Genomic DNA, 288358 nt, shown 5'->3' with positions numbered 1-288358 from the left:
TCCATCCAGTCAGAACCAGATGTCTCGACAACGCTAGGAAAGATGAGAGGAATCTGATTCAGAGCAAGAGATGACCTCATTTGAATCCTTTTGATTTCGACGATCCCTCTCTCTGCTGAGGCCGGTATCATTATCTGTTTATTTCTTTCTCTTAGAAACAGAGCTTCACAAACACAGCTCCTCAGAGTCCCCGGGAAATCAGAAATACATTTTCCAGGTTTTAATCCTTTTGTCCCCGTGTTGATTTATTGTTCTTTGCTTGTTAACACACATCAGTTAAAACAACACTAGTCCTTTTCTCTTCCCGTAAAAATTCAGTCCACACCTGGAAATGCATTTTGTGCGTGCAGGTGTAAACAGGAAGTGCTTTTATTCGCCAAACCAAAACATCCCCAGCAGCGTTTCTGTGGATTGATGGTGATGACATGCGTGAACGTAGCAGCAGTGATGTGTTTGAGAGCTAAAGCGTACGAGTGTAAACGTGACACAGACGGTGAAACAGCATCGAACAACCTGTCCACTGGGAGCAGCACCACATTTATAGATCCGCGAATCAAGGGAGAAGCTTTAAAATCAAGTTAATCAACGTGAAACTTGATACAGCAGCTGATTTACATAATGAAGAGAGATTGATTATGGCAGAGTTTTATTCATAAGGAAATAAAATATGCACAAAACTCTGGTTCAGCTAAAGTATTTTTCAGAATATAAGTCCCGTCTTTCCTCTTCTGCATCCAACAAAGGTCCTGTTCTGTCTGAACATCACATCACTGGCCCTGCCTCTGGCTCAGTGTGGTTCTCTGGGCTGAACCAGTGCACCTGTGGTCCTTTGTGATTATAGAACTGTGATCTGGAACCTTTCAGAACCAGTGCAGGTGAAAAGATTAGTATTCTTTTACCATTTCACCTGCGTTCAACCTCCGGTTGTCAAGGATATAAGTTAAAAAAGGAACATTTCTCCTGTTATGTGTCACGTTTGATGTTTTCAGTTATACTGGAGAGCAGAGAGGAATAAAGCACTGATGCACATTATCACTGGAAATTATTCTATTCATCTCACATGATAAAGTATATTTGATTTGCTTCGAAGTAGAAATACATTAATTTGCACATTTATAATTCACTGTCTGCTTTTAATCCTTTTAAATATACGTATCTGCACCATTGGAGTGCTCATCCCAAAACTCCAGTCTTCACCTTTTTACTGTGAGTGAAGAACTCGACTGAACCCTAAATATTTCCCTTTTTTTCCCGAACTTGTTCTTTTCAAATAACACGTTGTTTCCTGCAGAGTTTTACTGAAGTTACAAAGGAAGCTGTTGCACCAGGCTCTCCGTTTTCCTCAGACTGAGACGTGAGGTGGTGCGTCGCTCGCTGACTGCTCCCTCCGGTTCGATAATCATAACAATATCTTGCAGTGTGCGCGACGTGCCGTTATTTTCACGTCTCTCAGTGTTTGCATCTTTGAGACGAGAGTGAAATTGCTCTTAATGTATGTGACGCAACCCGATCTTGAACTCTTCCCGGCACAAAGCCAAGTGTTGATAGCAACTCCCATGCATTTACTTTTATTATTGCTAGAAAGCCAAAAAAATCACTCAGCATGATTTCCTATATATCTTTTTGCATTTTAATTTTGTATTCTGTAGCGGCGACTTAAAAGTAACACATCCCTTCCTCCTTAGTTTCCTCTGATACCATTAGTTACACAATAAATGCAAATACACCAGATGAATTCTGTTGAAAACCTTTTTAATATTTTATACATCATTGAATCAAACCATGTAGGAGATGGCGTCGCCTCTGTCTACTTCCATTCAAAGCATTTCTCTCCACATAAAAAGTTGCCTCATTGTGTTTTGTGTGCGCTCCCGGGAGATAAATAGATGAAGTGGTCCAAACAGACATTTGTGTTACTTGTTGTCACTGTTTTTGTCCGTTTCCACTCGTCTCTCCTTTGTGAGTTGCTGCTCTCCCCCCCCGCCCCCCCCGAAACAGACGTGAGGCCTTCAACCCCGTGTCGGTAATTTCCTGTAAAAACCAGCGGCTCAAACAGCGGCTTTGCATTCAGCCGTTCCACATTTTGCTTCTTCTCTCATTAAAAACTGGTCCAATTGTTTGAGGAAATGTTTCGGTTTATGTCGAACAAAAAAAAAAAAGGGGAATTTCAAAGGAGATAATGGCTCAGTCGTTAATGGCCTTTTTTTTTTTCGGCATATTTTTTGTGTCATTGTTGCTTTACTTGTCGGTTACGAGTTGAGTGGCATAATTTGGGTTTATTTTACACACACACACACACACACACACACACGCAGACGCACAGTCGGAAAAGAACAGAGTGATAATAAAATCATTGATGAATGAGCTGAATGCGGTTAGGGAAGCATGAAAGGAAGAGGAGGGGCGTGTTGAGATTAACGTAGCACAAAGCAAATTGGGTTTGCCATTATTACACAATTCAGGCTGCAGAAAGCCCCTAACCACGAGAGACAAATGAGGCCTGAGATTCATAAAAGCTCCATTAACAGGAGCAAAGGGAGTGAGGGCAGACCGTCAGTGGGTCCGTTTAATACCAAACATTTATAGATCTGCGTCTGCGGCCTGTGGCGTGTAATGACTCGACTGCAGCGCCCCGGCTTCCCGGTGACATCCGCACCGCTAAATAAGGATCAACGGAGATCTGTGAAATCGCAGTTCAGTTAATCTCGAGTCTGTGATCCTTCAGAGAACAGAGCGGGGCTTTTCATTAACCCCTTCTCACTCCGCCTGGCGTGAAGCAAGGAGCTTCTGCCACTTCCCTTTTTCCTTTAGATTAACTCCTGTAAGTTCCATCTTCCTCTCAAGCCTGTCGTTCGCTTAGATGTCGGCGTGAGCAGGTGCGTCTGGAGATCAATGGAGTTGTCGCCGACTCCGTAAAAAGCCATCACCATAACCATAACACAGCCGCTATCACACTCCGCTTAACTCACTGAGAACACATCATCGCCCATTTGAGCTAATGTGCTAATACGTCTTGGTGCTAATGTCAAGGCGGCGGTGGGACTCGATGGATGAGGCCCCCGGCGCAAACCAGATTATCCGGCCGTCTGACTGTCTCTCAAATGGCCAGAGTCGGGGAAATAGAGTGTCTCATTATCATCATGTGCAGACGGCTCTTCACTAATCTCGGAAAAAACGATGCCATCAGAGTCTGTGAATATTTGCTTAGCGGTGCAGGAGCGCCGAGGGCACCCCCCCCCCTGCCCCGCGCGCGCTACCGGCACAGATTGGCAGACGCGAGTCGCACACACTCATCACAAGTAGTGTCAGCGCTCAACCCCAGGGCATCCGTCAGCGGCGTATAGATACAGATGGTGGGTCAAGTTTTAAAGTGAGTGAGGAGGGAAAGGGAGCAATGAGCCAATTGGGGGGGATAGAGTGTTTCTGGGATTGTTTATTGCCGAGCTGTAATTGGATAAACCTGGCGTCTAACCTCTTTAGGCCTGTCACATTGCTTCATCCTCACGAGGCCAATCTCAGATGCCCTTATCGAGTTTATGCTCAATTGAAACTTATCAGGTTTCTCGTTTTTTGTTTTTTTTTAAGAGTGCTTGAACAAAGGAGTGTGTGAGGGTGGCACACTGGGTTCTTTCTGTCCCTGCAAAGTTGAAAAGGAAAGCAGGAAGCGGCTTTTAATTATTCATTTAACTTCAGGTAAGAATCAGTGTCGATTCATCTATTGATCCAAACTCAGGGGACAGATGTTTTAATGAATAATGGACAGGTAATTAAGCCCTTGGTCGAAATGGGCTTAATTTCAACTTGTGTATAAACATCTACTTACTTCTTTTTGCTTATCCATCATGCATTTCTTAGACAAACAACCATTTACCTTCACACCTCTGGTCAATTTAGAGTCTCCAGTTAACCCAACCCCAATCTGCACATCTTTAGACCTTGGGAGAACAAACCGGGATTCAAACCAAGAACCTCTTGCTCCGAGGCAGCAGAGATAACCATTGCACATGTGCACACGTGTTTTTCTCTGTGTGTTTAACTACATTCTCATGTGATCTTATATAAAAATACTGTTAATTGTAATATTCAAGAGAAACCGAGTCAGTATGAGCAGATTAACACTTTCATTTAACTTCATCCGACTGGAACTTTAAAGGTTCAAAGTTTAAATCAACTGCAGAGGTTGTTAATTCGATCCCTCGGAGCAGACGAGTGTGTATTTATACTCGACGTCAGTCGGGTTTTACTTCTCATTTTTGTTTTTTTTTCTTTTTCATTCCTCTGGGCTGAGATCTGACATGACATCGCCCCCAGGAACAATCTCTGCACTAGTGCCGCACGCTGCCAACGAGTACACGCGTAACTGCCGCGAGCAAACATGTAAAATCTGCGGTGACTGCCGAGAGCGAACATATGCTGCATGTGTCTGTCGTGCTCAAGAGTGGTATTTATTTCCTACCCCCCCTCCCCAAAAAAACCGAGAGGGAATCATCCTCTTTCTCTCCTAAACTACGTGATTACAATGATCTCCATTTAAGTCGTGTCAATTAGAGTAATTAAAAAAACCACAGGGAAGTCACACTAATTTAAGGGATGATAAGCCAAACAGTTAGTTTTAGAGACGTTTGATCAAATCACACACTCCTTGATGCAATTTCTCACGTTCGACAGAAATCTTTTGTCCCAATTGACAAGAGATGAATTAATTCGTGAGGTTTTAATGTGAAAAAATGTGTTTCACTCGGGCTTTTTGTCTTGATTTGACAGATTTGTCACAACAGGTGGGCTCCTGCAGATGTTGGATCAGGCGACGTCGATGATTTATCTGGAAGCCAGTTGGTTTTTTTTATTGTTATAATCATTCCCAGAGTTAATCTCAAATTAAAATGGCTTTAACCAAACCCAAGATGGAGCCGGCTCACAAATACCATAACCTGAATGTAACCTTAGTCGGAGCAAGACAAAAGAAATGGGATTTAAACTGAACGGAGCCCAGGAAAGGTTAAAACTTATTGTTTGATGATGCAGTGTCTTTAAATGCCAAAGAATGTCCCATTGAAATGTTTCCCAGAAAGGTCAATGTTGGGCATTGTTTAGATTTTTATCAGTTTCCGTCCTCATCCTCATTGATCCTGGTGCTTATCGGCCTCCGGTTGCAGTTCTGGGAATAATATTTGAGCAAAAAACAGAAGCTTAAAATGTGTGTTGAGGTCACAAGCAAGAATCAAGAATCGATGATGATTCATTAGTCGAAGAAATGTCACGTAAAAAGGAATCAATAAGTGGAATAAATCATTTCTTTGTTCCAGATACGGGACCTGAGTCGATCTCACATGTTCCAAATGAAATGCAAACGGCTTGTTACCATAAATCTTCAGTATAAAACCGTCCAGATCAGATCAGACGCACCTCAGAACCCAGGTCGTCTTGAAAGTTTGGACCTGAGGCTGTGTTTTTAGATTCCAACACACACTCACCTTCACCTGGAACGTTTCCCTCCTGACTCCCTCTGGCGCACACTCACAGAGACTCACAGAGACTCACACAGACTCACACACAGACTCACACAGACTCACACACATCCCCTGTAGTCAGGTTCTTTCAGGCTCGTCCATTCTCCCCTCCCTCTCACGCTGATTCGTAACCCCTCCACCTTCCTCCCCTTCACGAGTTACTTTCCTGAACCAAGGTGCTCTTTACATTTGAAAGACCGATTTCTTCTGTTGGATTAATTCATCAAAGTTGCCTCGGCGCTCGCTGACCAGTGCGGCGGCAGAGGAAGGAGACGTGAGAGTGGAGGAAGCATGAAAGGTCAGTATCACTAACTTACTGCCTCTCTGTGAACATTTCACTCCGAGCCGTAGCCCTGACCTCGAACCTTCAACCCAAACAGCTCAGCGGCTGCTTTATTTTACATTTGTCACTACGATGCACTTAAGTTAAGAAGCGTGAAAATCCATTTAAACCACGATACAGATGTGCCTGTTGCTGCAGCTCCTCGACAGTCGAGAACTAAACCTCTGGATGTCTGGACAACTGGACATTTCTACCTGGATATTTCAAGAGCTTTCCATTGGAGCAATTCCACAGGACGTCCATCCCTTCATCCATCCATCCCTTCATCCACCCATCCATCCCTTCATCCACCATCCCATCCATCCCTTCATCCACCCATCCCTTCATCCACCCATCCATCCCTTCATCCCACCACCCATCCCTTCATCCACCCATCCCTTCATCCACCCACCCATCCATCCCTTCATCCATCCATCCCTTCATCCACCCATCCCTTCATCCCACCACCCATCCCTTCATCCATCCATCCATCCTTCATCCACCCATCCATCCCTTCATCCATCCCACCATCCATCCCTCCATCCCCCCATCCATCCCTTCATCCACCCATCCATCCCTTCATCCACCCATCCATCCCTTCATCCACCCATCCATCCCTTCATCCACCACCCATCCATCCCTTCATCCACCCATCCATCCCTTCATCCACCCATCCATCCCTTCATCCACCCATCCATCCCTTCATCCACCCATCCATCCCTTCACCCATCAACCCATCCCACCATCCATCCCACCATCCATCCCTTCATCCACCCATCCCACCATCCACTCTTGAAGCTATCATTCACACCTACGGGCAACCTAGTCTGTCTTTAGACTGGAGGAAGCTGGTGTACCTGGAAACAACCAATGCATGCACAGGAACAACAGGCACATTCTAAACAAAAGGCCACGGGTTCGAATCCCATCTTCTGCTTTAAACTGACCAAACTGATTGATTTCAGATGTATTATTTTAGCGCCACTTTGAGTGAAATCTGTTCAGGCCGAGATGTTTGCAAACTGCAGCCTCTAAGGGGTGAAGTATCGCACTGACCACCAACTATCTCATTTCTTCTGTGGCGGTTTCGGTGAATGTGGTTGAAAATGTAGAAATGATTGTGCAATGCAGAAGCAACTGAGGAGCAGCTTGCTCCCTTTCCTCCGACCGTAATTACACATCAACACAAACACGAGTTACAGACATTATCTCTTGCACCAGCAAAGTTTTCCGCAATCTCACAATATCAGAGCCCGAGTTTAAAAATCAACTCGGAAGGTTGTCGACTGTCAGTTTGCCGCGTAATGCCAAGTTTCCATGAGTAATCACTGACCAGCAGATGTCAACATCTGTCTTGTACCCATAATCCCTCAGTGGTTTCCAGTCGTTGCTTCTAAATGTTTTCACTGTTGATGTCGAACACAGTCGGTTCTATGTTGGAGCGAGACAATAGATACAGATCTTCACAGACGTAGCTCTGCTTCACGGATGCTGGTGGATGTTTGGCACATTTCTTTAAATGTCGGCTCCAGCTCTGAGAGAATAGATTGGCAGGTGTAATGAAAAGGTTCTGGTGACAGATCCTGTACAAAGTCCCTCATTTATTTCATTTCCCGTCTTTCTGGATGTTTTTTCCGATCACCTGATGAAATTCAGATTGAAAAGAATCAATAACGTGAACTTGTCTTTACAGTGAAATATAAATTGGCGCCAATAAAACCAAGTTAGGAATCACAGAGGATTCGATGTGTAACATCTGCCGCCGTCCTCCCCGGAGGAACACGACCCACACGCTGTAATTCAATCACTGTTTTATTTTCCAATTTCCTCGGCTCTCGTTGCTCAAATCACCACGTTGACTTCTTCACCTGCGTCTCTGGTGCAGATTAAGTTGTAATTTATTTGATTTCTTTCAAACAGGACGGTGGGTTTATCTGAAACAAAAGGTTCCCGTGTGACGTTTTCCTTTTTCCTCGTGAGTTCGAGCTCTCCCATCGCTCGCCAGTGCGTTAGGGTTGCTGTTCATTACCCAGGGTTCAATGCGTCAGATGACAGCTCGGCCCCTTTATTACATCGGCCACTCGCCAGATTTGAAATCAAATTAGCTGCACAGTTGATTCAAAGCTCCTCCGCACACAGAGAACAGAGATATTTGCCTGATTACGCCTTCGAATCTTAGATTTAAGTGTCCTGCACGTAAATTCCGTGTCTCTTGCATTAGAAGAAACATGTTTATGTCTCGCACCAGATAAACACATTATGCAGAACACGGATAACGCTCTCACGTTATTCCTCGTAAACAAGCTCTAATAGTTTCCCTCCGCTGCAGCGCGCCCGTCACTCGGACGACTGAAATCTGCTCGTCGTTCCTCTCAATTACCTCAAAGTCCTGATTGGAGAAGGAGGCTAAGTAGCTGTCGTCCGCCTGCGACGTGGGAAGCACCGGTTCAGTCGGTGGCTCCGAGGATACGTGCGTGCTCTCCGGCTGCTACCGTGTGGTTTGCAGCAGCACACAACTGTCAAAAGCAATGAATCACATTACTTAAGTCATTAAAGACGCGTTATTCCTGTTACACAAAGTGCTCACATCAGCCCCCACCCACCCACCCACCCTTTTAAGCTCTTACCTGCGACTTCACTCTTGTATGTGTGTTGTTTCTTTTCATTCTGGTACAAATCTTTGGTTCCTCGTGCTTGTCACTGTCAGTCACACGTTGCAGCTCTGTGATGTCAGATGTGAGTGTCTCTGCTCCACAGGACGGGTCAGGACACTTTCCCTGCACTGAGCCCTGGATCATATAAGAGAGTATCAGGGTTCAGGTATAAGAAAGAGGAAGATTCTTTACTGTTTGCATTTTGATAATAAAGAAGAACTCTGGGCGATTATTATTATTTCCTTGTTACGGAATCAGAATCCGAAGTAGTTTCACCAATTCATCTACACAAGGACTTTTATCCAGGCTCCAGTCGAACACTCAAACATTAAGTAGTTTGATATAATCTTAAAAATTCAACTTTACTCTCAACATGCAAAATAATAAAAACAAGACGTGTGTGTTCAAACTTAACGAGATGAAGAAGATAAAGAAAGATCTTTACAATGCAATTACTTTTATTCTTCAACACAAACAAGTTATAACTTGAAACACAGTACTTTACTAAAAGATACCAAACTTTCTCTCACTTACCTTCAGTAGTTTTCTTTTTCCTCACAAATAAATTGTATTTCTTTGTCCAGGTTTTACAGATTTCTGCTTCCGCACGGATACAGACGCAGGTGAAAAGAAAACCGTGTTCTGCGAGAGAATGAGAAGAACTTCTTCTCTTCTTCTTCTTCTTCTTCTTTTTGTAGACGCACTATTTCTATAACTTCTTATTCTGTCTTTTCTCCAGGACTGTTTCCTCAATAGAAACTAGATGCAAAGACGCGAGGACACTGGAGGACATGTGGCAGCAGAATATTTGAAATGGGATTTTTCATCAGAAACAACATTTTTATTCACCTCAGTTTCAGTGTAGCCGGGGATATCGGGTATGTTTCTGGTTTGGTGGTTAAATAAGTAAATATGACAAATGAGATCATGTTTTACTCTTAAATAGCGAAATAACAAAAGTTCATGTTATAAGCCCATTAAGAGGTATTAGACATAAAGTCTGTGCCTATATAGAAGACTTAAAAAACCACAATTAACTGTTTTTACTCAGTAGAAGTTGTTTATTTTAAATTCTGGTTGTGATCTTATTTTTCGCCCATATCAATGCTGGTATAAATCCATAAATCTGCTCATGTGAAGTCCGTGAACTCAGTGGGTGGATTTCTCATCTCGTCTCTAACCCCTGACTCTGAACTGAAGCGCTTTCCTCGCCGCTGTGCACAGTCGCTCTCCGTGTTGTGGTCACTCGTACATGCGGCACCACCAGGCGACTAATAAGGAGGAAAAACCGACGGACGCAACTCGTCCCCAAAAAACATCTTGCCCCCACGCTGCGTTATTCACACGCCCGCCCTGCGATGCCTCCGTGCGGTAATGAGGGTCCCCAGAGCGCGGGGGAGAAATCTGCCCTCTTCCTCTAACCCCCCGCCGCCGCGTGTGTTCATGTGGTGTGTGCTCATTTGCTCACTGATGTCGCTCGCTCGCCCAGATTTATGTTGAGTTTTAATGGGAAGGCTTTTTACAACATAAACAGCAGCACCACACACCAAATACCATTATTAGCGTACGAGGGAAAAGTACGCTTGGGTAAAGAACATCTTTTAACTCTGTTTGCAGAAGAGGTGCTCGAACGCTGACGGTGGTAATCAATGACGTTGTTTATATTGTTTGATCGAGGGACAAGGAACTAATTAGTTTTTGTTATAGATCTGGATTAAGTGGCGCCACCATGTTTTTGTTTGCCTTCATTCTCCTTCTTCCATGTTTTCTTTCGATGTCATAACTGTTCGCTCTCTCCAGTTTAAGTCAAAATGATAAAGGAATATAATCCGAGCTGATCATCACCTGATTTGATCGTGGTCCTCTTCACCGAGACACTGTTTATAAAGATGGACGACATGACAGCAGCGTAAAGTGAAGCCAAAGCATCCGATCACATCAAATTAAGAAAACACATGCAAATATAAAAAACATCTTCATCAATTCAAGTTATTAAAGTCTGCTTCTCGTCAGTGTGGAACTACAGGTGGTGCGTCACTTGTTTGGGTCCCCTGGAAACATTTCCCGGTGTCATTTTCCGCTATTTGCTTCTCATCCTCTTTACTTTTCAAACAGGAACAACACTCGGGCTGAAAATCCAACCGGTGCTGCTCCCCAGATGTTGCTCAGCGGCAAGCGTTTGATGAATTCACGCGTCACGCGCCATTTGACCCGTTCTGAAACTCTGCAGGAGTCGATCGTTGGAAATGTCACGCGAGATTCTTTCTGTTTCAAAGCCCCGACACGATTTGTTTTCCTCATCGCGGCGAGTCACGATTACAATAATTACAGAAATGCATCGATATCTTTTATTAAAAACAATCAAACACAGAGGATTGTCCAGCCTCAGACTTCTGTCCATAAAATCCATAAAATGTGATTTAAAAAAAAAAAAAAATCTTTTTCCAATGAACTGATCTTTTGTCCCTTTCTAAATGTCACCGTGGGGGGGGGTGGGCAGCTGCAGCAGAAGCCCACACAAGAGAATCATTGAGGGCCATTACATTACACGGAGATAGACTGTGTGGGTATGTCAAGGACTCTTGCATAGCCATTACTGTTAAAAAATAATTGATTGCATTAACCTGCCCTTTCACCGTCGTACAAGTCCGATCCATATTCCTAAGTGGCCGTGTAGTGTCGGGTTTTAACCTCGGAGGAAGCGGCGTAATGATTTTGTCGGGGGCCAGTATCGAGTCGCTCTGTGGTGGTGGTGCTGGTGCTGGTGCTGCTCATGGTGGGCGGCTGCTTTTCAGGCGTCCACACCACAACGCAAATGTCACTGTCATTTCCTCTCACACACACACAGACACACACACACACACAGACACACACTTTCAAATACAGCATTCACGCTCTGGGTGTTTTTTTATTTTCTAGTGTTGCCACTAGTGTTTGGGCTGATATCAATATGTGATGTTCATATTTAACAAAAAGAAAGTGTCTTTACCGAAACTTTGACAGGAATATAACTGATTTTAATGCGTCATATCCTTTGTGTTTTATCTTTTTAAGTGTTTTAGGGCAGGTGTAATATTCGACTCACTTTTATTCTGCATTGTTATTCTGGGTTTTACTCGATATGTCCTCGTGTTGTGTTTTTTCGTTGTTTGTTGGACATATAAATATATTTTATTTGATTTGAACTTTCTTATTAATCATCCATCACCTGTATGACTCATCCTTGAAGGGTCACGGGGAGTTGGAGCCAATCCCAGCTCACGTTGGGCGAGAGGTGTGGTCCACAAACAGAAAACTGAATATTATCTTATATATCATCTGCAGCTCCCTGATTCTGGAGCTCATGACGATTCATCGTGTTCGCTCTTCTCTCTGGTCGACTTCAGAGGCGTTCGTGAAAAATGCGACGTTTCAAGTGGCACAAACGCCATTAGACTAATGAATTCTATAATCCTCCACCGCCTGTCTCACTCTCTTTCCTTCTCACTGAGGGAGAAACATAGATTTGACAAAGCTGCCTCCTCTCGCTCCACGCAGAGAAGACACATGTCCCCCGCTGACGGCGCCAAGTCCCGTCCGTCCTCTTGCGATGTATTACAGGAGCAAGCGTGGCCGGGGAAGAGCCTGCGTCCATTGGCTGTGCCGACGACTGCTCACTTCCTAACGCCTGCCTCGGCATCTGTCTCCAGCCTTTTGTATAATTCATTTTCATGTACTTAAAGGTTCCTGCATGCCTCACAGAGTGCAACTGTGATTCACGGCAAAGGGAACAGAAACGCTCTCAACCAGCCTGATTACGGCGAGTCCTCCTCCTCTCTGATGGATGCTGTGTTGTGTCGGGAGCTTTATTAGCGCCACTGAATCATCTGATAGCAACGTGGTTGAAACGCGGATAATCTTTGACGCTGTATCTCGGTGTAGCATCGACATCGTGAAGCTCAATGAGTCGCACAGGACCCCGGCGCTCTCTCTCTCTTTCCTTTTCCATTAGATCCCACAGAACTTTCTGTCCCTGCTGTTTGTCTTTTATCTTCCGTCTGATTCACTCATCTATTTTTACTCTTTGTCTTCTCTTGTCCTGCGTCTTCCTGTCTGTACGTAGTTTTTTGTTCATCCTGCCCTGCATTGCGACACACTTGCATTTAAGCCATTAGTCTTAAAATGTGTTTGTGTCTGTGCACGGCCTGTTGTGTTTCTCCCTCCTCCTCCTCCTCCGCCGCCGCCGCCGCCTCCTCGTCCTCCTCTGCTTTTTCTCAGGCTGATGTGTCTTTCATTACCGAGGTCTGACAGCACTGAGCCGAGCGGACGTCTGTTTGTCACCCTCTAATGGGGCTTGGCAGCCTACAAGGTGTGCACAACACCTCAGAGAGGGTGGCCTTCTCCCTCTGTCTCTCTCCGCGGAGGAAAAGACCAATAAAACCGCCCTGCGCACTCGGTCCACTGTTCAATTTCACTTCACGTCTGCCTCAGTGCTGCGAATTGGATCAGGCACCTATGGACAAATTCCACGTCCAGTTGACTTGATGGGAATTGACGAAACCTCGCCAGGATCTCACCCGGGCGCCGGCTTTGATTCCGCTCCAGCTGCCAATTGCAATATACAGTTTAGAAGTGAGGCTATCTAATCCGTTTTGAGTAAACCCTGCTTCTTGGTGTCGGCCTATCGACCTGCTTTCCGCTGCTGTTACAGTTTGATGGATCCACAGACGGACGCCGGTGAACCACCATGTAACCACGATACTCGGTGTAGATTTGCCGTTGTCTTGTGGAAACTGATTACACGTTGGTTTCCAAAGGATTCTGTGACTTTCCCGGGTTCAGAAGCAAAGATGGAAGTAATGCGATGTTGTTGATGTTGTTATAGAAGAGAACAAAAAGTTCAGAGTTACCTTTAATCATCAGCTTTCCCTGATGTACCTCCTGTAATGGGGGGAACATCTTGTCCCACATCCCAGTCGGGTGCACAACAGATTGAATACAGTGGATTCAAGTTACTGGAGACACAAACAAGGCATCATCCTCGACAGAGCTTGTCAGAAATATTACTTAATAGAGCTTAAAAATTGCACATATTCAAATAAATATTCAGCATTTTACAGAAGAGGAGATGTTGGCAGCCCATGTGTCTGACTTTGAGATCCAATCCTCCAGGGGACATTGTCCTGCCACGTCAAAGCCGCGGCAGCGCAGACAATAAAAAGATGGAGAAGCAGGAGGAAGAGAAATAGCAGAACAGGGAATAAATGGAAAATGGAAGACAAAGCAAGAGAGATGAGAGCAGGATGATGAGAAGGGCACCAGAAGATGGGAATGGAGAAGAATGGGGTGGAAGAGAGAATTGATCCTTCCCTTTCTCCTCCTGTGGGATGGCGTCAGAGCGGCACAATGGCCGGCCTGTGGCCCACATTAACAAGCATTCAGGCCAGAGCCCACATCTTTTTAATAATCCCTACCTTAATTTGATCTCACGGAGGAGGGAGATGAAGAGCGGCTGCTGGATTGAGTCGGGAGGGGAGGGAGGGAGGGAGGATGTGGAAACGTGATGTGGGAGTCAGGAACCTGCTTCTCTCTGCTCGCAGATGAAAGGTTAAAAAGCACCACAGATCTTTTTTCCATTTTTTAAATGCACCTCAGCGCCCGCGTGCGCGTGCGTGCGTGCGTGCGTGCGCGATAACAAGATGTTCGTTTGAAAATTGCGGGGCGCATTCATCCCAGGTTGTGTTCTTTCAGGCGAGCGGCACGGGGCGAAATGTCAACCATTAGAAATAAACAGCCTTGTCATGACAACTCTTGACGGAGTGAACAATACCGGAGAGAAAGTGAGAGGGGAGTGATAGATGTGGCGAGATGGAAATAGGAGAGGGGAGGGAAGGAGGGAAGGAGAAGGCAGATGAAAACGTGTCCTGTTTTCTGCTCGGAGTCAGGCTGCAAGTCGCATCTTCTACAGCTGCTGAATCTCTTCTTCTTTCTCCGTCGTATTGTCACTTTCTCTCCAAATTTATTCTCCTTCCGCGGAGAGAAGCCTCCTGGAGTCTCACTCGGCTGTTTAACAATCCACACATCATTAGCTACCGGGCTACGCTTTCCTTCTCCTCCTTTTTGATTTGTGCCCGGCTGATGAGCGGGAACAACACGCCGATGATTTATCATCACGTGTGAAGTAAAATCCACCTTTTTAAAGAGGGATCGTTCCACGTGTCATTGCCGTTATATACACAGCTCGGTTCTAGTTTATGAATTTGGTACAAGTCGCTCCTCAAGCCCGAACACAAGGACACATTGTAGTGGTGATGTTATCTGGAGTTGAATCCCGGAGCGGCTCTGCAGGCAGTAAATAATGGAACAATACATCAGCTGTTGTATCTTCACTGCGACACGGGGACGTTTTCTGCTTCATAACCACAAGCACAGCGTTCAGATAAAAACTTCACCGTCACATCATTGGACGCTTTTTATTTCAAATAACTCACCATAACCTGTGTGGGTTTTATGAGACAGAAATTTGTCTGAGGCATTTTCCCTCGAAAACAGTGGTTTGTGAGTCAGATAGAAACAGACGGGAATATGGAAAACACAAATATACATGTTCGGGGGTGAAAGTGGATATATAATGTAAATACTGATGGAGGAGACGAGGCTCTGTCCTGAAAACGGGCTCGTTACACTCCAGTAAATCATTTTCCTCCACTGACGTTTTAAGTTAAATTGATTTCCTGACCTTGGAAACATACCTTAAGGATTTTTAAATCAAGTCTCTATCTCCAGCAGTTTCCATGATTAAAGATAAAAAAAAAAAAACGGTAATTGTGGAACAGCAGAAATCTCAGACCCGGATCACCGCAGAAATCGAATCGACAGTTCCTCCGCCCGAGGGCCAGTCTGCTCTGCGAAATCTCATGGCAGATATTCTGACAGACAGAATAACGAACCCCCAGTATCCAACAGAGTGTTGTCAGACACCATGTGCATACAAAGTGAGTGTTTAGAGCTAAAAATACCAGTGTTGCTGATTTAATATGTGGCGGAAAAAAAACCCTGAAACGTTCCCAGAATAGAAACAGAATCAGAATTTCTTATTATATCAAAGCCGGTAGATTAATGAGTGGTCCTTCCTGTTGGCCGGCGTCCGCTTCACTTGAACACTTCTCAACGAGGAACCTTCCCCTTCAGCTCTGGGAGGTTTTAGAAATCAATAAAACATAAGAGACACCGACCATGACAATGAAGATGTCCCAACAACCTTCAGCAGATCTTTGTTAGATTAGATATTCGTTGTGTTTTGGAATCATTTGTTACGGTTAGACAAACGTCGCCCTGTCGGAAGTGGCATCAGATCACAAAACGCTGTCCTGCGCTCACTTCAGGGCTCAGACGCACAATATATATATTTTAGTTCTTTAATTCATAGAACTTATTTAATTCTTAATTTCCCTTTGACATCAAACAGACGATCTGTCATTCGTCCATCAGATCCATAGTTTTAAGATGGTTTCTAATGTCTGTAAGAGACGGCAACAACCTCGCGTGACCTTGTTGAACATTAATAAACATCACAGCTAAACGATTTCTGCAGAATCCTCAAAAAACAACTTTTTAAGGGGGTGCTGACTGAGTCGATGTTGCTTTGAAGAATTAATCAGTGATTCGTGGAGTTCCTTCCCACGTCCCGCGAAGATGAAGCAACATTTTAAAAAACACGTATTTTTCATTAGTGTCTTCAGCTCTTCAAATATTAAAATTGTTGTCCCTTAAGACGCTTCTTTAAAGGAAACTTGTTTGTGATTTTATTATTTTTTTAGCGCCGGAGGACGGAATCGGCCTCTGGGTTCCGTTCGATGACAACAAACCGCGAAAGACGGACGTGTCTTAATTGCAACACGAAGACGCTTAATGTTTCCGAGTCTTTCAGCTTTGACGTGTTCTTTCTCAAACCGTCCACACGTGATTGACTCACGTGTAGACGAACAATGAGATTTGTCCTTCAAATCCTTCAAAGACTCGTCATCTTCCCTCCGCCTCTTATCGCTCGGGCCTGTTCCGTGTTTGACGGCGTGTCTTGAAGGATCCCGGGGTTGGTTTCTGGCGCCGTATTTTATTCCCCTCGTATGATTAGGTTTGGAAAATGCTGCAGCCCCTCCGAAAAAGCAAATTCCCCTCTTTTCCCCGCCCGCACGGCACCTGGGACGTCAGCCCTGATTGTTCCAAAGTGACACCCAGCACCCAGATTCTGCCATCACTTGTCGCCGCTCACAATAACACTCCCCCGATCCCCCCACCCTCCCTCCTGCCCTCCCATCCTGTCTCTCCATTCTTTTTCGTCTATTCAGCTGCCTGTCTGAGGCGGTGACTGGCTCATCCTCATTTGCACCACTCATATCCGCCGACTTGACATCCCCACTGTCTCCTCTCTCCCAGTCCTCTGCCCTTCATTGTTTTCTGTGCTCAATCATTTTAATTGTTATTGTGGATTATTGTCGGATTAGTGGTGCGGCCGTTGAAATCTTTAACCGGCAGATTTTTTTTTAGTGGGAAACATCAGCCTCTCCTCTGGAAGCTTGCTCTGTCGGACTGGAACACGCGTCCACGTGGACACCTCTCGTGGTTCAGGTGGTTTCCTGGTGACGTGCACATATATGAGGTAAAGAATTAGCATTGTACTTCCTGTAGGACTAAAAGAGAGAGATTTAACAAAGTAGGATGGAAGTAAGAGGTCAGACCTCCGCTAAGACCCAACAGTCCCCTTATGAAACCACATCTAAATCTGCTTAGTGTGGAAAAATTGATAATACACCGATTTTTTAAGGTCAAGAAAATAATATCTTGCAATGTTAAAGCTGCGTTATTATCCCAGCAGATTTAATTTAATTTATCATTAGCATTATGATATATTACGTTTTGCTGTTTTCTTGTTTTCTTTTAGTTCTGTGGAAATTCTGTTCATTAGTTATTAATTCATCCTGCTGACAAACAAAAAAACCAACAAACTGGGGTGAAAACATTAACTCCTCGGTCGGGTTTATAATTCTTTTAATATAGTGATATGGTTTTGCACAGTATTGGTCTGTGGCTCAGGGATTGGAACCCACAACCCCCCTCTCAAATCATGGCATTTGTGAATAGCAGTGTATCCGAGGCCATGATGAAAATAATGGGAGTGAAAAACAGCCAAGGACAGAAAGGGTTAAGCTCACAGCTGCAGCTCAGTTGCCACCAGTTGATCTTAAGAATTGGATTTTCCACCATTTTGAGTTTCTTGCGTCATTCAGCCGGGGACGCCGCGTTCACCCGCACCTCGTTAGGAGTCGAGGGGATGAAGTTTTACTCCAAGTGCAGATCTCAGTGGTTAAAACCCTGTGGGCTGCAGAGAGAGGTTCCAGACGAAGGTAACAGCGAAGGGGATGAACAGAGAACTCAAAGAGATAGAGAGGAGCCGAGGTGTTCCAGGGGAGATTCTGATTGGCCCGCTCCTCTCCAGGTTCTAATCGGCCTGATCTGCAATTAGCGGAAAACACCCGGACTCGCTCAGAGACACAAGACGGTGCAGGAACGAACACACACACACACACACACAAAGGAAGAAGAACAAAGTGAACATAGCGACAATAGCATGCTTTCAAACACACAAACATACAGACACACGAGACACAAGGAACCCGAAATTCAGAAAGTCAAAGCTGTGCGGAGACAGTTTAGAGAAACCAAACACTCCATCAGCGGCGCGGAGGGTTCAAAGCTCGTCTTCCCTCTGAAGCACATGAAATGAGAAAAATATTACAGCACATTCCAGAAATCCACGGAGGGGACAAACTCCCACGTTTTCGCTTTTATATCCGCTTCTGTAAACACTCTCCTCAAAAAAATCACCCATCGACACATATTCACTCACGGCTGCGTCTCTCTTCCTCTTCCTCTGCAGCTGATCTTATGGTGTCTTGCTCGCCTCGGGCTACACGCTGCTCCTGATTTCTACGCACCCGGACTAACGGCATATCAAAAGTGGCCCCCGCACAGGGCTCTTGTGTGTGTGTGTGTGTGTGTGTGTGTCTAACACAGGTCATTGCAGCTCTTTCTTTCACAGATTAAAAGGCTCAAGACAAATGAAAAGCAAGCAAGTAATCTCCCCCTCTCCGTCTCCGCGGGGTGTGATTTAATAAGATTGATTCTCACAATAAATGACTGAAGAGGTTTTTACGCCTCTATTTTTACACTTTTACTGCTAGTGACAGCTCAGCGGCGCTTCGTTAAATTTTAATGTCTGCATCATTTCTGTGCATATGTTTGCATAATACATCGGAGCCAAATTAGAGAGGCCGTAACAATGCTAAACACTTTAAGATGAGGATGATACGTGCAGCGATACGTATTTGAATAACTGATTACAACATTCATTACAACCGAGGTCTCGTCCACGGTTTTTTATCTGGCGAAGCGGCGCCCGTTTATGACCCCTCATCACAGGCGGCACGTATTTATGAGTTGTAATCTTTTCAACCGGTGATTTCCCCTCTTCACTTCACTTATTTACATAATTTATACCGGCCTGAAGAGGTGAAACGATTAAGTGTTTAACAGGAGAAAAAGCAGAAGATTTGTATAAGAGTGAAATAATCATGATACGCATCAGAAACATCCATTTGACTTGAACCTGTTCATCTTTGATTAGGTTTGTTTGGTGGAACCGACTCAGTCCACCTTAAACGTGTTATTGAAACCAAAGATTAAGTCTAACATGAACTTTAATATGATGCAGTCCACCTTAAACTCACTTTAATATGATGCAGTCCACCTTAAAATCACTTTAATATGATGCAGTCCACCTTAAACTTACCTTAATACGATGCAGTCCACCTTAAACTTACTTTCATATGATGCAGTCCACCTTAAAATCACTTTAATATTATGCAGTCCACCTTAAATCACTTTAATATGATGCAGTCCACCTTAAATTTACTTTAATACGATGCAGTCCACCTTAAAATCACTTTAATATTATGTAGTCCACCTTAAATCACTTTGATATGATGCAGTCCACCTTAAAATCACTTTAATATTATGCAGTCCACCTTAAATCACTTTAATATGATGCACTCCACCTTAAAATCACTTTAATATTATGTAGTCCACCTTAAATCACTTTAATATGATGCACTCCACCTTAAAATCACTTTAATATTATGCAGTCCACCAAATCCTTATATGTGAGTCCACCTTAAACTCACTTTAATATTATGTAGTCCACCTTAAACTCACTTTAATATGATGCAGTCCACCTTAAACTCACTTTAATATTATGCAGTCCACCTTAAATCACTTTAATACGATGCAGTCCACCTTAAACTAACAAATACATGCAGCTTAAACTCTCAGGGAATCTTTGATGTTTTTCAGTCTGCAGTATTTATTCATTCAGACTTCAGAGTGACTTTAACTTCTCAGTTCCTCTGACGGAGGAAGCAGATCCTGATCTGAGCAGAACTCGTCTCTGGGCCAACATCTCGCTCTTTGCTCTAGTGAATCAATCCAGTTCGTAATCCGTCTCCAGTCTGGAAGGAAGAGGTGTGACACCAGGATCCACTTTCCGTCAGTTCTCCCCCCCCTCTCTTTGTTTATCTCACGCTGTGGAGGCACATTTCATGTGTGAACGTCGCACCTGTCACTTCCTGATTGTCGAGCCATGTCTTTACACAGATCACACACACACACACACACACACACACACACACGTCCATGTTAATAAACCTCCAGAGTTGTTTTCCTGCTAATTGATTATGCTAACGTTATCTCCTGAGCAGCAGTAAAAGTATCAGTACAAAGCTTTTCTCGGCTCTTAGATGTTTTTTTCTGTCCTCGACGTCTTTGGGTTAAAAAAAGAATCTGGCAAAACTCCGAAATCTGAATCTTGATTGCAGAAATATTGTCTTTCATTAAAGTGATGCACACAGTTAAAGTAAAGACTAATCACGAGGAGTGAAAATCCACTTAGAGGTTCTCTCCTCGACAAACGCAGCGGTGACTCTCTTTGCTCCTGCAAACATTAAGTGCCTCGTCCTCTTCACGGCCACCATTGCAGCCTTCCCCGCTCTGCACTGCGTCACTTACCAGCGGGTGACCTCCAATCACAGCGTGACCTTTGAACCCACCAGCCTGGCGCTGGGATATTCCCCATTTGATCAGCTTGTTATTGACTCAGAGGTTGGCGGTTCGGCTAATTGCTATTTGCATAGATTCATCCGTGTCCCAGCACTGCCTCCGTGACATTTTAATATTTTCCTCTTTCGTCTTTTCTCCTCTCTTCTGTCTCGCTCCGTCTCTCCGGCTCTCCGTCTTGTTCCGTGCATTCCGGGGCAGAGGAATTAGACAGTGTTTGGTGTGTGATTAAGTATTCATGCTAAAAGTAGCGACGGGCAGATCTCAGGAGACGCAGCCATGGAGGAGGAGAGCAAACATTAATATGCGCTTAATAACTCTTTCTGTCTGCTCCCTTGTTTTCCCATTCTGTGTCTGTCTGTCTGCTTCTGGCCCGGGTCTCCCTCCACATATTTTTCTGTGAATTATAAAATATTGAATTTGAGAGAATGAATAGAATTGGCGGGGGGGGGTGGACATGTTTCAGTGAATATCTATGGAGCACACGCGGTGATGGAGACTTGGCACGGCAGAGTCGTGGCGTTGCCAGTTTACCACGTGAACCGCCGGGGATTTTGGGAAGTGACAGTGCAAATGTGCGCGAGTGTGAGACGACAAAGGAACAATCTGAGGTCGCGTCACGTTCCCTCAGAAGGTTTTATCAGGAGTCTCCTGAAGCCACGTTCAGAGTGACATCGGCAGCGTGAGAGAAAAGAAAACAGCCCTTTCATTCATTTGAATAAGATCGCTGTGTTCTAACAGCGGGCGGGGGGTCCCGACACAAAGAGCCTCGGCACAACAGTTCACTGACTCAACTTTCTCTGCGACACAAAGCAGCGCTGTCTGGAAACGCTCCGGCAGAGCAATCCTTTATTCTTTTATTTAATTCTGCAGCCTCGCAATCATTTCTGAGGCGGAGGGATGAAACGATTAAATATTGGTTGTAAAAAAAAAGCGTCGGACAAGAGCTCACGTCTGTGCATTTAACCCTTTAATTGGCTTCCTTGATTGATTGGTCAATGTTTCAGGAAACCCAAACTAACGAGGAACTCGAACCCACGACTTGGAGGCTTCAACGGAAACAAGGAAGTTGAATGTGGTGACGTCGTGTTGTCGAGCTTGTCATCAGGCCTGCTTGTTAAGACGTCACGTGACCTTGGATTGGATCGGCTTTGTTCTGTCGTCAGTGGCCGTGCCGCTTGATTGACAACAGAACGAGGTGATGATCCGTTTCCTGAATAGACAAACATCCCTCACTTTGCTGCAGGAATAGAGGAGCACCTTCATCACCTCTGTGTTCATGTCACTGTTATTTGTTTTGCAAGGTGGATTTTGCAGTTTTTTTTCTGGCTCAGACAAATAATGCTTTTGTTGTTTTACAAAGGAAACACAAACAAAATCTACTCAAATTCTTCTGCAGGCCTTGTTTAACGTTGTCGAAGAACTAATGAACAGTTAAGAAGATGCTTTAATCACATGAACATCTCACACACGGTTCCTGAATTGAATCTCTTGTATCTGCCACAATTTATTTTTGTTATTAATTACTTCATCTGATGGAAAAAAGCAGTTCTGCAGTTCTTGCTTTCGAACGTCTTTCCTCCGGGCAGGTTTTCTGATACTTGTCATTCTCTGCACTCATGACTGTCTCCATGGCTTGATGCATATTTGCATGGTGCACGTTATTGTGTGCGTGCACGCCGTCTTGCTGTTGCGTGTTGTTTGCCCTGTGTTCTCTGAACACACGGACTGTGTGTGTGTGTGTGTCTGTGACCGGCTGTGTGTGTCTTCCAGAGTAAAATGTCAGGCTCATTTCGCTGTTATTACTTAGGGACGAAGCGGAGGGCTTTACTCTGTAATCTCTGCCTCCCTGTGGCCGCCGCTCAGCCCCTGACGTACCTGGGAACACACTCGCCGCAGGTACACAGAGGCTTTTAAACACCTCATCCTCCGACTGCTCCAAGTACAAGCGCACAACATTGTGTGTTGTATTTGCATTCCTGCTGCGCGTGGAGCGGTGAAAGCGCGGCTGAAGGATGACAAATGGTTCCGTTAAAAGCATCGTGAAAAGAGCCTTTGATTGACTGATTGATTGTGATGGATTGGCTTGCAGAATAATAGCTGAATAATGAACACCTTCATGCCCTGAGTGGTTATTCAGAACACAACTTCTCATGTAAAAGACCTTTCGTCCAAAACACTTGAGGATTAGCGACCTGGGAAATAACAAGTGTACGTGAGGCAGTGGCGGACGAATCAAGGGGACGGGTATCAAACATGAAACGTTACAGTGAGATGCAGAGACGAGAGTTCAACGAGGTTTTAAACACACGGTTTCTCGCAACTTACAATCAGGGATGAGTTCTTGTTTCTTGTGATGGAGGGACGTGACCCAAAGATGAAGCCTTTAGATTTTGGTCTGGCTCTGGGATAAATTATAAATTATATTTAATAAGATATTTAACAAGATTTAGATTGAGTGGTATTTTCTTATTTAGCTTCTCTTCACCTCTGACCTCTCTCTTATCTCTCTCTTATCTGTACGATATATTATTCTTCTATAAGTACTATAGTATGTTGTAGTAACACTCGCTGCCTCTGTTCCTATCATTAGGTTTTATCCTCCTACCTCTGGAAAACACTTTGTGCAAAAGAAGCAGCTCTATAAATAAAATCCTCCTCATCCTCGTTGACGTCGTTGTGCTCTGCAGCCACGAGGAGTTTCTCCTCCTGCCGTCCGGTTTTCATGTCAGGTCCGAGCGCCGGCCTCTGCCACACCGAGCGAGCTGACTGTGAATACGTTAGCGTGCCAACGAGGCGTCTGTGGAATCTACACGCCTCCACAGCACCAACCTGTGTGCATGAGCTGTGTAGGAGCCTGGGGGGGGGAGAGAGAAGGTGTCTCTTAAAAACACCAACATGCGTCTGTTAACTCGCAGCCACAGATGCACGGCGAGAGGTGAGCAGGTCACTTTCATATCGCTAACGTGTGTTTTCTCTCCCCTCGCCCGGCGAAGAGAGAGAGTGGAGGAAAGGGCACCGAGGTACGGGAGGCGGGGGGGGGGGGGGGACGAGAAGGGGCAGATGAAATTGAAAAAGAAATCCAAGTCAGTGGATAAAGAAACAGGACTCTTCATTTTGCCTTGTTGTGCAAACGTGTATATTTCCCCCGCCCGCCATCGCTCCTTCCTCCCTGTCTCCGTGCCCCGCAGCGTCCCTGTGATGATTGATACGCACCGAGAGCGGAGCTAGCTACAGAGACACAGAAAACCATGCATAAAAGATGAGCGCAGTTTATTGTGTTTTTTCCTGGAGGCCGAGGGGAGAGCCCAAGTTATGGATTTATGCGCCGTGTGATTGGATGAGATGCCGGACCGGTGGGACAGATGTCGAGCGGCGAGGAGGTGGAGGAAGAGGTGGCTCAGGGGTTTGGGGGCCGGCACAGAGGAAGCGCTTGTGTCGGACAAGTCGATGACAAGTGGGGCGGGAGGAGTCGCCGCGGCCGGAGGGAGCGACGGCGTCTCCTCGGCCTCCACGCGTCCTCGCTCCGCCGCCCTGCGATGGAAGCTGGCGTCATAATTACACGAAGCTTCACCTCTTTCCTCAGCTGAGAGCAGATGAATGGACCTCGCGGGCCGGCGTCACCTCGTCGGGTTACTTTGATTAATTGCTCCGCTGATGCTACTTATTCAGAATTGGACATTGGCCGGCGTGATGGATGTGACGCAGTTTGTTTGATGACAGTGTTTAATTGATCAATTTTCTATGGGAAGCCGTTAAACTGAAATCATTCTAATGAGACACTTTGATTGGACTCCACACAAGGGCGCTTGGTTTTATTTTCCTCTGTGTTATGGAGAGTTCAAGTGTCTTATTATACTGTATACATGCGGCTAATGAGCGTTTTTTTACACCCGGGCCGAGAATAAAATAACTTTACACTAACTGGCGGAAAAATAGGGTTAAAAGCCTGAAAGACTTCAACAGGACGATGTCTTCAGAACTGTACTTGCACCTCAGCTGCAAATTACATTAACAAAAGTGAAAGAAGTCGTTGAAGCAGCTGAAAATGAGTTTAGTCTGTGAAGGAACGTAAACTAGAGGCTGCAAGAGTCAAACATCTGAGGATATATTGATTATAAGACAGTTTGGAGGTTCTTCCCTCCAAAGGCGCCAGATGTTCGTACATCTGGGGTTGTTGGTTCATACCTAGGACGAAGTGCAGATGCGTTGGGGTATCACGCAGAACCACCGAGTCCTGTTCGTCACCTTTTAACAGTTTGTTTGTGTCCGACAAGACAAAAGCAGTTTCATTAACCGCCGCCGCCGGTAAGTGCTGCGGTTATGAACGCTTACCTCTTGTTTACGGACACGTTAGCCGTGACTTGGTGATGTCTGATCACGCAGGTCTCTCTTATCGATCAGGGGGGTCGCAGAGCAGGAGTGAATCTACCCGTATTGATCTGCTTTGATTCCTTTGTTTCGTCTCCTTCCAGCTCAACTAATTGGGCTATTCTTCGTCGACAAGATTGACTTTTATGCCTGATATTACAGAGCTGTATTTATTCCCTTGAGGGGAAAAACAAATTAAAGGGAGTGTTTTCTTTCCTCCCTTCTCCTCCCGCTTTCTTCTTTCATACTGATATAATTTATATAAACCTCTTTTTTTCCCCCTCCAAGATGCTCATAAATTCAGAGAAGAAATCATTATTTTCTCATAAATGCGATGATATTGCTCTCATCGGGCGGGCCGTGATGTAAAAGCACTTTATGAGATGGGCTATCTATCCCACGTGTCACATGGCGGCCGCATCGGCTTCCGATTGGCCGAGCGACGTCGGCGCTAATGCTATTTCATTAAAAAGGAGACACGCAGACGTCCTCCATCTGGGAACAGAGGATTCTCTTCATCTGTCTTACTGCCAGGGGAGAGTTAAAGATGAAAAGTGACCTGATGCGTCCGCTCACTCTTCCTCGCTCCCTACGAGGGACACGGTGTCTTTTTAAAGAGTGTCTCCGCCCGTGACTGGCCGTCCAGTAAACAGAGATTCATTGATGCTGGTGCGTCCCCCTTTTTGCCCCGAGGCCAGTATTGACCAATGCATTACTTGGAGGTTTTGTCCAACTGGAGTGATTACAGCGCTTAGCTAGGATTTTACTCAGCGGTGAGAGAGACACAGGACTGTCGTAAAAGGAATTATGCACCGCTCTACAGGCGGGAGGTTGTGGGTTCAGATCCCTCGGGGGACAGGCTTGCGAGCGTCTCCGGGAGCTGCTTCGTTAGACGCTCTGGGTTGTTCACAGCGAGAATTAGCGATGCACACGTCCACAGGAGATAGAGCGACCAGAGGTTGTCGGAGGTTGTTCGTCTGCAAATACATTTAATCAAAGGTTCCAGACGGTAAATCTCAATAACGCACATGATGATGAACTGTAGAAAGTGATATTCTCTATTGAATTTAAATCAATGCCACAACTTGTATCTGGACCCGTGGATGTTTTCAAAAAGCATCCCGGTAAAGAGCCTGCTTGCTTGACTCGGTGCTGCCAGTGTTACATAGAAAGCAATAACAGTCATTAGTGTTTTGGGAGGGTTGCAACTCCACCTGGAATCAATGTGTGTTGTCCTTTTACTTATTCGTCTAATTGCATTGTGCCCCTTGGCCCAGGAAGCAGAAGAGGAAATTATAAATTACCGATGCAGTTCACTGTGTTACTGCTTCGGTCTTTGCATAATGACTGTTGCTTTTCACCCAGAGGCAACATCGCGGCTGAGCTGACAGCTGAACGTTCCCCCGCTCAGTCACCGGTGACGGAGTCAGCTTCGTAAACACTTGGAAGAGTATAAGCGACACACTGTGGCTTCAAGATGCTTAAAAATCAATTTCTCCTATAATGACTCATATTGTACGCTAACAAAATACAAGATTGTAGTCGTTGCCTCCGTGTGACCCGATGTGGTCGCTGCTAACGAGCCAAAGAATGTGCACATGCGGCTTTATTACAGGTTTCCTCTGTGGCTTTGTGTCCATCGTACATAATGGCTCCTTAAATGTTTTCTCTGGGTGAAGGAACACTCGTGCTCACACACACGTCTGGCTATCAGCACGTCTATGAGGCATGACGCTGCTGCAGATTGCATGTTTTCCGTTTCCAAGCCGCTTCGCCGGCCTCCGAGCCGAATCGCACGCGTCGGCGCCCGCGAGCGCGCGCTCGGGCCTTGTAATTTCAGCAAGGAGGTGTCATGTTTAGTTACGCTCTCCATAATGGAGAGCTCCTCTTTTCATTACCCCCGCTTTTAAATGGGCCACACCATAGCAACGTGTGGCAGTGATCAATTTGAATGTCATTAACACGGGCGGCTTTAAGGTCCGGCCTTCATTCTTCCCACTCCCTAAACCGCAGTAATTGAATCAAGGGGACGTGCGGCGTTCGAGAGCTCCTGGTCAAGCAAACAAAAGGATTATTAACATCGCCAATGACATTGTATTTACAGGAGAGGCTGAGGGAACTGTGGCATTTACGAAGCAATTTGCCGCTGTGATGATGCAAGAATAAATAAATGGGAATTTGTTGTTGGTTCGTGTACAGGAAGGGGGAAGTGTGGCACGAGGGACGTGGCAGCCGGAGGAGCCGTGCTTTGAATGACTGGGGACAGTGTTTTAATATGCTGTTTGATGCCTGGAGTACACCACACTGATATTTAACATTCAAAACACAGCTTGTCCTACTCTAACCTTTAAGAAGATTAGAAGTATGCGAGCAATAATAGCTTTCCAGTTATATATACGTGAGAGTTTGGGTGTTTGTTGGTATGTGTGCGGTGTTTTGCGTGTTTCGTATGTCTTCCTCCGTGTGTGCGTGTTGATCTGCACGTGTGTCGCCGAGCAGCGGACGGCAGCTTTAGTCTATTTTCTCAGAGAATAAAAATCCAACCCCATCTGCAATTTGTCTTGATTAAGCAGGGTCTCCATCTGCGAGCGCCGATCTCTTGTTGGTGTCTTTTCCCATTTGCAATATATTTCATTCCTGCAGACCCCCTGTCCACTTAACACCCCCCACCCCCGCACCCCCACCCCCTCCTTCTCCAAGCAAAAGATTAACAGATTAGAAGTAACAGGATTGCCTGCTTCCTCTTTTCTTTTGTCGCCTGCTGCCTTTTTTCTCCTTTTCTCAGGAAGAACTTAAAGAGGGGAGAGAAATCATCAGCTCTATGATTTGCCTCTTTGTGTCCCCGTCTGCAATATCAAGCCGTTCCGAAGCACTTAATGTCCCCACTATTCTAATTTCATCTGTCATTCTCGCTCCGCACTCCATCACATGACACGTGTGCCCACACGCACACATTCATTAGCATTCGGCACAGATGTTTGGTGTGGCCAGGCCTGGTTTTTTTCCTCCAGTCTGGTGTGTAGTGGCCTATCGCACAACCTCGGCAATGCGTAACCAATAACTGGAGAAGAATATGGCTGGGGAAAAAAATGAAAGGAGATAGAGTAAAGTGAAGTGCAGCAGATGAGAGAGAGAGAGAAGAGAGCCCGAGAGCTTCGGTGGATGGAGAGAAGCAGAAGTGAGGATGGAAAGGAGAGGTGGAGAGATGGTGGTGAAGCACAGGATGGAGGATCCAGCAAGCTGGGTGGCATTAGTAGGGAAAGCCTCTCCACTTCTGTTAGATAAGAGATGGCCCTGGCCAATGATGTGGAAAGGTTCTGATTGGCTGAGCCTGATCCTCCAGCAGAGTGAACCCAGCTCTTCTCCCGGAGTCCGGGGCGCTAGCGTAACACTGTCGGATATTTCATACTTCGCTCTTACAAGCGTGACCGGTGCAGGGTACTGCGACTCTGACCTCATCCCTGCACCGCTCAATATTTCACACAACAGGGACGACCATCACAACCTCAAACGTGTGTTCCTCGGGGCAAAAAAACGGGTCTGCACCATCAAAAGGTCTTTGCTTTTTTACAACCACCAGTACAAACATCACTGATTTAGAGTTGTGCAGCCCCGCTCCACTCGCCAGCCTGGTGCGGGGCCAGCGGAGTAGGATTTTTGCACCTTGTGTTTTTCATCCAGTGCCAGAATTCTGTGCCAGTGCAGGAAGTAGTCCTTCCTCAATGTAGTGAGGCACAAAGAGAAGTCGTTGAGCGTTTTTATATATATACCCCTGATCTCTTCCTAGCTTAAATTATGCTGCATTTACCTACAAACTGAAATGCATATATATATATCTTCAGAACCTCGACCACACAGAAGTCGACCTTTGCAGATATAGAAACACGTTTGGAAACACGAGCACTGGGCTTTTGCAGAATGGTCCAATATGTTTCTTAAAGGTTTGTGAAAGCACCGGGGGGGCTTCTGTTGACATCTTAATCAGCTCCAGCACTTCTGCCCAATTTGATAAACACCAGGGGAAAACCTTTCCCAACGTGGACACACAGATTGAAGAGCGGAGAAGATGAAACATGGGCGAGCCGAATGGATCCGACACCTCACCAGATCCTGATGCTTTCCTTCACAGTTTATTTTAAGCTGGCATTTTGTTCCTTCATCCTGCTCTGAAACCATATGGGACAAACCTCTGATTAAAAATTAATTGGTTTTTTTTTACTGGTACAATCAAACACTTTGTTTTTAACGGATCATTGCAGCTTTACACACGCTGAGCGTTTGAGTCTCGTCCAAGTCCGAATACCGAATTTACCAAATAGGGCAAAGGCTTTTAAAGAATTACCCCTGTGACCATTTCAAAAACCACTAACCCAACGTCTTGGTTTTGTTATGGTGACGAAAAAGTATCTGTTCATGCATCTTTCAAATTGTTGTGATGGTGCGTGATGTATTTGTAGAAAACGTGTGTTGACATCGGTCAGTTTATCACAGTTTTATGGGTCATAACTTACAAAACTTCACTTTTACGTTGTCTTGGATTCAATCAAAACTTTCCAGTCGATTCCATAGTTGTGAACTTGGAAAATGTCATGAACACAAACTGGTTTCTTAACCATACAATCGTCAGAAATACACCAGAGTGCCTTGAAAACATGGTTCATGAATAATTCACAGACAAGACTTCAAATGCTTTGCTTTGACACCTCACTATGTAAACTATCACAGTCGGGGGTCCTCCATACTTCATGACTGCCACCGTGACTCCACTTCTGGGCACCCTGACCTCACTGTTACCTAGCAAACCATCTGGATATGATTATGTAGCATGGAGGCTTTGGCAGCAGGAGCTCAGGAGCTGATTTCCGGGCTTTTAAATTGAATATCTCTTTTCGTCAGTGCTCGGACTTGTTTGCTCAAATTGCTGCTGTCAGGTACATATTTAAAACTTCTACGTCAACGTTTGCTCGTCACTCAAACTCTGCACAGTCCTGCTCTTTGGCTTTGCCGTAATAAAAACCCTCTCGTTTGGGTTCGGACTCTCGTCGCCATGTGGTGAACTGAGCTCAGTTTTAATGACGGTTTTCCACAATACAACAGATGGTTTAAATGTTAAACGTTGACAGTGGATATAGCGAAAAGTGGATCGGCAACAATTTGGGAATTCACTATATTTAACGCAATTAACAGCACGTAACGAGCCGCTAAGTGACTTTACTTTGAGTGTTAATTAGATTTGATTATTTTAGATACAACTTAAATGATGCTTGAAGGGAGACGGGGTCAACGTGGCAGCAGAGAAATAGAAAAACAGTTGGTTGCGGTGAAAAGAGAAGAGGTAATTAATGATAGAGCATAATGAGATTTACAGAATACAACAGGGGGGGGCAGTGTGTTCTCTGGCAGGTCAGCACAATAGATGTGATTATTAAACAGAGATGTGAGGGCTTGTGCACCGAGCGTCTTTTTATCCTGACACTGATCTTTGCGCAGACACAGTTTGATCCTGTCTTTATCTGGGGTTTCGCCATATGGCGCCGTGCCCGGGCCGCTCCTCAATCCACTGTCCACGCTCGCACCGCTCGCGGACGAACCCCGACAGGAAGCTTAGAGCCGCGGGGTCAAACCCAAAGTCCCGGACCTCAAAGGCCCACATGGCGAGCGGCGGACACAGCCACAGATTACCGTCTAGCTGAGCTGACGACGGACAAAAGGAGCGCAGGCTGTCACCGGGTCCCCCCCCCCCTTCCCCAACGTTTTTCGAGATTGAGACCGGGGCCGCTTTTGAAGTCGAGTCTTATCGCGGCGAGCTGAACAGATGAACTGCTCCGAATCCCTCGCTTTTATCGATGTCAGATGCTGACGGGAGCAACGTTGGCAGGAGCCGATTCAGCAACTCGCAAAAAGCTGCTGGAGGACATAAAAAGCTTCCTGAGAGACGGGGACGACTCGGCTCGCTCCTTCATCCTCCCCTCGTCTTCTCTCCTCTGACTAATGTGTCCCTGCACATCTTCACGTGTGCTCTGTGAAGATGTGCTCGCTTGCAATTATTCTGTATGTACACGTATGCATCCTTTACCCACAGGGATGTAATGATGCACCTGGTTTAATATTTAAAATATGAAAAGGGCAGATGTGAAAAAGTGCCAGAGAATCAGTAAATCCTGATGTAACTGTCATTATTATTATTGATTGATGATTACTGATGATGCTCCTCTTGCACTGTGAGTCTCTCGTGTTTCCTCCGGAGGGAAACGAGGCTCAGATATGTCACATGATCGCTCATTTTAAAAACAGGAATCAGCTCGGTGACCTGCTGCAGTGACTCTCGCGTGAGAGCCGGAGGAGTTTTTCAACACAGTGGGAGATATTTTTAGTGCACGGTGCAAAGTGCTCAAACCCGAAGCTCTTACTCAGATCTTGTTCACGTCCGTGGAAACATGTCATTTAAAAATTTAAAAAGCAGCCCTCGAGTTCTGTGGCTAAACGTGACTTGTGCATGTTTTACCACCAACCTAATTGAAATCTGAAAAACGTTGTCGCTGTTCTAATATTGCGCCGTACAGACTATTTGACTGTAACCCCATAAATCATCTGAATAATCCCAGAATCATCTAACAAACAATAAAAACTCAAGGCCAAACAAACATGACTTGACTGGTTCTCATTGTAGATGCGAGAACAAAGGAAAGGGGATCTGATCCAGCAGGACACTCGGTGAAAGGATGAGCTTCACGTCAGGGAAGAACCACATCCAGGAATCGTTTTGACATATCTCTAATATTGCTAGAAAGCAGAACCCCGATTGTTACACCCCCCCGGATATATTCGATTATTTCCTGTGTTGATGTATTAGCAGCAGCCTTTTTCTTGCCGTTTTCAAATTTATATATGAAATTCCCTTAATATTGTAGGAAACACACAAATGGAAAACATGTTCAGAGTCTCGCGTCACATTGTATTGAATCAACGTACGACACACACACACACACACACACACACACACGTTCAGCTGTGACACATCGTTGTTTGCGCATCAAGATGTGAATCAGATTTGTCTCTGTGGGTGCGATGCTTGATTCTGACAGATGCCGTCTTTTTGAAGCAGCGGGGAACTGTTTTGCAGATATGCGATGTGACATATGATACGATTGTAGATGTGAGACCTTTTGGGATTTAAGAATATATCAAAAACGTCACTTTGGAAACGAGTCAGAATCAGGCAGGAACACACCATCCATCCACGCAGGTAACGTACAACCAGATACAGTGCTGTCTGATGTTTGACGGCCATGTACAGATTTTCTTTCTCCCGCTGACGTCCTTTGTTTTCTGCCCTCGTGTGTTCTCGGATGCTGTGGGTGGTTTCTGGCTCCGCTCCAGTAAAACGCTGCACTTCCCCATCGTACGTAACCGCCCGCCTTCAGCCGGAGCTTACACCGGTAAAAGAGAAAAGGTTATTGGCTTCAGTGTTCGGCGGATGAGGAGGGATCAACCCGCCGAACGAGACTATACCTCCAGGTGAGAAACTAATTGAGCCTGTAGATTTTTGGTTGCAGCGAGATAGGCCCCGGTCTCACTCCTCGAGTGCGTCTCTTCCTTTTCAAATACCCTGAGAACCTTTTAGCTCCAGTTTGCGGAGCGCGGTGGATCCAGAGGCATCAGGTCTGAGACGTTCAGACTTTATACTTGTGCCTGTCTGCTGCAGTCAGGCCTGTTTCCCCTCAGTGGAGCTGATGACTCCATAACCACGAGGCAGAGAGCCATGTCAAAAAACCAGGAAATCACAAGTAGCACTTAAATTATCCTGTTTCATTTTTCAACTGAGGGAAATAAAAAAAAAAAAAAAAAAGAGATCCTCATGATGTGTGTGCGTGTTCGGTGTTTGCATGTGGGGCAAGGTTTCCATAGAGACGAGGCCGGCTAATCCGGCGAGCTGTGGAAGACGGAGAGAACAGGTCTGAAGTGCTCAGCGTTACAGCGGCTTCTAAAAGCTCCCTGCCTCTCAGCGCCTTAGTCTTCATTACCTCCACATCCCCTTTTGATTGGCTGCGTTTATCCTGAGTACCCTAGGTTTGGGAGGGGAGAGTAACCCCATACACCCGCCGCCGCTGCCGCCTCCGACAACACACATCGCCAGCATTGTTCAAGTTGTCATAGCAACCCCTGAAGGCAAGAATTTGGATGCATAAACAAGATATTGTATCGTTTTCTGTACCTGGTAGTTTTAAGATAATACGCGGTTCTCCTCCGGCGCTGTGGCCGACCGCGAATTACGGACAACAGATGTAAAAAAAAAATGATGTCAGCGCGTCCTTGGACGTGCTAAGTGGCGAGATAACGTGGCTCTCTCGTTTGGGTTGGACGCCGTGGGTTCGTGCAACACTCTGGCGAGCATCCAGTCATCCTGTGATTGAAATAGAAAATTAGTTGGGGGGGGTCTTAAGCCCCTCCGCTCGCGCCTCGCAGTGCCCAGTGTGCTCACATCGCTTATCTGGCGTCTACTTGAACACTCCGGCTCAGTTAGGGTTGAGTAAAAAAGCTGGAGCCCTGCCATGACTGAAGTCAGAGAAGGAAGCAGCAACAGAAACACACAGCACTGGATGTTTGAGTTGTCTTCTGGTGTCGGGCAGAGAACAAGTGGATAAGAGCAGTGAAACCACAACGTGTCAATAAAGGTGGACGACGCGTCTCCACTTGTATAAACATTAAGTGGAATATATCTCGGATGCAGGTGCCGCCATCTTTCCGCTAGCTTTTAGTGTGGAGCCGCTGTATTGAGGTCCCGCCCACACACACACACGCTCGTCCAATCGTGAGTCAATCATGACGTTTCCTTCTAAAATAAGGGAAATCTGTGAAAACGTGGATTTTAAATCTTTAAGCCTGTTCCCTGTTCCATCTGCTAACACGGAGGAGGCGGGGTTTATTACAAACAACCAGCAGAAGTGTTGACATGAAATGATAAAAAGATGTTATATCGAACTACGTCGTCTTTTGTTGATGTTTTGGTTGAGAAACCTGAGCTGATAACTTACGAAATACTTTGTGCAGATTCAGAACTTAGATTTAAACATCGATTTTAAAAATGTTTTTCCCGCTGCTCAGCCTGAGCACCGGCCTGAATCCTGTCCAGGTACCAGCCAGAAAGAAAGTCAGTGGTTCCCCTTCAAAAATCTGTATTTCAGCGTGCACACACACACACACACACACACACACACACACACACACACTCTGGTCTTTCCTGCCAACGGAGAATGCATTGGTCACCATTATTTCACTCCCAAAAGGCTGCGCTTTCATCTTGACTCAGCATCCTCTCCTTCTTTATTTCTTTTCTTTCTCTCGCTCTAAACCACACGGAGAAAATCACCTACTGAAAGCTTTTCATCCTGTTCCTTCACACCCTCTCATTTCAGACTCACCCTGACCCACATATTCTTTTCCCCCCCGTCCGGATTCTTCCACGCTCGTCCCCATTTTTTTTTTTTGTCCTCAGCCTCATTTCAACCTTCACCTTCTTCTCTCTCAGTCGTCTGCGTCTCGCTCTGTTTTACCGTTGGACTGTCTCCACTTCAGGTTCCACGTGGATTCAGTCTCTCTAATTGACGTTCAGCATTTTTTAAATTCAACCATTTGGGATTTCAACTTGCAACAAACCCGACTGACCCACGTGTTTCCATGGCCCCAAAGCAGAACATGTCTCCAGAGCCGACTGTGACGAAGCATTGAATAACTAGCGAGTGTGCGACAGCTGCTTGAAAGAAAAACACTCGAAGCTTTTAGGTCCTAAAGTGCAGCTTTATTGATTTGGCTTTTTGGAAGTCAGTCATTTTATGGTTACATTACTGCCCATTCTCATTCTGGGGCTCGAATGAAAATGTAAAGATCAACAGACACCTCTCTTTTTGAAACAAAGCTGCGTCAGCGTAAACCCTGTGTGTTTTCACTGCTTCTGTTAAAGTGGGAATCACGTCATTACCGACCTGAGGGCGTTTAATCTTCCACAAAGTTATGTTGCACGAGTTTGTTGAGTTGCTGACGAGCATTAGACTCATTAGTCGTACAGGTTCAAACATCCATCCAGACATAGTTGGTGCCTGTTGTTGACGGCTGCTTCCTGACCTGCGCTGAACTCCGAGGACGCAGATGTTCAAGTGTAGCCAGCAGTTCCAGCAAGACGACCATGAAACACGGGGACGGAAATCTTTTTTAATCGTACGTAAAGACAGAAAGATGAATGAGCCCTTTAGTGTCTGCATTAGTGTCAGCAAGGTGTACCTAATAAACCGACAAGCGTGTTTAAACTTTTATTTCCTATGTTGAACTGCTCCTTTAGCGGCAGCACCAGCGTGTCAGTCGAACCCTAATCATATTTCCTCATAATGTGGATCGGAGACTCTAATTAGGGTAAGGTCAGTCTGGTAAAGTGGTAATCGCTTCCTATCAGCCGCACCATCATAAATTATGTAGAACAGCCATGAAATGATATTTATGGCTGTGGCTGTGGCTGAAGTGGCTATTAGCCATGCTGGTTCGCAAATGAAACCTCCGCGTAGTCTTTTAATTCTCCCAGGACGTGATTCACGCTTGCTGAAAAATGGCGAGGAAGGCGAGGACCGGGTTTCAGGGGGTAAAAGATTATAACCTCCACTAAATTGCACATGCCTTTGTGTTTTATACCGTGTGTGTGCTTCTCCTGCACGTCTCTGACACTAATGTGAACCTGAGTGTGCGTTTAATTTGCGGCTGTGGCGCTCCCTGCGGAGCCATGCGTACTTGATGGGTGCTGTGCTGCTGCGTTCACGCACCCTCACACACACGGGCCTTAAATTCATAATGGAGGGAGAGACAATGGCGAGTGAGATAATTTCTGTCCAACCACACCCACCGGGCTCTAACTGCGCTGCAAGACATGTAAAGGAAAATCAGCGGCTGTGCGAGGAGACTGTCAAACGCTGGGAAACACTGTGGCTCTGACAACTTTAATTGGTAGTTGCCGTGTATATCCCTGTCTTCATTAGCAGCCTTAGACTACCTGCTTCTCCTCCCACACACACACACACACACACACACACACACACACACACACACACACACACACACTGGCACAGCTATTGGTGGAAAGGTCATTAGAAGCAGCTTGGTGTAATAGCACACTGTCATCCAGAACCGCCGGTGCTCCAAAGACATAAAAAAAAAAAGCACCTGACGTTATTTTCATTCACGTATTTTTCTGAATTTCATGCACAGCTTTTCTTATTCATTGATTTGGAGCTTTGTCTTTTTGAATTAAACAATTAACAAAACAACCGACAGGAACTTTTCTTCTTTTTAACTGCCGCCGAACTCTGAAGACATTTTTGAACCAAGACAGCGAGACTGAGAGGATTCGGCTCAGGAGGCTAAAAGAAAAGAATCATTTTTCCCTCCACTGGAATCTGACAGTTTTTTCTCGCTACGTGCGAATTATCTCAAACCCTGATTCAAGACGAGCTGCGCTTCCTGATCCTGCGGTTGACATTCATACCAGCAGGCTGTCGGCATTACCACCAGGCCACCAATCACAGCCCAGCCGCCCCCAAACAAACTGCCAATTGCAGGAACGGCGTCAACACAGCGACACGGTGTAGGTCGATCCAACGTATACAGATAAGGGCGTGACTCGCGTTGACAGTATGAATGTGAGCCCTGTAAGCTGTGCCTGCGCTGAAGGCAGCCACTCTAGGTGGCCAGAGAGGAGCCATGCATTATTGAGGAAGGGCTTAGGGGGGGGTAAGAGTGGATTAGTCTGATATTAACCTCCAGAGGAAGAGAGAAAAGGAAGGGGATGACATGATGAGGATCACCCCTGGCCATTTAAACTGCTTTAATTAAATCCTGGATGGAGAGGCCACCGCTCACACTCGGAGAATGGGAAGAAAGAAGGAGCGGGAGAGAATGATGAAGGAGGAAGGAAGGAGAAGAAAGGGATGAAAATGAGGAAAAGAGGTGAAAGAGACTGATGGGGATGGGGGGGAGAACAGGAAATAGGCGAGGGAAAGAAAGAGGACGAGTGTGTGTGTTGGTGTGTAGGTGCTCGCGAGGGAAAGAACCCTCCCGCTGTGATGAGGCAGACTAATGAGTTAGCCTTTTGCCATGCTGGTCACATGTGTGCGTGGCTGACAGGGACCGGGGCGAGCTGATAAATCAGCAGCAGAAATGAGATTTAGAAAAAAACCTGATCTCCATCTCAACCTCCTGCCTCGCCCCCCCCCCCCCGGCCTGCCCTGTCACCCGGCTATCTTCATCTGCGGGAACTTAGAGGGGCCGGGGGGGCGGGCCTGCTTCACCGGACGTAGAGTTTGAAATGTAGATTCCATGTAGAGGAACATTATGTAGCGTGGAAGCATCGCTGTTTGTCACATGGATGAGTGGATGATTAATTAAGAGACTTTTTCTACAGCCGTCACTTTGATTCAAGCTATTTTCACTTTACATTCTAATTAAAGCTTCCTGTCATTTTATTATTATCATCTCTGCTTGTAGGGTTGGTTTTTTTTCAGGCTGTCACATTTGTTTATTAGCTCAAAAAACGTGATAATTTCATAATCAAGTTTGGCACAAAATTAGTCCAGGAGCAGAGGAATGTGATGTAAAAAATTACAGAAGACTTTTACATTTCTAAACCTGCCTGTTTGAGATGTTTGAGATGTTTGTTTGGCGTGTGGGCAATTCGGGGTTCAGCTTCTTACCCAACAACGCTTTGGAATGCAGCCGGGCATCGAACGACCAACCTTCTGGTTAGTGGACGACCCTCTCCACCTCCTGAACCACAAGAAACACTAAAAATCCCCCAAAGGCATTGATGAGTCGTCCAGCTTTTGATCTCACAGCTGATCCAAACACTCGTCGCTGTACATGCACACATCGGACGCGCGGCTCGTATCAAACACTTCCTCAGACTCATCCAGGGTCTGAAATGTAATTCTGTGGCGTGTAAACATTGTCTTAGCATTATCTGCAGGCAGCAAAGTGTAACTCATTATAAGTGCTGTTACAATATTCTAATAAGAGAAAGCCACAGCGAGGCGTGAACACACATTCGATTATCTCCACTCTGCCTCGCCGGCTCCGCCCCTGCACGTCGTGGTCCGTCCGCTCCGATCCGTCCACCGAGCCGTGTGCTTTAATCAGCCCCCGTGTGATGAGTGCGCCTGGGGCCAGGTAGCACGGAGCTCCGAGTGTGTGTGTGTGTGCATCAGAGATGACGACACACACTTTGGTAAAAAGAGGGTGGTGGACAATATGTTGTCATATTATACGCTTACGGGTCTTTGAATCCAAACAATAACAAAATACCGAGTGTACATGAGTGGAAACCTTTCTGACAATGTAAGTTGTGTAACAAAATATATAGAATAGGTCTTATTACTTTATATATATATATATATATATGTTCAGTTTGGTGATTAATAATTAAGATTTGAAAAGGTTTACATGCTCTGATGTTCAGAAAACACGTGACTCTCCTCAGACTGTTGCTGCAGCTCCTCTGTTCAGCCTCTGTCTCAAACACTTGGTTTTAGCTCCTGTCTCTTTACATACACAAAAAAACCTGGAATTAAGAAACTAAAAAAGCACAATATGTCTCCTTTAAACAAGCGTAAGCATCCTACTATACTTTTCTAATCCCCGAGATGAACTGGGACAAATTCCCCAGTAAAGAATCGGTCTACTGTTGGCACTCGGTTGCTTTTGCCCCGTAAGTATCCTGGCGAACAGGCAGAGAGAGAGAAACCATCTCCTCTCACATCCCTGCGCTCTTGTAATTCAAGGGGGCAGGCAGCCATTAGCAGGCCACAGACTGGTATTCTCTGCACACAGCCGGCCCTCCGTGTACCGCGCTGTAATCTGTTGAATTTTATTGATTTTCCTCACCTTACTCTCTAACGCCATTTACAGTATGTTGAGGCCGCGGATGGAGACAAGCGAGGAATTCACAAAAGAGTTCCTACAACCTGCGGATAATAGCTTCCCCGGGTTTCTTTCACATCGAAACAAGTGTTAACACGGGGGCCTGGGAAACATGAAGAGGTCGTATTGAGATAATGTTAAATAGTGATAAAAATGCGAAATTGGACTTTTGTTGTGCGCACGCTTCTGGTGACTTGTGAACATGCAGAGCAGAAGTAGGAGGACGTGTGTGTCGGTAACAGTCGGGTTGTTCGTTTCCTTTCAGGTGATTCAATCCCTCCGACTATCTGAGGGTGGCAGGACAGGTACGCTCCATCTGCTGCTGTGTAAATGGTGATGGGACGGGGGTTTGCATTTTCAAAGAGCTGCACAGTCACATCACGATTGTCGCCTGAGCCAGTAGGTGCCCTGATGAAATCTTCCGCAAGCAGTGTCAGGCTCGGTAACTCGAAAAATCAAACGGGGTTTTGCAGTGAATTGGTTGGTCAACCTTTAATTTCACTGCAGCTCATCACCTCTCTGAGCATTTCGGTTGCAACCTCCTTTGCATATAGAGATGCAAGGACGAGGACAAGGCTCTTTTTTACTGGAAGCATCATTAAACTGGGGCTGAATAGGATTTGTTTTGTGATTAATATTTGGTTTTTTTTACTGAAAAATATGTGAAAATCACCAGGAAAGCTCATTAGAATGTCACAGAGCCCGACCACACATCGGGAAATTGCTCGTTTGAAGTTTCTGCAGAACAGAGAAAAGTGGCCGATCATTAGTCCGGTTCCTGGTTCCCTCTGATTCACTGCCCACGTTTCAATAATTGAACTTGTTAAGGTTTTTCTCTGCGGAAAAAACAGCCACGAAAACAGAAACACAAAATCTTGACATTTCTTAGATCATATTTCTTAGAACTTTGGCAAAAATGTTTAATTTCCCTGAGCCACTAATACATATTCCAGGTGGGAATGACTCATCCATCGACTAGTTAGGAGAAGAAAAAAAATATAATAATAATATATAGACTTTAAACAGCTATGGACGACGTGACGGGTCGTTAAAAGTAAAGCCAAAATGTCTTCCTGGCCCCCTGGTGGCTAGCTGCAGTATAGGTCATAAACCCTGGAAACAGAAAAGTTGAAAAACATGTATCGGCCAGCTGACCCTGACACCGTGGCTCCATTCCACTGCTCCAAGATGGCAGCGTTTTGGCTTCATTCCTGGATGATGCGTCGTCCATCTTTATTCGTGGCTGTGAACCAGGAGTTCTGCCGGCATCAGAGAGTTGAATCTGGACTCGGATGAGAAAAACAATGCACGATAAAACAAAAGTCCTTTTTAAAGCTGTCGTCGTCGTACTATCAAAACTGAAATATCTCTACCGCTGTGGCTGCAGCTGCCCGAGTTTCCCACTCATCTCGTCTACGTTTAATCAGGTTCCCTGGTTTTGAAACCCTCCCGTCCTTTGTATAAAACCCATTCTCTCCCCCGATCATCAGGCGGAATGACTCGCTATCTTACACTCCTATTGTGCCAAGCGGGCTGTGGCACACATTTACTCCGAGAGCTGATAGCACTTTCCATTTGCTAATGATTAGTTTGCGCCCCAGCGTGAAGGCTGTTCGTACCCACTCTGCACTACAGAATGGTATTTTATCAAGGGGGTGAAATTACCTATTCAGTAGTTGTGTGTATTTCTATTAAAGACTCCTGTGTTTCTGGGATAGTTCTTACAACAATTACAGTGCCGCTCCTCCTCCAGAAGCCTTTGTCGGACCTGACTTGCCCCATATCATGATTTGTGCACTAGTGGTTAAAACGTTTGATTCCCGTGTCCAACAAGTTGTCAGACCTGTGATTTTCTAAATAAGTGCAGCAGGAGCTTGTACGGCAACCTTAACAATACAATAACTACTTTATTTTGAAGGGCAGTGAAATTATTGACATATTTTTCAGCCCTACTTCGACTGGATTGTGATTTTTGTGACGCTGGAGCAACGCAGGTGTCCTGAGTTTATTTTTCATGATAGAATTTATTGTGATGAACGTCCTTATTGTAGCAGGACTCAGTAAAACAGTGTGTTTCTTCGTGTTCATACCTCTTTCATCTTTAATGGCATGGCCGTATCATAGCAGCCGGTTAATCATGCATTTACTCAGGCTGAGAACCTTTTCTGTGAACGTGTGTGTGTGTGTGTGTGTGTGTGTGTGTGTGTGTGTGTGTGTGTGTGTGTGTGTGTGTGTGTGTGTGTTTGGGCTTTTTGATTGATGGATATCGAGCTGCTGTGTTTGCAGCAGAGATTCAGATCCAATCAAATCTGCCTTTACCGTGTTTACCTGCAATTATTGTGTAGAGGCTTTTATCCGTACACAAAACAATGCACACACACACACACACACACACACTCAGGCATTGACAGAAAAATGACCAACAAACCCACAGTTGCTTGTTCTTTATGAAAAATAATCATCACCGCCACCCAAATCACTGTGTCCGTTCCCCCTCTTTGGCTTAACCATAGGTTTCCTTTCTGCATCGCTCCCCAGCTGCCACCCACTTATGGTTCAACTGGCTGAGAGAATAACAGGCTGCTAAAGCTTCAATCTGACCGCTAACCACAGTGCTAACACATCAACTGGGTTACAGACACAACCACAGCCGGCTATTACCCGCACTGCCAGCCTCTGCTGGTTTGGCAGCTGCACTCTGGGCGAGTACACTCAGCCTCGGGGGCCCGCGGAAAGAAAAAGCTACCGTGCTTCTATTTTTCTTCAAAGTGTGAAGGATGTGCACAGTGGAGAAGTTAGACCGAAGGCCTGTGCACACTGGAAAGGGTTTTATCGTACGATTCACTCGTTGGAACCTTCAATCCGGTCAGCGCACGCTGTCACATCATCACCGCAATTCTTAAGATCATGGTTTATTCTGGCTTAGTACGCCGCACATCAAATTTGTCTTCCTTCCTCAAAATACCGACCATTCAACGTCAGATTTACGGCCACAGGAAATTCAGATTCCTCCGTTTACAGAACCTGCGATGTCTGAGAGCATCTGGTGGAAAAAAGCATGCAGACACGAGGGAACTTGCAAAAACTCCAAACACACAAGAAGCAAACAGAAAGAATCCAGCCAGCAGCTGCCGGCTGCTGCTGGCAAGCCATGAAACCCAGAGAAGAAAGAGGGGAACATGTGACACGAGATGCAGAGGACGACCACATCAGCTGGAGTGAGTTTGCGTATTTACATACGAGACCAGGACGGCAGCAGCAGCATTGTGGGTCTCGTTAACTTCATCCATCTGCGTTAAACCTCCCGTATTTATTTATCCTTTAAAAGATTTAAAGTGATATTATTGATGGAAAGGTACTTCTGAAATCTTCCATCTGTGGCGTCATACATTTTGCATCGATTCAACAGTTCACGGTGACATGTTCATTGTAAATAAATGTTCTCTGTTGCATCTATTTCATGCAATTCTGATCATTTTCAGTTTTTATTCCACGGAGCAGAAACACAGCATCGCCTGTCCGTGTGGATTTTCTTTAATATGATGTTACTTTGGGTATTTCTTAACGTACGTGTCATCTCCGGAAGCTGAATGGACGGACATTTCCGTGGGTTTTAGCTCCCTGGTGAGCATCAGCCCAGTGGCAACACTCCCCTCAAAGCCCCCCATCAGCCCCCAACCTGATCCCCGTCTTTGAAATAGAGAGTGGAACGCCAGTGTGATTGAACTCCTCTCTTTTATTTTTCTCCCCGTTCGCTCGTTTCTCTCTGATTGAATGTGTTTTATCTATTCGTGTGGGGTGTGTAGGGAGGAGGGGGTGAGGAAGGAGGAGGAAGGAGGAGGGGGGGTGATGAGGAGGAGGCGATGGGAGTGTTCTGCGGCACAAGTCGCCGTGATGAAAGGGGTCTTTCACTCCTTTACTCTCCCGTCTCTCCTCCTTTCAGCCGTTTGAGGCATCTCATCAAATGGGCCTGAATAGTCGACGTGACACTATCAGTCTCTCCTCCACCTACCTCCTCCCCTCTTCTCGGTATCTCACCCACACATCCTTCCATCCTTCCCTACTTCCCTATCTGTCCCGGCTCTGTGCTCTATCTACCTGCAGCCACCAGCATCCGTCCGTCCTTTCACACGGCCACAATGGGCCGCTGACAGGAGGCCTGAGGGACGAAAAGCCTTCAGCTCAAGTTCAAGCTGAGATGTTAACATTTCCTGCTGCTACACTTCCTGTTTACTGCATAAATGTGATACTGCAAAGATGCTCACTGGACACTTTATTAAATCCTGCCACACGGGAGGGCTCACTCCTCCAGAAAAAGGTTTGATGAAACGGAGAGAAATCATGAAGTCGCCGGCTTTGTCATCGTGGAGTGAAGATGTATCTGGAATCCATCTAGAACTCAATTTGGACTTTGTCCCTCTGATCTCTTTTTAAAAATATACAACACCAGTGTAAAAATCATAGGTCAGCAAATTATGTACGTTGAAAATGTGGATGACTGGAAAACGTGAATTGGTTTTTTAAAGCGGGAAAATCACTCGGTAGACTGGATCCAGATTTTTTATTTTGATCTGCACCAAATTGCTCAATAAATGTCAGCCCTGTAAATGTATTTTTAATTCCAATTTGTTTTCATGAAAAATCAAGTTAAATATTGAAAAACGCCCCAATCTGTAATCCTGAGAAACATCAGATTCATAAACAAGGTAATCACAGTAATGATATAAATCATATCCAGGATCCAGATACAGGCGACGACGCTCCATATGGAGATTTTCCCCTTTTCTGATTTAACTCGGCTCAACCAATGAGGTCGCACGCGTCCTCGTGACACGGTGACATTTGCGAGGTGAGCACAACCTACGATTACTCACAACACCGTTCTCCACACGTATCTTTGCAGAAGCATAATTGGGGGTTTAATTGGCTTAATGAATTAGTTTATTAAGCAGTAAGATCACCGACAATTTAGATAGAAATGCAATCTCCTTAAAATATAAAAGAAATTCATCGGCGTTAATTAATTACTTGGGATTCTGGTGGATTGAAAACCTGCCATAATTTGCTTATTTGTCCAGTTTCCAGCTGCTGGATTAAACTGGTTATTATCAAACTAATAATGCTGATTGATAATCCCAGAGATTTTAGGGGCAGATACTCAGAACGGGGGGGCAACAGGGAAGGCCAGTGGAAGTTTGATTTGTGGAAACGGTGGAAACGGTGGCAAGTGGAGAGGAAAAGAAAAGGTGGTAAAAGCTCCGCGGTTTAGAGAAAGAGAAAAATGCTGGCAATCGGCGAGAAGGAAAGATGGGGTTAGGAGATGTGTTTAAAAGGGTGCGGAGGAGATGGATAAGAGGAGGAGCGGAATGAGAGAGGGCGAGAGATAATGAGAGGGAGAAGGAGAGAGCGAAGGGAATGAGGAGATAGAGACGATTTCCTATTCCGTCAGACGCACTGTGGCTCATTCATTATATTCCCCAGGCAATTACCCAGGCCACCTGCTTTGTCTCTCCCCTCATTGTTTCCACCTCTCTCTCTCTCTCTCTCTCTCTCTCTCTCTCTCTCTCTCTCTGTCTCTATCTCCCTCTCTGTCTTTCACTCGATCTCTGTCTGTCATTCTCGCTATCGCTCCTTCACCACTCCCGTGTGATCCTTGCTGTTTTGCCAACTCTCTCCCCGAGCTCTCCACATCTCTCAGTTTCTCTCCGTGTGCATTGTCTCCATCCTCCTGCTCCCTCTCTCTCTCTCTCTCTCTCTCTCTCTCTCTCTCTCTCTCTCTCTCTCTCTGTGTGTGTGTGTGCTTGTTTAATCTGAAAACACTGACAGATTGGTGAATGTGGATATGTGTATTTGTGTGCATGTGTGTGTGTGTGTGTGTGTGTGTGTGATGCCGGGCCAGGCCTAATGAGCTCAGCCTTGCATTTAGCCGGGCGCCAGTTCTCGCCTGTAGCTGCTGCTTCACTCGTCTCTAATGCTTGAATTCACCGGACGACATCATGTGTTAGAGCTCGGACCTGAAACCTTCCTCTGCAACGTCCTTTTGCTCCAAACCACAAAAACAAAAAAAACACCTCATACAATGTCGTCACGGTGAGAAAAAATGCTTTTCACCAATTTCTCACCATGTGTAACTTTGGCCACTAGAGGTCTCTCGATCAAACCAATAACGGGAATATACCTAGCTTGATGACATCATGACGTTTTATTTACGTTACACAGCAAACGACAAAGATTAATCATAGATAGATGGATGGATAGATACTTTATTAATCCCGAGGGGGAATCTACGATCCGTAATCTCATGATCCGTTACGAGTCCCTTACAAACAGCGAAAGAAAAAAATTGACGTCGTTCTAAATTATAGCAGAGAATCCTAGAAATGTCGCATCAGCTTGTATATGTATGTCTGTTTGTCGACCCTGTGATACGCTGGTGTACCCCACCTCTTCCCCAAAGTCCAGCCCCCCCTCTCCCTGCATCACTTCCATCTCTCTGTTTTCTGTGCTTAGATACTTAAGCTCTTCCCCGTTTTACTCCTTCAGCACTAATTTCCGAGGAGAAATGTCATTGTTTACAGTAATTACATCCGTCCACACGCATTCTGAAATGTTAGTTAGTTGCGTTTTTAAACAACATCGGTCTCACAATTAGTCGCAGAACATGTTTTTCTCATTATCGCCGTTGTTAATTCAATCTCCACCGCAGTTCACGGTGATTTATAACTCGTTTCCTTTGGCAAATAACAACCCGAGAACAAACCCTCGCAGCGTCTTTATTTTTAGTGCCTCTGCAACATATTCACTTTTTAATGTTGTTAATCTATTTTCTCTTCAGTTTCACTTCATGGCAACAGAATAATAAGTTTTTTTATTTACTGTACAGGCAGTGCACAGCGTTAGTCCTCTTGTTCTAATTTCTTATTTTCCTAAAAACCTACAGTCTCTGCAAAGTCAAACTATAAATCAGCTTGATTAATGTTGGCCTAGTTATGTTTTAACCACAACCTATTAAAAGCCATTGATTTCGGTTATAGGGAAAGAATATTGAAAAGGTCAGCACTAATTTAAACCCTGTAGTAGAATCTTCTCCTGATCCTCGCTGACCTGTTTTATTTACCATGACGCAAATCAGTCATCTGTCAACTCGACCACTTTCTCATGAAATTTCATATAATTCAGAAAACATTCTAATTGAATAAAATCTAATTGATGTTACCTGCATGAAGAATCAAGCTTTTATTGAAACTTAATATGAGAAAAGTTCATCTGATGCAATGTGCTGCAAGAGACGTTTGACTCGGCTGGAAGCAGCAAACACTCATCACGATAATATTGAGAATTCTGCACTAAAAAAGTAAAAGAGTCGTGAGCTAAAAACTTTTCTCTGGTGTTAGAATCCTGTACTTTTGATTGATATCATCTCACTCCCGACCAAAGTGGACGTGTGGCTCTTCTTTGGGGGTAACCCTCCTCACCTGTGAACGGGAACGTGTAGCTTCGCGATACATTAATTATTTAAAAAGAAAATGAAATCAGTGTCATTTCAGGCTTGACAGACTCCTCGGGCCTCATCTCGCAGCCGGAGCAAAGCGACGCCGAGCGTGACGCTTCTGTCTTTGGGAGTTTCGGGCCGATGCGGTCGTCTTTTTTACCGTCCAGCGGCCACGGTGTAAAAGGAGAAAGAAGCACCTGGGTCCAATCTGGGAACCCGATTGGCAAGTTGGTGCGTCTGAGGTCACACAGTCCAACATTATATCACAACCTGCCAAGGTGCAGTGACACCTGCGTTTCAAAGGAAATGGGAGAACGGACTCTGATTGGTTAATTGCATGTAAAACCCTTCATTCGTTAAGAAATGAATTGGTGCAACAACCCTTTTTTCCACTGTTAAACCTGCAGAACTGGCCAATATTGACATTTAGGCCTTTATTATTGTATATCGTCATTTTGAACATAATATTGGTAAAATGAAGGAAATGATTTCCATCGTCAACCGATTGAAATATCCAGCACGTCACCGTCCAGCTCTTTGCGCAGGGCGGGTCCTGTTGCTGTGGTTTGGGTTGTGATGAAGAGGGCTGTCTCACTAAAGGTCAGGTGTGAAGTCCCAGCTGTCCGCGGCCCAGCAGGGGGTCCGCGGCTGGAACGAGAGGCTTCGGTGACGGGACAGCAGAGGTGTCATTAGGCCACAGTGGGCTCTAACATTAGACCTCATTACTGCTCTCTGATGGATTGGCCCAAATTACATCCTGGCAAAAAAACGCATCTGCCGGCGAGGTCAATAACAACTGGAGATCTCTCTCCCCCTGTCTTTCTGTGTGTCTCTCGACCTGTGTGTTGTTCAAAATGAAGTCATTTAAAACCATTACAGAGTAAATAATATGTGCTGACAAACCAGCTTGAGCGATTGCGGCCATTGTACCAGACGACCATCATCATCATGCATAATATCAAATTCTATTCTTTCTCTTTGTTAATGCAGCAACATGGTTCTCCCCCCTCCTGCACAGTAAAGAATAACTCTTTTATCTCTTATGTTACAGTACGAATACATACCACTGACATTCAACACGCTACATGCCTCCTGCGTGTGTCTTCTCCTGAATATTTCACTTTGAAATTACATGTGATGCCTCATTTCCGATGCTAACATATAAATAAATGCATTTTAACCATTGAAAACAGTCGGGGCCAATCGGCTTTCAACTATAATTTGCATTACGAAGGTTTATTCTCTCGCGAAATCTTAAAAAAGGAAACATTCATGATGCTGGAGGAAGAAACCGCACATGTCACCGTCATTGATTCCTTCATTTAGGTTCTTTCATCAAGCTCAATCAATTCTATATTAGTACATATGGAGAAAGCTTGATGCTGTTTGCACCGTATAAAAGCCACAAACACACGTTTTCTCTCGCATTCACGCTCACGTTGGGATCCGCTCTCAACACACTTCATAAATACACATTTCAACACTTACAAGCACGCCTGCGGCGAGCTGCGACCGCCCACACGCTTCCCAGACATCATAGATGGGCAGAGATAATTCATTCTTCACATGTCCAATTGGACGGCAGCTGAATGTGCGCAGTGTTCGTGGCTTGTGTTTGTGCTTCGCTCCGTAGCAGGAACCCGATGGATCCTCCTTTATAACCCAGCTTCGACCTTTACCTCCGTGGGTTCTCCTCCAGTCTGTGGCCTGTTGTTTTGACCCCCAGTAAACAGCAGCCTTAGAGGGATCAGGCCCTGAAGCAGGGGCTTGGCACTGGCTGTAGGGGACTCTGCTGGGAGTGAAGCATCTAGTGCAAGGGTTTACTGGTGGAAGGCCCAGTCCCTTATCCCTCATATGATAGAGCCCCCCTGTATCTTAGAAACCATGTTCATGATAAATGTGCACCCCCCAGTGTTCAGGGCAGCAGGTTCTCCTCTACCTGCCTTCCTCTTCCCCTCGTTTGTAGACAAATCTAATTCCGCCCCAATGCCTGCGACAAAAGCCCAATTCCCCCAACACGTTCATGATGGACTCTATTTTGAAGCTAATACATTGTTGTTGTGTCCCCCCCCCTCCCCCCTGGTTTCCCCAGTGGTGGTCGCTGCCACCAGCTTTTTGAATGCTTCACAGAACAAACTGGACACCGTCCACAAACAGCCATGCGTGCAGGCAGGAGCAGACATGTTGGCTTCGCTCCGCGTGGAGTGGTTTGTCGTGTGTGCGTCTCGGGGGCCCGGGGGGGGGCGAGGGCTCCGCCATTTCTGGCTTCGCTGTAATGACCAGTGAGCAAACGCACTCCCAACTGCCACTATTGAGATTCAGCGGTTGACATTCCAGCCTGAAACGGCTTCAGCAACGACAGGCAGAGAGAGAAAGCTCTTCTCAAAGTTTAAGAATCTCTCCTCTAACTCTTTGTTGAACAGCTCTGCGGCCGCCTCTTCTTGTAAATTAGGCACAAGAACGAGCGACTCCACTCAGAACAGTTACTTCTATAAACAGGTAATTGCCGAGTGTCTAACTTTGGATTCCACATCTTGAAAAATTGGAAGGATTTATTACTTTGCACCCCGTGGAGCTCGCACAGCTCCAGAGTGATTGTTCCATAAAAGAATCACTCAACAGTTGTATGGAAGTGTTTTGACAAACTGCATTTCGATTTCTTTATTTCTTTATTTTTACTTGCAATAATGGCTGTTTCTGGCCACCTGGGGGCAGTTGAAACAAGCCGTCAGCAAAACATAGACACACACGATCGCCTGTCAAGTTAATGTGTTGAACTTGTTAACAAACAGTTGTTGACGTCCTCATTCATCTGTTTTTTTTATCTGATCGCTGAGGGAAATGCTAAATGCAGAAAGTCTCTTTCTGTGTCTATCAGGTAGTGAACACTGGGTTTTTAGAGGTTTATCTCCAAAGACAGCTCCCCCTGGTGGCCAAAGGGACACTAAAAGAGTGGTGAGCGTTAAGTTGAGGATCTGACGACTAAATCGTGAGTTGAAACTCGAGAGGAGCTGCAGGTGAAGACGTCTCAGTTGAGTTCTCTGTAGGCTCATCACAAAAGGATAAAGATGGACGACATGACAGCTTCCTTAAAGTCGAAGTCTCTCAATCGCCCCCTAGTGGCCGACTGCAGTTAGGGTCCGATGGTTTCTCGTTATTTAAAGCTATGATTTAGGGCTCGATCATCCGTGGGACTTCAATACAGACTCTGGCCTCAAATCAACACAACATGGCAGCTTTCGGGATAATTTGGCTTCATTTCTAAATTCCATCCCCTTTCTCAATAATAGGAGTGGAGATGCAACGTCCATTTTAACATAGAGTCCAGTATTTACACATTATTTATATATACTATAATACAGAAATTGATTTAAGCTGCTTTACGAAGGCTATTCATTAAGTTATAACCCAACCAAGGTTTGTGTAGAAATGGAGAGTTGCCCCACTTAGTAACTGATTCATTTGAAACACATTTAATTAGCTGTCGTTGTTTATGACCATTCCCTCTGCCCCCCCCCGAAATGGCACAAGTTGGTGACATCACCGCAGGATGTCAGTTGGCCGGAGGGCTGCGTTGATCCGGGCCTTCCCATTGGCTGGAAACTCGCTGAGATCAAGCCATTGGCTCGGGGCTCCTGTAGATCTGGACCACCAGTGGCCCAGAGCTTTCATTCATCGAGGCCAGTGAATCGCTGCAGGCCCCTTTGTGACATTGATCCAATGAGTGTGTCCCTCGCTCACAAACCCACTTTCATGGGCGCTGTTAGTAGAAATATGATATTTGATGTAACCGGGCTGCATCCTTTTATAGGCAGCATTATTAAAAAACGGAGCTTACATAAGGCCCTCCTCTGCCGGGCAGCTGATAAAGGCGGGACGTTTGCCAAAATCAGGAGAAAGAAATGCTACGCAGCTCCCCCCCCCCACACACACACACACACACTTAACACCCCACACCCCCAAGCCGACACTCACCGGCTGCACCGCACATGCACCACGGGAACCTGTTACCATGGATACAGCTGGCAACAGCACCGCTAGGGCCCTGGCAACCCACCACCACCACCACCACCATCGCTACTGTCAGTGCGTTTTTCCTCCTTCGCTCTATCTTTATCTCGTCTTTCTTCCTTTTCTCTCTTTCTGCGGTTTGCCTTCTGAAGCCCCCCCCCACCACCACCCCTCTCCGTCCCTCCGCTCCCCCTCAGTCTCTCTGAGGTGTTTTACTGTGGTGCAGATTTCAGGAGCTGTTTTCTCCCTCAGTCTCATTGGACTCATTAGTGTCCTTTACCGAGGCACCGTCTGTGCTGAGCGCGCAGCAGAGCGCACACGCAGGCCCGTGAGTCGCCGTGCACGTGCATGCATGTGTTTGAGACCGGGGTTGTCGCTGAGCGTGCAGGCAGGTGCACGCCACTGTCTGTGTGCGTGTGTGTGTGTGTATGTATGTGTGTGTGTGTGTGTACTCCTTATACAGCCGGCCAGGGCAGCCAATAATTACTGGAGCTTCCGGCTGATGCTGTCTATGTTTGATTACAATGATCAAGGGCCAAGTTATGGAGACTTAAAGTACCATCACCTACTGTGTGTGTGTGTGTGTGTGTGTGTGTGTGTGTGTGTGTGTGTGTGTGTGTGTGTGTGTGTGTGTGTGTGTGTGTGTGTTGCAGGATAGAGAGTTCTGTCAGGAGTTCACATTATCTGGAGCAAATAAAATCGCTGAGCGTTAAATCACACTTTCTTGTCGCTGAGGAGATGTGTTGAAATGCTTTTTGTAGACTTGTGTTATTTGGCGGCGTTGTCCCTCGTTCACTCCTCCTGTGTGTACAAAATGTTACGTGTTTGTGTTTTAGTGTGTGTGTGTATGTGTGTGTGTGCATAAGTGAGTGTGGTGGTGAGCCGAGCCGTGTAGAAAAACAGAACAAAGTTAAATATTTATGCCCTGAAGTTCACATTAAGACGAGAAAAGTTAAATCGCTGTGAACCGAAATCCCCCCGCGTGTGAATTATGAGCATGTGAGTGCTGTCTCCGCTAACTTCTCACTTTCAGCCAACCAAACGCACCTCGTCTCCTCGGGCGAGGTGCACAGCGATGAAGTTGTGATTTCTGTGTCGGGGTGAAGACGGTGTTTATATCTCGAGTTGCCCAGCGGTGGCAGAGGGACAAGCACGGCCTGTTTAGTGAGCGTTATGTGTAAGGGCAGACATTGATTGGCGGTCATTTATAAATGATGGCGCATAATGTAGTACATCCCCTCCGATGGCAGTGACTGGCTCAATAAAACATGAAGCCTCCAGTCAGGGGATGAAATATTAAAAAGGGAGGCAGAGAGGATATAGGAGCTATTTCTCCCCGGGGATTGGCTGTGGATGTGTGTCTGTGTGTGTGTGTGTGTGTCTGTGTGTGTGTGTGTGTCTGTGTGTGTGAGCACGAGTAAGACACTTGTTCGGGTTTAAACCGAAGTGTTATCGAATGTCGGGCCTGCTGGCGAAGAGATGAGGAGTCAGAATGTGGTTAAGCTGGCTAAAGAGTGGGATGAGGCGCACTCGCATAAAGTAGGAAAAATATCCGTTGTAGTGGCTTAATGGAACATTTTGTGCTTTCATATGGAGCCTGACACCATAAATGTGACCACTCTGTTATGTTCGCTGCTGAATGAGAAGAAGCAAGCCGCCGGATTGAGATGATGCATTCTCCTCTCGCCGGCTTGTCACCGACGTCCTCGTAAATGGCGGCAGAAAGACATCTCGGCGTTGTTATCGCATCGCTCCTTGCTTCCCCCTTTGTTGACGTGACAAAAAAAATAAAATAAAAAGGAGGGTGAAATGCAAAGCGAGGGAACTCATTTGCCAAAGTTGCATTGCCTGCTGGGCCAGTGAATGGAGAGGAGAGGCTGGAGAATGGTTTGTGTTCAGGGAGCTTTTCCATATTCCTCCGCCTGTCAGAGCCGATCCCTCTCTGCCGCTAATAGGGGCACAGGAGAGGACAGGCAGCATCTGCTGTCAAAACCAAATTATCTTCTGTCAACAAAGCAGGAGGGAGAACCGGCCCCGTGGCCACACAGACACATGCACACATACTCATACATTCTAGTTTGGCCATTACAGGTCACTTAAGGGGAGGGCAGTTGTGATTCTTTATTTTCTTATTGACTCGTGGCAATTTTGTGGTCAGACGCAGAAAGATGGAGTGCAGCTCGCGGAGCCGGTGCTGGATTAGGGAGCATACATTACCGGGGCAGTGCTGTAGCTGACAGTGTCGTGATGGAGGGGACGGTCTGGAGCTGTCCGGCCACACAAGCTCCCAGTGTCCCAGGAGGAGAATTATGTCCTGGTGTGGGCGGTGGAGAATCACCACAAGTCAACATATGGCACCTTGAATCAAATTAGCCCGGGTGGAGAAACCACATTTCACCGTGTTGCCCTGAGATTAAGTGACGGATCGAAAACGGCAACAGGTCAATGATATAAGACCCGGGAGCTAAACGGCCCACACAGTTGAGCCGTGATGGGGGGGGGAGCCCTGACCACCAGCCCAGGGCGGAGGACTCCACCATCTGCACAGTCCCAAGCACGGCAATTACGTTGGATGACAATTATTCCCGAACCACTATGTGTTTGGCTGCGGCCGGAAAGTAAATTATGATTCAGATCTCATTTCAAGTTTTTAATGTGATTTGAATCATGTTTTTGGGACCAGACGCTGCTGAAGCCGCTCCAGTAATGTGACCATTGTGACCAGTAGAAAACAAAACAAACGTTAACCTCGTGACATTTATGAGGCCGACAGTCGAGCTGTCACGGTTCTAACTGCAATAAAACCAGTTAGCAAACGTATAATCAGGCACAATTTCCTAAAGGTTCAGTGTGTAAGACTGAGGTGTTTCATCTGAATTGTACAAATCGTTGTTTTCTTTATGCTAGAATGGATCCTTTATATTTAAATACTTTATATTTTTCTTATCTTTCACCACTAGATGTCACTAGATTCTACCCACTGAACCTTTAAGGCTTTTTCTCGAGTCCGATCTCAAAACAATACATTTTCAAAATGTTTTTGTGTGAAACTACGCTCGGTTTTGATTTATCACGTGATAAAATAAAATGTACTGTGACATCTCACATGTGTCTCACATGTCCAGGGTCGAACCACATGTTTTTCTGCGGCGCTCGTTCAATAGCAATGTGCAGCACAGTGCTTTGTATTCGAGTTTCAGATCCTCACGCTCACCTCATCATGTCCCCAGGCCATTCGGTTTGTTTTCACACCCATCCAGGCACCCGTCGTCCTTCTCTCTCTCTCTCTCCCCGCGCGAGAGCATGTGTCACTTCATTCCTCGGCCGCATCTATTTTTCATGGAGGTAAATTGCATGGCGCCATTGTGCGTTGAACTCTGCCTCAGTAATCCAGAGAGGTGACCTCTAATAATGCAGCTCCTTCACCCCCGCGAACACATCAACAGCTCTGAACCTCAACACCGGCTCCGCTGCCTTTATTCCACATATCTCCACTTTACATTTAATCCTCGGAGCTTTTGATTTCTTTTTCCCTGTGTCCTCTCTGTTTGGTGAAGCGTTTCTTTTTAATGGATCCTGTTTTGTTTTTCGGTTTGTCTTAATTTTTACGTTTCAATTCTTCTTTAGTTTACTTCCTATTTATTCCCTTTTCAGTTTGAATCCCTTCTCTTTGTCGTCGTCCAATTTACTTTCTCTTTCTTCTAGGTTTACAACCCATTCTTATTGTCAGGGTCATTTTGACTTTCCTCCCCTTTTCTTTACACCTTTCCTGCAACACATCATCTTTCCATCTTTCTCTTACTTGTCTCTTTACCTCTTTAAAGGAGACGCGTGCTCATATTCAGGGTCATCATTTTAACTTGTTATTACTTCAAAATGTAATAACACAACAAACTACTGAATGGATTTCCACCAAACTGGAAAATAACTCATGGATCTTGATGAAAATAAATCAGGCATCTTTAGTGGACGTATATCTATGAGTATTTGAAATGTGGTTTCATGAGGGGGCCTTGGTGGAGCTGTGTGATCTACCGAGTGACATTCCAGTTTGATCTTATGATTCCAACACCCTCAGCCTCATAAAACCACCTCTTAACCTTTTAAACGAAACCTATAACTACATCGTCCTCCAACAGTGATTTATACGGCCTCCTAACTCTCGTCAGTACGTTGGGTTTTCCTACAGGTTGTTGGATACACTCTCTCAGAATAGCCTAATCACAGACAGAGACTCCGGGGATGAGGGATTGAGCACAGATGCTCGACAGCCTGCGTGTCTATAACACACACACACACACACACACACACACACACACACACTCGCACACACTTGTACAGACAGTGACACCTCACAGATGAACAAACAACAGAGGAGTCACGACCCTGTCAGCGCTCGTGGTTCCTCCGTCCTGAAACTCCTGGTACGCTGTTAAAAAAAACAACAAGTTTTCCACCAGCAGCAGCTTCACCGTACGGGAAATTACCTGCTGGACGTTTTTACACCACAATCATTTGCAAATCTGTTGAACATCTACTCCTCTAAACCCATATTTCCGGACATTGTCCCTGTGCGCGTCTGAAAGAGTCGACTGAATGCACGTGTTGTACAACAAGGAAAGATTGTGCTGAGATGAAATGATGCCATTCAGCTGCAGAAAAAGATGAATAGGAGGAAGAGAAGGGGGCAGTTAGGTCGCTGCTCCGTGCAGCAGATAATCAGGATTGGGAATGAGGATCTTTAATGGCTGTCAATTAAAAACTAATTAGAGGGTGTAAGCTCAGCTAGATCGGCTATCAGTCCATTTATCATCACACAGCTGTCACACACACACACACACAAACACACACAACACACATTATCATGAAGACATTGTGTCAGTATTTCTTTTCTGCCCCTCCAGCATTGTGTTCACACGGACACACACACATGCACGCGCTCACCTGCACACTGGAGCGCACACACACACACACACACACACACACACACACACACACACACACACACACACACACACACACACAGGGGCACAGACAGTAAATACATATGGAGCTCATTCAGCAACAAACCAGCTGTAATAGACACATTCCCTCCTCCATCTCTTTCATTTACCGGCACAGAATTGCCTCTGAATTGATGGCAAATAGTGGAATTTGACCCAAATGTATTTCTATAAATGGCTGTGAACAGACGGACAAATGAAAACACACGACCTGATGAAATTGCAGAAATTCAAATTCACCGAATGACTTGTACCGTGACAACCAATTAGAGACAAATGGATACGCATATCTCCGGGGGCGGCGGCGGCGAGTACATGGGGGTCCGGTGACTTTGCATCGCCGTCATTTACGCTTTAAGTGTGCGGCGCTTCTGCCGGAGGTTTCCCATTGTCGGCCTTTTAAGGGACAGTTCAACGTTTTAAAGAAATGGGACCGTTTGATTTGTTCTCAGTGAGACAAAGGGACAGATATCATCAGTACGTTGTATCATGAATCCGTCCCGGAGACCAAAAGGTTACCAACACTATCTAGGACAGAGATGCTTCGATACCATTTTCCCCTTCGAGTACAAATCTGATACCACTGCATTTAAAACATAACTCGTAATGTATTTTAACAGCTGTTTGCTACTAACCCTGTATAGTGTAAAGTGCTGTTATTGGCTTATTGCTAGTGTTGTAATTGGCAACACCAGTGACGCCTCTCAAAACTGAAGTCAACTCTTTACTTCCCAGTGTTTCCAGCGCTCAGACTGACGCTACACTACTGGAAATCACCTTTTCTCTGCCGCTCTAAAAAACAGCGAAGGAAAAGTGCCACAGTAGAAGTTCATAACCCAGAGAGCAGCTCCGACCAGATGCAAGTCAGTGACGTCATGTCTGCACCAGGGTTTTTCTGTTTGTTCCTCCGCAGGGTTTCGTTCCCGACCCGGAGCGTTTCAGAAGCAGAGCGTGGGCGTGTTGTTGACTCGCTGATTTTCCTTCATTTTCAGTCCACAGATACCTGTTTTTTTAGCAAAGCAGAAAGTCAGAGCTGCTTTTGAAATGCACTGGTCAAATGTCTGTCTGGTCAAATCTCAAGTTTTAGTTCCAGACTAGATCACAACCCAGTATTGTGTTTTCACTGATGTAACATCTTCTGCCCTCGTCAAACTCCGTCTGCGTGTTGTTCAAATCATATTTTATATCCGCAAACACGGTCCCACATCTGAAAAAGTACCAATCTTCAACTTAATTTCTTCCTCGGTGCCAAAGATTACCGATGTGGACTCAAACTTTTAGCCGCCTCGCCCTTAATGCTGCACCTCAATCAGCAGGGTCAAGGCCGGTGTCGGACTTATGCCGCCATCACCTGCTTTGTGAACAGAAAATTGCTTTCACCCTCAAGTACACGTGGGTGAGACTTTATCAGAGACACATCTCACCCCGAACCATATTTTTTTTGCTTCTTTCAAAAATAGCGAAAAGCGTTTTTTTTCGACTTTTGCCACGAGCGGGGTTGACGTCCACTGGTTCCCTTTTTGGTATTTTACACATTTCACACCTTATTGTGAAAAGGGAAACAATATCGAAATCCAACTCTATTCTTCTGTGTGAAAGGAAAGACGATGTCTCTGTTGTTTGACTGACAACAGCTTGTGGCATTTTCTATAAGAAATGTATTGTTGATCCAACACTAACAGGAACATTTTAGTGTTTCTGTGTCAATATAGAAATCTCTCTTTCTCTCTGTGTGTATGAATCTCCTCCATGACAGAGTCCTATGTATTTAATTTAGCTTTTTTTTTTATTATGAACAAAACTGCCCTCTTTATCACTTAAGGCCAATCTGAAAATGCTTTCATGTAACTTACAGATATAAGTGAAGGCTCCTTTTATTCAGAATAGAGAGTAAGAGCACAAACCTCCTCTGGTGTCAGTGAAGTGTCTGGTTGTCGTCGGCTCAATAAAGGAACAAGACAAGTAATCAGAGGAGATTAGCATTTTCCTAAAAGTTCGAAAATTACCACTTGTACCACTTAAGAGTCTTCACGTTATTTTTTCATGTCATGTGTAAACCTGTCATCTTTTTAAAGGATAGAATAATACAAACAGAAAGGAGAGCAGCCGTTGGAGCAAATTTAAAATTATATAGATTTATATTAAATGATATTTGGGTTTGGGTCCCGTTGGGTGGGCTATGTACTTGATTTTCTACACTGTACGTCTCTGTAATCGGTGAAAACATCAGGCTCCAGTCGGGTTTGGACACGAAACCCAGAATATCTGATCTGCATCGAGCTCCGTTACGAGTTTTTGGACAGAAAACTGAATCCTGAGCCAGATGCGGGTTTAGTCCAATGAGATAAATCAAATCCATCCAGCGTTTCATTCCAGTACATCCAGATTTTCATTCTACAAATTAATGTCTGAAGTGAATTACTATCACTGGCAAATTCAAGAAGGCATTTCTTTGACACTGAACGTCCACAAACCCCAGTGACCTGCACCCACTGGACGGCTGCAGCTGTCAATCACACGGTGTCCACGCCCCCCAAAGCATAAAGCGCTATGACCATAAACTCCTCATGAAAATCTTCACTGACGTTATAAATCAAATAAACTGACTTCAGCAGCCACTTGAGTGGAGACTTGGAGTCCAGGTCCAGGTTTATTAGTCCGTCAATAGCAGGTGAAATCCTGGGACACTTTGCTCCCTCTGAATTCCTCGTATTCATCGTTACCGCACTTTGTCATCTGCCTTGTCGACATTTGTCGCCGTGGTTTTGCGCATTCTTCGGCGTGTGTGTGTGTGTGTGTGGTGTCTAGACAGGAGAAGCCTAATCTATTTTCCATGTTCCCATCCGGTCCTGTTGCAGCCTTTGAATGGCAGATAAACAGAGCGGGGCTAAGGCTGAGGCTTCATCAAGAGGATTAATTCTGCGAGTCTTATCTCCAGAGGAGCCTCTCTGCCTCATCTTTCTCTTCCCCCCCTTCCCCATGGGCGTCGAGGGCTCTCACCGCGCACTACAGAGTTCACTCCCAGTTCACACACTTTGCTGTGCAAACTGCTGCCACCAGCTCAAAAAATCACACCACACACATCCGCCGGGGCGTCGTGTGGCGTCTGGCGAGAGCGCGGGATGACGACGCATGTGGATTTGATCGCGTCGCAGTCCCCCCCCCCACCACCCCCCAAAAAGAAGGTCCTCCAGAGTGGATTACTGTCAGACGGAATTAACACAGACTCCGGATGCAAATGTTTTAATTATGAAAAAGATAGAAACTGGAGCAGAAATGCTGAAGTAAGACAAAACTCCCGTATTAAAATGTGTTGTGTCTGCTGAGGATGATTTAGTTATGCTACGATACTGCCAGACAAAGAGTGATTGTCGCAGCGTGTCTGAAGGCACAACATTTCAATATGAAAGGAAAAGCCAGATATAAAATGTACATTATAATCAGGGAAGGATGTGGTTGATAAAAAACGAGGACAAAGACGAACTTACTCAGCCAGACTCGGTTAAGAATTCAGTTAAATCATTCGTGGCTTCTGGGAAATCAATGTAGTGGGGATTTGGGATGATTTACGTAATCGTTGTGCTGTTAAATATCAGCATCAAACCTGTATTTTAGCGTAGAACTCCGTGTTTTTTGCCGTTTTAACAAAGCAAACAAACCCAAGCAAACACTGTGAAGTTACATAAACAGACGCCTATTCAGGGGTTTTGATAGAATCCTGCATCGAGGCGTTATTGGTGATAACGCAGGTGGTAGTTGTGTTGTAATGTGTGCAATCAGCAGGCTGGAGTGGAGACTGTGTGAGAGGAGAGGCTCGGATAACTGTGATTTCTACAAACAGACACCGACAGCGAGCGGCCGCGTCAGCTCAGGTTCCTCGTCCTCCTCTTAACTGTCACCGCGGTTATCAGCATCATCATCATCGGCGCGGTTCTCATTCGTCACGGTGATTAATAGTCGATAAGCGAGAGTCAGTTCCTCTGAGTTTCTACCCCGAGGATAGAGTAAGATGGAAATGGACGCGTGGACTTTTACTGGACGTCAAGAAGAGAAGATCTTGATGAGTGGATCTGTGCTCCATCACCTGCGGCCTTCATCGTTGGGCTAGGTCAACTCCCTCCTCTCTCTCAAACTCGCTCAACACTGGACGGCCTCAGGGGTCAAAGTTCAGGTCCCATGAACTTGACCTGAAGCAACCCGAGGCTGTTGAGCAGAACCTTCTCCTCGTAGGAAAATCCAGTGTTTTTCTTTTCAAACACAACACAGACATTGGCCAGTCAGTTTCGTTTGTGTTCAGCGCGACGATCAAACTTAAAATCTGTTCAGAAAAACGCGTGGTGAAATTTTATCCAGTGTAATATCCAGTATCATCCGGTAGTTTGGGTGGGCTGTGTAAGCGTGTGTGTGTCTGTGTGTGTGTGTGTGTGTGTGCACATGCTTTGTAGCCTTGAGGCAGCAGCTGACGATAATCTCTCGGAGGGGTCCATGTCGTGGTTGTCACGGCGATCTTCCCAGGGCTGATGTTGGCTGACGGCTGGTGTCACCATTGCTTTCCATCACCGGCTCTCTGATGGCTCTCATTTCACTGAGTGTGTGTGTGTGTGTTTGTGTGTGTGTGTGTGTTTGCCTACACATGTCGGAGCGGTTCCTCGTGGTGTATAAGTGTGTTTGTGCCTTTTGTATGTGTGTGTTTTAACTCCTGTGTGGCTCAGATTTAATATTAAAGCAACCTGCTGAAGGTGTACGTGTGTTTTTTCCTGTAGTTCCATCTGCTGTCGGTATTTATGTGGTATTTTATTATTTTTTTATCTGTTAGTTTGCTGCTGCAGGGAAACTTCTCCTTGACGATCAATAGACATTCGATCTATCTCATGATTTTAATCATTTCTTAAGCTCGGGGAACGAACTCGCCGCTCCCTGACCACCCACTCCGGTCAGCCGCCCGCAGTTCACCCCGCCGAGTGACGACAGCACGGCTCGCAGTTATTTCTGTTCGGTGTAAAATAGCAGCTTGTCCGGCCTCGACAATGACTGAATGAATAATAAACAAGTTCACGAGTGCAATTTATTTTCTATGATGAGTTTTTCTGATTAAATTAGACAAGTTTGTTTCGCTCTCAGCGGGTTCATCTGCTTCCTTGTGTGTCGGTGAGAGAGTGTGTGTGTGTGTGTGTGTGTGTGTGTGTGTGTGTGTGTGTTTGTGCGCCTGCCGGTTTCACTTGCCTGCAGATGGCAATGTGTTACATTTCTATAACAGTCTCTCTCTCTCTCTGTCGAGCACAAGTGCTGCTGCTGCTGCTTCTCCTCCCGCTGCTCAGGCTGGTGTGCAGCTCTGTGCTTAAAGTCGTCACCGCTGAATGGACGGATGGAGGAAAAAATTTAATACGTACTTTGCATTTCAATGACATTTCAATGACTTCCCCCCCCCCCCTCGTTCTCTAACTTCATTTTTTTAATCCCTGTGAATCACTGGAGTTTCAGACGGAACGAAACTGCAATTGAAAAGAAAAAAATCTTTCGCTTGTAACATTTTGTGATGGCGCCTTGTTAAAAGGTGACGTGCCATAATGGGAGGGGGGGGGAGGGGACTCAATAAACATCGGTGTCATCGCCTTAATTCCTCCCGAGTTATGTCTCAAAGCTGAAAATTTGAGCCTAATTTGGAAGCTGTGAGTGTGATACAGGTTGTCAGCTTCTGCGATGATCTGTCATCTCCCGGCCGAGCTCGTGCAACGATGCCTCTTCTCTGCAGAGAGACGGGAGTGAAAGGCAGCGGAGGAGGGAGGAGGAGGGGGATGAAAACCTGATGGGCAGAGACAGAGGGACCATATGGAGTTTCACAGTTTTAGATTTCTCTCACAAATGCTTTTCTCAAACTGACTCATGTTGTTTTTATTACTCCTGACAGTAGTAAACAGCTGGTGTGTGTGTGTGGGGGGGGTGGGGTGGGAGTCTGGATCTCTGTCTGCTGTGGGCTTCTACATGTGCCTTTACATACCTTCTCGCGTGTGTGTGTGTGTGTGTGTGTGTGAGCATGTGCACGAGTGTGGGTGTGTCAAATCTGAATGCATTCCAGCACACTGTTTACGGCCTGTGCAGCGTGAGAAGTGTGTGTAAGAGCCGCTGCTACACATTCAGCAGCCATGTCCAATTGAAATAGATTGCAGCCATGGAGGCAGGGTAATTCTGGGTGTGTGTGCTGTAATCTTCCTGCTCCTCCGTTCCTCGTCTGGCTTCTTTCTCCTACTTCCCCTCCATACATAATGAGATCGATAGCTTTTGCAGAAAATAGAATCACAAAGTGAAAGAATGAGCATTTGTCCTCGACCGTTTTTTCTCTTTTTGGGTCGTGTCCTCCCGCAAACCGGGCCGCTAAACGGAGTTCATCTAGTTTTAATTCTCAGAAAGACGGATTCTTTAATGTCACCGTGCATCAATTTAGTCTGGCAGCCGTCCACTTAGCAGCTTATATGTATGTAACTGATCAAATATAATAAATAGACAATTGAATAGATATTGACATGAGAACTAGACTCAGAAATCTGTCGCTGTGATTCTTGTTAAAAATGTTTATTCAATTTATTATGTCTAAACATTACAAAGCATTTCTGAGAACCGGATTCTGTGGTCGGGGGTTCAGTGGGGTCCGGTCTTTTCTCACCAAACCCTGGCAGCGATAGGGGGGGTTATGGTTATGCATTATGGGGCTATGGCAGCTGCCTTAGGGAATCCACCAGCGAAGGGGCTTTTCCTCGGAAATCAAACTACCCATCTGGGAACGTGTTGAACAGAATAGCCTGTGATCCCTCAGTTTGGGGTGAAGTCTCCAATGAAAACGACAAAGAATGGCGTCAATATAAATCCCCCAAAATATGCCCGATTTAAAGTTCCATGAGTTATTCCCTGGTAAATTGGTTAAAATGTCCAAAACCTTTTTCTCTCATGAAACATCCTCCTCGCTACGTTTTGTAGTTTTTGCATAAATCCTGCTGACGAACAAACGGACAGGGGAGGAAAAGCAAGATGAAGAATGGAAAATTAAAAACTTGATCTGACAGTCGTCAACTATTTAACTAACTATAATGTGAGGAATCTATTCCTGTGTGTATCTATATGATTTTATATCGAAGGCTGTTCATAAGAGCTACATTCAATTTAGCCGGTGTGTTGCTGGGAGACCAGAGAAAAGTTCAGTGGCAAATCTTTTCCAATGTCAGCGACACGTCAACGGCAACGGATTTATTGATATCGTCCTTTTCTGGTCTTATCAACCCCTGAAAGTCCTTTACACCACAAACCACATCCACCCAACGCTGCTATATGCTGCGATTTTTCTATCAGGGGCAATATGAGGAAGTAGTTTGCTCAAGGACACTTTGGCATACAAGCTAAAGGACCCGGGGACTGAACCGCTGACCCTGTGGTTGGTGGGCGACCTGCTGTTCAGCGCCTTCATTACAAACAGGACAAAGACTGGGTCTGTAGTTCAGGGTTCGTTCAGTCGCGCTTCGCTGACCCTCGAACAAACTGGAGAACGGATCAGGCCACGACCACGAGATGGACCCGAGTCCGTGGATCCATGGAGAATCAGCCCCGTGTCCATCAGGCAGCAGTGTGAATGCAGTCGTTCCCTCTGTTTACCTCTAGATAAACGCAGCATCACCCAGACTGAAATGCACCGCTGATGGGATTTGATGTTTTTTATCTTTCCCTTTGACTGACAGGCCAAAGCTAATTATCTCCCTTTGCTCCCTCCCTCCCTCCATCTCTCTCTCTCTCTCTCTCTCTCTCTCCCTCTCTCTCTCTCTCTCTCTCTCTCTTCTCTCTCTCTCTTCTCTTCCTCTTCTCTCCATCTCTAGGAGAACAGAGATTCCAGGAATAGAAACAGAAACACTGTTCATGGGGGATTGGATCCACAGCTGATCTTTATTCACAGTTTCTTTTGACGACGTTCTGCAGCAACAGGTAACGTCCTCTGGGACAGGAGGGTTGGGGCGGGGCGTGGGGGGGGGTAAATACATGTAGGCAGATAAAAACTTTGCCAGACTAAGTTGAAACTGCTGAAGTGTGGTCAACAACTTTCAAGATCCTCCCATTGATTTAAAAGATGGACGACAGTAGATACGACCAAGCCATTTTGTGCTTCCACGCAATTTGGAGGCGGAGTCTGTGCAGTAGCGATCGTGGGGTGGAGCTGTGGTGTCAAGGTCCCGCCCCCACACATGCACGCCACCAAATGGAGAGTCGCTCTCAGCTGTCAATCATGACTTTTGCTTTTATATAGCAGTGTAAAGAAAACCTTTTTTTGATTTGGTCATGTTCCATCTTCTAACATGGACTTATGACCTATACTGCACCCAGCCACTAGGGGGCGATGATAACACGATTTGGCTTCATTTTTCAAGAGCAATCACTAATTATTAAACATTACGTAAAAACCTTCAGATATATATAAACTATGAAGTAAAAACGGAAATATATATTGCAAAAAAAAAGGCAAAAATAACCAGTATATACAGACCTGCATTAATTCACAGGATTTACTTCACACACATTTCACTGTGCTTCACCTGCAGACACACACACAGACACACACACACACACACTTCTATTTGTGTGTTTGCTCATGCTGTCTGCATTTCAGCTGCACGTCCCTTTTTTTTCCGAGTCCTGAGTGATTTAGCCCTGAGAAGCGAAGTGCTCTCTTCGAGCAGTCAGAGCCACTCAGCGCTCAGCGGCAGACAACAGGACGGGACGTTCAAGTGTCGCCTGTAAACCTCCTGCATCCAAACATTTCTGTTTTCCGTCATTTTTCTTGAAACAAGAGGCTTTTCTTCCAGATATTTTCTCAACCCCTTGGTCTCTGATAGACCAGCGTGGGTGTTGCGGTGACGAGCCCTTTGTACTGAAAGTGCCCGCACTCAGACAACACTCAACACGGATACAGTAAAGCCACGAGTGTCTCCTTCCATGTCCGCAATCGCCCACTTAGCCGATGGACCCGTTGACGCCGGTTGCTATGGATGCAGAGCGCTGCCTCTTGTCACGGTTAACGACATATTGGACTCACCTTGACTCTGTGCAGGTAGCGTCCACGTGACGCCGTTTCACATCCGCTGTGGAGCGAGAGGCGTGACAGGAAGAGAGAGACTCCACATGGGGACACGGTCAAAGCTGTTCAGCTCATTACTGGTTTCTCACACTTTAATCCTGGTTTCTTGATGTTATAACTAGTTTTTTTTAACACCTCTACGTACCAGATTATCATTTTAGTCATGCTAATTGTATTGTGCTCTCTCCACAACCGTGGCTCTGCACTATGATTGCTTCTGGCTCCAAATGACATCACAAGCACAAGATGGCGGCTTCTCTACCTCCGATATTTTAGCCTTATTTTATGTTTTACAACGGGAGGAAGTGGAGATAATGCTTCTGCCTTTAGTCACAATCTTCTGCACTGTGGTATTTGAAACCCTCTCCTTCTTATCGACGTTCTGTTGCACATATTTACTGTTTATTACCCCTCTCACGGTGTTGTTTTATTAATGTGAAGCACTTTGCGACTTTGCTCTGGGAAAAAAGCCGCTGCACTAAATAAACTTCACCTACTTACAGCTTGTACGCACAAGATTTTGGACTCGGAGCAACTTGTTTCAGCAGCAGTCAGCTTCTCTTCCCCGCTGCAGCAGGGCGACAGTATTTACCCATCAGCTAATGGCCCGCGGGTCAAGGGTGACACACTCTCACGTCTCCGCGCTGCCCTTTCTCTCCGACCTCATCTCATGGTCGTGCGGGTAATGCTAGACGATCCCACCGGCATTAACTATACACACAAATGTGCCCGACTCTCCACACGCACACACACACACACACACACACACACACACACTCTCACAAAGATCCAGAATCAAATGCATGCAGGCAGCTACATACAGACACACAAATAGAGGACACATATTCTGTTGTTCGCCCCAAACACACAGCCGGCGAATGCATCCTCTTCACATATGCATGATGGGGAGATAAAGCTGAAAGGTCAATTCCATTAGACAATCTCCTTATAATGTCACAGTGCCTGCAAAGAGCAACCTGCGATCCCCTGTCTCAGCCTCACATCGCAGTTTTTATCAGAGCGCAGCATCCGTCCCACCGGCCGAGGAGCATCTACTGACTGTCATCGAGATCCGCTGATATATCGTCTGTTGACGGCAAAATGTCCACAAAATTCCTCCGCAAAGGTCGACTGACGCTGGTTCATCAAGTATCTTCCCTGCAGCTGTTTGTTTATTACAGAGTTATTTACACAATTAGGAGCTCGTGTTTACATCTAACACAGAAACGTGTGAAGTTATTGAAGTTTGTTACTCGTCAGTGGTGAAGGAACTCCAAAGTTTACAAACTGCGTGACGTTGGGTTTAGCTCGATGCTACTGCACGCCCAGCTGCACCTATTGGACTGTGCTAGCTGTCAATCACACGTTACACACGCCCCCGATGCATCAGTTGTTCTATCGTCATCCTTTAAGAGAAACTGGCTCCTCCTCTCCACCCCACTGGCCAATGAGCCGTCACTGTCTCTCACCGTCTCTGTGCAGTTGAAGCATATTTTAATACCGTTTCCTGGCAGCTTCTGTGTTGTTGTGGATGATTGGCTAGCCCCCCCCCCGAATGGCCCCTGATTGGCTAATGTCGGACTGAATTTCCCCGAGGCTAATCCCTCTCAAACGCACAGACAGATACACATCCTCAGACACGCCCCCCACACACACTCGGGCATCACTCACACACACAAAAAAAAACCCGCAAACCCAGGTGTTTTCTCTGTATGCCCGCCACATTGTCTGAATGTTAATTACATGCAGAAGGCATCTGGGCCCGTCCACTGCTAATCCTCTTTTAATTATATGTGTCCTCACAATGACACAAGGTTTACAATGGTGATTACAGCCGTATTAGACGTAGTGGAAAATAGGTAAGGGGACCTCAAGGGAAATGGAAATCATCACAAAGCAAATAGGAGCGCTTGTTTGTCCACGCTATGAAGTAGTGGTGGCTTGTGCGAGTTTGCTTTATCCGCGATTTACTTTCCTAGAAATCAGTTTTAATGAAACGAGGCGGCTGTCCCGGCGTTTACACAGAGTCTGAACATATTTGCAGATTAGACACTAGTACGTTCAGCTTATCTGCGTCTTTATACACTTTATAGTAAGTGATTTAAATTACACGAGAGTGACGGGATTGACATGGTTGTGTTGTGATTATGATATGATAAAGACACATTATAATTTTATACGGTTGTTATGGGAGATACTTTGCTTAATTACACATCACTTCAGCCGTGACCATAAAAAGTATTGATTACTGCAGCTTTGAATATTAAATATTGACGTATTTACTGTTTGTAATTTCTCTCTCTCTCTCTCTCTAGACAATCCCGATACTGCTACTGGTATTCCACGGTATTCCAGAATCAGAAAATATAGCTGTACAGATATTATTATATTTATTTCTTGGGATACAGCCTGAGTCCTGTTTCCTTGACGTGTTTCAGGCAACTCACCAAATATATTCGGCGAGCTTGTTACGTCTCTTTGAGCTTTTTTAAAACTTTTATACGTATGGACATATTTGAAATGAAAACCAACTGTGTGATTTAAGAATAAGTGTGATCATCTGCTCGGGCAAACACGCACACACTTCGAGAATCTGACCATGTGTGACCCAGACCTCCTCAGAACGGGACTGGATCTCAAACATGTCCTCAATCTTTCCTGGATGCATTCACTGTTGTACATGGAGCCGTCCAATCTGGCTAATCTGGCTCCAATCTGCTAAATATCTAATAATATCTGCCTCTTCAGCACCGATGTGCTTTATATCTGCTGCTGTAGTTCAAGAAAAGTTGGTCTATCTGAGCTTTTTTCCCAAAAAATGTTTCATGTTGCAACTGGAAATGAATGAGAGCGATGACACCGAACAGACAGTGGGCTAAATGAGGCTAAAAACCTTTTATTGAGTCGTTAACTTTAAACCTTTGATCGGTGCAGCTTCATGAATTCAAAGCGTTTTCTTTATCTGCTCTGCGGTGATGGCCTAACTCTGCTTTCACCGCCGCCTCGCCACTCCGTGTCCTCTGCAATTTCCTGCATCGCTACGTGTCCTGTTAAATATGGACTCAGCGTTGGCTCGGCCCGAGAACATGCGGTCGGCTCCTCGCCGCGGAGGAATGTCCCGCCGTCGCTGGCGAAACCCAACATCTGCTGCGGGCCTCGTCCCAATCAGAGCACTGCACAAAGTACGAGCCGTGAGGAAATGGCAAAGCGTACGTAGACACTCCGCCAGACCTCTGGGAGAATAAGTAGCTTAGGGCTATAAAAACGACAGAACACGGAGAAATGCAGCACATGCACACGCAAGACTACACGTGTGTTTGTCACGGCAGGAAGGAAACGTGTGGACCGGAGGTTGTCCCCGAGTCTTAAGTGCGAGACTGTATGAACGCACACATGCACACGCACACCTCCCTGGCTTTAAAGGGACCTAAGGGAGCTCCTCTCAGTGTGTAGGGGGAAGCCATGAATAAAACTCCCATTTGACCCTCACTGCTATAAAGCCTGTCTTTGTTGGGCCTCACAGGACCCTCTTTATCCGGCCTCCATCCTTCTTCTCCCTCCTCTCCCTCGCTCTCAGATGAAATCTTGCCCTTTTGTTTTTCCCCTCCATCCTGTCATGGCTGGGCCTTCATGTAATATGCATGAGGTTCAGTGGGGTTTTTTTTCTTCTTCTCCGGGAGACGTACAGTGGACAGCACAGTGGGGGCAGCCCTGGCAGAGTTGACCTCTGACCTCCTGGCTAACATCCTCAGTGCCGTCCATTAATCACGTGGCCACAAGTGGCCCGCGAGTAAAGGATTTGCAGGCAGAGACGGGTTCCTATCTGGTGATGCATCATGTGGCAAGGGGAGGGCTGTTGTGTAGAGGGTGGGGCTGTGTGTGTTTGTGTGCGAGTGTGTGTTTGTGTGCGAGTGTGTGTGTGTGTGCGAGTGTTGAAGCCGACCCTCTGCAGCAGATTCCTGTGAAGATTGCCTCTGGCCTCTCCGTCTGTATTCCACAACAGGAACAATGTTCTCCTTTAGTTGTGTGTCTGTGTGTGTGTGTGTTGTGTTGTGTCTCGGCCGTGTGTCTCTCTTCTCACGCAGGCACACGGTGAGATCACATGCCTTCTGCACACACACACACACAGACACACACGCAGAGAGTCAAACCGAGGTTACGGAGCCACAGCTCAGTTCGTCTTTTAGTAAGAATCACATGTCGCCCAGTCGCTGTTTTACGCCTGTGATGTGATGACGGGGCTTTTAAAGGCCGTCGCCGGTGCTTCAGCGCGTGTGAACCCACTCACTCCACATCACAGGGACTTTATTTTCACGTCCAACTTTTCCCACAACTGCAGGCATCCATTAGTTTCCATAAATTACCATACAGATCTCCCCCTCCTTCTTCTCTCTCTCCATCTCTCTCTCTCTCTCTCTCTCTTTGTCGTCACCCGGGTGTTTGCCCCGGTACAATATGAAAGTCTATTATCAGACTCTGGATACTGATGTGTCACTCAATTATTTTGTGTTTTGTCTTTGCATGAATCTGCAAAAAACCTGTATTTTAGGTCAAATCAGTGTTTAGGGATAAATCTGGTTATTTGTACAGTGACTTTTGTAATTACCGAGTTTATCTGGTTGATGAACTCTCAAAGGCAAAGTGCATTTTGTTGTCTGCTGTAAAAACACGGCGGAGGGAGCTGCAGGCTGTAACACAACCTCGTATGATTTTCATGCTACGTACAGAAATGAATTAAAACTAATATTTGCTGCTTCAATGTGGAAAAATAAAACTGTAATTTGTACAAGATGTGTCAAATGCGTGTATGTGACTGTGAGCATGAAGCTGTTGTTGCAGCGGCGATAAAATATGCAAAGTGTGTGTGTTATAGTTTAAATGAATACATGTGTGTGATATTTTTAAATTATATAAAAAGGGTTTATTGTTACATAACTACTGATCAGACTTTAAAATGCAGAGTTAGATCCAAACAAACTAAGAAACGAATGACGTGAACGCACTCGATTCGAGACCTGAGCTTCTAACGCTCGGTTTCTACTGTTGCATCGACTCTTATTGATTTGTTATCAGCGCAGAGACATATCTCAGAGCTCTGTGGGAGTTTCTCCGTGTCTCTGGAGGCGTTTCAGCCAAGTTCAACCTCAGTTCAACGCTTCTGCAGAAAAAAACTAGAAAACACAGAAGTCGTAGGAAAGAAGAAGAATTCTCATTAAAACAAGATTAGATAAAGAGTTTGGAAATCGTACGAGGGAGATACTGTGTTTAGAGTCGGGCTCAGTAATAAACACTGTTGTGATATTAATTTCGGTGCTGTGCTTTGCTGTGTGTGTGTCTGTGTGTGTGTGTGTGTTCATTTTCTGGGGGCAGGTCGTTGCGTCAGCGTCTATTCAATAATAAAAATGTTTCCAGGGATTTTTTTACTCGACAGCGGGGGTGTCGGTCTGTAAATCCCACCATGCACCTTGCCTGAAGGAGCTGCTAACCCAGCTAAAAGAATTTCATTAGTATGGGCTTCACTGGAGTTTAGCATCAAATGAGGGTCTAAACGCTGTTTCTGACGCTTTTCCAAGCTTCGTTCGGGGGAAACGTTTTATTTTTCTGTCTGGGAAATGGTTAAAGTTAAATTGCACTGGCCTCACCCGTCGGAGGGCACGTTTTAAAATGCACGAAATCGAATTCTTAGTTTGGGAAAAGTTTAAATTCTGTAGATAGTAGAAGTTTTTTTTTTTTCTACCTGACGGCAACACCGGCAGCAAAATACACCCACATGGACGTACACAAGCAGCGCTACACGTTCGTGGCTGCACACAATCTCAACACGCACTGTTTACACTTTTACTATAGCGCACAACTCTACAAACCAAACACACACAATAGACAAACACATACTCTTCATCAGAATCAGCCTGGGGGCGGCGCCGCCTCACCCCTGACCCTGTGAGAGCTCATCGAATGGGGCAACACCCTCCAGCAGAGAGCGAGGAGGAGGAGGAGGAGGAGGAGGAGGAGGAGGAGTGAAGGATGTTTACAGTGTATATCTGTATCGTGGCTGCTGCCTCACTCAGTCTGTCTCCACCGATCTGTTTTCATTATTCCCTCAGTATCAGCCAAACTTGAACCATTTAAATTCTATCCGGGCTCCCGAACATCTGTCGCTGCCTTATCTGTGGATAATGGAAAGATTTAGTGGCATTCAGAATTTTATAGAGTCGACTCCGCTCCGCTTTACTCTGTCGCCGCTCTCACTCCTCTCCTCCATCTCCCCTGTATATCACTCTCTCTCTCTCTCAACGCCCACACAGAACGCATACCTCTCCCATAGAGCAGCGCACAGTTATGAATACGTGCATCAACATGCACACCAGCCCCCTCTAAATCCCTCTCTGCCTTTTCTCTCACTCATTCACGCAGGATTCTTTTGCTCTCCAAAGATAGAAGTGTTACGCCACCCGTCTCCGAGCCCCTCCACTCCCCTGGCTCTCGTCTTTCTTCTGCTCCCCCCCCTCCCCTCCCCTCTTTCCTTCACTTTCTCTTCATCCTCTTCCTCCTCTTCGCTCTCTCTCTTCCCCCTTTTTTCACTTGCTTGTGCCACCAGCTGGGCCTGGCAGGATCCCAGGATGCCCTGGGTTCTGCTCCACTAGCTTTTTTCCGCTCTGGCACGGCACCACAGGCCCGTCATGCTGCGGCTCGGGTCTGCGTGCGTGTGTGTGTGTCGGCGTGCGTTTGAATGTACAGGATAAGTGATTGTACATTATAGAAAATGCTGCAATTACGCAACACGTTGAATAGAAATAATGACTTGTAACCATTTTCAATCTGAGGTAATGAGTGTTACGTTTGCATTAATTTATCAAGGATGTGTATTTAGTTTACCGAGCGGTGATTAATGTAAAAAACGTGTTTTCTGACTGGATTATGAGAAGGTCACAGCCGCCGCAGCAGCTAAACACCTGCTTCACGATATCTCCTCAAAATGATTATTGTGCCCATCAGGGAAGTTAACAACACCACAAACACAACACAAGTGAGTTTAGTGAATTGTTACGATACAATACTGAACATGAACATGAATGTTTTATTAAAACTACACAGAAATTGATCCGATATATAAGATCAGAGGCTGCAGCACAAAAATAAAACCTTAACGGATTAAAAGATTCCTCTGATAACGTTTGATGTGCTTATACCAAAAATTACCTCTGACGCAAATATGGCAATGCATCAGCATGTGTGCACATGAAGACCGGTGACAAATTAGAGGAAATACCTGAAAAAGATTCAATAAATAAAGGTCATAGAATAGAACTCAGTCGAGCTCAAGGCCCAACAGTCCTCCTCAATTCAAGCTGCACCAAATTACACTTCTAAATATGAGCCTGGTGTTTTACATCATAGAGTTCCCTGAAGATAAATCAGTGAAAAGCTAACAAACAAATAAACATGGAGTTTATTCATAAACCCTATGAATAACATTCAAGGGCTGTGAACACTTAAAGAAACGATATGTGGAAATTAGTATTAGCTGTATTTTTAATTTTTTTTTATAGCTAACAACTTCTTAAAAATGGATTCAAACTGTGATGTCGTCGCTCCGCGGGGGAACAGAGAAACTTTGACTCTCTCTCTTTAAACCGCCGACTAAACCAAGAAGAATGTCGTGCTCGTTGAAAAAGAACGAGACTCAGAGACACTTTAACACTTTAACACTTTGTAAATGATTAATGAATTAACTGAAAGCATTAGTGAACAATGGAAAGTGCCAGGAACATAACGTTCACATCAGATGTAGAGGTGATTCTTTATTTCTGACATTATTCGAAGCCAATCTGAGTATGTCTTGCTCTAACTTGTATAAGTATGTGCATATATAAATATATAAATATGTAGTTTGGTACGTGGGGCCCTTGTAGTAGCCCTCAGTGTTTGGAGGCCCGAGCAGTTTTCACCCTCTCGCGCTGCTCTCCAGTCTCTCTCACCTCCCTGTTATCCAGCCTCTCTCGTCCTCTGCCTGGAGAACCCTCAAACCCAGGTGAAGAGTGCATTGTTTCCACCTGTCTCTCCGCCCACACACACACACACACACACACACACACACACACACACACACACACACACACACACACACACACACACACACACACACACACACAGCGCTCCGACCCGGGCAGCAGTTTGTTTACTCTGATAGAGCTCTGTTATTCGGCTCATTATTCTCACCTCCTCTCGACGCAGACATGACAATGATGGTTGTGTAAGAGTTCATGTGCAAATTAATGCCGGTTCCCAAAAGCAAAACTGTATTTCTGTGGTTTGTCGAATGACTGTGGCGCCAGCGGCTGCTTTTCACTGGACCGACGTTTGTAGGTCAGGACTCAAACTTCTGGATTTTAGGCACAGACGGAATAAATGTGCTGCCAATATTCAACTGTGTGCAAACTGCGAAGGACAAATTCACTTTTTTTTTTTTTGTTCTTCGGGTGTTGAACCAAGAGATGCTCAAAAATATCAGTGTGAGAAAAGATAAAGCTTCAATATTATTAAATATGCGACACTCAGAGAGCACATACTGTACATCCACCAAAACAGTGTTTAAATCTGTTTTCATGCATCTGCACGTAGAGCTGCCAGCTTCTGGTGAAATGACATCAAATTTCATAATAAAGCAACGTGGAGCTGATGTGCACATACGCATCATCTGCAGGTGATTTTTAATTCATAAATTACTTCTGGAATTTTAGCAGTTTTGGCAGGTATGTCATTGCTACGAATATTTGGTATTATATTTGTCATCAAATAATGAAACTGGATGTGATCAAATTTATAGATTAGGAAGTAAAAACATTAATTCTAAGTAAAAAAGGTCTTTTCACCAATTAATATGCTGGATTTTTATAAAATAAATATCTGAAATTTTTCTTTCTCCTTGAAAAATGTATGAAAATGTTCTAAAATTAAACATGAAAAGAAAATGAAAACAATTCCTGGATCTGTCTTTAATCTTATTTTTAGTAGTTTTCATGTATCATGTTAACGTCATATCTCGGCATGTTAAAGAAAGTGAAACACAATCTGGATCCCGTCTTTCCTGGGGGGGGGGGGTCACACTCCACCCCTCCACCACATTTAATGGAAAACGGCTCAATAGTTTTTTTTTTTGCATAATCCTGCTGACAAATAAACAAATGCAGATCAAATCCAAAACCTTCTCAGAGCGAGGCCAGTAGCCCCCGGTCGACCGGTACAACCACACGTCATTAACAATCTGTCGAGTAGTTGTAGAAGCTGGAAGAGAAACAAAAAAATTATCCCGGCAACAAATATGACTCTTTATGAAAGAAGCCACTTGTTGATGCTTCCTGCGTCCGAGTCGAACACGTTCTTTATTAGACTTCGACTGAGGATCAGTGAAACTCAAACGTCAGAGTCCAACCGGCCTCGTGTGTCTGTGTTGAGCAATCCGCTTGCTGCTGAATGTGGTCGTTTGGTCTTGTGTAAACCCCCGGCCCCTCGCTAAGCATCTGTTTCCTCGGACAGACGCACACAAAGTACACACACTTGTGTTGGCTTGCACACGCACGTTGTGGAGACCTTCCGGTTTCACTAAGAGTGCTGTGAGTCCAAATGAGGCTTTTAAGTCGGATGGGTACAGATGTCTGCAAATGTTAAGAAAACACACATGCAAATAGAAAACACACATGCAAATAGAAAACACACATGCAGATTAAGAAAATTACTTCATCAGTTTGGCGTCACGTGCAAAGCGTCACAACACGTGCAAGTACAGGATCCATGCTTCGTTGAGCTCCATCACGAGTAGCAGACGTCTAACAACTGCACAGAGCATCGAACGACAGCCTGTTCGTCACATTTTTTTGGGTGTCGTTTCTCTTATTTGCATGTGTTGTGCGCATGTGTGTGTCTTCCCGATGATGTGTTTTATGTTCATAACTCTGACCACAAACATACGACTCTCCTCACTCCGGCCTTTCTCTTTTTGCACTTTCCTTTCCAGTCCTCCTCCTCCTCCTCTAACCTCCCGTGATTTATTTCCTCCACATTCTTACCAGAGAGACTCTCTCTCTCTCTCTCTCTCTCTCTCTCTCTCTCCTTTAAAACCCGTCTGTAAAACCACCAGTATGGGTCTGATTAGCTGCAGAGAATAACACAAAACAGACACATTCTCATCTGCCACAGAAATAACTGTGTTTACTCCAGCAGTCGTTCTCCGGCTCCTCTTCTGGGAGCTTTTAGGGGCGTTACATGATGTTTTGGACTCAGTGAGGATAAAGGTGAGTTGGGTCGTGGTCAGCGAGGCCAAACAGCCGTAACGCTGCAGTAACCCAATGAGTCCAGAACTTGTTGAGACCCTGGTCAGACTGATATTAAAGACAGCTGTCAATCTAGGCTCAGTGTTACTTGTGATTTACCTTTGTTGAGGTTCTTGAAAACTATCTGGAGACCGAGCAGCTGTGGTTTAGACTCTGGAAGATGGGTCCACTGTTGGTTTTTATTGTTCAGTTTAAACAACATTAATTAGCCCTGTTTCCCCTTTAGTTGACATTCATTTGTTTGTTTGCAATATTTAATTTGATCTCCCTGCTTCTCTGGCAGCACTTGGTCGTCTTTCTTTTCTTCGTTGCAGTTCTTCAAGAAAAAGTAGCTGCTCTTCAGCATCTATCAGCTCCAACTCCAACACGATCCGCTCAGTAACTCTTGCCATCGTTCTGAAGCAAACAGCGACGCCAGAGAAGTTGCACCAGAAACCAGAAGACACTCAACACCAGCATAGAAACCGTAACGCCACTAGCGTTTCGGCGAAAAGCACAACTGTGAACGCTCGGCCCCGTGCGGAGGCCACATCCATGCGCGGCTACGACGTAGCTTTGACGCAGAAGCATGAATTGGCCTTGAATTGTTTTTGTTGCTTAAATCCATCCTACCCAACCACCTCATGTTGACCCTGCTGCTGTTAATAAATGTAGTGATTCTCAAATGTCTTTAATAAAAAGAGAAAAAACACCCTTAAGGCTCCGGCAGTCCTCAAACCAAATCTTTTACGTAATCGTTCCCTTAATGTTGAGGATGTAAAGAAAGCAAAGTGTCTCATCTTACAAGCTGCTTCTAATATGCAACTCAGCCTTGTGTGGCTTTTACTGCGCCCGCTGATAAGTGCTGCACTGGCCGTCTGTGTGCAAAATCCTTAACCTGAACTGATTCTAAAGTGACACTTTAATCAGATTCCAGACAAGTATGCATGAATGTGTTCATCATTACCGCTGCTGTTATAAAGCCTGGTGTTAGTGATGAGAGTTTCCGTGTCTCGTAATTGCTGTTTTTTGCAAGAGGCCGCGCCGCTCTGCCAACAACATCCACGGCACGACGGCCTCATCTGTTCATGGAAATGGTCAAATGTAAAAGAGACGGATATTGGCACAGCAAGTCGGCGACTAAAAGGTTGAGTCCAGAAAAAAATCGCTGTTAGCCGTAGTGTTTGGATTTTCCTTCCAGGGTCGATTCCCGGCTGTGATATCTGCACTTTGAACACGTAGCTTCCTGTCGGAGGGGCCCGGGGTCCTTATCAGACAGCGGCGCGGCCATAAGTCACTTCTGTCAGACGAGAGGAAAATCAAAACCCTCCTGCCACAGCGAGACAGTCGGCTCGGTAAAGAGACGTCTGCTGCACACACTCTCTGACCTGCTGTCACACACACACACACCGCTGACCCACAAGAAGTTCTTCCCCCTGCTTCTATTTCTTTCCTCTCGTTCAAGTGTGTGGATGCTCGTTTGCACATGTGAGTGTCTGACTGCGTGTCGGGGCTGCAGGCGTCCACCTCCACATTTGTTGACCGTGCAAGAGGCGGTGGAGTGTGTGTGTGTGTCTGTCTGTGTGTGTGTGTTTGTGCAGCTTTTGGGTTTTTTGTGTGCCTCGTCCCCACCGGTTCAGCACTAATGAGGCAGGTGACAGTGTGGGTCTGAGCGATGGAACAGAGTGTCAGCAGGACTACCGACTGCAGCCTGGCTCTGCATGACAACAGGGCGGGAAGGACACTGGCGGAAGCAACAAAGGAGGGGACGGGAGGGGAGGGGGGGGGGAAGAAGGGACAATGGATGGAGGGATTTAAAGGGCTGCCGGAAATAGAGTTTGACCAGTGTGAGCGTCTGAAGGCCGGTATCAGTAGTGTTGGACTGAACGTGCTCCTGCTGGCGTCTTGCATCTACATTTGACTTGTTTCTTGCCAAAGTATCTTTTCCGGGAAAAAAAAGTCGGTGCTGCTGGGTGCCGGATGAGTCAGAGCCCGAGACTGGACGAGTTGGAAAAAATATTATTAAACTGAAACGAAAAACTAAAACTTTAACCAAAACTTTTGTGTGTTCACAAAGTCTCCCGGGAAGGTTGAATGTTGTGTATTTCCAAATAATGTATTAATTTTGCTTGTAGGATGCAAAAGGCCTCTGCAAGAGCGTTTCGTCGATCGATAGAGGATTAAACTCTTCCTTAAAAACATGTGCTCGTGAAATTCTTTCGGTTTCAGGCTGTAAAAATGCTGTAAAATAAAAAAATAAAGAAGTCTGGGTGCAATGTCTTTATCTGCCGCTCCGTTATCTCAGAAATGTACCTGGCTGTAAATGGAAACTGTAAATACACGTAAGAAAAATGGAGGAATAAGTAGATGGATCGGCAGGAGTTTGATACGTTGGAATTGATGATGTACAAGTCTTATCTGCAAACAGACAGGTTTTAGTGCAGGAATGTATCACACACACACACACACACACACAAGTCTCACACTCTCTGTTGCGTACCATCATTATCCTCATATCTATAAATATCTGTCTTTTTTTTTTTACCCAGCTTCATCCTCCCTCCATCTCTGTTTGCTCTTTTTCTGGGTCACCTGCTCGGCTCAGCCCTGACTGAGATATTCCAGCTGAGTTACATTCACAGTTTAGTGGAGAGAAGGGGGGAGGGGGGGAGGATGCACACAGACACACACACAGACACACACACATGTTTGAGACACACTTCCAGTGGATCCGACTCCATCCTGAATGGATTATCACACTCAGTAAATGCTGACATGAATATTGTGGAGATACACAACACGCACAGAGTTCTACCTTCTCTCTAAAGATATTATTAGCTACAATAAAGATGTATACAGGATTATATGGTTGCACCTAAATCCTGCACTGAGCATCCATACATGGTGTGTTCCTGCCTCCTGAAGGGCTTCGGAATTCCACACAAGGGAAATGGAGCACAGACTTTCTCTGGCACAGATATTTTTCAGAAGATGCTCTTGTTTCTCCGCCTGTAGGAAAAGACTCATGGTGCAGTTTTTCTGTTGCTTACTGGATTTCTGCGCCTACTGGATTTCCACAGCGCGGTATTCCGATGGACGTAATCCGAAGAAAAGTGCAGTGATCTCCAGCTTGACCTGAGTTTTCACGTCACGAGCGTCGAGATGAATCGTGTTAAACGAGGGAATCGATGTTGTTTGGAGCTTTGCTTCAGTCCTGACTTTTAATTTTATGTAACACATTATTAGTTTTTTGCCGATCTGCTCTCTTCCTTTCTTTGTTTTCGAATTGTTTTAACTGGAATGGCCCTCAACTGAGCACGTTCCTCTGCCGAGGCCCAACATCCCCCTTGTGAAACATTTAAATCTGCTAGATCCAGATTTCTATTCAGATCGGATCAAAAAGATTCCTGTATCTGCTCCTTTGTCCAGATCCACACCAAAACGTAACGGGCTTTTTTCTTGGCTCATGTCCCATCATTACACCAAGTTTCGTGAAAAACTGTCAAGTCTTCTTTGCACAATCCTGCCGACAAACAACCAAACCAACAAACCTCCTTGGTGGAGTTAATAACAAGTCCATTGTTAATGCTTATTAAACGTGGTGAAGGTTTTATTTTGATGAAGCTTTCAGAGCAGCCACTCGCTTCATGTTTTCATAAAACTTGGTCACCACTTGCATTTTTTTGAAAGAATTGTGTCTTGTAAAAGGCTTCATGAGAAACAGACGGTGCTGAGGTGACCGGTTCTGAATCTCAGGGACCTCGAACATGTTCCTTTGCCTTTTTTCTTCTCCCGTGGAAATGCACTTTGCCAAAAGTAGTTTTAAATAAGGACTTTTGGGCTCGTGCACCACTTGGGTTTGTTCCTCGGGTGCCAGGCAGTAGCTGCCCATTTCCTCACGTCATTCAAACACAGAGGAAAAATTAATTTGACAAATGATGAGTTTTCTTTATCTTCTGCCCTCAATTGTGCAACAATAAATAGAGCAGTGGTCTGTAAAAAGTTGCAATTTGCTGTTGTGGTACATCGTGGAGTCGTGGGGGCTTTTTTATTTCATTTTTTTAATTTTAAATCAACTGGAAAAAAAAAGCAGGACAATCCAGTGAAAAGCTTTCACCCGGGACTGCGTCTGTCCCTCCAGAGGTGTGAAGTGAGACACGAGAAGGCCCTCTGATCACAAGATAAAGGCAGAACAACAGAATTAGCACTTCAAACAACAACGGGGAAAAAAATGAATAAATACATTTAAAAAAAACCCCAGAAAAAAATAAAATAGGAGTACACACTTCAAATCTGCCGGGTCAGAGTAAACACAGCCGGCAGCGTCAGGGCTATTTTAATGGGGGATTAGCCTGGATGAAGTGAGGGAGAGATGGAGGGAGAGATGAGAGGGAGAGGACAAACATCCACAGCCACTTGTAGCCGTTATGTCTATATGTGTTTAAGTGTGTTTAAGTGTGTTTAAGTGTGTGTGTGTGTGTGTGTGTGTGTGTGTGTGTGTGTGTGTGTGTGTGTGTGTGTGTGTGTGTGTGTGTGTGTGTGTGTGTGTGTTTACCCACTTGATTGCTTGTCTTTGGGATGGAGACGGGGAGCAGTGACGAGCCGATAGAAACGTACATCCATTCTCTCTGCCTCTACTTCAGATGTAATAACTGGTGAACGAGAGGGCACGGCCGAACACAAGAGTCCACATCAACGCCGTGTCCTCACTTCAACACATCGGAGGACTTTGATAAACCCGACAGGAGAGAAATGAAGTGGTGAAGCACCATTGACTGGATTTAAAGATGGGCGGCAGGTGTCCGCCTCCTGAGACGGAGCCAAAACATCCCAGATAACGAATGCTGCCATCTTTGTTTATGACCTATACTGCAGCCAGCCATCAGGTGGCGATATAAACAGTTTGGCGTCACTTACAAGTAGCAGTCATGTCGTCCATTATCGTAGCTCCACTCCACGATAAAATTGACTCTTGCTCCAAATTACGTGTTGCAGGATGTTTTGGCTTCATTTCTGTGCAACAGGACGAAGTTCAGCACTTAGCTAAGTTTACGTTCCTCAACGTTTGCCCGGTATTTAAGGCGAAGGGCCCCCATGGACCCCAGCGTCATTTGGTTGAACGGTCCCGACATTCTTAAGGAGCGATGAATGAATTTGATACAACGCTGCTCTCTGGTTCAGGAGTGACTCTCCTCAACGACTCGAGGGGACCAGGAGGGAAACGAGTGGTTGAAATGTTCTCACCACAAATGATGTCATTAGTGTCATCTCTTGTTCAGAAGGATTCAGACTTCAGACCACAGCTTTGGTGGAAAAAAAATATTATTATATGCGAGGAGTCTTATATATTCGACTGAACTGCTACTTTCTGAAATAAGCACTCAACACTTTTATAAAGTGAGATCCAATTTCAGTCGAATCATTGCCACATGATGTTTTTCCATCTCTCCTCCAGGCTACACTGGGAACTCGCCCAACGTTTGACATTCTCCCAGTGACGTACTCCACCTGTTCTCCAGCTTTGCCATTGAGCTTGATCATCCCGTTGTTTATCGAGTCTTCCTTCAGCTCCAGAGGGGCCGAGGCTTTACACAGCACAAAGATAAGAAGTCGCCATAAAAATAGAAAAAGGACAGAAGGGGGGGGGGGAGATGTGTCTTCCAGCGTCAACCCAGTTTATAGGCCAGAAGGTTTTATGGTTTGATTTCCGCCAAGGGCAGGAGGGGGAGATCCAGGTCAAGACTCAAACTCAGAGAGCGTAGATTTATGAGCAGGGGGCTGAGCCAACACTCAGAACCGGGGCCCATTCACAAATCTCCACAGCCACATTTCAGAGCGAGGGAGTCAAGCAATGGCCACCGGAGTTCAGCGGGGGAAGGCAGAGGAATAAAGATGTGTGCAGATTTGGGACGGAGTCAATGGATATATATCTCAAAGTGGATGTTTGGCAGTTCGGATGGAACGTGGTTTTTTTTCTTTCCAGCAGAAGATGAGAGAGGACGAGAAGACGCAGTGGCAGGTGGTGGTGGTGAGGACGAGGGAGCTGCTCAGGTATTTCAGCCTGGGGACACAGGAGAAGACGTTAATAATCCTAACAAATAAAAAAAAGAATTGGAACAACACGTACTAGATCTTTAAAAACACAACTTCTGTCCTTCTGACTTTTAAAAAATAACGATTCTTTTCCTTCTGAGGCCCCCAAAGTCCCTTGGAAATGCTCCTGGTAATAATAATAATAAAATTACTGGTCGTCTTATGTGAGCAACATTTACATCAGGCTAAAACATCAGAATCACTCTTTACAAGCCTCAGTTCATAATATATGTCGTAACAGTAACGTCAGTTGATACTTAGACAGAAATTATACCTCTTTGTGTAAATAATTGGGACTCAGAGGTCAGGACTCATCCTCTGAAGAGATCTTCACAGACGTCTGCACACGAGAGCTTGAAAACACAACGAAAGACACAAAGAAAGACAGTGGAGAAAAAAATGTCCGTTTAACTCATGAAGGCTTAATTAGTTATTGACCCAGATTCAATGACAAAAACAATAGTGAAATCGAGGTTTATGAGGTCGTCTGCTTGGAGCGTTGTGTTTGAGTTTAAATATACTCGACTAAACAATACGTTCCACTTCGCGCCGCTGAAATTCAGGACTTAAAACACCTGCTATTTATCGACCAAACAATTAAAGCCCATCCATGTTTCAATGGCTGAACAATTAACACAGCACTGCCATCCTGCTGGGGAACTAACGAGCTATTTGGTATCATTCGCCTCTCGATCAACACTAATTCCACTTTGGCACAATCCTGCGTTTAAAAGTATCAACAAATCATTTCCATCCCTTCGTCTTCAACAGGCGGTGAGAACAACTCCCCCCAAACAAAAAGCAAATCAGATTTACTTCACCTGAGAGGGAAACAAACATCTGGTCAGATTACTGCACTCCTAACTCTCAAAGTGGTCCAGGAAGGGAAAGTGGAAATAGATGAGTTCTGCCCAATTTGCTTTTATAAAATCAGATCCCGTCCATGTTCACTTGATGTGACTTGTGGGAAGACAAATTTAGGCCTTTTAGCTGCAGCCGAGTTTTGCCTCATTTGCTATAATTTGACTTGAATAAAGTTTGCTTTAAATCTCCCCCCCCCCGATGGGTGAATTAAACCTCACTGATTGGACGCACTCAGACATATCAGCCGCCTAAATGTGGCAGATCCATCAAGAGCCATGAATTTATTCTCTGGCTGAGTCCACCACTTTGTCTAGATTCATGAAATCCAAAATTCCATTGGTTGTTTCCTGGCGCATTTCCCACCATCCAGTCGGTAGATTTTTTAATAATCCCGATGACAAGCAAACAAACCATTGGACAGAGGTGAAAGTGAAACCTCATAAGTGTATATAAAGATAAGTTTTACTCGGATTTGGGAAAGACTTGAATGTTTGGCAGTTCAGATGGAAGTTTATCTGTCCAGCAGAAGATAAAAAATAGACAGGACAGTACAGTAAAGTATTCGATCAACACTTTCCTTCCAAAGATCATCCTGTTAATAAAGAACAGCCATAAATCCCCCTGATAACCCCCCTTCATATGTCACCACGACTGGAGCGTACTCCCACTGGCGGCGGGTTAAAAAGTCCACGAAGGCAGCGAGACCTCAAATCTAAATGACACAGTAATTTGTCGCCGCGTTCCAAGGTTGTGTTGAGAGATCCAGGGAAACGTAGTAAGGCAACACTCAGAGGTTAGTGGTCTGTCAACCGCTGTGTCCAAGATAAAGAGGAAACTGCCAAGCTCCAGCTTTCAGGCCAACATGAACAAGACGTGGATGGAAGTGCCCAGAATAATGGAAACCTTGAATATCCACGGTTCCCTGACAACTTTTTTTATTTTTGTTCTATTTGCTAATTAAGACCATGTGGAATTTCCCCCTAAAAGCTTTGAGAACAAGTGTAACATGAGAGATTTATCAACTGCAGTATTCTGAGGTCAAGGGTGAACCGTCAAGTCGTGGTTTGTTTGGTGGGATAGAAACACACCAGCAGTGTTTCACGCCTTTCCTTTTGTTTGTTGGTTATGTTTACTGAATGTATCTCCACTCCTCTACACACCTGAACATCCCAACATCTGTCTCAAGACCCATAATTTGCACGACCATAACATTTGTGTCATGTCGCTCCAGCGTTTCCGGACCGACGTGGTATTTTTTGTCGTTTATTTCCGATGGAGCGTGGGCGGTTGTTTGATCCGTGAGTGCGGAGGCTGGGAGAGTGGGTGGGTATTTTTGCATCTTGTTACAGAGGTGAGTCAAGCAGCAGTCGGGTCGGCCATCAGCGTCGAGAGCCTCTTCACCGCTCCTCACTCCTGTAACCGCCACCTCCAATCACACTGATGCCGTCCTTCGCTCGCTGATTCCGCCTAATCAGGAGTGGTTCCGCTCTTTCTCTAGTCTTCAGAGGATTTCACTGGCTCTCTCTCTCTCTCTCTCGCTCTCTCTCTCTGTTTCTTCATTTACTCCCTGACACCGCTCCTGAAACGTCCATAACAATCTCAGTCAAGCTGCTTTGCTTCCTTCTTGCCAGTAAATGTCATAGTTTCCCCCCTCACGGTCTGGAACTCCAGTGAAAAGTGCTTCAGGAAAAACTCGCTCCTCTCTGACCGTGTTTTCCCTCTTCTTGACCCCTCGTGCTGATCCGTTTGTTAGGATATCAACGGAGATAAGAGGATCGGGGGGGGATTATTAGAATCATAATTAGAGAAAATATGATAAACGATCGGTACATTTTATATCTTTTGTGCAGACATGTTGGAGGACGAGAGAACGGGAGACAGACGGACTCCGGGACGGCTTGAAACTCGGATTCATCTCCAAGCCGGACGGATTCCACCGATCTCACCGAGCTCCGTCGGCAGATCCGCGTCACCTACGCCGGGAAAATCCTGGAGTCCGTGATAAAGCCAAATGAAAAGAGGTAATATAAAAAAAATCAACATAATCATGTGCATAATCACAACGTTGGCACTCTGCTCTCAGCTTGAGCTCATAACAGCGATATGAGATTGGAGTTTATTGCATTAATCATGTAAACGTTGCTCTTGTGATTAAAGCAGAACTGCTGTTTATTGCTTGTAATTGTATTCGGGTCGGGCTACGCTTCCAGGAATACCACACGCAGCATTAATATTGGATGAACCGACTCTGGATCAGACGTGGGGAGCCCGTTCCCCCTTTTATGTTGATCTGGACCCGCGGTATTGGAGCTGACCTCAGAGCAGCACTCGTCTCTCCCCACCACACTTCACACACAGGCACATTTGAATATCCACGTCAAACCTGTTAGCTCGCAATATTCTTTTCATTTTTCACTCTTGTTTTCTTTTCTTTTTTTTACATATCGGCAAATCCAATATGGGGCATGAAAGCATGTGCATGCATAAAGAATAGCAGGCGTGTGATTGCTCAAGCGAGCGTGGGGGGGTGGGGGGGTGGAGGAAGAACAACAGAGATAAGACGAAGGTTTTTCCTGGTTGGGTTTGTTTAACTTCTAAAAGCTCTTAAAAGCAGCACTTTTATCATGTGATGCTTCCCGGCTTTAAAAACACCGAGCCGGGGGATCGAGAGGCAGAGGAGAGTCGGTGTTTGAAGGAGGAGACAGACGTACTCTTCACCTCCCTCTCATGACCTCGCTTTCTCCCAAAACAGAGACAGGCCCGAGCACGAGGCTGAACGGATTCTTCTCCTCTTCTTGTTTTTTTAAAACTCTCTCCTCGTGATTCTCCCCCCGACCATCTTTCCTGTCGGCTCGAGCACACACACGCTTCCTTTCCTGTTGGTGGAAATGCAGTTGGAGAGAGTTTAGACGCCGCTGATAGATCCCTCCAACGTGTGTCCCAGGATATAAACCTCAAACGGATCGGAGGGATCAGCTCAATGCAGCGTCTGTTACATCCGAGGGTCCTCTCTCTCTCCGCCTGTGTCTGTGCTTTCATGTGACGTCAGGTTGAGTCCACACTGGAGGAGCGAGAAGAGCTTTGCTCGATAGATCTAAATGCTCAGTAAACACATGTGAAGGCTCAAGGAGAACTTCCCGAGGACGGTGTGCCCGAACAAACCCGAACGCAGCCCGACAGAAACCCGCCGGAGTCGCGCTCAGTCCCTCACGTGTCACGAGCGTTTGACACGTCAACACAAACACACAACATGCGTGACAAGGACAAAGAAATAAATAAGAAATGCTGCTTATGCGATCTGTCATCGTGGAGCGTATTGACGGTTCGCTGATGCAATTATGCAGCGCTCGCTGGACGTGAACGCTGAGTTGGTGTTTTCTTCTCCGCGGAGCTCTGACCCCGGAGGCCCTGACAGCTCGGCTTTGGACTCCAACACCCCCCCACCCCCCCTCCGTCCTCCCCCCCGCTCAACCTCCCTCTTCCCTGATGTGAACCACAGCTTGTAGCTTCCACCCCCCCCCACACACACACACACACACACTCTGCACAGTCACATGACTCCTGATAGAGTCAGACCACTGATACGTGTAGTAGATGTTTCCCACATTGTGGCTGAAGATTTCTACTCACTTAATAATATAGATAAATAATAAGCTAACCCTCTGATCGGTGGACGACCCGCTCGACCTCCTGAGCCACAGTCGTTCAATATCACAGATTTCTGCCTTTAAATTATATTATCAGCCTTTTGTGTCCATATCGGCTTCTTCACCTTTTTGTCCCGTAGAAAAATCTTTGTTCTACTTGCTGAATTTGTCTGTTTGCTTGTATTAGACACAAAGTGTTTGTACTAGATGTATTTATTCGATTTATTTAGATTGTGATGCAACAAGTCCACCACATTCCACACAAGTCTTGGCAGCTGTAGTCAGAAAGTCTGAGAGCGATAGGATGTCAACTATGAAGATCTATAATAAGAACCTGTACGTTTCCTGAAGCTGTGAGTTTGTTTAACAGTGTGTGTGTGAATAGTAGAAGAGAGAGAGAGAGAGAGAGAGAGAGAGAGAGAGAGAGAGAGAGAGAGAGAGAGTAGGGAGGAAAGGGAGGATTCAGGGGAGGAGGGGTGAGGAGTTGGACGCGGCTCAGAAGATTCCTCAACAATGAGAAACAGATGATCGTGTTCTTTCGGCTCCACTGTCCATGTGCACAGCGTGTTTTCTCTAAACTTTATTGCTAACACATTTGGACACGATGGGAGCTGCTGCACTCTGGCCGAGCAATGACACAATACTCTGCAGGTTTTCCTCCTCGCAGTCAGATTTGTTTTTCAGAGCCCTCCCTCCCTCCCTTCCTCTCCTTCCATCCGTCCTTCCCCCCTCTTTCCTCGCGCGGCCCTGCAGCGGGTTGCACAGAGGTGAGCGTGCGTGGGATGGCATCGCTGTGGGACCGGCAGCGAGGCAAAAAAAATTTCTCCGGCCAGTAAAACCAGCTCACGGTCGTCAGGATTGGAGCCTGGATGTTACGAAACACTATCTGGGCAGGTTGTTCTCTCTCCCGCCCGCTGCTTAGAAACAAGAAGTCTTGGTCTTTACAGCGCTCATCCAGGGATGATGACACGCCTGCCTCTCATTAATGTGGTTAGCTGAGTTAGGAGTTTGTTTTTAGCTCCAGTCGGCAGCTGACGGCTCCTCTACGGCTTATTTCTGTCAGGTTCGGATCATTTTTCTGTTAGATCACGGTGATGATGAACATTTACCTCGTTCATCATCTAGGAAATAATCATTGTTGCACGGTAACAGCTGATATAAAACAGCTGCAGGGGGAAAAACAATCATCTTATTACAACGTGAGGGATCTCTGAATCTCTGTATGAAGCAGAAACTGCTTGCAAACATGCACTGAACCAGGATATTTACCTGAGCATTTCTAGAGGAGTTCATATCTGAGAATGCAAATGTCTCCGGATATTTTGCAGAACTTTTCCTGCAGCCCCTGAGTAGAATGTCCGAATGAGTCCATGTGACAATACAGCAGGAAAATATCAAATTAGAAAAGATGAGATTCGAGAAAACACCTAATTTCTGCCTCCTGCTGCTCCACTCAGGCTCCCCCGCCTGAATGTTCCCCACATTCTCCTGTAAACACGTCTGACCTGGACAATCTGCTGCTGCATTTGTTCATATGCGAAAAAAGGCAAACCAACAAATGTCTTGCTTGTATAATTTTGAGAAACGTTCTTCCCATAGACTGTAACTAAAGACAGATGGAGCAGCTCCACTTCCTGTTGTGCAGAAATGAAGCCAAAATATCCAAGAAATGGGTTCGGCCATCTTGGGCTTGTGCAGAACCAGGGTTTCTGATGTAATGCTCATGGACCGGAGCGACGTCATCATGGAGTCACGACCTCTCAGCTTGTTTTTATATATCGTCAAATAACGTAAGTTAGACGAGGGAACGTCACACGCTAATGATCTCAGATTCAACTCCAAGAAAAGGACTGAAACAAGATGAAAATAATTTAAATAATCACGTTAATATCCTTGATTTGCTTGATTTTACAGTTCTTAGAAATGTTTTTTAATTCAATCAAAGCTAAACTTAGTTAATATAGAAGCTGTGAACATGATGACATCATCCAGCTCCCCTGTGCACTTTAAGTAAACCTCAGTAACACTTGTCTTCACTTGAGTAGGAATTCTTCCCTCTGCTTCTTTGTATTTTTAGCACTTCTCCGCTCCGCCTCACTCTGTGTCCCTCTCTCTACACACACACACACACACACACACACACACACACACACTTGCATGCACACACAGTTGCATCACACACACACCCATAAATATCACTCTGTCACCGGGTGATGAATGAGCCTTTGACTCGCCCGTGTGCCATCTTGAACTAGAAAGACCATAATTCACTTCCATTCAGTTTTATTTGTATAGCTCCAAATCACAACACACATTATCTCATGGCACTTTACAGCGTGAGGTCGAGACCCCACGATATTATAGAGAGAGAGAGACCAGGTCCCTGCGCGGGGACGGACCTGGCGACGGTGGAGGCAAAGAAAGAAATACCTTTTATATGTTTTTATAGAGACGCACACACTCTATTCATCTATGACCCCCCCACCCTCCCTCCCATAAGGCACACACACACACACACACACACACAGGTAGACATGTTTCATCAAACCAGCGAACACCGCGCCGTCCTGCCCTGGGCCGGCCCCGCGGCAACCTGGGAAATGGAGTGTGCTGGGTTGCAGTGACCTCTGCACCGGCAGCATGCTGGGAACTACGACACCTCCGACTGGGGAAGTGTGTGTGTGTGTGTGTGTGTGTGTGTGTGTGTGTGTGTGTGTGTGTGTGTGTGTGTGTGTGAACGTAATAAAGGCACACATGCACATGGAGGTGGGGCAGTTATCGGTGACCGGGCCCCCGAGGCGAGGGTCCACAGATGGGGCTGGAGATTGTTTCCTCCTCGTGTTGATTCTGCAGCTCCTTTAATTGGCTCCTGCTCCACCTGACCTCCGACCTCTCGGCACAAATGACCACGGCACCTGAGACAAAGAGATTTTCCATCAGGTGTTGTTTAGCAAAGAGCTTCCATCGACTGATTTATGTTTCCGGATCAATGCAGAAGCCATGGGGGGAGGCGGGGATTTGTTTGGTATTTCTCAGCGATATTTATTGTTTTATTGTCTTATAGAAGCTGTAGGTGTCGTCTCATTGTCGTGATAAAAATCGAATGTGACCAGAATAGATGGGATTGATATCAGCCTTTTTATTGACATGAGAAGCTGCCGTCTGTCCCCGATCAAGGCAATAAAATTAATTTGAAACAGTTTATATATATTTTTTTATCGAACTGGTTGCGACTAATGGAAGAACCAGAGCAGGTTCTAATACCTTTTTGATTCCACGTGATAACAGAATAAATTGCAACATGACAAAAAGAGAACTAGAACATTAATATTAAAACGTTAACTATAGAGCAGATCTGACTCAAACACTCACTCTTACATCATGTGGTTATATATATATAGCTAAATACAATGTAAAAATATATACTGTCTTGTTGGTTTTTCTTTTTCTCTCGATTATTTTTCAGAATTTCAGCATTAAAACGTTGTTACTGTAAAGATCCAGAGTATTAACGCTGGATCTGCCTCTGAAAACCTGTGTCACAGCCTGGTTAGACCCTGTGTGACTGGTGGCAGTATTTTATTCATGATGTGAGTGAATCAGTGCGATGCTTAATGCTTTTTAAGCTATTCACACTGTGAAAAGAGATGGAGAGGAAATTGGGTGAACGGCGTGAGATGGAGATGGAGAGAGGGGAGAGAGAGAGAGAGAGAGAGAGTGGGAGTGGGAGACAATGAAGCACAGAGGAGGAAAAGAGGGAGAGAGAGAGAGAGAGATAGAATAAATATACAGGAAGCAATGAGGCCACCTCGCTCCGGCAGAGAACCAAAGAGGAAGTGAGAGTCGGGGCACTTCCTGTTAAATAGAGACAAACGAAAGACGACGCTTAATAGAGAAAACAGTGATAATAGAGATGAAGCAGCACTTTGAGTTCAGGTATAATAGAGCTACAGTTAGCATGTGTACAATGACCACAAGTACACACTACAACCTCTTAATGGACGTTTAAGTGCATCACTGAAGATTATCTCAAATGAAACCATTTATATATTTGCGTGTAGAGCTTGAATAGAGGCACCTGAATACTATTCATTTCATTTTCATGTTTATTTATGTTCATAAACCATGTGTGAAAAACATCAGGCCTAAGCAGCAGCTGCGGGTTTTGTTTCATTTGTCTCATTTCCTGTGCACTGTCCTGTCGATGAAAATAAATAAATAAATATCTTAATAAAGAAGCTTTGAGTAAATAACTGTAACAGCGATGCAAAGTCACGTTTGTAAAGTCGGTTGTGTTTTAAATCACTGAGACGAGTGAGACACATTTGGTTTTCTTTAGCTTTTTCTGAGCCTCAATTAAACAAACCTTTTGTATTTTCCATCAATACGTTGTAAACCAAATTAAATTTAAGCTGAAGTTACCAACTCCCACCCCCTCCCCTCAGCTCACCGCCGACTCGTCCTTCCCTCACCCCAAACTCACCCACTCACCCCTCGGCCCCTGCCCTCCCCTCCCGCCCCTCTCAGGTGGCAGATGATTAGCTATCGATCACCAGTTCACACAATCGTTTGGTCAATGCTCTAATTGCCTTTTCTCTCCCTGTGTGGGCCCCTGCTGGGAGGGGATCGATTATCGACTAATGAGACACGTTGGGCGGGTGGAAGCGAAACGCTGTGCTTCTCAAAACCAGTGCGATGTACAGAATATGAGCTCTAACCCTCGGCCTCCCTCTCTGTTTAATTGTCTCGTTGCCATCACTCCTGCATCTCGGCTTCATTATAGCCCACACAGTATTGACCTGAAGTCAGACTTATCAATATCCACACACACACGAGCGGGAATTTATGTGCGCGGACGAAGCTGCTTTGTTCTGAAAAAGTTGATAGAAACCTTTGATTTGAGCTCCAGCTTCGCTTCTTCAGTCCATTCCGTGGCCAAAACAGTGACTTTAAAATGTCCGTCCCTGCGTTTCATCGCCGAAAGACGGAAACTAAAGGTCTCCGAGTATTTTCTTACAGGAGAAATGTAACTTAAAGCTTCCAGCTTCTGAGTGGGCAGATTATAATTGACATCAGAGCCATCAGGGGCACGGAGACGCGTTGTGAGCAGATTTATGCTGCTTCCTTTATCTTACGAGCTTGTTAGCGGTGCTTTTGTTGTGTAGACGTTTGTTTGCTTCATCAAACCGAGGTGCGGGAGCGTCTCCGCTTGTAGAACACACGTTTGATTGGCTGCATGCGACACGGTTCTTTCTTCACATATAGGAACCACAGGGATTTTGATCCCGTCGCACAGAGAGGAGCCGCTGCCGTGAAATCCTCAAATACAACGACTATAAATACAAAACTTTAAACTAAACCTTATAGAACCAAACTTAAGTGCCTTTTTCCAGTGGAAGGCGTTTTCCTGTAGCCGCACCCAGTGATGTCATCGTGGACGGCAAGGCCCCAGAGCGCACATCTGCATCTCTGCAGGAAGCCGAGCAGCTAAACCACTGGAAAATCAACAAAAACAACAATATGCTTCTTTAGGTTTAGATTTTTTTCTCTACATCAGGGAGGTTCGGTGGACTATCTGTTTATTTGTCGGCTGGATGATGCAGCAACTACTTACAGGACTTGTTGGGAAAAGGGCAAAGAAAGAACTGTTTTCCACGTCAGCATCGATCTGGGCAAAGGTGCAGATCCAGGACTTATTTGTTTCTCTTATTAACGTTGTCTTTTTTAGAAATTTTCACCAATTTACCGTCAAAAGATCTTGATGGAAAAAGATCTGGCACATTTAGGGGGCTGATATCTATGAGTGTGTGTGATTTGGTGCCGCCTGATGGATTTAAGGAGACTCTGGGGCCCAGGTGGAGGTTTGAGCTCTTCTAGTTTTCCTTTTAGGATTCGGTCACTTTGCCTTTCCTAACGCGAAGCCAGTAAAAATACGGATAAAAATCGATGGTCCTTGTTGAGCAGTTCGAGACTTTAGCAGTTTTCTAACAGGTGCATCTTCATCCTGGTGTTTTTATTGCAGATTCCGTTCCCCGGGGCAAACTAACAGCTAATCACAAAGACACCGCGAGGATTCAAGGTTTCAAACTTTATCTTATTCGGCATTTGATTTTTCGTATTTCTAAAAGCTTTGGATCAATAACATAATGATAATAGTTGTTGTGCATTTATGTGAAGCTTCTCCTCCTCTCTCTCGCTCGGCCTCATCCCTCTCTGCCTCTTTTCCTGTCGTTTTTTTTTCCTCTTTCACTTTCTCTGCCTGTGTTCCTCTCTGGCCGCGGCTCTCAGTGAGCGAGTGGGCTGCATATTGATTTTTACTGTTGAACTTGCGTGGCTCTCTCTCTCTCTCTCTCTCTCTCTCTCTCTCTCTCTCTCTCTCTCTCTCTCTCTCTCCCTCTCTCTCTCTTTCGCCCCCACAGACACAAACTGACGGAGAAGTTGATTAGCGGCAGCTCTAAATATATCCTCAACCTCCTCTTCTTCTTCCTCTTCCTCTCACGCTCACTCCCTCACCCACGCGCTCTCCCACACCGGTTCAATCGCTCATTCTCTCTCGCCCGATTCGCCTGGACGCTGCTCTGCCAAGCGCTTTCTCTTCCTCTCTCCATTTCCTTTCCACTCGCTCTGAGCAGATCGTTTGTCAAACCCCCCCCCCAAAAAAATAGATAGATAGAGAGACACGGGCCGCGTTGCCAGGTTTGTTGGCTGAATATCATGTGATAATTCGACAAATTCATGGATGATGGGTAAAATGTTACGGAGCGGCTGTCCATTTTCTGGATCTTTGGCAGAATAAACATTAACATTGATTAGCGGTGGGTGGGTACAGCTGACACACTTTCATACACACCAGCGCACACTTAGTATTCTCTCATGCATAAAACTTTCTGCTGAGTCTTCTGCTTGACTCACCTGCTCTCAACCTGAATGAACCCTGCGACTCTCACATGCGTCCGAGAGCGTGTGCAAGGAAGAGAAGATACAAGCAGAACACACATCGGCATCGCGTTGTGTTACTGTGTGCAAAGTGTGTGGTGTTTTGTATTTAGAATGATAGAAAATGAGGTGAAAGATAATGTAAAAATGATATAATAAAGTGACCTAATCTGCAAGAAGGAAAGTTGGAACTACTGGAACAGAAGCGTCTGATGTCAGATGGTCTTGATGATGATGCTACTCACGGCTGGTTTTAACCAAAAGTGCTTTTTTGAACAAATTCTCAGCTTTGGTAGAGACGTGCGTGGTTTGTTAAGACAGAAGTTCCACATTCTTATCAGAGTCGGCAGTGAGCTAGTTGTTACGTCTGTTGTGTTTCCTCTGCATCATGTGCAATATCAATAATCTGGAGTGATTCTACTTTGTGTGGTGCTATAGCAGCTTCGTCGTGTCTTCAGTGAGTGAACTGAATGTCATCCTGCAGAAACAATATGACAAAGTGTTTCCAGATGTTCGTGTAATTTGTCCTTTTTCTACAGAAACGAGTGGATCCCAGCAAAAATAGGAACAAACTGCAAGTTTCTCTCGCAAGTTCATGCACATCGCAAAACCAGGTCAGATGTATTCTTTAAAATCATCAGTTTTGATATCGCCACTGAGGAGAGCCTCAAGTGAAAATGTGTAAAACTGCATGAATATATTCGGTGGCTCTGAAAACAGCTCAGATGTTTAAAGCTGATACGCTGAATTTTTTAGCAACCATTTGCTTTTCCTGCATTTTCTGCCCTTTTAGCTCAGGTTTGCTCTCCACCAGCTCCTGAGGAGGAAAACCTGGATCTTCAGATGTTACATTTTCTCCGTCAGGTTGTCATTAACTTTGTGTTACTGCTCTTTGCTCGTGCACTGGTAACACAAAGTGGTTTATAAATGCTTCTTCATTGAAAACTGCTGCTGGTTCGGGCAGTGAGAGACGACCAAACGGCATCTGAGCCATTGCTTGTTTCTTTTTTATTTATTGTGTGTGTATATATCCTATAAATGGTGTGTTTTAAATGAATGACTCCAACATTTACAGTAGAAGAGAAGAGAAACATGGAGAAAGGAGAAAAGAGGAATCTCCCAGTGTGAGTGTCAGAGTGCAGGATTGTTCCAGGTGTAAATGAAGATTAGTGGAGATGCTGTCAGAGATAGATCTGGCAGGTGGGAGATTGAGCCGCTCTGTTTGCTCTGCATCTACATCGGACTTCCTGGAAGCAAACACACACACAGCGACACGACGGCCTTCTGCATCTGAGCAGCACCCTGATCTGATCGTGGCCCCTGACTGAGACCTCCTCTGCCTCCTCCTGGGTGTCGGGGGCTGATGTGGAGTCGAGCAGCCGAACACGCTGCTCTTTGTTCCAAAGGGGGAAGTTTCTCATAAACGCAACGTTTTTCAGACAATGAGCACGTGGGCGTGTGGCTCTGGGCACATGTGACAGGATCAAATGACTTACACAGAAAAGGAAATTCTGTCATTTATGAAATAATCCCCCTTTACTTATTTCATCCACATCCTCTCCGCTGCTTATTTCTTATTTTCCTCTCATCTCCAAACCCCCCCCCACCCCCCTTTTTAAATGGATTGAGGTAAAACAGGAATCTGTATTCAGTGGGTGGTTTTAAGATACACACACACTTTGTTTAGATGTGAAATGCACATCACACATATGCATGATGACATAAAGCTCAAGGCTTGTCCTCAGATCTGCCTGATTTTTGTCAAATAAAGAAGCTGGGGGAAATACAAGGTGTTTATCATGCTGATAATGTTTTGGCTGCGTCTGTGCGCGTGTGCTTTGTGGCGACTTCGTGTGGAGCAAATGTGCGTGCCTGACTGAGCGCTTTTTTTGCACATGTGCCAGTAGAGAGTCCGAGGGTTTTTAAATCCTTTGCTGAATAATGGGATCAGTGAGTTCAAACAGCAGTGACAGTGCAGGGCGTGTGTTCACACAGAGGCAGCCGACTGTTTTTCCATTTGCATACCCAGTTCTCAGAGCTGCAGGAGTGTGAATCCCAGCTCGCTACCAGGCTTCTGCACCTTTCTCCCACTTTTCCGGACTCACCAGGCTGCATCTGTTTGCCCACGTTTTCTGTCCCGAGGCGCAGGAAGGTGAACAATTGCTCTTGTGTCTTTCTGCGGTTCCAGAAAATATATTTACAGTTTTATTTGTGTAGTTAGACTAACAGAAATATTGTTTTTGTTGAGTGAGGCTCATAGATAGAAATGGACGTAGTCTCCAGATCCAGAAGGCGAAGCCAATGCAGAGATGCCTTAAAACCTGTTTCCTCTCTAATGACCTGCAGAGTTTTCCTAAGGAGCTTATGTCTCAATCTCTAGTTTCAGGTCTTCTTCAATACAATTAATTTAGTAAATTATGTTCTAATTTAGAGTCAAATAGACGATGAAGCACCGTATGCATCGGGTTGTGGATACGACAGTGTGATTGACAGATGTATTGTCCAATGGGTGCAGGTCTGGGTGGACGTGCAGTGTCCTCGAGCTCTCAGTCAGACAGGAACTATATTTATAATAAAAGGTGAGACAAATAATTTGTTATGAATTTGTCTGGTTTATGAATCAATAATTAAAAGCCGTCTTTGTGACATCAGTCCCCTAAAATACCAGATCTTTTTCATCAAGATCCACAAATGATTTGCTGAGAAATCAGTGAATATGTCAAAAACCACACAATATTATAATAAGTGATAATATTGAGTCCTTTCTGGTCCATGTTCCATCTTTTCACAAAAGTTTGTGGAAATACATTCAGTAGTTTGTGTGAAATCCTGCTGAAAACATGACGACCTTAGCGGAGTTACATATTCAAACTTAAAGGTGGATCCTGCAACAGATGAGGAAGAGTCGCAACTCGAGTAACCGAGCTTGAGAAATCCTGGAAACGCCAGGTCGCACGTTTCCCATATTACAACACGGGGGCATCACCGGGTCGACCCTCCCTGTCCGATAAATACCCACAACTCTCAAACATCCCAGTTTCTAACTCAACCTTCTGTCTCCTCCGAGCTCAGAGTGAGAAAACGTTCCCCCTCAGAGGATCTTACATTATCTTAGATGAAGGATGATAATTAAAACCTTCCAGTCAGTTGTCTCACCACCTTGTTCTGTTCTCTCATGCAGACAGGTGTATATCTATATATATGCATTGTTAACTCGCACAGACGCACCAACACCTACTCCGGCACGTCAGGACCTGCCAGCCTCATCATCATGAAGAAATTAGAACTGAGGAGACATAAACTCTGTTTGATCTCCATGTGCGTGCGATTGTGCGAGCGTCCGCGTCGATACGAGTGCGAGAGACAGAAATAGAGACAGAGGAAGAGGAGAGAGGGATGCTGTCATCCCTCTCTCCATCCTCCTCCTCCTCCTCCTCCTCCTCCTCAGTGAAGCAGATGTCCAATTGAGTCTATTTAAAGCCGGTGCAGTATGGCTGCTGATGCTGAGAGCGCCGGGGCTGTAGCTTTGCATTACTGTTACGTCTCACCTACAGCGGGCTCGGGTTCAGACTCGCAATCCGTTGCTTCCACCTGAACCACAGAGCATCAGCAGTGAATTACCTGGAATCCTCAGTCCGAGAAAAAAGGAAAATCTTGCGATCCGGAGAAATTGATCTCACGGCCGCCTGATTGCAAAAACTGGAGAAAGAAAAGAGTTGTTTTGTAGTTGATGTATTTAAAGGGAGTTTTTCTGACTTTTGAGTGAAAGTCTGTAAAACAACAAACCACAGGTGCTGCACCTCCGATGGCTTTGGCAGAGACTTGTATTCCCCCTCTCCTCTGTTGTCCCAGACAATTATCTGAAACAGACACAGTTCTGACACTGCCCCCTTTCCCCCCCCACTCCTCCTCTTCCTCCCCTTCCTCCCCTCCATGGGGCTCATCTGTTTTTTCCCAACGAGCAAATAGATGGGAGCCCAGAATAGGTGGGACTTGGCTGTGTTCTTGTCATCCTCCGACGGGGATGACGCAGCTGCTGCCATGTCCAGGGGAGGGGAGAAAGAAAGAAGCAGTTATAAACAGGATGTGGTGGTGTCACACAGGAAGTCAGAGCTGAGGGTGGTTTGTGCAGAGAAGAAGATGCTCTGCGGGGCGGCCATGACACCTCACATTAACCAACACGGAACAGTTGTGTTTGAATTTTATTATCCGACAAAACCCGAGATGATAAATTGTGCTTTTTGGAACTTGTTTTGCTCTTTGTGTTCCTGTTTGTTTACGCGTCATTAGGACGATGATTTAATTTGCCCTCGGTGCAAAAGCATCTTGTTAAAGCAGGGCCACGGTTTACCTCCTCAATAAATACAATAAAGTTACATGCAGCTTGAATTTAAACACATCCGACCAGCAGACAGAAAACTGCCCATAAATGAAAATGGATCACTTCACTTTGCCAAATCCCCAAAAAACACGTAAAACCTCTTCTTCTCTCCATCATTTACAAATATAAAAGAAGAAGAAGAAGAGGATGGGTGAATAAAGGAGCCTCGGTGGGGTTCACCCTCCTCTTCCTCTTCTACTGTACATCTCTGCATCTCCAGCAGCAGCAGCAGCAGCAGCAGCAGCTTTATGTGAGTGAGGCACCAGAGGAAGCTCGGAGAGACGCGCAGGCTTTGTACAGGAGGGGGCGGAGAGAGAGAGAGAGAGAGAGAGAGAGAGAGAGCAGAGGGAGGGAGAGGGAGAGAGAGAGAGAGAGAGTGAGAGCAGAGGGAGGGAGAGAGAGAAAGAGAGAGAGAGACAGAAAGAGAGAGCTGTGACAGCGCTCATCACCCACTGAACAACCAGGACGGGTTGCATCCGAGCAATCGCTGTCATTCGCAGCCGGAGTTTACAGTCTTTGCGCCGCTTTTTCTTTCGAGCCTTTTTCCGCCGCACCCCCTCCTCCCTCTCCCGGTGCTGCTCAGCCGCTCGACCATGGTTTCTATAATTTCAGACCTGGACCCCCTGAAAAGCTGGAACGTGTTAAGGTAAGCGTCTCTCCACATAGCCTCGCCATTGTGACACGGTAGGAAGGACAGCGGAGCGGGGGGATAGATAGAGAGAGAGAAGTGTTGGGGAGAAACAGGAGGGTGGGACGCAGCCTTTTCTCTGCGCTGGTTCTGGTTCTGGCTTCGCGGTGCGTAATTACGCACAGTTTCGCGCCCGTTTGGCTGCGATCTGCGGCCCCAGTCTCTGTACTTTCTGAGCTCCTCTCTGCTCCTTCTTCTCCTCCTCTGTCATGAGTCTGACGCACGCAAGCTGCTCCGTGTCCGCGCACATCTCACCCCCCCACCCCCACCACCCCCTGTCCCGCACAGCGCTCCATCACCACCAACATCTCCAAACTTCTCCATTCCTGCATAGAAGTACGAATATCACTCATTTACCACCATCACTCACCCCCACGCCTCCCCTTAACTCCCCCTTCCTCTCCTCTATCCCCCACCTCCCCAGCCCCCCACCATTGCTGATTTGGTCCCCTCAAAATGTTGAAGAACCTCACAGGCTGCCAGAAAAAAGAAAGTACGCCCCTCCAGGAATTTATCTTGAAACATTTACTCATGGCTGGTTGCCTGCGTTTAGAGAACATTAAATTTTATCTCCCGAGCTTCAAAACATGTTTTTCCAGCGCTGCTCCAGCAACACGCAGCCATTTATTTCTTGGCAGGAGCAGGAGGAGGTTCCTGATACAGATTTGATTCACTCAGCCTCCTGCATCGGGTCAAAGGTGACGCGACCCAGCCTTGAGTGAGCACTCTCCTTTTTTGTCAAACAGCTATTAGACTCATAGGCAGGACTCACGGCTCTATCTCGGACCTGCAAATCACTATGAATACATTCACTGTCATTAAGCATCTCAGCAGAAAAGCCTATGAATTTAAAAGCTGGAATTTAAAAGGGCCTTGTCCCTGAATATTTCAGCCATTTGATAAATAAGTCATTATTCCCTCGACAGCCTCGGCGGCGGCAGCGGGGGCTATCGCAAATTCTATTTTAGAAGCGGAGAGCGGAGACAGAACCCTCAAGACCCTCCGATTATTCTCTTAATGCTGCCTCTCCCCCTCTCTTTATCATTCTCATCCCTCCACTGCCCTCCATCCCATCGTCATTATCCACAAATCCAAAATAGAAAATGAGTGGAGCAATGTGGAGCTGGCAAATTTTTACTGAAGTGCTGATGGACACAGGAGGGGGGGGGGGCTAAATGATGTCATTCCCAAACAGGCGTTGATGACCATCCAGAGTGAGAAATAGGGCATGGTGCTGAACACACACACACACACACACACTTCCTCTCTGGACACACTCTCATCCTCTCCTCACGGTCTATTTGCTTAACGGGGACAGATCTCATGATGGCAATAAAAAAACGTCACTTTTGGCTAATTTTAGCAAAAGATAACGGCCTCATAATTGACGTACCGGTGTCACGGCAGCCGAGCTCGCTCGACAGGTGAAAGGTCAGAGGTCAAGCGTGAGGATTTAGGTTTCAAATCTATATATATTTTTTGCTGGCTTTTGCACAGTGAATGCAACATTTTTTTGGAGGGCAGACAGAATCGGATGAGGCGTTAGGAGAGAAGGAAGCAAAGGAAGAATAGAAAAGGAAGCGAGGATGGAGAGAAGGAGGAGAGAGGTATTTATACTTCCCTCCGTCTCTCAGCCTCATCTTCTCTTTATTAAACCTTTGTTCTTCCAGATTAGAGGCAGGAGCAGCTTTCCCTCCCCAAAGATGGCACATCTTAATAAAGACCAGCTTACAGCCGGCCTGCCGCTCGCACTCTCCTGGGGTCACACACACACACACACACACACACTTTTACTCCCACGTCCACGCACACACACCTAAAGCAGCAATCACGCCCACAAACGCTCTTCTCAATCGTGTATGATAATGAAGCACCTCAGCGGTTCCGTGCGTCGTTCTCCCTCTAATGAGACTCACCTCCGTCACGCTCAGACGCACACTCGACAAACACGCTTGTTATTGCACAAGAAGCAGTTGAACAATGGGAAGCGAAAAAGCAGCACACACACACACACACACGCTTGATTTAGTTAGATATGATTTTCCAAATTTCACATCGTGATAACGCAGAGGGAACCTGCATTTTCCTGCACGCCCAGTTGAGCGGCAGCGACGGCAGAGCGACCCATGCGGAATCGCTTGTTTTTTCCGAAAAAAAAATGATTTCTGCACGGGGGGTTTTTGAATCAGAAAAGAATTCAAAGCGAGGAAAGTTTAAAGCCGATAAAAGACGAGACCTCACTGCTGCAACACAGTGAGGCACCATGATATGCATATTAGCACAATTAGCTGATTAATGCAGCTCTGTGGAATTTGATTTGGTTTAAATGTAATAAGGAGTCAAAGCAAGTGTTATCTGATCAGCAGCGGGGCGTATCTTCTCCTCTGCAATCACTATCGCTGCTATTTCATATACTGTATCACCACACACACACACACACACACACACACACACACACACACACACACACACACTTATTTCCAGAGAGAGCGCGGTGGATGGATGTTAGAAATCTGTCCGTGCCTCTCACCATGCACGTCACATATCTGAAGTGCAGTTCAGTTATTCCATAATGAGAAACAGCATGCATATTAATTCCATCTGATTACATCCAGCTACCACACACACACACACACAGACACACACACACACACAGAGCAAACACGAGGTGTGCTCTGTATTCAATTAGGGAGAGAGGAGCGCTCAGGTTTTTTTTATTCTATTACTGTCTGGTTTGCAGATACAGACACAGGAAGCTCAAGATAAACGCGTGTTGTCGGAGAGAGAAATCTCCAAATTCGAGGTCAAACGGGGGGAAATTCTGTGGCGCTAATGTGAAAAATTTGTGCTCGCGCTCCGAGTTCAGGGTCTGTTTCCACCGTTCATCCAATCGCATAAATCCTTTCACGCTCGCCGCTGTGCCACCCTGCAGCTCCGAGCGAGGCGGGAGGGAGCAGGGGAGGGGAGGTCCGCAGCGAGAGGGGGCTTGACCTTTGACCCCGCAGTGTTGGTTTTAATTAATCTACTTAGAGAGTTTGTCCGCTTGCATTATGTGTCGCTTTATATCCCGCCGGAGCGCGAGGAGAGGCACAAATCCATCCGCCTAATTACCAAGACCACTGTTTGAATCTTTAAATCCCCTCTGGTGGTGTGTGTGAGCGAGGCGTGAGAGAGTGTGTGTGTGGGGCTTTACCTCCGTCCAGGATTATACTGGTTTTAACGAAAGGGTTAGAGAGAAAACATCTCTCGGAGGCAGTGATAGGTTCAGACCCAGAGCTGCTGATAATCACAGCGTTATCTTCACATCTGAGCTTTTTAATGGTGAGAAATCCACAAGTTTACAATGTTTATCTCAGGATTTCTGTATTTTTTTGTTGACGGATGAAGCTTCGAAACATCACGTTGGACAGCGACAAGAACCTGAAGCTGTTAAATTAATTCAGGCAGGACGGTGGCTGGCCTCTGATTGACTCCGGGAACGATGGCGACTGCAGCATGTGAGCGATGACGCCATTTCAGTCACGTGACGTCCCGACAGGCTGTTTTCTAGGCTTTCCGGTTTTTGTGATCGTCCTCCAGAGCAGAGCGTCGGATCTGTCCGTCAGAGGTCGACGCTGGAGCTCACGAGGTTTCGAACGAGAGGAAAATGAAGAAGTGGAGAAGCAGAGGAAGAACACGGATCACAAGCGACGTTAGCCGGCATTTTTTAATCACGCTAACAGAAGTTCTGGGACGTAGAATCCACCGCCTCGTTGCTAAGTAGAATCCCAAAAATGTTGTTAAAAATAGAGCTGCAGTCTGGACCCGTTCCTAAACCGCCACATCACTTAAGTGACGCGACGCAGGAAAAAGCCGGGTGACAAGTTTAGAAAATGAAAGTGGCGGCGGCGGTGAGGTGGGGGGGGTGTCTACGCCGCGGGGCGCACTCGCTCCTCACTCTCTGCTTCCCACAGCTGTCAATCAAGGCTTTGTGGCGGCGCGGGAACAATGTGGCAATTCAGAATCCGAGTGACGGAGGCGGACGGGGCGGGCAGAAGGAGAAAGAGAGGGAGGGCCGAATTCCTCCAAGCCCCCTGGAATCAGCGAGAGATAATTACACAGTCGAGGCGAGAGTGCGTCAGCGAGCACAAAGGAGACGGAGGCAAGATGACAAGAGAGGGAAGAGGACGAGGAAGAGCTGCGGAGGAGAAGGAAAGATTAGAAATAAGAGAGGGAGAGAGAGAAGGGAAAGAGCTGCGTGTGGGCGTCCAGGTGTGTGTCGCTACGCAGACACTATTTCATTTAGAGGTGGATATTATTATGATTTTACCTCTGATGGGGAGAGTTGAAGTTTTGTCAAATAGTTTGAGTCTGGTTTTTACAGAAAGTGGAACATTTACTGTACTTTTTAGAGGTAACAAGGCACATTTACTGAAGAGACTCGGCTTTCTACCTCTCTATGTTTATTTGATGATTAAAATACATATTTCATAGCAACTTTGTCAATGATCTGCAGAGTCAGGGATCGGGGATGTTCCCAGAGCCTGAAAGGAGGTTGTCAAATCGCTGGTTTTATTTAGTTTTGCCCGCACGACAAAGAGAAATCGTTTTCTGTCATTTTGCGACAAAGAAAAGCAGAAAATCCTCGTCGTTTGTTTTTCAGTTTTCCTTTAACGACGTCTTTATTAATTGATGATTAATAAAATAAATCAGTAAGACGATAACATCTCTGTTCCTTCTACTCATCAAATAGTCGACCGACAGTTTCAGCTCAGATCCACTTGAACCATGTTTAGCATCAAACTACAGTTGTAATGTATCACTGATATTAATAATCATAAATATTCCTCTCTGTTTTATGTCATACAAGTTCAGAGTTTGAGGATCTGAACTCCTCTTTCACAGCTGATGATGTCGTCATCACATTCCTCTGAGTTATCTTCGGTTTCAGCCGAGATAAGTTTGTGGTCAAAATGTTATTTCTCAGTTTTTTTTTCCTCGCCTCTTACTCCCGAAGTATCCTGGGAAACAGAAATCTCACGAGGAGTCAAGATGGAATGCGTTTTCAAAAATAAGCATCAAAATATCTAAGAGCAGTTGTTGCTGTCAGAGTCAAACCCGGGTGTCGTTCTGCTCTTTTTATTCTTCAGTCGCAGCGCTGCATCATTTTTTAGCCTTTAGAAACAGTGTGTTCACCAGGTTGTGTGTGTGTGTGTGTGTGTGTGTGTGTGTGTGTGTGTGTGTGTGTGTGTGTGTGTGTGTGTGTGCGTGTCTCTCAACATTCGTCCCGTTTGATTTCTACCACGAGATCACGTACTGCAGGCAAATCGAGGACATTGTCTCTTTAATGTTATTTTTGACTCTTGTTGTTGCTCCGTCATGGCAGAGAAGCCGTTTGCAAGAATCAGCTTAGTCGACAACAGCAGCAGATATTTAAAACTGTTACACACACACACACACACACACCTCACATGACTCTGTCAGTGTGAGGTGTGTGTGTGTGTGTGTGTGTGTGTGTGTGTGTACAAATACCATATAATCAGTGAACATGAGGTAATGTAGCATGTGACTGAGCCTGTAAATCAAATAGGAAATGCCACAGAGGGTCTTTCTCTCTTTCTCTCTTTCTATCTGTCTTCTCGTGATTCTTTCCATTTCATTTTCTTTGTCTTATTTATTTGGTTTTGTTGTCTTTCGAAAGATCATGTCCTCGCAGTGATCAACAAACATTTGACTGTACAAACATAGAAAACATTTACATGACACACACACACACACACACTCACACACACACACACACACAATTTCACATTATAGTGACTTTAATTCATTTCCTGGAAATCTATTCAAACATCAGCCTTCTCCTTCCTGACCTCGACCTTAAAACACGTCCTCACCTTAAACTGCACAATGTCCCCATGATGTGATCAAGGTCCCCACAACATGAGTAATATCTACACCGCACAAACTCACACACAGACACACACGCACACATAGAAACACACAAAAATACTTAACACCACCGGCCCAAAGTGACAAATCTGTTTAATAATGCACCACCTGCAGCATAGCACTCAATATCTCTCCTGCTCTCTCTCTTTTTTTTTTTACCAATCCTCTCATTGTCACACACGCACACACACACACACACACACACACACACACTAATCATTCCCTTTGGCTGTATTTTAGTGCTGTACTTTGTTATAGTCTTATTCTCAAAGGTACTTCTGCTGTGTGCACATCGGCCGGGTCCATAAAGGAGCTGTGTGTGTGTGTGTGTGTGTGTGTGTGTGTGTGTGTGTGTGTGTGTGTGTGTGTGTGTGCGTGTGTTTGTTTCCCCCAGCGACACACAACCGTCTTTATGCCGTATGGCTTAAGAGACACAGGAAGCACAGAGACGACTCTTCTCCACCTTCGCGCTTTACATCCCTCGTTTTTTCTCTCCTCTTATTTCCCTTCATCCTCACAGTCATTATCAGTGGCAGATTTCATCTGCTTCCCCCGCCCCCAAAACATCGGACCCCCCCTCTCCCCAAACTCCCCCTTTTTATTCACTCCACCTTTTTGTTATTCTGTTTTTTGACAGTCAGCGAAAGAAAGAAAAACATTGGCGCTCTGCCTGGTGAAGAGGAGGAAAAAAGAGAAAGGAATTAAATCTGTTTGTGTGTGTGTGTGTGTGTGTGTGTGTGCGTGTGCGTGTGTGTGTGTGCGTGCGCGTGTGCGTGAGACTGATGCATGCTGCTGAAAGTGAAGCCAAATAAAAATGAACACAACACATGACCTGAGGCCGAGTGAAAAAGTGACCGGTCATAATGAGGATTTGTTTTCACAGGATCACGTCAATAGGTCGGGTTGAATCTGCACAGAACCCGAGGTGATAAGTGAAGGAAATCATTATTCTGCATGTAGATGGAAAAGTTCTTCATTTATGGAAGTTTCTTTATTTTTGCCAAAAAGGACCAAAGTCTAATCCGGTTACAGATTATTGACGTAATGGATGAGATGCTGGTTCGAGATGTTCTGATGTTCCCACGTGTTTAAAGAATATTAGTTTCCCGTATTTTCTTCTCCTGAAGAACTCACCTTCTTCTTCGCTGCTCCAGAAACAGCAAGTTGAGCTGAACGTCCTGTGTCGACACTATCTTTGATTTCAATCGGGGCTTTTAATGTTCCATGATCTATAAAAACACAAACCAGCTTTTTTTCCCTGAATGAGGTTTGGTGTGAAGAAAGGTCCAATTTAAAAAACGTGCAACGTGAAGATGGACCGTCAGCAGCTTCATTCCGGAAAGTGTCCAAAACACGCTTTGAGAAACCCACATCGGTCACACTGCAAACGGGGGGACGTAGAGAGGATAAGAGGGAGAGCTAATGAATTATGGGAGGCCTGTGAGAGGAGAGGGGAGAGAGACGGAGGTCTGTGCTCCGTCGCTCTCTGCCTCCTCCCGGGTTATGGAAGAAGTGTCACGCTGAGAGTGTTGCCATGCAGATGGTGACCCTGGAGTGTTGCGAGGGGAGGGAAATAAAGGAGGAAGTGAAAAAAGACAGAGGGAGAGAAACGAGAGCGAGCGTTATTCGGTCTTTATTAAAATGCTCAATGTGTAGAGAAGAGAGCCCAAAGCACACATTTTATAGTCATGAGCTCTAACGCAGATCAGATGGTTTTGGTTTTTACTCGCGAAATAACCAGAGCATTATTCAACCAGGACGTTTCATCAATCAGCGATCGTGACGGACGAGGCGACCGTTTGTCCGTCGCTTCCTCTTTCAAAGGGTGGTTTTGTCAGTTAAACACAGATACGAGATAAGTGAGGCGACGGTCAGAGGTCAGAGGTCACGGTGGGGGGGGGGGGGAGCGTCCTCTGCAGCTGGAAGAGATGAAGCAGAACTGAGAGTAAAGAAACTCACGTCACGCTGCATGTTCGCCGTGGAGGAGGCCGTGCACACACGGAGCTGAGGAGGAAGCGGCGCTGCAGGGCGGAGTCGGCATCGCAGAGCATGATGTAACCACCGGAGCTGATTGGCTCCAGACTGGAAAACCCCCGTCTTTAAACTGCTGGTGAATGCTGCTGGTTGGAGTTGGCGACTTTGTATAGAGACACAGTGATGTTGTGACAGTAAAAAAGTTTTTATCATCTCCACCGAGAAGTTTACGTCGTCTGTCCCTTTGCTTGTTGGCTGGTTGCAGGATCACAAACATCGTGATATAAGACGTTTTATTAAAATAAGTCAGGCGTATTTCTGGTTTCTATCGGCGTGTGAGATTTGGTGCAGCTTGATTGAATTTCAGGGCCTTTAGCCCGGGTGTGAGAACCTGAGAACTGAGGTCAGACGCTGCTTTGTTTCCCAAAAAATGGATCAGAGGGAACTTATGTGCCTTTGATCCGGAGCCTAGTTTCTCTTTGAGGTTTTTCCTGTCTCCTGTATTTGGGGTTGTCTGTTCTGGTTCTGTTCTGGAGCAGGTCCCTCAGGACGACCTCTAGTTCAGGGAGAACTGTGACGTCACATCTGCATCAGCTGCTCCAGTCACGCTTCACCCCCACTGGCTCATTCATCAGTGGACTTGTGTTTTACAGGTGCACACGGTGGACGAACATCCACGTCTCCCAGCAGAAACTCTGTCCCTGAGCAAAAAAATTAAGAAAGCCTGAACAATCTGGATCATTTAAAACAACAATGACGCTGCTGTATGAAATCCTGTGTGTCTGGATCCGTTGCCAACTCTGTTATGCTTCGGATGCTTTCGACAAACTCCCGCTGCCAAAGACGAGCGATGTGTGGAAATACACAGATTTCAGTTCTGAAGAAGCAGCCGAGCTTTCAGAGGTGAATAAAAAAATAATCCTGCTCCTCTCCAGTAGAAAATGACTCAACTATTACTCCCTCATATGCGGCGGCGCTGTTTAGAGAGTTTAGACTTTTGAAACTCGCAGTGGGATTTCCAAGAATCTCACAATCGTCTAAAGACATTTCTGGCCCCGGAATAGGAAGCGACGAGGCGGATTGATCACAGCGTCTGGCATCGTGACACATTTCTGTAAGATCTGTGCTGCGATTGGCTGGTTTCTGAACACGTGACCTTGTTATCAATGTCTCTGAGGCCACTCGTTGACTTTAAAGGGACGTCGGGGGGGGGCTGCAAACTGTGCAAAGCTCAGACTTGTCCTACTTCTGCTTGACCCGGCTGCAACTTGACACTTGACGACCCAAAAAAAAAGTGAATAAAGATGGAAATGTGGAGAAGGAGCAGTGAGGAGCAGGTGAGAATTTAAAGGAGGCACAGAGTGAAACTGCAGCTGCAGGAAAACAGTGTGTGTTCTATTGGAGTGGGCTGTTGCTCAATGTGCTGCTCACAGTCATATGACTCAAGACAGAGCCCCGGAGCCATGCTGGTCATTAGATCACATTCACTGTGTGTGTGTGTGTGTCTGTGTGTGTCTGTGTGTGTGTGTGTCCCAGTGTGTGTGTGTCAGTGAGAGAGAGAGACTTGCATGGGAGGTGGAAAGCAGAAGCCTCTGCTCTTCCTGTAAAGTTCACTTTCATACCACATATCTGACACTGACCTGGATCCTGTTCCAAGCCCAAAATCAAGTCCTCAAGGAGACACCTGGTGTTTTAACTCTCTGCAGTTTGTTGTGTAGGTGTTTTCTGAGAATGTAAAAGTTAAAAACAGATACAGGACATATTAAAAGAACGACAGTGAACTGGAATGAAAACAAAACTTTCCCTAAAGATGTGTTTTGAGTGATTTAAAAGATGTCACTGAGTCTGCGAGCCTCGGATCCTCAGGCAGACAGTTCCAGAGCAGGGGGGGCCCTGACTGCAAAACGCCGGGTCACCTTTAGTCTTGAGCCGGGACTCGGGGGCCGGGCCCGAGGATCTGCGGCTGCGCTCAGGCTCGTAAGGTGGCAGCAGTTCTGAAATGTATCTGAGAGCTGAACCATGAAAGTCATCAGTGAAATCGTAAAATCAACTCTTACAACTAACAGGTAGTTGGTTTAAGGACACAAAGAATTCAAATGATCAACCTGAATATGAGCAGCATTGTGTTGACTGGAGGTCTCTGGTTCACGTCCTCACTATGTGATTAATACAACTACACACAGACACACACACACACAAACACACACATTGTGCGGGTGCCCTCGCAGCCCTGAGTGCATTCCGAGCTTTCTCTCTCGAAAACCTCGCTCATTTCTCTCTCTCGTCTTTTCTCGTCTTTTCTCGTCCTCACTTTTCTTTTCTCTCGCCACCGCCTGAAACAAAGCATCTTTGGATCTTTTGTGCGCCGCTCTTTGACATAATCCTGGTGTCTGTTGCCGTGGTTACCCTGTCTTAATGTGCCATTGATGTGACTGGATGTATTAAAAGCATCGCTGACTCCCGGCAAGAAAAAAAAAAAAAACTTTAAATGTGTTTTTCGCCGTCTCTCTCTTTCTCTCTCTCTCTCTCTCTCTCTCCGTCTCTCTCTCTTTGACGATCATGTTTTTGTGTGTGAACCATGGAACACAAGTGCACTTGTCTGTGCCACTTTGTTATTGACGGTATTTAACTGATAGCTGCGTTATTTTTAGATCGCCGCCGACACCAGCTGAAATCTTGCACTTTTCTTCACTGTCTCAGAATTTAAATTTGCCAATTTTCATACTCGACAATTTGCAGAATGCATATTTTTGCCAGCTGTGAAAAGCAGTTTATTCTAAAATGCTTCATTTAGCAGAAGTGAGACATGTACGTGTGTATTTTCTGATTAAAACGTAGAATTAGAATTCGGATCCACAGCCAGTCTTATTAATTTAATCAACATGCGTCGTCCGAGCAGATTTATCGTCATAATTCCCGTGCACAGTGTCAGTGTGTTATCATTTGCACTCAGTGCTGTATCTGGAGCCTGCACACACAGAGTGTGGAGGCAATGAGCTCCACCACAGCAACATTATGACAACATTTCATCTCATCCCCTCGACGCAGCGCTTTGGAAGATGACGGTAATTTGGACGAGATGTTTCGAGGCCCTTGGTTTCCCTCCGCTCGCTCGCTGACAGTCCCCGGTGCACTGCAACATTAAAGCCAGACTGGAGCGTGAACGTATGGCCGGCTATTAAATGGCAATCACACACAGAAGAGCTCTTTTATAGACGAACACATTTCTGCTTAATAGCTCTTGGAGCAGAGTCGTCCAAATATGACATTTCAAATGAAAGCCCTCTGAACGCCAGCACCTATTAAAATCTTTGCTGAAATCTTTCAATTTGTCGTTTTTTACGTGACGTGGGTGAGAATGAAATCTGGATTGCAACCTGAATCCTCAGCTTAGTTAAGTGATCATGCTTTAAAGATTTTATGAGTCGTTTTGAGCATCGGGGGTGTCTGGCTTCCTCTAATCGTGTCACGCGCAGTTACCTCGCCGTACATCACAGTGGTCGATGTTCCAGGTCGCTCGCGGCACGAGCGAATCGCTGCAATCTGGGGAACCGCGTGCTCTCGGCGCCGAGATTGCCGGAATCTCTCGTCCCCCCAATGGCCGCCGGAGGGCGGAGTTAACGCCATCAGCCGACCCTCTGCCCGGCCCTGGGAGTCCCGCTCCACCCTGCTCCATTAATTTCAAGAGCTACTCATATTCTTGGCCCCCTTATTTTCCATCTCTGAGCCCCCCCCCTCCCCCCGGCCCTTCCATCATCACCTTGGTGCACCCAGCCCAATCTCAGCGCTCCCCCGGCTCATTTTGAGCTGTAATTGGACAGGTGTCCCGGGGGATGGCCGTCAGCACGCCCCAGTGCATTGCGTCCCATCTCCAGAGTGGAAACGCGCCCGGCCATGGTCGATAAGCCGCGCGCCGCCTCAGTCCAACAATCCCCCGCGCTACTAACTGTCAATGGGCTGAACGACTGGGCCTCGCTTTGAAACAAGTGTTCCCTGAGAGCCGTAGGACCCACAGCCTCACGCCCAGCGTTCCCACTCTGTGTCAGGGATAAAAACATGCTGCAGAAAAATCTCCATCTCGTTAAGTCGGTAATTAAGTCCTGAGCACAAGAGAGGAAATCTTCACTATGAACACTAGTTTCCAACACGACTCAATTTGTTGATTCCTTCATGATCACAATCTTCAAACCAGGTATTTTGTTTGGAAACTCATTTGAATATTTTTTTGGTGCTGCTGACGATTTATTCTGTTGTTAAAAAACAACACATTTGTGGGATTTATTGACAGAATTAAATCTGGTAAGATTGAGCTTTTATTTCTGTTGCTTCTTAAATAATTAGACGTGATTTCAAAAGATGCTTAAAACAAATGGATTTGCATTGGAAACGAGTTGGAATATTCCTCTGAGTGAATAAGACTCAGATGTGACTACGGATAAAAATCGACTTAATTAAGAGACAAAAGTTGTGCAGTTATTTGACTGGATCTGAGGAAATAATCAAAGACAAAACTCAACAAAGTAAATTCCACTTAATTAGGATTATTTTCAAGTCAATTGAATAACAGCAAAAATGAGCCATATTCTAATAAAGCATATTTTATAATTTGTAGGGACTTATTCATTGTTAGTAAAAGATAATGATAAAGGAGGATAAACAGCAGAACGTTGGTCTTATTCATTGCTGATTATGATGAAATTATCCTGAAACAATTCATAAAGTCCTAATTTAAAACTTAGGTGTCAATCATAATGTTTCACCCTGTTTTTAAAAGCATCAAACAACAAATTAAAACCGAACGATCAGGAAACAGAAACCCATTTTGGAGAAATCTTCATTGGCGAGTACTTTGATTTGTTTTTATTACTTTGGCTGATGTCCCATGAACGAACATGGAGGAGGTGGGGTTCATGAAGTTGCTTTGGCCTCACCGCTGTCATGTCGTCCATCTTTATTAACCGGCATGAATCAGTGAGCGATGCCAGAAATCTCCCTCCATCATTCATCCTGCTGAACGCCAGGCACGAACACGCCGCCGCCGCTCAACGCTCCACACAGCGTCCAACACACACAGCGTCCAACACACACAGCGTCCAACACACACAGCTGTATATTTACCGCCGGTGTGTTTGGATCGCTCCCTGTGCCGTCTTTCCCCCAGAGCAGCGTTCGTGCTGGTAATCTGTCATATGAGCCCGTCTCATCGGACGCACGGGAACATTCGGAGCTTGCCAACAGAGAAGCAGGATAACACCCTAAAAGCTTCCTGCTCCGCTCTTATTGCCCACGGCTCAGTCGCACCGATCTCCAATCTCTCCCCTTATCTCCTCTTCATTATCGCCCAAGCTTGACGGCCACTTGACAGCTGAGAGAGGTTTCGCCGAACTGGGCCTGAGCCTCTCAACTGCGATGGCCCTCAGTGAATTCCTGCAGCTCCCTCCAGAGGCCGGCAGGATGCAAAATACCTCAGCGAGTGATGATGAAGTTATTTTCTTTTTTCTCAGGTCACCTGTCCGTCCTGTCTCGCTCTCAAGACGGCGTCAAAACATCGAGTTGCATAGAATATAACTCTCACTGCCGACCTCTCACCTGCACTGCAACAAATACAGCTGAATACCTGGTGTGTGTGTCTGTGTGTGTGTGTGTGTGTGTGTGTGTGTTTGCCTGTTACCAAGTAGAAAAGAGAAGAAGGCAGGCGGCGAAAGTGTGTGTCGGATCTGTATTGGCATTCACACGCCAGCGGATGAAAGCGGCGGCGCCGTTAATAATTGAAAGAGTACTTAACGACAGGAGCGCTGCCCTTGCAAGACGGCTTTTAATAACTCGGAAGGTTTCATATTTCCAGTTCTGCTCTTCTTCATCTCTGCCCCTCCCCCTCCCCCCTCCACCGCCGCTTCCCCCACCTCCGGCCCGCTCCTCTCTTCTTCTTCTTCAGAAGCTTTCTCCGCCGCTCTATTCACAGAAGCAAAGGAACGCCGCTGAAGAAGCATCTGTCTGCCTTTTAAAAACATAGAAGAATAAAGGTGTCTGTGTGTGTGTGTGTGCACGTGTGTGTACGTGCGTGCATTCACACTATTAAAGTGGGCCACATTGTGCAGGAGAGGAAAACGCACTATGCTTATTGACAGTCTATTTATTACGTCTTCCACATTATCCCCCCCGTCCCTGCTGTCTAGTTGAGAGATATGTATTTGTTTATGGAGGCGCTCTGTCTCTGCTCTTAATGCGCTCGCCGCTCACCCTCATTAATTCGCTTGATGGTCTTTGATTTGCCGGGCATCACTAAGTCGCATTAAGAAATGTATTTCCCAGCTCTTACTTAACGACGCTTCCAGAACCAACGCAATTAAATGCACATTTAAATGCTCGAGGTTTTTCCTCTAAATTCATGAGCGGAGACGGGCGCTTGATTAGTGCCCTGCAGAAAAATTAGGCAGCCGCATGAAGGTGACGCTGAGCGTTTTGGTGAATGCCTCGCTTCTTTAGTGCACTTTCCCTTTGATGGCGTTGCCCTCGTCCTGATAATAGGAAGCTAATAAAAGGCTTTTTCAGGCAGGTTTTATTCACCAAACGTCGTCTAGACTAATTGTTCTACAATAGCTGCTGCTAAACGTGATTTCTATCTACTATTGGTTTGCAAAACATTGATTCATGCGTCCATTTATCTGCACAGGCATTGTTTTTGTTGCAAGCAGAGAGACGCTGTATCTCAACACCACATCAAAACCAAAACCTGTCCGCAATGGCGAGATTTCCCCCGATTGGTAGAAAAGTGTTTTTGCCTTGTAATTTGGATGAACTGACCTTTTGTGTGCTGCCGAGATCTGTGGTGTGCGTCCGGCGTGCGCTGGATACGAGGCAGGAAAACAACCCGACTCGAAAAACGGACATATTCACACTCTGAGGAAACCAGAGTCTCCTGTCCGCCTGCCTCGCGTGAATCTAGATCTAATGAGCGGAGCCGAGACTCAAGCAAAATTAAACTTAAAGGATAAATAATCAGTGTAATCAGTTCTTTGGGAGTATTTCATCCGTCTTGAAGTAAATATCACTTTCAGCGAATACAGGAAATGTCGGCCTTCTCTCTCTGGTTTGGTCGCCACCACTGAAGATGTGATTCAAGTTTTTACATAACACACTGGACGACTGACCCAGAGTCAGGTCCGTAGTTGACCATCTACACTCATGTAATCCTCTCCATCTGTGTTCATTCAGCGAACGCCTGGATGAATGAATATATATACGTAGCAGCAGTTAACACAATTATTTTTTCCTTCACTTTTTGCTCACTCATCTCATTTGCATCCATCCATACCTCTGGAGCTCTGCAGTTGAATGGGCCTAATTAAATAGTTGATCACACATTGATCTAATTAGTGCGGTTCAGGCGTGGTCATTGTTTGCTGAATTCATTTCTCCTGTCTCGTTATTGCGTTGTCTCTCAGGCCGGAGGCAGCCAGTGGCCCCAGATGGTTTCACTGCAGCTCGCACTGCTGATCTAACTCGGAGCTTCTCCCTTTGTCTCTGCATCAGACTCCCATACTGCACTCTGATCACAGCTATGACAGAGAGAGAGACGGGGGGGTGGAGAGAGGGAGAGAGAGAGGGGAAACATGGGATCAAGGAGCGGTGAAAAGGGAAAGTTAGCGAGAAAAGGGAAGAAAGAAAGAGGCAGAGAAAGATAGGACCATTACCGTCAAGGGTGATCATCACCATATCCGAGTTTTCCATGAAAAGGCAACAAGTGGCGCCTAATGGGAAATATGCAGATGTATGCAAATGTGTGTTGGATGGGTCGCCCAGAGGCCCAGTGGGAGATTAAAGCTCTTCGGGATGGAGAGGGCTGTGGAAGGAGACTGGCACTATGAGCTCAGTGCTGCCATATTAAACAGAGAAAACCAACCGTGGGCCAATTGTTGGCCTTGTTGTCAAGCTCATCTCCATTAATCTCACAAATGGATTCACGCTGACGGCAGCAGACTCCAAAGTGATCCGTCAAACCATATTGGTAGCCGGCGAACTGATCCATGATGGACATGTTTAATTTGATGGTATCTCCGTGAAGATGGAAGCCTGGTCCTCCTACTGTTTTATTGCGGCATCAGATGTGGTTACTGTTCGGCACACAGGGGCCCCTGCAGGGCCCTGCGTGAGGATTTGATGGATGAGATCCCAGGGCCGCTATTTCACACTCTTTCTCCGGCTGATCAGCCCAAAGTGACTCCAGCAGACAGAGAATGAGATGGAGAGGAGGGGTAGAGGCAGGTGAGACTCCCCTCAAGCTCTCCACCAGTCACGCTCCACTTCCACGTTTGATCCGCGGCCGTCTGCGGCTGATGGGACGGAGGCGGAGCGGACTTGACTTACAGATGTAGTGCAGACGGAGCAGTGTGACAGGGATGAGGTATTTAAAGACATCCAAAGGTTACACAAGTGGCCCTGAACGCGCTGGAAGTAGAAAAGTGAGTTCAGGTCATGTTCTGTAAAGGAACTGGCAGATGAAGCACTCTGAGGACTTGGGACAGCATTGAATTGTCAGTACAAAAGTTGTCTAAAAACATATCATGACAATGACCCGAGGTGACTGCACGTCTGAAAGCAGCAAATGTTTAGTTGCCACCGGTGTCCCTGACATTCCTCAACAAGAAACAAGCAATTAGCACCAATGTTTTCATATATTTATCTATATTAATTGCGTATGGCAACTCAGAAATCATTCATATCTCATCACGTATGCTTTAGGTCTGGTAAAATCCAGCCTATAAGGTCAAGGTTAATTATTAGTCTGAGCCGGGATGCAAACGCTGATTTATGGCGTGTAATTGAGACGCTGCATGTGCATCCACCACCTGATCCCCACACACTCTCACTCTCCGTGCTGCTAAAGGTCACGCTGCCTCCTGCGTTGGTGTTGCATGTAAATCGTGCAGCGCAGGAATCTCCCCGTATTAAAGTAAATCCTCTGGATAATAGGGTGTTGAACATCCGGCCATCTGCAAGATGTCCAGAGCGCGGGGCTGGAAACGATGTTATGACTAAAGCGGTGCATGTGCCAGCTATACGTGGCCCCTCGCTCTTAAAGCAGGCGTGCACGGGCAGGTGTGAAGTGTCAAGTGTTCACATCCATCCACTGGTATTTGGCAGCGTCGTAAATCTTCCGCGCTTTAAGAGGAACCATAAATCAGAACACCTTCAGCCTCACAGCTCGTAAAAGACTCTCTCCGGCTTTTGTCAGGCTTGTTTAACCGCACAGTGTTTTGGTCCTCGGAGGTTAATCAAGTATATTTTCAAGACAAGCGGAGATACCACGAAGTGCTCGGGTTGTCACGGGTCAACCGCGGCTCGCGTAGTCTCATTCTCTTGAACCCTATTAGAGCAGATCAGGGACAATGCTCTGGTTAATTCTTGCTTCATGACAGTAGTTAGCCTGCCGGTATTAGCCGAACACATTCATAAGCTGTATAGGCCCGGACGCATAAAGCCTCCCGCTGTTTAAATCCCCAACAGACACAAAGAGGCAGACAGAACAGCTGGACTCCCACGTAAATTCCCTGTGTGCCTCGCCGCACCATGAAACGCTCTCGGTTTGGTTTTTGTGTCTTTCACCGGGGGGACCTTATTGGAGACGCCACTCCGTCGGAAACCCGCTCTTGACGGTGGAAACAACCTTGGCTCGCGCGGTCTTTTACTTTCCCTTTCACTCGCCTCCTCCTCCCGTCACCCTGGGCTCTGATCTCTGAGCCCGTCTTTCTCTCCTCTCGCACACCAGCTGCATCAGGATGAAGCGAAACAAGATGTGATCGGCCTAATGTGTTTCTCATGTATCAGCAGACTCTCTCGCCTTGTCCGTTTTCCACTTACATAACCCGCTCATTCCTTTCAAACAACGCCGGCGCTCTTTTTTTCCTACTTTTTGAGGCATGCTGTCATAAAGTGGGAGAGCGTTTTGGGACTTCTTCGCCGTATCCATGGAGAAAACCAAACAGCGATGATTGAGCCACGAGGCCAAGTTCAGGCACGGAGCCAGGCCCTGATTAAAGCTATTACTTCATATCCAGGCCTCGCTGTATTTTAGGAAAAACTCTGAGCGTGACATATACCAATAAAGAAATATTTACAAGGGCTAATGGTGTGAGGGATTGTGAAGCCGAGGAGAGGTGCTTCACTTGGAGTGTGTCTTCCAGGTTGTGTGTGGGATTGTGGTAAAGACCGACGTCCCCCGGGCTTCAGTCCACTCTGTCTGGACGTGCTCTCGCAGCGCTGACTTGTTCAATGCTATTCCTCCGCACATCCACTTCCATCCGTCCGTCCTCTCCCTCGTTCTCTCTGCTCTGCCTGTTTTTAAAAACACATGGACTTTAATTGCTTGTTTTTTTTTCCTCCAGCTGTAATCAGTCCAGGCGTCCTGGACCGTTTAGATGAGACCATAATTCCATAACAATCAAAATAAGGTTTGTTTTACCTTGTGCCAGTTGTTGAGTCCCTTTCTTCAGTCCATTTATTTCCCTGCAGTGACAATAGCTGCCTTTCGGGTCCAAGTACTTATCCAGGAGTTATGTATTGAATTTAAATGCCTGAATGGAGAGCCTGGAATTTTTACTCTGCACCGTAAGAAAAAGTTTTTAGTGTTTGCTCGAGGCAGGGAGGGTTTTTTTTGTGTCGATGTAGAAACTTACACAATGAAACTCATTGTGACTAATTGTGATGACACAGTCACATTTGCAGGCAGAAGCTTTTCAGGGAAATCTTCGTCCACCGCAGCTTTCACAGAAATGTCAGCACTCGTTGTGGCCGACAAGGACGAGAGAAGAGATTTCAATTCTGCTTTTTGGTTGCATTTCACGAAGCGAAACATTAGCTCCATCTCAATATTTAAAGCAGAACAATGACTATAAAAATACAGTTTTAAGAATCGCTCTTCCTCGTTTGATTAAGTCAAGAAAACGAATATAACGACAGTGGTGAACAATATCATCTGGATCACAATTTAACGAACTGTAGAAACACTAACAGCTGATAAAAATACATCCATATTTATGGGATGTCCGGTTCAACAGGTCACGTTCAACCCACCATTGAGGTTCAAAGAGTATTTATAACGATAATAACAAGAAGGAGTTGTGCTCAGCAACATAAGTTATCATTCACCTACACTTTACTTATGTAATATGATGAATGAATGAATGAATTTGACTTTTATTTTAATTACATTCAGATTTTGCTGTGAAGTGTTTGTGTATCGCTCCGGTCTTGAAAGCTGGGAACAGAATAAATTAGTCCACTTCATATATTCAGTTCATCTCAATACAGTGATAAAAGTTTTCTCCTGCATCTGACTGACGGGGGGAATGATGCTTATGTAAAAGTCTCCACTGGGCTGTGTCACGTCTTTTTTTATCCGGGGGTCAACGCCCCCCTTATCACAACGCCAACAACAGCCGCTCTTGTCTTCCTGCCTCTCGTGTGCTTTGCACTTTCCCTCCTCGCAGCTGTGCTTATCTAACTGTCTCCTACATGTGAAATTGAGCGAGCCCACTAGAGACGCTCTCACGGGGTCTGGAGTGGGACTCGTCCACCGAGTGGGGGCAATTATGCAAATCTCTGTCTCATCCTCATTGGTCGGGGTCAACGCTGTGATATTTAATGATTAAGGAGCAATAGAGTGACAGCGGAAGGGAGGAGAAAGAGAGCGATTGTGTGGGAGTGGAAGGGATTTGAGGAAAATTCTCCACATACACCGCATCACATGCACATCCCCCCCCCCTCGGTCCTTCCACGTTGTGCTATTCGTTCAGCGGGGGGAAGAATCGAGCCCTTTATCTCTCAGGAGTCAACACTTCCCGTTTCCACAGCGACCCGCTGCTGCTCGAGCTGCAGCGTCTGGGTTGTATCCGTAGCGACCCCGGAACCCTGACAGGCTGTAATCTGAAGTCACAGGCCGCAGCAGGGCAGATTCTCTTCCCTTCTCCGTGTGCATGATCTCCTGCTTCTGCCCTCCAGAGGAACAAATGCCTCCGCGGCCGATAAGAAACGACGAGCCAGTTCCATCAAAGTGGAGAGACATGCACCCAGCTTCCACACGGGGCCTGGATCACAGAATGCAGTTAAGAGTTTAAATGAAGTTCAAGCAGAGAAATAAGGTTCGAAAAAAATATTCTTGGAGAATTCCTGCGTTAGTTGAAAATACGGTAACTTTTAATGCCAACACCCTTGATAGCAGTTTAATTCTAACACTTTGGCAACTCAAACTTTTTATTCACCTAATCCCTGATATATATATATATATGTACTGTATTTAGCCACTTTATTCATATCGCATGCATCAGATGGATCAGCCATTCAAATTCGCCAACCAATGTTTCTTAGAGATTGATCAAACCCATAGAAATCTGACTTCCATCCATCCCACTGTCCATTGTCTTCCACTTGTCCGAGATCGGGTCGTGGAGGAAGGATACTCCGGACATCACTCTCCCCAGAAACGCTTTCCAGCAGATGGTTATGGCCGTCGAGAACATTTAGAGAAGGGATGCAGCTGAAGGCGACGACTCCGTGGCCGTGGTTACCAAATCGCCAGTCTTCCCCCCAAAAAAAACGGCTCATCCTCGTCGCTCAGGGGCAAACGGCAGCTTTTCAAAGTCCAACTCAAGCTGCTGAACGTGCAGCAGGAGTTTGGTCGAGTTGAACATGTGTCAGCAGATGTGTGCAGATTGTCCACACACACACACACACACCTCTGACACTCCAGGGCGTCTCCATCTCCTTTAACAAGTGTGTAACGTGTTTTACAGTCATGCAGGGCCCGAGCGCGTCAGTATTGGATCTCGGAGTTAGCGTCGTTAGCTTCGCAGCTGCTGAAACCGGAGCTCCTCTACGAAGCCGCCCGGGCCCTGCGAGGCCAGAAACTCTGCCAAAAACCGAAGCAGGCCAAATCCTCCTCCCGTCTTTCCCTCCTTCTACTTACTCTGCGTCGATCCTCCTCCCCCTGTCCCCCTTTTTTCCCCTCTTCCCCATTCCCCAAGCATGAGCAATTCACAGTTAATTCAATTTTCCCCCGGCCGGGGCTCACATGGGACAGCATTGGAATTCCGGTTTGTCATGATAAAATGATTACACGGCATTGTGTTTCTCCGGGCGCCTCCCAGCGCATTTATTAGAATCTGTCAGTGTCGATGTAGATCGGGCCGCCAAAGTGCCCGTCTCCACCGCTGCTCCTCGCCATCCCGCTTCCCCTTCCCTCCCCGAAACTGGTTATTCCTTATGAAATACGTCGCTCCTGGCAGACGCATAATCTGATTACATCCGCTAGATTAAAAATATATTGAATTTCCCCCCCCCCTGCTCCCCTCTCACATTAACCCCTCTCCCTCCACTTCTTGCCTCCTCCTCCTCCTCCTCCTCCTCCTCCTCCTCCTCTGGCCTCTTATCTCTTGCTCCCCATCACCTGCCCTCTGATGTCAGTTCTCCAGCACTGACTTTTTTCTTCTTATTTAAAATGAGATATGGAGCAGTCACATCATCCACCCTGAGCAAGACGGATGATGATTTGATGATTGATATGTTTTGTCATTAATTTCAAATCTACGGTGGCAGTCGCAAATTTTTTATTCCAAAGGCCTTTCTAGGATTGAAAAGAGTTTATTTACGTATTGAATAAGATGAGATATGTTCAGACCTTAACATTTTATAGTTTCTAAACAGAATATGTTTATTATTTTAACATCCCCATGTTGCCAAATCATTATGAAGACACCATTTGTACAACTGATAGGAAATTAGCTCCTACTTTGACGATTCAAAACTTGAGAAAAGAAAACAAATGAATCAGCTGCTGATTTCGATTTTCTCGACTTCCTTTAATTATGTAAAAAATAAACCCGGAAATTTAGAGTTTTAATCAGCTTTTCTTCCCTGTTTTGAACACAAATGAATTCAGATTGGTTTTGAAAAGGAGCTGCCAAGCTGACAGCACAGAAAGTTACAGAGAACCTCCTGCTCTCCCATCCTCCTCTCCCATCCTCCTCTCCCCTCCTCTCCTGTCTGGATAATATTACAGCTTATTATTTTTCATATTTCCACCGCTCCCTTTGCCCATACCGGCCTGTCAGTCAAGCTGTCATGTGTGATTTGGAGCTGTCACTCCAGCTCGGGGTTCTGGGCGTGTGGGTCCGATGGCTTGTTTACCGAGATGTGACTGGAGGTGTCACGCTGAATAAGCCCACCTCACCCGCCTCGCCCCTTCCTCCTCGTCCTCAAACCCCTGCACCGCGTGTCCAAGAAACCCCCCCGTGGACGCCAGGGTTGGGTGGCACAGCACATGTGCCACGCGGGATGTGGCTAATGACCATCTCCGAGTGCCACCGTCGATTCTGGGTTGTCGGGTTTAGCTTATGGGTGCAGGCATGTGATCGCGTGTGCGTGTCAGAGAACGTGTGCAGACTCATTCTCTCAGCCAACCAATTACTGTCCTGAGGAGCCGACAGCTGTCGCCACCATCGTCTTCTCTTTCACCGCCATTGCTCTTCCTCCTCTTCCTCCTCCTCCTCCTCCTTCATCCCTCTTCTCAGTTGACAGAGGGGAGTCGGAGGGGAGCCTCAGCCCCAGGTCCTGCTCCCTTGGGGAGTCATTACACCACTGTGGGACTCTCTCTCGTGCACACACACACACACACACACACACACACACACACGGAGCAACACACAACTTGTCTCTTCTGTCCCTTTCTATCTATCACTATGCTTCCTTCAATTAAGCCTGTGGCTTTTGCTTTGGGGATTTGATGCACATGTGCATGCACACACACAAACACACACACACACACACACTCATCTAATCCTAATGCTCCCTCTATATTTGTCATTACCCGCTCCACAGATGGGACTCAGTCCATTGGGTTTTGTATATAATAGAGCCCTGCTCATCGGGGGAGGTCGTATGGAACTGACACTTTGTCCTCGGCCGCTCTGACTCTTCGTTGTTTTTTGGACAAATTCATTGAAAACTTCAGCGTTTTTGGTTTTTTTCGCTCGCGCACACTTTGACTTTCAGTTGCCGCGGTGGCCGTGGGTTAAAGAGTGTGTCGCCACTGAGGTGCCATCACCTCGGAGGCGCTCCGCTATCTTCCCCTCGCCACTCGCTTTCTTTATCTGAGACTGTAATACAAAACCATATTGGCCTTATCTCACGTCTCACCCCCCACACACATGCACACACACACACACACACATATATACACACTCTCCAACTTAGCCTGCGTCTCACTCGCTCGCTTGCATTCTACATGTAAGCACACTCACACTCACCCGGAGCTTCCACGTGCTATCGGCCTCAATCTGAGAGTGGATATGCCAGCTATTTCACTTAACCATGCAGGGTAGGGATGTTTGGCGGTTGGAGGGGAAAAAAAGGGAATTTGGAAGCGACGCGGAATATTTCACTTCAACCGTGAACGCCGGGTGTAGATAAGCGGCGCCTCACTCCGAGTGTGTAACTGTTCGTACATATGTGCTCGCACGTGTGTGTCAGTCTTGTCGAGATTTACTGCCGACACACTCGTTAATCACAGAATTCATTAGTCACTGATTCTCTAATTGTTTACTTTCCCCTGCGGCGGCGGCGGCGGCGGCGGCACTACACAAGGTTGCCGGAACCTCCCTGTTACAATTTTGGAAGAACATAATGGTTAAATTAATTTTCCAGGTAGCTCCGATTCGATTAGTCATTTCCCGAGCACACTCTATTAGCGGGGAAATGGTGCGTTTGGAAGTCGGAATGGAGAGTCCTGGTTTGATCGTGTTGCTCACCTGGAAGGAAAAATAAAAAAGACAGAGTGGTGGAGCTTGGGGGGGGGGGGTGGGGACTGAGGCCCAGAGAGACACAAGTGGGAAGATGAACGGCTCCATCAATAGAACCATAATCCACTCATAAAAGCAAATTGTTTGGCTAATTGGTAGGTACATCACCAGTGATTCAACTGAAACAAGACCACTAAAACAAATGGATGGATATAAAATACAACTTCAAACACACTTTCTTTTCTTTTCTAAAGCACCTTATTATAACTTGTGTTATATAAGTAATGTGATTACTTATTATATTACATGGTTTTTTTTGGTCATTTTTTAAAACTTTATTGCATCAAGAAGTAGTAGCACTAGAAATGAGGTTGTATTTTGTACAATACAATAATTTTATTCTATACTATAATATAAAATATATACTTACTATGAAGTTAAAGCAGCTACTGTCATTGATGCCTGTTTCTATTACGTAACATTTTTATAGTTTGTAACTTCCACTGATGACACAAACACTCAATGTCAGAATATTGATTTTTTCTATTTGTATATTCGGGATCAGAGGCAATAGTTTGATTCAAAGAAAAAATGTTTTAGCCATCAAGATGTCGAGGTTACATACATCCTAACCTTTGGTTTCAATGTAAACGACTAAGCGCTGCACATGTTGCAGAGAATGACCTTCTCAGCTGCCACAGCTCCAATGGCTACGGATCACAACAGTGTCCAACGCACCTCCACACATTTAAATAAAGGTTTGTTCTATGCTCTAATCGTGCAATATGCAAAGATGGTCCGGAAGCATCAGCTGAACGAGTGACGAGGAGTTTGAAGACCTTCAGGGTTTAATATAAAGGAAAGGAGTTCACTTTACTGCAGACTGTGACACTAGAGGAAAGAAAAATCTCCTTTAAGCAACACATAGTGAATATCTTAAAACTGATTTCAGCTCCGGGCCTGTTGACATCTCTGGCCCTGAAGCCGGGGATGCTGACCACCGGCTCCCTCTCTCCGACAGCCTCTGCCACTGATGCCGACTCAGCCTCTGATAAGCGGCGCCGATAAGACCCAGCGGTTAAGCTACGGGTGATGTTCAGCCCCCGACCGTCAGGGATGATCTAACAATCTGTTGGTGTCAGGCCTCCGTGCGCCCCTACGCGGGAATCAGGGGCGTCCGTGTTCCCGTTGCTCTGGAAAAGAAACTGGTGACTAATTGGCTTTATGGCGTCTGCGTTGACCCGCGTGGAGAGAGCGCAGCTGGGTAAACGACTCCTCTGCATGTCAATGTAGGGACGCGCTATACGGGCGTCGCCGTGGCTTGGTGTGTCCCCGGCCCCGAGTTGCATATGGATGAGCTAACACAAGGCAATCTGCGCTTCAAGGCTCACATGCACTGGAAACACAGCGCGCGCACGTCCACTTCTTTCACAGCCCTGAAATACAGATGCAATAGACTATATCACAAGTGAACTTACTGAAACTATGCATTATAGATCAACACACACACACACACATTCCTCTTCTTCCTTATTCCAATGAATCTCCACTCACGCTCACACGCCACATCACAAATGATGGGATTTAAACATCAACAGTATGAAATATTCATGTGTCAGCGCCAGCCGCTCGAGCAGAACTAACACCAAGGGGGATTTGCCTTCAGATCTGAGGATACTACTGCATTCATCCCCCTCTCTCTTTCTCTAACTCTCTCTCCCTCCCTCTCTCCCTCCCTCTCTCCCTCTCTCTCCCTCTCTCTCCCTCTCCCCCTTGTTGTGTTGCTGCATTCAGACACATTGTCGCAGTGTTGTGTACCAGTGTTTTCCTGAGTATTGTTCTAGTTTTCTATGATATTGCCTTTCCACTCTCAAGTGCTGCGATGTGTCTGTCTTGGGGGTGAAGAGTGACGCACGTCCTCACCCCCCTGTTTTTACTCTTACCATGTGTGTGTGGGGGGGCAGGGGAGGCCTGTCGAGAGAGATTGAGAAAGCAGAGGGGGGGAGAGAGAATTTAGAGACTCTGTACTTTATGAGTTTTAATAGTGTTGTGTCTCAAAGCGTTTATTAAAAATTGAGCAAAAAAAATGCTTCACACAAGGTAAAAAAAATAAATAAAACAGTTGCAGAAAAAACTGTTAGAATCAAGTAAACAATAAATAGATGTGTTTAAAGTGAAACTTCGCCCCCCGATAACTTTTGTCTGAAAGGGATTGAAACTCTAGGTTTGTTCAACCCCTATTTTTATAAATTTGTTAATAAATAATGACATATTAAATCCAGCTTTAATGTATTTCATCAAAGAAAAGTCATATAATTTAGTTTACGGCTCAAAAAAACACATGTGTGCGGCATCTCTATAAAGAGAAGCTATCTTTGTAGCTTGTGTTCTCACAGGTTGTTGTGTTCTTGCCAAAGGCCCGGCGGTCCGCTGGTGTGTTTAAACACAGAGTCAACACCGTTTGCGAACTCAATTTCTAGCCCCGTTTCCTTTATTTCATCTTCGCTACTGCTTCCCAGGGAGTCGAGGCTACATATATTAAAAACAAACAATTAAAAAGCGAGCGTTTGCGATCGCTCCCAGTGCCAAAAAACGCTGCATTCTGGGAAAACAACCCACCGTGAGAAGTGGTATACGTGGCGTCTTTGGAGGGTTTGTAACGGCGCCTTTGAATCAATTCTGTGGCTATTTTTAGGCCTTGAGATAGAGGTGAAGACTAATGGGTCATTTCTAAGTGGCACAACTTAACACAGTAATAATAAAGAGCCATTACAGACAACTGGAAATGGACTGTTTACTCCCTAAAATCATATTAACTGGGTTTTAGTGGAGTTTAACAACTGAACGGATGCGCCACTCGATCAGACAAGCAAAGGGTGTGATTGTTTTATTATTAGATTTCCTGTTTACCCCTTCTCCTATCAGCCAGGATCATTGGGTTAAGATTTTAATAACCCGGTGGTCGTGCAGAGAAAATGAGAACACCGTGAAAAACTTTTGGACGGGAAAGTATGAAACCACGTCAGCACAAGATTTTTTTAAAAAGTCTGTGGAGTTGCGGGGCCGACAGTTTGGGAGTGAAATGGCTCAGGAGGCGTGAGGCAGAGGAGTTTTCCGCGGGAGTCTTAGATTGCTCCGTGAAAGCGAGTGTGATGGAGCACACAGAGCTACAAAGACCGCCAGTGGGGGGACTGGCGAGTCAGATATGGGTCCAGTGGTCATCGTTCCTCCTGAGATTCATCCCCTTTTCCATTTAAAAGATGTGATTACACCGCAACAATGCGCGCACACACTTTCACACTCGCACTGCCGGCGGTGGTGATCCAATTTAGGAGGTGAGAAGGGAGGGATAAGGAGATAGAGGGGAGCAAAGAGGGGAGCGGAGGGGTGAAAGGCGGCGAATGTAAGGGATGCAGCGAGGGAGAGGAGGAGAGGGAGCGCTCTCTCTCTCTCTCTCTCTCTCTCTCTCTCTCTCTCTCTCTCTCTCTCTCTCTCTCCCTCTTTCTCTCGTTTGTCATTCTGTCTGCGCTGTATGCAGATGAGGAGCTAATATGATATCTCTGCTGAGCTGATGGATGTTTAAAATGATATGGCAACCCTGAGCTGCCTCGCCGCACGATGCCTGCCAGGGATGGTGTGTGTGTGTGTGTGTCTGTGGGTGTGTGTGTGCGTGTTTGTGTGTGTCTCGCTTAGCGAAAACTATCCAAGTCGTCGCAGCAATGACACAAACTTCAACAACTTCTGTTATTTTAGGTGCATGTAGTTAAAGGATAACTCAACACGTTAGGGTGGGTTGGCGTGGAGGTAATGAGGAGCTGTGGTCGGGGGCAGGAATCATCGGATTTTGCACAGATTTCATCGGTAACAATTTACTCAGCCAACCGCCTGGTTAGCTTTAACTAATTCACCTAGTTTAGAGGAAGCGAATCCTCACATTGGAGAAGTTATGTTTGGGATTCCAACGTTTTTAGGGGACACCTCCACTGGATTTCATGTTAACTTCTGTGGCCGGAGGGGTCACAGCACCTCCAATACTACAATAACTTATTGTGCCTTGTTTGTCTAAATCATACAAAAGTATTTCTTTGCTGAACTACATTCTGTTTGTATTCCTGACCCGACGGGAATATCATTTCAAAGACATTATGTGACATTATGTTCACTCTAACATTGGCAGGCGATCAGCAGTAAAAATCTTAAAAAAGATAATTTTTAATGCCTCCACCAACAGTTCCCTGATGTTTTATCATCAAGATCCATGAATTATTCTGTTTGGAAATTGATGAAAACGTCAAACAACAACGTCCCATCTCACAATGTTAAAGGAAGTAAAGTTTAATAATAACTTCTCTCCTCATCTCTCCACCAAGTTTCATGTAAATCCGTCCGGTAGTTTGTTTCTGATGCTGCTGTAAAACAAACGGAGGTAATAACACGAGCTAATTTCTCGGCACTAGATTACTTCTCACTTCCATCGATAGTCATGATTTGTCGGCGGAGACGGGGAAACGCACGTCGATGCCGTGTAGCGGTGAAACCTGAAACCGTGTCGATCAATATTCAATCAAACTGCATAATATCCATCATATTAAAGGTCAATTAGAGGCGCCGGCCGGCCGGTGTGAGATTTTTTATTTTTTCCTTAAAGAAATCGCTAACGCCGACATAAATCATGGTTTTTAAAATCCACAGCACTAACTGCCTCTGAGCTGGTGTTTACAGTGAGGATCTGTCTGTGTGGATTTTCTTTCCCCACGTTGTCATGGTGGTAATGAGAAGTGAGGGTGGCAGCGGAGAGTGAGGTGGGGGGGTGGTGGGGTGGTGGGGGGCAGGACTGATTGGATTCTCCACAGACTTCATTAGTTAAAACAAAGCCAGTTGTCCATTTGGGCTCTTTAACAGCCTAATTGATATTGATTTACTGATTTGCTCAAGGGTGATTTAAAAGCATGTTTGGCGTTATCGTCGATGCTGCTTCTCCCCCCCCCCCGCTCTCCTCTTCTGCTAACGAAAAATAACTCATAGTAATGAGGACTTTGCTTCCCCGGGTTTGAGTGTGCTCTCCCTCCTCGAGTTGACTTTTCTCCGTGGCTCTTTACATCGCGTCCCCTCCCACTTTCCTCGTTTCATCGCCACGACTTTATGTTATGACATAATTGAGGGAGATAATTCTCTTCTCTACCTAATTTCCTTAGCCGGTGTTATCTCTTACGTCGTGAACTCGTCAGCTACGCTAGCGCTGATAGATCGTCGCCATTCCCCATAACTGGATAATGATAGTTATCATAAATGGTTAGCGGTCGGCTAAGTGAGGCATTGAGATCAATGGCGGTGGTGTTAGCGTTAGAATGAAGGAGGCCTTTTATCATGTTGATGGATGGCAGGCCTGTCTTTAATGTGACATGTTATGATCATATCAATTTGTCCTCGGTTCTCATCGACATCACTTTATTGCCTCTCGCTCTCTCACAGTCCATCACCCCGCACTGTAAATTCAGACTTGAAATGGCAGCGTGCCACGACGCTCCATAAACCAACCCTTTCTCCCCCTCTACCACCTCCCCCTCCTCCTTTTCTTCCACCTTCTGCTCCTTTCTCCTCTTTTAATACACCTGATTCTCTCTCTCTCTCTCTCTCTATTTACTCCTCCCCTCAATCCTTGACAGGCATCGGCACGTCGCCCCCGAAAGAAAGAGTGAAGGAATCAGACTGGGATTAAAATGTAATATCAGACTATTAAAGAGATTAGTGGTTGACATTTCGCCGTCTGAGCCACCCCCCAATCTGAGGGGTAGCTCAAGACTCTGGCATTCATGATATTGATTTATTCCCCGGCTTCTTTTTTTTTTTTATCAGTTCACATTCACATTGGGCAGCAATAGATCTGATATGGTGGCCTTTTATGAGGCACCTTGTCACCGGGGCCTTTGGCGCTAAGTAACCGCCGACCGGCTGCCGGGCGATGACTGTTTAGGGGGAAGTGAAGTTTATTCATCGTAGTTTTGAAAGAGCAGCGACACGAGGGCGGATGGGGACATGACAGATTCCCGTCGCTCGAGTGGACAAAAGCAAGGTCCCGCTATTGAATCTGCTAATGAACGATTCAGACGGAACAGCGTCGACCACAAAAGGGCCGTAATTATTTCCAATTATGACAAACCATCATTTCAGCTCAATTATTGTGCACATCCGTCAATGCTAACAAGGTAACGGGACGTGATTGAGGTTCCCTATTAGTCTCTTTGTCAACACCTTCACAAAGGAGACCCGAGCGCCACACGCCCCGCCGGCAAAAGAGAACACTTGTTACATTCAAACTCCTAAATATCTTTCCATTCATACAGTTTTTAACGTCCTATTGTTTTCCCCCGGATCGTGATTCAAACCCCTCGTCCACCTCTTCACCTCTCGTTGATGCAGCCATTCAATCCTCTCGTCCGCTGATTAATCTAACAAGTGCCTCTGCAGGTGTTTTCAGAAACTCGACAGTGAAACATACATTTACACTTGAACTTTATTCTGCAGTTTTTTTTAGCTTCAGCGTTTTCTGTTTTTTTTTCTGACCACAAACATCTGGGATCACCAACGTATCCACAAAGCACGTTGAACTACTTAGAAGGAGACGTAGCATCATATTTAAAACTTTTCACCGCTGCATTTCCAGGTAGTAACTCAGAGTTAAATCTGACGATAAACCGGTCGGCAGCGTTTCTTTCTGCTCCGCAGCGTTTATCTTCATCCTCCTGCAGATGTCACTTTTCTGGACAGGCTCCGTTTACCTTATGGAGCGGAATCTACATACTTAAGGTCAAGGAAAGGTCGCTGTCTTCGTTGTCAACACATATCGGCGTGAGATGAAAACTGCGGACTGTGGCGTCCGAAGGCTCACGCTCTGCAGAACCTGTCGACCTCCACGCGAATCCTCTGTGGCGTCTGCAGTGTCAGAAACACGAGACGTTTCTGTGCAGTTTCGTGTTTAAACTTAAAAACATCGAAGCTCACTTCATTGTAAATATGTTCAGTTCCATTCGGCTGCATCACATCTGCTCCTCTGAAGGACTCTAAGTGCTTCTATGAACTTTTTTGGAATTAGCTGTGTTGAATTCCTCTTTGAGTCTATATATAAAACATGGGGTTTGGACTTTGAGCTTTGTAATGAGGCTCTGGGAAACAGTAGAGGCAGAGATACTGGGAACTCAACTACAGATGCACAGGCACTGTGACCCTCGTACCATTGATTATAAGTGTGGTTCATCTGTGACCTTTAACCTCACGAGTCGGACTCACAACTTCAACAACCGCAGGAAAAAATCTGTGTTGAATACGATTAAACAAAGTAAGAATAATATCCAAACATGAATGCTGCTCAGTTCTCTCCTTTGATTGGCCTTGTGTGTCTCAGTCCTGCCTCCTGCTCCTGTGATTGGCTGCTCCCCTCTGATTAACATCACCTGGGTCCAATTAGCTCTGTCGTTGCTCCGCGGTCGTCTCTTTGGTTTGGTTCCTGAGTTTCTCTCTGTTTAGCTTGGATCCCCTGCTTTCCTGTCTCTGTTAGACTGTGAGTCTGTTTCCCTTTTTATTAAACCCATCGATTTTCTAGCAGTTTATAATCTTGCGTCTCACCAGAGGTTATGCGAGTGGAGTGGAGGCCTTTAAGACGAGTGGAAAAATAAAACAACAATCATGACTTTCTACGTTGAATCTGTTCTCATCTAGTCTTACTTCACACGTGTAATTATCCCTCCTCCAGCCTTGGGCCTCTCCCATGTTCCCTTTGCACGATCTTATCATCCGGCCACCTGGTGATGGCCTCGCTCTCGGCTCCGAGCGCCAGCATCATATCCGTCGCCTCAATCAAAAACCTTAATGCATCTCAATTTAACCACTGTTGTAACACGACACACACGTGCACCACTCTCTGACACACACACACACACACACACAGAGTTTATTGTGTTGAGAGCACGGGTTGGGTTGGGTTGGGTTGGTGGGGGGGCATCACTAATGCATGGTGCGTGCCTCCATAACGCCGGCCTCATTTGCATGTGTGAGGAGGTCTGGGCTAATGGAGCTGATCTGTTGCGCTGTTATTAAATGGGGGGGGAAGAGAAAGGGGGGGTATTATTAAAGAGGGGAGGAGGAAGGAGGGAGGGAGAGACAAAAAGAGGGGAGGTCTCCTCTCTTCTCCCAGAGGCATGATGGATGATCCAGGAGTCTCTGCTTTCAATGACTCGAGGATGTTGGACAATTTGCAGTGGTCACACACGCACACACACACACACTTGATGCTGTGTGTGCGTGTGTGTGTGTGTGTGTGTGTGTGTGTGTGTGTGTGTGCGTCTGTGTAACTAGTTCCCTTTTGAATATCAAGTTGTAAATGAGGCCTGACACACTTTAACCACCCTAACCTCACCACTCAGCTCACTTCTCTAACTGCAAATACTCAACACACACACACACACACACACACACACACACACACACACACACACACACACACACACACACACACATAGGGAGCAATACTACTTTTCCATGTATGCTCTGTCCTAACTCTGCGTTGTGCACATCTTCTAAAATGCAGAGTCGCACAAAACAGTATGAACAAAGAACGGTTGTGTTGAATCGCGGCTGAACACGCAGCTTCACGTCCGTCAGGAGGACGATCGCATGAAACTGTTTTTTTGGAGCAAAAGTACAGAGTCATCGCTTTTATTAACGTGTGAGTGACTCCGAGTCGCATCTTCTCCAACACACCATGAACGCAGCATCAGTCAGATGATGATTAATGAAACGGCCGCTCGCTGGTGTCCCCCCCCCCGCAGCGCTTTGGCACGGCCGTCTCAGAGACTCGTCCTCCAATGGGAGTGTGTAGATCCTTCTGGAGGCGGGCCAACAGCCCACATCTGACATCATCTTAAGAGTTGGCACAATTAGGCAGAATGACACTGAACGCACACACACACACACACACACACACAGACACACACCTGTGATGTAGATAAGACTGAGACGGAGGAGGAGGTGGGAATTGTTGGGAGGGTGTGAAAGTCAAGTGTGTGAATGTATTTATCGAGATGTGTGTGTCTGAGTGTGTTGATTGGTCGGGGATTTGTGGGTACGGAATGCGAAGCGGGTTGTGTGTATGTGAAAGGCGGGATGGCAGGTGAGAAGGAGAGAAGTGTTAGGAACGAGAGAGAGAGAGAGAGAGAGAGAGGGAGAGAGTGTGAGAGTGACACAGATGGGACGCTGAGAGGAAGAGGAGGATGAGGGAGGGGAGAAGAACGCAGTGGGAGACAAAGAGGAACCGAGATGGAGACGTTTATCTATTTCAAACACATTTTAACGACACACAAATCCTTAAATTATCTTATCCGGTGAAACAACAACGGGCTGTTTGTCCAGCTTCTAAATGTCTGAATGTGCATTTGATTCATGTAAGTTTAATATATTTTTTTAAGCTTTTCTCTCAGATAAAACAAGAAAGAAATTCTGTCATTTAAAAATAATAATAGATCAATTAATTCAAAATCAACAGATTAAATCAATAATGAAAATTATCTAACTTGATCGGAAACGTGCATTAAAGCTTGAAATTTGTAATTTGGTCTTTTGTCATTTGGTTTAAATCAGTGATTCAGTTTTTTTATGTGCGCAATAATAACAATAATAATAATATTTATAAACTTTAATTTATTTAATTGATAAAAATTAAACAACAAGTCAAACAAACGTCTGTTTTGAAGAGTTTTAGGTTTTTAAGACTTCTCACTCTGCTCTTTTATCTGAAATAATAATTTTACCGCTCGAAAAATCACATCACAAAATCAATATATATTATAGAAAAATCCCATACAGAGGAAAATATGTGTTTATTAAACGTGGATATTGTTTCCATGAGGAGATTCCTGTTCGACTCCATTTTACTTAGTGGTGGCAGAAAGGCGGAGGCTGGAGGGGGGGGTGACTTTAAAAGCTGTTCCGAGGTGCAGTGACAGCTGGCTCGTAGTGTCCCCTTCATGTCGTACTAACGCAGAGTGTGTGTATGTGTGTGTTCGTGTCAGATCTTCTGTTAATCACAATGTGTCCAAATCCGCCCGCGGTCCTCGCCGGGTCCCGCCACCTGCTCCGTCTTCGCGTCGGGCGCTGGCACCGCCGCCCGAGGAGTCCCTCACGTTTTCAGCTTCGTTTTACGTCTCTGCCAGGCCTGCAGCGGCGAGAGGCCGGCAGGAGTTTGTGCACGGGTTCATGCGCGCCGCCAAAAAGCTGTCGGCCGCGAACCGCAAGTCTGGCTCCGCTCCACCTGGACGCTGGTTTCCCATCTGCTTCCATATCTGGGATCAGTTCAGGCCCAAATCTGGTCGGCTTGTGCCGTCCAACGAGGGGCAAATTGATACGCCAGGAATCGAACTTGAAAGCTCTTTGTTTTAAACTGTTTCTGGTCACTCTGATGAAAGTGTTGAAAGGTTAAAATACTCTCTGAGATGGTAATAGTCAGGTTTCTTAAGCAATAATGATATTTACACATGAATAAATGTCTGTGAAAACTGTGAAACTCGGAAATGTAGGAAATGATTATCTCCACAGGAAGCTCCATTTTGTCGATGAAAAGTTAAAGATCTCCAAAATTCCGTCCAAACTAAAAGGATTTAAAATACATGGTTTAGGCTTCGAGGAGAACATCTGCGGGTTTCTATTGATAGATGTGAACTCAGAGGAGCATGCAGATCACAGAACCGAAGAGGAGACGGTCTCGTCTGAGGAGGATTTCTGTGATTTGCGTCACCAGCTGGTCCCGCCCCAATGTCGCCTAGCAACAGAGACACAGTTTGACGCCCTTCGGTCTGATTTAGTTGATCGAGTTGAGCCTGATAATTACATTTAGAAGGTCAAGTATCAGACGCCACTATTGCCTCCTTTTTAAAGACAAACATTCAATTTTTAAAAGTTACAATAAAACTTTATGAATCCATACGTTCTCCACGCAGCTCCATTTTTCCTTTGGGAACTTTCCCGACGCTATCATCATCTCGATGTCCTCTTGCGTCACGTGAAACGGGCGAGGAGCGAGACATGTTATTTCATCCTCGCGGCCCGGAAAAGAAAGACGAGTTCCTCACTCTGCATGACAGTAAACATTTTGTAGGTCAGATTCCAGACATACATCCGGCAAAGTTTTTTTTTTAAAGTTTAGTGAAATTCGTGTTTTGAATCTCAGATCCCGAGGCTCTGGATTCACCACATTTCATCATCCTCGACTCGTATCGGCTGCATGAGAGCCGCTCTGGGTTGTGGAACCGTAAAGTGACTTTAATGTAGTTTTATTAGCATCTTTAAAAAAAACGGCTCGTGTAATCTGCAGCGGACGTTTTAATGTGCCGCAGTATAATGCCAGTTAATAAGTAATAAGAACCATGGAGTGTAAACGTTTTGCGTGTTTATATGTGTGTAGATTCAGGGAATATGAGCGCTGGCGTGTGTGTAGCGCAGTTTTTTTAATTTTTTTATGTGTAGCACTTTATCAGAGTTTTGTGGCTGTGTGTGTGTGATGTGTAAACCCGTGAGTGCGAGCAGAGTGTGTTTGATGTTCCATTTACCCTCTTTCATAATTCATGGCATTGGGAAAATGGACTGAAGCGGAGGTGGCTATCGTGTGTGTGTGTGCGTGTCTGTGTATGTGAGTGTGTGTGTGTGTGTGTGTGTGTGTGTGTGGGTGTGTGTGTGTGTGTGTGTGTGTGTGTGTAGCAGGATAACAGGATGAGCGTTCTGCGGTCGGAGATGAAACAGACAAGAGTGTGTCTTTGAAATGCAAAGAGCGGTGATAGCAGTGATTGGCCACTGTGTTGAGGAGGAGCAAGGAGTTTTTTCCCGTCATTTCATCATAACACGCACACACACACACACACACACACACACACACACACACACACACACACACACACACACACACACTTGCCCTCTCACCATCTCTTACACACACACTTGTTATTAATGACTGCATTGTTAATTCATTATTATTTTATTTACCTCTGTGACATAAAACTCAGACTAATTTGGTGCAACTCTTAGCTCTGGAGGGTTTTGTGCACGTGTTTGTGTGTGTATTTGACTCAATGTAGCACACACACACACACACACACACACACACAGAGACACACACACACTGTGTCTAGTGGTGGGGCCTGGGGACCAATTTATTTACATGCAGTGGAAGAGGAACTGAAAAAAGGATAAAACAAAATGGGAAGGAGAGAGAAGGAGTAAAAGCAGCAGGGAATTATGGAGAAAACCCACTGGAACGAACCACTCCACTGTTCCCAAGGACGGACCAATTTACTATTTGGATGGCTCACTGTTTTTAGTAGGTGTGTGTCTGTGTGTGTGCGTGCGTGTGTGTGTGTTTTGTTTTGTTTTGTTTTGCCGGAATCATATTTCCAGACAAAACACAGGACTTTCACACAGGAGACTGTGTTTGTCTCGTGTTTCAGACGGATCAGACGTCGTTGTTGTTCCTCGAAAACGAAGAACAACCTTAATTGCTCGTCTTTATCGTAACCGTGACGATAATGGTCCTCAAACCTTAACGACGCACTTAACTTAACCAAAACTGTTTCCCTAGAATGAACTATTATTAAGAAAGACCAGAAAACAGATTTGTCTTTGCTGTCGCTGCTGCTCAGAAAACTCTTTGTGTCCATTCCAGTGATTGAAGATATATTTATTCTACCAGTAGAGCATCATCTGCGTAATATTCCAGAATACGGGTTTTTATTTCGTCCTTTGTTTCAATTCCAGCTCCGACACTGAAACTTTTATTACGTACATGATGTTCTTTTCACTTTTTTGGACTTTATTTTATCAAGTAAATGATTTTTAAACAGTTTTTCACGAATCTCTCTTTCTTCTTGACTTGCAGGCAGGACGCCAGCGACCTCTCTGGACCGATACAAAGGTACAGTTCTACATCTTTTATTCTCCCCCACCCCCCCACCCCTCTCTCTCTCTCTCTCCTCCCTCTCGTCCCCCTCTCGTCCCCCCGGCCTGGTTCTCAATGAGGCACGCAGTGTGTCTCCAGGCTTCTGGCCAGAGTCTGACTGCTGGTGTCGGCGGTGTTGCTGGACGGGATAACGCAGACAGACGGGACGCAGATGAGACGAGGTGCCGGGTTAAGAGCGAGAAGGAATAAAGGGAGAGAGAAAGGGGAAATTGGAAGGGAGAGATGTGACGAGGCTCAGATCCGCGGCCGAGGAGGGTCATTAAACTAAACCCTTCGGCGACAGAGCGGCAGATCAAGCGAGGGGAGGGCAGGAGGGGAGAAGAAGGTTTAAATAAGGGCCGGTCTTAAAATAGCAGCACCTATTTCTCATCTGAGGCAGAGTTAACAGGAAAAAGGACGAATATCCTGTCCTGAAAATCATCAATGTCCCCTTCGATTTCTTCCACCGCCGAGGAGAAGCGCTGGATGGGAAACACTTTTACCACCTGTACGATCTATTCCACGTCTCAAAGAAACACTCGTGAATAATTATAACACCACACAGAAACATACATCAGTGTGTGTAAATATGGTTATTAACCGTTAGAGTGTTATTTGTTTTTTATTTTATTTCCCCCCCCTTTAAAACACGCACTTCACATAAGAACAGGGTTTGATTTATTTTTTTGCTTTTTGAGTGGCGGCGGTTTCCTCTCGCCGCGGCTGAGTAGGTCGGTGGAGTGCGTGCTCTTCTCCGAGCAGTTGTCGAGATGAGTTTTATTCTCCAGTGGGTTTTTTTTTTTTTTGAATGAAGTGTTGTTGCATCTGAGTAAAACCACAGTGGGTTCATGGTCTCACGTGGTTGTTCGGCGGTGTGATGCGTAGCGTGCAGAGCAGGATGTCACCGGGGCGTCTTTCAAAACCATTCAAACCAAACCAAAACAACCACGAGGTGACGAAACGTTTTTGGCGGTGATGGATTTCCTGTGCGGAGCCAGTGTTAAGTCTCCGAGCTGCTTTTCTTTTATTTCCGCGGTGAAATGAAGTGAATCTAATGTCTCGCTGGAAAGTAAGAAATCCATTTAACAAACCTTCAGTGCATTCGGAACATTCTCCACGTTGATGTAAAGAATATGCGTTTTTAATGTGCCGGATCATAACCGACCACTGATGGCGTCCTTCCCTGTAAGTCAGAATTTAACTTGAGCTTTTTTTATTTTTTATTTATTGTGGTTTTAATCGGTTTAATCTCTAATTAACTGCTCAGTGCTTTGGCTGTGCAGGAGGGAAAAGAGAGGAATTCTTGTTTTGCGCTGTCACTTCGGATTTTTGGAAAAAGTTTGCATAATTTTCTCATAAGAGAATTGAAGGATTTGTATTTTTTTTTATAATAACGCCCCCTGAACAGAATCCGACTGCAGCTTCACCTGGTGCGTGCAGCGTCTGATCACAAACAAGATCCGGCAGAGCAGGAGACGCCGGCGCCGATAAAGCGAAACACGGGAGGAGAAGAAACAGGCGACGACTGTGGCTGTGAATAATTAGGCAAAATACTTTGCTTTTGTTTTTCTGTCTGATTGGAGAAAATAGGCGAGGCTGTGACTGTCGCATGAGCTCACACACACACACACACACACACACACACAGACACACACATGCACGGTGTGTGTAACATGCTAATCCACCACACAGCTGCGTCATTCTGGAACGTGTGTTTACTTCCTCTCTGCCTTCGCCCGCCGCCGCCGCCATCACCACCGCCGACCCCCCACAATCCCCTGCAAACACAAATACACACCATCGCACGTACACTTACACACAATCACACAAAAGAGAACTGGGCGTATAATTTGATCCTGTGTGCTCTCCTCCTCTAATGAAGCTCTCTGGCGGTTTGACTGACACCCAGCTCGTTATTTAAGCGTCTGTTTTGGGCCAAGAGGAGGAAGAGGAGCTGCGAGAGGGAGGAGGAGGAGGAGGAGGAGGAGGAGGAGATGGGGAGAAACAAATGGGAAAAGTGGAAACAAGAGAGCTGAGAGGGAGGAGAGGGTATGATTTGGGAGGACGAGGGGAAGACAACGACGGCAGGAAACGAAGACAGGCTGGAAAGATGGAGGAGGGATGGAGCAGAAGAGGGGGGGGGAGTGTGAGGGAGCAGAGAAGAGGAGGAAGAGGGGTAAAAAAAAAAGGAGGGAAGGACGGAGTGGAGTTTTAAAAATGAAGACAGCGGCAATCATGAGTAAAGAGGAGGGAGGAGGAGTAGGAGGAAGAGTTGATGCCGGAAACAGGGATGATAAAGGGTGTGAAGGGATAGTGTGTAGATCTGTGTGTGTGTCTGTGCCTGTGTGTGTCTCTCTGTGTGTGAGTGTGTGTCTGCGAGTGAGAGTATAATTGCAGGTCTTTGTGCTGATAATGTTCTTTGAAGGCACACAGCTGATAATTAGCGTGCGTGGTGCCACAGATGCCTTTCAGCATTGGTCATTATGAGCCGAAAACCCACTATTGGCTCTGACATGACCTCGCGAGACAGGAAGGACGGAACGCTCACGCACGCTCACGCACGCTCACGCACGCTCACGCACGTACCGTCCTCATACGAAATGAAAAATTACACAAATTGGCGTAAACAAGCGTTGATTAGTGTGTGAATAGCATCAGCTCACAAGTGGAACAGATACAACAGCTCTCTAAAGGCCTCAAGTTCCTCTCTGGCACGAGGGCTGCAGGTGTGTGTGCGAGACGCACAGATGCACACACACGTATACATAAACACACAGTCACACACACTTCCTGTTTACAGAGCCAGACGCACAGACAGCAGAGACTATAATTACAGGGATTCACACAATGTGGCGTCCCGGTACGCTGCGTCCGTTATTGCCTCCCCGGTTGCCACATGACAACAGCGGTCCCTCGCTACAGCGGCTGCTCCGCGCGCCGCTCCTGGCCCCGCCTCCCTCGGCATTTCCACATCTGAATATGTATGAGGCAGAATGTGGCTCGCTGCAGTCGGAGACACTGGAGTTTTCTCTCTCGTCACCAGTGGCAGTTCGTCAGAGTTAGAGGCTCCTTCCTGGGCTGCACATCCCCCCCCGAAAGGAGAAAATGTCCGACAAGAGACGCGGTGTTGGGGAGTCGCGCTTTCTAGAAACGCTCCCAAACTTTAGTTGGATTTTTATACAGAAAGTAAAACATGACTGAGACTTTTAGGATGATCTCACAGTCCAGATCTTTATTTGTTTTTAATTGACGTCGTCTTAGAAGCGTTATTTCATACATACAACCACAACTTTTCCAGAGTTTGTGTTTCACATTTTAAGAACAACACAACTTGTTTCAGCGTCGGCCCTTGTGACCAAAGGCTCTTGAATCCCTTTGTCTTTCCAAATCTCCGTCGGCTTCTTCGATGTGTATCGCTCCTCTTCTTCATCCTGTCGTGGACGCTTGGATTCTTCTGGAAAAATGTTCCAGAGCAACTTATTGTGCTCTCACATTCGGCCTCTCAGGAAAACGTCCAGAGTTCAGTGCAGATCTGAAAGCAGCTGGAGAAGAGAGCGTCTTCGTAGCATAACAAAATATCATGTCTGTATTTTTTTATTTTCTCCCCCCCCACCCCCACCCCCCGTCCATTTTCCCACCTGGTCGCAGGGTTTCGAACCGCCGAGCGCCGCCTGTCGTTGTGCCTCATGTCACGACCGTCACAGCAGGGAGACGTGGGATGGAAATTCTCATTGGGGTTTTTTTTTAATTGTGAGTGACTGTGCCGGTGTCATGCTCGCTCTTCATCCATTTTTCATCCAAACACATGAATTATGAAGGACTGCTAATGGCTGGGGGGGGGGGTGGGAGAGAGAGAGAGAGAGAGAGAGAGAGAGAGAGAGAGAGAGAGCTGGAGGAACGTTTAGACATATGTTCTCTCTCTCTCTCTCTCTCTCTCTCTCTCTCCTCTCTCTCAGAGGAGTGTTTTCTTTTTCTCTGAGTGTCACACACACACACACACACACACACACACACACACACACACACACACACACAGGACACACACGTCCACACACCGGGTGGCAGGTGAACACACAGTGGCTCGGGAGGAGCGCACGCCTGTGTGTGTGTGTGATTCAGACCATTGACCTGGAACACACCGGGTAGTGAGAGAATAAAAAACTATTACACACACGTGCACACACGTGCACACACACACACACACACACACACACACACACACACACACACACACACACACAGACTCACACTACAGAGTCATTATTACTGCCATTACAGCTCCTTCCATAACTATCATAATAATAATAACAATAAAATGTAATAGAATGTACTTTTTAATTAGTATTTCTCACACATTTTTAACACCTTTAATTAAATTATTTCTAAATATTTTATTCCTTATTACGAAAACTGTAGCAACAAAAAATAATTACAAAACATAATTTTACATCATTGTTCATTTTAGGTCATTTATTATTTATTTATATACAAGCTGGTGAAATATTTTTGTCACATAATTAAATAGGCCTACACATGGGGGCAGTGTCGGGGGGTTACCATGGTAATCGGCGTCTGACATATTTGTCCCGGTGACGTTCTGTCGCTCGTAAATCGAAGCACCAACACTTTCCAATCCGCACTTTGTCACGTTGTCCTTTCGCCTGAGACACTGCGGGTGTGAGAGCACGTTCCTCCGAACCACGTCTTACACACAAAAACACACACACACACACACACACACACACACACACACACACACACACACACACACACACACACATGCCCTCAGTGCATTCTGGGATATTGGAGTGTTTTTTCTTCCAGCTGATGCTCTCTGAGGTGGAGGAGGAGGGGTGGGGGGGGGTTGGAGCTGGAGTCGTGGGTGTGTCGTCTTCTTCGTCTTCTTCGTCTTCTTCTTCTTCACATTCCAGTGCTTCTCCAAAACAAACATTTATTTATTATACATGACTTGTTGTAACTGCACCTTCAGCCCTGATCGGCTGCTCGCTCCCACAAGCTGCTCACGGTCGACCCGGCGGAGAGAGAAAAGTCGTCGTGGCCGTAATGAATCGCTATCACGTTCATTTCGAGGCTTTTGTTTGATTATAATACTCGTAATAAAGAAGCAATGGGATGATTTTGGTTATTAAATCACTTCTGCAAGCGAAATCTGTTCACTAACAAGAGTGTGACGAGGAAAAAAAACGTCTTTAGAAAAATATCTGTCTCTCTGTTTCGATTGCATTTCATCGTGTGCTCGGTTCCATGTTTTTCCTTTTCTATTTCTGCACATATGCAAGCTTCTGTGCTTGCGTGTGTGTGTTTGTGTGTGTGTGTGTGTGTGTGTGTGTGTGTGTGTGTGTGTGTTGTGTGTGTGTGTGTGTGTGTGTGTGTGTGTGCGTGTGTGAAGCCGGGGGAACTCGGTGTGACTTTTTTTGAAAGGCTCCAGATGGTTGAGAGACAGGTGAGCCAATTAGCAAGTCTCACTACACAGCAACATCATCACACCGGCGAAGCACGACAGCCCAACACACGGGCGCACACCACACACACACACACACAGACACACACAGACACACAACACAACACAACATTCCACATGACTCTGCTGTAGTGTTAACATTACCGACCATAACCCCCCCGATGTGTCTCCCTATCCGTCAATACGCCGTCACGTGCCCGTTGATATGAAATTGATTTTACGATACGTTGTTGGGAATGATGACAAACGATCCTCCTGATTTCTCCTCGTTATTGTTCCTGCATCACACAGCTCCGTTGTGCCCGTGGTGTGTCCCCATTATGCAGGTTTTATCCGACCCAGAAAACAGGCATAATGGGCAGATTTGAATTGATTTGCTTGTATATTCATTTATTTTCAAGGAGCCAAAAATATTTCAGCAAGCCTCGCCGATGTTCATTATAATTCTAATGAAGTCGAAGCCTTCACAAAAGAGGAGAGAGCGGCAGGAAGACGGCAAGTCTAAACACAACGACGACAACAACAACAACAACAACAACCTCCGTCTCTCTCTTCCTCCCTTCATCCCTGCACCCTCCTTCTCTTTACATCCCCCTCTTTTTTCTCTCACGTCATCTCTTTTCGCTCTGGTTCTGTGTGCGAGTGGCTGGATATTAGATGTAGAAAATGCAGATTTCGCCGGTAATGAGCCATCAGCCGCAGTGGAAAACACTGTAACACCTGACCCCTGCGTGCTCCTCTTCCCCGGAAATCTGTGCACACAAAACGTGTGATGCAACACGGCGCCCTTTTATTCCAGTTGTAGCTGGAGAGTTTAGATTTCTCCATCTGTCTGTCCGTACTGCCGACTGGAGGTAAAGATGGATGACACGTCTCAACTTCCTCCCTGTATCTGGAGGTGAAGCTAAAAATAATCCGGGATATGAACCTTGCCATCTAGCACGGATGACATCATCACTGACCAATCGCGAGTCGCGTGTCAGCTGTCAATCATGACGTTTCACCTCGTTTTTATGTCCTCAAATAACGTATTCAAATAAAAAAAAACAGATGTCCCATCTGCAAACATGGTGGAGGTGGGGGGTTCCTAAAAAATACTGCAGTCAGCCACTAGGGCCGATTGACATGCTTTGGCTTCAGCTGTCACGTCGTCCATCTTTGTTTAAAGTCGATTGTTCATCCGTCAGTTTCTTTTTCTTCGACACGGAACGAGGGACGTTCTTCAAATATCTGAACAATGAAGTGTTTAGATTTTGACGGTCGAAGGTCAAGGCCACTGTGACCTCACGTCCGTCCCACGATCGTGTCCATAACTGGAACGTTACTCAGGTGTCCCCACCTCAAACTGGCTGATTTTTACAGATGGTCTGTGCTGAGGATCCATCGCTGCACACAGTGTGTTACACGAGTCTGGATGTTCGTGGACGTTCGGGGGAACTTGGCTGCTCGGCGGAGGCGTTCAGCCGTGAGGGAGTGATTGGAGTTCTTTTTGTTTAGGGATAATTGAGCGGCAATGACGGCTGCTTTCCCACCTAATGGAAAGGGACAAATTAATCTCCCTGTGCTAATGTCTGCAAATGGAACAGGACCACTCCTGCCACCACCTCACTCAGCCGACCTGTGCATGATTGAGTGCACGAGGTTAAGGCTGAAATAAAACCTCTGTCGGCACCGGTGATGGATTTGATGCAGATTTGTTGTTTTAATACACGTAAATATATTTTATAATTCTTCTAATGGACTTTGTTACTCACCTTGGAAGTAATGTACGACCGTTCTGTCGTGTTTTGAGGTTTGATGCTGAGATCCGACGCCTCACCGGTCATTTGGGTGCTGCTTATTTCACCCCAGCATGTCGGGGGGGGGGTGCACCTCTTTCCTGTTCTGTCTCACCACATCTAATCATATGTGTGATTGTTGTAACGGCCACACAGGTAGAGGAAGTGAGAAGATGGCATCAGAGGTTTTTATTGTACTTTTTACGTGTTTGTGGTTTGTCTTTGAAATATGACATATCACAAAAAATACCCAAAGGAAACTCTAGGGTCTTATTTTTCAAGTAACGCCCCAACAAGCACTGTACCTTAAAAAGCCTCCTTTACGTTGATCAAGGAGCGATGCATCTTCGGACAGAGGTCTGCACTGCAGGTGTTGCTAACTGCATTAAACAAGGAGAACACAGATTACTTACCTTGGAATATAGATCTGCTCCAGTCCCTCAAGACGCTCCCAGTACACGTGGACCTAGAACATGAGGCAGACACAGGCTGACAGTATGTTATCTACACATTGTAAGGACTGGATCTCCACAAAAAACAAAAAAAGTTTCAATCCAGAGGGCGACGTCGTCAGAAAACTTGGATTTTCCCTCATTGGGCTTCATGGAGGCTCTGATTTAATGTGACGTAATCTCCTTCTTTGAATCTGCAACAAACAGCGAGCACCATAATAACTAATTAGCAGCAGCGGGCACCGATAATTGATTAATAATGGATGAACTTCAACTGCATTGTTGGGGTTCGAATCGCAGTAAAAGTAAAAAGCTTCTGTCACAAACCGAGGAAACAAACACAAAACAATGAGACCAAAGATTGGGGTGAGGCTTCTTCTCCAAAATAACTTTTTTTGGGAGAAGAAGCCTCTTGGCATCAATCTGACACGAGTCTCTGTCGGTGTTTGTGCATAAACCTAACGATTTGTGGAGGAGAACGAGGCGGCGGCCCGGGTGAAAGTCATCTAAACAGCTCGTGATCCTGCAGCCGCTCCGCCCGCTAAGCTCCTTCCAGTGAACGACCTCCAGGGAAGAGTGTGTTGCTGCTGTTCGAGTACAGAGGAGTTGATTACGCCGCAGTGCCGGCGCTTTGTTCTAAGCGTACGCCCGTCCTTGGCTTTGGAGAGAGCGAGAGAAAAGGGGAAGATGAAGAAGAAGAAAAACGAAGAGGAGAGGAGGGGTCTTATCGCTCCCTCGGGTGGTCTTGGCATCCTTTCATTCCAGATTGTCTCGGTGACCTTCTGGCCCCGCCTGGTTCATCCCGACCCTCCGCTGCATCGCTTGTTTACCGTCCCATAATGACATTGTCAATGGCAACAATACTTCCGCTTATCGCGAAGGTGTCGGCCGCCACAATGGATGAATGGCGCCGTAATGGAAAGGCGAATTCGTCCTGTTGTCGTTTCCGAGTCTTTGAAAGCACTCTCCTTCTCGGCCGCGTGTGTCGCTGGAAGATAAGATTAATTCTTCATAACGCCGGCTGATTGCAGGATCTCAAATCTAATGCCATTTCTTTTTTTTTGTATTTCTCACTTTTGCTTTCAAACTGCAGAGTCAGTTTTTTTTTTTCCTGACTCTTTGGGGAAAAGAAATCTAAATAATTTATCTGTGTTTTGGTGCATTCCCCCCGTCCCCGTCACCCCCCCTGTACTTAGAGGGAGAGTGAAGAGAAATGGAACGGAGACAGACACAAGGAACGGCGGATGAGTGGGGTTTTTTTTCTTTCAGTTTTTTGAATGGGACGAACGTGAGCAGCATCCTGACGAGAGTAAGAAAGGGGAGTGGAGGCGGGGGGGGGAGTGAACCCTCGCTCGGCTGGAGAGGGGCCTAAGAGGAGCCTGCAGACTTTGGTAATCCCTCTTTTATTAATGTGAAGCCAAGCTCAGCAGAATGCCGGCTCACAGACAGAACAGAGCTGCTCACGACTGACGTTCGACCTCACTGTCCGTCTCCTCTATGCAGATCCACCTCACTGGCCGGACTGGCCGAGTCCCGCCCTTCCCAGTCTGCGGGCCAGGAAAGTGCCAGTCAATTAAAGCGGGCGTTTTTTCTTTTTTTGCTCCGGCCCCAGTCCGGCGCGCTTCCGCCCGGCGAGTCGAGCTCTCGAGTCTTTTGATCCCGCTCTGGTCGCGGCCCTGGCGTTTGGCACAGAAAGCATCCTGCGTCCTCGCCGAGCCCTGCACGTTACCATGACAACCTCCCTTACATCACTCAGTGCCCACCATGTAGCCAATGGGCGATGACCTTTCGCTGTCAGAGCGTGTTAGGGAGCGAGAGACAAAGAGAGAGAGGGAGAGAGAGAGAGAGAGCGTACAGCGGGCGCTCGCCGGAAACAACAAAACACAAATAGGTCATTAAATTGTAAACACACTTTAAAAGAGACAGGGGCTCCTCGGTTTGAGCCGTGGCCTCAAGTGACTGCGATGTCAGCGCCAGAGTGTGAGCGTTTCCTGCGAATGACAAATGCAAGATGCTCGTCTTCGGGGGGGGAAGCGTGATGTCACGGTTCAGCGGGGAGGTGAGGGCCCTCCCAACATATAACACGTAAAAACAAGCACTTAATGGGGCTGAATCTGGCGCCGTGCAAGTCGGAAGCTTCTGGATTATTACGAGGTGGCCCTCCCAGCAACCTCGAGCTTCTGTTTCTCCCAGACGCCGCCATATGGTCCCTGTTCGCTAACCCTTCACCACAGAGGCAGGTTGACACTGTCATGTAGATACAGGCCCGAAGAGAAGTCCTTGTTAGATTGAGTTCATTTGTCTGTTGCACATAAGTTGTCAAAGTTGATTTCCACCTCGTTTGCTGGTTGGTTGTTTTTTGTATTATCAGCAGGATTAGACAGAAATAACTGAACAGATTTCCACAAATCTTGGTGGAGGGATGGAGACAAGGGACAAGAACGAACTCGATAACTTTTCGTCTTTGTGATTTCAAAGATTATGGAGAGGAAGAGTCGAAAAGGACGAGGTTGACAGGGTGAGTCGTTTTGGATCACGTCATGTGACACAGGAGAAGTTGTCCAGAAACGTAGATTGTGTGATTTCCAGAGTGACACTTGTCTCGTTCAGTGATGTCACTTGTTGTGTCCTGATGCAGCTTTAATCTCTGCATGTTGGCATAAATATGCACTTTTATCAGTGTAAATGTCAAATTAGTCCTCGTCATTATCAGCCCTCCGTTCGGAGAACTTAATTCCGTATGGTAATGTGATTGCGTCGCGTCGTTTCACCGGCTCGCTGCTGTTTTTATGTCCTGTGTCATTATGCTCTTTACATTCAGGGTTCACCGTAATAAACAGTCAGCAACATATGATCAGTGGCTGCAGCATCTGTTTGATTTGAGGAAATCATGAGGTCATTAAATCACGGCGCTGATTGGCTCCGCGGCCCGATCCGCGCTCTCGCTCACCGCTCTTTTGTGGACACGCTCGCCATGTGTCAATATTTGTCACCGCCGCGCCGCCTGCCATCAGTTTTGGCCGATGCGATTCGGTCGGTGAAACAACAGACGTGGAAATGGGTAATTAAGTTCGGAGTTAGCTAAAGTGTCTGCTGCATTTTAATGGCGATGGCCCCTCGCACGCTGGATAATTTAGGATTTCAATTGTTGTTTTTCAGGGAAATGCAGGTGTTTTGTGAAGACAGACGAGTTTGCCCTGTACGCCAAACATTCTAATGAAGCTCACGTACAATCCATAATTTTAACTATCCCCCACCTGCCAGCTAGCCACACACACATAGTACACACACACACACACACAGCACCCACACACATACACACAATATGCACTAATGAAGCTGTTCTCCTCTCCTCTCTTTTTCGTTCCTGGCTCAGTGAAACATGCATAAATCATAATAAACAGAGAGATGAATTTTTAATCAGTAGCTCCCTGCCTGTGTCTTCAGCCCCAGCCCCCTATGGGGAGGAGAGGCTGTGATGTGCCAGGTATACGGAGCCGGATCTGGCAGCGCCTCCTCCGGGAGGGCTACTCACAGAGACATGCCTGTCTGAGCTGCCTCTTCCTGGGCACGATCTGCTGGTCCGGGCCGTCTCTCCGGAGACGAGACTGTCCCGGACGAAACACCATGTTCATACCTGCAGGAGGGTCCAGATAGAGTGGGACATCTGAGGATGGGGAGACTTGTGGTAGTTGAAGTGTCATGGCTGCACGAGTGTACAGACACAATCTCACCTGTAGCTGGTGAATAAAATATATATTTATTTGTCTGAAAGGACGGGAAACTAAACAAATGTTTGAAATCTGTTTTGAATGGATATTTATTTCTGGGACCTGGATGCCTCTGGTTTTCTAGAGACGCACATTTTCCAGAACTCATTAATTTAGTTTCGATTTCATGAAGAGAAGATTTCTAAGAATCTAAGACGTGCAGCCATTAGTCAACGTCCAGCGATGGCACCAATCACATCTGTATTTATTGTGAGTGACTAACATCTTGCTTTGAGTTTATTCACACCCCTTGATGATAAACTGTAAATATCCAGCACACACTTAACTCTGTGTCCAACGTGGCATCTTTCCACTGGTTCAATACAACTTTGCTATGATGCACACGATTTCTTCACCTCATGAAAACTTCATGAAAAAGTGGCAAAGCCGAGTTAAGGTCAGTTTATATTCCACAGTCTGGTTGCCTGGTTGACCACAGAGATGGTGTGCAGGAACTGGGAGCGTGCTGGTCTGTGCTGGTCTGGGCCAGTCTGTGCTGGTCTGGGCCGGTCTGTGCTGGTCTGGGCGGTCTGTGCTGGTCTGGGCCCGGCCCATGTGGACTTGCAGGCAGTCCAGGTCTGGACCCGGGGCTCGGCTGCTCCAGAGCTGTAGTGTTGTACTCGAATAGGCCCACAACATAACAGCATGAGCTGAGCTGTCACAGGGGATTACTTCAGCCAGGCAAGCCAGCGGGGTCTCCACTGCTCGGCTGCTCCACCAGAGAGAGAGAGCGAGAGAGCGAGAGAGAGAGCGAGAGAGGAGAGAGAGAGAGAGAGAGAGAGCGAGAGAGAGAGTGGAGGAGCGGGGTGGGGTGGGGGGTGCTTGGTTCTGCGTGAGGGGAAAAGGGAACAAGAGGCAGAGGCTGAGAGGAACAAGGCGAGAGACAGAGAAGCAAAGAGAGGCAGCTTGTTGAAGACGACAGGCAGCAAAAAGGAAGGGAGAGAAAAGACAGAGGGACAAAGAGGACAAAGGCAGAAGAGAGAGACAGAGATACAGAGAGAGAGACAGCGAGAGAGAGAGCAGCTTGTAGCCTGATAAGGTGCATTTGTTTGTTTGTAATGTTGGAGCACTCATCCGAGCTGGGCTTTGTGGGCAGAGTGTGTGTCGATGCCGTGTGCTGCCCCCCCGCTGCAGCCGCCAGCGCAGGATCCATGAGGACTGACGAGCTGCTGCTGCTGAGGTACACACACATGTACATCTGTGCACACACACACACACACACACACACACACATGCACACACAACACACTCGTGAGCACCCATTTTTCTGACCCAGATGCTGCGTCCGTGCATCCCTCCCGGGGATTGTTACACTTCCAGCGAAGGTGTGGCGTTGTTGCATGGTTGCATTTGGATCAACAAGCTTTGCGAGCATCCTTGCGTGTGTGGTGTGTGTGTGTGTGTGTGTGTGTGTGTGTGTGTGTGTGTGTGTGTGTGTGTGTGTGTGTGTGTGTGTGTGTGTGTGTGTGTGTGTGTGTGTGTGTGTGTCTGAACAAAGTGCAGCTCCTGGCTTTCTCCCTCATTTGAGAGGATTGGCTGTTAGGAGTCTACCTGGACACGCTGCCTCAGTGTTGTTGTTTGATGGCAGGAGATTTGCTCAGTCGAGCGTAACATCCAACGCTTGTACTTCTCTCTCTCTCTCTCTCTCTCTCTCTCTCTCTCTCTCTCTCTCTCTCTCTCTCTCCTGCCGCGTTAGCAACACCGTTTCCTGGACGAGCTGAAATATTAGGAAGTAGAATCTGTCTCCGTGTGGCGGCAACAGACTTCTTTTTTTTTTCTCTCTCCTCCTGCCTTTAAAATCCAGCAGCTGTGTGTCATTGACCTTTGACACCTCACATCCATCTCCGTTGTTTCATTTATATACAGTTATCGTACTGTTGTTGTTTAGGCCCTGCAGCTCATTTGCATTCTTTATTTTATTCCGCCCACATCTGCATGAATATGTATTGTTTGTATTCTTAGATTTGTCTTTGGTATGAGGAGTTGTAGCATCTCGTGGTGTCAGCGAAGCTTCTACTCATGGAATTATCTTATTCTAAAGTTTACAAAGTTCCCGAAAACACCGATTTTTGAGCCTCTTTTATTACTTTTTTATTTTTGTCGTCATTGATTTATGAATAATGATGCATTTATCTTCTAACTTCAATCGTACGTAATGTTTATGTCCAAAGGCGACAAAAATATTCAAAGACCAGTCGTGAGGTGTCTATTATTTGTTCATGCAAATAGATCTTTAATAGCACGGGGGAAGGATGGGAGAAGACCAGAGGCCTCCACTCGACCGAAGCAGGATTTGACATTTAGCTACAACAGCCTGAGTTTGTGACTTTGGCATTTATTTAATTTTATTTATTCAGGTCCGTCTAATTTCACGTACGTTTTGTGCACAAGCGAAAAGGATGATGGATGAATGGAAAGGTGATGGGATGGAGAAATGTCAGCTCTCGTTCTGCAACTGTTGAGAAATAGGAATAACAAGAGGAGAGAGGAGGAGGAGGAGGAGGAGGAGGAGCAGAGGAGAAAAGAAGCTTCCCTGCAGCCAAACAATGGAGATTCCCAACTGTTCTCTCTCAACCTTTTTCTTCTCCTTCCTCACTGTATCGCATCTTTCGGGAAATTAATCATTTTTCTTTTAAAGTTCCCATTACTGGTAAATTCTACAGCGATACCCCACCAGCCACAATTTGTCTGCTCTCCCCTCCTGTTGCATAAAAGATTGAGACAAGCGTCTGCCGCGCACCCGATCGTGAAAAACACTCATGCTGAGGTCGACTTGTTTTGCAACAAGTCAACATATTTCATTGATGTTTGCAGGTAGTAATTTATTGCACCATAATTTACTGACTGAATTGGTGAATGCTTCATTGGGTGACAAATGAAATTGCTTTTGAGGCATGCACTTCATTTGCAATTTCCCGATGAAAAATATGACTTTGAACGGTTTCTGCATCAAGCGCTCGCCTCCGAGCGAGAAACACACGGGGGGGGGGCATTTTCCAGAGGTTCAGCCGGTGAGCAGGGCGGCAGCCTGACGCCGGCTGGGTTCAGGTGGCAACAGGAGAACAGCTTCACACTTAACCCCCAGAAGTGGACCTTGGTTTTTTTTGCATGATCCTGTTTAAAATCTGAAATAAAACCCATAATAGTTAGAACATTGGCTCTTTCTGCAGCAGCAACAAAAAGGCCTCAGTCATTAGGTTTCGTTATGTGCTGGACAAAACGTGTTGATAACCAGAGGGCGACGAGACAGGAGCAAAGACAAGTGCTCATATCTCAAAAACTGAATAAATCTACGTAGCTCCAATAACTTGTGGAGTGTTTCTATATTTAGAAAACTTTTGGATCAGTATGTTTTGTCTATTCTGCTAAATTTGGAGGAAGAACATGTCAGATTTGAAGCAGTTGAAGATTGAAATCTAGGGTCAGGTGGACTTGCACAGTTCAAAGGGTTAATATGAAATGATTAAAATCCCGACTTTTAGCTTTTAAGGTCAAATTTTTTTAATAATCAAGTTATTAGTTGAAGATAAAGATGAGAACATAGAAAGACTCGCCACGGACAATAACAACAAGTTTTAAACTTATTTAAGTTACACTTTCGTTTGATTTATGTGTTCACTACGTCGCTGGACCCTCAGAAACTCCCTCACGTTAAAGCTTAAAGGGGAAGTCTACCAATTCTCAAGATCAGTTTCAGTATCACACCGCCCTGTGAGGAAACTTGTGTAATAAGAGATTCTTAGAAATGACACCCAGGCGACGTATTTCCAGTATTGTGGGTCACGCCTGGTGATTAAGTGTGGACACCAAGGGGGTGCAGAGTTTAAAGCATGCAGATGTTCATCAGGCAGCGGGCGTCTGAGGTAAAAATGCTAAACTCCGGATATCTCAGTCGCTGCAGCATCACTTTGCCCGTTGGTTTTTAATCCGTCCCTGAACTTTAGGAATCTGCAGCGCTCGGAGTATTCTCTCGAAGTCGGGACTGCACAGTCGCTGCCTCACTTCCAGCTCAGTGTGCAGAACCAGAAATGTGTCATTTGTCCGTCTGTCTACTTACAGACGAGTCAGGAGGGAAGTGTGCGAGAGGAACTTCTCCTCCTCTCTCCTCCCGCCCGTCCTCTGGGTGTGCTGGCAGTTAAACCAGGCGTCCCCTCCCTCTCACCCCCGCACTGTGTGCCTATCTAATGGTGTGGAGGATATTAGTCTCATATTAGAGATATGACCGTTGGTTTAGAGTCACTGCGTCTCCTTCTCATTTCCCCAGATGGGTCAGGGCAATGGGCGTTAAAACGGCCTCTCTCCCCTCCTCCTCCTCCCCCGCCATTCCCCGGCCTTCTTGAATCTGCTAAACCAGCCGTCACAGCCCCGGCGAAGGGAGCGCACCTTGTCTCCGCTACAACGATTTAATCTGCCGAGCACCTTTTCAATCAAAGAGTGTCAGGCAGGGCCGCTCCCGACACGACTCTAATACAATGCATGGACACACACGTACAGGAAGCGGGGGGGGGCGGGCAAAGAGAGGGGGGGGGACGCCGGCGAATACTTGCACACACACGTGTGCCACTCGAGATCGATACCCGCAATCATACAGGCGAAAATGGACGAGGGTTTATCGGCCCCTGATTCCCACCCTGCTATCATCACCTTCACACAATCACACAATCAAGGTGGGGGTAGTACTTTGAGGGGAGAGGGTGCATATGTGACAGAAGAGGGAGGGGACGGAGGCCGGGAGCTTGCAGGTACATGAAATGTGTGAATATGTGCGTGAAATGAATTGAAATGGGTGTGAAAGTGCATCTATTTGCGGGGCGGATGTGTATACACCTCGCTTTGTGCGTGTGTGTGTTAGAAAAGTGGCTTCTTTCCATTGTGTGTGTGTGTGTGTGTGTGTGTGTGTGTGTGTGTGTGTGTGTTGCATGCGCGGTGGTGTATTCCTCCATTTTTCTGAGAGTGTGTGTGTGTGTGTGAGAGAGAGTTTGTGCACTAACAGTATATCTGTGTGTGTGTGTGTGCGCGTGTGCGCGCCGGTTGTTATCAGAATGACACCATCCTGCTCTCTCTCTCTCTCCTGCAGCCCCAGAGGATCAGTGGAGCTGCACCAGTTTCAAATGAAAATAAATGAGAGGCAGTGACCGCTACTGCCTGGGTCCCACTTTAATGAGGAAAAGGAGCAGAGAGGGAGGAGAGGGAGGACAGAGGTGGAGGGAGGGAGGGAGGGAGGGATAGACAGGGAGAGGGGGAATTGGAAAGTGAAGGAGAGATTGGTCGGAGTTGGCAACGGAGAGGGGCTGAGAGAGGGAGAGAGAGACGAATGGAGATGGGGGCGGTGGGGTGGGGTTGGTGATGAATGGAGGGCCCCTCTCTGTCACCGATGCGATGGCCAATTACAGTTGGAGCGCGCTCCGATGCACCGCAGGTGGAGCGGACAGGTTTTGAGTGGCCAGAGAATATCCCTCCATCCTCCATTTGCATCGAGAGGAGAAACGAGTGCACAGTGTACAACTTAGACCGGCTTTGGGGGGGCTACTGCGATTCAATAGAAATACATTTAGCTGCAGGTCTGCACGCTGCACGAGTGTTGACAGTATCCAGCTGAGAGCCCGCTTCCCCGACTGCTGCAGGTTTATACAGTGTTTTTTTAATGGCGGGGATGATGCTTGTATATGTTCACAGCCTGTTTTCTGATCGGTAATGTGATTTAAAACTTTTCCAATTATTTTCCACGGCTTTATGGCTTAACTGCGGCGATCAGCCACAACAATAAAACCAGTTAATGGTTTTAATGTTGTGTCTGCTCCATTAAGGATTTTTCTTCCTCTACCTCTCGGGCTAATTAAGCTCGAGAGAGTAATGAAACATTGCTTTCTGCGGCCTGTCCCCACCTCGTGCACATATTTAAAAACCAGGCTCGGTGCGTGTGCTCGCTCTGTGGCTTCCCTCGTCGTCCTGCTAACAGTACGGAGAGTGACAGCGAGAGCTGAATGTGCTTCACGCTCGCTGGGGGCATAAACACTTTTTTTTGCTGACACGGGTCAAATAACCTCAAAATCCTCCGTGTGATGTCATAAAACAGGATGGAGTCCGTCAGCTCTGCTGCATCGTTGCAGGAGTCGACATCAAACTCCAGTTAAAAGCCCCTGAAACAGCATCTCAGAGCGTATACGTGCAACACTAATGACTTCTTACACTATAATACTTCATTATTCACATACACTGAATGTTTCAACAGCTCGACTACATCATTCTTCAGTTAATTACACTTTTAAAAACCATTTAATCCTCTGAACAATGCACGTCAATTTGAGAGACACCTGTTTTTTTTGCAGGAGATGGAAGATTTGTGATAGTTTATTTAGCTGCTGTCAACAGGAAACGTGTCAAACGCTCCCAATGTTCAAATGTTTACGCTCGTTTCATATTTTCTGCGCATCAGTGGCCTCGCATGGCAGCAGGAGGTAGCTGTTTGAAATTCGGATACGCCAGCGCTAAGTTGTGACAGCCTGCTGCCGTTTAGGAGACAGGTTTTAAACCTCGTGGGTTTTTTTTTTTTGAACAGGTCCCGTGCTCAGCCGGAGGGATTAGCGGCGACGACAGTTTACTGTGTGCAAAAGCTTAATTTGGGCAAAGAGCAGATTTATTCCAGGTGCTTTTAAATGCATCAAAATAATAAAAAAAAACGTGAAGCTCTATGTGATCGTTTCTGTGCACTAGTGCCACCCTGAGTAGAAGGTCAGATTCATGACTGTAGTTTGGGATTAAAAAGCGATGATGTGAGCTACAAATACTGTTGGTCCATGTTTTAAAAATCATTTTGAAGATGAACCTCTGCTCCACTTGCTCCAGTTCACTATCGGGTTGTAAAAAAATCCTGACATAGCTTTAAAAACAGGATGAATCCAAACAAGCGTTCGAGCCTAAACCAGCGTGGAACCATCTGGTCGAGAGTCGGGAGATATACGAGGTTTTTCCCCCCTGACAGCAGCGATATGTTTCTACTTGAGTGCGGCCGAGCGTTGTCCAGTCCAGTCGGGCAGAGACCATTAAAACTCGCAGACAGCAGCAACAGTATAGCTGCGAGGCCTCTTCAGGGGCAGAGGACATCAAGTGTGTGTGTGTGTGTGTGTGTGAGAGAGAGAGAGAGACGGACGCACTTTAGGTCATGTCGAGACCACCGGTGCGGACATTAGCGTGCGAGGATCAGCGAGCAGGTCAGGACGTACTTGCTCGACGGTGTGGGACTTGATCACGATGTCCCGTGTACGTCTACATGTACATGTGTGGATTCAGGTCACATGGATATGATGGATTTTCCTTTTCCACTCTGAGGCAGGAAACATCCTGGACAGGTCGCTGGTCCGTCACAGGGTCGACATGCAGAGAAACACGCTTTAGTTTCCAAGTAAAATGTAAACATACCTGCGTTGTTTAGTGTAGAAATAAAAGTTTTTACACCAATGAGTCTCACATCGTCCGATTGTTAACGGTTAAATCGTTCATGCTCCGCTAGCGATTCCATTCCTGACATGATGACAATAGACCTGATGCATCAGTCCGGACACAGTGTGTCTGAGTGTGTGTGCAAAACAGGTCAGTGAGCATTCGGAGGCTGCAGCCCCACAGGTAGAGCCGGGCTCCATGTTAACTGGAACACAGTGTCCTCACCAGAGTCCAGCACGGACCAATAACAACCCCACGGGGAGGGAGGGAGGGATGGAGGGAACCACGGAGGAGAGGGAAGCATGAAAATGGAGGAATGAAATTTGAAGATTGAAGAGGGAGTGATGGAGAGAGTGTGGCGGGGGGGACTTAACAGAATACAGAAGTAGAGAGACGAGACTTTATCGGGTCACTTATTATTTAGTTGATTCATATGCAAACACACACACACACACACACACACACACACACACACACATAAGTATATATATGTTTTTACATGTATACATACACGGATCAAACCGGATTCTTTCCTGTCTGTTCGCTCTGGTTTCAGGCTCCTCACATGTCCACTTATGCTCAAACGCAGCTGCTTGCTTTTCTGAATTATTCATGAGCTCCTTATCAAATATTCACGTGTGAAAAGCCGGTGCCATTAACTACCCACAATCCTCTCTGGGTGCGATGCAGGCAGGAAGCACGGAGAGGCCGGGATGATAGTTTACAGTGTCTTGATAGTGTCGTAGGATTTTTTATTTCCCGTAATTTGCTCTGTAAGACCAGATATTTCTGGTCCCGTCTTTGTCTCTTTCTTTTTCCTCACCCCACCCTGTCTCCTCCTCCTCCTCCTCCTCCTCCTCCTCCGCCCTCCCCACTCCTTTCTAAGTGATCGATTTGTATTGTTCGGGCAGCTGAGGCCCCCCAGCCCGAGGTGAGAGAGATGAAGGCGGCGAATAGATAGAAATAACTAGACGGAGGGTAGAGACGAGAAAGACAAAAGTGGGAGAGCGAGCGAGGGCAGGGGCAGACCTTGCCATGGGGGGGGATCCGGCAGAACACGGGGCCCTCGGGTGAAGCGGTGGAGAGACGGGAGACGTGACGGGTGAGGGCGGGAGACGAGCGGAACAACAGCAAACCACAGGGAGAAAATAAGGTGCAACACCATATATGAAATGAACACTGGCCCTGAGACAAATACCGGCTCAAGGATGCTTTGCTCATGGTCCCAAGGAAGTGGACGCAGCTGTAAGATATCGAGGGTCACTTATTTCCATACAGCGATTGTTATTTATCTTACCTCACCATACTACCGTGGTCTCCGTTTGGTTTGGAGTTGGCAAAACATATAGTGTTGACAAAGATGGACGACGGGGCTCCGCTCCCTCCACCTGTCCAGAAATGAAGCCAAAATGTGCTGGATACGAACGCTGCCATCTTGTGGCAGTGACGTTAATTTGGAGCCAGAGTCCCGGTATCGAGGTCTCACCAATACAGACCAATTTAAACCGATCTTACTGGAATAAACTAGCAATTGGACTTTGTTTGTTTGGCTCATGTCCCATTTGCTAACATGAATGAGGTGGGATTCATGATCTATTCTGCAGCCAGACACCAGGGGGCGATGGAGGCGCTTTGGCTTCACTTTTGGAGAGTTGGCAAGTTCTCCATCTTGTCTGTGATTCGTACATAATTCCCCTTTTGTCTCAGTGATGAACTGATTCTGGTGGTTAAAGGTCAAGGACTTCATGGTTTGAGGTGAATTAGCAGATGTATCATTATATCCCCAACACCTACCAGACTTTTATTCTGAAACACAGGTTTTTTAGTCACCGTGAAAGAGTTTAACCGGAACCTGACGTCCGTTCTCAACTGTCGCTCATATTGAAGCACTAGAAATGTCGTGATGGAATAATTCCTTTTTTCTTTTTTATGTTTTTCTAATCTGGAACTCTCATTACCTCTCAGCCTTATTATTCGATGAGGTACATCCTGCAATTTATCACGTTGATGAGCAGCGTTTAAATGATTCCTAAATCAATTGGTGGCTCGATTGACCAAAATTAATCAAGAGTTCCGATGATCTGAAAAATCATTGAGGCTATTTAACAAGAAAGAAAATGTTGTCTCAGTCTCTCAGATGTGAGGAGTTGGATTCTTCTGGGTTTGGACCCTTGATTGGACAAAACCATCGGTTCATCAACGTCTCTGATCATTAACCACAGCACCACAGTTAACCCTCTTTTATCTTTACTTTGGAAAGTTCTTGTATCTCGAAGCTCCTTGACGAACACTGGGCTCCATCCTTCTTCAAAAGGTCAACAAATGTACGTGTTCCCGTTGTCGGGGAAGCAGCCATTTGTTGCCTGTTTGATGAACGCCCCGAGGTCTGGGGACAAAACACGAGGCTTCGTTATCAACGTATTCACGGCTCCAGCGTCGTCACGATTCCTCCTGCATGGACGTCACAGCTCGTTATCTGAAGCCAGTCATTCAGGGTCGGGCTGTTAGAGACATAAGAGGAACGTACACATGCAATTTCTCTCTCTCTACACTTTCCATCATCTCCCGCGTGATCCAGTTTTTGATCTTGTATTGATTTGCTTTTCATTATAATGTGGGATACGGTTGAGTTCTAGCCTTCAGCCTTTATTCCGTATAATTGTAAGTTTAAATGTCTGTGTTTGGACGTTTGATTGGACGAAATCCAACGGTTCACACTCTTTGCTGTTTGCTGGGATAAAGGTTGAGTGTCAGCACAGCCAGGTTTGATTGGAAGTTATCTACCCTGAAATAAGCATCGGACAGAATTTCATTCACCTCCATTGTATCGGCGTTGAGGCTGAAATCTCCGAGACTGAATCCTCACCCAAAACGATCTTGGAATTCCTTGAGCTATTTAGAGCAAATCAGCATTAAGATGTTGCAGAGGAACGTTCTTCTTTTGTGTGTTGCCGTTGTCAGTTTGTAAAAAAAAAAAGTGTTGGATTTGGGTTACGAACTGTCATCTGCAACAACAGCTCTGAGCGTCAAGTCGGGGCCTGAACATGAAAGGCTGCGACGGGAGCGCAGCCGAGTGTGATGCAGCAGTCGGTTATATAACGTCCTCTACAACCCCTGTTCTGTGGAGGTTCAAGTGTGGTGAAACGCGCAGCGGCGTCCCCGCTGCCGGGACGCTGCGAGCCCCGAGGCGCCGATGTACGATCGGCCCTTTCCCCATCCATACCCTGACCTCGGCCCTTGCAAGTAAACATGCAAGCTGACCCCTGAGCAGAGCCGCGGGCCAAGTCCCACCCACGGCATACACTTGCCCCGCTGTACGTGTGCATACTGAGCACTCAGTATTTTTTTCATTGACCCAGATACTCATATTCTTTCCCCAGAGAGCTGCCTCTCTCCGTCTAAGAGAGGCTCATTATTTCACTGGAGTGCCCTCCCCTCTTTCCTCACGATGGAGGAGGGAGGAAATGGGGCAACCTGGTAGACGTGCTGCACGGGGGTGCATTCAAGTCCACTCGGGTTCCACAGGGAGGCACACTGCATCCACACAATTAACGCAGCGATAAACGGAGTCAGCTATTTCGCAGCAAATTATGGGGTTGGTTCATTATTACAAGCCTGTCCCCGTGCGCACCTCTCCAAATTCGGCCAACTCATTTGATTGCAAATCACATAACTGCCCATGTTTTTTTTTATCAGCACTATTACCACTCTGAAGCATGTGTGATTGTGTTCACGTTAGTTATTGATGCTTTGTTTTTATTCGTTGTATCAGTGAGTTATTTATTCTTTGAATTTTTGTCCGAGAAGTTGCAGTAATCGGATCATTTTGTATGTATGAGTTTGGGAAATAGATTCATTACTACGCTGAGTGTTTAGCAGAATTACGTGATATTCAGGTAACGAAGTATCTTCCAGGTTCGTGCACGTGCAAGTATCTGAATCGATGCCCGGTGCAGGTGAACGTGCGTTTTGTTTGGTTGTTTGTTTTTCTTCTTCTCTGCATCAACGTCATCCATGCATCAACACAGCTGCTGTTGAAATGAATGTAAATTTTTACAAGTCAGGAATATGTTTGTTAAAATCCCTCCAGCATTTGGGTTTAGAACATCCCCGAGCAAATCATCCATGAATCCATCTCCTCCCGCCTCGATTACCTCCTTCTACTTGGATTAACTCCTTATTTCCTTGTTTAAGCGACTCTGCAATTTCACGTGTTGCTGGTTCAGAGCGTTGGTTCAGAACGCAGCAGTCAGAGAGCACATCAGCCCCAATCTGGTCCCATCGCACCAGCTTCCTGTTCGCCTGCCAATCCAGTTCCAGATTCTCCTGATCACGTTGGTTAAAAGGAGAATCAGGAGACAAATATCCAAAGATCCAAGAAGTTCTATAGGCTACACTGAATATTTAGTTCAGGGTGTAATTCATACGGATACAGGCGGCACAGAAACAATATAAGATCAACTGGTTTGTTCTGTGTTTAACTTCTGTTGTCCTGTTTGGATTTTGTTGAAGGTTTTGGCAGCGATTTTCATGAATGAGATGAGATTTCCACTGGTTCTGGTTTCAACCTGATAGAGAAACATGATATTTAAACCATCCCGACACTGATAGTTCATCATATCCACTCATTCGGGGGACGTTTGGAGAATCTCTGTGCCAGTTGGTGCCAGAGCCCAACATCTAAACATAAAAACCTCCAAGCCCTCTCTCTGTTGTAAACACTGTTCTGTGCACGTGAAGCCGTGCACGTGAAGCCGTGCACCGGAGACACAGGCAGTGGGCGAGACACGTCCACCACCGAGGAGGAGACCTAACAGTTAAAGATCAGCTGCAGCGCGGCGCGCCACGCCTCCCCGGCTCGGCACCTGGTTCTCAGTCCGTCGGTTGCGCGGCTGCAGAGCGGATTTCCAGACAGGAGCCGGCGGAAGAGAGAGAAGCAGGGAAGGGAGAGGGGGAATGTGACAAGTGCTGGATGCGGACTGAGTGCGAGCGGCTGGATTCACTGCCTTCGGGGAGGCCTCGGCTCCCGCACCTGTCCCTCTCCGTCTCCGCGTCCAGGCGCAGTTTGGGCGAGAGCGACGCTTTATTTATCAGGCAGGACGCACGGCACAGCGGCGGCGGAGGCGCGCACACACACACTGCACACACACACACTGCACACACACTGCACACACACGCAGGGCATGCAGGCAGGCAACATGACTTCATCCTACAATCTGGATTTTCTGCCCGATATGATGGTGGAGAGCCGCCTGCTTGTTCCCGGAGACAGAATGTGAGTTACTCGTCTTCTCTCCCCTCTCCCCCCCCTCGCATGTGATTTGTGATTTCTGCGTTTTCTCTCCCATTTTTTTACCCCCCCACCCACTGTCCTGAAAAGCTGTCCGATGTTGGAAACGCGGTGGATGCGCGTCTGGAATCGGGGTCAGGATGAACGCTGCAGCCGGCGTGACCGTGCGTCTGTGCGTGGCGGTGCGGTGGCGGGGTTGTAGTTGTGTCTTGTTTCTTATTAATACCCCTGGATGATTGTTTTTGGGGAGGGGGGCAGGAGCCCGGGGCTGCTCCCCGCTACAGACAGGACGGTGATGAATGATCGCCATTATGGGGAATTAACGCCGCCGCCGCCGAGAATAACCCTCGTCTTAACGGAGCTCTATTACCCGCTGCGTGTCGTCAAATCGCCGCTACGCGTCAAACTCTTGGAGCATTTGTGCTTCACCCGGACGCGGAGTTGCCGCCCCGGTGTCTCCGCGGCTCTCCGGGCTGCAGGCGGTGGGGTCGGGACCGTGCAGCCGGGCGGGAGCGCACCGCGCCGGGACACGTTCGGAGCACAGAGCCGATCCCTCCTCTGTGCAGCTTCGGTCACACGAGACCGGTTCAAGTCCACGAGAGGCGGGTTTCCTGTCCGTTGCATGTTAGTCTGCACACTTCGGACACTTGAGGATGCAGATTGTGCAGGAGAAAAAGAAAAATACAAAAATCACCATGAACAGAAAAGAGGAGAAGCACAAGGGCTTATTTTTCCTTTTTTTTTTTTTGAGAACATGCAAGAATGCAATGGACGACTCGTGTCCCGTGCGTTTCAATTGGATTTGCTGTAATTCAGTTAAACTCCGGCATTTCCAGAGCAGGGACAAAGGGAGGTTTTCATCCCCACATCACGGTCCTGCATTGTGTCCCTCTCCTCCACGGTGCGTGTCCCACTTATGTCTCCTCAGCTCACAGCGCCTGGTGGCTGATGGATCATGTTCCCCTTTTCTCCCAGCAGAGACGACATATAGTGTCTGTAGTTCCCCCACCCCCTGTCAGCCTCTTATGGAGCTCTTTATTTCTCCTCCACACTAAATGTTTGCATGCCGCACTCTCAACTTCTGACTCATGATGTGGAAAGCTCTTGCAGGATATTACAGGATAATGTACAAGGCTCATAACTCGTGAAATCGCTCAGCAGCTGCAGATGAACATTGTTCCACGGTGAATCCGTTCGGAACATGAAATCCTGCTGATCAAATATAAAATGCCATAAAATATATATAGAGATATAAAAAGCTTCATGAGCCTATAGTAATTATTTATAAGACCATTTATAAATAGGAGCCGTGAACCCTGCGCTTATGGCTTAAAGCTGACAACTTTATATCAAAAATTATGTTATTATGTTAATATTGCATGATTCACTGAAGGAATACTACTGAAAATGCATGTATGGCTCCTTTATCTCAAGAACCGTTCATCTTATCGTCTGGACACTCGTCACGTGTGTTGTTAAAAGGTCAAAGAAGCAAAGCATTGAAATTGGTGCAGTTTCGACTCGTGATACGTGAAATATTAATAATAACTTGATATTGATGTAGCGCCGTTCAAGAGACCCAAGGACACTTTACATGTGTCGGTATGAACTTTGAATAGACACGACCAGCGCTCTGTAGCATCAGAGGTTGGGGACTCGTCGATCACAACAACAGCTGATTCTCCGGTTCGGGTTCCGCAGGTCGAGCTTCGCTGAACTCTGAGCAAACAGGCGAACAGCTCTTTGTGCAGCAGCTGTGGTGCAGCTTCAGATTCCGTGGACTGCAGCAGCTCTTTATTTGCTTGCGACTCAATCACAGTCCACATAGACTCAGTATCATCCGCACTACACCCGCGTCGTTGAAGCCACATCTGAGGACGGGTCCGCGAAATTGGGCCGCGACCATCTGAGCAACCGCGGTGACGATTCTGAGACTCAAAAACTCCAAAACACTCGTTTGATTTATTCATTGTGGCCTGAAAGTCACAGAAAACACATTAAACTTGTGGTCACATCTGGGATTCTTCATATCCCTGTTTCCACCATGGAGTGCACTTTACCCTCGGGGGGGGGGGAGCCTCCCCTCCATAGACTCTCTATCTAGTCTGTTACCCATGATGCTGCAGTCGGCTTTCTCATTAATCAGTGTCATCAGCTCTGACGGCGCGGGCCCCCCTCCCTTGCACAACCAGCGGGGGTGCACGAGGAAGCCATCAGACTTGCAGCCGCCCTTCGCTCTCTCTTCCTCTGATGTGTCTTGCATCAGCAGCCGTGGGTCTAACAGCCCCGGAGTGAAGGATATATGAATAATGTGTCGCCGGCGTTAGACAGGCCGATCCGTGGCCTCTTACCCAGCCGCCGAAGAGGCGGACAGGCTGAACCAGGTAGCGTTTATGGAGATGACACTTTGTATTTACGTGAACACGCCTCTCGGGCCCCGGCTGTTTAGCTCACAGTCGTCGCTGTGGGAGATTTCTACTGGTTTTGTTATTGGCGTCATGGAGACACTATTTCCCAGCGTTAAAGCCACACGCTGGCTCGCTAACGCTCTCCTACATGATCTATCTCTCAAATTATCTTTCTTCTCAGTCCTGTGCTCGTGTGTATGTGTGTGTTTGGGTTTGAAATTGGCCGTGTTCCCTTTCCAGGCTTTTGTGGCTTTGTGGTAGCGACTCCCCCGTTGACGCTGACAGCCCCTGACAACATCAGACTTGACAAATATTAGCTGAAATCATATGAGAGCCGAGTGGAACTAACAGCCTAATCTCTCGCCATCCACTCCCATCAAGGCTGGAAACATGAAACGGGGGCAGAGTGAGGGAATCAGGAAAAATGGTGCAGGACCTCCGGCCTTTACTTTCCACTCCGAGTCCGACTGTGCAGCCGAGGCGAGGGTCTGTCTCTGGGAAACGTGTGACCCCCCTCACCTCCCTGGACTTTGTGTGTGTCCAGTCCCCATCTGGTGCGAAGCCACAAGGACCTTCGGGGTCTTATCACACTCCTGTGCAGCATTCACTAATGATTCTCACCAAGTCTGTGCAGGGAAAATCGGAGAAAACAAGAACACAAGGTGGTCGACTGTAACAAGTACACTGTGTGCGGCGGGAAAAAAGAAAACGCAACTCGCGATGATGCTCGAAAAAAGGCCACATTCCTGCAAAGTGTGTACACAACCCACACAGACAACCCCTCACTTGGCTCGGGGGGGGGGGGATGTATATCTCACTGATTCTCTTCATGACCGGCCCACCCACTCATCCCTTCACTTCCCCTTCCTGACCCCCCCTCCTAAGCCCAGAAAGGACACAAATCACAAAAGCCAACAGCTGAAAGGTCCTGTGACGGACAACATAGGCTCCTCGTGAGAAATGTATATCTGTGTGTTGGGATTGGAGTGGGGTGGGATGGGGGGGTTGGTGGGACGCTTCTAAAGGGAGAGGCAATGGGAGGCTCGTCTGGGAGCCTGGGAAAGATTTATACTTTGTAATTCTACTTCAATTTATGTCCAAAGCAATTCTAAAAGAAACGACGTGTGCTTGTCCTGCTCTCATACAACCTGTAAGAGTCCCTTTATAATTGGTAGCATTACTTTTTGAATGTCAGCGTAGAGGAAACTGCAATGTGCTGATCCCGGGGATTTCAGCAATGCACCAAAAAAACACATCGAATTGGAAGAATTTCTCCAAACAACGTGATTCACGATGAACCCTGGTCAAACAAAACAAGCCGTCAACTTCATTTTTCACAAATATTATTGGCTGCAGAGGTTTTTATTTCCCCCGTGTTTGCGTCTTCTCAGGCTGCGGATTAGACCCCTAAACAGTGACCAATAACAATTCTTCCTTTTTGTTGATTCGGTATTGACCAGAACCTGCTTATTAAATAATTATACAGAGGGTAGATTGTACGTTTTGGCTGATTCATGAATTTTGTAGGAATTATTTTGGGGGCTATTCCTAAGATGTCGTTATCGAACCCTAACGACAAAGAAATGTAATAATGGTTGATATTTATTATAAGGAAACACAATTATAGCCAAATATAAAGAACTAAAATTGAGAAAATAACAAGTGTTATCATCTTATTGGCCTGTTTCATTCTGTAAAATAAAAGCTTTGCTATCAGCAGACATGAACGCAGACACCGATGTGTCTCTGCTCGGCTCAAACGCTAATCTGAGGAGTGAAAGGAGATGAAATCCAGGGAAGGAGCAGGGTGAGAATGGATGTGAGGAGAGGTTTGAAAAGAGGGAGGAGACCTGATGGGTTTGACAGCAAATTCGATTCTATGGATGGATTTGAATTCTGTTCTTATCTGATGTGGAGATTAAGAGAAAATAAGCAGGGGGGGAACGTGGAATCGTGGTGTTGGTTTTATCTTTTGGCCGAGCAACAAGAGAGAGGGAGGGCCTTTTCGCTGTGTGATGAGAGGATGACACCCCCCACGGAGGAACGAGGAGAAACGTAGCAGCAGCCGAAGAAGAAGAAGAAGAAGAAGAAGAACCTCTGTTGTTTCTCTCATGACTGTTTTGTTCATAACGCAGTTGTTTATGCAGGAAACACGCACAGTTGGCGTGAGATATAACGTGATGGAGTCGTCTTCATGCATCAGCAGCTGCAACATTGGCTTGTGTCGTCTTCTCTCAATGTATGTGCTGTGTGTGTGCGCGTGTGTGTGTGTGTTGTCATAATGATGAATGTCTTTGCTCTGCGGGGGCTCAGGAGCAGTTGTCTGTGGCTGACACCGCCGTGTGTAGGTGGTGATGTATCGCGACCGTGTGTGTCTGAGGTCTCTGGGTGGAGGTGTGTGTGTGTGTGGTGGAGGTGTGGCTGGGTACGGAGCAGGTGTGTGTGTTCGGGGTCAAAAAGCTTCTTTATACGTCATTATTACCGCGAGAGAGGCCGTGTTGCTTGTAGTGCCTTTGTGTGTGTGTGTGTGTGTGTGTGTGTGTGTCTATAAATCAACAAGCATCCGCGAAAAACATGGATGGAGCGCCTGTCCTGGAAGTTAAAGCAACACCGAGTAACTCTACCTCTTCGTATTCTCCATATTTTAAGGTGTGTTCACTGCACCTTCTTCCGTCTGCGTATCTGTGAGTGAATCTCACCTCCACCAGCTGATGATCTGCTCGTCAGCCGTGATGCGTTCAAGACCTGCGTACCTTTTTCCTCCCTCGCCGCTCCTCATTCACTCTTCTCATCTTCATATCATTTGACTGATGAATTGATTTGACTCGTCCAGAATCGTGAGGTGGGCGTAACTTTCTCTGTTTACCTCCCTTGGTTCTTGTTTCCGCTCCGTGTTGTGTTAGTCTGCAGCTCATTGCTTTGTTTATGCAAGTGCAGAGACACACACACACACACACACACACACACACACACACACACACACTCTACCTTGTGAATTGAGTTGTGCAAAGTGAGTATTTTCTCGTGCGATTGTCTGTGTGAGACAGTGTTGTGTGTGTTTGTGAGTCTTCTGTTTTCCGAGAGGATTATTTCATCACTTGGCCTTGAAACGAATGAAGCATGCACATGCTTTCAGTGCAGCACACACACACACACACACACATTACCACCCACGTAAATACACCGAATACACACCACGTCTCTCGCACACACACACACAGACACACACACTCGCAGGCAAACACAAACACAGTCCCCTCGTTGTTCACATCGTGTCCCTGGGCTGTGGTGATGGGCAGGAAAATAGCTGAATCCTAAGAGACTAAGAGAACACAATGATGATCTCTTTCCTCTCTCACTTTATGCATATCTCTCCTCTGCACCAGCCTCTCCTCTTCCTCTCCTCCTCTCGTCGTCACTGTGCTGTGGCGTTACTCTGCCTTGCCAGAGGGAGAGCTTACCTCATGCATGTCTCAGTTTTTCTTTTTTCTCCTACCCCCCTCTTCCTCCACTTCTTCGTCTTCTTCTCCCCCATCCCTCGCCTTATCCCTCTTTGGCCCGTATCTTCCTCTCTTTTTTCTCTGCACTCCCACTCTCTCCCTCCTTCTCCATTCAAGCGTGCTAAATGCTTTACCTCTGTCAACTCTCCAGTCTGAGAGGAGCTCATTATTGCGGAGAAGGAGAGAAATTTGGGATTAGGGGCAACATTCATGGACTGATGCTCTTGTTCGGCTGAAAGAGCCGTCCGAGTTACGGAGAGGCAGAGACTCACCTGCGTTAGTTGGCAGTATTACCCACAAATCATTAGCTTGGAAGGTTGTACTGTGATTATTAATACTGTGTTTATTCAGTTTATTTCCAAACACCAACGAATCGGCACATCCTTTGTCTCGATATCACAGGTTCACAGAGATTATTTTTCTAAAAACTCTGCACACAGCTGCTTTCATCGCGTCACCGTGTTGTACGACCAAGGGCGACGGCGTGAATGCTTTTAAGGACGGAGCCTTTGAGAGTGTGAACCCCTCGTCTCTATTTGTACAGTTCACGGCGTCCAGACGACAAAAGGCACCAAAGAAACTGAGATTTTTTTTTTTGGCGAGACAACAAACAAAATCCCATCAGACGACCTTCAGCACCTGTTGCTCCACCTGTTGAATGGTGCTCAGCCATCCAGCTTAGAGACGACGTTTAAATTTGAAAACGCATCAACTCTGATATACAGAGACATCTTTAGAGCCACTAAATAGGAAACTGGAAGAAAGAGTTTCAGAAGCTCATCAGGGTCAGACTGCAGTGTCTCTCTTTGCACAGTAGCTTTCATCAAGTACATAAACACAAGTGCTACAGACGTACTTAAGACTTGAGTAAATAGCACATATCCTCGTTGCGTGTATTCAACCTTTTATAATCTCCTCAAATACAGGATGCACACACTTGACTTCTCTCTGCAGTCGTCGAGCTGGTTAGCTTGCGTGAGCACATGACAGGTTCGGTGACATTAGCGTGCACATGAGACTTCAAGGGTAAGATCACATGGCAGTCAAAGGTCACAGAAAGGTCGGCACCACCTGCTCGCAGTGAGCCGAGCAGCTCCGGGAGTCGCCTGCTGATCACGCCCCCCCGGTTTTCTTTTTTTTTACTGCAGCTGCTTTTGCTTTTTAAGGAGATCATCCTCCGTGTCCTCATGGTTTGATTGTGAATCGCTTCCTGCTGCTAATTAGTTATTTATATTGTTTCACTTGTCAAACACACAGCGCGACCACTTCTGTGTCGTCGGCTTTTTTTTTTAGTTTTCAAACCAGGTGGCTCTCATTTCTGTGTCCGCTCATGCACGAGCTAACGATCGAGTTCAGCTCCTACTTATTCAGAATCATATCCGTGGATCGTGTCACTTCCTGCTCTCAACAGGATGTTTGCCAGGAAAGACGAAGTGAAAACTAAGAGCAAACGTGATGGTTCTGGTGACAGATGGAACCGTTGTTGTGTGTGGATTAATGAGACGACGGCAAAACTGTCGTGTTTTTAATGAAAAATTATGCATTACTTCTTTTAACTTTTCTTTAAGTGCCAGCGAAAGGAGTTGTGGGGTTAATTTACATCGGTATAAGTATGTGGTTTATATAGGCGCCTCCAAATGAGCACACACACCGACACACACAGACACACACAGACAGTTGCAGAGCTGTCAGGTCTAACCTTGAATAGCACAGAGAATGAATTGTAATGCAAAGAGGAGGGCGGGGCACAAACAGGATGTCAGAGAGCTTCTGCTCGTCTCGGCCCGACCTCCCTCTTTCTTCCCTGCGGAGTCCAACTCAGCACAATCTCTCTGCTACAGGTCTCTCTCTCTCTCTCTCTCTCTCTCTCTCTCTCTCCTTTGACTCGACCACAATAGTTACCTTTCCATTTTTCTCTCATCCCACCGAACGCGTCCCTGGAGCTTCAGAGCAAAAAATACAGTTGTGGGAGATTAGCACATTGGTCAAATAGTATTGACACAGATGCCAGAATCATTCATACATCCTCAATAATTCTCGCCGTGCGTGCCAACACAGACAAAAGGTCATTTGAATAACATTAGATGTGAAGTTGCACCAGTTGTGAATGCACGAACGCAAATGTCCGAGTCTCAGTGGACTTTACCGGCCTGGTCGGTAGAAGTCCAGGTCTGCTGCACGCGGCTGCTCCACCTCTCGCCTGAATAATGTGCAGGATGTGTTGCTGTTGTGAACACGTCTGTGCAGAAAACCTCCCGCTGTGTTGTGCACGTGTGAACGGAAAATTCTGGGTGAAACTCCGCAGCCAATTGTCCGGATTTTACCTGCAGGTCACGTCTGAAATCGGCTCAAGACGGAGTCAGTGAAAAGTCGAGGCTTCCATCTTTGCTCAGTGTCTCTGATGTGCACAATGTCCACAATCCTCACACATCTTATACAACTCAGGCGCCCAGACGAGTCGGCTCTCTGGGTTCTGTCCTGGCGTGGAGTATTTTAAAGCTGGCCCCGGCCCATAATTGGCTTTCACATTTCGGATGCGTTTTGCAGCTGCTGGTGTGGGTCAGTTTACTCCGAGAATCAGCTCCAGCCTGCAGCACTGTGTCCAGCTGTGGGCCGGTGTCGGCCAATAAGATCCATTCAAATCCATCTAAATCATGCACCACATCATCATTCATCACAAGACTTGCAAAGCAGGTGCGCCTGATTCCAGACAAGCTGGTTTTATCCGTGTGAAGCTGAGAAGTGTTTGCATGGAAGCAAGGTTTTAAAATGATGATGCCGAGGTGCTGGAGTGGACTAAAGCCATCTGCTGGAACTGGGAGCACATGCATGAGTCTCTAGACAGTCTCTTAAAACATAGGGAAAATACAGTATTGTATCTTTATGTACAGGTGAAGACAACTGAGCAAAAATAATAAGCTCTCCTGGCAAATATTATGAGATTGGGATCTTGGGGGCCGACTCGTTGTCGATTCGGGCTCCGTGACATGAAAACATTTGCAGTCGGGCCTCCAGTTGGCACCGAGCCGGCGGTAAACTCCCTGGGAGTGATAGATGTGTGTGTTCCAGATAGCAAAGTGATCGATGGGAGTATTGTTGAGAGGGGCGTTCGGAGTCGCTATTATTGTGTTTCGCAAAAGCTAGGGGGAGACGGGGCGGAGGGTGCAGAGGAGAGCTTGACGGGTTTATTGAGAAGCGTGATCTAGTGCACCGCCCCGGGACTCTTAGATGTAGTTAGAGAGGGCAGGAAGAGAACGAGGGCTGGAGTGGAAAGAAATGGGGGGGAAGAGGCGGTGACAGCGAATGGATGGAGGTAGAGGAAGTGTGCACCGGAGGAGAGAGAGAGGGGAGGAAATAAGAGGCAGGAAGTGAGGATGGTGCAGAGGTGGGAATAAATGTGTAGGTTATCTGTTGATGTTTATCTGCGCTGTCCTGAGGGCTTGTGCAGTCATAACAGTGATCTAATCGGCACTTCTGGAGCGCGCACGCACACACACACTCACTCCCACCGCCACCAATCATCCGTTTAAACTGTCATCTATCTGCCCTTCATCGAATCCACCCGTTCAGCCCACATTTCCACTTTTTAATTTACCCCTCCGTCCCCCCCCACCCTCCCCACTTTACACCACAGACTCCCCACCCATCCTTCAGTCCGTGCTTCCTCTCACATCCTGCTGAAATCCAATTGCCCCCCCCCCCTTCCCCCCCGTCCATTTACCTTCTGCCGCCGACTGTTTCAGTGGATTTTTTTAAAAAAAGGCTGAAAGTGATTCTGAGATTTTCAGAGTAAAGCTTCTGATATTTTGTGAAGATATTCAAGGATTCTTTCAGATTTGCCCAAAATCGTGCAGGTTACAGGTGAGAGCAGCGATGTTCCTCTGTATTTTAGAATAAAGGACCAGATGGTGAATGTCCCTTGTACGTTTAAAGGTCTTCTGCACAAATGAAGTTACCAACCACCAGTAGATAGTAGCAGGTGTTAGCGGTCACCAGCGGGTGTTAGGGATGTTAGCTGTGCACCTTAGCGCCATCAAGTGTTTTGACCTTGTAATCACCGATACAGGCCGAACTTGAGGCTACGCTGCTGTAAATCATCCGAGTACAACAATGTGCAAGTTTTGTCTCAAACATATTTCAGATAATTTAATTAACCTTAACTAAATTACTCGTTTACGCTCTTAATTTTACAAACTTTTAAGACTTGTCACCTTCTGCTTTGGCCTTTGTTTGCTAGCGTCTTCCACCTTTAGAGCAAAACATCTCTGGGGGTTTACTTTGGTCGAGAGTACACGAGGCAAACTGCACTCAAACTAAATTTTGAAATTCAAACAGGTCATTACAGTTTGAATATGAGTTTCTAATTTCAAATGAAAAGTGACAGGCTGCTCAGTGCGTGTTCTCTCTCGATGTGTGCATTGGGCTTTGGTTTTAGCAGACTGATATATTTGTCCCCTGAAGCCTCGCTGTGCTGCGTTAGCTGCATCTTTAACTGCAGGCATGCCTTCATATTAGCTGTCACGTAAGGTGCTGAGCTGGTATCACGCAGACACATGTATGGACCTTATGTGCCATGTGACAGGTGATGGAGGGGGAACGAGTGGGACGGTAAAGTGTGTGTGTGGGTGTAGAGGAGATTCTGCATGTAATGACACCTTTGCTGCTGCCAGGGGGATTGTGTGTGGGGCAGAGAGAGCATTAAAAGAGGTTGTTGCTTTTTAAACATTAGCCACTCGCCTGCCTTGCATTCACCCCAGGGAGCTGGTGACGGCACAGAGTAAACAGTCGTAATATTCCAGTGGAGCGAGCAGAAGCCGACGCTGTCTCTTCTGTTCACCTCGTTTCTCTCTCGTAGATTCAGGAGTAGCATGGCTAAACTGCGCTGGAGGAACCGAGTTGAGCAATTTGTGATTTCTCTTTTGTGAGAGCGTGTGTGTCTGTGTGTGTGTCTGTGCAGTCCAACGCCCCGGGTGCATTGGCACAGGTGAGCATATCAGCCGCTTCGCACAATGCCGCGTTTTGATTGAGGTCAGAGAACCGCCGGACGATAACGGCCTGCTGGACACCCCCCCCCCCCGAAAAGTCCCTTTTCAAAGAAGTGCCAACACGCGGCGGTGCTCTTCCCTGAAACACCACCACTTAGGTGAGGGCCACTGTAATTTGCCACTGAGGAGCAGAAACACGAGGTGTCTTCTGAGCCATTGATTCCTGTTGGCCCGTGACTTTTCAACAGCAACAGGGAGCGAGCGGAGGGGAAAAAAGACGAGGGAAGCGATTCCCGCGGATGAAACGCAAACATCCTGTGCATTTTAGGACTTAAGCTTCCCTTGCATATATGCTGTAACACTTGTATGTGCGTGCATGTGTGCACTGAGCAAGCCTGTGAGTGTAGCTGCCCATCCATGCATGCACGTACGCCCCCAAGAGAGTCTTTTCTATATTCTGTAATAACCTGCCACAAGGCAACGGAGAGGAGTGGTATCGCCTCTCAACCCTGATGGGAAGTGCAGGAGGGGAAGGGAAAAGGATACTGGGCCCAACATCGCTCATTTCTTCAAGCTGCTGCTGATCAAACGGGCGTCGGAAGAGCTGGAAAGACATTAACAGAAGCAGGGAAAAGAACCTTAAAGGAGCGCAGTGGCAATCTCGACTACTTGGATCATTTCCCCCACCACAGATCTATTTTACAATGTCCCAGACCATTTCCCACCCGGGATGCCGAGCCTGTGCGTGTGTGTGTGTGTGTGTGATCTCTCTCCTGCATTAGGATGCGGTTGTGATCAAGGCCCCCTTAAGTCGGCCTAATTTGTATAATTGAAAACAGTCATCTGATGTGCGGTTCAGAGGTAGCGCAGACAGCGGCGGTGCTAAGATGTCACCCGGCGATACATGAATTAGCACCTTGCCTGGTTTTATTTAGTTCGTCAAATAAAGATGATTACAAGTCCAAACTGTTTGTACTCGGCCGGGGAGACGTTATTTTTAACCTACTCTGAGAATGGACTTGGTTTTTTCCCCCCAATTGCTGTCAGGCTGGTTTTATTCCACGCTCAGAAAGTTCAGTAACTGTTGGACTTCGGAGACCCTTTAAAAAAAACGTATTGGATGAAATGAAAAATACCCAGCAATCAAACTGGGCCAATTTATTCCCCCCCTGACGTTTTTTCAAGGTGTATTTTAGAGGTACAGTTTTTTACCCGACTGCGGCAAATAAATAAAAAAATATATTTCAAATATCTCATTTTAGAACAAAAGTCTTTCCTCCCCCCCCCCCCGTGCCAGACAGAATGATTTAAACCCAACTTATCCAGCTACTTGCTCCCAGTTATCGCAGCGGCTGCCTGATAAGAGCGTCCAACCTATTTTTCAACCAAAACCCAGGGACATCATTTTTGTTTCACATATTATTGCTCCGGTTTGATGGAGTAATCTGTCGGGGGGGGAGCTGCTGATATGGTGGCAGCAACACCGTCGCTGAGTGACTGAGCAAAGCGCTAAACGCTGCCAGGGTGGAGGGTTTGATTCCCTCCCCCCCCAGGGCCACCCAGACTACAGCTGTCTGCACCCGATGTTCTGAACGTCTCCTCCACTGAAACAGCAGGTACAGCTGAGGTGATGATAGCATTTCACATGTGCTCTGCTTTTACATTTATTAACCAGGGAGCATCTCAGGTGGATAGAAGGGAAACTTCTCTGAAAGGAGCTCGTTAATACAGAACCTTTCTTTTTTTTCTTGTGTTGTTTCAAACGCACGTGTTTCCTTTTCATCCAGGATGTTTTTACGGCTTCATTACGCTGCATTTCCGATATATTTTGTTGTGATTTAAGGGGAAATCCTCAATTTAGTCGCACATTAATCAGCTTTTAGCTTTTGGGATTTTTTTGCCTCGTATTTCCAGAAATGAGATGAAGTGAATAAAGTGTAAGCTGTTATCCACAAGATTAGAGTTCGGCGGTTGAGGGTGAAAGGTCGAGGTTGTGGTGACTGGTTGGTGGAGGAACACAGGGCCGTTGATTTATTTATTTATTCATCTCCAACAGTCAAGAATAATGAAATTCATAAAATAATTCTTCTGCTACTATAGAAAGATATGTGCAAGAAGAATAAACCTCGATTATTGTTAAACCTTTAGATCAGGAACATGTGTAGGAACCATGTAAAAGCACAAAGGTAATAAACTAGTAGAAAATTAGGCCCCTGGAAGTTCGTTTCAACACCAGAACCAACGCCGAGCCTGCAGATCTGGCGGTGAGTCACCTGAAGGCCCTCACCTTGTTAGCTGGTATTATCATCCAGTCGTATGTACAGTCCCCAAATCATTTTCAATTAGAGTTGAAACACGGTGCACCTGGAGCTTTGAGGGGTCCCTCGGTTCCTCGGGCGGCTCCCCGCTTCGCCTGCTCGGTTTAAATCCAGCCTCGGTTATTATTGCGCGAGTGAAACACGCCGGTGCCGGTGATGATGAAAGGCTCCTGATTGAGTGTGCGGCACAGAAAGTGATTGTAAAAATAATTCTACCGACAAAAAAAATAAATAACTGCACCTGGAGCGAAAGAGGAAAAACAGAAAAACACACTTGCAATTTAAATCAGTGAGGAAAGTGGCCGTTTATTTATACGAGTGCAACATGCATGTATACACAGTCGCATGTGGTTTTTTTACATGATGAACGTGTGTTAGAGTCCAATGTAAAAACAGGAAACAATCCAAGACGGTTTGAAACTGAGTCCATCAAGCAGCCATTACCGACAGATTACACATGAATCACCATCTGGGGGATTTATAAACCATAAATCCAGGGCTATTTGAGAAATGGCCAAGCCTTTGTATATATACTGTGTGTGTGTGTGTGTTTGTGTGTTTGTTTGTGTGCGAGTGCGCAGCCTCTGGGCACATTGTGATGGCGTTTTGGACGGCTGCCCTCATTCTGATGTCCCTATCGACTCCCTGGCCTACATGGCCGAGTACAGGCCTGTTTTCCACTGCAGGTCGATACAGACGCAGAGCTGAGGGGACAGCCCGAGGCTCGCACACAGACACGCACACAGACACGCACACACGCGCACAGATGCTTGCACTTAAACACTTACAAGCATGGAAACACAATAGCATCCCCGCGGTTCAAGCTGTCAGCATGTTCCTAGAAACACTAACGGAGTTGACGAGGGATTAATCTGTCCGGGAGAGAGTGTTATTCTGTGTTCTGATGGGATTTACAGATTAGTGCTGCAATTCCGACGTGTGAATCGGTCATTATCGTGCGTCTGTTGGCTTTTGAAGCTGATCTTTTTCGGTTCGAGGCCAATATTTATATTGATAATGAATATTTTTATGGACACGTTCGGCGTTTTATGTTACATTTTTCAGGCATAAAAGCCTCTGAAGCAACATTTAAAGGATTCACACACTCACCTGTGGCGTGTGCGCGGTTTGAATCGTGGTGTAACAGCTTGGATTCACAGCAGCGGCTCGCCCACTGTTGATCCGTATACAACCGCAGCCCGTCGGATTAACTGTGAGACACTGTGAGGTTTAAAGGAAAATACAAATAACTTTTCAAGAAAGGGAGATATCCTAATTTTAATCATCAGAATCAAGCTTCAAAACCTGGGGGGTTCTACACACCCCCCCATAATGCAACACGCAGCAACGTAGCACTGAAGTGAGTCACTTTTAAAACCGCACAGTAAACACACTTTTTAAATGTGAATTAGTCCTTTTCTTAAAGTTGTTGGGTCGCGCTCGAGAAGAGTAAATTTCAGACGGATGTTCAGACGCTGCTTGTTTCCCCTCCACTCCTCCCTCCCTCCTTCCTCTCCCTCTCTCCCTCTCTCTTCACCCGAACAGTCAGAGCAGTTATTACTACTTTAAGTACTGCACTTGCTGAAATGGGGGTTTGTGGTTCCGTGTGTTTGTGAATGTGTGCAGTAAAACACTGGTCTGATGGCTCTCGTGGGTATTTCAGAAGCTGCAGTCGCTTCTCTAAAGTTCAAGCAATTACATTTTCCGACCGGGTGCCATTTGCCAAACAGTCTCTGGGTGGGTGGGTAGGTGTGTGTGTGTGTGGGGGGCATGTGTATTTGCTTATTGCATGTTTGTATTTCCTCTCACAGTTATATACTGGCACATGGCGATCTCCTTTTCTTCCTCGTCTTTGAGGAACTTGCGATGGACATTTTCCAGAAGTGGAGAAAAAGCAGAAATCTCATATTTTAGAAGCTGGAACCTGCAGATGATCAGAGTCATTGTCCGTGTTTCACCCCAGTCTCTCCGCTAACCCCGTTATTTTATCGACAGAGGTTCAGCGCTCGCTACAAAAGATCTCCTCAGGGCCGTGAAAATGAAGATTCAGCAGACTGGACGTAAAACAGAGCAGATTCAGCTGTAACGTCGGGTTTTAAATGCAGCGATACATCAGTGGGTCAGTGTTCTGCGGGCAGCGATGTGTTCGGCATGCGGCAGCAGGAACGTACATGACCGGAATGTGTCTGAGCAGAAGGTTCCTGTCAGCCTGGTGTAGAATTACCGACTAGGAGTGCACCATCAGGTCCGTGCGCTGTCAAAGGCCAACCAGATAAATTTGGGATTGCATGTCAAGTGGTTGCAGCACGAAGGCCACGTGACGAACATGTTGAAACCAGAGAGCGGGGATGACCGAGCTGATCTTAAGTAGCTGCACGTGCACATAATCTTGTTTCATTGTCGTACCAAAGATGGAAAACAGCATCTGCGTTTTGCAGAAAACACAGAAATGTTTGTGTCTTCTATTTATTTATAGTTATTTTAGTTGTATATCATTTATAGTTTATATAATTGTAACTTAAATCCAGTGTGAGATTCAAAAAATGTACAACGACGGATGCAAATCAGTCCAAAAGCTTTAAAGTTGCACAAATCAATATTTTTCTGTTGGAAAGTGGATAAATAACAAAACAAACCAAACGTCTTTCAGCCCATTGTTTTGGTTTTGCTCTTTAAACCTGCAGGAAGCTGTTACTAGCAAAAAAAACATTCAGTGACCTATGAAATTTCAAAATAAACTCCCTGATTTTCCTTTGCATATTTTAAAAAAATTTAGATTTGTGCATTTGATAACATCAACGACCAGAACAATGTGACAACATCCAATCCCAGTCGGTCGCTTCCCAGCTAACTTTGCTCTGCAGGTGTTTGAAGTCGTATCTGTTCCGTTGTTGTTGATGCAGCAGTTTCCCTCCAGCTTCCAGACTTTGTGCTAACTTAACCCAATCACGTCTATAAATCTATCTCTGCACGCCGAGAATACACCGATATCGATTCTTCTCTTTTTGCCGGAACACGTGTGTGACGGGAAACAAGTGCATTTCATAAAAAAAGAAGAAACAGAAGAAGAAACCAGTTAGTGCCTGAAAGCTGCGTTCAGCTTCTTGTGTGTCGGCAGCGAGCGATGGTCCTGGTGGTGGAGCCGGCTGGTGGTTTGGGAGAAAACTGGAACCCCAGGGCCTGTTAAGTTGGAGAGTTGGTGTGTGTGTGTGTGTGTGTGTGTGTGTGTGTGTGTGTGTGTGTGTGTGTGTGTGTGTGTGTCAGTGAGCAGAATGGGCTGCCAGATCTGCCATCGCTGCCATGGGCCTGACAGGATGACAGCTGTCACCAAGGAAATAGAGAGAGGAGGAGGAGAGACGCTGCCTCAAGGGAACTCACACACACACACACACATACATACTCACACACACACACACATACATACACACTCACACACACATCTCTCTTCTCGCTTTCAGACAAGGCCCAGGAGAAGTTGTGTGTGTATTTTAGCATGTTTGTGCGTGCAGCCATGTTTGTTGAGAGCCGGAGAATTGCTGCAATGTGAGTATAATTGGTTTGTGTTTCAGTAATGTACACACTTATCTTCAGATCAGCAATTACAGTATGGGCATTGAAAAGGAACGAAGGGACAGTGTCGGTATGTGTTTACAAGGTGTGTGTGTGTGTGTGTGTGTGCATGCCCCCCCTGTGTCGGTGTGTGTTCTATGTATTGAGTTTGGTCTGCTTCATTAGTTTATATTGTAAAATCAATGTTCCCCATTGTGGTACAACCTCTGTTCTTGTATGTGGTGCAAATGCTGCTGTGTGTGCATGTGTGTGAGTCGGTGTGTGTTTGTGTGTAAGTATGTGTGTGAGTGTGTGTGCCTTGTAATGGTGACCCTGGGGAGAGAGAGTGATTGGGGAGGGTGGGGTCGGTTAAGTAACCTGGAAAGCAAACTCATCCATCAGCTCCTTCTCCTCTCAATCCTTTTGTTCCCCCTGTTGTCTTTTATCCTCTGTTACAGTCGAGCTACAGCGAGGACGTGTGTGTGTGTGTGGTTGTGTGTTTGTGTGTGCATTTCTGGGTTGCCGCTTCCCCCCCGTCGGGAGCAGCGTGAGGCTATGTGTATTTAACTCAGGCTAGCTGGCCCTTGCTAAGCTGAATGTTCTCAGTAAGACCGAGTGGAGAGTGAGTCCCAGTGAAAGAGGAGAGGACGCGAGACTAAGAGTGAGGACAGACTGAGGAGGGAGGACGGGGACGAGCGGATGTGGTGTCCGGACGAGATTTAGTGTAGAATGTAAACTCTCTACTACAGATTAATATCACGACAACATGAAGCTGTGACACCGAGTTCTCGAGCACCTGAAACTGAGAAGTTTGGAAACGCTGAGACGTGTGTGGACGGAGATTGCTTTAGTTTTAAAAACGCCATTGTAAGAAAACACAAAGATAAAAGTATGGATGTAAGACAGGAAGTTCTCAAACAATTGAGAAACAAATCGATAAAAAAGTCCAAATACAACGAAATAACAAGACCAGAGAACTGACTGCAAATATCAAGTCCAAATCAAAAGTTTCAACGAGGTCCACAAAGTCATTTAAAGTTCAGAACAGTCGCAGATCCTGACAACTATGAAAGTATTTGTTTACAAAGACGCCACCAACTTTAAATCCTAGTATCACTCTGGTGTGCATCAGTATGGATCACGTCTGGCTGATATGCCGTCTCCCTAATGAGATTAGTATCAGCACCGATACCAATCCACAGCAGCACAGCACCATCACTGCTGGATTATTGATTGTTGATATGACTTTTCTGCAGTCGTAAAAAAAAACGGTCCAAAGATATTCAGCTGACGACGATATAAAACTGAGACGAGCGGCAAAACATTTACTTTTGTTTTTGTAAAAGACTGAAAATGTTTCATTAACCATCAAAGTTGTTGATTAATTTCCTGTGAATTGACTAATTGCTTCAGCAGAAGATTAAAAATGGAAAATCCCCCCCCCTTGAAAAAACGGCTGCACAGACCGTTTGTTATCCAGCTTTGTCGAGCTCACATATTTAATGTTGTGTATTTGAACAATTCCCCCCCCCCCATAAACAAACCACCAGAGAGACAAGAGACGTTTTTATCTGGAGACAAATCCCGGCGCTGCTCCGTAGACGGTGAATAATGGAACGAATCCCAGGACGCCGTGACAGCAGCCGGGGCTGATTTCACCAGGATTTGAGGACATTTTCTCGCTCACAGCTGGAAGTCATACGTTCAGATGAAACTCATTTGGATCAGGATACCTGAAGCAAGAATTCTTTGAGCTCAGGTATTCAGTGGATAATTTGATATCAGTGGAACGGCCTCCCGAACGGTGTCACATCACATATCACATTAATTAAAAATCCTGATGCTGGGATTTGCAGCTTCGGGAGGCAGTTGGCTGTGGTTGTGGAGATTGAATTTACGTTTCCACAATCAGTGGAACGGCGCAGCGTCAATAAGGTGTTAAGGTGCATTGTGGGGCAGGTATGTGAAGTGAATTTTCATATCGCTTTATTTGACAAGCGCCCGTGTTTTACACGCAGGCTGCTACAGGTAACGGCAAATCACCGAGCAGCTGCGAGGGGGGGGGGATGAAGAATTGCAGATCGGGAACGTACAGATTTGTTAGCGCGCATCGTCGTGGGTTGTTTTTCTTTTTCTCTGCCAGTGACAAATGTGAGTTTGTTTTGAAAAAATAATGAATGTCTGCAACCTCCAGCCTGCCTCAAATAGGATGAAAGAATGGGGAAACGTAAATCATGGTTAGGTGTCACGGTGCTGCTGCGGAGCGGGGGGGGGTCTCATCTTCACTTTGAGCTGCTCTAATCCAAGAAATTATTCATATGCATTGTAGATATTGGCCCTTGCATTGTTGTCTGACTGCTGGAACCCGACAACGTAGTGTTACTTGACTCGAAAAACCATTTTGATCAGATGTCCGCCGAGAAATATCAGCAGCAAATCTCCTGCAAAGCCCCCGACTCCGCTGAGAACCAGTGGGCTGGGGTCAAATAGTGTGAGCTGCCCTGCTACGGCATCGGGCTGCCGAGGTACCAATCAGAATCAGGATCACGTTTCATTCACCCAGCGTGTTGCATCCTGCGAGGAGGCGGGTGTCAGGCACCGCGGAGAGGGAGGGGTTAAGAAGAGATGATTAATCAGGGGGCTTGCAGTGTGTGTGTGTGTGTGTGTGTCTGTGTGTGTCTGAGTGTGTGTGAGCGGGGTGAATGGGGGTCTGGCATCCAAGCGGCAAGGTAATGAGTGGAGCCACAGCGTGTGTGGACCTCTAGCCTCTGCAGTGGAGAGGAGGGGGGGGCATGAGTGGAATACAGAGAGGGGCTGTTTCTCCCGCTGATGGCTCTGTTGGTTATGGATGAAACAGCTCCAGCCCCTTTTCCAGGCAGCCCAGCAAAGCACTGTGGGAAGCCGGGTGGTTTTTTTCTGCCACATCAGAATAAAGGATGTGGACTAATGTGGATCCTCTCAAATTACATGTTTCCTCACCCCCAGAAGGAGAAAAGACATATTTTACATGTTTTTTTCCTCAGGAGGAGAAAGGAAATAAATGATTGTGCAATAGCTCCAAGTGGAATGGATGCAAAGCAGCGACATATAAATACAAGTGTGATACTTGTCCTTGTCTTTGCTTTACAGGGAGTTGCAGATTTAATATATATATATATATATATATAACCTCCTGAGCGTTATGGTCTATGCAGCCACAAGTGGTTTAAATTTGCCTTTTATAAAGAATTCAGCTTTGCGTGTTTGTGTAACCACATCTAGTCTGAATTGGCCAATCAAACTGTCACAGGCTGTTCAACAACCTGAGATCAATGTGGAAATGTCGCTCAGCGTGTGCGTCTTGACTTTGTGACATAAGAACCTATGTATAGCTCTGATATCCTCCAGTAGAATAACCGAGAGCGGTAAGGAATGTTTATAATGGTTTGGATTGAGATAGTTTAAGAGGAAAAATGTCAATCCCTCCACCCCCCTTGTCCCACCCGCCCCCCCGCCCCCCCTATCGAGATTGAGAGCTTTTTGAGAGACGGCGAGATGCAATTAAAGCTCGAGAACAGGTCGCCACAGATGATTACTCAGCATTTACAAAGCCGAAGGTCACGTAGGGAAGTTTGAGACCACGTAAGCGGGAGCACCGAAGGATCCGTTGGAGGAGAGAATGCGGCGTTATTAACTCCCCCTGCCTGTTCTGATCTGTTCCCACTTGACATTAGCTGAAGAAAATGACATGCTTTTAGCAGTGGCTGCTCACATAAGAGGGTTACCTCTGCCATTTAGAGGCAAGAGCTGACAGGAGCCCCGCTTCTCAAGTATAACCTGGTTTAGAAGATGGACGGGGAGGAGAGGGGGAGGGAGGGAGGGAAGGGAGGATGAGGCGCTGCTTTGCAAAAGAGACGCTCTGCATTTTAAAAAGGACGTGGTGACTTACTCAGGTGCGTGAATATCTCCGTTTCTTTAGATTCCCCAACTCAGCCCCAACCGATCATCTTGTCAGAACTTCCGCTGACAAATTAATTGGTTCCTGTAACCCTTGAGCTAATGCTAATTGTAATCTGGAAGCTGCAACGCGGAGAGTTTTCAGCTGCAAATGCCAACTGTTAGAAAACATTTGAACTCTGCATCCCAGAGAACCCTGAAAGGTCGAGGTCAATAAATGTCAAGGAGCATGTTTTCACTTTTGTCTGTAGGTTGAAGAATCTGTCTGATAGTCGTGAGGGTGTAATTCGGCGCAGATTCGAATAAAAATCCAGATCTAATGGATTTAAATGTGGATTCTTAGGACGTTTTTCAGCTGCTGTACGGTGATAAACAGAGATACAAACCCATGAATAGCATCAACGTGTAGCTGAGATAATGGGAATTAATTTGGGACTTAACAGTTTGTGCATCTTCAATAGTTTTACGACGTTCTCCAAATGCACCTGACGGATTCGGTGCAGAATTGAACGGCCTGTTGGGTTCCACTCTAGTTTTAGTTTTTTACAAGCTCACAAGTAAATTGAGATTTTTTTACTTTCATATCTTCATCAATCACGTTCTCCGTGTAGAGTTTTTACTTCCTGTCAGGTTAACGACACGAGGAAGTTTAAAAACAAAATGTCTTGACACAAAACTCACATCCCTTCCCCTGTAAAAACAGTCTTTTGCGAGGATCATCCTCATTTTCCCTCATTGCTTTCTCCCTTTGTTCTCTCTGTACGCACCACTTCAACCAATCCTCGCCCTAATTAGGCCTCCGCCTCACCTCGCCCGGCTGTAATGATGCCGTGGCCGCACACAAAGATTCCTTTGGTTGTTTTCCTCTGCTTCAAAAGCCGCCTCCCCTGCAGACCACCCCTCCGCGATTTAGCAGTCGGTCTTTAGGTTTGTTTGTCCTCTGTTTTGTTTAGTCATTAAAGTTGTCACACTCCGTTTAGATCAAATCGGCTTCGGGAGCGGCTCGAATAAACCTCTTAAATATCAGTGGTGACACCTTGTTAATGGGATGTAACGTGTCAGAGGGGGAGCGGGACGCTAAGGGTCCCGGGAATAGCTGTAGCCTGTATTTCTCTCGAACGAGGAGCCCCGGCGGCAGCGTTTACATTATGTCGAGTTGTGGTTTTGCACGGCGCAGGGTTAGTGGCAGCGGCGGTTGTAATTAGGAGTGCTGGCTGGGTGCTGCAAGACATTTTGCAGGTTGTCAGGCGGTGGGTGTGGTGGTGAAACGTGATTGACGGTGAGTGGGCACAGTGGTGGGCATTGCGGCGGCCGTGGTCGGCTGAGATTGGCAGGCGGCGCTGTGTAAGTGCTCCTCTGACTGGCAGACATTACAGCCTTTTGTGGTTCTCGGGAGTGCTCTCACACAACTACAGCCAGTTAGTGTGTCCGCGAGTGTGTGCATCAGCGCCTTGATCCCTCTGAGGCGAGCGGTTTCCTCTCAAAACACACAGACGGACGATGGACGCTTGTGTTTACCTACTCACAAGTTGTGTTTAAAAACCCGCTCTGGGCCGGAGCCACGCGCCAATTCATTCCTCGTGTGCGCCGGCGCCGGAGACACACGCTAATGAGACAAGTTCCAGATTTCCAGGCCGCGGCTCCGTCTCACCTCCAGTGGTAAACAACAACAAATCAAAAAGCTCGCCCGGCTCCTCGTCCGCGTGTGAGAGAGTTAACTTTATGTTGAGAGGTTGTCTTGCATCCCACATTTGCCTGGCTCGGGGCGCTTGTTAGTATTATTGTCAAATTCCTTCATGAGCACACGCGCACACACCCGCAGGCGCACACACACAGATGCTCACAGCCAAATCAAATCTCAGCTGGCCACAGTGACGTTGAAGGCTTTTCGTGCAGCTGCTGTTTGCTCACATACACACAAGACGCACACACACACACCTAGTCGTTAAATACTCGTGCAACAAACGCATCGATGAGTGTGTGTGTGTAGCGAAGGTGGAGATGGGGGTGACACTGCAGTTAGCATCGGCCTCCTGTGTCGACATTCCTACCACATGGCTGTCAGCCCGCGCTTAGCTTAGCGTCTTCATCTGCACAGGATTAGCATGCAGCACTAGCCCGGCGCTATGAGCTGAGCCTCAATCTCTGATTAGGCGTGATGCATTTGAAGCCTCCACGGGGGGGGAGAGCGGCCGGCACACACGCCATATCAGCTCATTGTATGAAGCAGTGTGTGTGTGTGTGTGGGGGGGATATTTAAACAGCCGACACCAGTCCACAGCCGACACTTTTGGTTTTGTGTTGTTGTACAACAGTCTCACACTTAAGAGAGATGTGCCTGCAGTAATAAGTACAAGTTCCTGTCTGGTTCCTGGTCGATCATTGGCTCTGGAGCTTCTCTACCAGGCCACAAGTATACGGACAATGTGCCCGAACATTGAACTCATATATATATATATATAGATGTTGATTATGTCTAAACAAAGGGTAATGATCTGCTGCTTGGAGATGTTCCAATTCCATGTTTCCCTTCAAGATGCCCAAGGTGAGCTGTTGGGTTTCCAGAACTTGCTTGCTTCAAAATATGGTTTGTTCCCCCCCATCTTGCACTCGGTCAGATTTTATCCTTGCAGTGAATGAAAAGCCCCTGGGACGGAGCTGATATTGCTGCTTGTGAGGACGCTGTTATGGAAATGGGCGTTTAGTCTGTCTCTGGCCTCCGGGGACCATCGGAGGTATATCCCAGAAGTCTGTGCAGACCCTTTTTTTTGTGTGTGTGAACGGAGCTCAGTGCATCTCTCCCCCGAGTGCTCATTATGGAAGATGTTGCTCGGTGAAACACGCCAAAACTGCAAAACACACACACACACACAAGCCAGATGTAGACAGGAATCGTCTCTGCCTCGCGTGGTTCAATCACATAATTGATGACAGCGGCGAGTCAACGGGTCAAGACGATGATGAAGATTCATATTGCAGCGCGTGGAATATTCAACCTTGGGCGTTAAAGACCAAACACAGGTTTGCAAAGTATGTGAGCGTTTGCTCTTAATCGTAATAAATTCATAGCTCCTGCGTGATCACACCACAGCTCAGTGCTTCGGCCTCCCAAGACTACACTGTAACAGCCTTTTGTATGTGGGACACATTTTTAATTAAGTCCAGAAAACATGACCTTGATTTTCCATCGCAGCGACGTTTGTAGTTTGGGGCAAATGTTTTGAGGACGTTGTTGCCTGCTCGCCTGCGGAGTTCTCTCTACAATGACGCTGCAAAAAAATAAAGGAAAGAAACCTGAAGCCGCCAAACTGACAACATGTGGTTTGAATCAAGGCCTCTTCAGATAATCGTTTGAAGCGTCAGAGTTTAGAGGGCAGCCCTGTAAGCAGTGGTGGAAGACGGAGTCAGTTTCTTTACTTAACCCAATTAGACCCGAGGCTCCCTCCAAAACCAAAACACCGTTTGAAAACAACCTCTCCGAACCTGGAACCCGGGGGTGTCTGAAAAACTCCACGTTCGCCAAAAACCTTCTTTTCTCAGCCTCTGAAACACCTAGAGACATGAAATAATATAAACCTTTCAAAGGGCTTTTGTTTCGAATAGTTTTTAATAGTTAATTCAGTTGTTTGTGGAGAAACACATAGACTTTGAATATAGACGGACGACGTAGCAGCTCCTAAGAAGTGAAGCCAAAACGTCTCGATCGCCACCTGGTGGCTGGCTGCAGTAAAGGTTATGAATCCAGCCTCCTCCATGTTGGTGAATGGCTCACGGTCAAGTTTGAATTCTTCTGATAAGTTTGGTTCTAAATTAGTTATTTGAAGACTGAAGCGTCATGATTGACAGCTGAGACTGATTCGAAAAAGGGGCGAGTTCGTACCCTGTGATATTTTTGGCTTCATTTCTGGATAGTGGGAGGGAGTGGAGACGTGTCTATGGGCTCAAACTGCCAGAAATACAAACAAATTACGTTTCCCATAATGCTTTTTATCATCTAAAACGTGTTTGTGTCGTGTCCAGCTGTAAAGAGGATATATTCATACGTTCCATCCAATCGGAACGGGTAAAGAACCATAAAAGCCTTTTTTTTACGGAAGCATTCAGGGGCAAAGTTTCATCAAAGTGATCTGTGCACTACACCTGATAATTTATCAACCTGTAGTATCTTGTCCAACTCCACTGGAAATGCAAATGGTATAAACGGGTTTCAGCGCTCGTGGCGAATGATGTGATTTGATATGAGTGATACGAGTCTCTGGAGGGAGCCTGGAGTGAAAGAGGAGGGGAGATGGAAGAGGAGACCGGGGGTGGGATGAAGGAGAAGGAGGGCGACGGGGAGAAGGAGAAAGAAGGTGAGACAAATAGAGAGAGGTAGCTCCCACACCCTTGGGTGGCGTGTTTGTGTGTGTGTGTCTGTGTGTGTGTGTGTGTGTGTGTGCGTGCGCTGCAGATGAGTAATGGCCTCTGACGTGCATGTCTCTCTTGTCTCGTCCTCCATCCGTTTCATCATTACATGCCATCAATCTCCCCATCTCTCAATCTCCCTGTCAGCTCCCTCTGTTCCGCTTCTCCCTTTTCCATTTCCCTCTTTTTCCTCCTCCCTTCTTTCACCCCCCCACCCCCACACACCTCCCCCTCCCTCCCTCCACCTCCCCCGCTTTAACCCAGACAGGCTTACTCTGCGTCGTCTGCAAAGTCCTCTGGGTGTTTAACTCCTCGCCGCCACTCCTCTGTTCTTCCCTCTGTCTCCTCGCCGAAGCCGCTCTCTGTTTCTCACCTGAGCCCCAGTTTAATTTCACCGTGAGAGCGGCGCTCACGCACTCGTGCACACACACTCAATCATTCACTGCACCTCACACGCACACACACACACACACACACCCCGACTCTCGCGCAACGCGCACACGCTCGCACACACTCGAAAAAGGAGCTGTCAAGAGTAATGGTGTTTAGTGTAATTTACTGTACCGCCGTTGTAGCCTCTGCTTTCTCAATAGGAATCATTATAGAGATTACATAATGGGGGTAATTTTTCTTCTGCCGTGTGCAGTGCTGTGATGGCAGTACAAAGTGTTTTGGAGGCAGGAGAAACCCTGTTAGCTGTATAGCTGAGGAGTAAATGGGTTTCGGTGTAGCCCGGCTAAATGAGCGCCCGTTAGACTCCCTCCTCCCCGCTATCTCTCCCTCTCTCTCTCTCTCTCTCTCTCTCTCTCTCTCTCTCTCTCTCTCTCTCTCTCTCTCTCTCTCTCTCTCTTTTCAAATCCATGCCTATTACTCTTAACAAACCAGAATGGATCCGGGGTATTGATCTGTTGGTGAGGGAATGCTCTCTTTGGTCGTACGCACGTGAACGGGAGGAGGCCGCGCTCGTGTTGATGCTGGAATTCTTACAGTACAACAGTATTAGAGCACGCCGTGCCGCCGACACCGACACCGTTAACCTCATCGCCTGTAATGCAGCTTAAGAAATAACTCTACGGTAACAGTCTCATCTAAAGGAACACGGTGCTGTAGCGTGTTCCTTCCTGGTGGGAGACAGCAGCTGTGACGGATTCCAGCAGAGACCCAGAGGCCCAATGGTATCAAACCCATTTTCCACCAGAAACCCCGAGATCGAACCTTTTAGATACGAGTTACAGGGAGACGGCGGTTTGATGCCGTGTAAGGTCGCTGTGCTTTACGCTGTAAAAGGTCTGAATGAATTTGCATTGTTGGGCAGCGTCTGGCCACCTTCGGAGAATTCTCCACTTTCCCACTGAGTTTTTTTACTGCATAAATGTTTCAGCAGCTTGAAATGTCAACAGCAAACATTTCGGGTTTTCCAACTCTGGGCACTCGCAGAAGAAGAAAATCCAGAGAGGAGGAAGCAGAAACTAATTTGTCTCCCATCATTCACCTCAAAAGACCATAATCCAGTGCAGCCACGTGATGTGTCTGGATTCGACCTTGAGTTCTGCTTCCAAGTGCAAAACGCTGGATGACTCAGTGGTTTCTCTGCTTCTTAAGAAGTTCAGCTTCTGATCCAGAGAAGTGTTTTAAATCACGGTCGTGGTTAATCTTTTAATAATCTACAGATTTAAAGAATAGAGAATAGTCGATGCACCAAAAATCAATCACAAGACATCTTTGCTCTAAATCCAACACCCGGTGGTGGTGACTGTAGATTCTGAGATCTCTTTCTTCTGGATTGTGCCGTCACTACTTTTCTTTTTTTAAACGTGTCGTCTTTACGTTCAGCCTCTGGCCTTGTAGTTTGATCCAGAAACCTGCAGGTGTAAGTGACTGTAACCTGTGAGAAGTCACTTATTAAATGTTCACACTGGAAAAAAGTCTCCCGGCTTAAGCAAGAATTCAATTTGCAAATTTTAAAAGGGTGCGACAAAAAAAAAAATAATAATAATTTTGAGAATTATGACAAATTAATGTTTCCACCAAGCACAACAGAGTCATAAAATCTCTTCTGGAATTAGTTATAAATAATGTGTAACGCTGCCAGGTTCCAGTGTGATGGCGTAATTGACTCTCCTCTGTGGTGCTCCGAGGTCATTACCTCCCCAGCGATGATTCATGTGTTCTCTAATTGCTCTGACATCATCCATGTCGGATACACACACTGCCTGTGTAACACACACACACACACACACACACACACACACACACTTAGGTTCTTCTCTTGGCTCAGGAGCAGGCGAAGCTGCCAATATTGTATTTACATTAAAAGTGTATAATCTGATAGACCCTGGGAGGAAGCAACAATATGGCCGCACAGGTGTCTAACCTTGACTCCTCACCCAGCATGGCTATTCATAGGCCATTAATTAGAGCAGGTTCCTGCTAATTAACACACAGGCACCTTTCACTCTCTTCCTCTCCGACACACACACACACACACACACACAGACACACACTCTCGCACACACTCTTCTTCCCCTTGCACTCCACTCTCTTCACGTCTGAGTTCCGTTTAATGCGCCCTGTTTGATTTGCCCTACTAAAGTAATGAGTTTGGAAAGCAGACAAAAATTCTGAAGTGTGTTTTGGAGGAGCCTCGGGATAATTTCAAGTCCTGGGGCTGGGAGTAGAAGTACGCCCGCTCGCTCGCACCCACACTTGTGTGTTTTTGCACGCACACAAACGCGCGGAGACACACACTCGCAAGCACAACTGCAGCAGTGTTGTTTGTGTGGTGTGTGTGTGTGTTGTGTGTGTTTTCATGGGAGAGGGAGGTTGTTGCACATTGTAGATGACGTCCTGTATCGCCGGAGAGGATTTTGTTTATTAGTTTATTAATAAATCAAGTCTCATGTCGAGCAGGAACGGTTTCAACTCAAGTCTGTTTCTCGTTAGAAAACAAACGAGTCGAGCGTCGGCTCAGTCGAGATGAGCTCGAAGTCGATTCTCCAGTCTCGCTCTGACAAGTTAAAGATCGTTAATGCTACGATTATGTACAAATTCGAGATACGTCACTGCACCCATACGTCCGTGCGTTCTTGACGTTGGCAGGGATGTGGGGGGGGTAAAATCAAAACTCTTGTTAGTCTAGTTAAATCAATCTTAAGTCAAGCTCTGGTTAACAAGTCCGAAATAAAGTCTCCGATCAGTTGTAATATGTAGTTAAGTCTTTCCTAAATACTCAACCTTTAATTTCAGCTCTACCTGGATCCAGTCTCTTAATTTAAACGTCATTAGCCCAGTGGAGTGTGACAGATTTTCAAAATCTCACCTTCTGCGGATGAAGATTAACAGTTTAACCTGTAAACTGTGTATTCGCAGGAGATTAAGAGACAAAACACAGATTTACCAAAAGCTGTTAAACAGGTAAAAAGAAAAAAGAAGCAGCTTATTCAGGTAAAAGGATAAAGACCGAGTGCAGTAGATTAGGTCTAATGAAACAACACGGTCTTTATCCTGCACAGACAAATCTTGTTGTCTGAACAATAACAGCTGCGACTACGAAGCCCACAAACACCACCGCGGCGTTTTCACATCTTTTCCACATCTTGTGCCAAAACAAAAATTTGCCAGTTACATTACGAGCACTTAGGAGCTGGATCAGTGCCGCCGCACGTTTTCCTCGTGTGGTTAACGTGGAAACACAACACGATGCCAGCATCCACGCCCGGCCGGCGAGATACCGTCAACCCAGAACTGTCCCGTCAGAGGAGAAACGCAAATTACGACATCTCAAAAAATCAAGTGAAAAGTCAAATGAGAACAAATGATATATTTGGGGAGGCTGGATTCAGGCCAGAGGGGGGTTGAGTTATGAAGGGGAAATGGGATGCAGATGAGCCGTCCTCTTCCTCCTCCTCCTCCTCCTCCTCCTCCTCTTCTCCTTCCTCGTCAGCATTCAAACCTCATCCCCGGACCGGTACGGCGCTGTGGTGTCTGTTCGCCCGCAGGAGGAGAGAGACGGACAAACAAGGATGAAGTGAGAGAGAAGTAGACGATGGGCGAGGGTGGAGGAGTGAGGCGATGGAGCTGGAGAGAGACGGAGGGAGGGAGAGAGATGGTTCATTAAACATTTAGAGGGATGGAGAGCAGACAGGCGTCTCCATTTCTCCCCTCTTACTGTTCAGGAGAGAGGAGGCTGAATGTAGGTCTGCCTCTCCATCCAAACACACCCGTGTTAGCGCGGTTGTGTGTCTGTGTGTGTTTTGTGCCACACTGAAATCCCTGCTCGTCCCCACAGGTCCAGATAATGGCCTGAAAATGTAACAGCATGACCCTAAATATAGCAGCCTCACTTGTGCTGTATATCTGCACTTAATCCGTGTATTACAACACACGCGCGCACACAAAAATAAACACACTAATGCAATTCCAAGGTTATCCAAAGGAATTACATGTTAGCCGAGCTTACCCGCAGTGTATCCGACTCTCCGTATGAACCGGAGTGTATTTACCCTTGTACACACCTCTGTGTATTCTCCCATTTAGCACAGTTTCCACTCATGCATCCTAATGGCCCCAGAGAGCCAGAGAGTCTCTGCTGTCTGTTATTAGTGAGCAGCCACAGATCAATAGGCTCTGGGACTGCGGCGCTGGCCTGTTAGCGCGTCCCCATTCAGGCCCACTGAGCCGTGGCTAACACCGCGGCTAAAGTGTTTGCTAGTATAAAGTCTCTGAAGTGGGGAGGCGCACCTGAACCCGCCCCGAGCTTTTTTCGACAGAGGTAAAGCTCTGAGCTCTGAAGACGGGCGAGGAGTCGGAGGGCGACCGGGGACAAGAGGAGTCACTGAAAGGGACTTGAGAGGCGGCATTGTTCGGGTTCAGTGGGTGTTAAAGGGAAGATTCACTCAATTTACCCCCCCAAAAAAAGAGAGAAACGCAATACGTGTAGTGACATCTAACGATACACGTACATATACACACATATTTGTCAGCTTTTAAGGACGTTTTCACACCCGAGCATTGGACGTAGACGTGTTCGGTGGGTGGGTAGTAGTCTCTCTGATTTAATGGAGAAATGTTTTGTTGCCACTGTGATATCACGGCTAAGAAATAAGCTTAAAAGTTGACGTCTCTTGTGATTTATCCATCTTTTATGATGCTCCGGGACATGATGCAGGTTTCTTTTTGTAACAGAAATGATCGGTAAAGCAGTGATCATGTGTTGAAGTGGTGCCAAGTGATTGTTTCAGCCTTTTGTTTGAATTATTCACCAATATACCCCGAGACGGTTTTATTTTCATGATTAGGATCATTATTATGAGGGAATTATATTATCGTTCCCTCTCTTTCTGAATCTGTTGAGCGACTCACTGCTTTTTCAAAACGCCCTCAACTCTGACATGAATGCAGCTCAGAGAAAAACCGCTGACTTTTAAACCAAAATGCAGGCGAGAAAAACTGATTTGGGAGATTGTGAATATCAAGTCAAAATGTCATCCAGATACAGCCTGAAAAGTATCGGTCAAACCTTTGTGTCGGTTTGACAGTGTTTGCTTTTGGGATCTGGCGGAGACTCACACACACACGCACACTCACAGACAGACACACACACACACACACACACACACACAGGCATAATGAAGCTCCCTCTCCAGTCCATCAGCATATGTCAGCATATGGCTCCCTCCTCGGAGAGACTGTTGAACAGACTGATCCGGGTTTGATTTTGCTCTGGAGGTCTTGACCTGGGATGGAGGGCAGACAGGAGAGAAAACAGGGGGAAAGGAAAGGAGTCAAGGAAAGTAAAGTGGTGGGGGACTGTTGCTATTAACAGCTGTCAGCCTGAACTCTCTCCACCCGTTGACCGGCCTGATGCTGTTGTGTGGGTTGTTATTGTCAGACTCCTGTTCACCACCCCGGGCACACCACACACACACACACACACACACACACACACACACACACACACACACACACACTCTCACAGAGCATGTGCACATGCGTGTGTGTGTGATGAAACATACAAACATATTGAGCCATCTGTTCCCCGCGCTAATTGGTATGCATGACAATGTTTTTCCAGCCCATAAAACCTAATGAAAATGAACACCCCACCCGCCCTAATATCCCTTTCATGCTATCACCCGCTCCTTGCCCCCGCCTCTCACTCCTTCCCCCTCCTCCTCTACGACATTACAGGCATAATTACACCACACCGGGCATTAGCCACCGTTCTTCTCCAGGCGTTTTCAGTCCAGGGGGCAGGTCCAAAAGATTGGAGATGTCCTGCCACTCCCAGTGGAAACTCCCCCCTATAAACTTGGCTCAGAGGATGAATTGTAGTATTTTGTTGTGGAGTAAAACTCTTGGAAACAAGAAGTGATTTCCTCTTCTCTGCTGACGGCACGCTTGAGGAATCGGACGAGCAGAGAGGGACATGGAGAAGGGAGGAAGGAATATAAGAGGCAATAAATGGATGAGTGGAGGTCGTTGACTTGTCTCAGCTAAATTGGAGACTTGACTTGGAATCTGCTTTGGACACTTTAAGGCTGCACGACTCAAGACTTGCTCTTGGAAGATTTTGAAATGTGGACGCTCCATAAACGACCTGGACGTCTCCCAAAAGACAGGAAAGTTATCTTGGGATGAGCCTTTTCTTATTGGCACAGACTGACTTTAGACTTGAAGTGAGACTTTGACCCATGTTGACTGATTTCAGGTTTGACTTGACACCAAGTGTCCTTGAGCTTGAGGACCTTGGTTTGACTTTTCTTAAAGTTGGACTCATCTTGACTGATTCTTTTTTCAGACATTATCAGGTTGTCTCCCAAAAAAACTAAAAAACAAAAATCAGATTTGAGTTGAGCCTCGGTTTGACTTCCCAAACACCTGATACTTATTTTGACCAAAGTCTGGACTCGGACTTTGTTGACTAACCTGAGACTCGATGTTAATTCTGACCTTGAGACCAGACATGCACATGGACCTCGGCCGAGAAGGAAACGTTATGATCCTGATGAATGTGCAGGTCCACTTCTCACTCTCTCTAGCCTTGGAGCCTTGGTGCAGATATTCTCTCTCCGAGCTCCTCCCTAGTAACTGTCTGATTCTTTTATGTCGTTTATATATATATATATAAACTCTTATACACTTTATCTAAAATCAGTGACGTTTGTGTTGCTATGACGACATATTGTTTTTTAGGTCAGACTTAAATGTGAGCGTGAAGAGAGATACAGAAGAAATACATGTGGCAGGAAGAGAAAGAAAACAATAGTGGACAAAATGGAAGAGAGGAGGAGATGAACTTGGCGAAGGCCGACTTCATTCACATGAATCACAGCAGGGAAACGCTGGATAGCAGCCGGGGTGGCTCGGTGCGCTGCAGTGTGTGTGTGTGTGTGTCGGTTTGTGTACGTGTGTGTGTGCGCGTGTGACACCACACTGAAGAATGTGTTGTACACGTGGACAAAATGCCCCAGTTGTATTTTGTGCTTAAAGGGAGCCCGAGGTCAGACTCGCATACACACAAACACACTCTGCCGCAACTCCCGTGAAATGATCTACGAGGGAAATTACAGTACAAACAAGAGCTTACAGATGTGCCCTCGCCGCGAAAAGTAACTCCTCAGCACGGCCTGCTTTTTCACAATCGACCACACAAACACACACACACACTCGCAACAACACAAACAGAAAACGTCGCCCTCCCTCGCCAGCCAATAAATATGTTTCCTGCGGCAGTCTGTCTCTGGTCGTGTGTGTGTGTGCGAGGAGCGGGATAGGTGGTTGATTAAACCCTCAGACGTGGCGTTGCCGGTCCTCGCCACGGGAACACGCCAAGCGGCCTCTGGGAGAATGTCGAAACACACAATCTCAGCAACCCTGTGCGGCGTGTTCCTGTAGTTTTTATTGGCGTCGGTACATGAAAACAACAGCCTCGCCAAATCCCTAACAGAGCTTTTATCCAGGCTTTTGTAACCTTTGTGCGGCAAACGGCGCAGGGGTTTACTCACAATGGGACGTAATTGTGTGGAAGCCAGTTCGACGAATGCACTCGTGTTGTTAAATCAGTGGTGTTTTGTTGTGGGCAACTGGCTGCCGCTTCCCTCCCCTCTCTCCCTCGCTCTCTGTTCCTCTTTGTCTCCCTGCGTTGCCCTTATTACGCCATTTTCTGTCTGCACCCTGTGGTTTTCTGCTCGGCCGTGCCCTTTAGAGGTGTCACGGCCGATGTGCGTGAACACACCGGGGGGCGTTTACATGTCGTTCAGGTGAGGGCGCACAGTAACACACAGTAAAGATAACGCTGTGGAGGCCGCGGTGGACTCCCGTCGACCTGCGTCTTGAGTCCGGATCCACTGAATTAGGCCGTTTCGATACGATTCTCCCCGCCAGTCGCTCTTTCTTCTGTTCGTTGGATCGGCATTGTTGGCCCGTTTTGCGGAGAAGCATTAGTCAAATGGGCCATCATCCCCTTCGGCGAGTCAGATGATGACTTTTGGCAGAATGCAGCCGCAGCGCGATGCCAGACAATCAGAGCCATTGCCATTTCATCACACGGTCGCATGCGGACGCACGGGCACGCACGCAGACTCACACCACAAACAAGCTGTTTCTCATTAAGCCCGCAAACATGAGAGATTGAGTGAGACGAGCGGTAGGTGATGAAGGAGGAGAGGCGGCGAGCTGAAGGCTTTTTACCCAGCGAGAGATAATAAAAAAAAAAAAAGAAAAACCCGGCAACAACACAAAAAAACGAAAGAGCGACGAGTCAGGGGGTGCGTTCGCTGCGCTGTCATCCAAAGAGACACCCGCCTACCCAACACCCAATACCCCCAGCTACCCTCACCCCATGGCCCGCCGACACGGCTGTTCCCATAGCAACAGGATACAGGAAGGAGGAGGGGGGGGGGGAGTGAAGAAGAGGAGAAGTGTGCTAAAGATTACGGAGGAATTTTGCTGCTGCTGCTGCTGCCTGTGCCTGGATTTGACCAATCTGCTGTTGAGGCTTTAAGATGCTCTAATTCCTTCCCCCTGCCTTCCTCTATCACGTGCGCACACACACACACACACACACACACACACACACACACACACACACACACACAGGAACTCCAGGTCAGGCTGACGAGAGCTGGAAGGCATAATTTTCGAAAGATAATTCTAGGAACCTCGCCGTCCAAGTCGAAGTGGGAAAGGTCCGACAAACTGGAGCAGGATTTTCAAAATAGAGGCCTCAACATAGAAAAAAAAAAAACGTTAAGCCAGTGTTTGATAAGAACTTTCCAACGTGTGGTAATATTTGTATCTGCAGCACCTCCTCCGTCTCCTCCCTGAAACCTCTGTGTCCAGATGTGCATGAAATCCACTTTGCTCATTCACGCTCCCGGGAGGAAGAACCCCATTGATTGTAGAGACCTTATCACCTTTCTTGCCGCGCCACCATTAAGCCGTGTTTTCGATTTTCAAATGAGAAAATCTCCTAATCCTTTAGTGGTAAACGTGCGATATGTGTCGTCCACATTCTCGCTCCCAACAGATATGAACCTATTGATTCTCGGTGACCACATCAAAACTGTACATTTATTTATTAATCGATGGTATCGGGACAACAGTTCAAATTGTCCATGTTGAAAAGGACGTTTTTCTCTCCAAATTACAGATGATTCAACACAACATGATGTTGCATGACGTTTTTTAAGTATTTGTCCTAATCTTTAAAGCAAAAATTAATTTCCCCTCTATTATATACAACATATTAATGCATTCAGCTGGAAGTACCTTTATTTTTCATTAATTATGAATCTAATAAATGCTTTAATTGATCTGTTGATTAGCTGTTTTACAAATGTTTGAAAATAGGGATAAGGCAGATTTTTCAGTTTTTCTCTTATAATGTAACTTCAATATCTATTGATTATCAAAGTGTATTGATTTCTGTATTCCAATAATAATAATATTCAGATTATAGATGGACTCTGCTCTGTTCCGCTCTGAGAGAGAACTGCTCTCACTGCATCTCATGTGACAGCGTTCACTACCTTGTTCCTCAAGGATCTCAGGAGCACATGAAGTGTAGTGTGTGTGTGTGTCTGTGTGTGTGTGTGTGTACATGCGGCAGGTTGTGCGGTGATTGATACACAGTTTCTTTACATCTCAAATAACATGAATAATTCATTAAAAATAACTTTATGAGCTGCAGAAAAACCTTCAGCTTGAATAGAGATGTTATTCAAATACCAGTTTTCAGTGTGACTGTCGAGTCTTTTTCCTTTTACTGTCGTCGCCCACTGAACAGAGCTGCTAATAGGAAGGATGTTGTTTATGAAGAATCAGATCTGGACTTTATTCCAAAACTACTGTTCTGGACCCAGAAGACACAACGACAGGATATTGTTTAGTAGAAAATATCCTTAATAATGATTGTTTCTCCTGCAATCTTTGATTCGAGAGTCATTTTCTAACGTGCACCTGCAGCATCTCACCAAGCAGCTTAATTTCTGAGGAAACAGTGTGAGCTCCTCCTCTGTATTATACATGCATGTTCTACACACGTGTGTCATACATCAGCGTGTTGTCGTCACTGTGTGTGTGTGTGTCTCATTAGCGGGCGGCGGTGTGAGGTAGCTCGTTAGCGCGGAGCTAGCTGAGCGTCAGGGCATCGGTGCAGCTTCATTAGCTACTGTGACATTTATCTGATTGTTTCTCCTGCGCCACATGTACCGCCACGTCTCCATGGCAACCACAAATGCGTACACACACACACACACACAGGAAGGCAGCCACACTCTCACGGTCATTCATAGATGCCGGCATCCTCGAAGCTGCTCGGCCTCCCCCCCCAGCAGCACAGCAAAATGGATAATGAATATCTGAGCAGTGCGTAGCGGTGGGTGGAGCGTAGCTTATAGTAAAGATGAAGTGAATCACGGGCGGCATCGCGCTCCCTCGTTTGGCTCCAGCACGCCGGGGCCCCCGGGAGCCGGTTCACCTGCCTGTGAGTCACTTTACAGAGAAACTAAAAGCGTTCCAAAATAAATCAGCCGCCACGGTTCGCCACTCATTTACTTTGAGTCACTAATCCGCCTCCTCGCTCTGCCGACGACAAGATCAGCCACAGACTCGGATCCGGGGTTAAAAGAAAAAAAAGAAAAAAGCACGCCTCTTACGGCGCGTTGTGGCGAGGTAGATAACTCGTTTACACTTTGATGCAGCAGCGGAAAATATTCAGGACTATGAAATGAATTGTGGGTGTTTGTCGACGTGCAGTTCGCGTGCACACACAGATGTTGTGTGTTAGTGTGGAGGTGTGTATCAGCCCCACTGGGGACAAACTTAAGTGTGGTTGTGTTTACCGTGTTGAGGAGCAGAGCCCATTGAAAGCCTCTTAATTATCACACAACCCTACAGATGCATCTCAACACCTCCAACCTGCAGCCTGGGAACGCTCTCTTCGCATAAATATACAAGTACATCACAAAATGGCAAAGTACACTCAGTAAAACCTTTATTGTGTGTGTTGAAGTATCTGTAGTTTTACAGTATGTGAGCCAAAACCTGTCTAAAACCTTTTTACTGTGGAAAATTGCAGTTTTTGAACAAAATCGTGCACAACGATCACATCATATTATTATAAAGTCATGATACGTTCACTATAATTCAATATCATCCGACAGGAAGTGATAACTCTGAGGTCTGCGCTTCGGTTTCAGCATCATAAATATTTTTTAACCTGTTTGTGTGTCTGGGAAAAAGTCATCTGAGGAGAAGTGAGTCCAGGTCTGTGTGTGTGTGTGTGTTTCCCAACATGTGTGTGTGTGTGTGTGTGTGTGTAGGTGTGAGAGTGTTTAGCTGACCTTGGTCACCCTGGTCCCTCAGGGGGGGGACTGATGTTTCTCACTCAGCTTGTCAACAAGATTAGTTCCCCTGTGGGACCGTTACACACACTGCAAACACACTGCCAATAAGAAGACGTGTGTGACAGCTCGGCCCTTCCACGAACCCACTCAGTGTGTGTGTGTGCGTGTGTGTGCATGTTTTGTGGCGTGCGTGTTTTGTGGCGTGCGTGTGCTCCGATTAAGGGGTTAAGGGAATCTAGAGAGGATGTGTGTTTTAGAGCAGAAACAGAAGTGGAAAAACAGGAGAGGGATCAACGCAGCCAACCTGAACCGTCGCCTTTGTGTGTGTATGCATGTGTGATATATGTGCATGTGTGCACACGTGCGCCTGGTTTTCTCAGAGAGCCCACGCTGAGCGCCGAGCTGTGCTTACTCCTGGACCGGGCTCATCTGCATCCCCTCTCTTTTATCCCCCCTCTTGTTCCGTCCTCGCTCGTCCTCCCCGTGTCTTCTCCTCCTCGCCGGCGTGCAGCAGGTTCCTCTCCGGCTGCCTGTTGGACTCCAGCTGTGAACGAGGAGAACACAGGAGATAGCGGGCGTTTAATGTAGCGCGGGTCGCTCGGCGCTGTCAGCGTTTACTCTTCTTACGCGGATTCTCCTTTTTTCTTTCCACCTGTAAAATCCACTATACATACTGCAGCTTGATTTTTATTTATGATGCAGCTCAGGATAGTGACAATCCCTTATTTATATAGAGAGTGGCGCACAAGAGGTGTGTTCAAATGCCTTTAGAGCTGCACAATCATCTTTTATAGGTCACACGCTGTAACAACAGGGGATTTGAAAGGTGTTATCATCCTTTTCTGCAGTTCGCTTCAACTTTTCAGCATCTTTCAGCTCTTTATTTTGGTTTTAACTATATATGTTTTTCATTGATATTATTTCCAGGCAGTAATTTTGGCTATTTTCCTGAAATCTGAGGAGGGGCTGTATGTGAGGATGAGTCAGAGTCAGTTGCTGCCGACATTTTCATTCGTTTTACCCGTCAGCCCTCGAGTAACATGTCACAAAACTGAAATTAACCAAAAGATCATTTAAAGACACAAGGCCTAAAGGTGTAGTGATGGAGTCTATCTATAGATAGACTCCCCCCCCCGACCTTCTACTGTTAACACTAAGCTCGGCTAACCCCATCCTGACAGAACACTAGATTTACATCGATCGTCTCAATCTCGCTGTCGGAAAAAAAACAAAGCCAATTAGTGTGTTTCCCAACATGTGGGACATTGTCTGTAATGGAGGGGCGGACTGAGGAGCTGCGGATGTAAAATGAAGATGATGAATGAATAAATAAACAACCATCGTAAGATTTTATGATCAATACTGTGCAGCTGTAGTTGGGATGAACGAGCCTGCTGTCTAATGTGAGTGTGAGGTGAGGGAATAGCAGCCCTCAGCAGCTGCTTCAAAGACCCATCCAGACACGTTTTTTAGAGTCTGGCTAAGCGCGCACACACACACACACACACACACACACACAGACACACACACACTCGGTGTATATCAGCCCTCAGTCACGGCCCTGTGCTGCAGGGAGACTGGAGTGATGGAAGCAATAGTTAAGCCATTAAGGCAAACAATTGGCTCAAATTGAGAGGGAGAGCGAGAAAAGAAAAGCAGGAAGAGGGAGGGAGATGGAGAGGCTGTGGCAGGAGTGGATCCACTCAACGACTTAATCCGAGCCCCAGGACACTCTCCTGCTGAGCTCCGCACACTCGCACAAACATCCACAGCACACACACACACACACACAAACACTAAGGCCCTGTCTACTTGCAATAACACCTTGTCAGTCCTGGCCACAGGGGCGAAGGAAGAGCCGCTCGCTCCTTTTGTAGTGAGGAGAGTCAGCGACTTCCAGCCACCTCAGGAAAAGACGGAGCATGCAATCGACACAGGGCAGCTCTGTGAGTGTTGCTGCGCCTTTTGGCTGCGAAAGTGTGAAGCCGCTCATTGTCTTAGCGGGCGGAGGGACCGGCGGAGGGAGGACAGGGTGGACAGTGTCCTGGACGGGGGAGGCGCTCCTCTGACACCAGCTATTGTGTCGTCTCCCCCGAGGACTCGCTCAGGCCACGCAGGCCACGCAGGCCTCACATAAACAGGCAACAATGAGGGATTGTCTCCAGCTATTCTCCCTCGTTCTGTTCACACACACGTCGACTGTACATGTGCGTGTGTCCGAGGGCGAAGGGGATGATGTGCTCCCGTCTGAACCCTGCCACCGCCAAGTCTCACCCGATGCAGCCGCCTTCGCCGTTTATGTCCCCAAACCACAGCCAGCGATCGGGGCAGTAACTCCTGGCCGCCGCCGCTCCCGCCGCCGCCGCCGCCCTTCCCTCCCTTCCTCCCTTCTTTCCTCTCCTCCATCAGCTGCCACCCTCGGGGCTCCCTCGGCGCCCGGGCCCCCCTACAATTTATCGGACAGCTTAGCAAGGAGTGGTTGCTGCCCCGAGGACTGTTAGCCCTGGTTTGGCTCGTTGACTCCTTCTCCGGTGCTGGCGTTTTATTTGACATGTCCTTTAAGTCCTTTAAAGAATTGGGCGTTTCTGCTGAGCGCCTTGGCTCTTTGTGCAAAAGATGGATGGCCCGCGTTCAAAGGTCTGGATGTATTTTTTTTTTTCCTCCTCCATCCCACTCTCCCTCTTCCTCTCCCTCCTTCCCTCCCTCGTTCTTTTCTTGCTGAGCTTTATAGGGTGGTATTAGTGTTGTCAGCGAACCAAGCTCGGGATTTGGCTTTGTTTTGCTTTTGCCTCTTACGATAATGCTCTTTCTCTCTCCTGCCGAGAACAACAAAAGGGAAAGTAGAGCAATAGAACGGCACAGCCATCGACTTTGGTTTCATTAAATTGGTTTTCAGCCATCTTAAATAGACCACAGGCCTTGATGACAGTGATGTTTGTGTGTGTGTGTGTGTGTAGACATGTGCGGTATGATTGTTCTCAAAACGCATCCACCCTTCGCCTCGTGTGTGCTCGGGTGCCGTTCTCATCTCAATCGAAAGCCTTCACTCGCCTCTATTTGTTCAAAAAAAACGCTGTGTAACGTTTGCATTCCAATCACGAGGACGGCGGCGTGTGTTTTGTGGAGATAAGTATTGTACCTCGGCGTTAAAAGACGGGGGGGGGGAAGCACTTCACATGCATTCCAGATGTGGAAATATAACCACACCGATCGGCGTGTAAGCATCTGTGTCCTATTAACAGTGCCCAGAGGTTTACTGTACGGGTTCTGCAGCCTAATCCCTCGCACACGGCCTCGCGTTAACACGCTGCTTATCCAGCGCTCGGCCATGCATGCAAAACGTGCACAAACACTCACACACGCTGGATGCAAACATTCCTCGCCACCGCTCATGCTGCAGCAGATCTCACGTCAACAGATGCACGGTTGTTTAGTCGTTGTGCTTTAAAATACTCACACATACACATCTACTGTGTAAATCGCCGGCTTCAGGGATGAAGGTGCGTAGAGCTGAGAGCTGTGAGGAGCTGTTTGGACACCTGAGAGGATTTTATACCTGTGGCTCACTCTGAGTTTCTGTGTGATGGTGTAAAGGATGTTTGAAAGGCTTTTTCATCTTGTGAATGGAAATCTGGGACAGCTCTTTTTAAACCTATATCCGTTTGCAACATATCAGGGTCCTGAAGTTAAGATGCTCCACATTTCTTCCTCTCTGAAAAACTTGAAAGTAAACTAACACCCTGGAATTAACACATCTGTAAACTCTGGGTGAGTTAAAAACAACAAATGAAGCTGAGTTTTATTTCTATATAGAGCAGGAAGTGAGATCCAATCACAAGTGGTCACCGGAGACACATTCAGGACGGATTTCGTTCTTCAGGTGTGAACATACGAATCTAGAACTGAACCCTTTTGATCAGATCTCTCAGAACAGATGTTGTGTCATTGGATTTTTTGAAAAACGCTTTGTCACGGGCTCAGTGAAGTCACCTCCTCCCTCCTGCGTTTGATTTGACCTCTTTTACAAGATATCTGTTGGTGCCACACGCGGAAATTCAACACCACTAAATCACGACATTATTACTTTTGACAACACGAGGAAAGAGAGCTTGGTTTGGAGAACTGCAGCCGGTGCCCCCAGCGTGATGGGAAATTAGCTCGGTTCGTGTTACGGCACAAAACTGCCGGGCGATGCCAAGACAAATGGAGCTTACATTTTAAAAAAGGTCAAGCTTCTGGTCAAGTTTGTTTCACACGCACTGAGGAACAGTTTAGCCCAAGCTGTGTCAGAAGATAAGGAAATATTGTCCAGAGAGTTTCAACGCACAGCAGAGACGATGAAGAACTTTGCAGCGGTGAATCAGAGCAGAAACCACCAGATAGTTCGTCACGGTATCACCAGACGAGAGCCTCTGGTGTCGCCAGCGTAAATATCGTGTGCTTAATGTTTTCTCTTCCGTCTCCTCCACAGCAACGGCACGGCCGGGAAGATGAACGGGGCGCTGGAACACTCGGACCAGCCGGACCCGGACGCCATCAAGATGTTTGTGGGTCAGATCCCACGCTCCTGGTCAGAGAAGGAGCTGAAGGAGCTGTTTGAGCCGTACGGCGCCGTCTACCAGATCAACATCCTCCGAGACCGCAGCCAGAACCCTCCACAGAGCAAAGGTACGAGCACACACACACACACTAACACCAGGTAACTTTGTACTTTGCACAAACATGGATGCAGGCAGGAATTTGCATGAAGGTAATACAAGCAAACATGGAGGATAGTGAGCGTGACGCAGAGCAAGGTGATTCAAAACAGGTAAAAAGACAAAACACAGAGAAAAGTCTGGACATGGACCAGAGAATCATACTTCATATCATCATACTGCTGCAGACCGGTCCCCACAGCAGACTCAAAACACCACTAACCTCTTTTAACTGCCCACGCACGAGTAATATCAAACAGTGCGGAGAGAGTCTGCAGATGAAGAGCAGATGAAGAACGTCGAGTGCACTAAACAAACTCCAGAAAAATTACAAAGGTGGGAAGAGAGAGAGAGACAACCTACAGAGACGCAGAGACGTGGCAGCAAACGTACACGGTGGAGAAACTGCACGAGATACGAGTCACGACATGAAATGACCTCCGGCTGACGTGAGATCTGGGTCATCTGGGCTCGAGTGGCCGTCCCACCTTGATACGGGCCAGAACCAATGATATATATGTGCAGAATTACACAAGCAAACACGCAGTTCGTGCACCATTTGAAGACAAAGACCCGAAACTGCGTGATTTGCAGCTATTTTCTCCCATTCTCCCTTTCTTTCTCCTGTGATGAATTTGTCAAGTGTGAGAGCAAACAATGGAGACAGCAGCAAGGAACGGGCAGACAATAGCGCTGCCATATTAACAGGCATCAACCCGGAGTGGGGGCTGATGACACCCCTGATGAGACACGGAGAGTGGGAGGAAAGTGAAGAGACGGAGAGAGAGAGAGACAAGTGAGAGGACGACAGGAAGGCAGAGACGCTTCCATCCATCCAACTGTAAAAGCTAATTTCTAGAGAAGTTTTCAAAGTGTCAGACGAAGCAGAGTATGAATCAGCGAGTAAACACCGATCTGCCAGAAAATGGAATTGAATTAAGGATTTTCCCCGTCGATCGTCACCGAACCTGTCCTGAAAACAAACGCACGCACCTGCTGACGCTTCTAGTGCAACAGCTAATGGTAATTAATCCACACACTGAAACCCTATACGGCACAGAATACATTTAAATGCCGCTAATGAGCTTTGGCAGATACATTAGGGAGGAAATGTAATTGCCGCCTGGATTACGTTCGCTGATGGAGTTTCCTTCCAATTCAGGAAGCGTGACAGAGGCGCGCGGAGCAGAAGTCATGAGCCCGGATGCTTCTGACACGTAAACACCACCGACAGGGTTCATGTCCCCGGGTGGGGTTTGGTTTTACTCCACTCAAACACTTCGTTACGGTCGGGGACAGATTGTGGTTCTGGTGTCGGAATAAAAAAACAGAAACACTTTTTATCTTGTGATTGAAATCGGTGTTTACTGTTTCCCAAACTTTAAGTGTTCCCAGTTGTCTTTAAGATGTAATATATAACCATTCTTCATTCAAATGTCAAGAAAGAACCAGACCTGTGTTTTATATATTATTACCAATGTTCAAACTTGGAGAAATCATCAGAAATCAAAATCAAATGTATTCAAACAGGACGCTACTTTCTGTCACATCCTCGTTACCCGTGACTTTGCTCGTCTCATAATGAATCCTGATTGTTTCGGTTGAGGCTGGACATTTTACAATTTAACCATAAACCTTATCTTAAATAATTATAAATAAAAAAGAAAACAAATACAACCGAATATACTGAACTTGAATAAAAAAGGGCTTGATTACTAACTGGCTAAAGTAAGCAGCTGTTGTGGTGATTGAATTCAGTGCAGGTTAAATCCCTATCAACCGGGGGCCACTCATGTTCTAGCACTGGTTGTGGTGTGGTTACATAATGAGGTCAGTCGGGGTCCGGCAGCACTTTTCTATCCTGGGGCCCCATAATCGGTTAACACGGCCATGTCTGAGATAGTGTTTTCTTATTCTGTTGATAATTACCATTAATCCAAGTGGACTCACACGACCTACAACACACATCAGTTATTACCTAAATAACCTATTTATACTATTTCTGATTTCCCTCTTTGATAAAAAAAAACGTTCATTGCTCAGGTGAATGTGTGAAAAGCTTCTCTGGAGTCGGCCAGCGAGGAAGACGAGTTGCCACAAATACCGGCTTATGACTAACTATTGAGATCATGCTTTGAAATGGGATTAATGGTTTGCTTCTCTGCGGCTTAGAGGTGCGACGTCCTTCACCTTTCGGCACCTGCCCACTCCATCACGGTCTGATTTTAGTTTTTCTCTCCGAGTGTGTGTGTGTGTGTTTCCTCCCTCTCGTTCTGACTGAGTCATACGAGCCGGTGAAAGCCCGGAGACGACGTTCTGCCAGCACCGAAACACTCCCTCACGGGCTTTGTGTCCGTGTGTCCTCAGCCTCGAGACGACTCCTTCTCTCTTTTCCCTGCTCTCGTTCTCTCTGCTGCTGCCGCTGAAGAGGGAAGAACGGTCCAGAGTTCCTCCTCTTGTCCTTCACCTCCTTCAAAATCTGCTTCCCCCGTCTCCACCACCCTTGAAATAAGTTGTTTTTGTGGTTGATGAGTGAGGAGTATCTCTCACAGGGGATAAAAAATGTTACTGCTGCCGCGCCATAAACGACCGGACCGGTCCGAGATGGAAAGAATCAGGAGACAGGACGGACTCCTCTTCCCCAAAAAATATAGTGACTGATATTATTTGTCTGCCTTCACCTTAAATCTCAGGAAATCCTACATGACAAAACGTTTCTTTGCCTATAATTCAAAGGCTTCAGTACATGTCGGCGTGGGAAGAGATGGATGTAGAAGTCGCGGGTGGCGGCGGCGGCGGCGGCGTGCCCCCGCGAGGTGGTAATTCAGGGTCTTGTCCGTCCGCGCTGCGAGTCGAGGTGCTTTAAGAGGAAATGTAGCATTTGATTGGGCTCTTATGGTCTTGTTATTCACAGGCTCTGAGCACTGTTGTTGTTTTCTCAGAGTTAAGTAAGCCGCCTGGCCTCGTCTGCAGTCCCTCAACTCGAGGGAGCCGCGATGGCCCCCTCGCCGGCCCCCCCTCGCCGGCCTGGATGGTAATTTCACTGGTGTCAGGGAAACCGTGGCCCCTCTCTCTTCCCTCAGTGTGTTTATTCTAAATTAGCGACGGTGTTGTTTGAAAATGATCGGGGCCTTCTGGGGCAAATGAACCCACTCCGATGCCCCGGTGGCCGCCCGGAGGCACTGCTTTCTTTTTCTTTTTTTTTTTCTCCATTAAAGCAGCAGTTTGGATTTAAATGAGTTTGTTAGTCCCGCTGAGATGCAGGAAAAAAGTTCCACGGCTGCGGCTACGAGCCTTTTTACAACTCCAACAACTTGTCTGGTTTTTTCCTTCATCCGCTCGCGTTAGGATCCTCATTAGCCGAAAAACTTGAGCAGCGGCAGCGACGACAACAACACAAAGACAAAAACTTGACAAATTGACAGCGGAAGTATAAGATGACTCCGAAAAGACATGAACGAGTCATAAATGTCTGGATGTAAGAGGCTGGAACAGGCGGTTGTTGGAAGTTGGGTGTTGACGAACTTCTTTACGATGGATTTAAATCAGTATTATTGTTCGATTGTTGTTATTTTCTAAATTAGCATCACATCTAAGGGAAATTGTACTTTATCGTCCACGTCAAATCCCAGCTATCCTTACGATAAACATGTTTAAAGCAGCACACGTGTGGGATTCTTCACACTCTCACTCACTTAAAGCTGCTGGCGAAGTTATCTTAACTTAACAACACCACTTTCCCTCTGCTTAAGAAACTCTTAAGCCTCTTAAAAGTCCTCCTCCCCGCTCAGAAGCGTCTTCTCACCTCAGGATCTCTCTGAAGGCCTGAGACGCTTTGTGCTTGACTTTTATCTCCACCAGAAACTGTAGTCTTATAACCGTGAGGGGGGAATTCTTAGAAAACGTCATATTTCTAATAATTTCCGAGGAAAAGCTTTGTACGAGGAAGCTTTATGAAAACGAGCCCTGGTGCATTAGGATGTTTTAGGCCCGATTCACTTCTTTGTGCTGGATCTGAATTATTTCTATTCTTTATCTTTCTATAAACTGAAAATCTTTTTTTTTTTTATTTTAACAGCATGTCTGGTTTATTAAGTATTGTTTTAAAATATCAATCAGACTCCGGCACACGTCGGTCCGGGACATGGTTCTGAATAAATTCATGTTTAATCGCGTGGAACATAAACGCAAATTCTTCATGCTCATTCGGATCTTGGGCTGAAACGCACGTCAAAACCAAAGTGGATATCTGTGGATCAGTTTAATCCCCCACTTTTTATTATCCTCATCTTCTGACGTCACGTGTAAGTGCTGCTTGAGACTCGTCTTCAGCCTGACAAGAATAAAACTCCTCCGGGCAAACACAAGTCTGTTTTGGTCATGGAAGAGTATTATTCATCCAAATGCCCGTATCGCAAAGTGATCACTTCAAATCTGTTCAGGTTAGAATCCAAAAACTTAATCCGGAGATGAAAATAGCTTGAATAAGTTCCCATATTTGTGTATTTTTGTGCCACTTCTTTGTTTTGCAGGTTGCATTTTGCAGCCTGACCCAGGTGTGTGTACTTTGTGTGTTTGTGCTGACGACGGCGGTCTGGGGAATACCGTGGCTTCTACAGTTGCTCTAATGTGTTTGGAGTTAATAACCAGATGAGTGGACGAGCAGCGGATGAGAAATGGAGCAATTTGGCATTTTATGCTGAAAAAGAGATGGAGATGGAGATGGAGGGAGAGATAAAGGCAGAATGAGACAGAGAGAGCCAGAGGGGTAAACAGAGAATGGTCCTTTCTGCTAAAACACAACCTTAAGCGCCATGACAGGTTTGTTGCAGTGTGTGTGTCCGTGTGTGTCCGTGTGTGTGTGTGTGTGTGTGTGTGTGTGTGTGTTTTGGCAGGGGACGCACTGTGTCATCTATCTTCATGATACAGCCTGAGCCCACATGAGTAACTGGGACACATCCACACACTTAAATCACACACACACACACACACACACACACACACACAGTCAGTTTAATGTCTTCATTAAGAGGTTGTTTCCTGCACAAAAGTCTCATAAGCGAGTGGAAACCGAACTGAATGAAAACGAGACAATATTCAAAATTATGATGAATTAAGATGTTTTAAACTAATTCAAACCAAACTTATCACAAAAAGGAGCAGAATCCATCTTTGAGACACATTTATTAAACACGTAGTCCGTCCCATCTGCTAACATGGAGGAGGCAGGGTGTACGACCTATACAGCAACCAGCCACCAGGGGCGATCAAGACAATAGACCCTTATTTGATATTATTTGGACCACAAATACTGAACTGTACTTTAAATGAAACTTAAAGTGAAATATCACAGTGAGATATTTTCTCGAAATCACTCAACGCCTTCAAAAACCAGGAATCTGTGATCTACTCGTATGAATAAACCATTTTTCTGCCGCCTGCCGCTGATTACTGCAACATCGGGATTCAACTCACAGCCACAGCGTCGTGGCTGAAGAGACAAAGACGTAAAAAGAGCCACCTCTAGAAAAATCAAACCTTAAAAAATCAGAGACAACACGCCGCCACCCACACGGCCTGATTGACAGCCGACCTCTGGGGACGCGAGGCAGCCGCCAGCGTTCGGCGCCCGGAGACGGACACAAAGACTGTCGCAGATTGGCTCCTCGAGTGCGACGATAAACGCTTCTCGCCTATTACAGTTTATTTTTGTCTTCATAGGAATCACATTGGAACCAAAGAAATCTATAAACCATCAATACCGGCCCCTGAGAGGTGATTTCGTTTTTTGACGTGGACACCTGACATGGGTTTGACATCAATCATCATTTTTTAAATCTCCACACCCTGAAATGTCATCGGGATGGAGCAGAGAAAAAACACACAAACCGTTTCCAGCCTGGAAATAAACACATGCAGGCAGATTACGGCTCGGATGGAAATCTCGCTGCCTGGGTTCCTCTGATGCCGCGTCCGGGGACCCGCCGCCAAGCGTCCGGCATCATCCGCTTTGAAACGTGGAATCCGACTGTATCCTCCCGCTCAGCTGTGGCGTCGCCGAGCGAGCGCTCCGCCGTCCAAGACAATTATCTGCTGTAATGGATTCAGTTGAGACGGGCCGACCTGAGATGGAGGGCTGATTTATTTCATTCTTTCCTAAAGCAGAGCGTCCAATTATATCGCCTTAACTAGACATTAGATTTTTTTTTTTTCGCCGGCTACCCGGGCCCAATTAGAGAGCAGCTGCAGGTGGATTTTAATGGGAGAGATTGTGTGTGTGTGTGTGTGTGTGTGTGTGTGTGTGTGTGTGTGTGTGTGTGTGTGTGTGTGTGTGTGTGTGTGTGTGTGTGTGTGTGTGTCTGTGTGTGTCTGTGTGTGTGTGTGTGTTTTCTCTCTCCATAGTTATATTTCTGCATGCCTCAGCGACAGAGAGAGTTGCTTGGTTATGAGCGAAGTTGCAGAGCTGGATTTTCTTCTCGAGCACTTCGGGGGCGGCCGGGAAGAGGCTTTGATTTCCGGGAAAGTGCTGTTGTTGTTTATCGCAGCGAGGGGAGGGAGGGAAGAAGGGATGGGGGGGGGGTCGTTTGGTGCTGTTCCACCAAACGAACCCGTATAGATCTGTGAAGTGCTGCGAGCTGGACCGGCTCCTACGTTAACAGGATTAGCACACCAGCCAAATGCCCGTCAGAGACGCAGCATTGTTCGAAGCCATCCACTCATCCTCTCCCTATTTTATCGTTTGACAATTTCTTCTTTATGGCGTTGTCAAACTCAGGATGCGTTCCCTGTCACCGCTTTCCTGCCTCCCCCCCGTCCCTGCTGTCACTCAGCGGCTCTTTGACACACGGGAATTATACACATTAAGGGGCTTTTTTTTACAGCTGCTGGAGGAAAGAGGTGGAGCGTGTATCCCATGCCACCCAGAGGCCTGTGCCTGAGCAGTAATTGCAGTGGAGTGTAGTTAATGTGGGTCAGCGGTTGGAGTGGAAACCGGCGAGTGGGAAGGAAAAGGAAACCGGAGTGATGGAGGGAGAAAGTGGAGACGTGAAGCTTCCACCTGCATCTTTTCTTTTCATACTGCATCGTAGTAAATATTTATATCACGAGTTTCTGTCTGGACTAATTATGAGGTGTTGCAGGAGCTCCAGTGTTTTTCTGTGTTTGTTTTGGGCTTCTTTAACTTTGCAGAACCTTTACTTGCTCGATACGAGAACGGTGCTCAATAGTTTGTCTTGTTTTATTATCTGTCGAAGCCACATTTTGCAACTGGAATAGAACTTACAATGCCCAACAGTCTCGTAAGATATCAGTCTTGTCTGATTGTTTTCATCCAGATCCACGACTGATCCCCTGAGAAATCGGTGCCCGAGAAAAAATAAATCATGCTTTAAATTTGAACAAACCTGCAAAATTTGTCCATCTGTGAAACTCACAAAGTCTCTTTAAGTAGATTAGTTGCTGCTTAAGCCAACATGACCCCCACCACCACCACCACCTTCACTGGCAGGGGAGGCCGAGATGTTCCCTTCAAAATTAAGCTTTACCTTTAAGAAAATTACCACCGTGAATTAAAGGTTAATAGAAGTGAAATTGAAGGTTGTCACCTCGGAGCGTCTCACCCGGACTGGACCGACGGCCACGGTCACACACGGGGAGAACTCGGCCTGGTGTCTGGCTTTAAACGAAAAGCCAGGTATCGACCTCACATATAAATACTTGAGCCCGGTCGCACCTTCTCAACACGCCGGGTTCAGCCTCCCCTCGGCTTCTCCGCAGCCGCGCTGTCGCCGGGGTCGCCCTGTTGTTGCAGAGGGTAGAGGTGTTGACAGAGCCGGGGGGGCTGCGGGTCTCCGCTCAGTCAAAGGCCCCCTTCAGCAGCCATAAAGCATTTATGAACAGGCATCGCCCTCCTCTGCTTTCTATTCCGCTCACAGCCGCTCTTCCTCTCCCCTCCTCCTCCTCTTCTTCTTCTTCTCTCTGCCCTTCTTTCCCCAACATCCTCTTCGTCTGCCTCGGTGTCTTACACACACACACACACACACACACACACACACACACACACACACACACACACACACACACACACACACACGTCGGTGTCTAATAGATTTCTTCCCCTCAATCCGAGTTTGTGTGTGCGTCTCTCGTGTGTGTTTTTGGAGTGTCCCTCTTCAACAGCACAAGCAGAGTTGTATCTCCCCGCTCTGAGCCCCCGGGCCTTCAGGTAAATGTTTGTGCTGCGAGAAAAGAGACACACACACACACACACACACACCACACACACACACACACACACACACAAATAGACGGAAAGAGCTTATTCATGCTGGTCTGCAGCACTTCTTCACCTGCTCAAGGTTGTCGTGCAGGGAGTTTTTTCTTCTTCTTCCTGCAAATAAAACGCACATGTGCAGACGTACGCTTAAAATGATACGCGTGCTCTCAGTGGCTTTCTGTAGCTTTGTGTGTGTGTGTGAGGCGCGAGCGAGTGTGCTGACTCTTAAACAGGTGCAACCGGAACACCGCAGGAATATCTGTGTGTGTGTGTGTGTGTGTGTGTGTGTGTGTGTGTGTGTGTGTGTGTGTGTGTGTGTGTGTGTGTGTGTGTGTGTGTGTGTGTGTGTGTGTGTGTGTCCACTCCTCTGCTCTTTGATCCTCGTCTTGACAGCCCACCACCTGGGACGATCCGCCACACGCCGCATGGCTCCCAGGCGCCGGCTACACCATGGGAATCACAACACGCAGCGGCTAACGCGGCGCTTGCAGCCAACCCCACCCCTGCACTTAATATGCTGTCAGAATTGCTAATGCTAGCAGCAAACAGCTAACCCTCCCATTTCTAGATATGCAGAAATAAAAAAAGAAATAGAAATGCCGCCAGAATCCTAATTGAGCGAGCGCAGGTTAGCAGCTAACCCGAGTTCTCTGCTGCCGGAATTGCAAATCGCACACGAGGGGCCAAAGCTTGAACACAGGTGCAATTGGAATTATGATGGAATTATAATGTTCAATACTGAGGCAATGCTAAAAATCTCCCTCTTGTATACACATAGAACTCACTGTGCAGAAAGTTAGAATGGAAATCATGATGCCGGATCATTTTTTACATCACGGTTTAGTCCAAAAAGTTTAATTTAAGGGCCAGTGAATGATTCGTTCCACTCATTCTGTTCATCTTTGTGTTAACGTGCATGAATGAAGTCAAGGGTTTAGTGTTTGCTGTGTTAATCAGAACTGTTTATACAATCTTATATTTATAAATCTCACCTTTTTACAGATATTTATCTTTTATATTATCATGAGTTTCATTTAGTTTCTCTATTTTTGAAGGATTTCTGTCACTCTAGCTCCAATTATTAGGATTTTCAACTCAATAATCTTCTTTTACTTTTGATACTTGAAGACACTTTACTGCAGATATTTGTTTAACTTCTCAGTCCCATGTTTTTATCATGATTTCAATGAGCAAACACGAGATCAGTATGTGGAAGCCACCACTTTACCTCTAGGTCATGTGTGTCTGTGCCGTATCAGCTGTTCGTCTCTTAGTCGTGACTAATTTCCCCACTTATCTCGGCGCCTTTAACTTGTAGAAGCCGGTGAGAAACTCTCCGCGGTGAACCGATGGCGGGAGAAGTGGAAGCGGCGGGTTTAGGGTTTTAGTGAAGTGACACCCGGCGCTGCCTTTAATGCTCGAGGTCGTAGAAGAAGAAAACACTAAGCCGAGAGTTATCCTCACTAATGCACAGGCACTGCAGCGTCTGAATCGCAACACCGATCACGTTGCTGACGCCAGGCTAAGGGCCAACTATTCAGCAGCCCTGGCACCCGGAGGACACCGCAGGAATTCAGATCCATTACGCTCCCAGCCTCATCAAAGGGACTCGGGGATTCGGATGCTAAACCTGCTCCAGATGCTCGCTGTTGGATTTCACTAAGATGCACTGCAGGGCGAGTGTCGTAAGGGCTGATGTCTGCGATGCGGACAACAAACCCGCAGCCAAACCGCCTCATTCACACTGAGCTGATTTGTGTCATAAACACAATGGGGAGGACGACAAAGCAGATGTGTACAGCTGCGCGCTCAGCTCATCTCTGGACATATAAATACACATCCACAGCACCTGATGAGAGAAGCTGGAGGCTCTGAGCGAATGAATCTGCAGCAACAAAGACCTTATGGAGGTTTACCTGACATATGCTAATGTGCTGTATGGACCCTGTTCAATGCAAAACGATCTGAAGTGCAGACGGAGCCTGGGATTGTGTTTCTGTGGTTCTTCTTTTAAAGTGGAGATTGACTTTATATCCGTACATGAAACAGCTCTGTTTGCACTGTGGCCGCAGAAAACACTGGTTTCTGTGTTTGTGATTAACTGTCTGGTTAAAAGTTGTCAGTCAAACAGTTTAACCAGGACTCGAAACGCACAGTTAACGGTTTATTTAACAAGAAGCAGCTGCTGCAGACACAGTGAATGGTTCAGATCGAAGGAAGTTCCTGGTTTGAATGTGGAGTTTGCATGTTCTCCCCATGGCTGCACGGTTTCTTCCTGTAGTCCAATAGAAATGATTATGTTTGTATCGGCTGATGATTAGTTTTAAAAAGTCTGAAATGTCGAGTATTCCTCTAAATGTCTGTGCTCACCTTGTTGGACTCTGCAGAAGGAAAATGTTGGAGGCAGCAAACAAGCAGCTTCATATTTAAAACACAGGTTGTCATTGATCCCGATGACGCCTCGTGAATCTCAGCGCCTCGTGTTTCTTCCTTCCAGTCGACGAACTCACCGCAGAGTTCATCCTTTCGTATTTCATGCCGCGCTTGTCTTTTACGCGTCCCCTTTTTTCAACTGTTTGCTTTTTTGAATTTCCCTTTGGCTGCGAGATAATGATGTCAAAGTTTTCACGGGGACAGAAACAGAGGCGTGAGTCCTCGGAGAGACTTTCGCAAACAGCACGTTTGACAGAAATCAAATAACGGCCGCTGTGACTATGAGGAAAGTAAAGTCACACCTCTGTGTTTGGCCTAAATGTCCTCTCACCGGAGCTTCCCCTGACTGTGCAGGTTCGCGTGCTGACTGCGAACGGCCCACGACTGCGGTGTTTTAGCTCCACTCTGCAGGGATTACACACAGATTAATAAAGTGGCAAAAACCCATCTCTCCCTCGTTTGCTCTCTAGTTTTATACGCTCGTGTGTGCACATGCACTTGAGTGCATAAAGAGTATTGTCATTGAGGGAGTAAGCGACTTAGTGGAAATACATTCAGGACGTCGATACTGAAATTGGGCCAAGCGCTGTAAAAAAAGGAAAAGTTAGAACTAAAGAATTCAAAGCAATTTACTCCACTAGATTATTTTAATTTTGAAGCAGACTCAATTTATTATCATTTGTTCGTACAATTTTTATGTTTATAAAAAACACTTTTACACTACACTACGTTTTCTATCATGTGTCATGTTCCTGTTCTGGGAATTGAACCAACGACCTCCTCAGCCACAGCCACTCACTGTGTTTGTGTGTGAAAAGAATTGATTGGAAAATGTTGCACAAAGGAAATTGAAGGATTAACTTCTTTGGATTCAATGAGAAATGAATCACATTTTTCAAATTCATGTCAGCAATTGTGTTGATGTTTTGTGTAAATGTGGATTAAAAGTTTTAATGTTTTTAGTCACTTGACAATTGGACTGAGTTGCTTTTTCCTTTTCACTTCATTATCTTGTCTGACCTTGTGTTCGTGTTGCAAATTTTCTATCCGGGAAGTGGCGCTGTCTTTCGAGCTCAACACCAGACGTGCTCGAATCACTGCGAAAAATGTTCTGTCCTCAGGTACTAAGTAATATTGTTTTGTCACTTTAATGACAGTTTTTCCAGGTTTTAACCGAGTCCTGTAGATATCTTCAGATCTGCAAATCATTAAATCCGTGAGACTTATTCAAAAGTGAGTGAGCAATAAATAAACGAGTGAATAAGAAACTGTTGGCTCGTTATTCAAGGATTAATGAAGAGAGGCGACCGCATTCTCCGTCACCTCCTGTCTCTGAGCCTTTGTGTCGTCGGTGTGGGTGCGTGTGCGCCGCGCCGTGCGCACGCCTCCTCGAGGCTCAACTCATCAGCGCTGAAACAAATCCAAAAGCATTCTCTCTCCCTTCGGCCGGGATGTGTCGTCCTTAACATTCGCTCAGCGTCTGCCGATGTCGACAGGTGATGCCAAGCAGATGAATAGAGAAAATGCTCTTTGTTGCTCCTTATGCTCATCCCCTCTCTCTCTCTCTCTCTGTCTCTCTCTCCCCAGGCTGCTGTTTTGTCACGTTTTATACAAGGAAAGCTGCCCTTGAAGCCCAGAATGCACTGCACAACATAAAGACCTTAACAGGGGTGAGTGTGTGTCCTCGATTCTCCTCTGCCTACTTTCTCCTCTAATCACACACTTACAGCATTACCCTGAGGCGGTCCCGCCCCAACCTGTGTGTACAGCAGTGTGTTGTACAGTGTGTTGCTCTGCTGCCGCGCCGCATTTGCGAGCGCCCGGACGCGCGAGCGGGCGAGCAGCCGACTGTCAGAGTTGGTTTGTGAGAGAAAGTGTGAATTCCTGAGTGAAGACGCACGTGTGAAAGGTTCCCGCTAGAATCTCCCTTGTAAACAAAAACACTTCTCTTTTTAAAACCTTCATGTCTGTGTCTCACTGTGGGGAACGCATCTCTTAGGGTTATCTTCACACGCCTCTGTATCGTTATTCCAGTTGTGATGCTCGCATCAAGGCAGAGCTCCTCGCCTTTAAAAAAACGGGTTGACGCTGTGTCTCCTGTCATTCAAACTCCTCTTCCTCCTTTTTCTCAGAAAGCGTGCGTCTGTTCTGCTGACTGCCGACGTGACGGACTTGCTAAACAGTCCAACTGGTCGAGCTAAGGCCGTGGTCACTGGTCACTGGACCGACTCATGTCTGTCACCACAGAAAGAGCATGTTAGCATCTACTAGACACTTCAGTTGGGCCCACCAAGCTTACAGTGGAAGCTACAGCCACAAAGCCATGTAGCTTGAGTGCTAGCTACCAAACCAGTTAGGTCCAGAGAGCGTAGCTGCCAAACCCAATTGCAAAAAGAGGCAGTGGGAGTCTCCCCATCCATGAGATTTTTCGTATGAGGGCAAAAGGTGGTTGAATGGTCTGAGAAATCTCAAGTTATTTCCTCCGGTATCATTTCATTAGCTCAGATATTCCACCAAGCGACTGAACCACTTCACCCTTCATTGGATTTATCTTTGGAGCTCGACAGTCCCACGGTCACTTTGACCCTCTGCATCGTTCTGACATGAAGACAGTTCTGTCGATGGAGTGTATTGTGTTCACGCGGCGTCAGTACATGCACACATACAAGGTAATGATCCTGCCTGTGGTTAGTCTCTCAGTCCACTGAGAGCTCTATGTCCTTATATCGACAGGTGAGGACATGTAAAGACTTCTGATTGGTTGTACGTGTCATGGGTTGAGCACCTATATGGCCAAGCCCTTCTATTGGTAAGCAATGCGTCTCCTTTAGGATTGTGGGAGTAATTGATATGACCTACACCAGCACAGGACCACAACCGCCTGCCGCGCTCTTTGCTCGTCCACCCCAGGAGTGGAAACTACCCGGGCCGTGTGGAGGGCGGTGACTGGTAAAGAAACACACTCAGCAGCAGCAGCAGCGAGCCGGGCTTCATCTTTAACCTTTTCAAGCTTTTATAAGTTGGATAAAACCTGAATCCCACCTTGGTTTTTTTTTTTTTTAAAGATAAGCATGTCTGGAATATAGGAGTCCGTTTAACCCCGTAGTGCACTTGCTTATAAAGTGAGGATGAGTTGACCTTGTCTTTGAATGGCATGTGACGCTGAGTCAGCTCTCGTAGACTGAGCTCTGCCTTCATGCAAGTGTCACGTCTGGAATAAGGATGTAGAGGTCGAGGGTGTTTTCCATCTCATGAGACGCCCGACTTACCAGAGATCAGAGGTCACGGGATGAATGAATCAGTGAAAGTGGTTCCTGCCTTAGTTTGCATGTGTGGAGAGTTTCAGATGATGTGATGCGTAATAGTAAATCACAGTCTGTTGCACTAAACACCAGTTTGATCCTCATATGCGTGATTAATCATACATTGTGATTTTACATATATATCAGTAGAGAGAGAATCTAATATTATCATAGTAATTGACATTGTTTAGATGTTTACTCGACCAGCTGATGCTTTCAGAATCACCACTTCTGTGCAGCGGACGCCTCCCTTTAAAAAAAAAACACCAGTGTTTACGTGTTTGCTTGTAACTGCTTCCTCGCGCCCGGGGACACGTTTATAGCTCCTACTACAAAGGGACACGATGGTGTTGTGGCACCGTCTCCTCCACTATTGTTTCCCTCCTGTAGCCCGAGAGAGTGATAGTGGAAGTCGGCTGGCGCTCGCTCGCACTCTCACTCTGTCAGCCCTGGGTGGATATTTAGAGGCCCCCGGATCCCTTCGGCTCGGGCTATTGGCTGCTTACCCGCCTCTCTCCTTGGCTGCGCCCGCTAACTGGAGTCTCATCAATTGAGCGCCTTCACTCGCCCTCGCTTCCGTCAGCTGGATCAGTGGATGGCCCTCCTGGGCAGGGCAAGGTGGATTCCTGCGAATCCCACGAGGCTCGTACGTGGGATTTTCACTCGGGTTCTGGATTTCGGAGTCGAGCTTGTTGTTTTCGCTCAGAGTCACCGTGTTAATTGCTTGTGGAATAAGAATGTTAAGTTTGCTCTGTTTTCCTGCGCCGCGACGGTTAGTCACTTATCCCTTTGTCGGAGGTGTGAAGCCGCCCTGGGGAGGACACATGCCGCAGCAGCTCCAGGATTATAGGGACATGAAATCGCCTTCTTCTACACCATAACACCTTCCCTCTGTTGTGTATGGTCATCCTCACTCGCTCTCCTCTCCTGCAGCGTCTCTGGTTACGTTTGAGGCTTTTTTTTGTAACGTCAAGTAAACTTGGATTGTTGTACTTTCTTCAGCCTTTATCCATAAGCCGAACCAGTATAAACGTGGTTTTGTGCTTAAACATAATTACATTTATTATCTAAGACGACATCATGACAACACGTGAATTCTTCTATTAACTGTCTGAGCTGTGAGATTAAATGTTTTGCGGGGAGAACAGCAGATTTCCGTCGTCAGTAAACTCGTTTTTTTTTTTGCTCTTGGCAGCTTCAGGAAAGCTTCTGAGACGAGGTGAAATTAAAACTGTCCATTGAAGCTGAGACGACATTGATCAACGGCAAAATATGTGCGTAATTAAACGGCATCATATTCATCATGTCAGAGCCGGACACCACTGACTGGCTCACTTCCATTTTCTATAATAAGTCCGGTATTGACAGACGGATGTGGTTTAAAACCTAATATACAGGCAATAAGTGCAGCGCGCTCTCGAACACACGCTGAATCAATAGTGACACGATGACAGATAATTCAAGTGGCTGGTGCACGGTTTTGTTTATAATATTTTAACAGGGTTTTTTTAAACAGGCGTCGCTGCAGCTTAAGAATAAAAGGAAGGGGCGGGAAGAGGTGAAGGGAGGGAGTCAGCGAGAGGCGGGGTAAAAAAAATATAAAACAAGCAGATGATGAGGATGCAGAATTAATTGCTGAGCGAGTCGAGTCAAGACAAAAGGAGAAGCGGACACAGAGAGGGAGAGATTGAGCGGGGGGGGGGTTCGCAGAGGTGATGGGCAGATGGACAGGAAAAAGGTGGAGTAGAGCACTCCAGCACGCTCGAGGGCAAAGCAATAAACGGGCCGCAGTTAAAAACCAATACCTGCTTATTAACTTCCCCACTCTCCTGGCTTGTAAAAAGCCGGCGGAACAATGTTTGTATTGGCCCTCTTCCCCCCCCCCTCGCTCTGCCTCTCCTCTCCAAAACCGAGGCTCTAACAGGGAGAGATGCAATCAGAGGGAAAAGCTGGACGGGGGCCATATTGGAGAAAAAAGGGCGCCGCCGGGCCTGGCAGCCATGTTGGTGAGGGGCAGAGGCAGTTGAAAGGCTGCCATCTTTTTTTTTTTTTTAGTAAGGCATTAGAAACCTCATCTCCGAGAGGTGATGGCGGTGACGAGCGAAAGGATCTGAGGTTTCCTCGCCAGCGCTGCTTGGCCGCTCCACGTCGCTCCACGTCGCTCCATCTCTTCCCATCGCTCTTCAGCTGGTGGAGATTTGTCGGCGATGTGACATACATGTGATTTTATGCAGGAAGTGTACGTTCCCCGTCAGCTCCAGACCTGTCAGGCGCTCTTCTGTGATGAAGTCATGTTTCCGCAGCATCTGCAGGTCGGAACAGGAGCCGCTTGTGTTTCCAAGGCTTCTTGTTTTTTTTTTTTACTTTTTTTTACGGATCCTCATCACAAATATCCAGATTTTTCTCTTGTTTCCATGCCAACCACAAGTTATTGTGTCTCCTGCTGGAAGACGACGCTGATCACTGTGGTTTCCAGTAAACCGGGTCATGTTGTGATGATGGCGGCTCGGAAAAAAGCTCAAGTTATAGAGGAATGTCACTACTGCTTTTCAACTTGTAGCTTTTCTTAAAGAGACGTGTGCACAACAAGCCTTTTCCTACTATTTCATACTCCAATAGTTAAAATGGTGTAAGGTCGTTTTCTCAGCTGAGCGTCTGAACGAAGCTTCACGTGTTTGTTCCGTTGTTTCCATTGGATCTGCTGAGAGCTGCGTCTGCCTATCCTTGACACTGATTGGTTTGTAGACGGCGTGTGCCTGACGTTGGCGTGTTGTCAGTTGGAGGGGGGGACTGGTAGTCTTTCTGTTTGAATGCGAGAAAAAATGAATGAACCCTCTTGATTTGGTTGCCATGGTGATATCTTTATGATTTTTAACTACTCAGCAAGTCCACACGAGTTCAAATGCACCAAACGAACGTTCCTCGTCATTCAGACGTTTTAAAATCGTCGGAGGTGAAGACTGCAGCAAATCCTGCCTCCTCGTCTTTCTCCTCTATCGCTGAGGCTCCAAGGCTCGATCATCAAACGCTCTAGCAGTAACATCAGCAGAGAAACAGCACAACAAGAGAAAGGGATTCTTCCCACTTTCACTTCCACAAAAATATATTTATGTTATTATTTAACTTTCTTTGTAATCAGCATCGGATTGAGTTCGACTGCACCGCCTCTGTACCATCAGCAGGTGGATTCATCCAAAGAAATTAAAAAAAACATGTTTCCTCAATAAGGAAAAACCAAAAGAATAACGAGTCATCTGCCCGACGTTTACGTGGCGTCTTTTCATTGAAGAGAAGAACAACAGCTTTCACTGAAGTCGTTTCTAATGACCTGCTAATGAAGTTTTCTGGGGGTTGGAGACACAGTGTGTGTCTGCGTGCACACGAGTTGCCTAGAGAGCCGTGTGTTCATCTCTGCAGCTCTAATAGCACGAGTGAGGTCTAAATACACACACACACACACACACACACACACACACACACACACACACACACACACACACACACACACGAAATACCCCCATTACAACCCATCTATCGTGGAAAACATGCCCTGTACCCTGGAGCGATTTAAAGCCATAAGACCCGACCCCTGCTGCACGGACTGATCCACACCCCTGCACGACTCTCACACTCATACATATCCTTTTTATGTGCACAGTCTGAGTTCATTGCATTACTTTATTTCCCCCTCCTCATCCACTCCACCCTCCACGCTAACACAACACACACGCTGAGACGCACACACACACACACCGCGCACGGCGAGCAACAACACGGGGCGAGTTAAAGCCTGTCAGCCCGCCTGTCTGACAAGGTTGTTTGAGATTTTCCACTAAATTGAACTCTTTCATTAGCGGCTGACAGATGTCTAAATGCCCGGTGTCTCCCCTCTTCTCCCCTTCCTCCCGCCCCGATGCCCGCCGCGAGGGCCCCGGGGCCGCCGTTCCCCCGTCTGAAGCCGGACGAGGTGGATGGAAACATGGAAAGATGAAGGGAGGGGTGTGAGCTAATCTAGGACGCGTCCTCTGGAGTGCCCTCCAGCTTGGAGAAGTTCAGTCTCTTTATCCTTGTTTTCTTTATTTTCTCTCTCTCTCTCTCTCTACCTCTTGCCCTCTCTCCAACCCCACCCCCCACCCCCCCACCTCTCTCCTTCTCTTTTGTCCTGTTGAATCTCCCGTTCTCTCGTTGTCTCGTTCTCCCTCTCTATCGCGCTTTCTCTTTGAGAGAAAGGATGAAAAAGGACTTTGATTCACAGTTTCTCTCAAGGATATTTCATTCTGACAGTGAAGGCGGAGAGGAGGGAGGGTGATCAGGGTGCTGGGTGGTGTGTGGGTGTGTGTGTGTGGGGGTTGCTTCAGACACGATCAGTCGAACCCCGTCCTCCATGTGGGCGGATCAGAGCGTTTGTCGAGCGCCAAGTTTGATAAGAAGCGTGGGGCTCATTAAAAGCTACTGTCGCACTGAGACCACTCACACACACACACACACACACACACACACACACACACACACACACACACACTCAGGTCCCCACCTCCCTTACCTTTCTGCTGGCGAGATAATTAGTGATGCTCCGCTGCCAGAATGCAGGCGCAAGGTTGTGTGTGTTCGTGGTGCAACCAAAGGCACATCAAACGCCCCCATCAAAGTAAGTGCTATCTGCAGCAAGGTTGAGGTTTATAAAGCAGCAATTTATAATCCAAAGACACAAGTCGTTTAATCGGTCACTTATTATTTCAAGTTGATGGACGGAGCTGCAGTTTCGGGGCAGAGACTGTAAGTGATAATGTGAATTAATAACTTTCAACGATGTGAGAAAATCAAATTCTTTCATGCAAAAGCCCCCGTGGTCTTAAGACTCTGACTGTTCCAGGCTCTTTGAAAGGAACTGTGTGTGTGTGTGTGTGTGTGTGTGTGTGTGTGTGTGTGTGTGTGTGTGTGTGTGTGTGTGTGTGTGTGTGTGTGTGTGAGTCTGCTTTGAGAAACACTGTGGTTGCAGGCCTGCGGTGTTTATTGTAGCTTCTGATGAAATATGTTTTTATTTGACTGAGGTTGGAAAGTATCGTCTTGTTCTGACCACATTGTACTGACGGGGGTAAAAAAAAAGACATTGTTTTATTAATCATAATAATGATGTGAAGTTGTTCTTCTCAACTGACCAGAGGGTCGTGCACGGTTCAATCCTGTGTCTCTGAGATGCTGAACCCCCTAATTGCTTCTGTGCCGGCGGTGATATGTGACACTGCTGCATGCACATCGATGCACAGTATGAATGTGTGTGTGTGTGTGTGTGTGTGTGTGTGAGTGAAATTATTCTGCAAAGTGCATTGAGTCTTCATTAAGACTTCAAAAAAGCTCCATATAGATGCAGTCCATTTTCATTTAAAGCTCATTTATAACGTTTCAATAAATGTTGACTTTCCAACCGTTAGATTGAACTTTCAGACCTCGACATCGCGCCAACAGGACACAAGTCACCTTGTGGGAATCGGGCAATTTCCACAATAAACGTGTCAGATCTCGTTTGGTGCAGAAAAGCCTCTCGGCCCGCGTTTCGCCCACCTGATGATGGCGCTCTCACTTGATACCTGAGATGAAGCGGAATCTGAGCCAAACGGCATCGATCAATTCCATAATACACACTGAATATGATCAACGATGCAAGCAACAGCCAGCGTCGGGCTCATTTATCAGATAACTGATACCTGTGTGTGTGTCTGTGTGTGTGTGTGTGTGTGTGTGTATTCAGTACTTGTTAGTCGTTCAGTGAGAGGAGGAATGCTTCATGTCCACAGCCTGTCAGTCCATGTGTGTTGTTTGCTCAGGTGCGAGCCCATTACACATATCGCTGCTCTATCACAATCGCTCTCAGCAGCAGCCATGAAGCCGACTGGCAGGAAAGAGAGATACGGTAACGCCGACTGACTGATGGAGCGTCTGATTCGCTGCTCAGCCTCCTTCTCAAAGTGTTTTCGGCAGCTCGCCTCCTCACCGCAGACGAGTTCCCTCATGAAACCCGACCCGAAAACCACCCAAGGACCCGAGGAGCAAGTGTAGGTTTGGTGCTAAGCTTTGAAACGGCGGAAATATGTCAGTGTAGGATATTAGGTTTCTCATTTACTAAGTAGTGTGTCATCAAACATTCATGTGTTATAGCCTGGAGGATATTATGCAACAAGCTGAAAGGTTAGAGCTCGGACAAGCGATTCAAAAAGACGGCCGTTCAGTGGTCGGCTATTAGAGCAGCATGAACCAGTGTTTTAAATGTGTGTGTGTGTGTGTGTGTGTGTGTGTGTGCCGCTCACACATCTTTTAAGTCCAGAAAAAAACAACAGTAGCTCACTCATTGCAAACACCACACACACACACACACACACACACACGTGCACACAACCATTCCCACAGCGGTGTCATTACAGAGGCTCATTATCAAAATCAATTCAATTAAAGGCTGTAATTGCCATAGTGAAACCCAAATGCTATCGCAAACAGGGCTGAAGGAAGACAAACCTCATCGATGCACCAACCCTCACAGTGTGTGTTCACTTGTGTGTCTGTGTGTGTGTGTGTGTGTGTGTGTGCGTGTGCTTATTTAACGAAAGAAATATGAATCGCTTGTTTCAAATTAACTTCCCTAACCCCTCTCTTCTCTCCGACTTGGCGGCAGCGTTTAAGTATATTGACTCATCGAGAGAGAGAGAGAGAGAGAGAGGTAAATGCAAGCTAACTATGTTAAACACTTGTGGAGACACGACACAGAATAGTTATGCCGCCATCCCTCAATCATTCTGCTCACACACACACACGCGCGCGCCGGGTTAATTGTTTACCGAGCTAAACTAAGTGGGGATAATGTCGGGCTAACTGTTTTCGCTGCGCGCCGCTAAGACGAGGGATATATCGTAAAGGACAGTTTGATTTATAGTGGTGTGTTTTTCTAAAAGAGGAGAGAGTGAGGACTGGAGTCACACTTCATCTGCGTCGAGGTGTTTGTCAGAGCGACGACAAGACTCGAGGTCTCCTTTTTATTTACGGCTTCAGAAATAGGCATTAAGTCTTTATGCCGTCTCGGCCGTATGGTCGTTCAAAGACGTGCCGATTGGTCGGGTTGAAGACACGAGATGTGCAGCCTTCATGTCTCTAGCTTCGCTGGAAGATGAATCCAACTGATGCCAAGTTGTTTTAGAGACGATATCGAGCCACAAGACACCACCACCACCGAGAGAGGGAGGATTTGGAAAGTGTCGTGATGAGTTGGATGAAAGCAGCGAAGGGAAAATCGGGGTTATTGCACCACTTTGGCAAATAAAAGTGTAAAATGTTGTAATTTCTCTTTCGTCTGGCAAGAAGGTTTTGTTTTATTGTTGCCGTTTGTTGGTCGGTTGGTGATAATGTGTTCAAACCACTTTACCGATGAATGTAGGCAAAGTGTTTGTGTTGTGATGATCCCCCTCCGGAGGTCAGACGTATGCTGTTAATTTGGATGTGTGTGTGTGTGTGTGTGTGTGTGTGTGTGTGTGTCTGTGTGTGTGCCGCCGGTTTTGGTCACCGACTGAATCCCGGCTGTGAGGGCCATCTGTCTGACTTTGACCCAGCAGCTCACCGTCACATCTTCAGAGAGGAGGGAGGAGAAGGAGTGTGCGGTTGCCGTCTGTGGCAGTGTGTGTGTGTGTGTGTGTGTGTGTGTGTGTGTGTGTGGTGTTTGATACCTTACAGTATGTGCACCCCCCCCAGATTTTGGCACAAACACTCTGGTCACATGAACCTGGCTGTCGCTTCGTAGCTACCATGTGGACGCACACACACACACACACACACACACACACACATTGACACACTCCCTACACACTTGTTCTATTCCCAGCATGAGCCTCAGATTTGTCCTCTGGCTCCAGGACAAGATGACCTCCGACCTTTTAAGCACGAGGGCGATCTTGGGAGACATTTAGAGGAGGCGACAACGTTAACCCAAGAGCGGCGGTTAACATTTAGGAAGTGTCGGGTTTCCTGCTCTCGCCGCACAGGGATGGGGATGTGGTGGGGGGGGGGACTCGTCTGGTTTAGGGGTTCGCACATAGATGGTCTGAATGCCGCCCGGGTTGCCAGGAGTCTGTACATGATGAGGATATATTAAAAGAAGGGGAAAAGAGGAGGCTGACATTTCATCAGCTAGTCTAACAAATAGACACCTCCGCCTCGGCCAGGGAGAGAAGGGGGAGGGTGATTGAAGAGACTGTCCCAGAACTGGAAGGTCATAAAATCTATCTTGGCTGCCGGCTGCACTCTGATCCCTGTGGTGTAATGAGGACCTGATGGCTTCACTCATCCGTAAATATCTTCTGGTGATTGGACGAGCTAATCTCGGATAGCCGCAGACTTTCGCCCTGTCACGCTGACGGACGAGTCGCAGCTCGCTCACGTTAATGGTGAATCAAATGAAATTTGAGTGAAACGTTTTTTTTTTTATCCTCTTTCGGTTTAACAGGACATTTACCATGTGATTCAGTCTCGTGTCAACCAGAAAACCAGTCGGCCGCCTGCTCGGCAAAGAACAGACGCACAGACTTAAAGACGATCTGGTGACAATAGTGGAGATCAGAGACGTATAAAGGAGGATTTGAACGCTGCCATCTTTCTCATTTGAAATCAGAGGGAAAGTCCAAACAATCTCCTTTCCTCGCCACTTTTCCTTGACCCAGAAGCAAAACGCCACAAGGCCAAGGAAAGATGTGAAGGAGAAGCCGTGAAAGGTGAAAGATGGCGGCGCCCGTATCCTAAATATTTTGGCTACAGGGGGAAGAGGAGACGCAGCCTCCATCTTTATTTAGTCACAATCTACTAAAGGTTATGAATCCCTCAGTGAGGAAGAGGAAGAGGAGGAGGAGGAGGAGCTTCTCTCCAAACCTCTGAAACAAACAACGACTCAGAGCTGAGAGGATTATAAAAAAAATAATCATCTCCCGGTAGAATTCGTGGAAGTTTGATTTCATTCAGTTACAAATGAACCGATAATCACCGCAGATCCCGTTTCCCATGTAGCAGCCGCTCGACAACTATAAATCCAGACAAATTTTATAGCGGGTTAATAAATGTAACGGCTCTGCAGTAATTGTGCAGCAGCTAAGAGGAGATGTTTATTCTCCGCAAAGTCGATCTCGAAGAGTAACAACGTCTCGTTATTAGCAGCGTTTTTCGTGGTGACTTTCAGTTTGCACATTAATATGTAAATTAAATGTTAATCGATTTTCAAAAGGTGGCGCATTTATCGTGTACTTTACAGCAGAGGGACCCAGTCAATCAGAACTGAACTATGCAGGTTATAAGGAGGGAAAAAGGTGACACTTTAGTTCAAGTGCACTGCGTGTGCATTACGAGCCGATAAAAAGACCCTTAAAGCTCACACAAAGTTTTACGACGCAATAATCAAACATCAGGAAATTGCACTGGATTTGACTTCCTGTGATTAAGAGTGCAAGCTGCCCTGTAACGCGCTCGGCTCTTTTCTTAATTTATGTTTTTGTAAATCATGTGCTGATTAATTATTAGAGGTGCGCGTGAGGACGATTTTTTAATTGAATATTTACCCAAAGAAAACAGACTTTGTTCCCTTTGAGGAGGAAGAAATGAAAAGAGGTTTTTCTTGGTGCAGGACAGGAGGAAGTAGATCACGTCGGATGCAGCAGGACAGGAAGTAGTTCAAGCGGCCGTCCGATGAGACAGATACAGTTGTAAAGCTAAATGCCCGCGCAGCGTCAAGCCGGCTGAACACATGGCTTCTGCGTAGTGATGTTTTTTGGGGGTTCTCTGGTGCTTTTTATGAGCCTGAGCGCGGCAAAGGACTTAGTAGTTTTGCCAGGCCCCTGCTGAGCGCATAATGAATGGCAGACTGCGGCTGTGGGCCTGCCAGGAAAGAAGAAACAGCACTGTGGAATTGTGGGCTAGCGGAGAAGAGTCTTGCTTTGTGGGTCTCGGCGGGAGCTCGCGCAGATCAAACGCGTCGAACAGCGGCGCCGCCCGCCGGGCAATCTCTGTAGACAGACCTGAGGAGGAGACGCCTGAAAGCCAGACAGAGTTTTTATACCTGTGGGTGTGTGTTTGTATACATGGTGTGTGTCTGTGAGTGTGTGAGTGTGTGTGTGTGTGTGTGGCAGCGTTTGGCAGCGCTTTTCAGGAGTGAATGACGGCAGCGCGGAGGATCCTGTCATGGGTTTTTTGTTTTTTTGTTTTTTTTAAGGGACTGACTTTGAAATGGATTAACAAGAAGTGACTTGATGTGACTCCCAGGTTTGCTTTGACTCTGCTGCTTTTGATGTGGCTTCAACACACACACACAGACACAGACACACACAGACACACACACACACACCTCCTCCATGTCCCTGCCTCTGTCCTTGTGTTAGTGATACTTCACTGAGATGCAGCCTGAAGGCCTCCCTGTCCGTGCGCCGTCTAAAGGTCTGAGCTCCAGACTCCACAGACGAGTTTGTGTTGTTCTCTGCTTGAAGGACACATTTCATACACCTGCCGCAGATCAGAGTCTTTACATTCCAGGCGTGCGCTCTAATGGCGACGTCCACGCCACAGGAAGAGTGGTCTTTTTGTAGTTTCTCTCTTTCTGCTCTTCAGCTCGTGCTCAGTCGGCGTCAGTGTCTAAAGCGTGGACACAACAAACTGTGAACGTCCGCAGAGCCTCACGTACGCCCTCTGATGTCAGACTTTAGGTCACGTGGACGTTTGGACCCTCGTTCCCACATAGGCAGTCACGGATGCAGAAAGTAAAAGCTTAACCTTCATCCCTCCTTCTTCCTCTCGTCCTCCCCTGGACTCGTCTCTCTGATCCTTTGTCTTCATCGTTTTATTCTTCTCCCCTCCTGATTCTCATCTCTTTGTCTTTGCTGCTTCCTTGACTTTAAATCCTCATTTCTGAATTTAAGTTTTTTTTCGTTCTCTCTTTCTTTTACTATCTTTATTTCCATCTATCTTTCTTGCCTTCTCTCTTGTTTCTATCTTTCTTTATTTCCTTCTTACTGTAAACTGGATGACAACACGTTCAACCATCACTGAATTTACTTAAATCCTCCTTTTTCTTCTTCTCACATTTTTCATCTGTTGCTCAGGTAGACTTGTTCAGGTTGCATCGCTTCATTCTTCTCCTCTTTCCATCCTTGTCGCTGCCTCCTCCTTCATCCACTGCCCCCTTCAGGCATGTTTAGGAACTAATGTACAGACAGACTAGATGAGAGTGTGAGTGAGTGTCTGGAAGAAGAAGAAGAAGAAACAGACAGTGAGGATGATGATAAGAGCGAGAGCGAGAGAGTTGGGATAAAGGTGTGTGATAGAATTGGAAGATCAAAGCCTTCTGTCACAGCGTGACTGAGCCCATGGGCATTATGGGTAAGACAGGGCACACTCGCACGGACACACACTCCGACGTGCACACGCGTACACACACACACACACTCGCGGCTGGTGTTTGACTCTGAGTGTGATTGATACTGGGCTAGATTTGGAGAATCACTGTCATTCATCTCTCTGCAGATCAAACAGCCACATAATCTCCCATAAAGCAAAGAGAGATGGAGGGAATAAAAAAGAGGGCGGAGGAGAGAGAGAGAGAGAGAGAGAGAGAGAGAGAGAGAGAGAGAGAGAAGAGAGAGAGAAGGAGGGAGAGAGAGAGAGAGAGAGAGAGAGAGGTGACAAAGCCCTCGTGTGTGAAATGTTTTCTTGTTTTCCATAAAAGAAGATCCTTTAAAAACACATCCATCACTCGGCTCCATTAAACTGCTGCTTGGCCACATCACAGAGAGACGACAGCGTTTGTTACACCTGCTGGAAACACACAACCTGGACGTGTGTCGTCTGTGAGGGACACACAACCTGGACGTGTGTCGTCTGTGAGGGACACACACGCAGAGCCAGGTTCATTCAGAGCTGCCGGGTCACGGTTTGAACTCGTCAGCAGAATCTTGAATCACTTTATTATTGATCCAAATGGTCGGTTACCTCCAACTGTTCTTCTGCTGAAGTCTGTTCATCAGAATCACTTCAAAACATGTCGTCCAGCATCAGCGACATATTGTGTTTTGATTCCAGTCAGTTCTTCTTCTCCTCCTTCTTCTTGTTCTTGTCCATCTTCATCTTCTTCTTCTCCTTCTTCCTCCCTCTTGTTCTTCTCCTTTTTTCTGGATCTCCATCGTCTTCTTCTCTTTCCTCTTCTCATCCTAATCCCTGTTCTTCCTCCTCTTCCCCTCCTTCTTCTTCTATTTTTCCTCCTTCTTTAATCTTCTTTTTCTTCCCCACCATCTTCTTCATCTTCTCCTCATCCTCCGTCTTCCTCTTCTTCCCTTTTTCCTCCCTCTACTCCTCCTCCTTCTCTCTTTTTCCTTTCTCTTCCCCTCTTCCTTCTCCTCCTTCTAATCTTTTTCCTCCTTTTTGCATCTTCTTCTCTTCCTTTTTCTCCCCCTCCATCTCCTCCTTCTCCTCCTCCTTCTTTGCCGTCTAGTCGTTGTCTTCTTCTCCTTCTTCCTCCTTCTTCTATACATTTTTGACTGTAGAGATATTCAGATTTGTGGTTTGTGAACTCGATGTGATCACATTTCTTCTGTGGGAAATAAACTCTAAAACTCATTTACAGCACATGTACATGAGTGTGTATTGAATCGTGTGCGGATTTACATTGGGAATGAAATAAAAGAAGAAATGCAAAATATACCTGACAAACGCTCGGACGTTCAGACCCCACAGTGAGTGTCGGAGCGGTATTTCATGTATTCGTGTATTTGTTTGTCTCTGCAGATGCACCACCCTATTCAGATGAAACCTGCAGACAGTGAGAAATCTAACGGTGAGTGGCCCTGCACACACAGACACACACACACACACACACACAGAGGCAGCAGCATCAATATCACACACATATGCATCAATAGCCGTCTTGAATTTGCTTGGTAATAGCTGCCTCACCCGCGTGTTCGCCCGCTGCCTCGCTCTCCGACGTGATGAGGGACCGGGAGGGGAGCGATTCAGCGAGACACACGGCGAGAGAATAAGACGATAGAGGGGCGATGGCGTCCGGTGCTGATGTATATAAGTATATATTTTTTTAAGTGGGATGAATTATTAAGGTGCTTCGCGAGGGGGGTCAGTTAAAGTTGAATCGTTTTGGCCTCGTGCTGAACCAGCCGCTCTCCCCTGTGGCTGTTCGCTCACACAGAGATGCTGTGTGAGCTCCTCTCGCTGCACACACACACACACACACACACACACACTCTCACATTTGCCTTAATGCATCTGTCTCAGACACACACACACACACACACGAGCACCGTCACACGATCCGTCCTCAGATCACCCTTCCTCCAAACTACATATTGCAGATCCAGCTCAGAATTGATTCCCTGTGTCGAGCCTCCTCTTCCTCCTCCTCTTCCTCCTCCTCCTCCTCCTCCGTTCCTCCTCGTCCTGAAACGAGGAAGCTGTTGGTCGTATGTACCAGAGGACGTGTGGAGGTTTCTTAAAAAGGATGCGGCCACTGTTTCTCATATTGTCAACAAATCCCGCTGGAAAGGCAACATGTTAGTTCAGCCATAAATGATTCAAGGAAAAAATGTCTCTTGAAACAGCTGGATATTAGCGTTCTGGTTTTCTGGCTCCTGTAAACTTAAGGTGAGAACATTTCAGGGCTTCTGACCTTGAGGTTCATGGAGTCTCTGAACAACTGAAGCTGCATTAAATCCACCTTTCACCTGAGAGTCAGATAACTAATGTTTGGGAGTAAAATCCTGTTTCCCTGACATTTACACAAACAAATCCCATATCTACAACGATCCCACAGCTACTTACTGAAACACAATAGACTGTGTATACGAATGGACAGCAGGGACCCAAGATAAGAACCTTAAAACTTTCTGTTTCAGTTTCCCTGCGTTTAAAACGTCTGAATTTTGTCGCTGAATTACTCCGTTCTGTTTTTTAATTGGTTTCATTGAGATGCAGCAGCGGTGGTATTTAGTGGCGGTGGATCAGGGGAATAAAAGGCCATGTCATCAATCTTCTGGTTCAGGGTGAGACGTTGTGGATGTGGTGTCCTTAAACACAAGCTGATTTAGTTTTCCGTGTTAAAGATTCTGCTGAATTACTCAGCTTTACGGGTCAGTTCACACAGACGGATAAAACATCTGTATTTTCTCACTCATCGCTCAGACATTTAACTTGGTGACTGGCAGGAAAAGATGATTTCTCACATACAGCACATCTGGAAGTATGATATGAAATGTCCAGACGTCAGTTTGGGTCTGAAAGCAGCTTGACTCGTCCGAGTTGTCGTTTTCACTCGACAAAAAAACTCACCTGTCGTCCTGTTTTACTTCTGCAGCGAATGAAACACAGATTAACGTGATTTCATTTTTGTAACTCTGCAAATTTACACTCAAAATCTAAATTTAAAAACCTAACAAATGTCTGAGAGACGTCAGGATGGAGAGTTTCTTTTTATTTGCACGACTTAGTGAGGTGAACTGACCCTTGAAGCAGAGTAATTGAGCAGAATATGAAAATGGACGGATGAAATGACCATTTAAATCCAGCTGCAGGTTATTTTTACAAAGTTTTAAGGAACCCTGTGTGTTCATGTAAGAAACACAGAGAGAGACGATGGACCTGCATCATGAGCCGCCTGATAAATCACTGTCCACTGCAGGGAAATACAATAAAACGAGTATCCAGCAAGGCAGAGGAGAAACTCTTATAAAAGCCATCATCCGCTCCACTGAAATATGGCAAAATACGACTTTATAAGACATAAACGTCAGGGTAACGACGGTGGAACTTAATAAAGTGGCCGCTCCTCACAGCTGGGACGGTAAATATGAAGTAGCCCATACGTAACCCATCCATCCACTTAATGATAATGACCTTTAATAAACCCGGCGTCAGAGCCACTGGAACGGTGACGAACGGCGGCTCGGAGCTTTATTAGTTCAGTCAGCGCGGGAGACAAAGAGATGTACAGTGTCGCGCTCAGATAAGATTATTGCTAAATCTCGTGCTGGTTTCTTTTTTTCCCCCGGTATCTTGTTTATGTGTTGAATCTCAGCATGAGGCCAATTCCGCTCCAATTCCTCCCAGAATGCAAAGCCGACTCCGGATCATCCCGTCGCCCGAGTCGTACGAGTCTTATCGCCCCGCGCGCGAAAGACAGAAACAGTCAATTGTAACGATATCTTCTCTCTTTCTCTTCTATCGATGCCGAGTAAATTAATTACATCGCTGTTAGACTCGTGGTAATCTTCCTCTGGAGTGATGCGCACACACGCGCACAGACACGCTGTGTACAAAGGAGTTAAGGCTTTTCGAAACAACACTTATCTTGGCAGCGTATCCCGACGGTTTGTTTTTTAAACACACAAACAATTCAAACAGCAAAATAAACAAGTGCGCTATTGATTTCCCAGAGTGCAACAGACCGCTTATCTCTTTCGCCTCGCGGTAAGAGCTGACAGTTTCCTCATTAAAAATGAATTGGATTAGCATTGCATTGAATGTGCTGCAAACACACACACACACACACACATTGTTTCTGATTTTGCTCTCAGCTTAATTCACAGTTAACCTCACACACACACACACACACACACACACACACACACACACACACACACACACACACACACACACGTGCACTAACACACACACACACGTGCACTAACACACACCGCTACCTGCAGCCGCCTCTCGTTCCTGGAGATTGCACCTGCGAAGGAGGGATTGTGTCAGCGGAGGAGAAAGTGAGAGGCCCGTGGGGCAGGAAGAATGAGGAAAGAGGAAGAGGAGGAGGAGGAGGAGGAGAGGTGGAGGGGAGGCCGAGGGTGAGAGAGGACGAGCGGGAGAGTCTCAGCGAGCAGTTGGCGTTGAAGTGATAATGAGACATTGATCAGAGCCTCGCAGATGGAATGATGAAATGCTCTGTCTGTCTCCGTCTCTCTCCCGCTGTCTCTCTTCTTTCTTTCCCCTCGTTCCTCGACGCTTCTCTTTTGATTGTTGTGTTTTCGTTCCGTCTCTTTCTCTGGGTTTTTTTTGTCTGTTGTGTCTTTTGATTTTTCTCTTTGTCTTTGTCTGTCTCTTTGTTCTCCCTAATCTTTTTTCTTTTTGTTCTTCTTCTTCTTCTTCTCTATTTTTCTGTCTGTTATCATTGTGGTGTGATTCAGAGACGTTGGGTTCCAGTACAATGAGACGCTCCGTGTGCACAGTTGAGTTCAAGGTTTCAGGAAACACGGTTTATTCGCCCCCAAAATCTTTAGCTTAATTCTCCAGCTGCTGATGACTTTTGGAAGTCGTTGACAAAAGCCCCAGATTGGAGCCAAATCGGCTTCAGTTCGGGAAATGCTCGTGGACATGTCTCAGACTCAGATTAGGTTTCGATCAGAGCGCAGGACGGGGGTGAAGGTGGTGAAGTCCTGCATGGGTCCACTTTTGCAAACGTGCAAAGCTCCGATACTGAACCCGACCCGTTACCGGCTCCTATCTCCAAGTCATATCCGGTTGAAAGACCTTGTGCAGGACTCCAGGTGAAGGTTCATGTAGGAAGACGAGCACTAATACGAGTCGTGGTTTCTACTGGTGAAAAGTAATTTCTATTCCTTCGTACTGAAAACATAAAGCATCAGGTCGACATATTAAATTACATCCACTCGTTCATTCACACTCTCTGTTTCCCCCTCTCTCTCTCTCTCTCTCCTCTCTTCTCTGTGGCTCCGCAGCGGTGGAAGACAGGAAGTTGTTTATCGGCATGGTGTCGAAGAAGTGCAACGAGAACGACATCCGGGTCATGTTCTCCGCGTTCGGACAGATCGAGGAGTGCCGGATCCTGCGGGGGCCCGACGGACTCAGCAGAGGTGAGGCTGCCGCTGCCACTCGCTTCCATCCACACTCGATGCTCCTCGTGTGAATATTTGTGGCCGAGCGGCCTCCAGCTGCCGCGGTTCATTTGTGCCGACTTGACTCGTGACTCAAACTCCCGGAGGACGTGTTTACCTCCGACTGTGTGACGAGAGCTGAGTGGTTGAAGAGGAAGTCTGAGCTGTTTCTCAGAGAAACAAACAACTTTTCAAATCAAAGTAACCAATAATAAATAGGATGGGCTCATTATTTTTGTTTCCGTGCGTCCAAAAAAAACATTTATCTGTATTTATTGTCATTATTTAAGAAAAAAACACAGACTTCCTGTTTAGTTTAACCATTTCCTGAGTGTTTTACCTTCGCAGACGTTTCTCCTGCATAATCAGCAGCTCATTTGCTCTCAGATGTTTCTCCTTTACTGTCGTGCTGGAAGTTTTTCCCCGAGCCGTCAGTGTCTCAGGATGTTGTTTACTGTAAACTGTGGTGATTAGTGTCGTCTGGCTGCAGGAAGCCTTCAAACTTTTCGAGATGCAAACTTAGAAATCAGTAAAAAAAAAAAAAAGAAAGAGGAGTCAAAAAGGTTTTATTTACCTGTGACGATAAACTCAAACCCCTCTTTTTACAGTTGTGATTAAACCGCACATGACCTGTACTGCAACCGTTCACCAGATTACGATTTAAATAATTTGGAGCCGTCATTTCGTCCATTTTTATTCCGACTCTCAAGTCCCGGTCCGTTATCCACACTCTTATCTTATCTGGTGGATATTCTACAGTTTAAATCTGGTTCTAATCATATTTTAATAGTTTAAGTAGCCACAGTGAAGAAAACAAACCAAAGACCAACAGACGGTGAATCTTTGGTCCAGATTCTCTTTGTGTCGAGGCGTCACACTACGATTCACAGATATTCCTCTCCCCTGCATGCTGTTGCTTCAAATCCCCGCAGGGACTCGGATGTGTTGTCGGCAGCGGGAACACAAACTGCAGCTTGAAGGTTCCACGCACCAAACAAACCTCACACACTCAGAGAAGGAGAAATGTTCACATTTTTATTCCCTGTGACATGTTCTGACCTGAACGGTGGAAGTGAATCTGTATAATCGTCTCTTTGTGCACGAGAAGCCTTGAATCAGATCCTGTCGTCAACCGGCTGCTTCTCTGAAAAACGCTCGAGATTCTCTTCAAGGTTTTCCAACGAGTCACGCTCAAGTGAACGCAAATGAACCACAGCGACACCTGGAGGCCGCTGTGAAGACATGATTCTCCTTTTTTCGCTCTATATATCTCTTCTCCCTCCCTCTCTCTCTCTCTCTCTCTTTTTCTCCCCCTCTCGCTCTCACACCTCCCTCCTCCTCCTCCTCCTCTGACCTCCTAACCTCCATTCATACCCTTCACCTTCCCTGCCGGATCCAGTTTAGCCTCACTGTAAGCCACTCGGATTCTCCCACGCCGACACTGGAGGCAGCCGCTCTGCCACTGGGTTGGTTGTATTTTTAAAAAAGCACAATTCCTTTTTCTATTTTCTCCATTTTATAGAGTAAACCACTAAATAATCATGGAGGAAATTATTGTTATTTTCACCCTCTCCATTGGTTTGTTGGAAGTTTCTGCAGGGCTTCACAAAAAGTCCTGAATCCATTTGGAACCAAACCTTTTCCCTTTTATTTTCGTCAATGCCTGAATCTTAATGCAAAAAAAATCAGACAAGTTATTACAGACTGAAAATACAAGTGGACGACACGTCTTGCTCATTTGGCAACAGAGTCCGTCCAGTGGCGATTCTCCGTCGATGTTTTTTATTGGCAATGCCGGCAAAGACAACAACTCCCATGATGCCTCGCTGCTTCACCGTGTCATCAAACTTTTGTTAATGCTTTGATTGAGAGACCTCTAGTGGCAGAAGTCACGTATTGTACCTTTAAAGGAAATCATGGATAATGACTAAACTAAAATCTCAAAATTCTCATTCGGTGAAAAAAAACCTAAACACTGATTTGGCTTCTGTCAAACTCACCACAGCTTTTCTATAGAACATCTTCCTCCCTCACACACACACACACACACACACACACACACACAGTCGACCACCCACTCACCTGATTTTCATCCTCCCACGCTCCCTTTACCTCCCCCTCCCCTCCCCTCCTCTGTGGTCTCTATGTGCTGAGGAGATGCAGCCTCGTCCTCTTCCTCTTCCTCCTCCTCCTCTTCCTCCTCCTCCTCCTCCTCCTCCTCTTCCTCCTGTCACACGAGCTGTCCGCTGTCATCGTCACGCCGGCTCCATGTGGATCTGTCGGTCACGTTTTTTTTGTTTTTTCTGTGCCTGTCGGACGTTCTGAATGTTTTTTATTGTTGACTCCAGTCTTATTTTCTCAGTGTGCCTCTCTCTCTCTCTCCTCCTCCTCCTCCTCCTCCTCTCTCCTCCTCAAGGTCGTCTCTATCTAGAACCGATCTTTGCCTCAAACCCAACGAACTCGAACTCCCCACGTTCTCCCCCGTCCCTATAATCACCCTGACTGTCCTAGAATCCGCTCTCGCATCAATTTGTCCTCGTTTCTTTCCCAGACATCCCTCATCGGCCTCCTTCCCTTCCTTCCCCTCTTTCCTTCTTCCATCCCTTTTCAGCTTCTCTCTTTTGTCCTCATGAATATTTCAGGCGCTGTGGCCACATCCCTGTTTCTGTCGAGCTAATATAAACCACTTAGCGGCTGCAGGCGAATCAAAGAGAAGATGCTTGTCGTCCAGTTTGGGTCTGGATAGTGAATAAACACACCTATAACCAGGCTGGAGATGAATGGGTCTTTGAGGGTTTCTTTGTGCCTGCACCTCCCCGAGGGCCTCGGTCCCACCTAGCCGCGCTGCTGAGCGCCTATTAAATCGCGGTATCAATCAGAGGAGCGCGCCGCCCTCCCCGCTATTAATAAAATATGGATCACACCACCAGTGGATGGCCGGGCCTGGGGAGCTACCCTACTTTTATTAAAGGACTGTTTGGTTCTCTGCTGACGACAGAATGCGGCCCGTGAGGTATTTTTAGCGCTCAAGCCAAGTCCCGTCTCTGCGGCGTGAAAAACACGACAAGCACCAACCAGCAGGCGTGGATTCCACTACAGTTTTTTTTTTCCCGTTGTCTTTAACAGCTTTGACATTAATGAATTCATGTTCCGGCTGAGGAATTCTTTATTTAGAAGCCTCAAGGTTCAAGCGGCAGAAACTGGCTAAAGATAGAAATGTGTTGTTTTTGGGGGGGGTTTATTCTTTCAGCCAGCTGGAGACGAACCCAGTTTCCGTCGACGTTGTAGCTTGACCAGCGTTATGAGCAGAGTCAGGAGGGTTAACCCAAATGGGCGCCCCCGCGGACTGATCCAGTTCTGGGGCACGGCCCCCAGAAGGACGGAGCAGCCTCCTCCAACATAAGCCGTTAAATGACAGATTGTGGCTCGTCTAAAATAGACTGTCAGAAAAAATGACCCCCTTTTTTTTTTTTTTTTACGAATGTCCTTTCTACAGTAAAGGACACATGGACATGTTTACTAGGTCGGTGCCACAGCATCTGATAACCTTCACCGTCTTTTTATCACCTTTTCCACATCTCTAATGTTCGGCCACTGATGGACTTCTATATAAAAGGTGAATAAACTACATTTTCCATTGAGCAAGGACAGAAATATATATATATATTTTTTAAAAGAGGTCTAATATTTATATTTTTAAAGGATCAGAAGCCGGAAAAGTTCAGGTTCATCGGACTCAGACATTCACGCTCTCACATTTAGCCCCTCGGACTTCAGTCCTCGTCTGAAAAGCAACTTTATTTTGACGAGGGAATCCTAAAGATGTCGTCCAAACACGTGATTAAACCGTTACCATAGCGATGAATTTCCTCTCCAGGGACGTTCTTGTGTTTTGTCAGGGTAAAGCCTCGGTGTGAGAACCTGCGTAGTGGATTTAAATCTCACCTCTCACGGCCTCGTTCCATCACAGAGTCCTGATGGAGGTGGACGAGGACAATGATCTATTCCTCCACTCATCTCTCTCTCTCTCTCTCTCTCTCTCTCTCTCTCTCTCTCCGTCTGTTGCATTCTCCCTCCTCACAATTCCTCCCCTCTTTTTCCTCTCTGCCCTTCCCCCCCCCCCATCCACTGACCCAGGGAGAGTCTATCTGATGACATGAGACTTTTCTTCCTGCCAAGCCACGAGTCTGTCGGCCGAACCTGAACGTGTGTGTGTGTGTGTCTGTGTGTGTGTGTGTGTGTGTGTCTAAGTGTGTGTTGGTGTGTGCGAGCATGTGTGTAATCAGTTCAGGCCTGGCTGCGCTAACATGGCTTGGTGGGTTTGTTAGCATATTATTAGCCCGGGGGATTGAGGAAGCACTTCTCACATTATCTCCTCTGATCACTCCCTAACCAGCCAGACAAACACTGCCCCCTCACCCACAAACCACCAATAACAAACTCCCGTAAAAACAACGCCGGCGGCTGCGTCTCGATTGGCTCGGATCGGCGGTGGTCGGCCACGCCTCCTCTCGTCTCTTCCTCCATCTCCTTCGTTTCTCCTGACGAACAACGCAGGCCGCGCAAATGAATTCAAATCGCCTTTAATGCAAAGGGGGCGGATTTACACTGTTGATGAATTCAGGTACCACTAATTCAGTCAGTGTGAAGGAGCGAGAGGAAACAATAAAAGATGGAGAGGGACGAGGAGGAGGAGGAGGAGGAGGAGGAGGAGGGAGGCTGGGAAGGCAAATCCAAAAGTCCCCCGATTGTGTTGCTTGTGGTCGTCTCAGATGTCCTGTGGTGGTGGGACGGAGGGGGGGGGGGCTCGTGGTTGTCATGACACTGTGCTCATTTCTCCGCTGTTGTTCCTACAAGCGACCTGAGAACGATGTTGTCCACCTGTGAGCTGTTCTCTGTATCAATCTCTGTTTTTATTTATAACGACGACGTGTCCAACCCTTTTGTCTTGTTTTTGTTCTTTCTTGTCTCCCCTCTCCTCCTCCTCCTCCTCCTCCTCCTCTTCCTCCTCTTCCTCCTCCTGCCCTCCTCCCTTCCACTGTCCCTCCATCCCTCCCTCCTCTCCTCCCCTCCCTCCCTACAGGATGTGCGTTTATCACGTTTTCCACCAGAGCTATGGCACAGAATGCAATCAAAGCCATGCACCAGTCTCAGACTATGGAGGTACTGTACTCTCGCCCTTTCTTTAACTCTCTCTCTCTCTCTCTCTCTCTCTCTCTCTTTCTCTCTCTCTCTCTCTCTCTCGCTCTCTCGCTCCTCTTCAGTCATTGTGTGTGTGTGTGTGTGTGTGTGTGTGTGTGTGTGTGTGTGTGTGTGTGTGTGTGTGTGTGTGTACTCAATGACTCTGAATTGAAAGTTGTCAAGTTGCCCTTGGTCGTTAATAACAGTCTTTATATATAAAAAAAATAAAAGCCAGTGTAAAGATACAACCCTTTTTTTAAGTTCAATTCAAGATACTCATCTGTGGAGAAGCAGATAAATCCCTATCATGATAATATGAATCATGGAAATTAAAAAAAATGCCACAGACACATACATCCACCTTGGATTAGAGGGTGTTAACTGCAAGGTCCCAGGTGGTTTGTAACACCAGGGGGCGTAATGAGCCATAATGTGGTTTTAACGTCCGCGTTTATGTGTTTCGTCAAAGACATTCATTTAGTTTTCTTACACACTCATCATGTCTAGATTTTTTTAATCAAGATCCTTGAATTGTTCTCTTAGAAATCAGGGAAAATGTGGAAAAATGTAAAATCACGTCGGAGAGCTCAGGGGTGAAAACCTCCTCAGTGCAGGTAAATACAGATAAACTCAGCAGCTGCATGTTTTCAGGAGGGATTTAATAGATGATACAGATTCTGTAGAGTTTGGTCTTTAAAGTGCTGACACGCAGGTTTCATGTCTCTTAACTCTTATCACCAGGTTACACAGTGTTCCTAAAAGTCATGATGGAATATTTATATACGGCCGAGAGGGAACAGCGCTGTTCAGCGGGAGCTGCTGATTCAGGCCGATCGGGGCCTTTTCTCTTATTCGCCTTTTTCTGGTCCCAGATTTCTAAACCTTTGGCAAAGTCTCCAAACCGTGACAAACAGCAGCACCTCTGACACGACAGCCGCGGCGGCCAGGTGACATTACAGACCTCATCAGCTGCACAGCGACCCCAGCCGGGCCTTAATGGGCGACTGGGCCCGCCGCTCCTTTGTGTTCCCTCCTCCTGGTTTGGGGGGGGGGTGGCGCCCTTGTCAGAGTATTGTCAGGCTGGCGACAGGGCGGGATGACAGGGCTGCGATTGGGAGAGAATTACACGGTGCGCGGCGACAACTGTGAGGCGCCTGTGCGTGTGTGAGTCAGACAGGGAGACAAAAAGTGGTAATAACAAGCTGTGTTAAAGGAAAAAGATGAGTGGCGTTCACCCCGTCGCCCCCTCATTAGAGCTGATCATGGTAATCATGGCTGCTATTGATGTGCTGTGACCCCGACACGGGGGAAACGCACGCTCCGCCCTGCGTCCGCCTGCGCACATGCGTGTGCTTGCACGAGCTTTCACGTTGTCGCCCTGTGTGTGTTGGTCGGTGAAGTGTTGAGTTACGTGGCCGAGCAGCAGCGGTGGCAGTGTTTCTGTCTTTCCGAGGAGAAGGAGTGACACTCTCCTCCGACGGCGTTGATATTAAGCCAGAATTATCCTCGCTCTGAGCAGTCGTCTGCCACAATGGGCCGGGTAAACACTGCCAGTGTCCCCTGCTCTTATCGGGCGCACGGAGAAAAAGGCTTAAACCGTAACACAGCGATATTGCAGTGGACAATGGCAAAATACCTTCATTTCCATTTGAAAACACGCTGCGTAGCCTCAGGCGGACCTGAATTGCCGCATCCGTTTGTTAATGTTCCTCAGTTTTGCAATTTAAAAGTAATTACTTTGGGTCCGAATGAGGGAATGAGGTCTGGTAAATAGAGTTTGGTTATTGTCTTGGCTCTATTGCACCCAACTGTCTTAGATAGAGCGAGATTGTGCGTTTGAGTGTTTGTGTGTTCGTGTGTGTTTTTCCCCGGCACATGTCGGGGAAAAGGGGAGGGGGGAGGCCGGGCTTGTGTCGTCGATGGCCCTGTCACTGTCATATCCATTCTCATTACGCCGTGACATTCAGGTGCACGCTCGCACACGCGTCCGCTGGCTGAATGTCAGGCCGTAATGAAAGTGGATATGAGCGAGACAGGTAATTCACTGTCGAACCTCTAAAGACATTTGAAGAGAAGTGGGTCGGCGTCATTGTGTTGGGTTTGTGTTGATTTGTGCGTTGCATTATTCACTCCAGTTGTAAAGACTCATTTAGCCCTCAGCTCCGCCTGTGCAGCGTTCCATCAACAGCTTTTTTACATTTTTTTTTTCCACATGACACTTAGAGGAACACTCGCACGTTTTGCTGCCCTCGCCCTCGCCCTCGCCCTCGCCACGGACGCACAACCGCTGGAGCACATTGAGACAAAGGGCTTGAGTAGAGCATGAAAGAGAGAGCGGTGTGTTGAAGTAGCAAACAAACACAACCTTCAACTGTGCTGAAGAGAAGCGACGATACGGACAAAAACATTAGATTAGATTAATCAAGGGATGATGTCAGACAACGTATATGAACTGGATGATCCCAAGATGGATTAATATCAGGAACCAGGGTCTGAATAAAGTTCTGGGATACCCCCAAAAAACGTCCTGGTTGGCTAAACTCCAGATAATGTCCGATAAATGAAGGTCTGGAGATTTTCTGGAGTTTTTCCTTCGCATACGAAGAAGATTGTCCGGCTCCGAAACGTTCACTACAACAGGAATATGTCCTCGTCTTTCCAAGTTGACGTCAGCGTCTCCTTCGCCCACGAGACATTTATATTCTTCCACTTTCACGTCAGTCACGTGTTACAAGCTGTGAACTCTGGACTCACTCTACATTTTCTGGACATTCTTGACTTGGGACGTTTGCGTTCTCGCGTGCAGTCCCTCTGGAACATTTTCCGGAAAAACGTCTGTACTGCAGTTCACAGAGCAGTTTGTGAATCTCTCCCTGTTTTTCCGGCGTGTTGTTGTTGGAACATTAGGTCAAAGCAACGTGCTCAGAGAACTCCCGCCGCTAACAGAGCCTCCTGCTGTCCCGTTAGTTAGCGGAAGACGACATGGTTTGACATTTAAAGGCTGCGTGAGTGGTAAATGAACGAGACGGAGAAGGTTCACAGCACATAAACTCTCCTGAAAGCCGTGTGAGATTGATTTTCAAGGTAAACCGACTGGAGCTTATAAGTTCAGTTTGTGTGAGTGCTTCTAAACATCTTGGGAAAGACGGGAAGTGATGTGTGAGGCTCTCTTCGTGGTTGTGGGCGAGATTTCGGCCTCGGGGAGCACGGCAGCGTTTATTGGCTGAGTGCACTCTCGTGGTTACGTCGGTGGCAAGTCTGGAACTTCTGCAAAAGTTTGTGTGGACGAGGTCAAACCGGAGCCCGAAGCAGGTGCTGAGGTTTTTTTCTATTTTTGCCAACAAGCTGTAATTACATCATTATAAGGTTTGGATATCGTAATTACACCCGGAGCTTATTGCTACGTCTGCGGTGTCATACTGAGACCACAGGTTGTCATGACATCGTGTACATCTGTCAATCACAGGCGGAGTGTGACACCAGGACATTAAAGCATCACCATGAAACTTCTTAACCTTAAATCAGCTGAACAGGGAGAATGTTTCCTCTTTCACTCCTGTGAGAAGTGAGGAATAGACTTTAATCATGTTCCTATATTGGTCTTCAATGATGTATTTATATATTGATTAGTTAAGAACCATTCACTGTATCTAAGGTTGCTTTATAGAGTTAAAATAAAACAAATAAAACAAACCAAGTCCAGAAAATAATAGTAGAAATGCTCAGGATAATGGAGTTACTGCACTTAATAATATCATCGTATGTGTGTGTATATGATTTAAACACTAATCTAATCAAAGGTGGGTTGACGTGAGGCTCTAGAGGGCGCTGTTGCTCACTGATGCATTAGAATGTCAAATCCCAATATGCAGAAGTTTTAAAGAAATCCAACAGAAGTTTTCCAGAGGGTCAGTCGACCTGTTAAATGATGAAAAAACACCGACGTTAATAAGTTTATATGAGGTGAAGTTGTGAATCTGCAAACAGAAATAACTTTTAACTCCCGTAGAAACGTCTCCTGATGAGACTTTACTTTGTTGAGAAGTGAAAGCTGTGCAGCTCTGGTGAGACGCTGTCTGCAGATAAAGAAATTAATGGACGCTTCGCCACCGACACAGAGTTAATGGCATGTTATTATTACAATATATGAAACCAGAGACTATTTAAGACGAAACAGGAGCAACAGCTTTTACGAGTGTAAATTATCAGTCCTCCGCTGAATGACACCATTACTGTTATTGTTGAATTCCGTGTATTTTTAGGTGTTAACAACGTGCAGGAGACTCGTGAAATACTCGGAGAGGTAGAGCCATCACATCGCCCCCTGCTGTTTTCGTTCAACAGTGGCCAATTGAAAACAAATCAGCTGGGTTACAGATTTAGTTTTAACACAACATGAGGTATAATTGAAGAGCAGCAGGATTTTTCACAGACGCCCATCGACAACAAACACCGATAAAACATCCGCGGCTCCTCGAGCGCTTGGAAAACAAAGAGATTCGTGGATGATGACAATTTGAGAAGGTCTCAACACAATGTTCGATTTAAAAGAATAAATCTGAAATTGTAAATGATGTAAAAAATTATGCAGGTTTTTAAAACGTAGGAGATTTCTATCTGTTTACGGGGCAAACAAATAAATCAATGTTTTAATGAGGACTGATTATACTAATCATCTCACAGTGTTAAAGAGATTGAAAAATAATTCCTGGATCAAGATGTAATGGCTTCTTTCCTGACTCTTCTTTCCTGTGTCTCCTTCACAATAACACTCCACCCTGTGTTCTCCGGGGTTGGAAGCTTTTATTGTGAAGCAGCAGCAGTTAAAGTCTGTATAATAATCCTGCAGCACTAACGATGATTACAGAATATAAATATATCTGGTGTCAATTTGGATGTAAACACTTTTTAAAATGACATCTAGTTCAATGTCGTCGTTGGATTGATGTGAAAACTCAAAAAGCAGCTCAGTGAAAATTTGTTTTTTTCTTGGTCAGTGATGTTTCTTTATCACGCAGCGTCTGATTTATGAAAGTTCAAGCTGTTACTAATCTGTGATGAATTATTAAAAATCCCCCCTCCGGTGAAATCAATGGCGGTTTGTTTCTTTGAGTGAAACCAACAGACGGCTGGAGTCGCCGCTCGTCTTCTCATCATCTCAGGCCAAAGTTGAGCCTGAGAAAATCCAACGTGCTGCTTTAAAGGTTTTAAGGTAGAACCGGCATCAGCGGGCGCAGGGGGGGCCCCTCGTCCTCGGCCCCTCTCCCAGGGCAGGACTCTCATTCTGGGGCTGAATTTCCCCCGGCTCGCTGGGTGTCAGCTGGAGTAATGAGATATTTAGCAGAGGCGGGATAGGGAGCTCCCGTCTCGGGGGGAATCGAGCGGCGAGGCCCCCGAACTGACACTCCCTCCGAAATGCAATTCTCCCGTCGTCTCCTTTATCTGTCAGCGGTCGGAGTAAAGAGGGAAGATGACTGGTGGAGAGACGCAGTAAATACGGCCCAGGCGTCGCCAGACAGGAGACACGCTCATTCGGCTGATAGAGTCGAGCCCCGGCCCCACAGAGGAGGGGTCGTCTGGTCGCACACACACACACAGACACACACTGTGAAAAACACACAACCTGCCAGGATGTTGTCGTTTTTTTTTACTCCCTTTATTTTTCATCTTATTGCATATTTACTTCCCTGACTGGGAATGTAATATTTAACTATTATCCGAATGTGTAAGACTCATCTGGATCGCCCCCTGGTGGCTGGATGCGGTATAAATGACCTACACTGCAGCCAGCCACCAGGGGGCGATCAAGATGATTTGGCTTCACTTTTACCATCACGTCGTCCATCTTTATTTTCAGCCTGTGTCCTAAAACCAGCTGATAGAAGATATCACACGTTTGTTCTACGTAATGATCACATACGACACACACATGCATGCAGACACATTAACTTCACACACACACACTTGACACACACTCGAGTTCTGACTGTGCCGTTTTCCACCTGTAAAATAAACCCCCGTCTCTCCGCTGCCGAGGGGATCGAGTCTCGAACTAAACGTCTCAATCAAAAGCTTTTTATCCTCCTGTGGCCGATCGCCTTTGTTTCACACAGATTTGCCGCTAGTTAGGCTTTGATTGCAGAGAGTGAGTAACGCTGAGGTGTGATAGATTGTGACGCAGCGCCTCGGCTTCGCTGTGCTTCTGCTGCTGCAGCTTCAATCAGGTGCATTGTGGGATTTTTTTATTTTTTTTACGTTATAGTTGTCAGTACGAGTGTGTATTAGATGTTTGATATGTTACTCACCTCCACACACACACACACACACACACACTCGATTAAATACACTTTTTATAATTGTACAGATCTCAAAATCTTCCTCTTACCCTCTCAACCTCTTCTTCAGCCCTCCCAGTCACTTTATCTAATTTTCTCTCTCTCTCTCGCTCACACACACACACACACACACACACACACACACCAAGTCTTTCTTCGTACGAGGTGATGAAATAGTTGGAGAACACAGGAAATCTGTTTCTGGTGAAACCATTCTGGACTCGGAGATAACTGAGCCCTTGTGGGGGGAAGACGAACGCCCCACTGGATTTAGAGTCAAGTTTCCTTTGTGACTCCGTGTGTGTGTGTCCCGTGTCAGCGAGTGTGTGTGTGTGTGTGTGTGTGTGTGTGTGTGTGTGTGTGTGTGTGGTTTTAATTGAAAATAGATTATTTTTTCTTTACTTTTTTGCTGATGCACAGTTTTTTTTAAATGAAAATTTGTGTTGATTGGTCTTTGTGGAATCAGTTTTCTAAGTCCTTCTGGGTGTGTGTGTGTGTGTGTGTGTGTGTCATCATAGAAACGTCCCATATAGAAAATTGCTTGACTTTATAATAAGGATACAGAATATGAATCATTATCATTTAATTATTTGCAGCCTTTATTTTGACCAAGTTTCAAGTTCCATAACTATGTCTTGTGTTTTCTTCTCTTCCTCTTCCTCTCCTCCTCCTCTTCCTCCCCCCACAGGGCTGCTCGTCTCCCATCGTGGTGAAGTTCGCCGACACGCAGAAGGACAAGGAGCAGCGGCGTCTGCAGCAGCAGCTGGCGCAGCAGATGCAGCAGCTCAACAGTGCGACCACCTGGGGGAGCCTGACCGGCCTGGGGGGCCTCACCCCGCAGTATCTGGCTGTAAGGAGAGCCGCCGCGTCGCCCACCATCATCACCACCTCCTCCGCCCCTTACTGCAGCCCCTTGGCCAACGCCGCCGCAGTCAGTGCCCCAAACCAAAAACATTCAACTTGAAAAAGTCCCAGAACACCTCTTTTTTCCTCCCCCTCTTTCTTTTGTTCTCTGATTTCTGCCACTGTTCCCTCCCCTCCATCCTCCCCCTGAGAGGGTGTCGTGGGGAAATGAGGTCTCTGAAGACAAAGATATGTCTCGATGATTTACCACCAGGGAAAAATGTACACTTAAATTCTCCTTGAAAAGTCAAAGTGAAGTCAGCTTCAAGAATTATACATCCCGTCAAATGTTTCTGCAGAAAGAACAAGAAATGGCATTAACTGATTATACTCCTGATTCTTTTTTAAATACTGAAATAATGTAAATATTAAAAATACTACTTAGGGAGCTTTTTATATCAAGATCAGAAATAATTGTGACCGCAAAGGAACTATTTATTCAACTTTATAGAACTATTTCTAACATGAAAAAGTGTCTTTTGAACAAGGGAGTATATAGAATACTTCCTGGAAATGTTAAACATATTTCAATTGTTCTTTAGTATTTTTATTTTTACAGTGACAGGACATTTAATTTTTTAATATTTAACAAAACCACAATTCATATACTATATCTCTAAATTAATTAATCGTTTAGTTTATTTTTTCTTAATATTATTGTTTTATTTTTACTATATCATAGCTTAAGGTAATTCCTTCAAATAAATCATTTAAAATCCCATTAGATAGACTGAAAAATATTTTTGTACAAAGTTAATATTTAGTTTTCTGAGATTGTGAATGCTTAACATTTGGTGGCACGCCGATGGAAACACGGCAGTTATCAGCCTGTTTTCAGAGTAATTTTCCAATAGCAGCTATAATTGTGATAAATTCTCGGGGCTTCTTGTGGAATCACACAGAAAGGTATTTGTCTGGGCGACGCTCGGGGCCCCCGGGACTCCACAAATCCCCAATTTGCGAGCGGCTGCAGCAGAAGCTCGACTGGTAATTTGTTTGATTGGGAACTTACTGGGTTTCTTTGTTTCTCAGACGCTCCATTCTCCCCTCCCACCGCTCCACAGTCCTCAGCCTTTTCAGGACTCGTCTCAGAGATTTTGGCTCCAACACTCGACTCATCGCTCTTCAGCTTCTAAATTAAGCTTTTAAAATAAACGTCTCAAAAAGGCTGCAGGATTTTATTTTTTTTTATTTTTTATCCAAACTGCAATTTGCACCTGTCTTGTCAGCAGAGCTCAGACAAACGTCCCGTCTTCACTGGATATTGATTTGTCTTTTTTACGGGTTACAATTAATAATAATAATAATGAGATAACAAAAAAAAAAAAGTGTTTCGTGAATCCTAGAATTTTTCAGTCCTCTATTCTGGAGGAGAAAGAAAAAAGCAGAAACTCGCCGGCACACACCAGGAAACAAGATGTTAATTTGCTGTTAATTTGAGTCTTTGAAGGATGAAGTTTTTTGACGGCATCAGTATTCCACTTTTGTTTTGGAATCTAATTAGTCGGTTAGATTATAGCTTTCATGCTCAACTTGTCTGGAAGAATCACGGTGGAACACAAACAGCGTTCGCTTAGAGGAGAGATCAAACTACATTAGCAGCTCATTTACTCATCGAGCGCTGATGCAAAAACCACATCGCTAAACCCGCTCATTACGAGTTTAGCTTTCCCGGCGTAGCGTCGCATAGACACGTGTAAAAGCTTCCTCTTCCCACTCAGCTCGCTGTGTTTCTCCTTTTTTCCCTTTTTATCCGGCCTCGTCGCTCATCTCCTCTTCTTTCTCTCTTCTCTTTCTCCATCAGTTGCTCCAGCAGGCAACCTCCTCCGGTAACCTGGGAGCCTTCAGCGGGATCCAGCAGATGGCCGGTGAGTGCAAATACAAAAAGAAATCGGTCGATGAACTCCCCTGGAATCACGATCCACTGTGGCAGTCCGCTCTTTGTTGCACCTCTCGTGTTATTTCTTTATTTTCTCCAGACTTCTAAAAAAAAAAAAAAAGAAGAGGGGCAAAGAGCATAACAGATGAACTCGCGTGGTGGAGTAGAGAGAGAGAGAGAGAGAGATCTTTGCCCTCAAGATTTATTAACTGTTGCTAAGATTTATCTTGATCTTTTAATGAGGCCAGACAAGAGCGGTGCCCTGGGCGTGTAACAGTAACACCGAGGCTTTGTCAGGGATAGATGAATCACAGCGAGGAGGAAAAGTAAAGGCGCCGGAGAAAATGGTTTAAAAAAAGTGGCTCTGTTGTGGTGGAGACGTTGCACTGCGGGCTGGCGCCATCTACTGTTCTGTTTCTGCGAGGGGGTGGGGGGGGTCTCTGATCTGTCGGCTCTTCTCCTTTGTATCTGCAGGTATCAAATGAAATTAGGCTTATTGTTAAAATGTAGGGAGGACAAAAACAGGCATGTACAAACATACTGTACAAGACGTGAGGAGACAGACTCAGGGTTCCTGCAGGTGAGGTTTAAGACCAATGTCAAGTACGACAGATATGAAGGAATATCAAAATGGAAAGGAGCAAAAGGCAAAACATAAGCTTTTGTTTAGTTTCCCAAGTTTGTCAGATTCTCTGTGTTTATATGACGTATGAATCTGGACATGTTTGTGTCCATAACAGAATTTAAGCTTCCCCATTACTTCGGATGTTGGCCCATTCTTTTTCTGTAAATTCTGAAATCTGCTCCCTGTTCAGTTTACAGGGAGCTAATAGCTTGGAATTATTAAAGAGAGAGTACTCTTGCATTTCGAGGGCTTAACATTTTTAATTTTTAACAAACTCTGAATTCAATTTCAGCCATTTTAGGGCAGCAAGGCTCGAGTTTAAAACCCCAAAATTAAAGGATAAAATAAAAAAGTTTTCTTTCTAAATGGGTTGAATAGGAAATAGGACACAAGGAAATAGGAAAGCGAGTGTTGAGGGACAGTGGGAATCTCTGAGGTGAAGCTGATGCAATAAAAAATGCATATTGTTTTAACCCAGTTCTGTATTAACTTGAGCCCCGAGCGCCTCCCACTAAACACAGGATCAAAAACTGTCTTTAAGAAATACAATTCAAATTCATTTAAGACTTTCAGGGACCTCCCTCTCTCTCTCTCTCTCTCTCTCTCTCTCTCTCTCTCTCTCTCTCTCTCTCTCCCCTCCTTCGCCTGTTCCCATCCCTCTTTAGCTTTTCTCTGTCTGGGAAACGATAACTGATCTGAGCGTGATGGGAGTTTGTGGCGAGCCTCGTCTGGTTGTCTTGTGTCGCGTCCCCTCGAGTTTCAAGGCCTTTCACTTTCCCCTGTGGCTGTTTTTTAAGGTTTTTCTCCACCTTATCCTGTCAAATAAATAGTTAAGATTAGATTTGGTGGGTAACGGCTCCTGAATCCGGAGATCTGCTCGTCCTCCCATCTGCGAGAGGTGGCGAGCAGCGACGGAGGGAGAGCGAGCGAGCATTAGTGATTGGCAGGAGATGTGAGGCAGCTGAATGACATCTGGTCCCAGTCTTTAACACGAGGAGCCGCCGAGCCGAGAGGCTTCAATTACACCAATGAGCATTCAATTAGACGCAGCCAACGCCAGCCTGGTGCAGCCCGGCGCCGCCATACAGGCTGCACACACACACACACACACACAACCACACACACACGCCTCCTCGCACACGTATGTACTCACAGTGTCTCACACACCATCTGCACAGCCCGGATACTCTGATGTGGGAAGTAGATTGTATTTGTCTCATTCTGTTTCTCTGCCTTCTCTCACTCTCTCACTCTTCTTCTTCTTCTTCTCCTCTCGGCCTCATCTCTTCTTTATTCCCCTCTAACCCAGTTATTTTTATCTCCTGCCTGCTCCTCTTCTCCTTATAACTGTCTGGAAAATGTATGTTCAATGAGGGAGATAGCCTTTGACAAATGCATGTAAGAATTGGTGTCGAGCTGCTTTGAGAGATGGGGGGGAGGAGAAAAAAAGAGGTTGCATGGAGAGAGACGGAGAGAGAGAGAGAGCTGCGAAGTCGTCTTTGCCATCCGTCTGTGGAGGGGAAAAGAAAAGAATTGGAAGAGTTTGGGAACTGGAAGAAAGGAAAGAAATGTAAGAGACAAACTTGGAATGAAAGAAAGGAAGTAGAAATTAAGGAGGGACAAGCAATTAAGATACGGGAAATTGGAAAAAAGGATAAAGGACAGAAAAAACGGATAGAAAAGTCGTCGGAGGGCAAGAAAAGGAAATGAGGATGAAGTGGGGATGTTGATAAAGGGAGCGAGGGAGGGAAGAAAAGAAAGGACAATTAATTAAAGGTATATAAAAATACAAAAGGAAGGAGAGCAAAGGAATGAAAAAGAGTGACATAACATAAAATGAGTAAAAGGAAAGGCAGAAGAGGAGAAAGGAACAAGAGATGAAAGAGAAAGGAAGAGTGAAAAAGGAGGGAATGATAAAGTGGGAACGGGACAGGAAAAGAAAAGAGGAGGGGAAAGACAGTGAGGAAAAGGACGGGGAAGAGAGGAAGAGGGAGGAATGGTTAAAAAGAAAAGAGGCAAACAGAAAAATGGGGAAGCTGAGGTGAAGGAAGTGAACCTTCACCCTCCGCTACTTGTTTACACTTGAAAAACACTGAAGTGCTTTTAAAGCGTGAGCGTGGGCCGATCCGAGCCTCTGCGGCCAAATCCGCCCAATCAGCGGCTTTTTTCCGAAGCGGCGGAGTGGAAAAGGCCAGTGAAATTCAAATCTCCTTTACGTTCTTATAAAAGGAGCCGTGAAGAAGAGGAGCTCTCGTAAAAAAAACAGGCGTCTTCTCTCTGTGAAAATCTGCTTCACGGTGTCGGCAGCTCAGGGGGAAAAACACACAAAAGTCTGAATTAGTGCGAGATGACGAGAGAGAGAGACGAGCGGCACACAAACAGAAATCCATTCTAGCTTTTTTTGGGGGCGTATCACAGGAAAATTGGAGAAAATGGCTTTGAAAACCAGATTGGTTTTGGTTTCGTACAGTAACTGCGGAGTCACAGTCAGGTGTTCACGCTCGTTACCGCACACACACACACACACACACACACACACACACACACACACACGTCTCACCTCCTGCAGCAGCTCGACTCCAAACACCTCAAGAGGAGAAAAGATGGTTTAGACGCTGGCAGTCGTCTCTGTTTTGATTTAATTTGCCGGTCGGTGCTGTGGTGAACCAGGCGTGTGTTGTGATTGGCTGCGGCCGTCAGCCTGGTCGTCTGGGTTCAGGAAAATCTGTGTTTGGATGTGACGACCACGGAGTCGGACGAGATGGATTCTTCTTCCTGGTGTCTTGTTCGTGTGTGTGTGTATGTGTGTGTGTGTGTGTGTGTGTACTCCCATGATACTGTATATACATCCAAACTGTATATACGACACATATACCCCACATTGACAGTGTCCACCCTTATAACCTGTTCTCTAACAAACTCATGAGTCAGAGGAAGCTGCTGAGGCCTCGAACACACACACACACACACACACACACACACACACACACACACACACACACAGACACACACACAGTGCCACAGAGTGTGACATCACAACGAGAGCCTGACTGAATAGAAAGCTGATATGGATTATTGTGGTCAATGTAATTTTTTCGATAGTGAGGTTTATTGATCCTCTGCAAAATATCAAGTTGGTAAAATGAAAAAAGGTAAAAAACGTAAAAAACCTGAGGCTCCATTTTAAAGCAACACTATAGCTGTGTCCAAATTCAGGGGGACACAGCCGGAGTGGCGTTCATGCAACCGACATGACACGACCTGGCCTACAGGGCACACCTACGGCTGCAGGGGGCGCTGTTGCTCGGATAGAAGTTACATAGTGTTGCTTTAACATATCGATGTTAACCTCAAAAAGTCTCAGTCAGGCTCTACTCATGACCCAGTAGTTGTCTTTATTTACTTTTACAAACTCAGCTCAGTAACAAAGGAGCAGAGAAGTTGTATTTTTTTTTTTTTCAGCCTAAACTAAAACTAAATTGTTGAGTCTATTTCTGCCTCAGAGGAGAAAAACCTGAAAACTCCAACAGCTGCTTCCACTGATCTAAACTCATCTGGGACTTATTAGTGGAATCAGCTATTGTGGTGTTTGCCCCCCCCCACACACACACACACACACACACACACACACACACACACACACACCCAGTCTGAGCTCAGAGCAGCAGGATCATTTCCAGGAACACACACGATCACACACTGTTATTCTTGTTCGCCTCCGGACACCAAGCAGCCAACTCATGTTCAGTGACTGTCCCGCGCCGCCAGGTGAGCGGGCCGCGCCTCAGCCTCGCTCCCCAGGTTTGACACCACCCTCTCTGGCTCCTCTCTCCAGGTATGAGTGCTCTGCAGTTGCAGAACCTGGCCACTTTAGCGGCGGCAGCGGCGGCGGCCCAAAACTCAGCCAGCCCCTCCGCCGCAAACCCCCTGTCCTCCAACGCCGCCTCCCTGGGAGCGTTGACCAGCCCAGGTAACGCCGCAGCCTCTCGGGTTGGGGGGCTCCGACGCCGGGGGAGGGGAGGGGGGCCCCAATGCCTGCCTTACGTTCTCCGCTCTCCACCGTTGCCATCACCAGTGTTGTCGCCCCACTGTGATCCCGGCACCATCACCGAAACCATCAACCGAAACATAACCATCATCATTGTTCAGATCCCCGTCCGTGTTGTCGACCCTCTCTCTCTGGTGTGTGTGTGTGTGTGTGTGTGTGTGTGTGTGTGTGTCCACCTCCATCTCACAAGATCACACCATGCTGTGTTGTTGACGCGCCGCCTTCCTGCGTCCCACAAGTCACTTCCTCACCACGTGGCCCAACGACCACGCCATCCCGTGATACACGCACTGTCCATGTGTGCGCGTGTGCATGTATGTGCGTTCTGTGCTTCAATGTCAGAATTGTACGACTTCTTGTTGTTGTTGTTGTTTCACAGCAGACTGGGTTTGTGTGTGTGTGTGTGTGTGTGTGTGTGTGTGTGTGTTTGTGTCTCTGCTCATGGCTGTGTGGGGGAGGATGTCAAAACTCGATTCAGGTTAAACAACGCCACCTTCAGATTTCTCTCCCTCCTTTTTCTCCCGCTCCGTCTCATCCTCTTCTCTCCTCCTCCTCCTCCTCCCCCTCCTCCTCTTCTCTCCTCCTCCTCCTCCTCCTCCTCCCCCCCTCCTCCTCCTCTTCTCTCCTCCTCCTCTCTTCTCCTCATGTTCCCTCTCGTTGCCCTCGTCTTTTGCTGCTGCCCTCCTTTTGACAAGCTCCCTGTTTCTGCTCCATCATTCTCCCCTTTCATGTCGGCTCGGCCTCGCTCCAGCAGCCGTGGCTCTGCCGTCTCTTTTGGAGCGCACTCCCAACAGAGCATGAATATGAAGAGCACCTCCCCTCCTCCTTCACACACACACACACACACACACACACACACACACACACACACACCTCCTCCACGTTAATGCTTGCGCCGCTTCCATCCCGGCTCTCGGCTCTCGTCTCTTCCTCTCCTCGCTTTCATCCCAGCTTCTCTCTCTCTCTCTTCTCTCATCCTCTCTTTGTGACTCTGAATATCAGTCCCACCTTGAATGGTTTCGCTCTCAGGTTGAGCCGCTCGCTGTGAATGAGCGGCGCTTTACTTGCATGTGTCAACGAGACTGAAAAACGCCACACGGGTTTGACGCGTGTGGACGGGTCTGCATGGAGACAGAGCGGCGTTTCGGTTCTCACTTTGTCTCGTGGCAATCCTGCTTTGTTCGCATCTTCACTTTGACGAGGCGCTAGAAGAGTATTTTTAGGTTTTCGAGCTCCACGCACCATCCTCCGCACCATTTCACCCACCACCTCTGACATCATGTACAGTACACGTGTCCCAGTGGTGTGTTCAGGTGTATGTGTGAGTTTGTCTGTGGTGTGTTTGAGGCCTTGTCTACACTACTGCGGATATTTTCCCTTCGGTTTTTTAAAATCTCTGTCCACACTACCTCTTGTTTTACAAAATATATCTGCAGACAAAAACAACTACAAACACTAAAATAAGCACGTCGGGGCCAGTAGGTGGCGATAAAGGCTACAGCCATACTAAGCACTTTATAATTTTGAATCCCCGTCTATACTAGCAAGCCTGATCACATGACCTCTGCATGAATGTGCCGGTGTACACAGGAAGTGATGCACGTCTCGCAAAACATGGGAGTTGTTCGCAGATTGCACGAGTAGTAGCTCGTCTCCTGCACGTGTAAAACTTTGGCCGCGTTTGTAAAAATCTCTGTTTTTGGAACTTGAAATGTGGACGAGAGGCTCAAACAGGAAAAACTTTGATTTGCAAAATATCCGCGTTAGTGTGGACAAGGCGTTTGTGTCGAGGACGTTTTGCAGCTGTAAACATTTTTCAAGTGGTTTATTTGTGAGCATAAAAAGTCTCTTCAGATTGTGCTCTTGCTTTTCTGTGCATCCGTCTGTTTTTGTTTGCGGCTGGTCCTTGTGGATTTTTTTTTTTTTCTTCTTAATGCCATTGCAGCCTCACCTTGAATGCAGCGATCCTCTGCTTTACCAGCTTCAGTGAACAAACCATACAGAGCTCTATCTTTTAAAGTGTGGGTTGTGAGGTTTTCAAATGCAGGGTCAAGTTGCTGCAGCTTGTTACATCGATATAAAAAGGTGCTACTTGTAATATTCTTAAACGTCTGCGTGCTGTCAAATCCGCAGAGACACTCTGGTGCAGATCCGTGAAAAAGAATGAGACCACTGCGGAGAAAACTGGTTCAGCTCAAGTGTTCTCGTCAAGAAGATGTTTCTCCGTTCACACCGGCTCCACTCGAACCTCCACTCGCTCTCGCTCAGAAAGCTTCAGCTCTCATCGCACTGGAGGAATATTTCATCTGTGTCTGCAAAGAAATGTCACCACACAAACCTTGCAAATGAGGAAATGTGATATTCAACAACTTAGGCCTGAACAACTGAGTTTAAACATTTTTAATGTAAGTTTTCAATCTGCACGTGGAATCGGATTTTGTCCTTAGTTTGACATTTACATTTCTTGAAGTGGTTCCTCTGTCCTCTAATTTGGTTAGAACGTCATGGCCAGACTTTCAATAATCTGGAAAATAATTAAAAGCAATGATTGGATCCTTCAAAATAAATTAAAAAATCTATTTAGGAAATTGGTGAACTCAACCCAGAAGTCCCTGAAAGCAGATTCTGTTTGTATTTCCTGATGATGCGACCTCCTTCACTTCTCAATCCTCCCTCACTTCTCAACCCTCCCTCAGTTCTCAATCCTCCCTCACTTCTCAATCCTCCCTCACTTCTCAATCCTCCCTCACTTCTCAATCCTCCCTCACTTCTCAATCCTCCCTCAGTTATCAATCCTCCCTCACTTCTCAATCCTCCCTCACTTCTCAATCCTCCCTCAGTTTCCTCTCTGATCCTGAAGAGATTGTTTCCCACATGTGACAAGTGACAACATGACCTCCTCAGTTTTCTCAGCAGTGGTTTCAGATGTTTTCAGTCATATAATAAATGTTCCATGTGTAGCACCCTCTGCATAAATCCTACAAAGCTGCACAAGTTATTAATTTGTATGTGATAAGAAACCTTCACCTCTTCGTCCTTGTTGAGGTTTGTTCATTGCCTTTATAAGACGTCTGCTTCTTTGTCTCCTCCTCTCCCTCTTTACCTCCGTCCTCATCCCTCTCCTCTCTTTTCACTCTCTTCACCCTGGCCTCCTCCATCCTTCCTTCCTTCCTCCCTCCTCACCCCTCTTTTCCCGCAGTTGCGGGCACAACAGCCAGCTCCAACGCCAGCGCCATGAACTCTCTGACCTCTCTGGGCACCCTGCAGGGCCTGGCAGGCGCAACCGTCGGCCTGAACAACATTAATGCACTAGCAGGTAGCGTCAACAGTGAGTATTCATCTTCTCATCAGCCACTCCACCTCCACCAACACCCCCCCGCTGCGACCACGCACACCCATCTGCAGCCTCATCACCACAACCTGCGAGTCGACACAGAGAGACGCACTGTTACACACACACAACACGCCCATCGGTAGAGTTTGACTCTTATGGATTTTCATGTCATGTCATTTTATTTTTGAAATGATAAACAATTTCTCATATTTAACGTGTAATTTGTTGACAAATTTAAGGAAAGGAGAAATTTAACTTTACTTCTCAATATGAACTGAAAATCCACGAAGTCGTCAAACTCTGTCAGCGCCTGAACAAAGAAATTGGACATCAACTTTGAATTTATGGAGATTTAAATGAGTCGGTTACACATTAAAGTCCATAATTTACCAAGTGAAAGAAAACTTGTGAACAAAGAAAGTTCAAATAGAAGAAAAGTAATAAGAGAACGAGAAAAACCGACTCCCGTCATCTCTCTGTGTCGCTCGTGAATAAACTGTCCTCACTCTCAGTGACGCTGCCTCACTCATTCATCTGGACACAGATATTTCATCCATCCACTCATCCATCTTCCATCCATCTTCCATCCATCTTCCATCCATCTTCCATCCATCTTCCATCCATCCTCCATCTATCTCTCCATCCGCTCCCTGGTTGTGTCCTGGGGTTGTGCTTGCTGTACGAGTGCTGGTGTGCTGTCCCGGTAGAGGTGGCGTCGTGCCGCTGTCGCCTCACGCCACCGTCTGTGTGCGACCGTGTTGTAGCTGTTTCACATCCTGTTGGTTTGTTCGTGTCGCTGTTGTGCTTTCTGTTATTTTCAACGTTTCAATGGGCACAGAAGACAAAACTCCAACTTTAATTTGTTTTGAAATAAACTCTTTACTGCTACGGGAATGTTACAATTTAAAAAGACAAAAATTGACCAATTCCTAGCAAAAAATAGTTGTGTAGCAAACTTGTCACTGAGTAGAGTGCATACGTCCACTAAGGTCAAACTTTAATTCAATCAAGGTGCACATTTCACACACTGATAGATATTAATACCTTGAATATACCGGATTTTAAAGTGATAAAAAACATTCCCTTTTTTCCACACCTCAAAATTTCAATGGGTTATTTCTTGGCTCACGTTCCAACCGAGTCCCGTGGAAATCCGTCCCGTAGTCTTTGCATAATCAAGCTGACAAACTAACAAACAGTAAAAAACATTAAATTTGACCTTTATGCTAGAATAAAAAAAATAAAATGCCAAAACCTTACAGCAGTTGACATTTTCCACGCTCGGTAAATATTACATTTGTTCTTACTGGAAAATCTTTGTTCTCGGAAAAAGGTAGCAAAGGATATTACTGGGAAACTCAGTGTTTAAAATCCAGTGGAATGACTTTTAAATGTTTTTTTTAAAGTTTACCAGTTGCTTTAAAAGTCTGGTCGCAGTGTGTGAGTGTGTGTGTGTCTCTGTGTGTGTGTGTGTCTGTGTGTGTCTGTGTGTGTGGATCGTGTCCTGCCTTTGACCTCTGGGGAGACGAGGCTAGGATCTTAATCAGCGCTGTTATGACAGCACAGATCCTGTACTACCGGCCTCTTCCACCACATTATTCTCCTCTGACCTTTACCGCTCCTTGGCTCGAGTCGCCGTATCCGTGTGTAAATCATATATACGCGTCTACACGGGCGCACACGCGGGAAAACACGGGAACATGGGACGCACACGCATGCTCGTTCCCTTCAGTCGGAACAGGTCTCTTTCGTTTTGCATCCCATTTCGTCCCCCTGCTAACCTCCCTCTCCCCCCCCCTCCCCTTCCCCCCGCCGACCGCCCTCATTTAAACACATCTAGGCTTTAATTGAATTGCAAAGGTCACCGGTGCAATTATTCCTGAATAAATGAGTGACCTATAATGCAGAGCTCGGCGGTGGTAATTTATTTCACTGTGTCTGACGGCGAGGCGACAGGACGCCGAGCCAATGTCAGACCCCCTCAGACAAGTTGCCCTCCATCGTGATATTAAGCCGTTACAAGCAACTAATGAGTGTTACCGCTGCGTTGCCTTCACTTTTTTTTTTAAAAACGCCCTCTGCTCTGCTCTGCTCCCCCCCCCCTCGCTCGTGCCTGTCTTCTCCCCTGAAAGTGAGACGTCACCGGCTGGAAAAAGCACCGATTATCTAGAGCTCGCCGTCGATGTCTGACGCCGCCGCTCGAGGGATCCGGAGATTAGCGTCGAAAAATAGTAAATCGTGAAGATGGACACTTCCCCTATCGATACCTGCGCAGCTTCAATTCCTGTTTAACTGACAAATCTGGCAGTTTGTCTTTCTCCTTGTCCTTTTAGTGGAGGGACTTTTTGAAACAAATCCCCCCCCCGCCCGCCGCCACGTCTCAGATCAGCTGTGCTCACATTCTGTTCCATCAGTGGCAAATCAGCCGTATTGATTTAGCAATGCAGCTTTATTTGTAAAACACATTTCACTTACAGGCCAATTCAGAGACTCGGTGGAAACTGGCAAAAAACATAAATCACAAGATATCGTACACAAAAGTCAAGAGAAAGAGAATATCATCATTTTTAAACTAAAAAGTTTCGACTCTGAGTTTTGATCCGTGTCCCTGCTCGTCTGTTACAAAGTCTGTTCTCACGCCATCGTTCTTGTGTGTTCACTGTGTATTTGTGTGTGTGTGTGCATGATACGCTGTGTACTTCCTATGTGGAGTACACCTGTGTGCAGCTCTGGCTGTCATCAGCTACACTCATACTGTACTTTACTGTGTGTAAACTAAATACTGTGTGTGTCCTGTGCTATGTTGTGTTATAGACAATTGTATTGATGTGTCTTTTTGTGTGTCGTGTCATGTCATTGTGTACGTTACAGTAAAGTCTGTGTGAGCGTCACTATGTGTGTGTGTGTGTGTGTGTGTGTGTGTGTGTGTGTGTGTGTGGTAACAATTGTGTACGTGTATGTGTGATAAAACACAACCTTCAAATGGAGCGCTAACGAGTAAGTGCACTCTTCTTTCTTTATTGTTGGGTTTTGTGTAAAGTTGCTCAAATGCTCTCAGGTATGGCGGCTCTAAACGGAGGCCTGGGCGGCGCGGGGCTTACCAACGGGACGGCGGGCACCATGGACGCGCTGACGCAGGCTTACTCAGGGATCCAGCAGTACGCCGCCGCAGCCCTGCCCACCCTCTACAGCCAGTCCCTGCTGCAGCAGCAGGGGGCCGCCGGCAGCCAGAAAGAGGGTCAGTAACACGGGGCCGCGCGACCGCTGCTCAGCGGGAGGTCGACTTCACACTGTTTGCAAGAAACACTGAATATAAATGTGCTCAGTGTTTCCTGCAGGATTCGACACCGCGAGACATTGACATGCAGCACGATTATTGTTATTATTGTAATTATGTTATTAATCTTCCGTGTCGTGATTATTTGATAAGCAAACTAATATTTTAATCTTTAAATTTAAGACATTATTGTTTTTAAATACTTGAGGCTCATTTATCTGTTTTTTTTACGGTAAGATGGTTGTTAAGGAAAACGTCCACTTGAGCATAAACGTGCCTTTTAGGTGATTTGCTGAAATCAGGGCTCTGAGATTATTATGATTGTATATTTGAAACCATTTCAATTTCACGTTACTTCTGAAAAACAAACAGTTGTTAAGTTACACTTCAGCCGAGGAATCAAATCAGATCAAACTCCGTGTTTCTTAATAATCCTTCAAATTTCAAGGATTTGCTTTTCTTACCAAATCCCAAATTTACAGTCAATATGAATTAGTTGCAGAATCGCTCTCAGTATTTAACCAAGCTTCTATGAATATTATCAATGTTTTGGTTGATAATTGAACATTGATTTTATTCTTACGATGAAGAGAAAATGTAAAATTGGATCATCCGTGTATCAGCGCTGTTGCAAAGTGGCTCCTTCGCACAGAATCTGACGGCGGAAGTTAAATTTACCCAAAAGCTTTGGACGACAGCTCTGAATACAAACCAGCTGATGAAACGTCTCGTAAATCAAACAGAGCCACATCCTGTTTGTTTGTGCGCCTCTCATCTCGGCTTCCAACAAAGATATATTTGCAAAGATGCTCCGTGTCTTTGACGGTCCATGAGGGGGGGGATCAGAACCCGACGTGACAAATATCCGGCTCCCCCCCCCCCGCAGGCTTCATTTAGCAGCGGAGTCTAATGTCTCTGAGAGATGTGACCTATCGGGATTATCGGGACGTGTGATGGAAGCACGGAGGTCGACCTGCGGCGCCAGAGACTGAATGAATCCAAAGCAGGAGAACAGGGAACCGGCAGATATATAATCGTTCAATGAGAAAGTAAAAAGCTTCCGTCTTTTGTATAATGTTCAGTGCGATTGCAGAATGTTGTTCGAAAGCAATAACAAACTCAAGGTCGTGCAATATTGTGCTAAGCGGCGTTCTTCAGCTCCGTTCCTATGACGACAGCGCACACAATGCAGCGCTCTCCGTCTCCTGCAGCTTTTTTTTTGCTTGAATGAAAAACCGCTCTGACCTGAAACCTGCTCTGCATCTCCTCCTCCTCCTCCTCCTCCTCCTCCTCCTCCTCCTCCTCCTCCTCCTCCCTCCCCCCCACCAGGTCCCGAAGGTGCCAACCTGTTCATCTACCACCTGCCCCAGGAGTTTGGAGACCAGGACATACTGCAGATGTTCATGCCTTTCGGAAACGTGGTCTCTGCCAAAGTCTTCATCGACAAACAGACAAACCTTAGCAAGTGCTTCGGTACGTCTGCAGCCCCCCCCCACACACACACACACATGGGAGACATACACAAACACAAACACACACACGCCTGCAGATATGTGGTCTTTTTCTTTGCTGGTTGTGTGGGAATATGAAAACTTGACTCAGATATTTGTGATTTGATGTCAAACCTCTAATCCCATGTGATGTGAACGTGAGGAGAAACGCTCCTGACAGAAATCAGAGGTGCATTCCGGCTGAAACAGTATTTTTATCGGTCAATAATAATATAATGACAGGATATGATGATTTAAATACCTCAAAAACTGTGTGATGCTTGCTCTTATTTAGTCTAGACACATTCAGACTTTGGCAATTAAGAAAGCATCGTCCCTGAAATGTATAAAAACAATTTGACCAAAGACACAAACTGAAACGAATCAAGCGCAGCAGCAGGAAGGAAGTTGTCAGAAACAGGATCGTGAGGTTTGATGCCAGACGAGAGAGAGAGACGGACAGTTCAGAGTTTGAGATGTTACAGGAGGAAGTGAAGTGTGAGACAACAGAAAAAGAAAACATGGTAGAACTTCACCGTCTGCTCCACAACACTGTGTTCTGACATCCTGACCCTCGGTGGCCCTCGTCAAGTTGTTGGACAAAATGTTTTTTTCGGAGCAGACACTGTGTTTTATGTCCTTTTTGTCATATATAGCTTTTTTAATTCATAGTATTTCTATTTCTGCTTTGCTCTGGACGTGCTTCCTCCGTTTGTTTCACTTTAATGTCGCTTCATTCTGTCGTTGTTTGGTTGCAACAACTCGTGCAGCTTCCTCACGGGAGTCGTTAGGGTTTAATCTTTTCTTATTGTGCGGCAGAGGAGTATTTTAATGTTTCGTAGATGGAAATGTAATCACATCTCGAGACGCAGACAAACACGGTGTGGGTGTCTCGTGTAGCATTTTAACATCAGCTCATTATTACACCTTAATTTTGAAGCAGTATAGCAACTGTAAGTAAAATAGAGCCTTCTCGGAAATGGAGGGACAATTATTCAGAGGAAACAATGAGGATTACGGGAGATGTCTTCATTTTGAGAGATTCTAACATAAATACGAGAGGTTTTGGAAGTTTGAGACTCAGAAAAATCTTGTTTTCTCCTCACAACACATTCATTTGTGTAGTTTTGCTCAGTATTTGATCCCATAGACACAAAGAAAGCTTAATATTGCTGCTTGACATAACAACAAATACATGAAAAGGTCTGTTCTAGGGTGTAAGTTTTAAAACGCCACCTTCAAACAGAAATATACGTGAATACAGCCTCTATCTGCTTAAAAGATAAAAAAACAGCTCAGTCGACCAGAAACTCCAGCGTGCAAATCTGAAAATACACCAACTAATCTTCAACTCTTGAACAGTAATTGAGTAATCGTCTCACTCTTCTCCATTTTTTGTTTCTAACCGTCCACTTTCCTCCGGTGTCTCCGCAGGCTTTGTCAGCTACGACAATCCGGTGTCGGCGCAGGCAGCCATCCAGGCCATGAACGGCTTCCAGATCGGCATGAAGCGGCTGAAGGTGCAGCTGAAACGCTCCAAGAACGACAGCAAACCGTACTGATCTTAGCACTAGGGTCTGTCTGCTCCCCATGTTAGCACTGCTAGGGTAAGTCCCCCCACAAAAAAACAACAAGTGAAAATGGAAAAGAGAAAAAAAACAAAAAAAACAACAACAGCAAACCGAGCCACGACCTCTACACAGGGACTGGGGCGGGTGGGGGGGTGGGGTGGATTGACGGGAGGGACGGGAGGGAGGGGAGGGAGGGGGAGACGACCTCCAACCACCCTGAGGGAGACACGCACGCCTTGTTTATTTTTTATTTTTGAAGATTTTTATGTTAGGTTTCAAGTATTATTATTTATTACAATTTTTTTTTTGACACACATGAACGCTTCCATTACGTCATTACTTTGTGCAGTTTTTTGTTTTTTTTGTTTTTTTACAATGGAAGGAAAAAACCAATATCCTGGGTAGCTTTTGTTAAAAGTTATTTAATATTTTTTTCCTTTCTCAGCGATTATTTATACATTTTTGAGGACGAGTTACAGACAGAACCGACAGACAAAAAGGAGCCATGATGATTTTTTTATTTGAAATCTTTTTTTTTCCTCTCTCTCTCCCTCAATGTGAACCTGAGGCCTGGTGAAAGGTTCTTTTTTTTTTATTAATTTTTTTTGACACACTCGCCGATATGCACATTCGCCCTTTGACCTCCACGGTGTTGGTTTGCAGGCCGCCGCTGCTTCTCTAAAAAAAAAACCTCCACGCCTGCTGGTAACCCGGGAGCAAAGGCTGCAAAATGCTAGTGGCCTCTTTTTACAGCATAGTCGGTGGCACCATCCGCCTGCCATACTATTTACACACCACCTCCACAGTGCGAAAGACAAAAAGAGACACACACACGCACTCGCACACTCCAGCTAGGTCTTATTATTTATGTCAAAATGAGAAAAAGAAAACAGCTTTTTCATTTCTCAGACGATGGATAAAATAATTAGTAACCACTTTTCTGGGTCAGATCACATTGGTCTTTGTTGTGAAATGGATATTAAAGCATGTCGAACATTTTCAACAACATCATCCAGAATTTGATGAAGGCTATAATATTAATCATACTACTAATAAAAGAGTTTATGGGTTAAAGGGGGGGTAACTGGAAAAATACTTGATGTTTGTTGAAAGATTTAAAAAATTCAAAGTACAGAAAGCCACAGGCCTGTAAATTTTATTTGTAAAAAAAGCAGTTCTATTTTTATACAACATTTTTACTGCCTCAGATGGAAAAAAAAAAGGATTTTATTTATTGCCTATCGTTAAGTTATTGGACTCCTATAAAGTATACAGCATCATTAAAGTAGACCCTTGTGGAGAAGTCTCGTGGAATTGGGTTCTCCGGTGTTTTTCCTGTTTTTTCGGTGCAGAAACCACAATCACAACACGCTCCACCGCCATTTGAACCGCAGCCTCCCCCACCCCCCCACCCCTTCTCTGTCATTCATCCATTCAAACACACACACACACACTTACCTGTGCTGTCCATCCATCCATCCATCCCTCTCTTTTCACCCCTCTCTCCCTCGCTCCATCCGTAGTGGGACTTCTTCCTCACTTGTCGAATTTCCACCTTTTTTCCTCACGTTTTTTACTTTTTTTTTTAATTTGCGTGTTTACGTTTTTTGTTTGTTTGTTCGTAGCGCCCCCTACCCTTGCCTTCCTTTCAAAAAAAAATTTAAATAGAAAGGAGTGAATAGACATCGCCCCCCCCCCCTACCCCTCCCAAAAAGATATTACAACTACTTTCTCCCAAATGACAACATCCATCTGGGATCTGATGGATTAAGCTTTGGGTGCTCTCTGTTGTTTGTGTACGTGGGAATGAATGTGTGTTTGCTGTTGCCTATATAGACCTATAACATTAATATCATTTTATATTTACGTAAAAACAACAAAATCTTAAGCTAAAAATTGTCAATGAACTCAGTGAGTGTTGTTGCATTGTTGCTGTTGTTTGTTTGTTGTTGCTGTTTGTTGTTGTTGTTTCTCCTGATTTGATGAAATGCTGTAGTGGTGTGGTGCTCTGGCTCTCTGTGTGTAACTCTCTCCTCTCCCCTGTTTTTTCTTTCCCCCTTTTAGAACAACCCATCTCCATGCCTGTTAGCTCATCGTTTGCCTAGCATGTCTCCGTGGCGTCCAAACACACACACACACAAAAAAAAAACTTTATAAACGAAAACGAAACAAACAAAAAAAATGTCCCCCGCCAAAAACAAAAGTGTCATCGTCCTCCTCCTTCGCCCGTCATTGTTTTTTCTGATGTCTTTTCCGAGCTCACCTGATCATAACCTGGTTCTCCTCCGCCGCCTACTGACCTTTTGAACTTTGAACTTTTTTGGACTTTGATTTTTTTATGATTTTTAATTTTTCTTTTTGTGTGTATTTTTCTTTTTTTTTTGCATGTGACCTCATTTGGATCTGTTTTCCGGGGGTTCAGGAAGGGGAGGAGGGAGGATAAGGGGGAGGGAGGGGAGGGTGAGGAGAAAATGAATCAATGTGAAAAAGATATAAAGCTGCATTCATATGAAAAAACAAAAAAAGACTTGAGATTTTTACGGAAAAACAAATGTTCTTTTTTGGAGAAAAAACAAACAAACGACAACCTGTGGCAAAGTGACTTCCATTCAGTTTGTTTTCTTGCATTTGTTTCTTCTTCTTCTTCTTCTTCTTCTTCTTCTTCTTCTTCTTTATGTCAGTTTTTCTTTTTTTTTTCCTTTTTCTTCTTCATTTAAAGTAAACTTGAAAGTTCACTACAGGAATTGGCGCGTCGCCTTGCTTCTGGCGCCGGGGAAACACAGAGCGCGGGCCAGAAGCAGGCGGCGCCAGTTTCTCTGAGAAATAAGACTACTTCCAAACAGTTTTGAATAAAAACTGTCTGATCAATATTAGACTCTCTCAGAGCTCTCTAATGGTTTTTACATTTTTCAGGCAGTGTAAAGTTTTTTGATAAGGCCATTTTAAGTGGCTCTGTTTCTCATTCAAAGTCTATATATAGAACCACTTTTTTCTAGAGTAGTTTAAAGGTAAAAATAAAAAAATGACATTTGCCCTGTTTGGGGGGGAGAAATGCTACCTACTTGTGTCACCTTTTGCTGAACTGACTCACAGATAGACAATCCGTGGTTTAAATGCACATGATGAAATGACCTATATTTTCTACTGTTTAAATGTATAGAGGAAAAAAAAATACTAAGATACCTGTAACCCGCGTTAACGTCGGTGCTTCTTGTGAGTTTAGTTGTGGTTTCATCACAAGTCCAACGGTCTTAAGTGTCTCATGTTTTTCAAGAGAAGACTAAAAAATCAGTTTACTTGAACAATAGACAAAGCCTTTCATATTACTATAATAATTACTTTGTTCTTTTATTTTCCTCTTTTTTTTTTAAGGAGTCCCTATTTGCTAAATTTCTTGTTGGTTAATTAGCTATATAAAATTCCTAAAAATATATATAAATATAAATATATCTATATATATATATATATATAATGTCAGCTTGTGAAGCATCAATGTCATTATTATTTTATTTCTCTCGTGGGAAACAATATTTAGATGTGTTTTGTTGTTCAGCAAAATGTCTTATAAAGAAAAAAAGACAAGATCAGTGGAGTTTAGTGCCAAATTCTGAAGGTACTTCCTGCCTAGCGCGTCAGTGTATTTCTTGTGAAATTATTTGATAACATGGGTATTTTATTATAAGTGTTTTGTATGGATCCCTCATATTTAAAAATATAGATTTAAAAAAGAGTTTGTTAACTTGCTATTCTGTGGTCTTGTTGCCTGAAAATGTCATGTTTGCTTTTTTTCTTTGTAAAGATGTTAAAAAAAAGTGCCCATGTGTCATATATATATATATATCTATATACACACACACGCACACACACGGACACACACACAGACACACACACACACACACACTCTCGTGCAGACCTCACAGTTTACTTTGTTGTTGTGCATGAGAGCCCCTGAGTGTGAAAGCCTCTACAGCAACCGCTACCGCCCGCCAGCGTGCACACACACACACACACACACACACACACAAACGAGAATCACGCACTGATATTTTTAGCCATTGTACAGCCGTTTTATTCATCAAAGCCTTACCACGAATCTTTGCACTCCTGTTCTCTCTCTATTAGTATCTCGCACACACAGACATCAGGCTTCGGTATATATATATTGTTTTGATTGTTTCTCTCGCACGCTATCCCAAAAACTGAGGTGAGACTCGTACGCGAAGCCTTATTTCTCCGAATCCTCTTATCCCTTTCGTTATGGTTTTTAAAAACATCTCTGAGTTGTAGCCCGGCGTCGTTTGTCTCAAGACGGCGGGGATCGTTACTTTTTCCGCGTGTTTCACCTCAGATGAGCGCGCTCGCTTTCATGATGTAAGCACAGGGCAAGACTCGCTCGTTCAGGCCTCGACCTTTTGAGGAATAAGCACACGCCACAGCCGTTGGGATAGTCGCGACGCGAGAGGCGGGACGGTCCGGGGCAAGTTCTTACTCGTTTTGATTTCGTCGCTTTGATTAACTTATCCTTTTGATGTTTTCTAAATGGTTGTGAGACTTCTCCATTATGTGAGTCTTGTGGTGTAATGGGCCAAAATCATGTTGAGATGCCAAAGTGTGTTATTGACATTCTCATAGTCGAGCCGTTTACATGGCACAGTGTTGTCAGTCTATTCAACTGCCCCCTTTCCCCCTCCCTGAAAGCCTAGTTTACGGTCTGCAAAAAAAAAAAGGCAGCATTATTTTCTACAGAAGCTCACCAGTCGCCTTAACCAGGGAGCGTTGTATCAGTATTATAAGACTAGAAGATGTTGTCAGTCAGTCAGTGATTTGTGCCAAGTCCAGGTTCACTTCTATGTACAGTTAACCTCCCACTTGTCCAAAGTCTGGATTTCGCTCTTCCGCCATTTTCATCCAATGGGCCGGAGCAGGAAGGTCTGAAATGGCTGTTTGTCCTCGCAGCGCGGTGAAGAAGCAGAGAAAACGAGTGCATCTGTTTGGAAGGATGCCGCTCGCCGTCTGGTTGTTGTCTCCCAGGCTAACCGGGGTTATTAGAAGCAGGGCGATGTGGAGAGACGTCTTATTGGAATAGCGGCAGGGGAAATAAAGCGCTCGTTGGCTGCAGAGGAAGGGTCACGTCCGCAGGTCCACACAGGCAAAACAACCGCCGCAGCCGAGATGAAGGCAATACAGCTTTCATTATCCTCGCAAAGACCGAACCCAATACCAAACTTTATCTGATCTCATGGAGGGAGGCAAGCAGACTTATTCCTTAATGCAGTACACACATGAGCAGTGCCACAAACAGCCATAACTACCTGTACGAAAGCTGGGCCGCAGGAGTCCCAGTCCAATCAGTGTTAACGGACCAGTTTTCTGACCAGCGTGCGTCAGATTCACGTTGTAACCGCTGCAATGTCAAAATCTTTACAATCCTACGATTGCACATTCACACCTTCACACCTCACTCTCGCACAACTCGTATTTGTTACGTGTGGAGGCCACACTATCGTTAGCGTTCAAGTCAACTCGCTGCACGCGGCCGTCCAAGACATTTTTAACTGTCCCGAAAAAAAACTATGTCGTAAAATCGCCAAATCACACCGAGTTGCACACGGCCTGAAGTCGCACACAGTCTAGCGTGAAGCATCTTTGTCTTTGTTTCAATGTCGAAGCACAAGAGGGTCGTAGAAACCGAGTTTCTGTCGAGCGGCTCACCTCAGGGGCTGTCATCGCCGATGCTTGTTGTAATCTTTCTATCTCGTCACTGTTCACTTCTCTGTTCTCCTTCTTTCTTAATTATCTTAAGTGCTATTTATCAAACAATGAAATCAGAAAGGAAAAAAAAAAAAATTGAACTTGTCGTTTCTTTGCATTATGGCTTATGTCAAGTTTTTTGAGGAAAAAAAAACGTTTTGTGTGTTCTCTTTCCGTGCCGTAAAAAAAAGAGCTTGTTGTCTGTAGAAATTATCCAATTCTTTTTTGTTTTTTTTCTTGTTTCTGTTTCTTTTAATTCTCAAAAAATGGTTTTCAGTAGTTTCAAAGTTATTGTCTTGAGAGAAGCCAAAGTTAATGCATTTCAGTGGATCCTGTAAGCGTGATGTATGTTTGTTTGACAACACTTCGAAAATCTGTCACTGGATGGGATTTAAAAAGTACAAAAAATGCAGGCTTTCCTATTTCTACAACTGATTGTACTTATGCATTTTGTACCAGTGGAATTTTTTATACTGGAGATTAAAGGATACAACAAAAAAATCTTAGAAAAAAACGCTGTCTGGCCTGGTGGTGTGGCCTGACCCTGACTGGTCCCCGAGTATGATTTCTAGCTGGCATCAAGAAAGTTGGCTTTTGATATAAGATTTTCTAGAAGATCTTTGGCTTTATTTCTTTCACTTCTTTTTCCTCACTTGAGTGTTGTTCTTTCTTTCTTTCTACCTTTCTTTCTTGATTCGTTCTTTCTTTATTTTCTCAAAAAAGGGTAGGTGAGTGTCAGATCTTTCATTTTTGCTTTATAAATAGTTCTAGCAAGTTTGTCTATACAACAGCGGTAAGTTTCATTTGACTTCTGTATTGTGCCGTCTACACGATAAGACAATTATAGAAAAAGAAGGAATAGAAATATTTAGTCACCTTCAGTGGATTAATGTATTAGTTTAATAAAGAGATCAACTAATTAGAAATCTTTTGCTTTTAGCTGTTTAGATTTTTCCGGTTTCTCTGTCCTTCTCTGTGAACTAACTGTGTAGCTGAAGCAGTCAGAATTATTTTTGTAAACGTATGTTCTTGTGTGATGCAGTTTTTTGCTTCTGTCTCCTATATTAAACCATTTTTCCTAATACTTGTCTCTCTCTGTGTTGTTATGTTCCAGTGGCTGTCTGATGTCGTACTGTTTCACGACCTCCTCCCCGCCATTCGTTCATTTTCTATCTCTCTCTCTTCCTCTTCTCAGTCTCTCTCTCTCTCTTCCTCTCTTTCACCTTCATGTTTGTGTTTTTTGTTTTTACCACATAGTGAAGTTAACTCCATCCCCAGCGACAACTCACTGTGCTGTTTTCACTAAACATAGTAAATATACATCGAGGTGTTATGTATGTATATTACTGTGTAGCCCAAGTTGCCGCGTGACAGTCGACAAAAAAAGCAAAATATGACGCAAAAAATAAGAAGCACATTAGCTTTGATTAGAAAAATTTTTTTTTTTCTTAGCTTAACGAAATAATTTGGCATTTTGGGAAAAATATACGTTTTTGTTTAGAGGGTAGTTCAGGGACGACTTGGCTAACTAGCGACATTACAGTAGCTAGCAGGCTAACACTCTGGCTAGCACTAGCCGTCAGTTTGCTAGTGTACTGAGCTGAAAGCTAGTAACCTTAAGTCGGTATGCTAGTTTTGATCACTTACCGAATAGAACATGTTCAGTAAACAAAGTTTTCCAAATTTTTGTCGTAGATGATAACTCCTTTTTTAAGGATAGTTTAAATATAAGATGGTCGTAGCCATGCTAGCTTCCTCTGATTGGTGTCCCTGAGAGTCACTACAGCTGGTAAAGAAAAGATCTGACTCGCAACTCAATGTAAACCACACGTTTTTGTGTTTCGAGTTTGCGTAGATTAAAACGACATGTAGGTTTTAGAGCTTTAGAGATGCTGATAGGCAGATTTTGTCAAGTCAGCTGTTTCCTCCTGTTTGCAGTGTTTATGCTAAGCTAAGCTAACTGGCTGCACAGTTTCCCAAAATGTTGAATTAAACCCTCAAGTAAATCTTTTCTCATTTTGATTTATTATTTGCTTAAATCCAGCTGAGAAATTTTCCTTTATTATCTTTATTTTTCTTTTGACTTTTCCAAAGTTCACAGAAACTTAGCTCTCCCAGCTGTGGCGATTTAAAGCGTCCGTCACTCACAGTGAAATTGGCTTCCGATTAGAGGGCGGACTCTTGGCCCGCTGTGGGTTCGATCCCTGATCCTTCCTGTGCTGTCCGCTGTCCTGGGCGAGGCCTGTCCACTGTGTGTCCACTCTCTGTGTCCGATCCACTCCCGTACTGTCTCACCGTCACAACTGCATCCCCGTAGAGAGAGAGAGAGAGAGAGAGAGAGGAAAGAGAAGTCAAAGGTCAAAGTTTCCACCTTTCATTCACAGAAGTGGTGCTTTTCTTCCACTGGTTGAAGTTTAACTCGCAGGAATTGTTGTTGGACAATGTAACTTGTGAAATGTAAAAAGATAGATTCCGTCTTTTTAAAACGAAAGCTTCAACCTGCAGATCTTTACGACTATCTTTACGTGGCCGTACATTCCGTGCTCTTCTGGCACATCACGGCATCTTTTCCTTTCATCGCTGCACCAAGTCCAACAAGTCTGTTATTAAATATTGATTCTGGGTTCGGGCGAGCGCACAATAAACCTCCATTATTGTCGACGTGTGGCCTGTAATTCAAGAAAATGTCTGCGGCTCAAGATTTTTTATTTTTGCTCTTTGGGTTTTATTCCCTCCCATAGAGTCACTTTTAAAATATGGAAGCAGCCGTCGAGGGGAAGGTTGTAGGCTTCATGCCGGTGTGTGTGTGTGTGTGTGTTTGCCAGCAAAGTTTAAATGAAGGTTACACACACAACACTGAGAAGCCTCAAAATGGTTTGCTGGTGGATAAGGTGAGTGATGACGACGCTCGCTGCATCAGCTGTTACCAGGATGCCTCGAAACTCAAGGTAAGGTCCGCACCGTGTTCCAGGTAAACAGAGATTTGTCGAGTGTGGATGTCTGAAGAAGAATTTTGCAACTGGCAGCGCTCGGTTTCTTTCAGTCCGACCGCTTTGAAGAGCAGAAGGTGTCAAGGATTCAGACGATTTTTCTTTTTTTTTGTCCTTCTCAGGATTGAAAAGCTTTTGAAACAGCATTTGGGCCGTGCAACATTATGATTCTGCTTTTTTTAAGGAGAACATTTGCGTTGCATAAAAAACTGTGCTGAAAACTATAATTAAAAATTAAGAAGTGAAGATCTGTCATGAAGAACACTTGATTTTGTTTGGGGGGGGGGGTTAAATCTCCATGTCACCTTGACACACAACAAAGATTTGCTATTTTACAATTTTTTCTCTTTCTGCCAAAGCTGGAAAACACATCATGAAAGCTCTCAGCTGCACAGTGTGAAGAACACACGAGTAAATGAATCCAAATAAACGACACTATTTATAGTGAGTAGACGGCAGTGGATCAATAGAGCAAACACAAAGACACTGTGTGCAGATGAAAATAGGGTCACGCTCAATGAAATAACCCGACAACGGGGACGTTTTTTGGAAAACACGGAGAGCGCTGTGACTAATTCAGGTCATGTTGCTGCTGTGGTTTGGATGCAGGTAAAACAAAGCAGATGAATGCATTATGCAGCTGAGTAGGAGGCTATACGGTACCACTCTGTGATTTATTTTTAAAGATACAAGACGCTCTTAACCACCAAACCACAGAGCTGCTCGATTATTCACATTTTCACAGGAGGCAGTGTGGATGCGAGGCGTGCCGCAGGGGGCCGAGGAACACGTTCACATCAGCGCTCAATCCGTCACATTCTCGACGGACACGTGGAAACTTCCTCCCCGTGAGGAACTCGACGGGAGGCTGCGCGCTCGCCACAGAGCAGCAGAGGGAGTGGGCTGCAGAACAGGATGAGAGGAGGATTTGAGCTGTGAGCTGGCAGCACAGAATGTTCCTCTGCCCCGTCATCCCCGATGGGAGTTTCCCCACAGTGGGGTCAAAGGTCACGGGAGGTTTGCTGCATGCGTTTGAAATTATAAAACCCGAGTTTCACAGGGTTTGAGTGCAGGAGATGAGCTATTTGCTATTTGGTCACAATGATGAAACTACATCTGAGGGCGTCAGGGTAAAGTCTGATTCCACCTTTTCACACGAGGACACAATTTATTCGGGAGAGAAAAACAGATTTCAGTTTGTTTGAGTTACTCAGATCCATTGAAATGACAATAATAAATAGTCATGTGAGAATAATAATAATTCCTGTTTTAATCCTGAAGAAGATGAACCAGAATAAGAATTATTTTATAATTGTGTTACTGCAACTTTGTCACAGAAAATCATGAATTACCACATTTATGAGGAGTTTTGATTTATACGATACTGGAACTTTATTGACCATTAAAATACAAATACCAAAATGCAGGAACATTTTAAATTCAATGTTTTAATAATAGACTGTTTATAGAGATGGGAGACATGACAGTTCCCAAAAGTGAAGCCAAAACATCTTGATTGCCACCTGGTGGCCGGCTGCAGTACAGGTCATAAAACCTAATCTCCATCAACCATCTTTATTTACAGTCTATGATTTTAAAACAGCTGCAGTTCTTCTACTTATTTGTAAAAACCAAATGTTGGCATCTCAGATGAGCTCACACCTCCACCAAGACTCAACCATCCTACACATCGTCTGGAACCTATTGTCGAAATATAAAAGAAAAATGAATAAGTGGTGTGATTTAAAATAAAAAATAAAATTTAAAAACATCTTGGATTCATCCCTTAATCTGCATCGTCTCCTCAGGACCAGGCCTCGTCCCTCCACCAGACTGATGGTTCTTGTTTTTCATCTTGTCAGTGAATCAGTTCTCATCAGTTTTGTGCTTTGTGTTTGTGTTTGTGTCGTTTTGAGCTGATTCACATCAGCTGCAACTTTCAAGGAGCAAAACTTTCTCACTCCTGAATTCACTTTGCCTTGGAGAGAGTACGACGACTGAGATTCCAAATGGAGCCTCTCCTCTGCATGCAGGTAATTAAATTATAGTGTTGATCAAAGGGAGGCCGCGGAGAGTTCCTCTTCTCCTTCTCTCTTTTTCTCCTCATGCGTCCCTTTGAAGAAATGAAGTGACTCATTCCCCCTTTGTTAGACGAAATATTCACTGCATTGTTATGCTTATGCAACGCTCCGGCTTGTTGGCGGTGCACAGAATAACCACAGTGATGTATTAAACGCAGCTAGAGGACCTCATGTGTTCAGCTCAGTGTCGGCACAGTGATACGATGCTGCCATCTTGTGATGGAGGAGGAAACAAACCCTGATGCTGTGACTGTAGGAGACACGTGTCTTTAAACCAGAGGTAAGAGGTGAACTGTGATGATTTTCACTCCACTGAATAAATAAAGACAAACGACACGTCTCCACTTCCTCCTGCTGCCCAGAGAGTCAGTCTCACCTGTCAATCATCACGTCTCAGCCCATTTTCACACAGTATCATCAAATAAAAACCAAACATGAACATTTGAACATACGTCAGTGTGATACGAGCTACTTCAAATAACAGAAATCTTCATCATCTTTGTACTTTGACTTTATTTGTTTCGTCCATGTCCCATCTACTAACATGGAGGGAGGTGGCATGTACGGCAGCCAGCCACCAGAGGGCGACCGAGGCGCTTTGGCTTCACTCTTGTAGTCCATCTTTATTTACAGTCTATGTGCCAGACATCAATCTGCATATAGAGTACTGACGACAAATTATATTAACAAAACAAAGTACAAGTACACACAACAACCTGTCTCATCATTTACTGCTGTATACAATAGTCAGATGTGATAAAATGGAGGCCAAGATGTCTGACCTTTTATTTAAGATCATATACTGAAGGTCATGTGACCGTTCTGTCCTCACGCTCGTGTTTGTGTGTTTGTGTGTCACCACCGTGTGTAGTTGTGTTGAGCATGTGCAGGTGGAACGGATGTAGAATTTGTTGCAAACTGCGGCGCCACAATCAGCAGCTTAATAGGCCGTGAAATCAACACTCGCAGCGGGGGTGAAGCCAGAGTCCCGTCCCTCTCGTTGCCCCCTCAACGCGGTCACATGACACATTAGGGGAACAAACAGGCCGTAACGCCTGGAACTAACAAGGTAAGTGGTGCAGGTCTGCAGCGCCGTCAGATACTGGACCATAAAACATGTAACACCATCAGCTGATGAGCTGCAGCAGACTGAGGTTTACTGACTGAACACACGCACACACGCACACACACACACACACACACACACAGCTCGCTGGGTTGTGTGTTCCACTGTTTACTCTGCCTCCTCAGAGTTCACCTGACGGACGTTTCCAATAAGTGAAGGCAACATGCAGCAAATGGATAAATCAATCCCTGACTTGGATAGAGTCTGACATCGTCTGGGAAAGTCAATAACCCAGATGTAGGTAAACCACACTCACCCTTTTTAAAGGTTTGTTTACCTCCAACAAGCAAAAACTGCCGAACAGATTAACACGAAACTTGGTGGAAGGATGCAGCAGAAATAAGTCACTAAATTTTGGTGCAGATTTGGATTAAAATCTGGATCTAATGAATGTAAATGTGGTTTTATACGGTGACTGTCGGGCCCTACTGGTGGAGCTCTGCCATTCTAGTTGATTTTCAAAACTGAAATAAGAACCTGCTCCTTCCTGTGTGTTCCTGCCACATCTCAGCAGCATGAAATGTGCATTTTTCACTGCACACCGAAGGAAGCCAAATTTAATTTTCTTTGCATATAATCTGCAGGTTGCAGGAAGCCTTATTTAAAACAGCTGAACTCCTGTGAAATCCAGATTTAGTCTTTTTATAGTGACTGGTGGGATAAAAATAATTGAATTTGAACCCGTTTTAAACACATATCTGCCAGATTTAAAATACATCTGGAGGCCGGAGCTGCCAATAAGATTCCTCCTGTGACTGTCCCTTTTTTTAACTTTTCATATTCCCCTTCATACTTAACTTGCTTGAATTCTACAAAATAAAAGCCAGAAGTGTGGAGATCTTTTAAAGTAGAAACATGCAGATGATGACTCTGCTTGTTTTTCGTGTTGACACTCAGACGTTTGTTTAACAGACGTTGGTATCTGCTCTCTATCTTTCTCCTTCTCGTGTTCACTCACTGTTTCTCCAGTAGCCACATATAATATATAATCAGGAGCTTTTACTCATAATCACTTTCTGCCTGTAGAGGTCAGTGTGAACGTACAGAAGCTGAGGTCAGAAAACTCCATGTGTATAATTCAGTGCAGCTTGATTGAATTGAATGAGGCTGTTGGCTGAGATATACTCTTCACTTTATAAACCACTGTTGTTCATTTATGTTTATTTACTATAAACTGAATATTAGAGACTATAGATTCCACTAATTCCAGGCCTATATCATTTTTTATTTCATATATGCTCCTATAATAAGTGATGCACACTGATTTGTTTTTACCATTATGTTTGAACCCCACGTTCAGATGCTCCGTGATGAATGTGATGTTTTATGGTCACTTCCTCCGTGATGCACGTGCACGTCCATATGAATGACTTCATTTCATTGGCAGGTCTCTCTCTCACTGGAGGCTCCAAATAAAACACAAACGAGACTCCCCAGTGGAATAAAGATATTTGGCTCAGACCATTAGGGAACCATTCATGTGATGATGACAATGTGCAGCATCCGTTCTTTAACCTGCAGCAGCCAACACGTAGACATGTGACTTTACTATGTGTCACAAATAACATATTAACAGCCATACAAAACTGAAAAAGCTTCATGTGGCCGATAATGGTGCAATTCTGCTTAAATGGTTTGAGGCTATAGCAACGTCCTCACCTCTCATGCTGTGTTTATGTATCAACTTATGTATTGTTTATGTATGTAAGAGACCTGTATTCATATCTGTTTGAGCATAATTGCACGATTGTCCTCTTCTATTTGAAGTTACGTATATTTTGTTAGCTTTAGTCTGTTTGTCCATTTGCGTAAGTACAATTAACAGTGTACACATACATTGCAAATAAAGCTGATTCTGATTATCTGACTTTAAAGAAAGATTTGTGTGGCTGTGTGTGAGGAATGTCCGAGTCGAGGTGAATCTCCTGCTGTGTTCACACATCAACTTCTGGATTTCTACGGACATTATACTCGGAGGCCAGGCGGATAAACTCCGTAAAAAACTGCGAAGTGTCTCGATCGGACATTTGTGTTTCTGAAAGCAGCAGAAGACGTGACATACGCAAACAATTCAAATAAAATACAGATATCTTAGGATGTAGAAGTGGGGCCTTAGAGGTGGGAGAAACTCCGGAGAATGTCCGTACCAAATTTTCCGGCTTACTCATTTTGTTTTGGAAACACTGGAACAATAATAAAGTACTTTAATCCCAGTAGATGTGTAAAGTCTAAATTGTGGTTGTTGTGTTTCTATATTAAGAAAAGTTGTTAAAGCGGTTTATTGTTGCTGGCTTAATGATAATTACCGTAATTAACCGTGTTTGGTTCTCGAGGCTACACAGACCACAGAGCACTGAGCCTCCTGCAGCCGGTGACATGAGCCCAGAGCCCGGCGGGCGGCGCATTGTCTACCTGAGCTCCTCACACACACACACACACACCGACACACACACTCACTCACACACACAGAGTTTGAGAAGTGCTCCGGACTTCCTGGTTACGGGACCATGGACGTTCCCTGCTCCGCTTCGTCCCGGGAAACACCCGCAGCGATGTGACCGAGGAGGAGGACCCGGCGAGCGGACAGAGAAGGTGAGGGCTCCCGGTGGGTCGCTTCTTGTCGGAGCTCGTCGGTAACTTATCGGGTGGGTGGGGGGGGGTGGAAACGGCTCCGTGTGTCGGCGGACACGGTGTCGCTGCCGCCGCGGTGCGTTAACGGTGCTCTTCCCAAAGTGACGTCCAAACATGGCGCCGCGGGCTGTTCGGACTCCGTTGGCGCCAAATGGATCGCGCTCGTTCTGCGTTTGCGAACAGAAGCTACGTGGTGTTTTTATTATTGTAAACTTTGCGCTTATTTGTATTCACTGAGGCCTACGCAGCCGAACCCACCGCTGTGGAGCTAACGCAGCACATCAAAGGCACTTCCGGTATCCTCCTACACAATAAGAGTCTTTATTTACATGCAGCCGAGCGGTGATCGTGGGCCGAGCTTATGGATAAATTGTGTTATTAATATATATGTGTATAGTTGCAGCTAATATCCCCTTTCACAGGGGAGGAAATGCACATTTGTTAATAATTCTATAGAGTACTGGCACACTTGAGTAGAGCAGTCATCCATTACTTTGAAAGATAAAAATAAAAGGCCCTACAAATATATCCTCTATGTCAGTTTATTGGATACAGCAAAAAGTTTTAATTCAGCTGGTGTTTAATTTATCTCAGGGAGGTGTTTATTCAGCTTTATGATCATTTTGGAGGATGAACTATGTGACCCTGTTGAATTGTAGGTGTTCCTATTATTTGGATCACCCTATTTATATCCGTGAGGTTTGTAAATCGTCACCACATTTGAAATCATTCTATATAAAATGCAGTTGTAATCATGTAACCCTTAAAGGTTTACGCTAAAGTGCATTTTCTTGTATGTTTGTATAAAGCAGGTCTACTAAAGCAGTGTTTTATTTTGAATGTTGAAACGCTGTAGTTCCGGTGTTATTTTGGCGGGTTGTTGCAGCTTTGATGTGACGGAACCTCCCGCAGCGGAATCAATGAGGCCGGTGCACCAACCTCGGCCTCTGATTGGCTGTAACCGCGAGCACCGAGGCTCCTGATTGGCTGCGGCGGCCTGTCGCTCACTTTGATGAGCTCGGAGCTGCATGAGCTGCATTTTTACAAGAATCAGTTGTTTACGTTTAAAAACAACAACAATAACAACACGAGCGTGCACGTACGCAGCGGCGCGTGCACGTGTGTTTGTGTAGTGCTTGTGTTTGATTAAGTTGAGCAGCGCGTGCAGTTTCCTGAGGTAGTTACCGTTTAAACAAGGTGCATCAACTTCAACATGTCAGGAATAACGGATGTAAGGCTGTCAGTTATTCAAAATAAAAGCACGAAACATTGTCAGTTACAGAGGGAAAAAAAACGAAATAACATTTTATAAATGCATATGGTGAATGTTTTTTATCTAGTAAAGTAACAAATATAAAAACCTTAAATAATAAAATAAGAGCATGTCATACTTCTAGACATTGTGAATCTGGTATAACCTGAAAAATAGTTCTTACGGCCTGGAAACATTACATAGGCTGAAAATTCTAAATTTCAATAATACAAGTTCACCAATTTAAATGAATCAAAGGGATAATTCACAGAAAAATGAAAATTCCCTCATTGTCTACTCACCATTATGGCGATGGGGGCTGAAGTGTTTGAGTCCACAAAATACTTCTGGAGTTTCAGAGGTAAAGAGCGTTGAAGCCAAATCCAATTCAACTGACAAATGTCCTCTGTTATGTCCCCACAGGAGAAGTAATCGTATTATACAGTTATATAATAATAACAATAATCCTTATGGCCTTCTTAAAGAAAATGGAGCATTTTATTTTGAAAATGTTGGTAGGAAGTCGTATTTTCTGAATGCAGCAGTCTTGACAGCAGTGAGTCTTTCAATCCTTCCTATCCCACTTCGGGATAATGCGGCTTAAAGCAGACAGGAGCTTTTCAGTTTGAAAACACAAGGTGTTTATAGTAGTAGTGTGTGTGTGTGTGTGTTGCTGAGACTGCAGGAGCTTTAACACACTTACAACCTTTAAACTTGAGGGTTCGATGAAGTGGAGGCCGAGCTTTCAGTTTCCTGGCAAACAACCAGAAGAGACAGATTCATCTGAAACATTATAAATGTTACATTATAAAGGCCTGGCCACTTTGGTTCTAAAAGCTGTGGATAAAGTCTGAGTGTCAGGCCGCGATGAAACGAGCTGCATGTCAGGATGTGTCAGGGTCAGACTATTTGCCTCATCAGCTTTTATCTGGAGCCATTGTGTCTCTGCTGCTGAATCGCTTCTCTGGGATCAGCTCTTTCCCGGCTCTCATGCAAAGTAGAGACAGAAATCCAACCGTCCTGTCGCTCTACTGTAACTTCTCCTATCATCCACAGAACATGTGATATGAAAGAGGGATAAATACAGACACCTGCAGACATTAGGCTTTAAACACATGAAGCTTTATTTCGTATTTTAAACATTCATTTATTCCGAGTTGGAACATTCATGTGACCGTCCTGCTCCTTCACTTCCTGCATTTTTTTATTTGTTTTGATACAGAAACATGTTCTAACGCACACGAGGATCCAAACTGTCCGCCCTTAGTCCGTCCATCGTCTTATTCCACACATTCCTCTCCCCACTCCCACTTTCCACCTCTTCCTGGTGGATCCCGAGGTTTTCTCAGGCCTGATGGGATATGTAGTCCCTCCAGCGAGTTCTCGGTCTCCTCCCGGCTGTGCGTGCCCGTTAGACCTCGAATGGTAGGAGCCCATGAAGCATCCCGATAAAATCTCCTTCCAGAAGTCTGAACTCCTAACTCCTGTCCCTCAGGCGAACCCCAGACACCTGACGGGGAAAACTAATTTCATCTATTGTATTCTCAACCTCATTATTTCGGTCACTACCCAGAGCTCACGGCTGTAGGTGAGGGTTCATATCCACTGTGAAGCTCCTTCTTCACTGCAGCTGTCTGGTACAACGCCCATACTCCTGCTGACGCCGCATCCCGCCTGTCCTCCTTTTCCTGCACAGACTTGACTTGCACAGCTCTGTTCGCAGATGCCCCTTCACAGCGGGTGATGGGTCCATGTTTTTCTTTCGGTCAGGGCCCCATGAGCCAAGGTCTGGCTCCAGGTCGGGCCCTGGTTTCCCTGCAGCTCATCACGTCTTCAGGCTTCAGTGGCGTAGACGCTTGTTGCTGCCGCGTTTTGAGGTTAAAGGTCAGATAAGTCGTCGAGCACCATTGTCAACACTTGACCTTTTTTACACAGAACCTCCCGCTGACTTTTATACAGTCGCTGCTCTGTGACATTTTCAAGACCTTTGAATGCGACGGGACATTTTCACTCTGCTAATTATAAACAGAATTTCCTTCATACAACATTTCATCATCAGAACCGTCACAAGATGCTTTTACTTGCATTTCTCCACTACAGGCGTCTGTAGCTGTAACTACAACTCATTTTTATTTCCATATTTTACAGAAAAGCACGTTGAAACTAGTGTTGTTTGGTGTATTTGCTTTAATGTGATTCAGCTTAACTTAACTAACTCTGAGTTATCGTACTTTAATGGCCTTAATTATCACTTTTTAGCATTTCTGCTCTTGCAAGAAATATGATTTTGTGCAAGCTTTGTTTCAGTTTGGACCTAAATCCATTTCCAAAGGAATCATTCAACATTTGGCCAAGTTTGACAAACGGATTGATACCACTCCCAAATCTCTGCAAGAAAGCACTGCTGTTTCCCGAAATGTGGAACTGTCCCTTTAAAAACACTGAACGTTACACGTTCCTGTGTAAAAGCTGCAGGTTTTGTTCAAATCTGATAAGAAATTTCACTTCAGTGCAGCAGAATTTAACTGACTTCACAAGGCGGGCGGCCCACCCACATACCAGATGCAGTCCACGCACACACACACACACGCAACGGAGGGTTTCTGCATTCCCTCACTGCCGTCCAGGCCTTGGCACCAAGCTGCTGCCGCTGCCTGTCTTTATTGGCTGCTGATCTCCGCTGGCTCAGTCCTGCGCTCTGTCTTTTAATGCCCAGCATCACGCACACACACACAACACACACACACACACACACACAACACACTCCACCAGATGCTGAACTGCCCTCTGCCCGCTGTGTGTTTGTGTGAGGATCGCGACTGCACTGGCTCCTGAACCTGCATCACATGTAACTAATCTCATGTCCAGCAAACACGCCGCTGCTGTTTGGTCGTTCTGAGCTCATTGCGGCCGATACAGATAATTCTTGATAAATCTGCCTTCACCGCCCGTTCACAGTGTTTGTATTCATGTTGGTGTCGGTAGTTAATTCACCTCGGAGACGTGTAACCAGTCTCAGGTTACATGGTTAATCTTTAACGCGGCGTAACAGTGGCTACACGTCCCTCACAGCTGCTGTCCTGCCGAGTTTACGGCCCCAGAACAAAAGAGGTCTTGTTTCTTGACTAACATGGAGGCTTGACACTGAAGCTGCCAATAATAATGATTGTTTTATGTTACCGACTGTGGAGGTGCCAGAATATTCTAAAATAAACCAGTTTTATTACACTGACGGTGAGGATCATAATATTTCTAATTAAAAACAGGATCCTATTGGTGCAGTAATGTGTGGAAAAGTTCAGAATATAAACTTCCTGACTGTCAACTAGACGACACTTAAAGAGTTCAGCTTGTGACGGCAGCTCAGGTAAAAGCTCCCTGTCCAGATGTTGATGCTGCTGTTTCTGCAGGATGTGGAAGAAGTTCTTCAGATCAACTTTATGTTCATATACAGGATACATGCTACAGTTTTTGAGGTTACCTGAGAGGGTGGACCCACCAGTTGGTTTCACTGGGAGTCGTTTGCGGGCTGTTGAGAGTCGTTGTACCCCGCCCGCCCCCTGAGGGTCTTGTGTCCTACGGTGTGAGTTGTAGTGAAACTTCCTGCGGATGGAAGTCAGGACTGTTGTGTGTGTTGTCTTAAACCTCCTCCTCCTCCTCTGTTGGATGTTGTGTTTACAGTGTTGTGTTGCCTCAGAGCAGAAACTAACTATGACGTCGGGTTCTAATGAAGTTTCAAACACACCTCACGGATTTGTGATTCAGGCCAAGTCTCGAATTGTGTAGCTGTGTGACTAATTGATTAATTAACTTGTCATTTGAGAGTTATGTAAAAGAACAATGTGGTGGAAACATTGCAAAGAAATGTAGTGTAATCGGATCATGATATTCTCCTTTTAATCGGTTTAAATGCTCCATAGAAACACATCAGACAAAACAAATCCATCAGTAGCTGAGTGTTAGTCTAAATCTTTTAATAGCCCAGTCAGAACGCTAGTCAGCCTCTCTGAACTGACCCCACCTCCTCTCTAACGACGCGTTTGATTGGCTGCCTGCAGTGCAGCTCGTTACTTTCAGTCCTTGCGACAGGCTGGTGTCCGAGCTCGGGACAGAGGTGGACATATGGTGGATCTAATCCCAGGTCACAGCCTGGGGGCTAAGACGTCTGCCTGGAACACTCTGAGATCTCACTTCCTGTCTGTCGCTGTTACACCTCTTCCATCCAACATTTAAGCGAGGGGTGGAGCGTGCAGGAGGCGGGACATCACGTATATTTGTCGACTGAGTCACTGCAACATTGGAATCTTCCCGTCTTTCCAAGTTGATGTCTTCCATGTGTACGGCTCCTCTTATTTACACTGAGATATTTGTATTCTTCCATTTTCAGGTTTGTCACATGTAGCTTTGAATATTCTGGATATTTTCCCACTGGGCTCACGCTGACATGTTTGTGGACATTTTACTATAGGTTGCTGGTAGGAAAAGTTCTGGGAAGTGTCCGGAGCAACTGACTCAGACATTTGCGTCATATACAGGCCCTTTGAAAAATGATTCTTTATCATTTGATTTCATACATTCGGTGAAGTCAGAAAATTCAAAATCATTCAAAAATACATTTTACCAAATAGGTCAGATCCTAAAGATCCAAAAATCTATGTATGATCACATAGTAGGAATGACATCATCATGAAGTCAGAGAATGACGTCATATTGTGGATTAAATCATTAACTGTCGCAACCAACAAGATTAGTAACCAGATCAATAATTAATTTTGTTTAACCAATCATTCGTCATCTTACATAATCGCCCCTCGGATGCTTTTCATTGTCAATTCACTGTTTACGTAAATCATCAATCATTATCAATGATGAGAGTGATTTGTGATGCGTCTCACACTTTGCACTTGACCTTTGTGAGGAGCTGGACGACGATCAAATCCTCTGCTGCTCTTTAACTCTGCCTTTTCAAACTGTCTGCACCCGACAGTAAATTCCCTGTGGCTGGTGACGGTAGAGAGACCAGGGCCCTGATGGCTGTATCAGCTCTCTCTCCCTCCACCGTTAGTGTGAATGAAGGAACCGGTGTTTCAGTTTGCTGCTCTGCTGCGTATTTGACATTCCCTCTGCTGCCGAGGCGTTCTGCTGACCTGTGCTGCTTTTCGCTCGCAAGCCCCGGAGGATATTGGATCTCTCAGCATCTGCAGGAGTCGTGCTTGTGGCAACATGGGCAGAACTTAATTTCTACATCACCTGCATCATTTCCCCCCCTCTCCCCTCCATCTTCCTGCTGCTCCTGCTGCTGCAGCATCTGCAGAGTGATCAAATAACCCATTATTACCGCATACTATCATCCGATTACTGTTATTTAGTCCAACGACCCGGCTGATTGGGATGGATGGATTTTCATCATGCACGCACACACACACACACACACACACAGACACACTGTGAGGCTGCTCATTCACCCACTCTGTGCCCGGCTATTTCTGTCCCAGTGAAGAGGTTAATGCTAAAGCCCACAACCTCTAATCAACTCATTCGTACATTTCAAATGCAAGAATGCAAATGCAAGAATTTATTTGTTACTTTTGAAGAAATTGGGCCTGTTGCTTTCATCAATTTAGTTGTAAATGATTCTATTACCTTCATCAAGGAGGTTAGGTTTTCTTCTGTTTGTTTGTTTACACAAAAACTACTTGAGGGATGATCATGAAACTTGTGGTATCGGTGAGGGAAGAACTCATTCAGTACAGGAATTTATATTCTCTTACTGTAACATGAGATAGGATCACAGGACTGTTAATGTCTTGAAGGAGCCTGAACAATTATTAGCACTAAGTGTAGCTTTATTTTGTGAAAGAAAAGAAGAGAGCCTCTCATCCTGTCGTTCTTCTTCACCGGAGATGAACAGACATGATCTCATGCTTTTCTTTTGTCTCCCTCAGGTCATGAGTGCCTCTAGGAAAGACCCAGCGGAGAAGAACCTCACCTGTCCAAAGCCCCGCCCTACCTGGGCCTCACCCTGCCCCCCACCCCTCAACTCCCACCATGAGTAAGTCTCTGTTTTTATTCTGATGTTTTATTTTGAAAAACCAGCCGTTCACGTGTGCTTTTGTCGAGCTGCTTGTGTTGGAAGCGGGAATATTGTTAGTTTCTCTATTTTTAAGTCAAACCCTTGTCTGACGCTGATGTTCATTGCAGTATCTTCAGTGGTGGTTGTTGTTAGGAGATGTTTCAGTTTTCTAAAGCTGGATTGGTTACTGGAGGGTTAAAGGAGACATATCATGTGTTTCCTCCCCCTAGTGTGTTAAAAAAGAACAGACAACGAAATTCAAGAGCTTTTGGTGATAACGGCCGACGCCGGTGTCGATGTGCTCTAAACAAAAACCTGGTATTTCCTCAGCAGAATTTATACGTTATCTCCTGTCTCCTGCTGCTCAACCCAGGCTCCACGACTCGCCTGGATTTTCCTGTTGTTGTGTTTGAGTCTGAATCAGATAATCTCCTACTGCTTCTTCCTATGTGCAAGATAAACCCCTGGAGAAAATCTGGATTAAATTATAATTATGACCCTGAATATGAGCAGAATCTGTCTCCTTAAAGATTAAGCTGAGTAGTTTTTGTGGATGGAGATTTTCCTCCAGTGGTTGCTCGTGAACATTAAATAGATTTCAGATCTGCAGCTCAGTGGGAATACTCGTAGCACGAACACACTTCATTTGCACCTTCATCCTGCTCTTTCACCCCTGATGGCAGAAACATATGGCGCTCAGGAGAAGAGCTGCAACCCTCAGCACCTCATCACTCATCAGTCACACTGCAAAGCATGATGGGAGGGCAAATGTAGCAGGTTGTGGAGTCCATCCCATCTCCACCTTCACTATATCTACGTGTGTGTGTGTGTGTGTGTGTGTGTGTGTGTGTGTGTGTGTGTGTGTGTGTGTGTGTGTGTGTGTGTGTGTGTGTGTGTGTGTGTGTGTGTGTGTGTGTGTGTGTGTGTGTGTGTGTGTGTGTGTGTGTGTGTGTGTGTTTGGCGGTGTGCTCCTGCACCGCTGTATGTCACTGTGACTGTAATGGCTCGGCCTCACATGTCGGCTCAGTGTGAGTCACGCAGCGAGGCCAGACTGCAGCATAATGTCGCACATACATGTGTGTAACGTCACACACGCACTGCACCAGAGGATCGGTGTCCGGGGTGTGTCCTGAACATGACACTGGATCAAATGGATGAAATCTACATCACTAGTTTTTAAATATGGCATAATCTGGTAAATATTTGCAAAGTCACAGGTTGAATAATCAAATTAGTCTTTACTTTAATTTTGTGTATCGCTAAATGAAGTTTCACTGACGGTGGAAAATTCAACTTTTGCTTATTTTAATTTGATATTTCACGTGGATCTGTCACATCGTGGATCAGGAAACTGATCCTATCTCTGTATCACCGGATCAGTACATCACTAAATGTCACGTAGTTGAACCCAGTGAGATTAAAGCTGAGATTATCGTCATTATATTAATGAAAGTGGCAGAAGTTTTTTTTATCCTGTGAGCAGTGGTGATCTCGTACTATATAAATCTAATTTATATTATGATATTTTAAAACAGATACTTTTATATCTATATATATATATATATATTTAGGTTTATTGTCTATGTGATGCCAAAGCTCTTGATCGTCCCCTGGTGGTTTGCTGCAGCTTAGATTGTAAACCTCTGCCTCCTCCGTGTTAGTAGATGGGACATGGACCAAACTGTCATTAGTAGTATTCTTATCACACTGATATATCTTCAAATGTGCATGTGTCTGTGAATTATTAAGGTTCAGAAAGAAAGAACAGAAGAAAGTGAGTTTACTTATTCACCCCCCCTCGAAGTGATTTGCTCTTTGGTATCAGGCCTCCACGTTTTTTCAACTCTCTCCTCTCAGACCTCCTTGTTTTTCTTTACCATTTAGCTCACTTCACAGATAAGGCTTGAGCGGGAGCCAGCGTTTCCTCCTGCCAGCGCTGTTGACTCCGTGTGTGCCGCGAGCGTCTGGTCTGCGGCGTTTCTCCGTGAGGCTGCAGATCTGTGTACCAGGGGGCTGGGACTGGGTTACCGGGGCAACCATGTGAGGCGTTTCCTGGAAGGAGATTGGATTAAGCAGACGCTGTTGAAGGGGGGGCTGCTGAGAGGTTTAACCCAATTACTGCCTTTGCCTTTACACACTTCGTCAGCCGCACACATACACAAACAGGTGTGTGTGTGTGTTGGGTGGTTGGTTTGATTGATTGTGAGTGATGAAAATGGAGAAAAGGGTGATTGATGAGTATTGGTAAAAGCCCACCAGCAGCTCAGTGGTTTACGTGATACATTCTTCTGTTTGTGTGTGTTTGTGTGTGTTTGTGTGTCTTTGTTTTGGTGCTTTCAGACCTGCACTGAGGTCTGAACATTTGCCTGAAACTTTGTGTTGTTCTTCTTTTCTCAACCTAAATGTGCTTTGTAAGGAGCTGCCATTGTGTTTCATTATTCATCTCAGCCTTTGATGGACTCACTCTCTCTGCCCGGAGATGTTGATATCCAGAGCTAATTACCTTAATTGCCCTCCTACCACACACACACATGACCATCGACCCCGGGGCAGGGCGGGATTGGCCTCCTCTAACGAGACCCTTAACAAGGATGGATGAGTGTCTCCGGTCGGTGTGAATTTTAGTGGAATAGGAGGAAAACAAAGGAGACAGAAGGAGAACAAGGTACAAAGGAAAGAATTAGACTGAGCTCTATATCTCTGGAACAGCTCCAGAGAACCCTTTTTAAATTTGGTTAAACTCACGGAAGAGCTGGTTAGATTCTGTTGGTCGAAGGTGAAGATCTTTCTGACTCCACAAAACGCTTCTTTCCCTTGTGAACGTGTTATCTTTAACACAACCTTGAGAGAATCCTTTCAAATGTGACACAAACGTTCACTGGGACTCACAGATGAACTGGTTAGATTGTGCGACTGCATGCGAGTCTGGAAAAGAATGACTGCAGCACCGTAATCCTGGTAAAGGAAAACAATCATCAGTGCTTGGCGGAAAATTTAAACTATTCCATGTTCACAAATTTCCTTTCAACACAACTGGTAACACTCAAGGTCTTTACTGGTCTCCATTGCCAGTTAGTCTCTAAAACAGGACGACGACCGCCCTGAAATTACCTCTTTACAGGGTCCATGTTGTTATTAACCCACGAAAAAACACTTTCAGATGTGCTGCTGGTCTCCACGAACTCACAGGTTGGAGGTTTCTGAGGAGCACCTGAAGGCAGCATGAGTGTGCAGACGTAGCCTGTTGGCTCCAATCTGCTCACCTGTCCTTCACCTATCCCCCCACCACACACACACACACACACACACACAGTCATCCCTCCCTGTCAGAGGAAGACTGATGTCATCGTGGCGTGCCGGGCACACACAGCGTCTGGGTGTGGTGCAGGATAATTATCCCCTCTTCAAAGCCTCATCTGGCCTCCATCTGCTGGACTCGAACGCGCGGTTAGCTTAGCCACAGGACGCACAGCCGAGGTCCTTGCACTTGACTCTGTTGCTAGACCTGCAGAATCTATTCACGGTCAGCTGGACATGCATGTTCTTTTTCCAGCTCGTTTACATTCGTGCACCCACACACCTGGAGGCTGCTCGACTCGAGCTCAGTCTTTCAGCAGTCGGCCGCTGTCGGTGAAAGTTTGTGTCTGAGCCCCCCGGGGGACACCTCGGCGATGGGGCTCGAGGGAGGCGAGAGTGTTATTCACTCGACCACATTCTCCAAGCCGGGGGAATCTTGTGAACACGGCCTGTAAAGCTGCCAATTCCCCGCTATGATGTTAATCACACAGGATAGATGACAGCTAATGGTGCTAATGTCTCCCCGCGGTGCATGTCATTCTCCGCCCAAGACATCGCAGTTTCAAATAGCTCTTAGCGGGTGTTCAGCCTGAAAATAGAATGGAATTAAAGCGCCGCTTCAGTGGAGGTGCGTTGTTTCCGGTACCACCCAGTGGGCGAGGGGGGCGGATGTGTGATTCCAGGAGAAAAAGACCTCACAATATTCTCGGTTTACTGCAAGAATACTTGCATTTAAGAGAAGACGAGAGGATGCAGGAGGGTGTGAGCCAACACAATACTGAAACATCAGCTGATATCTACATCAAAACAAATACCCAAGATGTCCATGAAGATCTGTTGTTGTTTTTGGTTCCTTTCCAACACTCATAGTGTGTGTGTGTGTGTGTGTGTGTGTGTGTGTGTGTGTGTGTGTGTGTGTGTGTGTGTGTGTGTGTGTGTGTGTGTGTGTGTGTGTGTGTGTGTGTGTGTGTGTGTGTGTGTGTGTGTGTTCATTGAATTATATAATATTCCTGACAGCACATCCTCTTGTGTATCTTTGTATATACATAATATATTTTTGTTGAAGAACCTGTTTAAGCCCTGTGGCGGATCTCCTGTTGGGAAATACCGTACGTCTTCACTGGCTCCAGATACCAAGAGCTTCTCTGCCTGCACAACAGCTCCAGGCTGATTACTGTAGAGATCAGTATTTGTTTGTTCGGAGCTCACCTGCGGAGACTTTCAGTTTCTTGTTGTCGCGCAGGTTGGGCAGGTTTATTTCTGTCGCTTCCTCCGCGTCGAGGCCTCGTCACCGTGGACATTCTTTGGATTTGAACTTGAACGGAGATTGAGGATTAAGCCGAGTCCTCATCGAGAGGCGACAGGCGTTGTGGTGGCGGAGTTTGTCTCTGGTGTGTGTTTTTTCACTGCAGCACCAAAATGCTCATTAAGCCTGAGCTGTGCACTCCCACAGTTCTCTCTAGTGCGGCTGTTACACTGACTTTTCTCTCTTCCTTACCCACAGTTCAATTTGTTTCGCCGGCTGCTTTATCGGCATGACACAGACGATTCATAGACCACCAAAGCACGAGCTGGCAAAATGGAAAACATTCAGTGTGGAGCTGAAACAATCTGAGGAGAATTGATTAGCTCTCTGCCTTTTCTCTTAACACGACGTGACACAGCTCTGTATGATGGCAGCAAATGATTTCACACGATTTAACCCATTTGCCACAAACCATGACTGCTGCCGACCACGAAATCCAGAGTCACTCAGTCAGTCCTCAACCGTATGGATTCATGGAAACCAGTGGCTGCTTGAAAAGTATGAAGATACTTTAGAATATTCACAAAACAACACCACCACCAGATCCTTCTACTAGTTCTAAAGTTTTAGACTGTGACATTGCGACAGACGTAAAAATGTCTCAGCGATATTTAAACTCAATGTTTGTGTTTTATCTGTCATTATTTCGTCTCCTCCTTCTCTTTCACTTTCTTTTCTCTTTCTGTCAGTGATACTCCCCCCTCCCATCACTCTTCTTTCCCCTGCCACGCTCTATCCTCATGCTCCATGACGATGGAAGATTGAACCGTGTGTAACGTGTGATCCGATGCCAGTTGTGCTACTGTGGAATGTTGTCTGTCCACTTTCTTGGCGTTTTCTGTCCTTTCCTGCAGAGTTGAAGTCTGTTTGGATCTGATGTTTGTGGAGACGGGGATCTGTGTGTGTCTGTGTCTGTGTGTGTGTGTGTGTGTGTGGAGTTACAGGAGTGGTGGTGGTGGTGGTGGTGGGGGGGAGTTAGAGGAAGGAAGCCTCGCTGGAATATAATTACATCTCCCAGTAAACAGGGCAGCAGGAGGAAATGGATCCACAGACCCTGTCCTCAGGGCATCAGAGTGTGTGTGTTCACTGAAGTAGCCAGAGAGAGGTCTAATGAGTAATATAATGTTACTGCAACACACACACACAGACACAGACACACGCCCAGTCGCTCACATACCTGAACACATCCTCACCTGCACACTACGTACTTATGTGTCAGCTTTTCCATATGTAAGACCTCTTATTAAAAAAACAGCTCTGGTCCAGGCAGTGTCGTCCTCTCCTGGCTCGATGGATGACGTGCAGGTTCATTGATTTTGTTTTTATTTTATTTGCTCTGGTGGTTTGTGGGAAAAATCTAGAACCACAGGGACTCTCATGTGCAGGAGACACAGTTAAATGATGCCTTAACATCCTGGAAAATGTTGAATATGTAATGGTGTCCTCATCTCACCCTGGTAGACGAGTGTTTTTCCACCCATTCATCCCATTAACTGAAGTTTTAAGAACCTTTTTGAGGTTTTGCTGCTGGGTTTGTCTTTGTGTTTTGTGCCCAGATAATGTTTATCGTCATTATCAATTAATCCGCTGATGATGTTCTAGATTGATTGACTGATCGTGTGGCTTAAAATGTCAGAAGAAGGTTAAAAATGTCCATCACGGTTACCCAGTGCCTCAGGTCATGTCCTCAAATGTCTTGTTTTGTGCAGCCAACACCTCGAAACTCTAGGAAACTTCATTTTCTCTCATCGACGCCTCAGAAACTCACATTTAAAAAGCTTGAACCTGAAGATTAATTTTCTTTTGATCGAATAATCAACTTATCGGTTCAGCTTTTTCCAGCATTTTGATAATATTCTACCAACAAAGATGTTTTAGACATAGAAGACAACAACTGTGGTGTTTATCATGGGAGACTGATGATATTAAGGAAATAACGATTGTATTTCAATAAAGTGAGAATATTTACGGAGACCAGTGCCTCTCTGCCTGAAACTGCAGAGTTTCAATAATTGATTTTGGATTGGACGGCTGTTCTCTCTGTTGACGAGAGGAGCATGAAAGAACATTTTTGGCCCATTTTTCATCGTTGCTGCTGCCGCTGAAAAACGGTAACAAGGTTAGCAGCACTTTCACCGGTTTATTCTGCTGCTGCCGTGCAACATTTCCACTCTGCCACACTTTTATCAAGTTTTTCTGCTGCATTATACAACTCAAAGTGGACCTTGGGATTTACAGATGGTCGGTGCAGCGTATAT

The 288358-nt window shown here is 46.0% G+C and overlaps 2 protein-coding genes across 15 annotated transcripts in view; both read left to right on the top strand.

The window, feature by feature from the left end:
- Positions 1-97215: 97215 nt before the first annotated feature.
- Positions 97216-262004, top strand: celf2 (cugbp, Elav-like family member 2). Of its 14 annotated transcripts, none has more exons than XM_047338678.1 (15): positions 97216-97452; positions 134110-134145; positions 199802-199998; positions 212323-212405; positions 226833-226881; positions 230795-230929; positions 236034-236113; positions 243155-243397; positions 245174-245237; positions 249709-249843; positions 253136-253249; positions 256314-256493; positions 257862-258005; positions 259457-259629; positions 261658-262004. In XM_047338678.1, exons 1-14 carry the CDS (start codon positions 97400-97402, stop codon positions 259582-259584), a joined length of 1641 nt encoding a protein of 546 aa, XP_047194634.1. In that variant the 5' UTR covers positions 97216-97399; the 3' UTR covers positions 259585-259629; positions 261658-262004. The 14 variants fall into 14 exon arrangements, with proteins under 14 accessions (XP_047194634.1, XP_047194637.1, XP_047194632.1 ...); XM_047338681.1 differs by having other exon boundaries at positions 97217-97452; positions 243155-243316; XM_047338676.1 differs by lacking the exons at positions 97216-97452; positions 134110-134145 and adding an exon at positions 146498-146831.
- An 11923-nt stretch (positions 262005-273927) lies between these two features.
- Positions 273928-288358, top strand: part of usp6nl (USP6 N-terminal like) — a 51337-nt gene continuing 36906 nt past the window's right edge. The window contains exons 1-2 of the mRNA XM_035147237.2: positions 273928-274133; positions 281370-281476. Coding sequence (XP_035003128.2) covers positions 281473-281476 — 4 coding nt within the window. The 5' untranslated portion in view covers positions 273928-274133; positions 281370-281472. The remainder of the gene's footprint in view (positions 274134-281369; positions 281477-288358) is intronic.

Source organism: Hippoglossus stenolepis, chromosome 22, assembly GCF_022539355.2.
Source record: "Hippoglossus stenolepis isolate QCI-W04-F060 chromosome 22, HSTE1.2, whole genome shotgun sequence".
NCBI classification, from domain to species: Eukaryota; Metazoa; Chordata; class Actinopteri; order Pleuronectiformes; family Pleuronectidae; genus Hippoglossus; species Hippoglossus stenolepis.
The sequence above is the reverse complement of the archived record's forward strand: the minus strand, read 5'-3'. Positions and strand labels throughout refer to the sequence as shown.

Excerpts from the sequence above, each read along its gene's own strand:
- celf2 (XM_047338676.1), top strand. The coding sequence starts at position 146,710 with ATGTTGGAGCACTCATCCGAGCTGGGCTTTGTGGGCAGAGTGTGTGTC. Across the intron at positions 199,999-212,322 it reads GAACCCTCCACAGAGCAAAG|GCTGCTGTTTTGTCACGTTT; the intron begins GTACGAGCACAC and ends CTCTCTCCCCAG. Across the intron at positions 212,406-226,832 it reads ACATAAAGACCTTAACAGGG|ATGCACCACCCTATTCAGAT; the intron begins GTGAGTGTGTGT and ends TTGTCTCTGCAG.